Source organism: Nesoenas mayeri (assembly GCF_963082525.1).
Source record: "Nesoenas mayeri genome assembly, chromosome: 3".
Lineage (NCBI taxonomy): Eukaryota > Metazoa > Chordata > Aves > Columbiformes > Columbidae > Nesoenas > Nesoenas mayeri.
In genome coordinates, this window is record NC_137544.1 from 87,688,587 (window position 1) to 87,976,944 (window position 288,358).

At 47.1% G+C, this 288,358-nt stretch overlaps 1 protein-coding gene across 2 annotated transcripts; it reads right to left on the reverse strand.

The window, feature by feature from the left end:
* Positions 1-93,752: 93,752 nt before the first annotated feature.
* On the reverse strand, positions 93,753-237,163 carry MDGA1 (MAM domain containing glycosylphosphatidylinositol anchor 1; the record flags this gene model as incomplete). Of its 2 annotated transcripts, XM_080341626.1 has the most annotated exons (17): positions 236,020-237,163; positions 188,684-188,823; positions 185,699-185,873; positions 181,020-181,216; positions 178,047-178,179; positions 172,262-172,531; positions 171,532-171,861; positions 168,033-168,326; positions 143,294-143,563; positions 139,524-139,675; positions 122,142-122,319; positions 121,071-121,094; positions 113,857-114,009; positions 112,513-112,647; positions 95,452-95,582; positions 94,361-94,469; positions 93,753-93,844 (listed from the first exon to the last, which is right to left on the reverse strand). In XM_080341626.1, the coding sequence occupies exons 1-17, from the start codon at positions 236,144-236,146 to the stop codon at positions 93,753-93,755; spliced, it is 2,910 nt and encodes a 969-aa protein (XP_080197752.1). In that variant the 5' UTR covers positions 236,147-237,163. The 2 variants fall into 2 exon arrangements, with proteins under 2 accessions (XP_080197752.1, XP_080197751.1); XM_080341625.1 differs by lacking the exon at positions 121,071-121,094 and having other exon boundaries at positions 113,857-114,039.
* Between the last annotated feature and the right edge of the window lie 51,195 nt (positions 237,164-288,358).

Consider the following 288,358-nt stretch of genomic DNA (forward strand, 5'->3'; position numbering starts at 1 on the left):
TTTGTGGGGCACAAGAGGAGGCAAGTACATTGCCTTTTCCTTCACCTCCTCCCATGCTGAACTGTTCTTTTCAACTACGATTGATTTATCTACATAAGAATGACATTTAAGGGCAATCTGTTCACATTTGGTGTGCAGCAATTTATAATCCATATCTGCACCTTGTTTAATCCTGCTGCTCTAAAGCAAGTCTCTTTATCATCAGCTGGAAGGCTCAGTAAGTGAAATGATACATCTTCGCTCATTAAAAACACAACTCCCCTTCTCTATGATGAGTATGTAGCATAAAACATTTTAGCATCCCATTTGCTTTTCATTTTCTCATGCTCGCTATCTGTCAAATGAGTCTTTTGCCTCTTAATATACTGATTTTGTATGTGTATGCATCTGCCTTTCAACAGCCTTTTCTGTTCCTGTAGGCTGCTGTATCAGAAATCCAATGGTGATTTCTAAACAGCAACTCAGATGACCCCCAGCTGAATTTTCCCCTAACTTTTCCTGTTAATTTCACACCTGGGGACTTTAATATATGTGTCTGAAACCTCTTAGCATTACATAGAATCATAGAATTATAGAACCATATAATGGTTTGGGTTGGAGGGCACCTTAAAGATCACCTAGTTCCAATACTCCTGCCATGGGCAGGGACACCTTCCACTAGACCAGGTTGCTCAAAGCCCCGTCCAATCTGGCCTTGAACACTTCCAGGGATGGGGCATTCACAGCTTCTCTGAGCAGCCTGTTCCAGTGCCTCCCCGCCCTCATGGTGAAGAAGATCTTCCTTATATCTAATCTAAATCTACCCTCTTTCAGTTTAAAGCCATTACTTCTTGTCTTATCTCTACGTGCCCTTGTAAAAAGTCCCTCTCCAGCTTTCTTGTAGGTCCATTTGGTTACTGGCAGGCTGCTATAAGGTCTCCCCAGAGCTTTCTCTTCTTTAGGCTGAACAACCCCAACTCTCTCAGCCTGTTTTCACAGGAGAGGTGCTCCAACCCTTTGAACATCTTTGTGGCATCCTCTGGACTTGCTTGGCCTCATCTGCTCAGTCTCTCGGTCTTCCTGGTTAGGTGGTCTGCAGCAGCCCCCTCTATAATGTCATCTGTCACATACACTCTGTCTGTCCTTCCTGCACAAGATAAGCTGTGGTGGCTGATCACACATCTAAAGGACACCATGATCATCAGCAGTGTCACAGCTGCCTACTTCTGTGCCCAAACCTATCTGGAGATGGGGAAAACATAGTTTAATACTATCATCTGCGGTGCTCCATAGGAGACAAACAGCTCATCCAGCTTGGACTGCCTAATGGTTAGGGGTGGAACGGAGAAGGCACTGAATGTTTGGTGCCAAACAAGGGCTCAGTGCTCCCACTTCATCCAGTAGAGATGGGGTCAAGGCAGCCAGCACAGTCTGGAGGGCAATGCAGCTCCCCAGAGGGACATACCACAGAGTGAGCCATGCAGCTCTGCAGGCTGCATTGCCAAAGGTGGGATTTAGTTGCTGAAATACACGTCTCATGTTGTTTGAGACACCTTGGGGCATCCAGGAGGTTCTCACTGTACCCACAGCCCCCAAGGAGCAGTCCAGGGAGGCTGGGAGTCCACAGAGCCTTCATATTAGAGTGGTGAATGGCTTATCTATGTGGGAAACAGGTTACCTTGAACTCTTCTGCTGGGTTCAGTCTGATTTTGAGATGGGAAAATGATTATTAACATCAAGTATTAAGTAAGTGTTAAGTGATCATAGTCATTGATATAATGACAGAAAACATTGATATAATCTCAGGCTTTGAACTCAGACAACAGTATCTGAGCATCTTTACCCTGCTGCATGATGTTAAATTGGTTTGGATGTGGAGGGGAAAAGATTCAAAAGAATTGTAGAGAGATGTCGAACTCAAAAATGAGAATCCTTATGAATGGCATTAGAAATGCCCATTTTTGTAGGCATGGAACAAGCATTAGAATCTGTTTCTTTGCTCAACAGGATTTCTAGTACAGAGCAAAGAAAAAGGCATAAAATAAAGGCATGTTCTGATGATATCCCTAACAGAGTGCCAGATACCTCTTTTATACCCATCCACCTAGTGCCTGCACACAGTGTCCTGAGGAAATATGCTGATGGCACAGCTTCTGGAGAGCTGCATTATTGCAGATACTTTCTGGACTCTCTGTGTGGCATAGAAAATAACCTGGCAGCAACATGTAAGAAACCTGCCTGGATGGCTAAGGGACAAATGAGAATAGTGTGTTTAATTTTAACTGTCAGTGCTACATGCTGTCCTCATTTGTTCCATAGCCAAGCTACTAGCACGTTTTTCTCTTAATTTGATCTGCTTCTCCTAACCTACTTTATTTCTAGCACAACCTTTCACCACAACAGTTACCCATCTGCCAGCTGAACAACCTTTCTTAATGCAAGGAATAAAATAAAACATATCTTTCTGTGCTTGAGTTCCTGAAAGCCCTAGACCAAAGCAGTGGGTGATGCCTGTAGGAAAAGCAGTCCTGGTGCCACCTGGGAATGTCCCTGAGCATCCCTCACCCACCAGACATGAGCCACTGACGGCTGCTGCCTTCTCATTCCCACCCTGGCCCTTCTTAGTTTGCTTTCCGACCAGAGGCAGCTGTATCAAACTGTCAGCACATTCTCTGTCTTTTGATAGCTAGCTGACAGCACCAGAACCAGACAGCTGAGCAATCACATCAGAATGGAAGCTGACTTCAAATGCTGGATGTGGTCAGTTTGGGAAGCATGGGTGATTTGCATTTCCAAATTCTGAAAGACTTGCATGCAAATGACAAGCAGCTGGCATGGAGCTTTGATACATCCTTCAAACTGTGAATAACACCTGATTAGAGATTAACAAAGGTAGTATCTCTAGTTAATAAGGGCAATAAATGTGCTCTGGGCATGTACATGGCCATGTCTAAACTCAGCAATATTTAAAGCTTTTGAGCAACTTGTGAAGGATGGACAAATTAGCAGAGGTAAATGGAAAAGGTCATACAATGAAACATGAGTTTTGCCCTGGGCAGATCATGGCAGAGCAATTTGATATCTTTCTTTGAGAAGGCAGCAGATTGTCTAGACAAAAGAGATGTGGGAGATCTATTTGTGCTTCAAATACATTTTTGATAGGGGTGCCACTGAGAAACCAGTGGAGGTCAAGTATTGGGGGATCAGTGGAGCTGACAATTAGGGTGAAAAACTGGCTCAGGAGGAGATGACAACAGTGTGTTTCACAAGAGTGTACATATCAGGCTTAAGGGCCTAGCAGTACTTAGGAATGAATCTTAGGACTGATCTAATGTTTTCGTTAATGGAAACATAGGTGTCCTTTGGTAGAATTTTATATTCCCACAAAGACAGAAGACATCAGCAGGACAAAAGAGGATCAGAATATCATGTAGCAGAAATTGAGTCACTCTGATGACTGGACTGAAACACAGGAGGTTCTTGAACATCAGGGAACACTTTTTCCCTGTGAGGGTGACCAAGCCGTGGCACAGGTTGCCCAAACAGGTGGTCGTCTCCATCCTTGGAGATATTCAGAAGCCATCTGGACACAGTCCAGGGCCACTGGCTCTGGATGGGCCTGCTTGAGTAAGGGGGTTGGACAAGATGACCTCCAGAGGTCCCTTCCAACCTCAGTCTTTCTGTGATTGTGTGAATGATACAGCCAGGAAAAAGGCAAATGCTAGCGCTCTCAAATGAGGTATTTCTGGCAAAGACTGGGAATGACTACTGCCGTAAGAAGGGCTGCTTACAAATGAAAGTAGGCTGGAAAAAGGCTTTGTAAGCATTAGAAAGCAGCAAGGTTCTGCAATAGTTTCTCAGCAGATGTAATGGGGAGAAAGAGCTCCACTGGGATTTAAGAAGGAGCTTGTCAACATATAAGAGGAATACGGTCATTTGGTTGCCAGAGGGAGCAGGGGATTGGGCTCAGGTATTTCAATTGTAAGCCTGTATTTCTAAACTGCCAAGAACGACAAATCAACCTTTTAGGGTATTTCTCCAGACTTGAAGCTTCAGAGAGGGTTCCTTGGCATCAGCAGGTCAGTGTTATATTTTATATTCTTTCCTTTTCTAGATAATCATTTTTAAGCCCTTGCTGAAAGTTCACATCTTCCTGATTGCTTCCTAAATTGGGAAAAATTACAGACATAGCAGACTTATAATGTGATCTCCTGTGCTTTTCTAGGTTGTTTTAAGTCTAGGTTTCAGAAAATCAAAGCTGTCAAGATAATTGGCCAGGGCTGCCTCCCTGATACTCCCTGCCAGAGATTTGTGCAGTATTTCCTGTTACTGGAGGGTTATCTTTTCCCATAATATACCAAAGATCTTTAAGGGTCATCTCTGGAAAAATGTCTCCATTCAGCAGTTTCATGCCTCTGGGCAACCTACCTGCTACAATGAAATGTAGCACTCTGATGTCATGAGCAGCGAGCTAAAGCCCCCCGTTCTGCACATCATGGCAGAAAATGTTTGTATTCCCACTTTGAATTTTCCTGCTCATGAACAGTGGCTCACACCCTTTGTGGGTCGCTCTGCTTCGACCTTTGTTCTCCTAGAGCTGTCACTAGCCTGCATGTGTGCGTGGGGGCGTGCTGACAGGGAGAGAGGAAGAGGTGTGCAGGACCTGTGTCACTTGGAAGTGACAGGAGCTGGGGGAGAGGAGGGTCAGGGACATCTCTCCTGACTCCCAGGTGTGGGCTCTGTTGTCCCTCCCTCTGCTTGCTGCGCCTCTGTGTACACCTGGCACGGACCTTGGCGTGTGCCTTGCAGTGCAAAGCTGCCTGAGCACCAGCCCGCTCGCTGCAGGACCCAAAGCATTACGGAGCGAGGTTTCCAAGAGAGAAGCTGATTCCAGGCAGGTCTGGACATACCCACCTCAGCCTCTGCCATGAGCCCTAAGTCAGCCACTGCAGCCGAGCTCTTGTTGCTGGAAGCTCATAAACACAGGAGGGAGAGAGGGGAAATTCAGGTACCTTCACCCAGGCAAGGATGTGATCAGTGTGTCCTAGTGCCCAGACCTGCACTCCGGTGCTGGTCGGTGTTACATCTTATTTTGGGCTAATGGAGGAGGTGTGGTGTAAAATTAACTGCAAGCCAGAGGGAACAAAACAGTGATGTATCTGCCAGATGAGAAGGGTAATTTTTTTTTTTTTTTTTTTCCGGAACAGAGGTGTGTATTTTACTGACAGCTGAAGCTGTACAAGAACAGCAAAAAGATGTTTGTACTGTGAGACAATAATCCGTGACACGTTGGGGACCTGTGCTACTCTGCTCTCTGCGTCATAGTTAATGACAGTATCACAGTGCATCTCCCCATTCAAACAAAAAAAACACCACAGCAGCAACCCAAATGCTGCAGCTCAGAGTGATGATGTCACTGAATGCACAGCTACTACTAAGAGATATTGTCCTTTCTGTGAATATGCTGCATGCATTCAGCTTTCCCAGCTGTGGTACATGGTCTGGTCAGCTGGTGAGGCAGGCTTGGAGAGGCTGAGGTGTCAGCTTTTTGTTCAGTTTTCTGGTGCTGCTGGGAACACTCAGAATCTGAAAAACCAGAAAGGATCCTGTTCACACCCCTGCTGCCACTAATGGCATTTTGTGGCTATGGCCAGAGTTCCATCTGGCCAGGCTCACACGAGCTGGGGAGCACCCCTTGTAGCCAGTGCTCAGAGCCTTCTCCAGCCTCGCCTTTCCTGGGATCCCAATCGAAACTGGGGGAGGAGGCAGAGGGGGTCTCAGAGCTGCCAGCTCTTCTTGTGCACCACACTAGTGAAGAGGGAGCAATCCATGAGCCTGGCAGTGTCTGCTGTCTGGAAAAGGCTGGAGGAACTTCTGACGTCTTGTGTTCCTGGGCTAACTTCTCTTCCTTGACCAAGGACTGACAGCCACACTTGTGCCAGTCCTCCAGTCACTAAAAAGGGGAAAATGAGTCCACTAGCAAATATTTTATTCACCTCCTGTTTCCCCCCGCTGTTTGCAATTTGTGGAGCTCACTCCTGGCTGTGTTGCTGGCTGACTTGTTCAAAGCACTACCCTATGACAGTGACGCGTAAAGGGTCAGCCAGCAGATCCATCCAGTAATCTGCAGAATTCTCAATGGGCTGTAACTTGAACACCCCTGGCTGGATTTCATCCACCCAAGAAGGCTATGAAGGCAGCATGGCATCCAGCTTGGAAGTGACGAGGGTATTACTCTGGTGGAGTGCTCCTGATGCCTCCTCAGAAGACAGGTGCTCAGCAGGGTCCTGGCCACGAACTCAGCACTTCTCTGCAAGCTGACTGAATGCTTGGTTGCCTAGGAGTGCACAAACACTTTCTAGGTGAGGAGGACTGTGAGATCAGCCTGGGATGCTGCTGCATCTTCTACCTTAGCCCAAAAGGGACTTAACTGGAGAACAAAGGTTTACCCATGTGCCCTGAGGCTCAATGGTGTCTGCTGGAGCAACACCAACGGCAGTGCCTGAGCTTCTCATGTGCAAGTAAATAATGTTTAAATGGACCAAGTCTGGTGCTTGTCTCTGCCCTCACTTAGATGTAGCTCAAAGGCTGACTGAAGTGGGAGAAACATCCTCAGGAATAGGTTATACCTTCAGGTTTGTATCTGTTGCCCTTGGAAGAGTCCAGCACTGACAAATGCCAAAGACTGGTGACATTAAGCCCATTGGTTTCTCTTTTCTCTTGTAAGCAGGCTAAGCTGCTGCTTCTTAAGACTCATGAGATTATAGAGAATATTTCTATACTCATTGCACCAAAGCCTCCCTCGCTTCAGAGCTCTGATATGCAAAATATGGAAACAAATCCGAGTTTCGTCTTTTCTAATTACTGCTCAGTGCTTGAGATGTGTCTCTCACATTTCTGGCTGTCATGGGAAGGTGATGATGTGGAAAGCTGATGTATATTAGAAGAGCGTGGATTTGGCTCCCTGTTGCTGCTGGCTCTGGTTTTCTCTGTAGAGCCTGCAGTACACCCTGAGTTTCTGTAGATGTTGCTGCATGCCTGCAGTCTCCTAGCAAGGCTTTTCACAGAGGGGAAGCCCACAAGGCCCGACCATCTGGAGGAGTTTGCACTCTCAGAGGGACTTTTCTTTCCTGCTAGAGCACCACAAAGCAAAGATACAGGCACGGAGGCTGACTGCTGCTGTTTGGCAGCGAGTCTTGAGGAACCAGCTATCTAAGATGGATTAGGATGGGTGCTGAAAGGTCACTGTGACTAAACCTGGTGGAGTTAAGAGTTTGTTGAAAATCATCGCTGACCTTGCAGGCCAGCAGTGTGTCCATGTTGCACTGCCTGTGCCACTGTGTTCCTCAGCACTGGCCCCGCGTTGTTGGGTGGTGCCTGGTCTGAAAACATGACCATTCCTAAAGTCACCCTTTCGTCTTGGAGAATCAAAGGGTTTGCAGGTATTGCAGTCCCCAGTGTGTCACAGAGCATCACCCAAGTCTGTGTGCCCTCCCTCCGCATTGCATATACACACCCTCTTGGGTCCCAGGAGCCCACTAGCTCTGAAGCACAAGGTCTGGGGGCAGAGGGGACACCTTTCATGACCTTAGACTACTGTGGCCTCTGCAAAATAATCTGCAGAGTTACCAGCTGAAACCCCTGGTGTGCAAGCCCACGTGCTCCCTGTGACAGGTCCTGCCCTGGGGATGTAAGTTGAAGCCAGGTCGGAGATTGATGTGACTGCTCTTGATTGAGGGAGGGCAGACAGGAATCAGCTGGGTCCTGGAAACCTGGTGTAAATCCCAGCAGATGGAAAATACTCCTTGTGACAGATGCAAGACCTTAGAAGCAAGGAACCTTCAGAGACGATTACCCTGAGATGTGCTCTGTGCCAGGCACACACAGAGTGACTGGAAAGACTCTTGCATCAGTGCTCTCAGTGCCGTGTATCATTGGGCTTCTCAGCCCCATGGGAGGGACAGAGTCGGAGATGGGGAGAGGGTAGAGAGTGGGGCAGCCGGCTGCAGCCAGGGAGGGAGTTTGGCTGCTGCACAGCTGTTCTCCCCCAATACCACCTGCAGCAAGCAAATTACAGGGTAATGGTGATGGCAGGGCTCTTTCCTTCTCCGTGCCCCTCCCAAGTAAGTCCACCTTGTTTAATTAATACAAGTCTCTGATGTGCAAACACACAAGAAATTTTTCATTGGAGAAATTACTTACTCTGGCTTAAGAAACCAGACAAAGAAAGAAGGTGATGGCTTTAAAGAAACATCCCTGACTGAAAAGCACACAGCAAGAGCTGGAACAGAGGACTAATGTTCTCACATCAGACCTGACCAGGATCTTCTGGGGCTGGTCAACACTGTATGGTAGGCTCAGCAAGAGTGTTTGGCCTGTTTGTTTAGAGGTATTTTTTCTTTTCAATGCTTATGTCCTGAAATGAAGGGTACAGTGTTTTGGAGAAGCTGCAAGTCATGGATTGTCACTGTCCTGGGGCAGAGACAGAGCTGTGAGCCCTGAACTGAGGCTGATAGTGCAAGAGCAATGATGATGCTGTTATAAAACTATGGCCCTGTCCTAAAATGATGGTACCCAAAGGTCTTAGCACTAAATGAAGTATCTGACAAAGGTCAGGACGGAGGGGTTATGACTCCTCACCCTTACCTCTATGTGTCAAAGCAGCTGAGCCTGACTGCAGGGCGGAGAATATCAATATGCTGAAGGGAGTGCAAATAGTTACAAAGCCAGAAGAGCTGACGGTGCCACCCGCAGCAAGCAGGGTACAGAAGTGCACTCTTCTGCCTGCCTCCGTGCAGCTGTCTCAGCTCTCTGCTCCCTGCTCATGGTGTAAGTCATGGATGTCCTGAAGAGTACAGTGGGGACCACAGGGCTGTCAGACCAGGCTGCCCAACAAAACCTGTCTGGTTTGATAAACTTGCCTATTCTTCCTCAACTCAAATCCTGGAGCCAAGGGATCTTTTTTCATCCTGCCCACCCCAGGCTTGCGAGGATGTATGGCTCCCATGGAGACTGAAGTGCAGGAGCAACCAGCAGAGCAGACCTGATGGTGTGCACTCAACCAGCAGCTGCTGTGGAGGAGGCAAAACAGGGTGTTCAGGCCCTGCAAGTTTATCAGTTCACATCCCTTGCAGGGGTATGGGATCCAGCCAAATGCCTGTCAGGCTCAGCATCCCAGTAGCTCGTAGTGTGGGGATGAGCATGGGAAGAGCATGAGAAGAGGCTGAAGTGCAGCCTCTCCAAAGGACTCTCCCAGCAATCTGCAGCTCAGGGGCTCCTTGACCAGAGCTGCTTGGTTAAACCATCAATGCATTTGTCTTCCTTGAGTTTGGTCCACCATCTTCTGAACCCATGTTAATGTTGAGCATGCCCAACACACTGTGGCCAGGAGTCCTACAGCTTAACAAAGCATTGCATGAAGAATGACCATTTCTTGTTTGGTTTGGACCAGTCACTTCCTACGTTCATTTCATGCTCCTACACCTAGTTCTGATATCAGAAGAGGCAGCAAATATCTCTGGCTTTGGCAAACACACTGGAACCTGCCCAGTCCAATCTAGAGCCTGGCAAATCTAAGGGCAGGCTTAGGCTACATTCAGCTCACTGGCTGTGGATTGCCTTTTACTTTTAGGATTTGCAGTGAGCTGAGACCTCACCAGATATATCTCATCTCCTGAAATGCCAGGCCAGTGTCAAGTCACAAGCTGCTCAGGAGGTCCTTGCTCTGCAGGCAGAGCTTGAAGTGGGGCTGGGCGAGACCCTGGTTGTGCTGAGTTCCTGGGATCACAGCCCTCCACGTCACCATGGGCTCCCTCTCCAGCTAGCACCTGGAGACCAGATAGGATCCCTGTCTGGCTGTGCCACTCATGGGGCTTCAATACCTTGTCCCAGACTGGGTTTGAGGCAGAAATAAGCCTGTTCTTCCTTGGATGTGCATCAGGGGAGAGATAAGTTGGTCAGCCAACAGGACTGATCCACTTTCTGAAGGGCTGCAGTGGGTGGAAAGCATGGTCACCCTGTTCACCAAGCAGCAGTGGCAGAAGCTCATCTCCCCCAGGGTCTCCTGTCCTTTCAGGGTTAGCCCTGAGCACAAAGGGAGGCAGCTTTGCATGCCAGCAGGAGCTAGCCTGGCCTTCAAGAAGCACAATCACCCCTTTCACACCTTTCAGCTGCCTTGTTCCCCTCTGCATCCCCACTAGGGGCTGGAGGCAGAGCCTGGGGTGCCAAAAGCCCAGGGATGGGGATCCTTTGGCCAGGACATCTACTGCCTTGGTTATTTGAAGTGGCTGCTTGGCTCCTTTTGCATCAGCACTTCTCCTTCCCACCAAGAGCTGCAGCACTGAAATGGTGACACAGCTACCATAGCAGCTGGGGGATAAACCTTGGCCCCATGCAAGGGTGTGTTTTCAGGTGGCTCATCACATGTCCTTGCCAGCACCTCCCTGTGGCGGGACCCAGAAGGTACTCAGCAGGAGGTGCTTGGAGGCCCTGCCAAGCCGGGTACTTGGACCTGGCTACCCCTGTGTCAGTTTGGGCACCCAGGTCTTGCACCCCTCTTTGGGACTGGTGCTCTGGTGTGCCCATTCACCCCTCAGGGACAGGGAAAGGTGACCCAGGCCCTCTCCCTGCCCGGTCTGTGAGGTGGCAGCTCCTCTCAGGGACCACTGCTGCTCAGGACACTTGGTCATTCACCTCCTTCTTTCCTCTTCCCTGTCTCATATTTTGAGGCCTCCATTCACTCCCTATGGTCATTCATCACCCTGCCCTGACATGTTGTTTTAGAAGTTGCCCCTTATTTTGGATAGTCCTCTGAATCACTTCTGCTTCAGAGGGGTGCACCAAGGAGTAAAAGCAGTGGGGGAGCAGCTGTGGAAGGCAGGGATATCAGCATCAGTCAGGCTGCAGGGTAAGCAGGTCTTGGAAAGAAAAGTGTTGGAATTTGACTTCTTTTTTTTTTTTTTTTCCTTTTTTAAAGAATACCTTAGGACCTCTAAATCCTGCTCAGAAATCTGCTTTTTCAAAGGCCAGCCCTGCCTCCCAGAGACTGCTCCCTTTTATTTTTCTTGTGCTTCTGAGCAATCTGCTCCTACACATGTTAAGAAGCACTTAGTGAGTGACTAAAACAAAGCCTCGGAAAAGGAATAACCTAAGGATTTAATAAACTGCAAACAAAATTATAAAAAAAAAAATTCCCAGGCAGTTGAGTTTTCAGTGATTAAGAAAATACAATTTCCTGTAATTAAATCTTAACAAGAAATGTTATTAAAAACACTCTGTCCCAGCTTTTGTAATAATTGCCCGTTCCCCCAGAACAGTAAACAGAATTAGAGTCTGCAACACATACTGTAATCCATGTGTCATTTTGATCAAATTTGCCTTAATAACTTTATCCGGAGAGAAAAGTTGAATCACAGTGTCTGAAATGGAAACCTCCCCATGGCAAATGTGACACGTGGCTGCTGCTGGGGCAGGGGACAGTCAGGGTGGAGGGGGTGCTGGCACCGGCTGGAGGTGGGTGACCCTGACAGGGCTGCCCTGTCCTTGCATGGGCTCCCTCCACAGCTGCTGCTGCACTCTTGGCACTGGAGGTTAACACACTTGGTGCTCATCTCCATGTCGTGGGGCATGTACCCCACCTGTGGCTCTACTGCTCAGTATCTCCATCCCAAACTCCTCCGACACCCCAGCTTCCCCTGTGGTGCCATAATCCTCCCTCCTGGGAAGTCCTGCTTCACAAGGGTCATTTGCTCACATCTGTGGTTTCAATCCCTTCCCATACGCTTATTTGTGCCAGGTGAAGCCCTCCTGGTGCTCCTTTCCACATGGTGTTTGACGGCACCAGGGCTGGTGCTGGGCTTTGTGCCCACAAGTCTCTGTTGCCTGCTCCCGAGGTGTGGCTGCTGGGGGGGCTCTGGCTGTGCGGGTGCTGCAGCCTTGCCTGTGCTGCTCTGCCCTCCTTCCATCTGCCTGCCTGTGCCTGCAGCCCGCTGTGCCATTTCTGCCATGCCCCCTTCCAGCAGCAGCTCTCTTTTGCTGGCCCTTGCCTCCTCTCCCCCTTCCAGACTCTACATCACTCGCCCAGCACCGGCTGGCCCTGGCTGCATGCAGAAGGGAGGTTTTTCTCCCTGCCCAGTTGCTCTCTCTGGTGTGGTGCAGGCTCCCCACCTCTCCCCAGTGTGGCTTGAAAGGCATTGTGTATTTTTCCTCCAATCCCCCCCAAAAACCTCCTCCTGAACACCAGAGCTGGGAATAAAAGTTGAGCAGAGCACAGCGTGGGGAGCACTGGCACATCCTTCCCAGGGCAGCAGAGACTAACCAGGGACTCTGTCAACCGGTTGACAATTTCCAGCTTAACCTGAAATCAGTATGACAGCAGCTGGGCAGCCCACTCCCCTGGGGGATAATTTTTAAAGATGGTAATCGGCTGCCATTGCTATTGTGTCAAGCTACGCCACTTGCCCTCTTGGCAAAGCCTGGGAAACGGATGGGGAGCCTGCTTGTACAGAGGATGAAGGTTTCTCATGTGTGCCAGAATGGCACACACTGGGCAGGGCTGTCTTGGATGCTCCTGCTCTTCATCTTGCAGCACTGGGGAAAAATAAAGCCCCTGCTATGAACAGAAGCTGTTTGCAGCCAATGTGAAAGAGGAAGGGATCTTGTGAACAGCTTTGCAGCAGAGAGCTGATGGCAGATGTTTCTAGGAAAGGCAGAGATACTTGGAAAGCAATGGTCTGGTACCAAAAGGAGGGGTGTGGGCTTGGAATCAGGATGGTCTTGCTTCAGATGCTGTTCCCACCCACAGGAAGGGGCTGGTTTCTCTTGGAAATGTCCATATGTGCTACAAGGCTGCAGAGTCTCTGCCAGCAGTGGCAGAGTGGCACTGAGGAAAACCTGCATCTACTATCTGCAGGTTGAAATTGTGACATTTCAGTGGTTGCTTTCATCCCCAGGTGGAGGTAACTGGGAAGATTTGAGGGGAGCAGAGAAGAAGCTTTTGAACTAGTATGCCATTTTTCATCAAAGGGCAGATACCTGGACATGCTGTACAATTCTGTTCAGCGTGACATTGCATCTTCCCACCCAGCTTTGTTGCCCTTTTGAGCTGTCATTTAAGAATCTCCTGTTCTTGTTCTCCTCTAGCGATCCAGCTGCCCAGCTAGATGTACTCCAACTCTTGTGCCTCCCATGAGACCCTATAACCCATGGAGGCTGCCTTCATTGTGTCACAGGAGATAAAGGTGATGTAGGTAGAGGGGACTCAGCTTCTCAAGGAGAATCTGAAGCCTGATCTATGAACCCCACAAAGCTCTGTACTTACAAGGAAGCACGAGTTCACGACAGAAAGCCCTAATGAACAAGTTGCACTCCATCTCCTGGCCCTGTTGGTAGGTATCTGGCTATGAGAAGACAGATGCTGTCAAGATGATGCTGGCCAGCCAGCATGGCAAATAGGAGAAAGATAGAAGGGGGAACACCTCTGTCTCTCTGTCTCTTTGTCTCTCTGTCCTCTCATTCCAAGCTTCCTTTTTCTACTGTTACACCAACCCACCCATTTCTCTCTAGCAGAGGAATGCCCCATTACACTGTTTGATGGTAGCACCTCCCTCTGTGAGTAGCGTTTCTATAGGGCCAATTGTCACAGTATCAAGGCATCACCTGCCTACACAAGAAAAGGCTCAGAAAGTGCTATCTACCTGTGAAAAACGGTGATGAACAGTTTTCTAGCTCTGAAAATCCCCAGACAAACATGCAGCAGATGCTGTCTCTCTAAACAATGGCTTCTTGCAGAAACTCAGTTATTTGCTGTACAGGATCCAGCGATCCTGCCACCCTGCAAAAACTGCACACTCCCTCTGGACTCAGTCCTGCATTATTTCAGGGAGGTGGCAGGGCAGACTCCGCAGCCCACATACTCCATCAATGCGTTTTGCTGGCCAATTTCTTATCTGTCGGAGTCTAAAATGCCTGCTGCTGTCAGAGTGTTTGAACAAACTGCCAAATCCTCGCTCCATGTCACACTGCTGGCATCTGTTGCTTGTTCTGGCAATAAACCAGTTTATACTGTCACGATCCAACCCAACGGTTCTCCTGAGCCTGTGCGGGATGGCTGGTGAAGGCAGTTTCCTTTTTTGTAAAGTTTTTATTAAAAACAACATTGGAGAGAGGAATTTCTGTGCTGAGATGATGGAAGCAGTCGGGGGATTGTTTTTTTATAGCACATCATGCAGCCAGTATTTTATGTGCGTTCTTCCTGCAGGGGATGGCCTTGATTCTTCTCTTCCTTCCGCAGGTGTAAATTAGGAGTCTTTTTAGCGGAGTTACCCTGCTGTGAAGCAGGTGTAAGCGAGAGGAAAATCAAGCCCCATCTAAAAAGAATTGGCAAAGATAAGGTCTTGGGAGCATGTCGGAGATTGGTGCTTCAGTGGATACTTGAGGAATATTCTCTGTCAAATCAGACAGCGGGGCCATTGGCAATAGAACCCAAGTTTAAATAAAAACTTCCTCAGCTATTCAGTGGAAAGCAAAGTTATGGCAAGGCTGGGCTTCAAATACCAAGGCAGCCTCCATGGGAATCTGCTTACCTCTCAGGGGAGGGCTTGGTGTGACCAAGCAACTCTGATGAGAAACCAGGGGATCCCGAGTCTGGTTTGAGTACCAAATGGCATTTGAAAACAGGCAGCTCCAGCAAAGGGGAAATTATGTTGAAAGAAATAGTGTCATGAGTGAATCAGACATGCTGCTTTGAAACTGAGCTCTGAAAGAAATAGTGTCATGAGTGGATCAGACATGCTGCTTTGAAACTGAGCTTCTTGTGACATCTCAGCAGCTGAAATCTGCTGGGGGTTGAGTTGTTTTGTGCTTGTTGTGTCCACAGCAGCGCTTTCAGCTGTAAACCCTCAAGTGTATGGAGGGGTGTTGCAGACCCTTGTCTGGAATTTGGGGCCCGGGGGTCTGGGAAAAGCTTGTTAGGGTCAAAGTCAGTGTGGGGTCCTCCCAACTGTTGCCTGCTGCAAGTCCAGCTCAGGGGGACGAGGTGCTCCTGGTATTTCATGTTGTGCTTCTGTCTTTTGGAAGTCTGGCCTTATTGCCCACTGGGAAGAGAAATGATTGGAAGCCCATCTAGCTCCAGCCACTGGAGTAGAGGGGTTTATCTGAGCAAAGGGAGGAGAAGGCATACAGCTGGGCCACAGGCAGTGCTCCAGGAAAACCCTGGATGGATTATGAAAGCTTGAAGGGTAACACTGAGACAGGAAGGCAGCTACTACACCTTGTGCACCCTCTACCTTTGCTGGAGAACCCTAACGCTCATCTGAGCCCTGGGCTACCAACCGCAGCACCCCTGCCGTTATTAAATAGGACAGTGACCAACTAGAGACTGATGCTGAAATCTTGCTCATCTAGTGAACCTACTCTTGGGGACACACCACTAGGAGACCAGAGCTATGCTGATACCAAGCTGTAGCATCAGAGGTGTTTATTCACCGGGAGCCTGTCATGCTGATTTCTGCGCTCAGGGTGTTTAACAGCACTGCTGTGGTCCTGCCCAGCAGTGTGCAGGCTTCCCACCTCACCACTTCCCCTAGTCCCCCAAACAACCAGTGCCTCAGCGAACTTGGCTTCTGCCTCACCTCCAAACTTTAGCATCCTTGGCTTCTCCTTCTTCTAAGGGGCACAATCCCCCCTCTCTTCCACCTCCTCTAGGGAGGCAGTAGGATGACCTGATTAAAAGTAGAAGTCTGGAAGGAAAGGTAGCTTTTCTGTAGCAGTGGATACAAACAAGAAAACCTAAAGAGATCGTGTGCCTGGCTCAGTTTCATTAAAGTTTTTAGCTTTCAGCTGATGACAGGTGGTGAGTTAAATCACTCAGATCATTTTTCATAGTAATAAAAAAAAAAAAGGAAAAGTGAGGAATCATAAGCCTCTTTCAGGAATTCCCCTCCCTTTGTGTTACTGCAAAATTTTAATTATCTCACTCTGCACTTTGCACTGATCTCTGGACATTAAATCTGAGACCTTAAGCTAAGGATCATGCTCTAATTTGGCATCACTGTTGCATAGTATTACAGCTCCCTTGGCACTTTTGCAATCCTTGAATTCTCCTTCTAATCCTGCACTGGCTCTAGGGGCAGCAGAGCTCTTTGCTTTGGATGTGGCTCTTTTGAACACCATCCACTGGATCCTTCCCTGTCCTAGGAGGCTGTGCAATCAAAGTGACACTCTTCAAAGTCAGCATACCCTGCGTATGTATGCATGCAATTAGTAACCTTCCTACCCTCCTGAATTTTTGGTATAAACCTTTCCTTCTCTTTGAAAATGACTCAAGAATGATCCCCCTGTGGCCTTTATCATCCATCAGAGGCATGGAGATCCTATAGAATCAGAAAGAATGTGAAAATATCTGTTTTCTGTTTTTCTCTAAGTGGACCCAAATCAGTGAAGATCTGTGGGACTTTGAAGGTGAGGAACTCCTCGCTGGAGGATTTTAAGCCGATGAAGTTTATATGGATCCTAAAAGAGACAGAGGCAGCTCTCAGCACATATCTGTGCTTGTCCTTGTCACTGACACCCCTTATTTCTGGGTGAGCTGGGCTGATGTGCAGGCCTGCAAACACACAAAGTCCTTCTGTGCTCCCGTGTCCTGCTTCTTTACCCAGCTGGGTGGCAGGTACGTTCCTGCAGAGGAATGGGGAGAACAGGCAGTCACACAAATATATAACGTTGCTGCAGGTCAATGTTGCAGCACACATTTTCTGGAAGCCACAGACAGCCTTTAAAGCACAAATGTGCCTGTCTGTTTCTGTTCATTTGGATTTTGCCAGGCTGTTTTTTGAAGGCTTTGAAAGGGCTCTAAGTTTGTACTGCGTTATGCATGTTCAATAATGCATTTCCTGCTCACAATGTTTAAATTGTTATCTTCATTGTTATTTATTAAAACATCTCTGAGAATGTCTGGACATTCATGGTTCTGCATCTCAAGTGATTCATTAAAACACCCACTTTCCCTGCCAGAAACTCCAGTTTTGCATTATGTTCCGATCTCCATCACTGAGTGGGTGAGAGGCCCCATGTAAGGTGGGATAAAATCTTTATCCCACTGCACATCCACAGGACAGAGGTGTCTGCACAGTCTCTTGCGGAAGGGTGTGAGCATTTACTTTCAGTTCTCCCCTCTTGGTGACCCATGAGTGAGCCCTCCCCTGGCATTAATTCCTGCTAGCAGGATGCTGAGCTTCAACTCTCCTGACCCTGTACCCTCAGTGTGTCTTAGGAATTCTTCAGATATCAAAATTGCAAATAGGATGGAGCCAAGTTATTCTCAGAGATGCACAGGTTGAGGGACACAAATTGCTCTAAGGGAAATTCTGATCAGGCATAAAGGAAAAAATAGTCCCCATGGGAGTGGTCAAGCATTGGAACAGGTTCCTGAAGAGTGTAGGGCAGTCTCCATTCTGGGGATGTCCACAGGAGTCTGGACTGGGTGACTTCCAGAGGTCTCCATCCTGAATGCTTACCTGGTTGTAGCTGTCTTGAGATTGCTGCTTATTGGAGGTAACATTTCATAACCAGCCTTTCAGCCCCAACAGTCCCCCTCTCGATCTTCAGACAGAGCTTGCTCCTCAAGCTCTACCTTTTGCCTCCTGCTGTCCTTACACAAAACACGAATGGTCATGGGAGACATTTCTTCCTTCCTAGTGTCCAGCCTTGCTGGCAGGCTTGCCTGCCTAAATTTCGGTCTCCTGAATGCACAGTCCACCTTGCTCTGTTGCAGGTAAGACCTCCCTCACCCCAGACAGGTGTCCCAGAAGGAGCTTTGAAGGTCTGGGAATCGAGTCGCAGAGTTCCCCCCAAATCCCTGAAGGAATGGCAGCACTACTAGATTTTGGCTTGTTCCCTCTGTCCTCCAATTAGAGAGTGAGGAGCATCAAATAAAACCAGTGGGAGCTGCGCTTGAAAGAAGCAGAAAGAGGCATCTCTTCCCTCTTCCCAAAAGAGGTAATTACTCTGCCTCACTCTTAGCTGCAGGATGTTATGCTAAAGTTTCCATTAAGTCCAAAAGAAGAAAACCCATGGGTAGTTACTATGCACAAGGAAACTGCCTCTGTTTCAGAAAGTCCCTGTATTGAAAATGAGTGGAGAGAAAAGGGATATTGAGAGCAAGTTTTGTATATGCCTGCTCCATTCTGCCATGGCCACTGTCAGGGGCAGAACCCTGGGATCCTGTACAGACATTCTTACAGAGGGACTGGCGTCTTCCTCACCACAAAACTCACCTCATTGCAAAACTGCTGACAAAAAGCCAACTGACGATCCTCTGTCAGGCAATTAGCTAAAACAACGAGCAGCCTGGGTTTCTGTGGTTCTTGGGAGAGCTTGAAACTGAGGCTGTGCAGCCTCTTGCTCTTAGCTGGTCAATAGAGATTTTTGAGGAAAGTGAGGTTTGACGATAGCCGTGCAAATAAGCACTGCTTTGGTTTGCTACAGGAAGGGAAGCATTAAAAAAAAAAAACAACCCACAAGCGGAGGTCATTGTGAAATTCATTATTTTTCAGCGTCCTGCTGTAATGAAAAGCAGAAAAATCGTATTGTGTTGAGTAAATGACTCAGTTTGAAAGCAAATGTTCTGCTTAGAGATCCAAAAAAAAAAGGTCTAATGGGCTATTAGAAATCTGTAAAAATAAATGGTTATTTCAACAAAAAAACCTGATACAGCTAATTCAGAAAATATTGAAACGGACTCCTTGAACTTCTCAGTTTTCTTACTTTTGGTTGAAAAAATTCACTGATTTTTGCAGTGATCCATGACTTCTCTTGATCAACCCAACAACGTATCTTGGTGAGAAACAGTGACCCTGAGAACTGATTCCTTCTCCTTCTCAGGACCACTCTTAAAATGCACCCCTGCTCCTGCCACACTCATTTTCAATTGCTGCAGCTGCACTGCTGTCTTTGCCACTAATCAGCTCTCCGGCTCATCCCTGAGACACTGCTTCCCTGGTGAAGGTCTTCTAAAAAAAGCTCATGCAGGGTTGTTTGCCTCATTTCAGCCTTCTCTTCCTCAAGGGTCTCTCTCACTTTGCTTCTGAATCTGACTGGGTGGCTCTCGATATGCTCTCAGCTGTCTGGCACACGGCGCTCAACACAGTCCCTGCCTTGCTGCCTGGCGTGTAAAGTGGCACTGCAAAAAAACAAGAGCAGCAAGGATTGGAAAACCCTTGTGGAGGCCTGTGTTGCTTAGAAGGGATTTTGGCACATGCCTCGCCTGGCAGGTGGTCCTTGGACCCCATGGTGCTCACACAGACCACCAGAACAGCTTCACATAGGTGGTATCAGCTGCTTTAAGAGAGGACAGGGTGGATGCTGAGCATTTGTTTTTAGTCTTGCACTGCAGGATGGCTACTAAGTTGGGACCAGCGGGGTGCTGCGGATTTGCAGGTTGTGGCAGTTGCATACCCCCCATGAGATCTGGAGCTATCAATGGGGCAGGCTGATGGCTCTGTAGCACCTTTTGTGCCCCACTGTGCCTGTCCCCAGGTATGGTGCCAAGGTGCAGACAGTCACATCCCCCTGCCCCAGGGCATGGTGGCTCTTCACGTTCACCTGCCCGCTGCTGGGGGAGCAGGAGGCACGGGACCCTCTGTCAACAGCCAGGTTCCTCAGCTAAGGAGGTGCCCAGGCCCAGAGAAGCATCTGGACCATGCTCATAATGACCATAGGCAGATCTGCCCAGGCTATAAAACAAGGCCCTGCTGAATACCACCTGGGAGTGGTTTTCTGAGAGCAGTGGATCTGTGATTGGAGCCCTCCCATTAGATCAGGGGCACCATCTAGGAGACTTCCTAAACACAGTGCCCACATCTTCTCCTTGGTGAGTGATTTTCTTCTGGATATATCCTTGAGTGAGCCCTTGCCCACCTCAGGCAAGCGATTATTTCTTCTGTATACCCTTGAGTGAAAGAGGCTTCTTGTTTTTGTAAGTGCCTGCACACTGTGGATCCTTATTATTCTTATGTGGTCACACAGTAATAACATTCTCAACTGGTATCCGAACTTGTGTATTATAACGTTGTCGGAGTGCTGAATAATTTTGGATAAACCCCATTTCTTGCCGGTTTTCTAGCTAGAATAAAGTCTGTTTGGAGCTTCTTGCTGGCCTAAATTGACTTTTGGGGTGCCTCGGTGACAGAGGGTCACTCAACAGCGGCACATTTCAAGCACAGGCAAGTATGCTGAGTATGTCCATCCTGTCCTGGTAGCTTAGGGCTTAACTCCACACGCCAACTCAAACTCCCTTGTACATGCACTGTGTGTTCTGCACCTTTCAGCTTGGACCCTGCCTGTGGGCAGCATGGGCACAGCCAGCTCAAGCCTGTGACAAGGTGAAGGTGAGTCCCACTTGGTGGGCATGGGGAGATGAGCCAGGGCAGAGCAAGATTCCGTGTGCCCTGCTGTGCATGGATAGCATATCCTTGGGAGAATAATTTCCTCCATCTGTGTCTTGGCTCCATCTCCTGCGAAGAGGGCCTGGGGAGGAAATCCCACTTCCCTGGGGGCTGCAAGGCTGGATTAATTAGTGTCTGTTGGTGTCTGCAGGGAAGGCTCTGGGGAGGGCACGGTGGTGATTAGTCACTTGTAAACACTTCCCCCATGCTCACAGGGATCCAGGCACTCACTAAACCAGGTTCCAGGCAAACAAAAAGAGTCGCTTCTCTCAGCTGCACTTCCTCTCAGCCCCCTCTCGCCTCTCAGAGCTGAATACAAAATTAACACATTTATCACACGCTGTCTGAAAAAAAAAGGAGAGAGATCAATTTAGAACAGGCTGTATTTGCAAACATCTGAGCTCAAAATAATGCAAACAAACAGTTGCATGATATCGCCATTGCTTTTCATCTGCAGCCCTTCGCTTGGATGGAGCATGCTGCCCCACTGCCTTGCTTTTCACTGTGCTTTGGCAGGTGATGCAAAACACTTTCACACTGGAGTCTCCAGTTTTTCCAGCAAAAGCTTTTTAAGGGGCACCAAATAGGATGTCAGCCAATGACCCATAGACATCACCAACTGCCCCAATGCCCTTGCCTGCTGCATGGTGCTTCCTATGATGGGTTTCTCTGCATAGCATGGCTGGAGTGTCTTTGGTGCTCTGGTCCTCAGGAGAAGACAATATCTTCCACAGCAGACTCCCAGTTCCAAACAGCTGGAAGAAGATGTGAGTGGCTGCATTGCCAGTCTGGGAGAAACACTTTCTCTCCTGTAGGAAAAAGCAGCACCTAATTTGACCCATATTTCCTAATAACAGTCAGAAAAATCGGTGGCTCTGGAGATGGATGCCCCACCTCTGTGAAGCACATACAGTGCAACAGGAACAAGCTCCTCTTCTCAAGTGGCACTGCCAGTGCATCTAGCTGTACCCTCTGGAGGTCCTGGGCGGGATGAGGAGCAACCTGAGCTGCCATGGCCCTCAGAGCTCCCAGCTGATGTGATCAAGAGGCTTTGCTTCTCAGGGCATGTTGTGGCAGGGTTTGTTTTGCTGTGGTGTGGGTCTGCCCCACAGGACTGAGTGCTGGTGTGGAGATCTCAGGGGATCTGAGCCTGTGTGAGGGAAAGCGATACCTTAGGATGGGAGAAGACCCGTGAGGTGACTCGGTGGACGGTCAGTTAGACCCATTCCCCTGCTGTAACTCACCCACACAGAGACATGACACTGGAAGGGTCACTCTCAGCCAGGTTATTTGTACAGCCAGGAGTGGATGTTAATGTTCAGAGGCAAGCGGGGAGAGCTGTTTATTTTTAATCTATGCCAAGCCTTCAGAGCCAACTCCCTTCACCATGCTTCTTTCTCAGTTCTCTCTCCGTGCCACCCTCCCTCTTGTTGTCACTGTCACAGGCTCACAAGGATGATGGATGAAAGGCCTTAAAAGCAACTGGTTTCACATTTCATCACTGTCACATAACTCGCTTTCCTCTTTGCCTGAAACTGCTCCTGCTGCCAGAAATGCCCTTGCCATCCCAAGGTGTGCTCTTCCCTCGCCGTCACCCAGCCAGGGACAGCCCATTGGAGTCAGGTGCCTCTGTAGTTTTGCAGAGGCCCCAGACACCTTGAGAGGAGGGATCCATCACAGCCCTGTGCTTCTGACAGCTGGAGATGACAGTATGGACTTTCATCATGGGACAAAGGGGTGATCTGAATGTGGCGGGGACATCTGTGTGGAGGTGACTGAACAGCTCTGGTGTGAGAGGGAAGAGAGCCAGGCTGGGAGACCTTGGTGGCCCAAGGGACATGTGGGAATGCCTTTCAGAGCTCTGTGTGCTTGTGCAGCTCAGCCTCCTGCTAGCTGGGTGGCTCGGCTCTGCTCTGCTCATGGGGAGGGGTGGCAGCTCTGCTGCTGATGCAGCAGGCAGGAAGGTGACTCCTCTGGGGGTTGAAAATGGGTGTCTTGGGTCCCCTGTGGTACCAGGGAATGTTCCTGTCATGGGCAGTGGCTCCCTTGATGTGAGGGGCAGAGGAAAGCACATCCCAGAGGGACTGCAGCACTGGCAGCCCTAATGACCATGGATAACCGCACCTCACCTCTTTGTCACCTCTGTGTGCCCAGGCATGGTCAGATCTCGTCCTGTGTCCCCCTGTGCTGGCAGGCTCAGGTCCAAACCATGCCTCCGAGACAAGTCCTGATCCTCAGGAGTGATCTGGGCAGGGACTATCTAGAAAATATTTCTGCTGTTGCTTCTCAGGTTTCCTCCGCTTGCAGTGCAAGCAGGTGAAGAGCTGGGTTGCAACCCCCCTTGCAGACAGCTGTGATTGAGTGCCTAACGAGGGGAAGGGGGAGAAAGGAGGAGAAGAAAAGAAATGATTGAATAAAAAAAAAGCCTAAAGTAAAATAAGAATCAGTGTGAAGCAAGAGAAGACATTGTAAATCAAATCCTGCAAAAGGAGGCAGAGACTGAACACTTCAGCCAGGTCTGAGCCACCATCAGTTATTTATTCAGATAACGTATTATTAGTGAGGAGAGACACTCACATCTGATATATATCTCCCAGTCCCAGAGAGATATGAAAAGGCAGCTGGCTCTGCTCCTATCAGAACCATTCCAGATGTTTTCATCTGGTGTCAGACGTGCTGCTTGGCATGACAAAGCAAAGGAAAAAAAAAAAGAGAGAATGAAGGGAAGAGAAACGTCATCATCTTATTTTTAAAACACAAAAGGAAAAAAAATCACGGCTTCCTATATTAAATGTTTCCCCTGGCAGCCCATGGTGTAGCTGTCATTAATAGCTGAAACAGCAAGAGAGATAGCAGAACACAAGGCTCCTATTTACCATTGTTAATCAAGCACTAATTGGTAGTTTAGACATTCTTAAATTATTGTGGGGAACATTTCAAAAGTGTCAAGAGCCCAAGATCCATTCTCAGAAGTGCCTCCCAAATCCGATTTCAACGTCTGAGTCATTTAGATGCTTTTGAAAATTTTTACCTGAATGGTCACAGCTGAGATTGGAGCATAAATTTTGGTGCCAGGCACTGCAACGTGGAGCAGTCATGCCCCAAAGGTTTGATGAATGTGATGGAAGGTGCAGGAGGAAGCTGTTCTACAGCTGGGGGATGAAATTATGCAGAGATTAAGGGTGGCGCCTATATTGCTCTATTAGATAATTCTGGGAACAGCCTAGGCTGGTGTGTGTCCAGACACTAGCTGCCAGTGTGCCACCCCACCATCTCTTGCAGCGTGCCTCTCCACTGGTGCTTCCTGATGCCCCCTGGCTCCAGCCGGGCCACAGCTGCTCATTTTGTGCTTTGGAGAGCCCCATGGGGGCTCTCAGGTGACAGGTGATGAGAGGTGAGCATGGCCGGTGTTTAGACAGGCAGTGCCTTACCAGCGGAGATCAGCTAGGCTGTGATTAACTCTGTCTGCAGGGAGGGGAGGCTGGAAGTTGTTGCAAGACTGCACTTTCTGCCTTTCATTGGGAGAAAGAAGGAGTAAGCTGCAAAAGGCGCATCGAAGCACAAGCAGTATTGAGGAGAGGCAAACATGGAGCTGGGATGGAGTCGGAGACAGTTACCATAGTTACTCCCCATCCCTGCAAGGAGGGAAGCTCAGGCAGCTGCCCACTGCTTTGGCAGAGCAGAGGTGTCTCCTAGAGCCTGGGGGTGCTGCTGACAGTGGGAGACAACTGGGCTTAACTCCTTAGCTGTGTTGGCCCAGCCAAGGAAATGTCCCTGCCACCCTAAAGCTAGCAGCCTTGAGTGTAATGGGATGCAGTCAGGCATACTGGACCAAGGGGTTTTGCTAAGGGATAGGCAAAGCTGCAGGAGTACAAAGAGCATCCAGAGGCTGGTTGCAGATGTAATTGGGCTGCTTGTGGTGTGGATGTGGGTCTGGGAAGCTCAGAGGAAGAGAAAACTTCCCTCAAGGTTCCTGGTTTGGCATCAGGTCAAGATTTTAAGGATACCTGGAATTCCTAGTCGAGGATTTGAGTTCAGATCTCTTTGGGGCCTCTGAAGGAGGTGCATGGAGGATCACATAAACAGTTCACTCATCTTGATTAGGAAGATTTTTCTCTCTGCTTTTGGGGTCCCTTGTCCTAAAGAAAACAGCCAAATTCAGGCTATGCTTTGAGCGCAGAGCTAAGCCATCACTGGGATGACACAGAGCGCACCTTACCTGCACTCAGTATGAGCCTGAGCCCCTAAAAAGCCAGCTGGATACTTGAGCCATGCTATGAGATGACTATGGAGGAAAGGCAGTAACTTTTCCTGGCAAGTAAAGGCTTTCAGTTCATGTTCGGCCACTGAATGGCTTTTCCTCTCAGGATTAAGAAGGAGAGAGACATTTACATGCCAGCAAGAGATAAGCAGGTCACAAAATGAGCCACAAGGCCCTGGAAGTTGCCTGTTGAGCTTCAGCCCACCAAGGGCCACCCGCAGCACGCCAGCTTGGGGCTTGTCTCCTGATGGGCAACTCCAGCATCAACCAGACCCACTGATGCTGGCTGCCCACAGTGCCACTGCTGCTTCCCTTGGGTGCCTCAGCGCAACAGGGCTGTGTTGAGCTCAAAGCCAGAAAGTTTGCAGATACAGAGATCCAACACAGGGGTGGCCAAAGAAGCTGTGGCTGGGGACAGTGCCATGCAGCCCTGTCCCCCAGGAAGGGGTCAGCATGGCACACAGGCTCCCAGGACTCAGTGCCTTCCACAGGCTGTAGCTGAGAGCCGGATATCGGCTGGCTGGGATCGTAACCATGGCAGCAACAGCTTCTGCGTCGCAACATGGCTTGGGGACACACACACACACACACACACGCAAAAGACCAAAAAAAAAAAAAGACAAAAAAAAATTAGAAATTCTAATGATTATATACGCTTGCTAGAAGATTGGGTTTGCTGAATGCCTTTCACCTAGGTAGGGCCCACCCCTAGGCACCAGCTGAAGATGTGATTTCTAGAGGAAGCCAAGCGTGTGCTCTGGGAAATCAGGTCGTGAGCGTTCAGCTGGATCCGTGGAAGGGGCTCCGCCGGCTCCTGCGCTCCTGCACTCCTGTAAGCTCTCATTACACTAATAGGGAGCATGGGGCAGAGACATGGGTGCCAGCACCCTTGCTGTGTACTTAATAAAGTGCCTGAAGCTCCTCTACGTATTTTTATTAAAAAAGTGTCAGTGCCTCAGTGAAAGGCAGGGGGGGATGACTAAATTGCTGTTAAGCAACGTGTTAAGACATGAAATCAAGCAGAGCGCTACATTTTTAAATTAGTTTTTGACAGTCCTTTCCCCAGCGTCTCACCAGGCTGCAGCTCCTGGGAGGACGCATACCCTCCCTCGCCTGTCCCCACCGCAGCCTCTGCAGCTGGGATCTGCTGTGCCAGTGTCTCCTGCTGTGGAGGTGGGATGTCCATGCTGCCTGATGGGCCCTGTGGTTCTGGAAGATTTGGTAGCTGGTGAGACTTGGGAAAAGCATGGCAAGTGCACAAATGCACATGGAGGCTTCTCTCATCCTTGCAAGCTCACATGGGTACAGAAGCTGCTGTGTGAGTGACCCATGCCTCTGCACCCTGGGCAATGGGCTCTCTCTGGAACTGCCTCCTAGGGGCTGGGTGTGATGATGATGCCAGTCTCCTGCTTGACCTGAGTAAATGGCTTGATGACAATCCCAAGTTTCACGGCTCTCCAGGATGCAGTGGTCCCTTTGCCAAAATCAACTCTCAGACCACAGTTACAGACCAGACCTGCTCCCAGATGACCATCCCTTGCCCCATCCACACTTTGGCATGCCCCTGCTCGCCCTCAGCAGAGGCTGGGGCAAGGGATGGGGTGTAGCTGGTGGGGTTGTGTAGGTGTGTGGGACTCTTTCAGTAGAGCTGTAAGCAGAGTGAAGCTTTATGTCTGGAGAGGTGAACTTGTTCTTCTTGCCTAGTACTTGCTGGAGGACACCCCCTTACCACTCACTCCCTGGCAGAGATGAAGAGAGGAGTGAGGGATTCAGCTCAGAATCCCAGAACTTGATTTGCTTCAGCTTGTCTGGGATTTTCAAGTAGGGGGTTTATTGTGGAAAAAGTGGCTTCACAGGTTGAGTCAGGGCTAGGGGCCTCATTAGCTATTGGGGGAAGAGAGCAACAATGGAGTGGGGAAGAGTAGAGGAACAATGAGAAGTTCAGAGAGAAGCTGGGAACCTGCGCAAAACACTGGACATCTTCAGGGTCACTCTGTCCCTCCTTCTCCAGCTTGGCACACTGCAAGTGGCTCTGGCGATGTCTCTGTAGGGCTTGCATGTGCGGGGTACAGGTTGTCAGCACAGGGCTGTGCTGCTCTAACGCTATAAATGCTTGCAGGGTGATGTGCTGGTGCTCAGGGTGCAGGATGATGTGCTGGTGCTCAGGGTGCAGGACAATGTCTGCCAGCAGAGCTGCTAGCTCATGGAGGGGCAGAAGGGGGCAAGGCCAGCAAAAGGAGGGAGCCATTTGCAGAGAGGTCTCAGGAGTGCGCAAAGGCTCTGGGACAGAGCGGGAAGCCTGCATGGCTGTCCCTGGCTGCCGTATAACCCTGATGGCAGCGAGCTGTATGTGCACAGGTGTGCTTGGGGGATGAGGTGGGCAGCGGCTCCCCAAGGGGCAGGTGTGCAGCAAAGGTGGTTGTCACTGCAGCAGCACCCTGGGCTCTTGCTAATCCGTCCAAGTGATGTTAACAAGTCCTGCCCTGCTTGCACTGTCAGGGCTGATGTCTGCTGGTGTTTCCACTAGCTGCAAACACAGGCAAGACCGTTTCCATCACAGAGTGACCGCACATCTCTTTCCCCATCCGTTTGGCCTTGATGCCCTATTTGCCCTCCTTCATCCTGTGTTTCTGTATTGGCAAGACAGTATTCTTGATTTTCACATGGTCACAGAGGGCAGGGGGAGGAAAGACTGGAGGCTACCTCAAAATATCTGGTGTGAACTAAGGGATATGCACCTCCACGACCAGCTAGGAGACAGGGTGCACACTGCTGGCTTTGTTACCTCAGCACAGACATGACTATGGTACTTTTCCTGCAGGGAGGCTTGGGCAAGGGGCCCAAGCAAGCTCCATGGCATGCACACCTTCATCCCTGGCCAAACAGCAATGTCTTTGAGCTTAAACTTGCTGAAAGCATGATGAGCTGAGATCCTCCTGCTCTCTGCCAGACTTTCTTAGGGCTCTTGTGCTGCACTTCTGGGTGCAGGGAGCTCATACATGGAACTTAAAACCCCATCTGCATTGCATCCCTTGGAAGCTTCTTGAGTCAGAGACAGTCTTCGGTGGGAAGGGAGGGGGCAGGCTGTCATCTCCTATGAGGAGGGTGCCGCAAAGAAAGGGTGTCCTGCCTGACACCCGCTTGCTTCTCCCATCCATCGCTTCTGTTATGGACTATTAAAAATTAACCAAACCATGTTCGTCATTAACACACATTGCCTTTGTTCTTCAGGCTCCCAGTACCCATTTGCAGGGCTTTTGCTATGTATTTTTTAGCACTTTGTCTGTTTAATTGCTCACTTGTCTCTGATGTGCGGGGCTGTGGTTTGCAAGTCAGCTGCAGGGAACAGAGGAGAATTTTTGTTGCTCCAGACTGGAAGTCAGTGAAAGAAAAGGCTCTGCAAGTCCCAGCTACTGCAGCCGAGCACACCCTGCAGTCTCCGGTGCCTGTGATCGATGCTCCTTTCCCACTGTCAGGCAGACAGCTCTGGAGTCTTTAATCCATTGGGCAGGGGAGGGAAGGTGTCTTTCCTGAAATTCTGGCTGCCTTTGCTTCTTTTTACCCCTTCCCTCCCACACACGATCCTGCTGCTTTTCTCACTCTTGAGCAATGTAGCTGTTTTTGGCACCCTGATGTGCAGCGTGGGGCTTGGCTGTAGGTGCTGCTGTGCGGGGGGCCCTAGGCTCAGCTGCTGGCTTCGCTGCTGGTGTTGCATGGGAAAAAGCAGCAGGAACCGTCTGGAGGTGTCCCCACAGTCCCTTCCTGGTATTAGTCCCTTCCTTGAAACCTAAGTGCTGCCTTTGCTGGAGTTTAGCTGGATCAGGCAGGCCTCCTAAACAGCTTGTGAGGTCTGGTTCCCCATAAAAAATGGATGCAGCATGGTAGTGCCAGCAGGTGGGCTGGGACTGAGCAAATGCCAACAGCTGTGAGCAGCTGCCCCACATTTGAGGTTGTGATGTAGGTGTTGCTGTTGCTAAATGGAGGTGGGCATGCAGGACTGTGGTGGTTGTAGGCCCTGAGATGCTTCCTCCTGCTGAGTGCTCCAGGGGGACAAGGTGAAACTGGAGAGGAGGCTTAGCAGGAGACACATAGGATGCTCCTGTGGCCAGGAAATATTTTTCTCTCGCTGACTCTGAAGGATGCCAGGAAAAGAGATTGTAGGATGGGGTACCATTGCTGAGTCTCCTGGGGCAGCCTGTCACTTGAAGGTACCAGTCACTCTGGCAGTCAGCTGGCGAGCGTGCAGAGGTGGGTCAGCTGTTCTGGTGCTGATGCATAGTGACTCAGGCCTCTGCCCACAGCTCCCCAGCACGATGTTGAGCAGAGGTGACAGGCAAAAGCAAAACATCTGCTTCAAATCCTCGTTCTTTGCAAGCTCAGCAAGTCACCAGCCAAGAGCTCACTTCTTGGAAAAGAGGTACCCAAGGGAGGGGTACCAGGAGCTGGGGTGTCTGGTTTGGGACTGAATCCTTCCCTTTGGCAGCTCCAGCAAAGAATATTTCCCTTTGGGTATGGACAATTAGTAGAACTAAGCTTGGGACTCGGCTCCTCAATCAATAAAGAAAGCCTAGACATCAGTTTCTGGGCTTAATTCAAGAGTTGCTGACTGCAGTTCAACAAGCTGGGACATTAGGAAGGGCAAAGATCAACAGGTGTTTCTTCTGCACTGAACCTCTGTGAACCAGTCTGGTGGAGGAGGATCTTTGGTCTCAACTACTCTGGTTAGTCTCCTAGTATTTCTTATCAGAAAGGTGGTAGCTTCCCAATCATCCATGTCTTAACAGCACATCAGTCTTTGGGAAAAACTCAAGTCCCTCTGAAGATGGTGTAAATATTCTCCCTGACTTCAGCTGGCTTTGGATCAGGGCTAGATTCATCACGGTCTCCTCGTGTCAAGGTGTGGTGTCACCATGAGTAAAACAGCCAGGCAGGGACCCAGCAGTGATGGTGATGGGAGGAAGTTTTAGGAGGGGAAAAGCTGGTGTCAGCATTCCCTCTAAGAGCTTTAATGCCCAACATGTTGAAATTTAATAATTAAGGAGGTGCTTTCACATGTTTGTGTGTGTGTGGTTTTTTTTTTTTAATAGTCTAACAGCGTGAAATAAGCCATTCAATAATTAATTGACAAAGTCAAACCACACATGCTAGCACCCGAGCTGAGGGTGTGGGCTCAGCCTTTGCAGACAAATGAAGTGAAAAGTAATTGCTTGATGAAGAGAAGGAAGATATTAACATAAGATTTGTCAGGTCCCTCATAGGAATTCATCGCAGTGGGTCTGGGGCTTCATATGGGATTTGTGCTGCTAATTCATCACTAATTAACACTCTAAACTGGCCCAGGCATGAGGGGAGGGAGGGAGCTGGGGCAATTCTAGACTTCAATGAGAGCAAGAGGACTGTGAGAGAGAAAAATGTTTGTAGGGTATGATTCAGAGGGAGTGAGGAAGAGACAGAAATGGACTGCTCATGCTGGACAGCATCTACACATGCCTGTGTGTCACTGGGGAAGCCTCTAGCAACATTGGCACCCATAGAGATCATCCCAGTGATTCTGGATGGGGACTTGGTTCCACTGAAAGGAGTCCCAGCTCTGCTCACGGCTGTCTCCAGTCCCCTTCCTTCTCATCGTTCTCAGGATGTCTCTGCTGCTGTAGATGTTATGACTGCTCTGGCTGTGTGAGATTAGCAATTCAGCTAATTCACTCTGGTCCTCTGCTGCCTGAGCTGCCCTTCACATACAGTCTGTAGAAAGGAATATATGCCATGGCGAGGGTGGGTGCCTCTCATACACAGGCTGGATATGGCTCTGAAGTGCTGCTGTAATAAGTTAAATAACAAATCCTCCCAGCTGCCACCTAGAAATGGTAGCTCTGTGTACAATAAGAGGAGGGACCTTGAAGTTGCCCCAATAATTAAAGTCTATCTCGCCAGGTTATTTGTTTTTCTGTCTCTATATGTGTGTTACGTGACTTAAATCTCTCTCAATTACTTGTTACCATGTGGGACATCTCCATCGGGACAGCTAGTGAGGGCTAAGTCAGTGTGCCCTAGCCTGGCAGTTAGAGTGCTAACTAAACTTGGAGTGTGCTGTTCCCCTCCACAGACTCTGATTTCCTGGGTATTAGAGGAGTGTCACCTTTTCTGCAATATTTTTCTTTTTTTTTTTTTTTAAATTATTTTATGAGAAAGCTCAGAAGCCTATTTCAGTGTGATAAAAACACTAAAACCTTGAAAAATGTTCCTGAGAGGGCAACTTATTCCTTCCCAGCTCCAACTTTATTCCCAGGGCAACAGATTAGTAGTGTTTAGAGCTGGAAAGGATCACTAGTTTAATCAATAGATTAAAAAAGATCACAGCCATTAGTGCCAGACTTTGATTTTTACACTGCCACTACATTTTATGTGGCTGCCTCCCCATCTGTGGCATTTTATAGCACTCAGGTTACATCTGTGTTTATGCTTTAATCTTATACTATTCACCTACCTCTTTGCTATCCCTTATCTCCTCGAATGTTCCTGGATCTGTGTCCTGCCATGTTTCCATAATTTGCAGGATGTACCGGATAGAAAGTAGTCCCATGGGAGGCTGGCGGTGTTTGTGTGACACCTCCAAGGCAATGTAAGGGCAGCCTGTGTGCTGTGTGCTCTTTACTTCAGGACCAGCTACTCCTAATTTTGGCTGGAGGTTGATCAGGAAGGGATGATTTGTCTCCCTAGACACTACAGTAGGATTCAGCGTGGAATCCTGAGCTAAGCCTCCCCACCTTGAACATGTGGACAGAGCATGGGCCAGGCTCAAAGCACCTGAGCCAGCTGCCAGAGTCTTTCTGAACGGGACTGCTGGGAACGGGGTCATTGCTGGTGAAGAAAAGGTGTTTCTCTGCTTTCTCCCTTTCCCTGTCTTAGAGCAGCTGAGCTGCTTGTCTCTCCCCACCCAACCTATTTTTGATCTTTGGCTTGCCCAATGGTGACACCTCTGAAGCACTCAGATGAAGGACAAAGTCACCGACTTTCAGGTGAAGCGTGCTGCTGTCAGCTGCTGCTCGGAGGAAGGGAGCCCTGCAGAAAGGGTGGTGGCAAGAAGGATCTCTGTGTCTCTTGTTTGCAAAGAAAAATAAATGGGTGTAAAGAACAAAGTCATTTTCTCAGAAAGTCAGCTCCAAAGGTCCACTGGATTTGTGTAATCTTTTTGCTGCCTCGATGTGACTAGATATCTGGGTGGATGGATTGGGATGCTGCAGCAGGACTGGCTACAGACACAAACGAAGGCACTGATGAATTACAGTGTTTCTTTGATGGAGTTTGTTCCAGAGACCTTGCTGCAGCTTCTGGGAAAGGTGTTGCCCTTAAGGGAATGGAGCGAGTTTTTAAAGCCTCAGGAGGCAAAACCTTCCATAAAAATGCAATTGGCTTCAAGCCAGGACTCCTTTAAAGAGCATCTCGGTATGCTCTGGGCTTTGGGTTATCTGTGGATTGTATGCACAAACATACTCCTTCCTCATGTCTCATGCACTGAAAAGGAAAATGTAGGTGGCAGCTGTTTTTGCGACTTATGTATTGTTTGAGAGATAGCAAGTACAGGCAAACTTCACTTGAGAGAGCTACAAGTCTGTTCTCTGTCTTGCTGGTACAAGACTCTGGGTGACTTTTCTCTAGTTGTGCTACAGATGGCTGGCAATTTCTGTCCCAGCTTCAAATTAATTGGCATTGAGGACCTCTAATATTTTGTTGTGTTTCCAGATGGGAAAGTGAAAAATCCCCAAATGAGGTCTCCAGCTCCATATTTTTGTCTCTGGAGAATCAGTCTTCATGAGGTTCCCTCGGGCACTGCTGATCTAGCAGGAAGCCTTCACAAGACTTTGTTTTCTGCTGATCAACAAAGCTTCTTCCAGTTAGTTTTTCTCTTTGGGTGTCACGGTGAGTTGGGAGTCTTAATAGGCTTTGGGCACCATCTGTAAGCCCAGAGCCATTGTGCCATCTGATAGGTAACTTCCTGTAAATCTTCTGCCTTAGCTACAGTGTGATTTCTGTGTCGGCTTGCGTTTGCTCTTGTAGTGATATAATTGATACCCCATTTCCCACGAATGAATAATCATACACTGATTTGAGGGAGGATCCCAGAAAACACTGCACCATGAGGTCAACACCCCACATGCAGCTTGATGAGAGCACTGAAGCTCTTCTTTCAGAAAGCGCCAGGACATCCTGGATGGTTATTGATGATCAGTGCTATAACTTCACAATAGTGCAAAAGATGGCTCTCTCTAAAGCTGATGTGTGTTGCACAAATCAGTGCTGATCCAGAGAGGAGCCTCACAGCATGCTAGAAATACCTGCTACTGAATCCTGAAGGCTACGTCTTGCTGATCCTGGGTTCTCCTAGCAGGTTTCCTGTTCCAGAGCCAACTGAGAACCCAGCCAAGGATGTGGGCACAGATAACCCAGAGGATAGTGCAAGCTTCCTTCTTCAGTGGGAACAATAGGTAGATGCAGCCTGGAGAAAAAAAACAACAAAACAACAAAACAAACAAAAACATCTCCAGCTACTCTGCAGTGGGATTTTTAAGACAGCAGAGCCAGAGAACAGGCTCTGCTCTGTGAAACATCTTGGGAGCTGCACCTTGCCAAAGTAATGAAGGTGGTTGCAATCTGGGAAGAAATAACTGAATAAAATGTCTATGCTTTTGGTGTGTGCTGGGTACATGGCAACTGGTGGAGAAGAGAGTGTCATGACTGCAGATATTCCTGTCTGTCTGGGATTTCTGCTGTTTGTGACGTGCTGTGTCCTGCAGCGTTTGGGTAAGATGTATGAAGGTGAAGGTCCCTGGAAGGCAGAAGATGTCCAGTGAATACCCAGATCAAACTAGACTGGGACCCATTGCACTAGAGGAGACTCCAGATTAGGAGGTGGGACTCTGCTGGCTGACAGGGATGTTACCATGTCTGTCATGCCCCACAAATGCTTCCCTGGTCTCACAGACAAGAGCCCCAAGATATATCTCAGAGTGCTAGAAGTTCTGAATCTCACCCATTTTAAATGAAATAAATCAGATTCCCACTTTCCTAGCAACATGGAGGCTGGAAAGTCTTGGTTTTATTATTGCTTTACTGCGCCAACAACTCTGCATCAAGTCTGTTTCATTTACATTCCCAGTTTCTGAACAAGGGAAGCGAGAAACAGTACAGTGTACCTGGAAAAATGCATTTGCAACATTAGTTTAGGCTTGTGGCTCCCTGGAAAGACCTAGTGAACTGCAAGCAAAAGCAATATATTGGAGTATTGCAAGAAAAAGCAATACATTAGCTTAGTACAAGCGATAATGTTTCCCTGCAATAGCCAGCTCAAACAGCTCTAACAGCTTTCTACTGACTTTCTGCTGAAAGAATGACTTGTAGCTTGAAAAACAGATGTATTTTTGGGTAGCAGAGGTTCTCTCCTACCAGAGGCTGCTGTGAGCTCCATCAGGGACACTCCAACACTTCCAAACTGGAAAATCTGCAATCAAAGTGGTCTTGAAGTATCCACTTTGGTGACGTTGAAAGGAAACCTTACACTTTGATTAATACATTGAACTGTGGTGAGGAAAGGAAGTGGAGGTTGCGAAGCCTGAAACTGGAGGGTTTATCCAATGGAAGGAGCACCTTGGGCCATAATGCTCGGAGTCAGCTTCATCAGACTTTTAGGAGTAAGCGATTGCGTCCTCACTGTGTCTGATAGTAAAAGGATGGATGGTCTAGTGAAATCCGGGACAGGTAGATCTACAGCTGAGCAAATATGACTGAACGTGTAATACATATCAGGCAATTCAGCCTCTTTTTCTCCTTGGAGGGAATGCCAACCATCTGCCGTTTCGCTGAATCCAGTTAGCTTTCAAAATAATGGGAGTGACTTGCAGACCAGGGAGATAAATGTATTTTTTATAATTGACAGCAAAAGGATCAACTGCAAAGATCTGATCTACCGTGGCTTGTGGCAAGGCTCTGGCATTACCCACCAAATTTCTCATGCCGTGCCCAGGATGTGGCATTGAAGGGAGCCCTCCCTTAGACACATATGGTACCAGCTTTGCTTCTGTCAGCTGATTAGAAAACTGCCTGTCATGAATAACCTGTCCAGGAGCGCTCCCAATCTATGTCCCTGAAGGACTAGTGCCTTCTCCTTCCTCCTAGTGATGGGGATGGGGCAGGGACGCTGCTGGTACCTCACAGAGAGAAATGGCAGGAAGGGGTGGAGGAACATCCCATGGGTGGCACCACAGAGCTGACACCGATGGGCAGAGTCAACGGAGCAAGACCAGCGGGGAGAGCAGAAAGGTGTCACCCATGCTCAGGTTGAAAGCTGTTGTGCACCCCGGTCCCTTCTGCAGCCTCTTCTGGGCCACAGCTCGGGAGGACCATGGAGTGTGGTAAGACACAAAGGGCAGGAGCCACCTGAATCTCTTTGGTCCCATCCCCTTGTCTCCATCAACAAACCATGCCCTGGCCAAGGTGTAGTGGGATGGAGGTGTGGGCTGAGGAAGGGGTGACCCCACACTCAGACGTCAGTGAAGTTTGCTGGCTGTGGCAGCAGGGCTGTAACTCTCCCCCTTGTAAACACTTTGTGGTTCCTTCATTCAGGCATATTTTAAAGGAAATCCAATGCACGTTTACAAGCTCCCAGCCCATTAACGAATGGATTCATAAAGCAGCGAACAAAGGCTGATCAATATGCTGAGTGCAGGGGAGAGGGAGCCTGAAAGCATTCGCTAATCAGGGGGATGCTGCTGGCCTTATAAATAAGAAGGGTCTCTCTCTGATGGGGAGTGGGCCCAGGGAGCAATTCAGCACCTTTCATCTCCAGTCGCCCCTAAAAGCCTCTCTCCAGTAATGAGCCCTCGGCTCCCCATCCTCCCCAGCACAGAGCAGAGCGAGGAGGAGGTGGAGGCAGGCGGAGCTGCCGCTAATGGTGACTTGCCACAGGGATCAATAGACGGGAAGCAAATTAACTGGGCTCCCATGGGAATGGATTTGTTGATATGCAGGGTGGTGGGGAGTGACACCGGATCGGATGGCTGTGCCGCTTTGCAAATACCAGCCTGTAATGAACCCCCGAGGGAGTGGGAGGAAGGGGACCCTCCTGCCTGCCTGGGATGCTGCCTTCCTTCACCTCCTCCTCCTCCCATTAGCATACACACCACTTTGATTTTTCCCCCTAACAAGTTCTCTCACTGCCTCTCTTGCTCTGTGAGGTGCTACTCCCTCCCTCCAACAAAACCTCTTCTGTAGATGCCCCTGGGAAGAGGAGATTGATCCCAGCCGACTGCTCCACAGAGCAACCTCACAGACACGGGGCTGCCACGAGGCTGGGTTTACAGAGCAAGGATCTTCAGCAGAAACTGATGCAGGAGTCTGGACTGTTGCTTGATCCCAAGCTGCTCCAGGTACAAAATTAGGGGAACTACCTTAGTATTAGGGGGACTCTCCTGCCTTCACTCCTCATCTGCACATGGACAGCCCATCACTGCAAGTGTTAGTCCTGGGGTTCTGCACCTTAACTGGAGCCAGCAGAGCAGGCAGGAGAGAGGTAAGGACCCTGCTGGACCAAGCCTGTCTGGGAAAGGGCAGGAGCTGCAAGTTGCGGTACCCGCTGGAGGTCTTTCAAACAGCAAATTTGTGCGCAAGCAGTATTTTTAACAACTGGAACAGGCTTCATTATCTTCATGGTCATTTTAAGCAGCCCTGGCAGGAGGGTGGGTGGATAGGAAAGACAGCAGCAGGGGAAACCTGTGGGCTAAGAAAAACAAGTCCTAAGCACATACAGAGAGCAGGATGACCCTACCGGATTGTGAGTCATGTCTGCAGAGCAGATCCATATTTAGCACCTCTCCTTCGCTGCAGACTTCAGGGTGCAGTGTAGCAAGGCACCAGTCAGCTACTGAGACAGCCAGGGACTGAATTTCCCATGGCAGTCGGCCAAGAGGAGGGAGTCTGGGACTCCTGGAAGCCACCACCAGCCTCTTTGCAAAGCGAATCTTGTGTTTGGACAAACCCGAGAATTTCTCCTGGATCTGAGCGAGGAGTCCCTCATGGTCCTGAAGCTAGCCCAAAGCAGGAGACATGAGAGAGTCCTGAGTCCAACAAGTTTCATGGGGGATGCCTCCCTTGGGAGGCTGGGCAGCGGGTGGGCACGCGTGTGCTGGAGGTGCATCCCTGAGCACGCAGAGGTGAGCATCCTGCGGTGGAAGAGGAACCGGGACGGAGGCCACCAGCCTTTTCTGTGGCAGGCAGCCCAGGCAGCCTTCTGACAGCAAGCAACCTGAAGAAGCAGGGGTGATCTCCCAGCTGCGCTGCCTGTGCTGCTCCATTGGGGAAAGTTCTCACTGTGCTGGGGAGGGCTGCACCTCCTTGACTGCCTGACAGCTCATGCCCTGGGGGACTCATTTGGTGCAGATCGAGCTGCGAGTTCAAATCACACTTAATTTTGCCCACATGCACAAAGGAGAAAATCCCATTGTTCCTGCTGTTAGCTGCTTGACTGGCTGCCCAAACAAACAGGCAAGATAAAGTGACCCTGGGCATCTCTGCTGAGCCGTGGCCAAGGCTTTATTGAGCAAATGAACCTGCAGACAGAGAACAGAAAAGACCAGAGATTTGCACTGCTATGGGCATCCCCCCCGCAAATGCTGCTGGCACCCGAAGGAGCAGGGTCTCCTAGACACCGTTATTGCCAGAGGATGGAGGGGCAGTAACAGGACAAGCTTTATGATGTGGGGAGAAGGGAAGGAAGTCCTGATTTCACAGAATCACAGAATCTGGGAGACCAAAGCACCAAGTGATCAGCATCTTGCTTGCAGGAATGAGAACAGCATTTCTTTGGGAGGCACCCTTTGTCCAGCTGCAGGGACTACAGGTTTTCAGTCTGCCTCCCTTCTCTGCTTCCCCTTCTGCTCATGGTCAAAGATCATGGCGTCTGTGGGCATGCTTAGGAAGGTATGCTCAGGACCATGCTGTTAACATCTGGAAAATGATCCTTCCTGCCCTCCTCCTGTCTGTCCCTCACTGCTTTCTGCTGCACTCTGCCTTCTCATCCCTCCATATCTCCTTCCCATCTCATTGCTGATCCTTGCCTGCTTTCCTCATCCTCCCTTCTGTCTCTCCCTCCCATTTAATCTCATCCTACCCCTGCCGTGGAGCTGTGCCTTTCAAGCAGCCTATTGAAGGGACTTGCCAAAGGAGCCATTAGTTGGAAGCAAAGTGGAGGCCTGTGATGCTGAAAACAAAAGGTGCGGTGGTGGAGAGCAGTCAGGGAAGAGCCGGTCTGTATTATGCAGCTCTTCTCTGCTGCCAGGTTCAGAGTGACCCCCTCGCTATGCATCCATCAGCCACACTGTGACAGCCATTTGTGAAATGAGTTCAAGCAGTCACATTTGCATTCCCTAATGAAGACAGTGACTCACAGAGCCCTAGCTGAGTTTCTCCACCCCCTTCAGCCCCAGCAGCAGAAGCAGGAGCATCTGCTGAGGTTTCTGCTCCTTTAGAGGAAAGCAGCTCTCACTGGGAGCGAGGAGAGAGAGAGGAAGGTGTGTGAACATGAGAAGGGACCCAAGAGAAATGTAAAGGTGACATCAGAGGCTAGCAAGCTCCTGACTCTTTGAGGCTGTTAGGAAAGAGATGAGAATGTGCATATTGTCCCAGCAAAAAACACATACATTGTTGCCATAGCAGAAACTGAGTGTGAGGCCATCTCAACTCCTGGTCACTGTTAGGAGTGAGGAAAAAGGTCTGTGTACAAGAACGGAAAATAAGATTAGATTGGACTCCCTGCCTCTCTGTGCCAAAGCACTTTGAGGTTAAAATTATGTCAGGATTTTGAGACAAATTCTACTGGGACAGTTTGGCAGGATCATCAGGACATTATTGCTTTTGGTCTGGTAGCAGTGGAGCCTGGCTCCTTCCTCAGCACCACCAGAGCAGTTTCCCTGCACAAAACTCTGCCTAGCAAAGAGCCAGCGTGTGCCCTCAGGTCTGCTTGCTCTTTCTGTGGCATTTGTGGTCATGATGTGCCTTTGCTTGTGTAGAAGGAGGGTGCCTGCTGGATAGCTGGAGCTCTGCATTCAGGGCCTATCTACTGCAGCTAGTAAAATACTGTCACGCTATAGGTATAAGACCATATAAGCAAGTGCTCAAGATTTAAAAAGGGCAGCATTGTATCACTCTTCACCTGTTAAGTGCTTTGAGATCCTTGAATATAACATTTGATATAAATGCAAAATAATAATTATTTTGCAAAAAATTATTAATTTTCTTCCTGCACTCACATGCACCAAGGAGTACATTCCCATTACCAAGCATTTGTGCATAATCTCCAGAGAGGGGCTTGTCTGATGTGTTTATTCAGTGTAAATAAGTTAAATGCTGGGGAAAGAATGGTTCTACTAATTGAATTTATTCTTGTAAATTTAATGCCATTCTAGCCAAATGTGCCATCAAAAATGTGCATTATTTTGTTCATCTGCGTGGTTACCATTGAAATTCAGAGAACACATCTGAAATCCTAGTGCATGGTTAGAGGAAATGGTCTTTCCAGCAATCCAGGGAAATACTGTGTGGAATTTCAATATTTGTATATCCAGAATGACTATTTGTATTCTTATAGCAGAAGGATCAGTGATTGCAGTTGTAATGCTGAAATGTGCCCACTGTGAGACAAAGTACAGTTTCTTAGTTTTTCTTACTTCTTGCATATGGATTCCTTTGAGGCTTAGAGTCCCCATGCTTCTTCTCTGCCCAGAGAGGATTTTAAAGTGAAGAGGAAAGGCCCAAGCAAAATCTATAGTTTTTTCTATAACTCTGCTTTATGTACATTGTAAGAATTATATCCGGGCATAACTCACCACCAGTCAGGCTTATTTCGCTCTAATTCAAGCTGTTTTATAGCTCTTACAGAGAACTGACAGCAATGACTGAACTGTTTGTGAGGACACTATTAATTGATTTGAAAACCTTCAGAGCAGGAGTTTCTTTTTATATCTGAGCGCTGGGAGGGTCTGTTATGTTTCTTGAAGCTCTTCCTCCACATCTCACACCACGGTGGGTCATATATCTGCTGCAAACCCAGTGTGATCCTTCTGAGCCTGTTGCGTGGCAGTTCAATGAGATGGTTCGGGGGTGGAGGAAGCTCCTGCTGGCCTTGCCATAGGAGGGAAAATAAAAGAAAGCAGAGAGCAGCATCGTGCCATTGCCCACATGTTTGGTAGGGTATACAGCTCTGGCTTCTCCAGCTCAAATGTGTTTTATGTAGTAGAGCTAAAAAAGGCTCAGAGAACGGCAGCGGCAAGGATGACCAAAGGTAGGGAATGTGAAAAATAATTAACTGGGCTAGGACTCTCCTGCCTGCAAGAGACAGGTGAGGAGCTAATGTTTATGAAATCATGAGTACCATGGAGAAGGAGAACTAGGGACAGTTGTGTCAAGACTTGGGGGGTCAGAGGGACCTGGCAGGTGTCAGTTTTGGAAGAAGCTGGAAAAGGTGGCTTTGTGGCAGGGGCATTGCTGAGCTGTGAAGCATCTGGAGCATCCTGAGAGGGACTGGACAGCTTTGTGGAGGAAAAATCCTTCGTGAAGTATTAAACACAGGAATGCTACCTGTGACCCAGGACATCCCTAAGGCAGAGGTGGCTGAGAGAGTAATCTGGGGAGATCCTGAAGTGTTGTTTGCCCTGTTATCATCTGCTACAGGTTGGAGACAGGCTGTTGAGTGAGATGGGTCTCTGGTCTCACGTGATATGACCATTATTGCTCTTTCATGTCCATTGCTCAAAAAATACCCCATGGCCATCAGCTGAGCTTTAAGAACACTAAACATTACAGAGGTATGTAACTATTAACCAGTTTATCTTCATGCCCTTAAGTATCATTAGGTCCCTACTACAGGTTTAGCAAAACCTCGATGAGCCAGGAGGGAGAAATAATTGCAGCCCGTATGCCTGAAATCATCCATCCCACTAAGGGCTGCAATTCAGCTCATGAGCCATAATCACATCAATTAACCTTTGTTCCATTTAGCATTAGGAGTGCCATAGAATTCCAGTTTTCATAATTAAACTCCTAAATAGGGATGCATCCAAAACAAAGAGAGATCCTTCTGTCTCCCAGGCCCATGCAAAGTCAGGGAGAGAGAGAGGTGTGGGTTATTAAACAAAAGGAAAGAGGGATGAATGTCCACAGAGCTCAGTTGTTGCTTTGCAAGGGGATGGGTTCGTCTGAGCCTCCTGGTCTCAGGAGCCTCTAGCATGGGCAGCAGTGCTGCACTGAGGGTGTTGAGTCCAATGCCAGGGTAAGGAGGGACCCGGGATTGGGAATGGGGAAAAGGGGGAGCTCCCAGGGCCTAAGTAAGGGTGAATAAAGGCAGCTCCCTCCCCAGAAAGGTGGTCTGTGTGTTACCCCAGCTCCTCCTGGAGTAAGTGCCTAGCTGAAGACCCCATGGACTGCTTAGGACCTGGTGTCTGCTGCCCTGTCAGAGGGTCACACCACAGAGCTGGCCTTGGGGAGGAAAACATGGAGCAGCTGTTTAAAGGGAAAAAATAAAGAAGATTCACTGAGCAGCAATGGGGAAGTAATTGAGCTAAACTGAAATGTAATTGGAAAATAATCATGGTGAGCAGCAGTTTAACACATTTTATTGTAATTTGAACAGAAGTTGCTGTATGAGTTTGTGTTCAGCACCATCTCGGGGGTTGTGGTGTGCTGTCTATAGTGTAGACAAAAGGCTTTTTCTGTGGCTTGGGATTGAAGCCAGAAAAAGACTCTGCTCTCTCATCCTCACTGCCACCTCTGTATTCATGTGCAGTGCCAGGGCAGAGCGGGAAGAGGAACCTGGTGTCTCCAGCAGTGTGGGAGGAGGATGGTCGTACCACCCACAGCAGGAGGTGGTGGCTTCTGGCTAGGAAGATGATGCCAGGAGACCCCATTTGCTTGCTCTGGGGTTAGTCAAGAGCATTTTCTGTCCATGCTTTCTGTGTGCTGTTCTGCTCCAGAGCTGCTTATGCAAAGCGTTCAATAAATACCCCCTGAAACGTGGAGGAGATGAACAAGGTAATAGAAGAATAATGAAATGTCCCTCAGCCTCCGGGGAAGCAGTATTGACCAGCCATGGAGAGAGCTTGTAATGAGGCCTACTTTACCCAGAGAGAACAGTAATAGCCTTCCCTTCCGCAGCCCCCCCTCACCATCCCCGTAAATTGTGTTTGCTCAAGAAAATGATTTGTGCAGGAAAGGAGCCAGGCAGCAAGTGCGGACTGGAGGAGCTGGTGTGGGGGGCAGGAGAAAGGTTGGAGGGAGAGTCATGGGCCAGATGCAGCTCCCCAAGGTCAGTCACTGTTGCAGACAATGTCTGCTGTGTAAAATGCCCCTCTGGACCCTGCCAGCCCAGGATCCCAGGGACAGGAAACTTTGGGAGTGTGTCAGCCAGAGCTGGAAGTAGGGGCTGGATCCTGTGTTCAGGGAGCACAACCCTTGTCCAAATAGTGTTTTCCCCTTTTCTCTCTGTTTCTCTGTTCTCTGCGCAGGTGCCATGATCTCTGCAGCAGTCCCGCTCTGACCCAACGACTACCCCAGCTCCTGTGCGATGCCCCTGCCCCAGCCCCTGCTCTGCTGCAGGAGGCTCGCAGGGTGCCGCCGGCTTCAGCCCACTTGCGCTTGGTGGCTTCACTGGCCACTCTCTGCTGGCCCACTGGCCCACCACTGCTGTGGAGGTCCCCTGAGCTGTTGCAGAGCATCCAGCAGAGACTGCGCTCCTGAGCAAATGATCAGCCGCAGTCGGAGTGTAACCCAGATAAACTGCGTGCTCAGTGACGGAGCTGCAGTTTCCCACCTGCAGAGGCCCTTCTTTCCCAGCCCATGACCCAGGGGTCCCAATAGCTTCTCCTGCATCACAGTGTCTCTCATTTCAGCAGTCGTAGAGATTTCTAGAGTGCACCAGATGCTTGCCTGGTTTTAACTGTGCTATCTGTTCAGGGCAGCATCCTGTCTACACCAGCCTTTATTGGATTATCTCTGTGCCTTCTACTCCTCATTTCCATTCCTTGCTCCCTTGTTATCTGGGAAGGCAACAGGTGTCTGTCACTTTGCCTTGCTGTTCTCCCTATTCATTTCTCGGCCTCCTACTGTCAGAGCTTCCTTTGTCTGCTCCCTCTTTCAGCAGCATCCCAGTTGGGACCGGCATCTCATTAGACTGCAATTCCCTTTGCCTTGGTCCAGCGTACAAAATGCCAAAACATTTCAAATCAAGCTGGGACTCTTGTCTCACAGGCATCAAGGTCCCTGCAATCCAAGGAGCTCCTAAGCCTTTGTATATATGATGTGGCCCACATTCACACAGTGCAAAAGTTAGCTCTACAAATTTTAGAGCTACCTCATTCCTTAAGTTGGTGCACGTGAGCACCCACACATTTGTTTGGCAGATGGAGGGGCTATAAGGGTTAATTTTTGTTGTAATTATTATTACATCATTTATTTCCTCAGTGATGTCTAGAGGAGAGAACACTTAATTCCTGCTTCCACAGCAGGTGAGAAAAGTGTGCAGAGGAAAGCACCAAAGAGAGAGCTGACATAAGGCAGGAACCTGTCAAGTGTGCTTGGGAGATGTGTGACTTGAGTAGGTGGTGGAGCACAGACACGTGGTGGTGTAGCCTTTCCCAGGTGAGTTTCTTCCTCCCTGTTACACCCTGATGTGCTCCAGTATATGGTCAATCCAGACTGGGGTTTTCAAAACTTCGTGTTGTCCTCCATGGTCTCATCCTGACCCTTGGGATGAGGTGATTCTTTCCCTGAGCTTCAAACAGCCCCATGCTGGCACACTCAGGGGATGTCCATCCCCATCCTCCAAGCAGGGAAGGTTTCACCATGCCCTGGAATCTGTCAGTCTAAAGCAAATTGGAAGAGCCCCCCTGCTGTGTTCATCTATTGATTAAAGCAGCAGCTGATCTTATTGTCATTCCTAACAGACCAGTGAGGAGTTTTCCAAGGCTGCTGCTGAGTCCATTGTTGGCTGGTTGCAAAGATCGGAATTTAACTTAAGGGTTTTGGTTGCTTGGTTGTTGGGGCTTGTTTGTTTGTTTTATTTGGGTGTTTTGTTTTGTTTGTTTGTTTGGGTTTTTTGGGGGGTTAAGGTTTTGAGCCTGCTCAAATAAAGTCTTTCTCATTTTGTGTTCATTGGGGTTTCATGTGGAGGAACCAGCCAACCTGGCAAAAAACCTTTGATTGTTTGTTTGGTCATACTGAAGAAAATCAAACTAAACCAAATTCCATGAAATCAGAAAATGCTAAGCCAGGGCCAAACCAAGCCAGATTCAAACAGACCCCATCAGACCAGCCTCAGCCAGACCAGACCAGAGACCCACCTTGACTTGAGCAGACCAGACCAGACATATTTGGGTTAATATTTGAGTTGAGGGGAATAGAAAGGCTTTTGGGTAGGGGAATAGAGAGGCATTTTATCTCCCGCTTCCACTGACTCCATGGGGAGCCCTGGTCTGCTTTCCCTGGGAAGGGGCCATTCTGCTCAGGTGCAGAGCTCCCTAAGGTGAGATAGCTGCTTGGAGAGCTTGCCACAATGCCACAGCTTTTCAACTTTTCTTTTGGTAGGTAGGAAAAAAAGCCCTGTAGTAAAAGCCAAATGAAAGCAGAGACTCATCCTTACTCATTGACTGCCTTAGGAATCTCTGAAAACAACATGGGAAATGGTATCTATCAGTATCAGAGCACTGGCTGTGGCTTTTCTGCTGTGGTTGATGCCAGATGCTAACCTTGATTTCATCCTACCTGGAGATGACACTCAGGAGTTAGGAAGGAGTTAACAAAGGAGTTAGAAAGCTCTGTGTCTATGCTGTAGGATCACAGTCAGTAGCAGCGATTTGTGCGAGGTATCCAACAGCATTCCCAAACAGTAACAGTGAGTGTTAAACTCAGCTCTTTGGAGACCAGGTATTTACCAGACTGCCATTATCCATTTAAGTCCCCTATGTTTGTTTGTTTGTTTTCCAGCAAAAAAAACAAGGAAACAAACAAACAACCCATCAGAAGTAATTTTCTGCAGTCTAAACAGTTAGGATAAAATCTTTGGTTTTAAACCTCCTCTTCTTCCCCATGCTTCAAATTGAACTTGTTACTTTCCCCAGCTAATTAGCATGCAGCCTGCAGGTTCCACAGCATCAGCTAAATATAAACCATCCTTTTATTTTTGCCTTTTGTTTGAGGGCTGTTGACAGAGCTTTTTGTTCACTTGAAAGGTAGAGGATTAGTCATGTGAGGTTCATTCCTCATGCCTGTCTCCTGTCATCAGAGGACAGTGGGCCCCATCCATTATCCAGGCACACATTCAAGGCAATGTGTTGGGCAAGGCTTCAGAGAGGACAATGTCACAGCCAAGCTCAAAGGAGTGAGATCCTGGGCTCTGATTTGGCCACAGTCTAGTGCTGAGGACAGGAGCTCAGGTCTTGTCAGTCCTGGCTATTCTTCCTTGCCTCTTCACTCTACAGAGAAGTTACCTCCCTTCAATGTGCTCTGTGCTCTCCACGGGGTGTTTTGGGAATAATCCTGCGTGGGAAGAAGAGTGGCTGAGGTCTATGAATAGGACAGTTGCAGGAGAGTTGATCCCCGTCATCAACTGTTATGTTTAACCAGCTGGTACCTGTAAAATGTTATGAGATTTCCTGAGAAATGAGCTTCTAGCAGACATGGGGCAATGATACGTGTCCTCTCCATGTGTTTTGCAGGCTTCTACTAACAGAGTTGGCCCCTGTATCTAGCTTGTCTGCCAGTTTGTAATGCTTTAGGAGCAATGACATTCCAGACCGAGGAAAGATGAACACAGCCTCTGATGTTAATTTCTCATCATTTGGTGCCTCCTGTGTCCTTTTTATACCCATTAGGAGGACAGGGTGACATTAAGGAAGCCACAGACTGCATTTCAAAGCCTAAGGGATCCCATCTTGGCTGAACTGTAACTGACATTTCACCCACCCTGGGCTTTAATGTGCAGCAAAGACCCTCTGGGCATGATACACAACTGTTTTATAGAGCAGTGAAACAGAGCATTCTCCAGCTGGGATAATAAAGGAGTTGTTTTTTTTTAATGGCTCCTGTTGGAACATGTTATGAAACCCTTTGTGGGAACCTTTAAAGAGTGCCTTTAAAATTAATTCAGATGGGGTGAGACTTGGCAGAGATTGACGTGGAAGAAGAAGGTGGGGAATGGAGAACCTCCAAACCAAGGGAAATAATTTGTGGAACATGAAGAAAGCTGTCTGCAGCTTTAGACCTCTTTCCTCCTCCCAACCCACAAAGCAGGCAGCGAGACTCAAATTTCTCTCCCTGAAGTTGGCACGCAGTTGGCCAGTTTAGCACTGAATCATTGGCCTGGCTCGGTCAGGTTGTGGTCAGCACACACTCACTGCTCTCCAGCCACAAACAGCTTGGTGTGGACCCTCAGGGTGACCAGGTGATTTGTCTCTAATGCAATCCCAAATGGATGTCTCCCTTTGGGCTTATACTGTCTCTGCAGCCAAAGGGTTCTCACTCAGAGACATCCCACTCTAATGACGAAGCTCCTACTTATTTCTTTGCTTCCTCTGGGAGGTAGAAGCAAACACTGCTCCCCCTTATAACATCTGTCCTCCTCCTTCTCCCTAGGGTTGTCTTTGTGACATCTCTCCTTTTCTACCCAGTTCCACTTATCTTTTGTCTGTGTCCAGCATCATCAGTGATTTCAGTATGGAGAAGGAAGTTAAAAAATGGAAAAGACCCCCCTTCCCAGCGCATACTCTTTTGTAGGAATTTATAAAACCAGGATTTCTGAATCTGTTGATTCAAGAGGAAAGACCTTTACCCTGTTGAGCCTACCTCACCTTGCCTGCTTGCTGGTGCTTCATCCCGGCAAGGCCAGAAAGCTGGTCGTTCCACTTTGCATGCCAGTCCCTGCTGCTGACCCAGGGCTGTGCTGCTCTCTCGTGAGGACAGCAAGGAATGACGGACAAGACATCTGCTGAGGGGACAGCATCAACAGCAAACTCAAGACAGGGACTTCTGTCCCAGATGTTCATCTGACTAGCAACCAGGGCTGTCCAGAAATCGGTAGGTCATTCCTCAAATTGTTAAGACTGGGAGAGCCAGGGCTGATGTGTTAGAGGGTTTCTGGTGCCTTGTGGTTCTGCTGGGGAGCCTGGTGAGAGAAAGCAGGTGATTTCTGACAAAGGCTTGTTTTCTGAGTCAGATTAAAGGGTTAGTATAAGGAGTGAGGTGATGAAATTTGGAGATAGGGATGAGCATGGGAGTCTGGTAAAGTCTCTCCTACATGTTGAAATCTTCTCCAGAGGGACGAAATGAAAATTAGTCTAGAACTGAAGCTCAGGAGAGCTGGAGCCTGCTTGGGAGAGAGGAGGAGCAAGGGAATAGTGTTTGAGGATCTCCATGCTCTGCTAACGAAGTCTTCTGATGCTCTTGTGTCATCTCTGGACTTTCCAATAGCAGCACAATGGCACATCCATAGCACTCAAAACAAAAAGAGAAGCTAGGAATTCTATAGCTTGATTGCTTGCCTGGCTGCCACAGTTTCCTTAAATCCAACCTCATTGCTACACTGGAGCCACTATTTTCAAAACCTCAGTTCCTCTGTGCCTGCTCCAAAGTTGATCCATATGTTAACTGTGCAAGATAGGGTTTTCAAAGCTGGAAATATGCCTTAGGCTGTTTTAATGTTTCATCTAAAGTGGGTCATTCATTTCTGAGGAGAAGATTAGGAGAAAAACAAACACTGCTGCTTTGACCACATTGAACAAAATTCTGACAGATGGGTGGCTGGAAAGTGCAAGCTTATATGTTGGGGAAGGGAATCAATGTTTGTAAAATACCACTCAGCCTAACTAGAGCTGCCCCAGTGAAAAGCCATGTATCTTTGAAAACTCCCCGGCCCATTATTTTCTGTAGAGACTGGTTGCAGCTAGACCACTCTGTCCTGTGAAGCAGCTCTGTATGCTGAGCTTGCTCTGCCTTCCCATGGCTCCTGCAGTCCTGTTTGACAGCACTTACAACACCTACCAGCTGATTTTTTTTTGCTTGGTGCAGCTGTTACTCTGTTGTATTGTGGTGAATTTTTCAGTCCCCAAAGCATCCTATAGCACCATTGCTAAAAGATGCCTCCCCACCTCCTGGTGCTCAGGAGGAGTCTCCCTTGGGAGCGTGGGTGGGTGAGGAAAAGCAGGAGGCAGCTCCCTCCCTGAGAGGGGAATGTGGGGAAGGAGTAAATCAGAGGAATGCAAAATGCAGAAGAATGATCTCACACTGCCCAGCCCAAGGGACCGGCTTTCTTTCTTCCTCTGTCAATGAGTTCCTTGCTGCCAGGGGAGAGGTTGCATAAGGTGAGATGTTCATTAGGAGCAACTTGGTCCTTTTCTGAGTAATGAGCCCGATTTGTGCTGTTCATTACAACCAGATGGACTCATGCTTCGGACACATAAAATCCCATGTAAACCCTGAAAAATCAGACTATAAGATCTTTGCAAATCTAGCATCCCAAATTAATGATAATTTTGAATGAGTTTGGCTTTGTTTCTGTCCCTCAGTTCATCAAGTATGAAGATAATAGAACCACTTGATGCAACAGGGAAACTGCTGTTGCATGCAAGCACTACAATGAGTAGAGATTAGAAAAGGCTTTGAGGAAGGGCTTTGTCCACAACGAAGGCTGTGAATGAGCCAGAGCTACAGAGGCTGAGGCAAAACTGGGGGGATTGGAGCCAATGTGAGCAGAGGGAAAAGACTACCTGCCATTGTGGTCCCTCAGTCTGGAAACCTTCTCCCTGCACCCTCTGAGGAGAGAAGACATGGGGGTACTCATCTTGGGGTGCTTGGTGATAGGACTGGGAGGAGTCTGAGGAACAACCATGCCCTGGTACCCAGGAGTAGACCAGACAAGGCTAAACAATTCATCTCCATCACCCCCTGAGCAGAAAGGAGGAGAGGGAGAGGGAGAGGGAGAGGGAGAGGGAGAGGGAGAGGGAGAGGGAGAGGGAGAGGGAGAGGGAGAGGGAGAGGGAGAGGAGAGGAATCCTGGGAGGGAATGTGATGTTAAAAAAAGAACTCCACCGAGCCCTGACTCTGCTCTGTGTGCTGAGGTGCAAGGCAGCACAGGGTCAGGTAAGTCACCCATTGCCATGCTGCTGCCCTCCCTCCCTCCATCACTCCTGCTCCCTGCCCATCCCACCCCTAAGCGTTAGACTGCGAGCAGTCTATTCGTACTGACAGCCCAAAGGCAACTAGCCTGTGAGGGAAATAAGAGCATGTGGTAAGTATTAAGTAGTGTATAGCCATTAAGCACTTTTGAGAAATTTCAGCTTGGGTGTGAAAACTTAGTGAACTGCTAATCAGTGGATTATCTGACAAATGGTAGTTTACATCAACAGAGTGGATTATACGCTTGTGTGCACAGTGTGAGGCAAAATCATCCTCAGAGCTCTGTTCCTCAGATAAGCTCCCTTCCTCTGTTTCTGATCCCCCCATTGACAGTTTTTTCAACTCCCAACACTCTCTGTTTATTCCTTTGGTGCCTTGAGATGGTAAGTTATTAAAGGCTTTAATTTCAAATATTGACACTGCAAAAGGGTGGGAATTTTCTGAGAGGTGGCTCACGTACAGAAAAAAAGAAGTTGGTGGTGGTTTGGTTATAATGGGGACAGAAGCCCATTACTTATCAAAGACATTGAAGTGATAAAAATGATTGGAATAACCCATCTGGAGTGTTAGATGGAAGTAACACACATCCTCAGGTGATCCAAATGTCTGAACCCAGGTGATTCTGACTGCTTCCGTGATATATCACCAGAAAAATCAGGATGTGGATCTGCAAGTGTGTCTTGACTGTGTCAGCTCTTGGTGGGCAGCCTTGATCAGGTCAGGCTGTGACCTAATTCTTTGCAGCAGGTCAGAACGTACCTGCTTGGGAGAGAAATGTGCTTGGCAATAACCTGAGCAGTTTGAGCTAAAATTTCATCAAGCAAGTGCCACAGTGATGGGGTTTTCCACCAGAAAGCTCCAATTTATTGAAACTCAGAGTGCGTAGCAATAAGAGCTGACTTCAGTGAATGGGAAAAAATATATATGTGCAAGAGTATACATTTATAGGGAAAGAAAAGTTCCCAGAATGTCAAAAACACCATGAAATATACGGGGCTTTCGGTTTACCACAGCTTTCCCTTCTTGAAATGTTAGTTAATTCATACATAGAAGAAGAAAAAAAAATGCCATGAAAGCTCTAGAGGTTGAAGAGGCTGTATGAATAAAGGTCTGCAGCCTCAGAGCTGTTGGAGAGGCACGCTTGCTGCACAAGAGCCAGGCTGTCTGGTGTCTCCCATCTCCTCGGGGGAACACCAGAGTGGGCTCTCAGCCCTGGAACAGCAGCCAGCTGCTGGCCGAGGGCTTCTCCTGGACCCCTCCTTCCAAAGGGCCATTTGGCAGGGAAAGGACGTGTTACCCTTGGACAAAGAGTAAGATGCTGCAGCTTCTGTCCCTGCTGCTTCCCCTCCTGAGTCACAGCTGGATCCGTCCCTCTCAGGCTGAGGAGAGAGGGGCAGACGTGTGAGCGGGGAGTGCCGGGCGACAGCAGTCTGTTTGTAACCCTCGATAAATGCCATGGTGCAGCCAGCGTGAAATGAAGAAATATTGCTTCTGGTAAATATTTATTTTATATCAGAAATTAGCATACCAAATGTAATTAAAAACAGCTTTATGTTCACATCTCCCCCCCTCCACCACCATGTCTGTCAAATGACATCTTAGAATAACTAGTCATAAAGAATGTGGCCTAATTAGCAAGCATCCCAGCCTACTGCTGCTGTTTGATAATTACCCTACAATGAGTTTCTGAAATGAGGATTTCGTTCCCCCTCCCTGCCCTTTTCCAGCCGAAGCCAGTGCCGGCTGATTTTCCTCCTCTCCACTTTTATTCTACCTTTCTTCTGGTGAATACCTGAGTGCTTACGTGGCAGAGCCAGCCTCAGTATTCCTTGCTTTGCTGAGCTGGGGATCTGTGAGTGACATCTGTCAGCAGAGGCACCCCCGGTGCATGGGGTGGTTTTTGGAAGGAGAGTGCTGGGGTTTCACCTGTACTCCTGATCCAGGTGCCCAGAAGCTTGGCTGAGGCAAGAAGAGTAAGGAGATGGGGGAGAGGCAGGAGGGAGGCTCAGGGAGGAGCAATTAGAAAGGTTTTAAGACGAACAGGAGATTGGTTAATCCTGATCTGGTATGCAGCTGCTTAATTGCTCATCCTGGGGCTGCTCAGGGAGCGCTGGCATGCAGTGAGCCTGCTGCCTCTGTACACCAGAGCGTGTGTGAGATAAAAACTGGTTTTAAAGAGGGCTTACAAGTCTTAAATCCATCAGGAATGACCCATCAGTGGCAGGAAAAAAAAAAAAGAAAAGGAACCAGATGGTGTCTTGTGAAAACCTTTCTCCTTTTGTTGCTAGAACAATACCAAGGCTGCTTTCCACAGGCTGCACAGGCTCTCACTGAGCCCAGGCAGAGGGACTGCTGGCTGTCAGGAGCCTGCGATTCAGGGCGTGAGTGACTTATTTTCTCTTCCTAATATTGTGAACTGTTCCCTTGTGATCCCTGCTGCTCGTGCTCACGTGCAGCCATGTCTCACCTTGGCCCTTTCCTTGCAGATCCATCTTCTCCCCAGGAAGCATCCATGGGCTCACAGGGGCAGGGTGGGTGGAGGACAGTCCCTTGGGCAGGTCCTCAGAAGACATAGTGGGGACCCACTGCCTGCCTCAGACATCTCCAGTCTGCCTGTCTCTGCCCAAATGAGCCCCTTGCCCCCCTTCTCCCTAGGGGAGAGGACAAGGTGCTTTTAGGACCTGATTCATATGACTTACTTTAGACATTGACTTTAGCATGAGGCAAATTACGTCATGGAAGAGTCTATTTTCTTCACTGACTAAGCAGAGACCTCAGGGTGACTTGCTCAGATTAAAAAAAAAAAAAGTGAAATGAATCCTGTTCTGAGATCTTGTTTTCCCACAAATAGAGGCTAACTAAGACAAAGCAGAGGACAGGGGCAGCCAGTATTAAAGAACAACAGAATTAACTATAATGGGAAGCATTTCACAAGAGGCTTTTCAAAAGAGCCTTTTCATCAGCACACGAGAGAGGCATTTGCTTTGTCTGGCTTTGTCTGGGATGCTTTAGCAAGAGGAATGAGGGCACAAAGAGACAAGATTTTGGAGAAAGAAGCAGCTGAAAGGGGCATGCTGGAGCTGAGTTCCCTGGAAATTCAGAAATGATGCTGAGGCACCCTCAGCTCCATTGTCACAGTAGTTGTTTTGATAGCACTTGGTTAGGAGGGAGAGGTGTAAGAGAACCAGGGATTTTGGGGAGTAACCTTCACCGAATCACAGAATGTTAGGGATTGGAAGGGACCTCAAAAGATCATCTAGTCCAATCCCCCTGACGGAGCAGGAACACCCAGATGAGGTTACATAGGAATGTGTTCAGGTGGGTTTGAATGTCTCCAGAGAAGGAGACTCCACAACCCCCATGGGCAGCCTGTCCCAGTATCTGTCACCCTCACTGAGAAGACGTTTCTTCTCAAATTTAAGTGGAACCTTTTGTGTTCCAGTTTGTACCCATTACCCCTTGTCCTCTCATTGGTTGTCACCGAGAAGAGCCTGGCTCCATCCTTCTGACACTCACCCTTTAGATATCTGTAAACATTACTGAGGTCACCCCTCAGTCTCCTCCAAGCTAAAGACCCCCAGTTCCCTCAGCCTTTCCTCATATGGGAGATGCTCCACTCCCTTAGTAATTTTTATTGCCCTGCGCTGGACTCTCTCCAGCAGTTCCCCGTCTTTCCTGAGCTGAGAGGCCCAGAACTGGACACAATATTCCAGATGCGGTCTCACCAGGGCAGAGTAGAGGGGAAGGAGAACCTCTCTTGACCTACTAACCACCTCGCTTCTAATACACCCCAGGATGCCATTGGCCTTCCTGGCCACAAGGGCACAGTGCTGGCTCATGGTCATCCTGCTGTCCACCAGGACCCCCAGGTCCCTTTCCCCTACACTGCTCTCTAATAGGTCGTTCCCCAACTTATACTGGAACCTGGGGTTGTTCATGTGTGTGTTTGTGTGTGTCTGAGCCAGGTCTACCCAAGCCATCCTGCTGTCTCTAAGGGCAGAAGAAAAGCTTTGTCCTACCCACGCTTTCCACCTCACGTGGAACCAGAAACCTCAAATCCTAGCACTGGTCACTTGCCAGTGGTGAGCCTTGGGCACTGTGATTGGCACACTGGGAGGGCAGCCCTGTGAGAGCTGACATGAGGGACGCTGTGACGAGTTTGCTGACTCTGCAGCTGAGGAGGGGCTTTGTGCCGATACGCTGCAGCAGGGGCTGTGACCCTCCTCATCGCCTGCCAGTGCTGAGTCTCATTTTGTATGAAGTTTGAAACCAGGTTGGGTGTGCACAGAGATGGTTCCCCAGCCAGACTTTGCCCTGCCTGGGGCATGCTGAGGCTGTTGTATATTTCTAGCCCTGGGGCTGGCTCTGAGACTGGGCTCTGGTGGGCTGTGGGTGCCATGAAGAACATGTAAAGCATCATGCTGCTGGGGAGCTGGGATGTGCTGGCAGCCAGAAAGAGGGTGGAGAGCAGGAAGAGAGGGGAAGGGACCTGGTTGGCTTAGAAAAGCCTTCCTGAGACTCTGCAGTAACCTCTGACCCCGTGTTGGCGGTGCTCGTAACTTTATGGAGACCTCCTCCTCTTTTGGAGAGGGCAGAGAAAATCTCCATGCTGACATTGCAAATGCAGCAGCCCCAGGCACTGGTTTCCTAATTGCTGTGTGTGGCTGGGTCCTCTTGGGGACCCAGCAAGGAGGGCTACTGACGATAAAGAAGGCTGGTGTTTCATTTAAATCAGTAGAGAGCTCCTCAGGGAGTTGGGAGACAAAGTGAGAGGGATGGAGGTGGAGAGGGAGGAAGAGGCAGCAGGAGAGGAGGGGATCCAGGAGAAAAGGAGGGAGTGAAGGAAGGTGTGGGTGAAACAGGATGGAAATATGGTGAAAGTATCTGGAAGAAAAAGGAAAATGGAGAGGAGAGAGAAAGGGAGGTGGTAGGGGGTGATGAAGGAGGGATGTCCCCATGTCAGAGAATGAGAAGAAAAGACCTAGTGCTTGCCAAAAGCAAGTAGCAGGAGCACTGCAAGCCCCTTTCCTGGGGTGTGCTGTGCTGGGGCTCTGCAGCCTCCTGCTTCTTCTACTCCCTTTCCCCCCTTTCACCCTGCTCTTGGTGCCACCTCCCCAGTTGTTCTCCTCCCCACACTTCTTCCCTCTGCAGCCATCTGCCTCCTCTGGCTTGGGCAACATCAGGTAGATTTTTAATCTGGGAGATTCTTATTTCAATTTCTTACAGCAGTGAGAGCAGCACTTATTCTCCTTCACTCACTCTTTATTTTAATTTTTTCCTTTTTTTTCTAATTTTAAAAATTTTCCTTTGTTTTTCTTTCTTTCTTTCTCTTCCTTCCTGCTTTCTTTCCTTCTCTCTCTGTGTCTGTCCCTGCCTTTGGACTACTAAGCCCCTCTCCATCACCTGCCTCTCCCTCCCTGATGGAGAGAAGCAGGCAGCTGCTTGCTGACCAGCAGTGGGGTGAGCTCAGCAATGCAGGCTTTACTCTCAGGAACTTCTAATTGGAAATGGTTGGCTTGTTTTCTTTGGAAATATTTTCTGGCTTAAAAAAATGACCCTTTTCTATAAACGTGGGGTTTTTTTTTCTTTTTTTTTTTCGGGTAGCAGATTGTTGTTTCTGTCAAACATTATGTTTTGTAGATGGAAAAAAAATAACAAATATGTATAACAAATATGTACTCGCTGTTCTTCCCCTTTTGCCACGTGGGGAAAAAGAGAGAAAGCTCAACAAAATGACACATCTGAAAAAGTGAAATATTTTCATGGATTATTTTGAAGAAAGCGATTTTTTTGTGGTGGTTGCAGAGCAAAATCATAATAAAACTACAGTTTTGATTAATTCTGCTGGCATTCAGAGTAGACAAAGAAAAATATCTTTGCTATAGCTATTTCACTGCTGTCTTGCAGCAGGGGAAACTGAGGCATGGATGGCTTCATGGGTTGGCACAAAGGCAAGCCGAGTCTGTAGGAGAGCGAGGCATTGATCCTGGCTGCAGGTGGTGCTGTACCTGAACGTGCTTCCCTGCTGGCCACGAATCCCACCTCAGCAGCCCACCAGCTCTGCAAGGGCTGGCCCAGCGGGCAGAGGGGAACATGGTTCTTGCTTCCCCTAAGGAAGGGGAACAGGAGAGGGGCTGGATTAACCCTGGCAGCTGTGGCCACTTGCCTTACAGACAACTATCTCCTTCCAGTATAAATTGCACTGTGCTTTTTCCCTGCTACGCACAGTGTATTTGCACATCGCCACTCTGGCTGTGTTCCACCCTGGTGCAGGCTGCACCCTTGTGCCCAGGGCAGAGAGCACACTGAGTAAGAGCTGTGCACCAAGGACATTTTCAAATGAAGAGGCTGGGGAAGAATGAGAAGATTTAATTGCTGGTGCTCAGGATGTTTTCCAGAACCTGTGACACAGACTTTCTCAAACACGGATGCATCAAACCTAATTGCTCTCCAGGCTGGCCAGCTCCTTAATTAGAAAGTGCTTTAAAGCACCGTGTCAACTCCCTGCTGATAAAACTGCCTGGCGTTATGAAACGAGACCCAGCTGCCCCAGCACCTTGCAGCACTGCCCGGACTGAGGCAGCACTGCGAGATGCTTTGTCTTCTGCCTGCAGAGAAACCTCACAGGGCTGTAGCATTGTGGGGTTCAAAGGTGTCCTCTGCTTCTGGCCACCCCACCTTCCCTCAGCCTGTTTCTAAACAGTACTGTCCCTCGGGATGTGTTTGCTTCCTCAGGAACAAAGCCTCCTGAATAGAGATCCTAGTTCAGTGAGGACATAAGGGGTTATCGTGGTTTCAGTCCTGAGGTGGGACAAAATGAGAGCAGCAAGGGGCAAGCAGGGGAGATGCTCCCTGGCAGGGAGATGCTGCTACATCAGTCCTCCTGTCTAAGCTGCTCCATCCGTGGGAGCGAGACGAAGCAAATAGTCCCCAGCACAGCCTCCTGGTTTTGAATGTGTCCCCCTGCCCTGCCTTTCCCAGCTCTCCTGTTGTCATTTCCCACTTGGCCGGCTCCACAAGCATCTTAATTTCATGCCTGCTTGTCAGTGTTGCTTTGTGAAACATCTGAATGACATTAGCACAGTTTAAGAGTGTGACAGACTGAGGAGCAGCAGCCTCCTGTGATAGTCTATTCCAGATGGTTAAGTGACAAATTTCACTCCTGACATCTTAACTAGAGAGGTGCGGGAGGAAAACGTCCCCAGGGAATGCTGAGCCAACCTCCACCCTTCTGCCACTCTGGGACCAGGCAGTGGTTAATCCAGACGGAGGGAGAGAAGCAGCAGATGCCATGTTCCTCAGGGACCCTGGGAAGATCTTCCCATCCCTCTGACTTGTTGTCTTCTCATCTCAATTATGTGCACAGCCATAAACAGCTCAGGCAGACCCAGTGCCTTGTTCCTGCAAGCATCTTTTGCCCAGCAACTCTTCTCATTAGGGTGACACTTGGTCACATTACCTTCAAATGGTATTTGCAGGTATCTTGCAGGCATGCTTCAAGCCCCAAACCATCGCAGGACCTCTTGGGGAACAAACTCTGCATTGATACCAATGGTGAGAGACAAGCATTGCTGGGGGAAAGTTTAAAGCCAAAATTTGATGTGTGTGTATGTTTATGGATTGCTATTCTACCTCTTGAAATGCAGCTGACCCCAGTTTGGAGCACAGCAGCTGGTTGGAAGATCAGGAGAGGAGGTGGTAGGGCTGGAAATGAAGTGAAATACTGTAAACCTGGGGAGGGTTATTTAATGATCCCTTACCACTGGAGTTTTGTGCTTCCTCTGCAGTATAGCAGGGTTACAAGTATTTGGTATAAACTGCTATGCAAAATGCTTGCTTTTGTCCATGCAATTTTATGTGAGTTTCCCATCCTGGCTTGGGATCTGGATCCTGAGATGATGGTGTCCTTCCTTGTGCTGTGGTGGCAAATGTGTTCTGTGTATGAGGACCACAGAAAATACATTGTGGAAGGTAATTATCAACAGGCTATGTCCTTCTATGCTCCCAGTGCTGTTCCCATTGTTATAGCTACAGCCGTGTGGGTGTTTGGTAAAAGCCCTCTCCTCCCCTAACCCTCCCCTACCTAGCATTTGTTCTCAAGCTCAGACACCCCAGGGGCAGAGGTTCACAGAGCCTTTGCTGCCTGCTCGCCTGGCTTGCTTGTGCCTGTGACCCAGACAGGGAGTAGAGCAGCTTTACTAGTGCTCAAACGGGGACAATTGTTCATCCTTCCTGACACACCCTCACAACCCTGAAGCAAGGGCTCCTTGCCTCCCAGAGCAAGAAGCTGAAGGCACTGGCAATAGCTCTGGGAGGTTGGAATGAAAGACAACAGAAGATCAAAAAGGGAAACCAGAAAGTCTGGGAAGAGAAAGTAAATCCAGCTTTTGCTGATCGTACACAAAATAGGAGCAGCGTGGTAGTTAGATAATTGTTTTTGTGAAATGCTTGGATTTCGGTGTAATGGTTGGAGGTTTCCTGGTGATGCAACATGAATAAATTTGGAGTCTGTGCAGATACTGCTTTCCTCTCAGTGAGACATCTGCTTTTGGTGGCAGGTGACTCACAGTTGCAACCAATGCTCTGGTCTACACTTGTACTCAGCTACTGCAGTCTGGAGTTAAGTCTGACTTGCTGACTCCTGAGAAATGCTCACAGGAGGCATCCATCAGCATCTTGGTCCCTACCTGCCTTCCCCCTGTTGTGTTGGAATGCATCTGTTACTTCAGAAATATTCCTTGAGCCTCCTTGAAATAGAAATATATGGGAATTAGTGCATGCTATTGAAATCCTATCTTCTGCCCTCTACAAATGGGAGGCAGAAATGGGGTTGGATCCAGCTAGGATTGCTCTGGATGGCTGAACTGATTTCCAGGTGGTCCCAGAAGAATGATAGGCAGAACGATTGCAGGGGGAATAGACCTCTAAAACCAACCTTGCCAGTGGAGAAATGTTTAAAGTTACAGCCTTCAAAGAAGAAATGAGATGTTCAAGGGCCCAAGGAAGGTGACCTGTCCTGGTCTAGTTCCTCTGAGAGGCTCTGTGTATGAGGAATCACCTGCCCCAGCCTCTTCTGGGCACAGTGCTGCCCATCACCTCCTCCTACTGCCTCCCTTGCCAGGGATCCTGGAGTAAAGTGCCAGGCAGAGCAAAGTGGAACCAGCAGGACTCGGGAAGACAGCATCAAAGTCCCCAGCCATGAGTAAACTGTGCATTTCTCAGCGCTTTTAATCTCCTTATTATGGTAATGGGCTGATAACTGATTGTGTAGTTAAAATGGAATTTGACACCAGGGCTGCAGTTTCTCTGACTTCAGAGAGATGCTGCAGTAAACAACCTGGTAAAGAGCTATAAGAGCTGATGTTCTGCTTCAAACCTTGGCTAATGGGAATCTGGAGAAGTGCAGGAGAATAAAGGGGAGCTGAATTTATGTGGATAGATGCGCCAAAAGGCTCTGAATAAATAAAGCATTTTTGGCCTAGAAAGGGGGTGGTAAGAGAGGTCACCCTGTATGTGGAGAAGAGGAGGCACAGAAGGTACAGGTGCAATGTGAATAGAAGACTCTGGGGCCATTGTCTGCAATGTACAGCATCTGCACAGTCCTGCTGCAGTGGCTGCACATGGAGCCTGGACAGGCGGCCCCCCTGGCTGGCACTGGTGGTCCCATCGTCGGCTCACCCCTACAACAGCACGTCACCTTCTCCTGGCATGGTTCCTCTCTGCTGGGCCCAGCCCATCAGCCAGTGTTTTAGCTGCACTTCAGCCTTTTCCTTCTGCTGCTTTGTTAATTCCTGGCTGCCGGTTTTGTTTTGTCTGCTGTATTGCCTGCTATGGAGCCCAGAGTGGCCTAGCTTGTTGGCTGAGCATTTGCCCTTCGTGGATTTCCTTTGAATTTTCCAAACGTTTAGGAACTTGGCTCTATTGCTTCACCTGATCTGACAACCCCTCTCCTTGCTCCTCTTGCATCCCATTGCAGATGCCTCTGTTTAGTGTGAGGCTTTTTGGCAAAGCACAGTGTAACAAGTAATGGCCTGTGATTCATTCTTATATCTTCACCCTTGTCAGTGGTTTGGCATCAAGGAGAAAAGGGATCCCTATCAGGTTGCTAGCAATTAAGTTGCAGAGGTTAAGAAACATGAAGGTGACAGGGCTGTGAATCTATCTTCTCCCTCCCTGTAAGCACATTTCTCCCATGCTATAGAAAAAGAAGGGGAAGAACCTCTCTCCTTCACCCTTCTGAGACAAGTAACAACAAATGAGGCAACTTACAAACCCTTCCAAACTTCTGAGTTCCCAGTATTTTTCCAGGTCCTGAAATCTGAGAGATTGAAGGTTGGTTGCCTGAGGGACTCAGGGAAAATCCTTGTGTGGTCTTGCTGGATTTGCCCCGATGAAGATCCCTATTCATGCTCTACCAGCCACTTAGATCACTCCGTTCTGCATTTGGAAAACAAAAAGAAAAAGATAGTCATTGTGAGGCACCTTTTTTTTTTTTTTTTTTTAGTTCACGGTCAAGTACATTTGCACAGGGGGGAAAAAGACCCATTGAATTTCAAGGTCTTGTGCAGCAGATATTTCCTCCATTAAGCAGATGGACACGAGGAAATGATTTTACCAAGGTCCATTAAAAGTCGCATGGATATTGAAATATGAATCTGGCTTTGACATTAGGTGGAGAGGAAGCTGGACTCCGGAGAGGGTGCTATAATGAAAAGGCACAGGCTCGGTTTGTTGGTGGGCTCAGCAAGGCGGGGATGAGCAGCATCCTCAGGTGGTGCCACATTTGAAGGGACATTCAGATGCTGCAGACAGTCCCTGAGTTGCTCATGATCAGCCTCTTGGCCCATCCTTCTCCTTCTGAGGACTACGGGCTCCGATGTGGTGCAGGTATCTGTGAAGCCTTGGACCCCATGGTGAGCAGCTACAGATGGGGTTGCTTTCACTCCCCAGGGACCTTCCACCCATGTGCAGCACTGGGAATGATGCTAATACAGCCCCTTTGCAGGACAAGATCGGACACTGTGCTCAGCCTGTCCCTAAGTACTGGATGGCTCAGGTGCTTGATGAAAAAGCAGTATTTATAGAGGAATCTGCTGGAATATAAAGCTTGAATGGTGCTTTTTAGGGGAAATACTGGCTGTCTGGTGTGATTAGTCAAGAATATTATATTTAATGTGGAGGCTTTAATCTATCTGCACGTAGCACCCTCAGGTAACGAGAGATGAATCTGCAGGCCTGCAGAAACCCCTTGCTGGTTGTTCTCCGCAAGAGCTGGGAAGCAAGCAGCTCCAAGGGGATTAAACTATAATGCCCAACAAGGTTTGTGGGCTAATGGATGTCTCACACCCACCTTTATTCTCAGCATGTTGAGAGCAAGGAGAATTCACCGTGCAAATAGGAGCAAGTTCAACTCCGTTAGGCAAAGTCAAACTGCAAATCAAGCTGTGCTGATGCACACAGCATGTGCTAAGCTGTGGAACTCCTTGCCACCAGAAATTGTCCTGATAATGGTTAGAATAACTTAACAAAGCTTGATGACACACGTAACTAGGCACGCCAACATGTCTAGTAATGCAATCTTGTGATCAATAGCACAAAAAGGAGTTTCTTTTCTAGCTGTTACGTCTGGGGGGCTTTCCCAGCTTTTTTCTTCAGCCTGCTGAACAAATACATCTTTGCTGTAGGCATATTTGTGTTTGCACCCTTTTCTTTTAGAAGGGGATTAGAGAGAGGTGACAAGTGTTTTTCGTCTGTGAGATGCTGGTTAACTGATGTACCTTGAGTGAGAGACGTGGCTTTATGTAAATGTAGCTAACAGGAGTCTATGCACTTCTCTGCCCTCCCCAGAGGTATCAGTAAATCCAACAACACCATCTTACAGTTCAAGCCCCTTAACTAGCCTGGCTGTTGTTTGGGAGAACTTGTGACTTTCTTCAGTCCTGACCGTCAAGAGCCTGTCCTTTTCTGTCTACATCCCAGCTCCCTCATCCCAAACTTTGCACTTGTCAGACACTGCCCATCAACTCTGAACAAACGGACGCTGTTTGCTGCCCGCTCGGCTGCTTCCTTCATATCCCTGTCACTGTGGTTGCACACCAGATTCAAGGCAGTGTTCCCTGCTGTGAGCTGGGCTCTTTTCCTCCCCCTCCAATGCACATCATTTGTGTCCTTGTCACCTCTCTGGTGCCACGGTGCCTTTTCTCCTTGCCTTCTCCCTGGTCTCTCCTTATTAGATGCCACTTCCAGAGGTTGCATTGGTCCCTCTCCCTTTACACAGTCCCAGGAGCACCCATTAGCATTAGACTTCCCCTCCTTGCAAGTCACCGCCAGCCCTATTCCTTTTGGACTTAGCCTCTAATTTTAGCATCATTTTTTCCTATAGCTACTCTTCCTATAAGGTCAGAAGAGTCCTTGCCCTGTCAGAGGCGTATTTTCTTGGCAGCAAGCAGATATTTTGCAGTCATGCAAGCCAGCCTTCTCAGAACAAAACAATCTTTGTTGGGCAATGGGGATGTAGTGATTCAGGCAAGGCTGGCATGGAAAATCTCACATGCGCCTCTGTGTCACCAGCACAGGTGACAGCTACACCAGGGGGTGTAGCTCCAGCCCTGCACTGGGCAGCAGAAGGGTGTCCTGTCCCTGGCTGGCACTGCTCTATGGCCGTGCTGCCAGAGTAACTCCCTGCGTGCACAGACCTGCATCATGTCTCTGGGGAGCAAACCCCTTTTTCTCCTCCCAGTTCCCACAGTGTATGGAATCCTTGCAGACCCTGCAAGGGTCTGTGCCTGGGGATGGCCCTAATCTTGGTCTTTACCCAAAGGTTATTGCTCTGGTGTTGCATTTCAGAAAGCTACTGGATTGCTTGGGAGAACAGAGGTACAGCAGAGCCCTCCTCCAGTTCTTCTGGCACAAAGATGTGCTTCCCTAAGCAGGAATTCCTTGTGTCGCTCCACACCTCCTTGTGTATGGCTTTTCATAGAAATGGTCTCTGTCGTCTGGGAGTTGACTGACACCCGCTCTGAAGTGAACTGCCTTTCAGTAGCACAGCACTGGTGGTATGACAGGGCTGTGTATTCGGGTTCTTTGGGAAGAAAGACAGCCTATGAATTATTTAAGCACCTCTGTTTCTGATTAGCTTATGACTAACGTTCATTGCACTCATCCCTGAGAGGCTGAATGATAAAACTACTGGAGAAAGTCTAATGGGTTGAATTGCTTTCTAGGTAGCAAGGCACACACAGAGCTTTTGTAAACTTTTGTGTGTTTGTTTTGCTTTTAGTTTTAAATAGCCACACTGAAAGAGAACTCAGAAAGTCTGCTCAGGGACAGGGAGTCCACAATGGGCCTGAATCATTTTTCAAGGGCAACAGGGAACAGTGGGGAGTGAATACCACAGAAGACAAGGGAATTAAAAAGAAATCTTCTTTCTGATGTTGCATTAAGGTTTAAAAACCTTAAGACTGGGAGATTAAGCAGGGAGTAGAGATTGCCTTGAGATAGCTTGTGGGATGAAAGGTCCATAAGCAACACCAGCAAATTTAACATCATGTTGAAAAGAACTACAAAAAGTAGTGTTGGTGGATCAGAGAAGCCAGAGGCCAATGTTAAAGTGAGTTAATGAATGTCTGGTGTATACTGACCTCTTTGTGGTCTATGGCTGCAGTTGGAAACCCTTTCTTGCTGGAGTAGATCTCTGACAATCCCAACCACCTGTCTCTTAACAGGGAATGCATCTTATGTAGGAGTTCAGCTACTAAACTGCTTTTATATTGAAGAGATCAGCCCAGAATCTGACAATGCAGTGATCTAATTAGTAGTTTTATGTAGGATTTGGATACTCAACATTACAGTTTCCCAAATGATTTCTGTACTTATTAGCAGCTCCCCTCGCCAGGTGGCGGGTCATTCTTTGGGTCATTGGGGACTACAGATATCTTCTTGTCTTCTTTCCTTCTTGCTGTGGGTCAAATGAGTTGGAAACTCTCAGCTTGTGCCTCTTTATTCACATGCACTATTAGCTACATGACCCTCCGGATATCTGTGTTCTGGCTTATTAATCACCTGAGTTATATTTGCTAAATAAGAATGTGGTTCTTGATCACAAAACCCAAGCAGTGACAAAAGAGGAAACTTCATTACTCGTTGCATTATTCCACAATATCAGAGCCAGCTGCACACTGTTCCCAACAGTGCGAGTTTCCTGCAGACTTTTTCATCAGCTGAGCTCCTTTCGTGTAAGACTGCTAGAACAAAAGCCACTTAGAACAAAAGTTGGAGGTCCAGAAGGAACACAAGGATATTCCCTCCTTAGGATCCCATACCAACTCCTGCAGCCTCCTTCAAAACTTGCATCCGGTTCCCAGACTTCTTTTTCTCTGCACGTATGTCTTTGTATAGATTCCTTCCCTCTGAAGGAACAGAATGTCTTGGTCCTGTCAGGATTGTCTGAGATTCCACTAAGCATCAGGAAAAAAATTAAGAAGAAAAGAAATGTATAACAACAAAGCCAAGGGTTAAGGTCTCAGTAACAGACTGTGCAATTCATTGCACTGATAAGCATTCTAAGAGGGTACTTCATCTGCTCTGTTCATCTGGAATAGATGAGATTTCTTTTGTCCTTAAAATGGTTATTCTGCTGTAAGAGGAGTCTGGGTGATTATTTCACATGGAGGCATTTGCACAGCAGACATCTAAAGGATGGGCAGGAGGGGGCAGGCTTTGCCCCTGGTTACAGAAGCAAATCATAAAGATGAGAGCTCTCATCCAACACTTCTCCTTGCTCCCTTGTAAACTTTTAAGGAGGAATATTTTTGCTGTGGGAACCAAAATGCTGTTTTCTAGAATAGACCCAAACAGGGAGTTTCTGATTCCCATTTAGACTTGGGAGCTTTCAGCTTCTACTGGAAGCAAAGAGAGCTTTAAGGCATCTCCCAAGAGTTCCTCAATGGCCTTACTCATTTGAGGGATCCTACTGCACAGTAGCTGTGCCTGTCTGTTTGGTGGGGATGAGGAAGCCAAGGGAACATCTGGTGCACAGCTGGTTTTCCTATCATGGGCACAGAGGGCGCTGGAGCACAGGCTCTCCCCTCCTGCTTCACTCGCCTCTGAGGAAGCCAGCTGAATCACACCTCTGGATTTACGTGGATGTCTGTTGCCAATCCCAGCTCATCAAGGCATCTCCTCACCCTGCGGTGAGCCCCGGGATTCCCAGCAGTTTACAGAGACTACATGTCTCAGATTAATGCAATAGGTGTGGAATCCACTTCTGCCTGCTCCCTTCATTAGGTTTGAGGGGCTAACTAGGTCTTTTAAAACATTTGAAGTCTCCAGATGGTCTCCCCATAGAAATTATTGTACCCAGTCTCCTAAAATATGAGAAATGCTAAAGCAAACAGCAGTGGCTTTCTGTATCACTGGCATGGTCTGATACAAAGAGAATCTTTGCCATGGGACTAGCAATCTTGTAGTTAAATCCTGAAACACAGACTTCAGTGATGCCTTGACAATTTTTAGCCCTGCTTTTGTGACAATACCACAAAGCCTGTCACCCTGCTTTGTGTGCCAGGTTTCCGTTTGGGGCTGATATTCTCCATTCCCTGCCCAATTTCTGCAAATGCTACAAATGCTGCAAGTCAGCTGCCTTGGCTCACCCCAGGGGCAGCTGCACGGAGGGACTCCATGCATTACCTGTGGGAATCGCTTGTGGGGAAGGTGCCATAGAAGTGCCTCGATGGAGGCCCTTGCTGGGGACCAGCTGCTCTCCCTCCCTGCCATACGTCTGTTTCTGTATGCAGCCTGAGTGCAAATGCATTTTATTAAATAAAAACATATTTAATTGAATGAAACTCACAAAGCTGGTTGGACTCCAAAAGCAACGTCAGCTCCAGGCACTGCTTTCCTTCTCTCTTTCTACTTCTGGCTTCGATAACCCAAACATCCCTCAGATATTATCTCTTCTGCATTTTTAATTGGAACAGCATGGCCTCAGGACTGTTGCCAGCAGGATGTACGGGTGAGGCCATCCTGCTTCAGGAGGAGAGTTTAGCTGCCTGGATGTCAGCACCACACCATGCTGCTTACTTTGCTCACCAGAGAACAGCCCCTGGCCTCTGAGACCAGGAGAAAGGGTGTCTTGCCCTAGTCCAGCACTTCTGCACTCCGAATGCTCCCTGTCACTGCTCCAGAGTGTTGAGGCCAGGCTGGCTGTGGAGAAAGATCCTTCATTTCCACAGCTGCCCCAGGAAAATCATGGACAGAGCAATTTTTCTGTAGTCCTGGAGCTTTTCTACTTGCACACATCCCTCCCCAGCCACCATACCTAGGCTTGACTTGAGGAAGGTAAATGTGCTGGACTGGTACAGCACCTTCTTGCTCTTGGTTTTCTCTGTAAGAACTTTTTTTCTCAGGCCAGCCAGCATTTTTCATCCTGCCTCACGTCAGACAGCCCTTCCTCGGAGCTGGGCTAGCCCTGGGGGTTGTAAAATGGAGCACCCCAAGGGAGAGACCAGTTCTGCCCTGGGCAGTCAGGTGCTTTTCTGTGATAATAACATTGCCTCACGTGTCTGTCACTCTCTGGGGCAAACCACCAGCTATGCTAAGTAATGTCTGATGCAACCACAGCCCCATAGCTCCTCGTCTAGCAGGGATGATCATCGCCCACCCTGTGAGCAGCCTGCATTGTGCTTGCAGCCCCTCTGTCCTCACAAGGTGCTGAGGGCAGGGGGTGGTAGCACAGAGAAAGGGCTGTGAGCTGATGAAAGTGTGCAGCAAGCTAAAGCACCCTGCACGACATCTTGAGGCATGGCATCAGAGTGTGAAAGAAAGTCTCCTTCTTCCAGTATAGCTACAGGCGCTGTTTTCTGCTCTATTTTGTTATGGTAACTTGTAGCAAGGTCTTTCTTAAGTCTTTGTGTTGCTGTGAGGTTCTTTTCCATAGTGAACCTGCTATAAAACATCCTACTGAACTTGTCCTCTTCTTGATACTGTCAGTGTCACCTGCAAAGAGAGGGGACCTGTCTCTTTGTCACTTACAGCCTACTAAGAAATCTCTCTCCCTGGAGATCCTTGTCCCCACACTGCCCATTCTCTGCTGAACTAGCTGAAGCATGGTGAGCTGCCTACTGCCCCAGCAGCTGCAAGGGACACCAGGAGGGCTGGTACAGACCTGAGCCATGCACAGGGTGCAGTGCAGAGCAGCCTGTGTGCAGTCTTTAGCGGTAACCAGCCTCTGAAAGGACATTTTCTCCATTCATGTGTCAGTCTAAGGCCACCATACAAAACTCCTGGCACTTCCCACAGACATGCAGGGTTGGAGGGCTACAGAGCGATATGCTCTGGCACTGTGCATTAGGCATCCTTGATGTACAATTAACTGTGGTTTTTTAAACAAAGAAAGACAAAGGCAGTCATTAGTGCACAGACATTATCTCATCCGTCCTAGCAGTATCCACTCCAGCATCCTCAGCATTTCTGGTGGCTCCCCCTCAGCAGTGCACAAGAGGATGGCTTGACTGCCTGATTCCTCTTCATTGCACTTAACTGCTGCTGCCTGCAGTCAGCACCAGAAGCAACCTGTTTTCTCCCAACAGCACTTTCAGGCTTGGGATTAAAGCAGCGAGAAGCCAGAAATAGTTCCCTTGTCTGCAGTCAGGCTGTTGCTGTTGTGAGCCTTCATTTGCCTGGGTTGAAACTTGAAAGCGGAGCGCAGGGATCTGCAATCAGAACCAATTGCTTCTATCACTTGATGCTTTCAGCATTCACCTGGACGCAGTTCCCAGACATTCCTGCTAGAACTGGCAACACTTTCATAGTGGCATCCTTTCTTGCAGTGAGAGCACTTTACTTTTGACAGTTGTCCACACGATGCTCTTTTGCAAGTCTCTTGGTTAACGTGTTGCACAGATCATATGATGCTGGCACCTCTAGGAGTTCTTTCTGGTGATACGCCAATTTTTTCAGCAGGTTTGGGGTCAAATCAGCCACACTATAATCATTGGGTTGGGCTTGTTTTATTTCCCTGAGCACAGAGTACCCAGTTCTTTCATGCATCATTTATATTCCCTGCACCCTGGCAAAGCTCTGGCCATTTCTCTATTCCAGCCACGTTTTCAGAAATGTTCATTTTCTTTCAGATTCTGTTTATAAAAACAGAAATGATCTATCATCTCCAGTGACTCTGGGAATAGGTGATTTTGTAGATTTTCCACAATTTCACCAAATGCTTTATCTGCAGATTTAATAGACACTGTTAGGCTATGCAGCAGATTATAAATGTTAGCCCCTATTATGATCAGTAAACTGCCAGGCTTTTTTTTAGATGTTATACATTGTTCACGCTCGTGACATAGGGGGAGCAGTTTTCTCCCAAGAGAGTGGAAAAGCCCATTTTCCCCAGACAGCCAGACATGTTCAATCCTTTTCTCTTTCCCACTGCATGAGTAGATTACTCACGGCCCCACACCTGCACCGCACAGCTCCCCATGCCATGCGAGCAGGTCTCATGTCTCTCCTCATTCACCAGCAGCCCAGGAACAGAGCAGAGCTGAACCACATAAACTGGTGGGGAAGAAGTGGCTGCTGAGTCCTTGGGGCTGATCTGTGCTGACAGCTTTGGAAAGGGATGTTTTTGTGCACCTTTACTGGTGGAAGAGCTGTACTGTCACCTCGTGTGATGCTACCTAGGCCTCCCCCCACCTTTTCTGTCTTGTAAGGTCATAGCAGGAGCTCCGCTCTTTCCTGCTGCTGGTTTGCATGGCATGGACCAACACCCTCATCTTGGCTGGGACCCCAGTTACTGCCATGCCTAAAACACCATTAAGCTGCTTGCAGGTTGCTAGGAAGCTGCTGCCACTTCCATGATGGAAAAATGACAGCCATGTGGGCTCTGTGCAGGTTTTTGCTGTAGCTGGAGCATCTTCAAAGAGGAGGGTGGCTGCAAACTGAGCAGGTAGGGCACTACATGTATTTTCTTACTCCTTCCCCATGCCTAGGTTTCTTGCTGATGGCTGGGTGCTGCCCAGCTGTTCTGTGTGCCCAGACATCTCTAGCCAGGAGGAAGCTTCCCACCTCTTTACACCGTGCAGGCTGACTGCTGAGGACCTGCAAATACTCAGCCAAGTAGCACAACTCCAGGAAAGCCATTAAGTCCTCTCACCACCTCTCCACCTCAAACCTTCTGGCCCTATTGTGTTCACCTTACATTTCCTCTGACATCTGGATTTCACTCCTGGTCAGCTCTCCTCCTCCTTCTGCCTTCCACAGCTTGCAGTCATTTCACTGGATGGAAACATGGGGGGATGAGCAGGAGTTGGATGGACAAAGCAGGCTGTGGATGTGAGATGCATAGCCCTCAACATCTTGCTTTTGCAGATTGTGAGACCTATGTGTTACGGCATTGCTTGGTATCAAGAAGCTTGGCAGAAAATGCCTTCATTCCTGTGTTGTAAGATGGAGGCACTGAGCTGGCCAAGTGATCTCCAAGGCAGAAGCAACTGAAGCAGGAGGAGGGACTTTTCCGAGGTCCTTCAGACCCTGGTCTTTGAGTGGAGGAGACAAGGGAGGTCACACTGCACATCCCAGGCCAGTGTCCCTCTGGAGAGCTCTCTGCTCTGGGTTGATGTGCTCTCTGCTGAGCCATCCTGACCTTCAGAGACCTGGAAGAGATCAGTTAAGGCAGAGCCTGCCTGAGCTGCGGGAGGCCCTGAGGCTGGGATGCAGCTGAGCAGAAAAGCAGCTATTGAGTCTGCTGAATGTTTTATAGTGCATTCAAGTACTGAGCCCACTATCAAAGCTGGGCATTATCCATTTAGAGCCTTGTCTTTAAAATAAATGATGACTCTTCGATGATGAGTTGCTGCCAGGTGAAGGAGAGGGGTTGTGTGTTTGATACGGGAAGAGAAACTGTACCAAGAAGGCTGAATACTTTCACCTGAAGGGCAACAGATATAGGAAATCAGCTCACAGAGCCTAGGTATCTCTCCTGATCATGGCATCATCCAAAGCAAACTTCTCAACCAATGATACTTTTGCATTAAATTGGAGGCTTTTGAAGCCAACACTCTCCCCAGAAGAGAGGGTTTGCTCATTTTTTTTTAAAACTGCAGAGGCACGTGAAGCCTGAGTAAGTACAAATGGCTGGAGGAGGAAAGGGGAAATAAAAGGACTGTACTGGGTGGGGAATGAGGTGCCACAGGTGCTGGCATGTAAGGGGAGGGAGCATGGGTCTGGGGAGGGAGCTGTGTTGTCAGGGAATTAACTCTGAGATTAAGATGTTGTGGGTAAAAAGGAGCTGTAGGTATTTACAGATGTGAGGGACAGGTGAGCAGTAGAGATATAGGAAGGTTTGCACAGATGTGCAGGGAGCTGTGGGGATTGTGAGCCTCAGGGTGGGCAAAGGTGGGTGGGAGTTGTGTTTCTTCCGAAAGAGGTGCACAGAGCAGGTGACCGGCATTTATATGACAATAATACCCACTGTGTGCCCAGCTTTGAACAGATATACAAAAAGAGACAACTGCTGCCTGGAAAAACATGACACGTGGTAAGCCAAGTGGTAAACAAAAGGCGTGAGGGAAGGGAGAAAAGGCGGCCACTGTGAACACGGGAGATGCCACACCAAACAAGACAAATGTCCCTTCAGGCCCTTATCTCAACCCTGACAGTGGCTGATATCAGATGCTCTAGAGAAAACTGCAAAACTAATCTTCACAATGCATCTGGGCATCAGTGTGATAGCATCCCCACGAGGCCTCTTCCTGCCAGACCTTATCATCCTACACATGCAAATCAGGAGGCTGAGAGCTCTTGTCAGCTTTGCTCTGCCTGATCTTGCAGCCAGAAGGACTTTCACTCATGTAACCTGCTAGCCCAGCTGGTTTCCCTTCCCAGTTGCTCTATTCTGGGTGTGCTATGGGCTCCTCAACCTTTCTGGCAAGTGTAGACCCGTGAGCTAAGTCCCTACCCCTGTGCTCCTGCAGTCAAGCACAGCCCAAGATGGGGCTGAACTATACCCTTTCTAGCTACATCTAATTGCCAGGAATTCAGGGCTCATCCATTCTTTATCCCACAGTTTTGAGCACTTACTTTCAAGTGTGGGTAGACAGTTGGAGCGATGTGTCACAACTCTTTTCCTCTGTGAGGGACCATTCCCAGAAGGTGGGCTAGTGGGAATGTGAAGAACAAACCAGGCAATCCAGATACCACTGCCATGAATAGTCATGGAAGGTCCAACAATCCTACGTGGCCCAGCTGGAGGGTCTACACCAGCATTTGCAGGTGCTCTAGACATTTGAACGCACTGTCTTCATTCTGTGAGCAGTAGGATTAACGAACTGGGGAAATAAATCTGAGGAAGGATCCCAGGAGTAGATGACAAGCATCTGGGATTGACTGACAATGGCTGAGAAAGTTGCAGTGTTATCCCGAAGAGACCTTTGATAGTCCCTAAGATGACAGTCTGTAAGATACTAGAGTATAATGTACAGAGCTATTGTGCATAGAACTCTTCATGGAAAACCCACACTATCTGTTCATACTCAAAGCACAAGAAAACCAAACAAGAGAAAAATGAAAAGGAATAAAAGAACTTTCAAGGTTTTATTTGGCTGTAAATGAGAGTTGCTCTGGACACTCTGCATGGAATGCTCTTCAGGAAGATTTCTCAGCAGTTTACGTGGCCACCTACAAAAAAAGAGGTGGTGAAATTCTGATCTGATAGGTTTTCTGGGCAAAGTCCCCGTGGGTCTAATTAGATGTGAGTTTGGGACTGCCCTGAGAAAGACCTTCCGTCTCCTCAGCGCTGCATGGGAAGTGGCAGCATAAACCACGGGGGACCTCCTGGCTCATGGCTAGTTCAGCTCCTCTCATAGACACTGCTGAACACACTGAGGAGTGTGGGGCTTTGTTTTGGGACCTCCTGTCCCCTTGCATGCACACATGCACTTTCATGTGCACAAGAACCAGTGGTTTCCAAGTGTCGCTTCTGTGATTTCCCCAGCTGCAGGATTACACATCCAACAAGCAGGAGTGCTTTTGTTCTGTCCCTCTGCGGAGTCCCTCAAAGAAATTATTTTGGTGAACACACCACGCCAGTTCATTGCTATTCTTTTATGTCCCTACTGTAAAAGCACTGACTGTGGATCACAGCTCCACTGGCCTGTTTAACGTGCTGGGTTTGCAGCACTACCATCCCCAGGCAGCGGCTAGAGCCTGCCCACCTCATTGTCCCCTCGATGGAGGTGCCCCAGGGAGGTGAGCACTTGGTTGCTCAGCTACTGTCAGCCTTCCGGATGCCTGCTTATGTCTTCCTGCTGCTAGTGCTGGGGCTGTACCCCACTTGGCACATCATGAGGGGCAGAGGGCTGTGGGGCTAGGTTGGGACACATGTGAGGTCTGTTCCAATCTGTCTACCCTCTGTGCCCTGCTGTAGTCCCCAGAGGAGGTGACTTTCACTCCTTGACCGCCTGCATCATGGGGTCAGTGCCACATTGGCTTTGGATTGTCCCCACGTGGCGTGTGAGCTCTGTGGAGGAGAGCAGGTCATTCATAGGACTCTTAATCCATGAGACTTGGCTGGGTACTCCTTGGGAAGATAAATCACTGGCTCTCCAGGGATGAATTCTCCTTGCACCAGCCCTTTCCCTCTTCTTTCTTCTGGCCTTTGGTGTGAACCTTCTGGCTCTCAGGGACGTAAGCAGGGACACTTGAAAGCTATAATTCACAGGTTTAAGCTTATGCCTGATTTTTCAGGGCTCAGAATTATTTGTTGCTGGAACACCACACTCATGCTCCAGCAGCCGCTTCAGTTCCATTATGTGCAACAGTGCTCATGCAAGAGACAGTGCCCAAAGCAATGCCTCAGCAAGAGCCCAGCTCTCTGTGGGTTATCACTGCCCTTCCCTGGGAAAATGGGGCAGTGGCAGGTTGGCACACTGCTGTTGTACGTGCAAAGTGAGGGCAACGGGTTGTATTCCTCCTTGGCTGCTAGTGCCTTCTGGCTTGGTTTCTGTGAGCTTTGTGGTTTCTGGTACTTGGTTTGGAGTGACTGGCTCAGAATGCCTAATACAGAGCAGTGAGCAAAGCCTTTTCACAGACCACATGAATGCTTGCACTGTCTTTCCCTTTAAATTAACAGTTTCAGGTTGTCAGCGTGGAGATTAGCAGCCTGCAGACATTTTTTTTTTTTCCTTTTTTATCCCCAATTTAGTGTAATTGTTCTTCAATAAACATTGCTTGTTGGTTGTGGTTTTGTTTGTTTGTTTGTTTTTTACCAGGCTGGGAAAACCTACAAATGGTGCAAAGGCAGCTATGTCCAGACCCAGGTCATTGAAGAATGCTATACTTCACTGCCCCCACTTGCAAGAGCAAAGCCTGTAGTTAATCACAGAATCACAGAATGTCAGGGATTGGAAGTGACCTCAAAAGATCATCTAGTCCAATCCCCCTGCCGGAGCAGGAACACCCAGATGAGGTTACACAGGAATGTGTCCAGGTGGGTTTTGAATGTCTCCAGAGAAGGAGACTCCACAACCCCCCTGGGCAGCCTGTTCCAGTGTCTGTCACCCTCACTGAGAATTTTCTTCTCAAATTTAAGTGGAACCTCTTGTGTTCCAGTTTGATCCCATTACCCCTTGTCCTACCATTGGTTGTCACCAAGAAGAGCCTGGCTACATGCTCGTGACACTCACCCTTTATATACTTATAAACATTAATAAGGTCACCCCTCAGTCTCCTCTTCTCCAAGCTAAAGAGACCCAGCTCCCTCAGCCTTTCCTCATATGGGAGATGCTCCACTCCCTTAATAATTTTTGTTGCCCTGCACTGGACTCTCTCCAGCAGTTCCATGTCCTTCTTGAACCTACAAAACCAGCAGCTTGGGGCTAGGGCAGTTCCACTATCAATGGAGTATGGATACACAGTGCAAGGACTACACAAGCCACCTCTACATCGCTGCTCTCCCAGGCTTGCCATGGGGCAGGGGTGCCAGAGGAGTGAAGGTTGTTTCTGTGCAAAGAGATTGAAACAAAGCTCAGGTCTCATGAAGCTGAGATTAAGTGTTCTATTAGCTTTGTGAGGCCATCTGAGGATTTTGAGCTCAGTTGCTCTGCAAGTCAGAAAAGGCATTTGGGAGGGATGGGAGAAAGGTAGGATCATGCCTCTGGCAATAAAACAGTGTAGAAATGTGTTTAACTGGATAAATTGAATAAGATCATCTCAGTCTCACAGAACAAGTGTCCATGTTGTAAAAACTTGCCTTCGCTGTTGGTGACACACATGCCGAGACGGAGGACTGAGTGGTGGATTTGTAGCTCCTCAATTGCTCCTAACAAAGATCCCAGTACTGACCCATGCAGCGCCTGTTATCTGTTCTGTGCATAAACAAGGGAATTCATCCTCCAGGGACTCTCAGTCTAGTTTCTTTCATTAAGAATAAATTAAACATGAAAAAAAAAATGTAGGAGGAAATTAAAAAAAAGTGGTTTCTTTGATTGGAACACATTTCTATAAAGCTCTGACTGGAATAAGCAACATGTAGTGCAACATATTTCAAATAGATAGAAATAATGCCCTAAATATACCAGGCTAATTAGATGTACTTTCTCTACAAAACCACAATTCTAATGTTCCTGTCTCACAGTAATTGAAGAACCATTTACCATGCATTGGAACTTTTAATTAGGTCTAACATCTAATAAGCTTGGAGTAAACTAGTAAATATTTTCTCTGTCAATGGGTAGTTTTTAATCAGTGTTTAGAGGTTTAAAATTTCAGATAGTAGACATCAGGCAGTGCCTAAAGAGCTTGAAGAGACATCTGAGCATAACCTGGCAATTGTCATGCTTACCTTCATAATGATGTGTTGAGGAAACCAATTCCCAGCCTTTCCTCTTTGGTATTTTAATTCTTCTGGAGGGAAATTACTTTGCAGGCTGTATTTGCACAAGGTTTGCTGGGCTATGGAGTGAGCTGTGGCCCTTGATGGGTGCTGAGGGTGAGCTGCACCCCCTTTGTCCTCCAGAAGCCAGACTGGCTCCTTGCACTTCTGCTGTAGTCAGTGAAGGAAAAGGGAGTTAATTCCCCCTCCAATAGGTGCTTACAAGAGGTGAGGCCAACCCCTTGCCCAAGATTCTGCTCTATCTCTGTCAAGACAGCACCTTGGTGGTCATCCTAGATTAAATATCTAAATTATAGACAGCCAAAAAGAGGTGAGATTACTCTCCCCAGCCTGTATCCTAAGAAAGCTCCGTTAGTAAGACATGGAGATCTGTGTGAGTTTGCTGATGTGTCCCTCAGTCCTTTTGGGACTGTGCTGCTCTTCTGAAGACAGAGATCTGGCCACTTTTCTAAGGAGAAGTCCCACAACATTGCTATTCCATGATAGGGTAACCTGGTGCATCCATCCACTTTCCCACGGTGGCTCTTTCAGTGGGATCAGACTAGCAAGGACCCTTCAGGACTTGCCCTCACAGTAAGTTTGCTGTGTGACAGGACAGCCCTTCTGAATCATATCCTCCTTTCTCTGTTCATCTGGAGGGCAAGGGCATGATGCCAGAGTGGCAAAGTGTAATCAGCATACTGTGTATCTGCTTACAGCACTTTCCCCGAGAGTCCTAGATGGCCTCCAGGCACCAGTCATGCTATCTCTCCATGTCCTGCATCTTCCACCTCTTTCTGGAAGTTATTTGAAGTTCATGGTCCAGATGATGGTCTTCTATTACAGCTCTAAGTTAACTTTATTCCTGAGAGATATTCTAACTACTCATTGTTTTGGGAAAGAAATCTGTCCTCATCATGTCCACAAGGGTGGTGGGACACAGAGGGTGGAGAAACTGAGTAATGAAATAACTCAGAGATTTCCACTTTCTCCACAGAAAAAGAAGGGGTGGGGGCATAGGGTATATGAATATATGTTAAAGGAGCTATTGAGGAAGCAGAGAAGGTGGAAGACACATGCACAGGGCAAAGGCTGATGGAACACTGGCTGGAGAAAGAGGCTGTAACGCAGGACTGGATGCAGTGGAGAAATCTCGGAGGATGGGGAAGGGGTAAAGGCTTTCAGATTTGGTCATGGAAATGGGGTTAGGACCCTTCTGAGTGGCAGCATAAAACCAAGGTGCTGCTGAAAAATGGGGACACAGGACAGTGCCTGTGAAGGAGTCTGGAGAAAGGAAGACAGTAGTATTTGCTTTGGTACAACTGGCAGGTGCCTGTGTTTTTGGAACAGAAGGTCATATATTTTGTGTGAAGTCTCCTGCATCTAGGGAATGACTTTAATGTAGCTTGAAGTGCCAGTAAGTGGAATAAGTATGTGCCATTACCAATAACAAGAACAGCCCTGGAATACTTCCTACCCAAGGATCTCAAAGCACTCCTTTTTATGACTTATTCATTGACTCTTTATGTCCCCAGTGAAGTTGGGGATTATAATGACCACCCACTTTACACGTGGTGAAAGGGAGGGTAAGTGGCTGAGCTGTGAACAGAGATGTGACTGTTCTCTTCTCACAGCATCAGTTTGCCAAGTAATCGGTTGGGATGGAAAAAGCTGCAGCAGCTGCCAGGAGAAGCCTCTGGCATCACAAGGAGTGCTGAAGGGGTATTCGTGACGCGTTCCTGATGTGACTGTGGGGAAGACAGACATTCGGGTACCTTGAGGGCAGACCCAGCAGGCTCAGCCTTGTGCCAGGCAACATGGTCCCAGGTCCTCTGGGTCCTATGGTGTGGATCCCAGCACCATTTGGAGGTGCCCTGGCTGCAGACTTGCTTTGAGAAACAGATTTATATGGATGGATTGCAGCTCTCTACTCTCACTCTTGGGGGCGCACAGGCTGTTTTTTTGCCTACTCGGAGTGGGCAATCCATGAGCCAGACAAGGGTCATTGGTCTGACCTGAGCGTGAAGCATATATGGGGTGTGCTGCCTCCATCTGGCTATAACTGATGTCCATGTTGGCTCTCATGCTACCAAACAAAAGATTAAATGGTTATGGCACAGGTCCACATGGTTATGGGTTACAATGCAAACTATATACTACAGTGTGCGCAAAACACACAAAATATACAGCTTTAAAGGGAAATTGATAGGGAAACCTATGTCTAATTACATCTTTAAGAAGCCTATTGTGAACTTACCTGGGGACTACAATGCAGAAGGCAACTTCCTAAAAGGCAGCTATCCACATTGTGGAGGTGGTTGTTTCCAGATGGAAAGCAAAAGCTTGAAATATTTGTGTTGCACTGGGAAAGGGTTCAGGCCCTAGTTGGACAGGATCCAGTTAAGTAGCTTGGCCAAAGCCATTGAGGAAAACTTTGGCAGTGACAACGAAGCCTCTCTCTCATCTCTGTACCTTTTCAACCATCATTACTCCCTCTTACCCCACTTGCTGCCCTTACTGCGCCTGACTGACAACACCAAGAGAAATGTGGTCAGTCAGAGCCAAGCTCCTGGAGATGTTTGTCCAGTGCCAACCAGATGTCTCAGGCCCACCCTGGGGGCATAAGATGGCCTCATCCATGCCTACACTCCATCTCTCAAATGTGTACAGGCTAAAGGAAAAAGCCTGAACTTGCTTTCTGCAGCTGAGGAGGGGCCGTAGGAGCTGCATGGCAGTGCTGAGAATTATTGCTATGGCATTCATGGACCATGTTGCTATGAATCAATATCTCACCATAATTACCTCATTTGCCCATTTTTCAAATTAGATAACAAGGTTGAATGCTTGACCAGACCATCCCTCATCCATTTACATTTTCTCCTCTCCTTGGCAGGGGAGGGGAGCCCCTCTCCTATTAATTAGCAGGCCTTGGGGTAACTGGGGTTACAGCCTGAAAACTCACAGCTCCTTTTGTTTCTCATGCCTGGACATCATCATCAAAAGGTGGGAGGCCAGGCCAGACTGCCAACTCAGTGAGGACGGGGCTGTTTGTCCCGGCTGGCTGTGTGCTGAGATCAGAAGCGAAGGGGAATGAGCTCACGCTCTGCTCAGACAGTGACATTTCCATGGGGCAGAGCTCATCCATCATCATGCGGTGGCTGAGGAGACCTGTTAACTGTTTCGAGCTGGCTGGCTGCCTCCTGTGCTGCAGCCAGAGCTCGGTCCCTGGGCATCCAGGACTTGCAGTGTCCCTGGGGACCCGAGGACTTGCAGCATCCCTGGGGGAGTGGTTTGTGGGGCAGTACTGGGGAGAGCCCAGACTCCCAAGCAGGGGATGGTAGGGAGGACAGGAGACCCCCACTACAACTCAGCATTTGGGAAACACAGCATCCATTTGAAGAGGCAGTGCTCCTGTTTTAACCCCATGGCCAGCACTGGGGAGAGGTTTTTTCCCCTTTGTACCTGCTATTTTCTTCACAGAGGACAAGCTGACTCCCCGCGATGTGTTCCCTGACGGCTTGTGGGTGCTCATGGTCTGCACCACAGACTGCCATGCATCCACCTCTTGCCACAGGGGTCAGTTCCTGACTGGACCCCTCACCCACCCATCCATGCTGTGGCTGGGGCTTTTTTGTTTCTGTTGCTCAGCAAAGCACTCATGGTCATCTGCATGGCCAAATGGCTTTTGTGAAAATGATACTTGCTCAAAATCAGAAGCTCTTTTAGCTCCTGATTGTATCCTCACCCCTCTCTCTGCCCTGTCCTCCTGAGCCAGCCTCCAGGGCAATACCTATTACCAGGTATTACAAACAAAGTGAATGCTTGTAAGTCAGATGGCTCATTAGTTCCTGCTTCTCTGGGGATGCCCCTGTGCCTTTCCTCTGCTCCATGTCCCCTGTGACGAGCAAAGGACCCCACCTTTGTCAGTGCTAGATAAAGAGCAATTAGAGACTCATTAATCCACAGAAGGGAGGGCAGGAGGGGCACCAGCTGCTGAGCTGCTGTTGTAAGGCAGAAATGTGATGTTTCAGGGCAAATGGGAGCGCAGCTTGGATCAGAGATGAGGGAACAGTCTTGTGCCTGTCCCTTGCTGTCAATTAGTCTAAGAGGTCAGCCTTACCTCCAAGGAGCCAGAAGACCTTGGAGCAGCTCTCAAAACTGCAGGCAGGCTCTTTGGAGAATAACTGGGATCTTTCACCTTCTTTTAGCTGCTTCTGAGTGACCGAGTCCCAGCAGGAGAGGAGGTGCTCAGTTTGCCAGACACTGGGAGTCAGCAGGGCTTTGCCAGTGCCCTGGAGCCCAAGGGGTAATAGAAAAAGAGACCTGGGAGACATGGCCCTGAGGTCACCAAGCCACTTTCAATCATTTATCAGCAGTCCTGGCTAACTAAGGAGGGTGTTGGTCTCTTTGCCCAAGTAACAAGTAACAGGACAAGAGGAAATGGCCTCAAGTTGCACCAGAAGAAGTTTAGATTGGATATTAGTATTTTTTTTTTTTTCACTGACAGGGTTATTAAGCATTGGAACAGGCCAGGGAAGTGGCTGAGTCACCATCCCTGGAGATATTTAAAAGATGTGTGGTTGTGGTGCTTGGGGCCATGGTTTAGCAGTGGACTTGGCAGTGTTAGTTTAATGGTCAGACTCAATGATCTTACAGGTCTTTTCTAACCTAAATGATTCTATGATTCTATGAGGTGCTCTGCAGCTGGGAAGAGACCCTCACGTGGCAGGGTGGTGCCTGTAAAGTCATTCAGCATGGGGGGGTCCTCACCCCCAGCTTTCAGACCCTGCATGGTCACCTCCAGAGCCTCCCTGCTCTTGTGTCCTTGTCTGTGCCCAGGTCCTTCAGTTGCCACTTGTTCAACAACAGCCTGTAAGGGACCACCTGACATCCTCTGTATCTTCTCCTCTGGTGGGAACATGCATGGTGAGGCATTTACGCACGTAGGGTGAGCTGGTGTTTTGCCAATGTATTGCAAAGAAGGAACACGTACATCCATGTGGAGAAGCAATCTTTGTCCCTGCTGCTGCAGGAGGCTGATGATGACTGCCATCAAAAGGTAATGAGAGGTGTTCTATGAAAAAGGGAAGAGAAGGCCTGTTCACACGTCTCCTCCAGGAAAGGCATCTCTTCCCAAGCAGAGGAGCAAGGGATGGGATTTTTCTGAAGAGGCACTGTGGATTGCACCACAATACACCACATGGTGAGTTTGAATGGTGGCTGGTTATGAGCCCCAGGGGTGGGCAGCAGGATTCAGGCTCAGTTATTAAGACCATAAATCATGGAGACAGTCATGGGGAAGGCTGATGAGGTGGGTGCACACAGCCACGAATGCCGGGAGGGAGAGGCGGTGGGCAGCTGAGCCACATAGTTTCTCCTCATTGCATGTTATTTTAAGAATTTTTCATTTTTATGGTGGTGCTGTCAGTTTTCTCAGAAGAAGGGACCAAATGATTTCAGGCTCCCTCATTTCCTGATGAACCAGGCATGCATCTCAAGTTGCTCTTGATCAAGAATGAGGAATGGTGAGTGGGGGTGAAACGGCATTGCAAGGGTTGCAGGGTAAGAGCTGGGGGCAGGGACAGGGGTGAGTTGAGGCACTGAAATACCAGGGCAGAGCCCATGTTTGAGGCAGAGAATGGCCAGAATGGGGGATGGCAATGTTTTCACTGCCTAAAACAGGAGGCATTTTTTGGTGAGGGGCAACATCAATCCGTAACACTGCGGGCAGTTGAAGATTGAGCTGTTGGAGGTGGCTGGGAGTGAGGCTGTGCAAAGCTAGGTGAGATGCAGCCCTTCGCCTTGGACAGAACACATGGTGCTGTTGGCTCCTCTGCTAAGTCTGCTCCAGTGCCCAAGCCCTGCAGTTTGTGGTCATCTTTGGTATCCATGTAGATGAAATGCCTGAATATCTGGAGAGAATGACAGGCACGTCCCTGCCCACTTGCAGCTGTCCAAGCCTCCTTGGACCTCATAAGGTCCAAGCCTTATGAGCCTTCAGCTCTTTCTGGTTAGATGCTGGGGTCTCACTGAACTATCTAGGGTATGGAGAGGTGACCAGTCTCTCAGAGCTGTGCAGCCAGAGTGCCTGGCTACTGCCCTTTGCTCAGGTAGAGCCACTGTCAGGCTCAAGACAACAGCCTGACTCTGGCTTGGCTCTGGCTTTGGTTTTGGCTCTGTCTTGGAGCATCAGGCACTGCTGGAGCTACATGGGCACAGCTGGGCTGCGTAGGAGACATGCAGTGACCTTGAGACACAGCTCAGGTGCTAGCAGCAGGATGCAGGGCTCAGGTTTTCTGCAAAGCCTGTTCAGGACACAAGATCAGCAGAGGCTGAGTCTTGTGAGTATAAACATATTGGAAAAAAAACACCCCAGTAATTTCCCTCCACAGTCCAGCTCTTTTCAGAGGCAGACAAAGATGAGTGCAGCTGGGCCAGCCCACGAGAACATAAAAACTCCCTGGCATTTTGGGACAGTGAGCTAACACCCAGCTTACCTTCACAGCAGTGAGAAGCATTTTCTGATGCTCATGCAGGCAGGAGGTGATACCTTGATCCATTTTATGGTCTTCTGCCAAACTTGACTTACAGCCCTGCACCCCGCAGGGTTATGGGTGGAAGGGGTTGTCACTGAGGAAGGAAAAGAGACGCTCTGGGAAGCTGCAGGCTGCCCTTCCATCAGAGGTGCTGGCAGCTCTGTGATTTGCTGCAGAAAAACCTAGGACAACAGAAAGATTGTGTGGTTTCCTCCAGGCCAGAACCAGTACCATCTGCAGGATGGTGGGACAGTGCTGGTGGCAGGCCACTGAGGGAGAAGGGTTTCCCAGAGATCAAAGTTCCAATGGGAGCAAAAAGCCAGGAGTGGATCTATATCTGGCATCAGCACAGGGCTATCACTGATAGAAAAGGGCAGGGGAGGAGACTCAGGGACAGCCAGAGCCCTCATGGGGATGGACATGTGGTGGGTGTAAGGGATCACACAATAGAAGAGCATGACAGTGTGTGTGGAGAAAAGCAACTGGAGGGAGGTGCCCCCTCCATCACCAAATGCCCAAGCAATAACCTAATATGTCTTCCCCTTCCCCTGCACACCGAGCTGATGAACAAGGCCTTCCAGTCAGACTCATGACCCTGCTCTGCTCTGGGGCTCACACAGGCTGGTGGGATGCTGCTGTGGGGTGCTGTAGATACCGCCTGTATCTCTGAATCTTCTCTGCTTTTTAGGTCATTTTGTTCTGCTTATAAATCCTGGCCTTGTCGTACAAGCCATAAATCTTCCTCTCCAGTCAGCACCATTTATTTTTTTCTCTGGTCTTGTTAAAATAACAGGGTCAGAATTTTTAAAATCCAGATTGTTGCATTTTCTGCAGTTTTGTCTCACAATAAGTATTCTCTTCCTCTCTCAGAAATGGCCACAGACTCATGGCCAGACAGAACTACCTGAGAATTTGAGGGGAGAGAGGAAGGGGGAAAAAGGGATTCAAGGGATGTGCTGAAATGATCTGTCACTCACACAGCCCTCACATGTACACACAATCCCATGCACATGTGTAGCACACCCAGCGCACCCAGGTGCGTGCAGCCTTGCCTTCCCTGCTTTCACATACCAACCGCCTTGTTGATATCCTGCACCTGCCTTTGCTGAGGCACAGCATTGCACAGATCAGAGCTGCATCTCCTCCTTCCATCCCTGACCTCCATATCCACCCCCAGATACCTGGCAGGGAACCACACAGGTGGTTCCTATCTTCCTTGCCAAGCAGGGCTGTTCGCACAAGCTTGGTACCTGTCATCCTGGCTCAGTGCTCTATGGATTTCCACCCTCCCCAGTGCCAGAAGCACCTTTTCAGCTACATCTTTACCCAGCTGTGCTCCTCATCCCTTCCTGTGAGATGCCACTGTGTCCCCATCCGGGAGGTGAATGGCCTCTGCTAAGCACCAGGTACCAGGGTAGCCCTGCATGGGGTTGTGAGGCTGCCAACAAGTTGTGTGAGATGGTGCAAAGCCAACGCTTCTATGCTCAGCCAGCCTGGAGCCCACTGAAGTGCAGTGAAGCATCCCTGTGTATCTGCGTTACAGTCCTTGTCTTAATGACCAAACAACTAGTGTTTCTGCAGGTTTCCTGTGAAGGGCTGTACTCACTTGAGCACACAGTCAATACTCCTTTCGATCTTCATCACTCACTGTCTGGCTCCAGGCTTTATTTATTGCACAGCATCAAGTCAGTGAGCCAAAGACAAAAACAGCTCACTCCCTTGTGGCCTCTCTGGTGGGCATTCCCAGCGATCAAGCTTTAACAAAATTAGCATTGCTTCTGCCATTGGATGTGATCTTGCTGTCTGCAGTGCATGCAGGAGGGGCTGAGCCATAGCAGTTGTACAATCAATGGTACAGAGCACCTTGCAGGAACAGCCTGTACCTCTATCTAGTTTCTAATCTGCCAGCACATCCTCTTCTCCTTCAGGGAAGAATCACAACATGAAGTCCAGGAATATATTAGTGTGTCAGCTGTGAGAATGACTACGGATGGGGTTTAAGGCATGGGCACAAACTAAAGAGTAAAATCTGAGTTATCAGAAGTCATTCTCAATGGTGGTGCCCTGTTTGAGAGAGCCAGAGCCCATGCTTTTATAGTATGTATCATTTTATAGCCAACAACACATTGAAAGATGTGAATGATTCTGCAAAGCAGACGCTAGTGTTGGGACATCTAGAACAGGTGGAATTAACAATTAATGACAAAAATACAAAGTGAGAGGACAAAAGATCAGTGGCTGGAGCAGACTCCAGCTCTCTGGGTGATATTTAACAACCTTACCTGTTCCTTCTCTGGATGATCCCCTCCCACATTTCCCTCCCAGCCTGTGCAAGAAATGAAGCCAGATTCCTGCAAACCACAGCCTGCTGTCCTGCCCAGCCCTGCCCACTCCCAGAGCTGTTCTGCTTGGGGTGCTAAAGGAGGGGACCCTGAGGAGAAGTCATGGCAGGGTTAGACCCTGCATCTCAACATGTGCGTGACAAGGGTGAGCTGAGCTTGTACAGTGGTGACAGAGATGAACTCTTCATGCATGCCTATATATGCATATATATATATGTATGTTGTATACATACATATATCCATTTAATAGTGCTTTCCATCTTTGAGACCTGAAGCTCCACAGTAATTCCAGTATCCAGCTCCCTCCAGACTCCCATCTGGAGCAGTTATTTTTCATTATGAGAGAGGAAAAAAATAAGCATTTACAGGCATGCTTACTTTCCCCTGAAGGAACAAGCCATCCAGTTTGCCAGTGGGTTTCACGGCTGCTTGCTGTGAGGAAAGCGTAGGAGGCAGAAATGCTGGGCTGGCTTGGAGGATCCTTTCGCTTTGAGCCCTGTCCCAAACTTTCTCCAGGCAGCCTGAGGTGCCACTGTCTCAGCACTGTTATCACCAGTAGAAGCAGAGGGTATGCCTGTAGCTTATGTGATCCACCGGCCACAGTCAGGGCAGGTCCTGGGTGCTGTTCTAATGTTTTAACATCTGTGGAGCTTCAGCCAACAGTTGCAGCTTGTGACATGTAAAGGAGAAGGATGTTTGGCTCTCACATTCAGTTCTCTTAAATGTCGCTCTAACCATGGTGCTGGGATGAGGCAAGTTTTACTTAGGCTCTAGCTGAGTAGCCCTGCAGATCTCACGGCACAGAGAAGACACGATAACCTAAGAACATTTTAGCCATCACATGGGTCACGGCTGGCAGCAACCACTCCCTGATGGGTCTGTGGAGTAGCTGGGCCCATGGTAGGGACCACGGGGTGGAGGGACGCATTGGGACAAGGGGACCTGGTGCCACACTGACATCCTATGGTTGACGGCTTGTTTCACATCTACTAGTTTTGGAGTTGCTGCTGGTTAAGAGCAAAGGACAGCAGACGACCAGCTTTGCTTAGTGGCAGCAGGAGCCAGCAGCCTCAACAGCAGGGCACATCAGGGGCCGGCTCTGTGCCGCCAATCCCATGCTCTTTTCACAAGGCTCCCCCAGCACTAAGTGCCCCAAACCTGCCCATGCCATGTCCTGTGCCAAACCTTCCCCACGGACCTAAACAGATGTTTTGGAAAGATCAAAGCTTCAAGGACTGTCATGAACCTCAGTGTTAGGCAGCAACACCATCTCCTCCTTGCTCCGGGCACTGTGAGCACACATTGCAGGCTGCACCTCGCCATCCCAACCCGGCACAGAGGGACACGCAGGCTCACCCACTCGAGTACTGCAGCTTTATTTGAATTAAGCAATCCACGTTGAGAGTCTATAGGTTACACGGCGGGGCATCAGGGTTGGGAGGGGATGGATGAGGCGATGCTTATAAAACATCTCACCCTGTTTAAAAGGTTTTCAGTTCCTTTGTGTTTTGTGCTTTTAACATTGTGGACAGCTTGGTATGATGGCGGCGAGAGGGTCCCAGCTCCGCTTGATGACAGTGATGGCACCCTACGAGAGGTGCAGTGGGGACAGGACAGGACGCAGTGGCAATGAAGGAGGCCAGCGGAGAATGGGGCTCAGTTCCAGAGTCCCCACACAGGATTCTGATAGGAAAAGAAATAAGAGACACCAGAGGACCTCCATCATCCTCCATGGTATCCCCAAATACACAGAGTCGATGTGTAGCTCCTTTTGGGAGGGTTTTTCTAAACACTTCCGTCAGGTCAACATGTATTTTCTACAGGCCTTGGTGACCTGGAAGCATGAGGGTGGCGTGGTCCCACTGGCACTGGATCCCATTGAAGTGGCTCACCGTTGGGCCTGAGCTGGTTCTCCCTGCCCTTTGCAAGCTGAGGACGGGGTTTTGGTGTGATCCCCTTCTGTGGGATCCAGGGATGAAGTCTGCTGCTGATCTCTCCAGGCTGAAAATGAAACACTTGAAGATAAGGATGGAGCTGGGGGATGGAGTGAGGAAGAGTGTGGGAAACACTGTCTGACACTTCTGGTCAAAGGCAGGAGGTGCCACAATTGCTTCCCCATGAGACAGTCATATATTGGGTGACAGCCGCTTTCCTCCACTATGTGCATTGTCATACAGGCAGGATGGTTCTGGCTGGGAAAAAAGACCCAAGCAAAACCATGGTGGCACCAAATTTTCCATCCCATCTAGAGATTAGAGATTGTCTCTGTGCTGTCAGACAAGGGCTGTGACCAAAACCACAAAGTAGAGCCACATATCTGTAGCATCCACAGCTTTTGGGGAATGTCCTGAGAGATGAATGCATGCTGTGGAGTCCTCTGGGGTGGAACAGTATATCTAGAAGGTCCCAAGAACTGGGAAAACAAGCCAAACTCATCTATTTGAAAGCACTGACACTAAGCCACTTTACCTGGCGCTGATGCCACCAGTTACATCAATGCACTAAGAAGCTGTGGAAAGGCAGTAGAGACAGATAAATATCAAGGTTTGGTGAGAGGAAAAGGTCATCTTCAGCAACTTCTGAGAGAGTCTTCTTGTCCCAGGATGCTACATACCAGGGCCTCTGGGAAAAAAAATGCACAGGAAAGCTCTTTTCTCCCAGTCTGTAAATACTTTCCCCTGTTGGCATCTGAATTTTCCCAGGGAAACCTCCAGTGCTCACAAGTCCCTTGCCGCTCAGCTTCTGTGCAGTACGTGCTGCCACCTATACAAAAAACCTAAATACTGCCCCCAGGCAATGCTTGTGGCATTTCAAAGAACAAAATCGATTTTCTCCTCTCACCACAATTTAGGTGCTGTTTGAGCTGACCATGCTGCTGTGGCCTCTCCTGGGTGCTGCTCTGCTTATTAATACTGATAGCTGGTTCTTGAGAACAAGGCACAGTGAGACGAGATACACCAAATGCCCCCACCTGGGAGGGTGGTCAGGGTTGGAATGTGGAAAGTGGGAGAAGGGAAAGGAGGGGACTGGATGGAGATGCTGCTGCCTCCAAAAGAGGCCTTCCCGTCCTGTCTCCTCCCTGCTGCTTTCCTGGCAGCTGCAGCATACCCGCACCTCATTTTTTCAGCCCTGATCCCTTTACATGCTGCTAAGATAAACACCTCACCAGCGCTGGACCTACACAGTGCAAGCAACGCCTGGTGACAGCTTCATCTGAGCGCTGCATTATGTACCACAGTCACAAGAAGAAAACCAGTTGGTGCCTGCCCACAGGGGCTGCAATGCAGCCAGGGAAGTGGGGCTGCACTCGCACTTAGCTGGTTTGGGCTCAGCCTGGGCCCTGAGCAGCTGTAATGCTGAGGGCAAAGGAGTCACAGTGGCTGAGCAGGACTGCTAATGTCTGGCATGTTCCAGCTCCTACCCAGGGCCTGCCTTTGCTGATGATTTGAGGTACACCATAGTTACACAAGTTTTGAACAACTAGGAGTAACTCTTCATTATAACAGCTGGGTTTTAAGCAACAGAAAGCCACTTTGCTGCCTGAATAGACAGACCAGAGCACAGCTCCCCCAGTAGACCTCCACTGGCCAGCAGCAGCAGCAGCAGCGGGTTTTTCATCTTCCTACAGACCTGGCTGGTAGACAGGATGTATGGATGTGCAGCCAGGTACTCATCACTTGGCTCACACTCCAGGCAAGGACCTGGCAGTCATATCATAAAGCACAGCCAGTGCTGTGAGCTTTGCGCACCAGCACTGCATGAGGGCTGTCCAGCTGTCCCTGTATGGTGCTGGGTTGAGGCTACCCTGGAGGTGAAAAATCCCACTGTAAGCCAAGCATTCATAGCCAAACCTCCTTTAGGACAACAGTTAATGGATGCACAAAATTTTGCCTCCTTCCACTGGAGCAAATGGTTTATAGGCCGTGTCAAATCCATGCAACACCTGAATTTATCACAGACCTTCACAGCTTTCCACAAAAACCTCTGTTAACTCAGCTCTCTCTTTGCAACAGCTGCCAGCAAAGACAGCATCTCTCCCTCTCCCCTTCCCTCATTTTCTGCCCCGTGCTGGAAAACCCTCACCATGACAGGTAGCAGAAGGAAAGGCAGTGCTCGTGTGCTGGGATCCAAGTGCTACCTCTCTGCATATTCCTCGAGGCACGACCCATGGGGGCAGAGCAGATTGCTTGGCTTCTTCACACACAGATGCGCTGAGGATCTGGAGCTGGCACGGGTCTAGATAGGAAATCTGGTCTAAGGGCTTTTCTTTAGTGTTCATCGCCTGGCATGTGAGTAGCTGCAGGCCAGAACCCTTTGTTTGCCACCAGTGAAATGAAGGGCCATGCAGTGTGGAGCTTGGCTTTCCTGTCTCCTTTTCAAGAACAACATGAATATGCCCTGCCCCATCCCCTCAGCCACCCACGGGGCTGTTGTGAGACCTCTTTTGCCTCTGAGGAAGCCAGGATGTGACCCACACTAGGTCCCTGATGGAGCCAGCATATGCCCTGAAGTGCTCCTGTCTTCCTGCTCCACCACCACCAGCATCTCAGGCTGTTCCAGGGCTGCAGAGAGCAGGATGGAGGAGGTGCCAGACCACATCTATGTGGTGCAGAGGCTTACAGGTGCCAGAGGCAGCTATCAGTGGGACTGAAGCCCCCATCCCCTGCAGCCCCACAGCACAGGGACACAGTGAGCCCTGCAAACCTGACGTCAGTCCCTGGAGCTCTCCTTTTGAGGAAGGATGCTTGGTGGCAAAGCAACCGAGTATGTACCTTATACCCAACCCAGGTTCTAGATGTCAGGCACATACTTCACTCAGCTAAAACAGAGCAGGGTGACACTGTTCTTCTGTGGGCAAGAGGTGTGCAGGTGCCCACAGCTTCCTGCAAGCTGCATTCTCACCTTCTCTGGAAAAGTGAGTGGAGTGAAGGTGGCCCTGGGCTGTCTTTCAGTACCCCTTGGGATGCTTCCAGTGCACAAGTCGCTGTCTCTGGTTTGATGTGACTGTACCAGGCTGTAAGTAGCCATCAGAAGACCCCTGAGTACCTCTAGGTGGTGGCAGATGGTGAGCCAAACTAGCATGTGTTTTACTCCCAAAGGAAGTACTGAAAAACACATCACAGTATCACAGTATCACAGTATGTTTGGAATTGGAAGGGACCTCAAAAGATCATGTAGTCCAATCCCCCTGCTGGAGCAGGAACGCCTAGGTGAGGTCGCACAGGAACATGTCCAGGCGGGTTTTGAATGTCTCCAGAGAAGGAGACTCCACAACCTCCCTGGGCAGCCTGTTCCAGTGCTCTGGCACCCTTACTGAGAAGAAGTTTTTTCACATATTTACCACAACTACCGTTTGGGATGCTGAGTACACCTGGGTTATTCAGCTACCTGCTGGAAACCCCCAGCCTCCAGTTATTCCCATGGAGTGCAAATTGAGTCCTGTTAAAATGCACTTTGCAGAGCTTTCCAGCACTTTTTCTCTGCAAATGCCTTTTGTCTGCATTAAACACCTTACACAGGCTGAGCGGGATGAGCAGTTAACAGTAGGGCCAAAGTGAATACAAATGGCAGCAACAACACCTGGCTTCCCCTGCAGCCTGCACAGGGTCCTGCTGCTGTATGCTTGGTGTCCCTGCAAATAGGGGTGCACCTGCTTTGAGGGCAGCCTGGAAAAGTCAAGACACCCGGGGTAGTTCAGTGGAGAAAGGGCAAGGGTGCAAAACTGGTCTCTGCCAAAGCCAGGAGTGTGAGAGGACCTTCGTTTTGCACAGGAGACACTCATAATGCAACTTTTTGTCCCCATCAAAAAAAGCAGGGTCCCAATGCACCCAACTTAAAGCTCAGAGCCAGCAGCGATGTGTCCCTTCATGCTGTTGCTGGGCCATCCAAAGGCACCCAGGAGACAAAGGGATGCTGCAGAACTTCCAGGGAAAGATGGATATCTGCATGGCTGTGACAGACTAAGGGGACTGAAACAGCAACACCCTGAAGGAACAACTCCCTGAGCTCTCTGCTTGAAAGCAAAAGTTTGTCTCTTTGAATGGGGTGAGATGACACCATTGACCACATCTAGGAAGGAAAATGCCTTAGTTCCATTATCTGTCACTGCCTGAGGCAGCTGGGGTCCCTCAGGGCAGCATGAAGGACCCTCTGGCTATTCCCACAGGTAAAACTCCCAGCCTCAGCCTCGCTGAGAGCTGGGGGGAGCAGGGGTTGCTCCCACCAGCCTCTCACACAGGGACCACTTTATGCTGGAGACAGAGCTGAGGGCAGTGATGGTGGGATGGAGGATGGATGCTTCTGCCACCAGCGCCGCTGGCTGCTCCTGGTGACTGTCCGTCTCAGGCTGAGAAGTGCAGGACACCAACCCAAAAGCAGGGTGCTTTTCCTGGTTACAGAGTGACCGGGATGGGCTGAGGAGGAAGAATCCAGACTCGCTCTCCCTTTGGTACTGCAGCATTTCCGTGTCGTTCTGGAGTAGTGCACCCACAGGATTTCATATAGAAAGAAATTAAATTTCCTTACTTTGAGTGGCATTAGGGAATAGAATACAATTTGTAACACATTTACTACACTCATTCACACATTCATAAATTATTCTTGCAAGAAATTTACCAGCCTAAACATCTGAACCCCCTCCCTACTTTTTCCCTGTTTGCCGCCCTATTTCCTTCCATAATAAAACTACTTCCCAGAAGGAGGGCTCCACATGGCTGTTGCTAGAGCTGCTCTTCAGGCAGCACGCTGCCCAGCTCTGCTGGGGCAGCTCTGCATGCGTGCCAGTCACAACACTTCACGAGTTTCCAAACTGTTTGTGCACTACGCAAAGTTTTTCATATAGATGAAGCATTTTTTTCACTCCCATACGGCTGAGAAGAGTTGCGCTCAGGCATTCCAAATTACTTAACTCCACGTCAAATAAAACATATTAGCTCCATTGTTTTCCAGTGGCTGATCTACGTGGAAGAAAAATAGTCTATTCCTATTACCAGCCAGGAGTTGCTTTTCAGAGCAAGTGGTAGGAACTGATGTTCATATTGTTAAAAGCCATGGATTAAAGTCCTGTTGATGACCGGTTATTGGGACTTGCACAGAACTGTGGAAAATTATAATAAAAAAGTATATTTTTCAGAATACAATGAACTACAAAAAGAGGTTTCAAATGGAAGTTTCTTTGTAAGCCTCACTTGTAAGTACACAGTAGCATTCACTACTTCTAATATCTACAACTTATACCCAGGAGCCTGCACATTCACATATTCTCTGTTTTATATCCTGAAAAAAAAGAAATTGAGTATATATTGGCTAACACCCACACAGCATTCTTCATAATGTATTTCTACAACTACCAAGCAGAGGTCTCCTTGTAAATAAAAGCAGTCTCTTAAATTTATATTGCACTTTTCTTCTGCAAGGACTTTCATACTATGTACAGGAATAATCTCCACCATCGCTGAAATGCAGCCACTTCTGGAGTGGAATAAAGCAGCTACTTGATAGGCATAGAGCAAAATAAAACATCGGGAAGAGAAACATAACGTACCCAGTTGGGACTGGAACAGATATTTAAGAAGACAGTCTGTAATTAAGTTTAAGGACTGTAATTTAGCGAGAACACTGTGAAAAGAGTGAGGCGATGTTTAATTGCAAGGGGTAAGGAGCATGGCTTTATATCTCACCTGGGATGCATTACCACTGCAAGGAGAATTGCCCCCTCAAGCATGGGGCTGGGGTAGTAAAACACAAATACCATTGCTCTCAGAGAGGAGGGGGACGGCCTTCCCCCCGCCCCTCCACCGTTGCACAGCTTCTCATTGTTGCTGCTGAAGTGCCTCTTTCCTCTGCTACACCCTCTCAGCGCATCTGCCAGGGAAATGAGGTCCTTCCTTCCATCCATGGTACTTCTGACAAGCTGAGGCACTTGGGTTAATGACTTTCCCCCAAACTCACCACCAGCTGCTTTCTAGCTGGAGGTAAAGGAGCAGAGGTCTAAGTGGAAAGGGGCTCCCTGAGACTTTTACTGAAGCTGATGGGCCCATGCCTGAGATCAAGAGAAGGCTTCACCTCTGGCTGGGGCAATCCATTTGCTCTGCCCTGGTCTCACTGTCACCAACAGGCTTCTTGTCCCCTGTGCCATAGGTTGTCTTGGTGAGGCACTGACATCCTCCCTCGCAGGAGCTGGCAGCAGGACACAGACTCTCCCCCTGAAGGTGTCCCTTTCTAAAAACGTGGTGCTCCTTCACTGGCACTTGCCTCCTAGTAAAGGCTTTGTCTGTGCTTCTGATCCTTTAGGCTGCACTTCTCCAACCCCATGGCACCCCTACTGGCCACCAAGCATCAGCAAAACACATTTGTGCAACCCTTGGCTAAGTAACCCGTGGAAGCAAGGCCACAACTCTCTCTGGCTCAGAGCCTAGGAGGTGAGATAGTTGCCCTGGGCTATCTCTTACTGAAGTGGAAACGCTCCTGTCTTCAACTTCTGCCCAGGAGAAGCCATATGGAACCAGCAGTGTAACACAGATGTTTTGCTGCTGAGATCAGGAGCCATCATCATGCATTCAAGGGCCCCTGGAAAATATTGTCTCTCTCCTAGGAATGAAAGCGGGCTCTTATCAGGAGTGGGGTGAGAACTTCTGGCCTCCAACAAGCATGGAGGAAATGAAAAGCATCAGAGTGAAAGAGCTTAGCTAAAAGATGATGGTGGCATTGGATGCCCAGGAAAATGGCAACGGACAGCGAGAAGCAGAATTGCTGTCAGCATTCACAGCATCCCACAATACTGCCTGGCCCTGAGAGACAGCCACAGGTCTCCTGGTCAAATATGTGGTGTGGTCAAGGCTTGGGCTCTGGAGGGAGGAGTGGAGACAGAAAAGACAGAGTCCCCATTTTTAGAAGTGGAGAAAAGCAACAGGAACGAGGGAGACCCATACCATCCCCTCTCACATTCTGATGAGGTCCCCTGGTCCCTCAGAGCTGATGTCCTCTCCAGTAATGACCAGCATTAGTGCAGATGAATGGCCTTGCAGGAGCTAGAGAGAGTTGGGTTTCAAGACTTCAAACTGGATCTCTTGGGAGTTAAATAAAAGCATTCTCCATCAGTGGAGGAAAAGAGGTACCAGCTGTTGCTGGAAGCTGAGCAATGCAGGAGACAACTAATACATTCAGGTGATTGTAGACAAACAAAATTGTCTTAGAGAAGCTCATATATAGATCAGAAATGGGGAAGGAGCTGTGGGTACTGTGGAGTCTGGTGAGAGAGCTCATCATACATCTGTGGTGCCCTAGATACGGAGTTCAGATGGGGTGTCCCTTAGGGGGAAGAATCCCGCTTAACTGAGCTGCCAGAATGTGGGCTAGTAAACCCCACTCCACAGTCCTGTGGGGCTAACTCTGTCCTGTGCAGGAAGGTAAGTCATGCCCAGAGCTGCTGCCAGTTGTAATAAGGCAATCACAGCTCTCACTTGGCCGGCACAGGGCAGACCCATCTTCTGGGGGCTCACCTGGATCAGCATGTGTCTCCACACTGAGGAGGTCAGGCCAGACCTGCTGCAGGAAATTCATCATGCCAGCAGGAAAAAGGTGAATTTCCCCCATACCTGTTCATTCCCCTGTTCTTCAGTGGCAAACAGGGCCATAGTTCAGCACCAGTCCCTCTTTTGGGTCAAGCTTTGTGCCTCCATCCTTCTTGAAGCACTTTCTTGCCTGTTCCACCTTTCAGCTCCCCTGCCCACTGCTTTGGCAATGGAAGCCGAGTGCCTGCGAGGCTGCCAAAGTTCAGCCACCTCTCCCCTGAGCAGTGATGCTGTTGCTGCACTTCACCCACTCTGCTGCTAATGCACTTCACATGCTGAAAGGCCTCAGAAGGTGAGAGTACAACATTGGAGCTGCCTGAAGTGCTGGCCTGGGGCTGGTCATGAGCATGGGACCTACTGCTTGGCTGAAGAAGGGTGAAATTCCTGACTCTTCCATAATCGAAAAAGCTTGAATTAGGGGAAGTTAAGCAATGGAATAAAAGAGTAAAATAAATAGGTAACAGAAGAGAGGCAGAGAAGCAATCCTGGGCTTAGGATTGAGGTGACTGTCATCCCAGCATTCACAGGGGGAAGCCAATGTGCAAGTGCTCCCCCCTTCCCATCCCATCCGACCCTGCCCCATCCCTCAGCACCACAGAGACACTTTTCTGTCTGCAGCTCAGACCTGCTCTCATAGTTTCTCCACCCAGCAAGAGTGCTGAGAGAGAGAAAGAGGCGCTCAGAGGCCAACGCTGCAAATGGATCCAGCCGGGACTTCTCCACCACTCAGCGTGGTCCAGGTGATGGGTCCATTCCTGCTCCATCTTCTTCAGGCTGGCGTGTGAGAAGCACAGAGCGGCGGGGAAAGGCCAAAGCAAAACACACAGCGGGCAATTAAATACATGAGAACCTGGAAGGTGCGGATGGATGGAGACACTGAAGCACATGCGGCGCGAGGCATGGTGCTCCGGCCACTGGCGCATGGAGTGGCTGCTGCCCCACGGTCGAGGCCGGTGTTACTGCGGGGAGCTGCAGCCAGAGCGGAGCAGCCCCAGCCAGCGGGAAAGCATGGGGAGACAGGGGAGTACTGCGGTAAATCATCCACTAAGCTGTGGGCTCTGCAGTAAAGAAGGTAACTGTTCTGGTAGAAATTTGTGCTTTAATATATTTTTGTTTCTTTGTTTAAAACAAGTTCCCACTTCCCTGAGGAAGCCCTGTCCGACATTCCCAAGGAAACATGGGGGTGGTTTTCTCCTCTTTCACTTGCTCTTCACATTTCTTCATTCCTATTTTTTGTCTTGCATTCCTTTTTTGTGTGTTTCTGTTTCCTTCCTTCCTTCCTTCCTTCCTTCCTCCCTCACTCTCTCGTGCACGTGCTTTTAAAAAAATTTTGTCTTTATTTTTAATTTATGTTCTAGACATTATGACTTTCTCAAGGAGTGCTCCAGTTCTGAACCAGATCCCTTTGCGTGGTCATGCCTGTCAGTCTTTGGTAACATATGGACACTTTGGTGTGCCAGTGAGGAGGGGAGGAAGAGGAGCAGAGGTGGCTGAGTAAGAAGGAGCAGGAATGTCTCGGTCTGAAGACAGGAGTGCTCGTTTGCCATCATCTGAGCAGCACGTAAAGGAAGAAAGTCAATGGGCCACAGAGACGAGGGCTGTGCAGGGCCGGGACACCGCTTCCTGGAAGAGCAACCGCTGCCAGCCAAGAAGAGAGAAAAATAATTAGTGATGGGATGGATCCAGACCTCATCAAACAAGCCAGTGCACATCAGTGTCTCAGCCTCTCCTCCCACCTCGAACCATGAAGCACCTCCCAGATCTATTGGAAGAACTTTCTAGCCTTCTCTGGACATTCTCAAGGCTTCCCAAAATTAATTTTCCAACTCAAGAGAAAAGGTTGAATCTTAGTTACTTTTGCAATCCAACCCTCCTTTCTTCCGCAGAAGATTCAACTTGAGTCAAACAAAAGGTTCTACTTGTGTTCTGATTATAGCTGGGCCATCATAGGCTGAAATGGACCTTTAACTGCACCTGAAATTTTGAAAGTTTTAGGGTGTTCTGACTATTTTGAGGTTTTGTTTCCCTCTTCACCTTTGGAGTTAAACAAATTGCTGAAAGAGACTCTTCCTCAACAAGTGCATCCCTATAGCATGTGCATTTGTGTATGCACTCCCACTGACTCGTTTTCCTCTGAGGCACACACACTCTCACCCTTATTTGGTCCCAGTGGCTTCCTCGGACAATCCCCCTTTTTCAGAGTGACGTCATCGATGGCAATGTCCCCTTCATAGCTCGTGCCCCGGACACCTTCGAAGATGATCTGCAAACAGAGAACAGGATGGAGCCCAGCATGAGGCTGCAGCTGCGGAGGACGCGCTCCCTTCCTGCGCCGTGGGGCTTTGAAGAGGTGAGCAGGGCACCGACCAGATCTGAGCAGGTCCCCAGTGAAGGATTCCTCCATTTCTCCAGTACTCATTGGATCTGGAGAACCAGAACCCACCACTTAGCAGACCAACCCCTGTGTGCTCAGCATCTGTAGAGCAATAAATGAGCACGTAGAGCTCTGCTTTATTAAGTGTGCTACACTAACAAACAAACTGATACTGAACAGTGCTTGCAAGAGTAATTAAAGTCTTATTTATTATTTTAAAGTACCCAAAATCATGCTGGGCATTTTGTCACAGTGCCACAACTTACCAGCCTGCACAGACCCAGCTCTCACAAACCCTACAACAGTAAGGCAGCATATTGGGCAAAAGCATCAGTAGTAAAACATCCAGTAATGAAGCATCCTACTTCCCAGATACACATAAAATTCTAGATGAGCAGATACAGAGTACCCACTTCATACTCACAGGATGTCCTACGCTCCTAAACCAGACCCCAGTGGGGGTGAGCTCTTACAGCACATGCTGGAAGAAACCTCCAGCCCTCAAAGTCAGTTTACACCAACACAGCAACATCCCCCAGCTGCTCAGCACCAAGAGACCTGTCACATAGCTCTGGTACCAGAAGGGGCTCTTTGACAAGCAGTTTCCACATCAGCATTAATCAGAAAATTTATAGTGCCACGCTGATGCTTGCACATACCAATGTTGGATGGCTTCAGAGTGAAGTGGAATTTATTTCTGTGCATCCACCAAGCTCTCGCTTTGCCCCAGTGACCCTGGGTGTGGAGAGTTCCCCGTGCCTGACCAGCCCCTGTGCCACGGAGGCAGATGTCTGCTGAGATGTCTCCTACAGCCCAAGGCACACGGACAGGACAGGCAGCAGGCAGCTCCTTGGCTGTAGACTTGACTTACCTGGAAGGGTCCGGGGGGGTTGATGGGCACGTGTGCTTGCTGCCACATGTTTCCCCGGTTCCCACTGAGCGACCACACCTGCGTGTCAATGGCTCGCTTGTTCCGCACACGAACCAGCAGGTTCAAGGAGCCTGTAAGAGAGAAAGCAGGCGCTGGCGTGCTGGGGCAGACAGCCAGCCCTGCCTGCTGGGTTGGCCTCTGGTGCAGCTCTGGGGCTCAGCTGTATGTCCCAGCCAGCCCAGGGACAGCCTGCAGAGCCCCAGTGGTCAGCTCTGGAGGGAATCAGCTTTCTCCTGGGTTGACGGGCAAGTGGTGCTGACAATGTTTTATCCATCTGGGCTATCCATGGTTGGACACAGACTCAGATGAAGACAGAGAGGATAGAAGCAGTCTGTGACATGGCTGGGGTGGCACAAGAAGGGGGTGGCAGAAATGCTAGCTGCAAGGGACCTTCAGAGGCATCCTACCCAACCTCCTGCTTGAAGCTGTCTCAAGCTCTACATGAGGTGGCTTCACCACATCTTGAAATCCTCTGAGGAAATAAACTTTTTGTAATGTCCAATATGAACCTCCAGCACTACCAGTTGTGGCTGTTGTTCCCTATTATATTGTCTAATAAGATTATGGCTCTGTTATCTTTGAAAGTGCCCTTCAAACAGCTGGGGGGCATGAACTGATAGCAGCCTCCTCTTTGCCAGACTGAGCAAGTCCATCTAGCTCCCTCAGCCTCTCTTCCCCAGGACTTCTGCTCCAGGCTCTTGACCATCTTGGTGCCCCTCTGTTGGACCCTGACCAGATTCTTTACATCCTGCTTGAACTGGGGAGCCCAGGACAAGTTTGCCCATTCACCCTGAACACCTGACATTTGCTATGCAGCTTCCAGCCCTCTCCTTGCCATAGTCCTGGCCATCAGCTGCAGAAATATGACCTGTGTCCTCAGTTGCCGCTTGCCCTGGAAGCACCCTTGGAGCGAGCAGCTGTTCTCTGCCAGTGCTGGGTGGCAACGCCTGTACCACACTGCCTGTATTGTCCCAGCCCCACGTTTTCAGAGGGGCACAAAGACCCTGTGAATCAACACTGACTTCAGGTTCTTTCAAACAAAGCCATTCCCAAAAGGTTTTCTCTGTCATTAAACCACAACCAAAGCCAAAAAATCTCAAAGCATTTCCTGTTCTCACTTTGAAAACAGTGTCACAGCCCCCTACTCTCCACTCACAAATGAAACCATCTCTGTTACAAATGAAACCATTTCTGTTGGTCTTCCTGCAGCATCTTTTTAGTAACCCCCTCAGCTGACATTTTTCCTTTTTGTTTGTGTTTGTGAAAAAATATTTTTTAAACATTCACTCAGGGCTGACCTGATTCACATTCTCTCTCCTTTTTTTTTTTTTAATTCAGCTGATGAACCAAAAAAACAATCACAACTCTAGTCACGCTGCTGCTCATCAGTGTTTCTGGTCTCCATACACAGACATATTACACCTGAGAGTAGAGACTCAACAACAACTCTCACTTACACATCCATAGTGTGTCTGTGCTTGGCATGCTGCATTCCCGCCTGGGTACACCCTTCTGAGAAGTAGCAGTGAGAGGTCACGGGAAGAGACAGGGAAAGAGACTTTCCTATATAACCTCCCTCCTACATAATCCCCTGAAATTCTTCATTCTTGGCACATCAGCCTTGGGAGCACTGTATAAAGGACAGGGACCTGGAAGTACCCCCATGAAGCGACTGTCTGGCAGAAAGCAAGAGATACTTCACAGGGAGTTCAGAGATGCATAATAAAGATGATAAAATGTTTAGATTCTGAGCGGCTGACTTACAAGAAAAGGTTAAAAGAATGAAATATGTGCATAATTTAGTGAACTGAGAAAAGAGGGGCATGTTATTGCCTGGAAATACTCAGAAGCACTAGCACTAAGGCTGGCTGAGAAAACTAGATGAAGGCCAGACTGGACAGGGAGAGCATATCCAATTCCCTTCCTCAATGATACCCAGTTTGGGATGCACACCACGACCCAGGAAGAGGAGTGGAACAACTTGTTTCTCTCTCTCTCTTGAGACCAGCTGGCACTGCATGACCCTGGGGCCATGAGGGTAAGCAAATGGGATCTCCCTCCTGGAAACATGATGCCAAGGAGAAGGCACTATAGTAGTCTATGGCAAAACCAGCATTGAGCCGCTGGTTTCTGGGTGTCCTCCCCACCCTCAGGAGCTTCCTAGGAGGGGAAGTCTCTCTAAGAAGGATACCTAGTCCTCATGGAGGCCCTTGGCCAAACTGATGGCCCATGCAGGACCTACAAAACCCCACAGATCAATGTCAACAGGAGCATGTTCAGAGCAGCTAATTACAGACACCAGAGCTGGTGAGGTAAGGGCTTGAGAGTGTCTGAAGAATTAACAGGAAACTGCTAGCAAGCAAAGATTAAAAACAACCGTTTTCTATTCCACCCTCATCTGGGGACTTGTAGCTAGGATCTGCCATGCAAGAGCCTGGCTGAGTAGCCAGTACTGGGACAAATTAGGCAGCAAATGAACTTTGATGCCCTAGGAAAAAGTGAAGGCGAGATAGAAGAAGATCCAGGGAAGCATCTGGAATGCAAATTAGTGCCCCCAAAGCACTGGCTGTGAATGCCTGGCCTACACCCAAAGCAAACCTGAGCACATCCTGGCTGGCAGCTCCATGTCCTTGCAGCATCAGGAAAAGAGTTTTAACCTTTTGGCTCCCAAATTCCCTAACAGAACAATACTGAATATGAGCAGGCATTCTTCAAATGGTTTGCAATTGGAAAGGATGCTCCCTTATCTGCCCACAACATGCAGTGTTTCACCACCCCTCTGTACACATGGAACACTGAAGGTCAAAACAAATTAACAGCATGCCCATGACTGTCTAAAAAATCAGTCAGAGGTGTGAAGAGGGTCAGATCTTACAGACCTACCTGCAATCCTGGCTAAGTTACAGAGCCTCCCTGAGGCTGAGAAAGAACCACAACACCTCCCTCTCCCAGTAATGCTGTCATTGGGAATGGGCTTCTGGGAAGCATGGCAGAGACACCGGGACTTCAAACTGAACATGGATGAAGCCGCCACCCCAGCTGAACTGGGTCTATAGTGTTGCAGATGTTCATGATTTTGCAAGTCTTCTCCTTTATTCCATTCTACCACGTGTCAGTCTGCCACAGGCTGACAGTCATGTTTAAGGGCATTGTAGCCTGTGATGGAGGGTACTTGGAAATGAACCTTCAGATCTGAGCTCCAGGCAGAGCCATGAAACTTTGTCATCCTGGACTGCTCAGAGCTGTTTTATCTCCATTTTTCAGTCTGGCCCCAAAAGCCAACTGTGCAATGGAACAAGCGCTGCAGGACTTTGTGTTTTCCAAGGGTTCAGCCCACTGCCGTAAAACCAAATGTTGTTGCAAGATCCCATTCATAGTCATGAAAATCCATAGCTTAAGTCTCAGGCTAAAAAGGGAGGTGAAGCCTATGTTGACATTGACATCTGTAGCTCCTGACCTCTGGTAAATTCACATCTGCATATATCCACCTCCACACACTGTAGCAATACCCATCTCATGCCTGATATCTCATCCCTGTATAGCTTTCAGTGTGTCACATGAGCTCAGACCAAATGAGCCACGTGATGCTTGTAAGGTGCTCTCCTAAAGCATAGACTATTTATTCAAATCCCATTTTGCAGGAGGTGGCCAATGCAAGATACACATATGTGTGGGGTGTGAGAAGCCGATTCACAGCTGTGAACTGACTTCCCACATGCTCCTTAGCAAACTGCTTTTACCTGCTGACATGATATGATGATGATACTCAAGGAGGATAATATTCATTTAGAGGGGGTCCAGATACATAACAAACGTTTTACAAGACCTGAGCAAAAAAACACTAGGGAACAGAAAAGCCTGAGCTCTTCTGCCTTTCCAGCGGCCACAAACTGAAGAAGAACCAAAGTGGAACTTGCTCTCCAACCCCCATGCCTCCATTGGTGGAGATGTGAAGGCCCATCTGGGATGTCCTCCAGTCCCAGCTGTTGCAGAAACCCTTTTTGCTTGGTTTTATACTACAATATGCCTAGTTTTGTGTATCAGAGTCCAAATACAGCTGTCTACTTTTGTTACTTATTTCTGTCATTGTTACCCCTTCCCCATATACCCCATCAGATGTGTCTGGCATTTCCCAAGGTCACCTGCTGGTGAGGCACACACAAAGACAGGCCATCTATCTGCTGCTAAATCTCTCCAGCTGACCAGAGACGGACAAACACAAGGGAAGTCCCAGGACACCAGCAATCCCATTGTTACTTCTCCCCATACAAGGCAATCTTCACATTTGTCTTGTAATCTCTATTGTTCCTTCTTCCCAATCAAAGGGGAAGATAAAGGCCAGTGACGAGTGATGAGGAATCAATTACAGGGAGAGTGAGCCGTACCTTCTGCTGGCTGCTTTTAAGACTAGAGCTGGCATTTCAAAAGAGTGGCACTCACACAAAAGAGCACCAGCTGGGCTGACAGATAGAGTAGCCCAAGGGATGCCTTTAAATGTTACCTTCTCACAACAAGAAAAGGTCTCCTCTCAGTTTCCATGGGATGGTGACTTCACTGTCGCATTGAACAGCAGTGTAGATCCAGAAGAGCCAGAGCAGACTGCACTGGGAGGGAGGAAGGGTCTGTAAGGGCAAGGCCACAGGCACAGTCCATGGGGGATGGCAGGGAAGGTAGAGGTTTCCTCAAGAGCTCTCTGGGGCAGCTGGGGGGGGGTTAATGTGGGGTGATGGGGAAGGGCTGAGCCGCAGCTCATTTTACATGGCTTGGATGGAAGGCAGGCAGCCAGAGGGCTAGGAAGTGAATGGAGAGTAATGCTGCATAATAATCCATAAGATACCCTGGCTGTAGCCCTGTTTTAGTTTTGGCACCCCACTGGGAATCCAGGGCTGAAAGCCTCTGTGGAAATCCCCATGGCATTGCAACTGCAGCCAAGACAGATTGAAATAATAAGAAACTGATTCATGGCAAGAGATGACCAGTGAATGAAAAGAGATACACAGTGCTGATAGGACTCAGATCTTGTATAGCCTGGCAGAGTCACTTGCAGACACAACATGAGGGCTAAAACCAAGCCAGGGAGAAAAGAGCTCTCAACCCTCCAAAAGGGGCTCCGAGTGCTTCCTTAAGTGTGGTTTAATGTTAATACCACTGACCACAAACTAAAAGCCCAAAGCTTAGTGCAAGCAAATCCCAGGAGTGAAATGACAGTCCTCAGAAAGAACCTATTACTGTTCATAATCCCTGCAACAAACACAGGTTTCTCTCCCTTTCTCTTTTAAATGTATGTTAATGAACAGCAGCCAGTGTCAGGCTGCTGTTCTCAGTTACAGTGCTGTGGGGACAAGCTGCTGCTCTGAGAGAAGAGGGTGGAAAATAATTGTAGCACAGATAGAGAAATAATGTCAGCTTGTACTGACTCATTATTTCTAGGAATGTAAGTTGTTTTCATGCCATGATAGGATGTATTTACTCTTTCACAGCCTCTTATGATGCCTCCTACATTAACATAAACAGAGTAAGACAATTAAAGCCTCTCGGCTGCTTTCCACTCCTGTTTACATAGAACTTTGTCTCTACATGTCTTTAAGTCATCTCAGCTTGGTGTTCAGGGTGTCCTGTGTCCAGTCACAGGGTCACTTCACAGACCCCTTCCTGCAGCCACCACTTCGGTGACTTCAAAGTGGGAAAGTTCAGAGAGTTCATCAATAGTGAAAAAACGGAATCTTGGTTAGAGTTTGGAAAGCACTGTTATCCCACCTCTGCTAACGAGGCATCCCCATCTGCTTTAGAGAGGCACTGAGCATGTTGAGTGCTGCACCACGGGCCAGCTAATTGCTATGGGACACTCGTTAGGACGGGGAGCCTATACTGAAAGTGATCAGGGGAATCAAAGCTTCCAGTTCCCTGCTGTGGCTGGGACCTTCTAGAAATACAAACAGCAAAATGGTAAATTTTGATTGGCAACGTTTCCCCTACAGCAAACCTGTGAAAATTACTTATATCTGGCTATAGAGAATTTTCTTTGGATTTTACTGTGGATTTAAAAAATCAAAGAAACAAACACATTTCCACCCCTGAACTCTTAAACCATCGTCAAATGCGGATGGGCTTGAAGCAATATCCCCTGACAAGGCAAAGCCAGTTGCACAGATTGATCTATGATCCATCACTATCTGATCTATCTGTCATGCACATGAATTTTGGGGATGGAGGGAACGGATCATCAGAGAAGCAACAACACTGCGCTGTAAAGGGCCAAAGTGGACACGTGGCTGCACCCCTGGTGGGGACATGCTGGGCAGGGGGACCTGGGGCATGCGGGCAGAGGGGTAAATGCAACACTATGGTCATGTCTGCCTTGCGATGAGGAATGTGAGTGCTAATGGGAGGAAGGCAGGCAAACTACAGCTACAACTCGTTCTCTCCAGCATATTCCCACCTGTCTGTGTACATAGAGAGCAGATGGTGATGTGGTGGGAGCAGACTTGCAATGGAGCTATGCTTGAGATCCTTTGCTCATTTCATCCACAGCCTAATTAGAGAAAGTGTTGGCACAGAAAGATGAATGATACAAGACTTCCATCTTTGATGCTGTGTGTATGGAACAAAATCCTGTCACCCCTTTCATGGAAAATTCCCTCAGAGGTTGTTTGTGACCAGTAACAGGCTTTCTATGCATGGACAACAGGATGTGGTTTAAGGAATTCAAAACAGGGAGAAACAAATCTCCATGCTCCATAACATCAAATTTATGCTATCTCAGAAGAACAAAGGCCCACCCCATATGCAGCCAGAACAGAGTAGAGGGAGGGTACAGAGTCTGGCATTTAAAAGACAAGACTAAGGAGTCCTCAGGCTTTTCTCTAATTTCACATCCAATTCATTATACCATCTTGCTTAATCAAATCCCTTTCCCGTACTTAAACACTTTGCAGGGAATGATGTGGACAGACTATGTCCTTCCTCCCAGGACAGACAGGGTGTGTGACTCTCAGCCCACAGCCCAGCTGTGTTTTGTCAGCCCCTGAATGCCACTGTGGGCAGCAGCTCTGCTCCCGTCTGCCAGCTCACCCACTACTGTGCTGCTCAGCACCTGCCCGTGGCCAGTGCAGGAGGTGTCATGGCATCTCACAGCAGGTCCAGCCATGGGATCAGGCTTCCCTCTGCCCGTCACCTGCCAAGCCATGGTCCTGCTTGTCTTCATCCTAGACACTCAGCCTAATAGTGTCCTCAGTTTCCCCACACCTCCTGGAGACCTCCTGCCCTCTGAAGGCAGAGGGAGGCAAGCAGGCAGGATGGTGCCTAATGCTCTCCCAGCTGGATGTGTGCTTGTTTACAGCCCAGCAAAGCAGAAGACAAACAGCATCAAGAGCTGAGCGAGTCTCCAAACACCTGCGTTCCAGCACATGTCCCCCTCCCTTGCCAGGCCCAGTGGGTGGAGCATGCATTCGGTCCATGGGGACCAGACAGCCTCTCCAGAGCTTGCTCTTCACAGACTCAGCTCAGGGACACAAACACTTTCCCAGAGAGGTGGTCACTGACTCACACCAACAGCACTGGGAAGCACCCAGTAATCTCAGGATCAATGATGGGAAGGACCTTGCTGTGTGTTTCCCGCTTGCTTACTGAGCAGGATGGTGCTTGAGCTGCCTTGCTGGTCTCTTTGCCCTCCAGCAGTCCCTAATGTGCTGTCAAGCCCCATTCCTGCATGGTGATGCTCTGTCATGAGATGGGGATCCCTCCTGGGGTTCATCCGGCTTTGCTGCACCCGCTTTCTGTGCTGGCACATGCAGCACACTGTCAGGAAGCATTGTCTGGATGCAGAGAAGCTCCCATTTGCTTTGTGTTCTCTGTGTCACGATAATTCATGCTAATGCTCCAGGGTCCTTGTGTGACTCCCTCCACAACCAGTATATGTGATAATTTACAACATCTGTCTGTCCATACACCTCTTTACACCGAGATTCTTTCTCATGGGTTTTCTCAGTCTTCAGGAAATACCACCACTCCCAAAAGGGAGGAATCTGCATTACAAGAAAAAAACATAAATTTGTTGGAAATATCTCCTGTTGTTTTATACTCCAGACCTGCCTCAACAGCTTGTTTTTATTCAGAGATCCTTGTAAAGGCTAAGATTGTGCACCCTTAGAGACGTTCCCACATAAGGAGAGGATGTAGATGTGGAAAGCGTTCTCCTGGATATTTTGAGCAGAATTCCATCTCTAGAGATTGAGAATAATCTGTACCACCCCTTATCTAGGACTTGGCCTTTCGCTCCTAGCAAGGAATCCCCCCAAAAACACACAAGATGTAGCCTGCCTGAAGTCACAGAGCAGGATGAGATATATCCTGGTCTAAATGCAGTTGTGCAGCTCCTTTCTTACCCACTCAGCCCTAAGAAAGGAGTTACTACCTTTCCAAAGCCATTGCCTCTACCTCTGTAGCCAGAGAGTTTGTCCTTGCCTTTTGGGAGCTCCCCAAGCAAGCCTGCAACAATATGATCTCCCTAAATGAAGAGCAGGCAGAAACAGACCCTTCCCAGACAGCAGTGTTGCATTCCTTGCTGAGCTTGAATAGATAAGCTAAAAAGTCAGATCCTTGTTTTCATCTGTTTAACAGAAAAACAAAAACAAAACCCAAACAACTCTTTAGTGAAATTCTGTTGGGGGAGAAGATGTACTAAAGGTACAAAGTACCTTGTCAGGGAAAGCTGTCTGTAGTAGCACAAGGAACCATGATTTCAGCAGAGCAAGGGGAAAGGGTGATTCAGGGGTAAGTTCTGAGCTGATCACTCATCAAGGCCACGGCTGTATAGGATCCCAGTGCAGCCTCTGCCTCAGCCGCAGGCAGCGCAGGGGGAGCCTCAGGTGCTCAGCACTGGAATGGACACCACTGCCTTCATTTCTCTGTGCAACTTCTGGAGAGCAGGATGGGACATGCCAGCGGAGCTGCACCTGCAAAGCCCTCACTCCCCCAGTGCAACGCAGGCAGCTTCTGTGGGCAGCAAAACAGCCCAGCCCTGCTGCCTTTATTGTGACCCTGATCCTCCCAAACAAGGCATCATCTTGCCCATAATTTAATGAGCAACTGTGGGATTATTTCTGCACCAGTTTTGGTGGGCATGTGGGGCATGTGCATTAGCCTTTATGGGGCATGTGATGGGGAAGCTTCAGCTGCCAGCAACACCAGCTGCACAGGGGCTTGGTATGTCCAGACAGGGCTCCAAACGAGGCCCAGAGGGTGATCTGGTGGGGTCAGACTCCTGTTTGTCCTCAGTAGGAAGACAGCCAGTGCTGGTCTTTGTCAGACACGCCAACCTCTCCTCATCTAGCAGCTTGTATCACTCACCACTCTCCTCGAGGTGAGTGCAGTAGATTAGAGCATCTAAATTAATCCTAAACCCCAGAATGGACGGTCTGGATTATAGTCCTAAGGCTCTACAGAACATAGATGCCAGACTATGATTTCCCATTACAAGGCTTGAGACCTACCCTAGTGAAGCAGCTGTGTAGAAGAGCCTCCATAGGCAGTGCTGACCAGCCCAGGGAAAAGATCCTTACACTTGCTCTGTGCCTCAGCTGAGGGAGCTGCAGCAGCCCATCTTTCTTCCCCACTGATGTTTTCTGGGACCAAGCTGTCTGAAAGCAGCCAAAGAGCTCCTTCCCCCTTACTGTTGCTGTACCTGGTGGTCCGCAGAAGTGCTGGGTATTACCTTAGGGAAGAAAGGTCAGCCTGGGGGAAAATGCGAGTACAAGGAACACAGCAAGAAGACCATGTGTAGGCAGCTTTTCCCAACAATTTTGCAGACTCAAGATGTGGAGTGAACCACAGTTGCTGTAAGGCCTGCTTGCTCCTTGTTCACCCTCTGTTTCGTGACATGCCCAGATGCCTTCAGGCGAATGCTCCCTCTACTCCCAGCTTTGATAACGGACCCTTTCATCTTTTCCACCAGAGACAGCTGGGTCCTTTGCGCGATTCATTTGCTCAGCTCTCAGTCTGAGAGCACGCACTGTGCTCAGCTCTCTTGGATGAGCTGAAACAGAAGTCTGCTTCATAGACACTGCCAGGTTTAAAAGAGCACAACAGCCAGACAGAGGGACCCTGCCTGCCTCCATTCTGTGGGCAGGCTTTGCAGAAACCTCAGCCAGAGAGGAGGGAGCCTCACAGAGCCCCCAAAATATAAGTGGTGTGTGTGGGAGGGTTCCTGACAAAAACCCTACAGAAACAGATGTACTTATGCTGAGGAAGACTTTGCCTGTCTCTTCTCTATCCCTATTAACAACCTGTTTCCACATAATCACCCAGTCTGTGGTCTCAGTCCTGGAAGCCAAGCACAGGGCAGCTGCATGGCTGCGGGGCTTGGAGCAGATGGGCTGTTTCAGCACGATGCTGAAGCCAGCAAGACAGCAGGAATGAGCAGCTGAGATCCCATGTCTTTCCTGTTGAACTGAAGACACCACTCAAAACTTATTTTCTGGCCTCCTCCTCTGCCTGACCCAAGGAGACATGAGAGGTGAAAGTTTCAGGCTTTGGAAGTGGTCTGCTGCAGGAAGACTCTTAGAATGGGCTGTGTTCCCAGCTTTGAGGCAGGATGCCTCAAAGAGTCAGAGACTCCTTTCCCATTTCATGCCTGGCTGTACTCTCACCAAGAAAACTTCCAGGAGACTGTCTGAGACAGTGAGACTCCCAATCTGGATCTGCAAACTCCTTCTGTTCAAGTGCTGGGATGCCTGTCACCCCTGCAGAGCTCTCTTCGGGAGAGGCAGTCACTCCTGGAAGTAATGGTGATGACTTTTACACTTGTTGAGCATTTTTTTATTTTCTGGGAAGCATTTCAATGCACTTTACAAATCACATCTTGTTGAATTTCAAGAGCAGACTGGGATGGTTGCACAAGATAGTTGTGCACTCTGGCCCCCAGCTCCTGTCAGAGCACCCAGGGCACTCTCCAGATGTGCACTCAGGATGACCAACTTCATTCTCCACTCGTACAATTATGGCACTCTTCAAATAGTTACTGGTCCATGGAGAGAACAGAAGAGTGACCTGGGAGTGCTTAAAGAAGTAGCTGGATATGCACTGAGAGATCCCGTTTCCTCTTAAGTGTCTGTTAAGTTTTGTATCTAGCTATTTCAGAGTCTGAATTATTGATGTAACACCTGATGTCTTGGGAGACGATCAGGTTGCAGTATATCTGTACAGCTACTCAACTTTGTGCAAGGCTGCTGCTGTAAGCCCAGTCTGAATGGAAAGATGCTTTACTGAGAGCCTGGAGGAAGGGAGGGGGGATCACAGCAGTTCCCCATCAGACAAGTAACAGTGACTTAAATCAGGTGAGCAGGAGAAAAGATGATCTGTGGGGATTCAGGGCATCTGCAGATTAAATGGTGACAGCAATCTGTGCCCCTGACGACTTTCCCAACAGATTCTGCAGCAGGAATATGGTCAGGTCACGACTGGTAAGACAGAAAGAGAGGACTTTTGAAGGTGACTTTTCAGTAGCTACCTCTCCCGAGAATTTGATTCAGTGATGCACTTTTAGTGAGGGGCAAGGAAAGGCGGGGATCAGTGCACCCAGATTCAAGGTACTAAGCAGAACACCTGCATCAACCTGAGGACATGTTATTAGTGAAATAAAATGACATCTAGCCAATCCACATGGGAATGTCTTTCCCTCCTCTCCATGTCTTCTTCAGCTTTACGTGCCAAGCTCTTTGGCTTAGGGATGATTCAGTCCTGCATCTACAAACTGTGTCAAGAATGCTGTTGGTATTCTTTGTAAATAAACATCCAGTGAAGGCATAGACACCCAGTATTTACTGGGCTCCAGAAAGAAGAACTGAAGGGAGTTCTCTACCCTTTGTTATGCAGAAGTTTGATTAGATGATATATTGGTCCCATCTGGTCTTAATAATCTTTAAATCTATGGCTCTAATCCAAAATCCACTGAAGTCTTTAGAAAAGCAACAACTTCAACAGTCTTTGGTTCAGAGCCACTTTATTGAACCTACAGAGCTTGAATGACACTTTACAAATATGTGGTTACATTGTCAGGTATTTATAAACCTTGGTCATGATCACTGTATTTGACTAACTCCCCCCAAAAAACAAGCAGATACTACCAGAAGAGACCACAGTCTATCCAAAGGGTCCATACATAGCCCTCTGGAAAGCTGCTGGATGTTTGCACAAAACATTAGTCGAATACAAATCTATTGATGGAGGAATGAATAAAGCCAAGAACCCAGCTGAGTAAGTGGGAAGAGAATAAGTATTAAAAAAATTGAATACCTTTTTTCACTACTAACTGTTCACTTAACTCTAACTGCAACTTGTTTTCAAGAGCCTAGAGGGAAGTGAATCAGACTCATTAGGAAAATCAGTCTCCCCTCAATCAATCCAGTGATGTAATCTCTACTGTGTACAGAGTTATTGCACTGGAGATAATGGCACGGATTTCATAAATGATGCATTTGTATGTAAGGCAAACTTTATATATCCAATAGAATGCAGCTACCCGCAGGCTGCCACCTGTGTAACTGTGTGCAGTAGCAGGGTGCTGTGTTCATAAACAAGGTTTGGGTAAGAACGAGGGAGCCACAATGTTAAATCTTACAAAAAGGAAATCTTCATGGTTCAAATTGCTTTTACATTGACATAGCTAGTACCTATCAATCTGCGTGACCTGGGAGCTCTGACTACTGTCACTTGTCAGAAACAAGATGCAGCCAGATGGCATCTGTGCTGACACTGGCTTCTATGTGTGATCATCCACCATGACCGCTCAGACACACCTTTGCACTGGCTGCATTATCTGAACTGAAGAAGTAAAGAAGCAATTCAGTTTGGCAGGCCTTGCAGATCTCTGTTTCCTACTCAGCAGGAGGCCGTCAGGGGCATCCTTCCTCCTGACCATGAAGGCATCTCTTGCTGCAGGGTCTGTGAGAGTATCCAGCAGCATGCAGGAGGCCATGCAGATCATAACGTGTCTACCAGTGAGCTACGAGACGTGAGAGAGAGGTGGCAGGGGACACTGGTGGGAGCAGTCCGCTGGGGACACTGTGCCCTCAAACATCACCCTCCCAGGCAGCCACTGGGAAGAGAGGAAGAGGAGTCTGATGGCTGAAGCAAGGACCTGAGGATCTGCTCCCAAGTGCAATGCTGACTCAACAAGACAACTCGACAAAGAGGCTTTTTGAACTTGGTGACTGGTCACTTGCCTGCCATGGCCAGCTTCCTCTCCTGGAGAAAGCAAGCAATTCCATGTTTGATGTATCGGTGCCTGCCACAAGCAAGACACCCTCATTCTTGAATGCCTGGTGGAAACGGGATTTCTTTCCTTCCCTTCCCCTCCCCCTGATTTTTGTGTTTGGGCTGGCAGGATCACAGGGCAATGTGAATGCGTGCTCTGGAGGGGGGCAGAGGAAGGAAAACCGATGACCAAATAACTCCAGAAGAACGGGGATTGCCTCCAGGGAGCTCCCCTTCACCCTCCTCTCTCATCAGCTGAGAGATATTCAACATCACCCTGCTCTGCTAGTCACTGAATATTTTATGCCATGGCTACGAACGCTCCATTTGTATTCTGTTTCTCTCTTTCGTCATATCTATTATAAACGATAAGTGTCTGGGAACTCTCCCAGGGAAGATTTGCCTGGATGGCTATGGATATTTTATAGTCAAATTGTGAGAGTAAACCAGCTTTCAAGTTCTGTAGAGGGTGGGAAAAAGGTAATAAAAGGGTTATTAAAAAAATAAATAAATGTCAGGATTTTATACGGCTTCTTCTCATGGTGACAGAGCTTTGGTTTTCTCCACGATGGAGCTGGAGCTGCTAGAAGAGGCTTGGGCTAGGAGATGTCCTCTTGCTGGCACCATCTGCCAACAGGAGCAATCTGATATGCCCTTGCTAAGCGCTATGGCTGGCTCAGCAGGGCTGGCGTCTGGCGTAGCAGGACTGGGCTGGCACTAGGTGAGCCAGGGGTTGGAACTGTGTCTGCAGGCATCAGGGAGAGACGGCTACAGGGGAAGCAAGATATAGCCCACGGTTGTAGCCACCCCATCTTTACCTTTGTATCATTGCATATGTGGTAGAGGTAAGAGGCCAGGGTCTGTCTCTCACCTGACAGAAGTCCTAGCGAGAAGCCCTGTACCTGACAGGGGGCACCCTCCTCCAATCCAGGGCTAAAGAAGGAGAGCTGAAGAAACTTGTTTTGCCAGCAGGCAGGCTGCTGCTTCCCCAGGCGACTCCGAGAGGCTTCCAGCACACCAAGGGCATCGAGCCTGGCACCATCTGAACAAGCTAAAGCTTTCTGGCACAGTTTCACAGACTCTGTGCAAGCCAAACCAGCCAAGGAGTAACCAACGCACATTAGAAATGCAGATGGAGCCACAAGAGCTGGTGGTGAAACAGAGCATGTCCCAAAGGTGGGCTCGTTCGTGCATGTGCAGGGATGAGGTCAGTGATGCCAGAGTGCTGCCAGGGCGGCAGTCAAGAAAAAGACCAAGTAGTGTATCAGTTAGTAAGCAGCATAGCAGGAATTATGAAAACCAGACAATTTTACGATTACTAGGCATTCTTATTTTTCCTGGAGAGGTCTCAGTTTCACCCTAGTGCCCTGATAGGTAGAAGAGCAGCCAAAATGATTACAGAACATCATGACAGGCCCTGAAAGAAACTCCAGAGTAGAGAGCAGATACAAGGTACGGAATTTCAATTTGCAGACAGATATACTGTGGGTTTGCTAGACCAAGCCACATATTCCACATGCCAAGAGAAAAAGAACAATTTTTCATTTCTTTCTCTTTCATTCTCTGAGTCTATCTAGTCAGTGTAATTTTAAAATAATTTATTCGCTCTCAGCTCAGCAGCACCCACCCTGGAAATCACCATATGGCATTAAAGAGTCTATCCACCTCGCACAAATTTATCAGCCCCTTTGTGCAACAAGGGGATAATGGGGAGCAGGCAGGGGCAGCAACATTGATTATGATGGGAAAAATCAGCAGATATAAGGCATCTGAAGTCAAGGAATAAAAAATGGCACTCTGCGGCTTTCTTAGGTCTTGGGAGTCACTGTATCTTTTGCTCTGGGCAATTTGTAAGTAGAACAAATGAATAAAGAGTTAAAATGGTAAAAGCCAAAAATCTATAATGAATTGATTCCCTGGCATGTCCAGGCCACCCCATCTTCAGACAAACTACCACATGAGAGCTGTAAAACAGAGCTCTATTCCCACAGCAAGCAAAAACTGACAGGCTTTTATTTTCCCCATGAAAATAAGTTGGAAATATGACACATAGCTGTATTCCTAAAAGAAACAAAGCAAGAGAGGCCTCCTCCCTCCACATCTTCTTCCCTTGCTAGTCTCCCACTGGTTTGGGCCACCCCTCATTGCAATCACAAAGAACAAGATCCCTTTCGAAGCCTCCAGGAGAAGACATGCAGGAATTAGGGAGCAAGGGGCTGACTGACCACAATGGACAACTGCAGGGAACAAGCCCACATTAACAGCTGGGCTCTGTCAGCTGAGCAAGACCAGCAGGTCCAGGAGAACCTGGTGTGAACCAACAGTGACAGTGTTGCTGGAGCAACCTTTCAATGCCGGTGTGAAGACAGCATGGAGCAGCCTGTCTGCGGGGGGAATACAGGTGCGTGCAAATACCTCCGACCTAGCTTGACTCTGAGCACAGACAGCAAATATGAGCCCTCAGAGCAAAGACAGAGACGGAGACCTGCTCAGTGAAACCACAGACCAGCCCTCACCCGCCGGCACCCATGGGTTCAGGGTTTCAGCCTCTTCCCCACTGAGAGAAGGAGATCCCAGATTTTGCAGCTTAACCTCTCTGCTGTGCCACATGCTCAAGGAGACATAGTGGCTGGACTCGGGAGCATGCTCCCTCCCAATGACATCAATGGTGCCAAGGCAGAGAGCTGTTAATTAACCCCGTTTATTGAAGGGCGGACACATTCCTGTCTGGGCCCTGATTTTTCAGTCAGGCTCCAGTCCAGCAGGTGATTAATAACCCAGCGTGCTGTGGGAAGAGTGCATCTATTATTCAAATTAATGAAATTATAATCAAGAGGTGACGAATTAGCAATTGCTCCTTGACTGGATATGGAAACTCATTAGTGTGGCAGGCGCTTCTGGGGTGCTGCTGCACTCGTAGGCTTGTGGTTAGAGAGGAGGGAGTTGGGCAGAGCAGACAGCCCCTCGGCACAGCTGAGGGAACATGCATCCTGCCCACCCCAAAATAGCTGCGGCCACTAAAGAGCTCTTTGGTCCCACAAAGCCCCTCCACCTTCATCTCCTCCCGACAGACAGACTGTTCACCTGTTGTCCTGCTGTCTGGAGCAAGGTCGTTGTGGCTGTGAGCAGGGGAAATGAGTGCACATGGGTACAATCCTCTTTTTTGTGGAGGGCAGGCAGCCTTATGCTAGAGGAGGAGCAAGCCAAAGGGGAAGGGGTGATGGCTGACTAGAAGATGCTGCCCCGAGGATGGGCTGCAACAGCCTCACAACCCTGACACTGCTGAGGTGTGGGTAAGGGGCAAATATCTGAAAGCAACAGCTCACCCTAGTGCTTTGAGCACTGGAGTAGGACTCATGATTCATTTACTCAAAGGAATGGCAGGAAGATGTGCCAGGGGAGGTTGAGGTTGGATATTAGGAAAAGGTTCTTCCCCCAGAGGGCGGTGGAGCACTGGAACAGGCTCCCCAGGGAGGTGTCACAGCCCCAAGCCTGGCAGTGTTCAAGAAAAGACTGGACAACACCCTCAGACACATGGTGTGAATGCTGGTGTTGTCCTGTGCAGGGCCAGGAGTTGGACTCGATGATCCCTGGTGGGTCCCTTGGTGGGTCCCTTCCAGCTCAGGACATTCTATGATTCTACATTTCTACGAATCGCTGGCTGCAGACTTGGGGGGTGGAGCAGAGGCCAGAGGTCATCCCTGACAGCCTGTACTGGGCTGGGATTAGCCTTCCCTGGAGGGTACTCACCGATGTGCTTCCCATACATGTGGTAGTAGAAGGAGACACAGTAATACTTGGCAGTGATGTTGTAGAGGGGGCTGATGAGCCGGGCTTTGTCTCCCGTCACCCGGGGCCGGGATGCCTCGATGAACATGTAATAACCTACAGAATGAGAGGGAAAGGTGGGGAAAGGCAGCGTGCACTGGGTCTCCTTTCCTGCAAGCTATGGGATGCCAGAGGCTAGGAGACCACTCCTCCTCCGAGAGACACAGCCTTGCTCTTCTCCTGTGGTCTGCACCCACTGTGACCCTGACTAGAGACACTTGCAGGGTATCTGCAGTGCCTTCCACCTCTGCAGTATTTAGGGGACAACAGGAGGGGCAGGCATCAGCAGATATGCTGCGAGTGCAGACAGCAGATGAGTCCCTGAACATGCACAAACACATCTGTCTGGGTGCAAAATGAGCCTTTCTTCTGCAGCATGAAGAGCACCAGAACTGGCTGCACTGTGCAAAGAGAAAACCAGAAAGAGGAGGGAGAAACCATTCCAGACTAATTTCACTGCCTCAAGCAGAGGGAGAGAGGATTCAGTATTTCTGGCCTAAACAATATTGTTATCTAAAGAGAACAATACCAAAGTAGTTGTTAACAACCCGGGGAGGAACAGATTAGCTATTTAATTTGTTGGCATCATTTTCAATGCTCAATCAGGCTGGTGTACTGAACACTAATGTGAAAAGCCATTTCCTTAGCTGGCCATTGGATGTTTCCCCTTTTTCCTGAGTTCAAAGATTTGTGCTTGCATACAAATTTACTTTCCTCATTAGAGAAACGGGAAAGTAATATCCAGCTAAAATGGGAGCATGTACTCCATGCACGGCTAGCGTGAGCAATACATAACACCAATCTCCTAAAGCCAGAGGTGAGGCACTTGCTTCCACCCTGCAGGCAGCTCCTGCCTGGTCTCTCATGCTTCTGCTTCATACTAAAGAGATCTATTTGCCTCCCTGAGACCTTCTTTGAGCAAACAGCTGGCTAAAACCAGCAGGGCTCTTTCTAGGTGTTAGAGATGTTCTCCTACTTGTTTATCCTTTTTTGACTTCAAAACAAGCATCAAATGCGACAAGGGCATTAGGCAGCGGGCAATTAGCTGGTAACAAGAACTAATGCTCACACTATTCCCTTAAACAAAGCCGTGGGCGTTTTAATTGTGTGTTTAATGCCAATCAGTAACATGCAAATTAACTGCCTGCTCCCTGCACCCTGTGCAGAGAAGTGTATTGTGTGGAAAGCAGATCAGCAGACTCCTCCAGCTCCCAGAGCCGTGGTGGGACTCCTGACAAGCCAAAAGAAACCCAGAAATATGCCTACCCTCTGGAGTACCGCTGATGTCCGTGGGTGGCCCCGTGTTGACGGTGCGCTTTGGGTTCTGGGTCAGGGCATTCTGCCGGGTCCAGTCGAAGTTGTCCATCTTATCTTGCACGAAGCCGCAGATCTTCTCGTCCTCAAAGCGACAGGTGTTATCTATGGGGAAGGGAAGAGGCTGCTGAGCTGCTGCTTTTTCAAATCTCCTCCCCAAGGCTGCCTGGGTGCTTGTAGCAAGTTGCACAGCATTGCTGTGCCACCACTGTGGGGCAGCCCCTGACGCCAGGAGGAGGCCAAAAAGGAATATATTCGTGATTAGTATGATTATGGAAGGGTTAATCCAGGTTGATGTATGTGATGGTCTGATGAAATGGAAGAAGGCTATGAGGGCTAAAGAGAAACACAGATTCTGCTGGGAGGTCTGAGGGGGCAAATGAAGAGGAGGGTAAAAAGAGCACTGAAGGCAAACAGGCCACAAGGGCTCTTAAACCAGAACAACTTGATGGTAGAATAATTTCCCCAGGAGAGAGGAAAAAGCACTAGCAGATGACCCCCCTTTGGGCTATATATTAAACTAAACTATGGCACACATGAAAAAAAATCAGCTGTGGAGAAGAGGTCAGCTCAGTGCTGCAAATGTGTCATTTAGCTAGAGTACATCCAATTTATACCAGCTAAAAGGCACATTTGATATTGCAGCTTATGCTGGTTCCCCTAACAAAATAAGTCACGTAGGTAAAAGATTTTTATGTAGGATCAACCACATGTGCAATAGGGCTTGGTTTTATTGCTATCACAAGACAGTCACACCCTACAGCAATATTGTAAGACAGGTGAAAAATCTTTTGCATAGACATAACCCAGTATGGACTTGCAGAGACTGGAAGGAATTGGACTTGACAATGCTGAAGACAGGAACCTTTGTGGTAAAAAGGTAGTTCGTGAGCCACAAAAACAAGGGCAAGAACCAGCTTTGCACTGCTGACACAGCAGAAGTGGGATTGAGGCAACAGGCAAAAGAGAAAGAGAAAACAGGTCCAAGACCCTATATGAAAGTTGCTCTGTGTTCTGAAAGGTCCCTGGGCAGAAAGCAGATCTGGAGAATGGGCTGAGTGTGGGATCTCAGACCTTGTGAGTGGTGCAGATGCAGAAAGCACAGGTCACTTTATCTTCTGTCTTTATGTAAGAGCAAGGAGGTGTGCTATGCAATTGAAAGATAAAGGTCTTAAAAGTCATGAAAGAACATATACAGAAGGGAAAATAAAGCTCTTGCTAAGGGCTTGGGATGTACTACAAAGCTCATCCATGATATGCTGGCGCAAGACTCAACTTTTGGGGGTTTATGCCCCACACTATTCCTGTTATCATGCCCAGATGAAGAGAAGTGCAAATGCCTACTTCGGCTCTTGCATTGCTGTATCTTCAGTGGTGGTTTGCTCCTCTTCCTGGCCAGGAGGCTCTCTGTAGCATGGGTGGCTCTGGCAGGACATGTAGGCCACAGCAGTGTCAGCAAGCTATGGGCTGAGTGGCAAAGATGGGATGGGAAGGGAAGCTTTCTGCCATGCCAAGTCCAAAAGTTCCAGACATGGTACATTGTGACAGTAGGAGCTTCACACGCCTACCATGCACACCAAAATCTGCCATCTTGCACCAGAGGAGACTACCCACGAAATTAACAGCATCTTGACTCTGAGATGCTGAACCACCTAGTTCCTATCCTGCAGCTAAGGCCCTCCTCATTCTCTCCCATTTGGAAAGGAAAACAACCATCATCCAAACAGATATCAAAAGCCTGCAGACTCCTGTGGTAGGGGAATAGGGTCTCCACACTGTTGTTCCCCTTCTTGTCTCTCTCTAGCATCCCACCAAAGCAGTGAGAAAAGAGGAGGCAGCCTCCTGCTGTGGCCCACAAAAGGGTCTTGGTCCCCACAGGTTGAGCACTGTGCTGCAAACCATGGGCTTGGTTCATGGACCAGGGCAGCTGGGTTTTCTGTAACCTCAGCAGAAAACTGAGAGGTTATACTCCTGTGAGCTGAACACAACCATCGGGAGCTCGGCTGGGCTGGCCACTTAACTGCTGATTAACCCTGGCTAAGTGCTTTGCATTCAATCTGCTCATTTCTAATTAGCAGCCTAATCCAAATTAGCCACTGCTCCAAAGTGCAGAGCAGAGAGGGCCACAAGGCAGCTGGAGCTGAAAGAGGAGGAGGAGCGGGCAGCAAACAACCAACAATAGGGCAAATGCCTGTAGGGTGTCAGGCAGGGCAATTGTGTGGGCTGGGGTTCCATCTCATCTCCAGCAAAACGATATGGAGGGAGAAAAGAGTGAGAAAGCAGCTCTGAATAGTCCTTCCCCAGCCCTCATGGCTGAGAGGACCAAGTTCATGTCTGCACCAGACATTCACTGATCCTCAGAGCTGGAGCCCACAAGGTTTCTGATATCGCTGGCTTGGTCTAACACTGCAGATTCTCTCCATCTGACTGAAGACAAACATTTGCATGGCTCCAGCTCACAGGTTGCCAGCTACAGTTAGAAGATGCAAGTTTTCTCTTACAACGGCATTACGCTACATGACTGGATCCACCGTGATTGCCCTTTTGCAATCAAAGGAAGTGGGATGGTTTGCACCTCTGACCCTGTTGTGCACACGGACCTTCAGGGAGAAAGGTGACATCTTTCTCCAGCACAAAATTCCCTTAACAGACGGTATCAGGAAGAAATCAGAGCTGAAAGCCATAACACAGAGGACTTTCAGGCAACTGAGAGGGAGCAAACCCACAAAGGACGAGACACAGAAACCAAAGGAGAGGCAGATTAAGGAGAAAACCCAAGCTCAGGTGGAGATCAGAGAGAGCTGTGCAAGACAAGAGGACTGAGGACAGTATTCTCAGCTTAGTGCTAAGGTCTCGTTGTGCCAGCGGATGGACTACTGTGCCTCATCTGTAAGAAGCCCCCCACACCTGTGGGATGAGACTGCTCAGAGAAGACAACTCGAAAGCTTGAAGAAAGCTCTTTTAATGTGAAAACAGGGACCTGATGCCATCCTCTCCTCTCACTCAGGTGCAGCTATTTCCAGAAGGCAATGCTTCTAGCAGGGAGCATAAAATAAGACAGGGCCCTATGCACCACATACACCATAACATGACCAGGCTTATGCGCAACACCATTTGCTGTGCAGGAGTTTGTAACCACAGAGTGGTGCCTCTGTGTAGCTTGGGATATAAAGGCACTTCACGACAACTGATGAACAAGGCTTTTTAACATCTCTACGAGATAGCAATGCTTGTTTCTATATATCTCCTGAATTACACGTGGGGAAGCAGATGCACAAAAGTACAGAGAGACACGTTTAAGATCACACCAAAAGAGAAAGAGAATCCAAGTACTCTGACTCCTAGTTCTTTGGTTTAAAATAAACCACAGGAAGGTAAAGCTCTGGCATTTCTTGGATCTAGAAGTGGAGGTGCCCAGAATAATTACATGTCCAGTGTGGTTTGGGACACTGCCAGCTTGTCACTTCTGGATGGTTTATCAGCAAGGTTTATCAGGAGATCCAGCCGTAAAGAAACCTTTAAATGACCTGCCGTGTCTCAGAGGCCACAGCAGTGATCTAACTGTTGACCTCGGCTGTGTGAAACAACTCTTCTTGCAGACCCACACCATCTGCCAGGGATCCTGGCTCAGCACTGCGGTGCAAAGGAAGCTTCCTGTTTAAAAATTAAACAGTGGATTTAAATATTGAACACAGAAGTTGTTCTCTGGATTGTTAGAGGCGAGGTGGAGGTGGCAGGGGAGCTGGTTCCTCAAAGGCTGGAGTCAGTGCTGTCTTCACCAAGCAGATTTCCTTGGCAGGCTTTGCAGTGGCAGCAGCTCAAAGTGCAGAGATGTTTGCTCCTGGTTACAGACACTTCCCTGCATTCCCAGGGGAGAGACCCTCTGCCGTGGCTATTAGCATTCCTTGTTGCTTTGCCTTCTTGAGAAACATAATAGAGGTTTTCATTTCAAGTCCTTAGGGGGAAGCCATCCCTGGTCCTGAACTTCTGTCTGCCAGAGGAATGCAAAAAATAAGAATCCTATTCTAGCTGCAGACTGTGGATGAATAGCAGATGGAGCGCCTTTGAATAAAACTGCCTTTGTCATTTAGCTGTGGTCTGATGAATGAAACTGGCTTGGAGCATAAGGGACCATGCTCCAAGCCTCAGCTCTGCTGCAGACCTGTTGCGTGACCCACAGGTTCTCACCTTCTCTCTGGAGATAAACTTCCCCATCCAGAAGACGAAGACAATAAAAACTGTACTGCCACCTCAAAGTATGCTGGGATCTAAGAAGCAGCAATTAACTGCCTTTTCCAAGGTAAGTTTCTAAAGCATTTATAACCAGCAATGGAAGAAAGCTTCATAATACCGTAACTGGTTGGGTCATACTGGATTGCCATTTGCTTTAGTATCTCCATCTGCGACAAGGGGATAATATGGCCCAGAAAATCCTATTTGCCATCACGATACAAGGGATTGGTGGCAGTCACCTTTTTTAACCTTTGCATTACACACATTTCTGAGGAATGGGTATAGATTTGAGGAATCCAGCTCTAAGCACTGGGCTCACATCTCATTCTCACATGTTCATATCAGGGCAACAAACTCAGATTCCTCTGGATTAGGAGGTGTTACCAGGGATAGGACACACAGGCACTAGACAGTAAGCAATGAGCCAAGCTAATCTGTAACAACCAGCATCTGGTACTGATCACCGCCCAGCGTATTTCTCCACAATCCCACAACATTTTAGCACCACACACAGCTGGACTGCAGGTATATAAGAAACAGCGTTGCTTCTCTAGAAGAACATGACACTCTGGCCAAGAGAAAGTGAAGGCTATACCCAAATGAAATTGCAGGGGAGAGGTAAGAAGGACAGGGCAAATTCCCCAACACTGGAATTTAGTCATGACATTAAAACGATCACTTATTCTAAGAAACCTTGAAGGTAATACCTTATAATTGATATAATTCTAAAACAGTCTTTTAAAGATAAGTGCTGTTTTTTAGAACCAGATCAACTGATTTTTAAAAGTTACAGTCACTCTTACTGCTAACCTCTAAATATTTGAAATCCCCAATGTCTTCTGTTCAGCTCCTCTGCTTTTACTTTGCTTTTGCTTTATAACCCCAGTACCTGGCTCTGTAACCACGCCACACGCATGCCTGCCCCAATGTCGTTAACATCTTATTAGGCTGGGAAAAAAATGCATGAAGAAATAATTGTATTAAGTGACTCTCAGAGTTTGTAAATTAATCACCATTGTGCATGCCCTTGGATCAGGCTGCCAGAAGCATTAATCATCTAATCTTTGCCTTTCACTGGAGAGCTCTCAATGTTTGCTCCCAGAATTTGGCTGGGCAGCCTAGCGTGAGGATACTTTTACAATCCTGTCCCAGCCCTTTTCCCTGGGGGTGGCGGTAGCAGCGGAAGTTGAAAAATAAGAGGTAGTAGCAAGGATTTCCATGCTACTGAGATGAGAGTTTGTGAACTGAGCTGTGGCCCAGAGACAGATCTAAGAACCTTTGGATTCCTATTTCAACTGGCAGCAGGTCTGAAAGGAAAGGGCATCTCCAAAAGTAAGTGTGGTGGGTGGAGCTTTAGGCAGTCAGTCTCAAGGTGTGAACTCACAGCCAAGACCCTGATGACTGGCCCAGAGGTCCCAATATCCAGCACAGGCTGGGTAGTTTTTATCAAGGAGAAACCCAAAGCACTGGGTTTACTGCATGAAAATACAAGCGTGGTTGAGTTATCCTCCACCACAGGCAAATTTCATGCAGTCATTCTGGACTCAACCAAGATGGCAAAGCAACCCCAGGCGAGCAGTTTGAAGGCTCAGTTTACAAAGACTCCAAGAGATCGACACAATTAGGGCCAAAGTTGCTCTTGCTTTACTAGTGAGGCATGTAGTATAAAAGCAATTGGCAAAAGGCCAGCTCTTGTAACTTCCTCCTGTGGGCTGGGATACTTGTCTCCTCCAGCAAGTACCGAGGTACACATTCTGGAGAGGTCTCTGGCAATATGCTCAATGTTTCCCAGTAAGTCTTCTATGGAGAATGTTTAAAGACTATCAGAAAGTGGAAAAAGTAAAGCAAAGGCAATCAGGAATTAGAGCCACAAAATCCCTCTGACTCCATAAGGAGCTCCTGCTCTCAGGCAGAGTATGGTTCATTAAACCATCCTCAAAGCCTGAACTTGCAAGACTGAATGCCTCATGGTTGACTTAACAAGATAACCCTATAATGACCTGACTCCTGGCTGCCCATTGCCTAACCCTGGCTTTTCCTTCCCACTCCTACCCTGCAGCACAGCAGCAGCACTTATCTACACATATAGAGAGTAAGAGATAAAAAGATTAAACACTGACTCAGCAGCTGGAAACAGAGAAAGAAACAGCTACATGGAACCACCTGCTCCCCATGGACCACCAGCAAGTAGTCTGCCCACAAGCTTTGCCTGAGCTCATATGCAACGATCAAAGCAAAGGGACTTTCTTTCATCCCCTGAAGATAATTTCACTACTACTTACAGCATGCTATAAATCCTCTTTAATGTTTGATGGGCACCATCATGTTCTTGGCCAACATTCTTAGATGTGTTGTATTCTGCTCTCAAAATCAATGGGAACACTGGGTGCTCAATAAAGATGGACCTGCATCTTGGCAGGAATGACCAGAAGGTAAATAAACAAGTAAACAGTGACGACACTGGAGGGGGAGAAGAAAGGAACTGTGCTTAAGGAGTCTGCAAGAAGAGCCAGGTCTGAGCTGGAAATTGCTCCATACCAGCCTGCAGAGATGTCAAGCAGTATCCTTCCAGGTCTGAGGATGATGGGGGATATGCATTACTTAAACACAGTTATTTTGGGGGACATTTAATAACCTGCTTGCTGGATGCAGATAGCTAATGTTAAGGGGAGGGTGGGTTCAAGATCACAGCCTATCCAGTCAGGGATATCAGGGAGGGATATCTCTGGTGTATATCTCCTGTCAATAACTCAAGGCAGAACAAATGGCATTACTTACTGGAAGCATTAGTGTATGCAATCTCATCCTCTTTTTGGGAAAAAGATTTGGCAAAGTCAACTGTGTATTCCAGCTGTTTGGCTTTTCTGATCTGCTGGAGACTTGACTAACATGCATTACATTCAAAACATAAAGACAAAGGTCTTGTTGCTTACCTGTTGGGTTGGGATTGTTGATTGCTGGAAGAGGAAACAGAAAAACAAGTCAGAACAGCTAGTACTCCCTCAAATCGCAAATCACAATCAAAGTCTGAAAATAAAACAAACACATCAAGAAAGGTCATAGATACATCAATCTTCTAGCAGCATCCCTGTGAAAGAGCAGCACTCTGTGTTTGCCTTGGTGATGGAACAAGATGCTGACTCTCTGATCCAATCAGCAACTAGTCTTAAGAAAACCCCACCTAAAGGGTGATCTCAGAACTGCACAAAGGGAACCCTTCCAGCAATTCAAGAAGTTTCTTTCTGGAGCACCCACTGGAAGCTAAAGCTTGGGTATCTGAGAGGGACATCAAAACGAGACACTGGAGATCTGAGACAACAGGTATTCTAGGGTATATACTGGTGACACTTGCCACTCCATGGGACATGAGGGTTGCATGAAATCATACAAACATAAGATGAGGGAGATCTGTACTTTCTGCTGAAATACAGGATCCAGACTCCTGAGGAGAGTAAATAAATCAGAGGGTTGTGGGAATGGGGAGAGTTATGGGTGGCTGAGATGCTGGAGAGAGAAGCATGGTCAATGGATATCAATGGGGTCATCTGGGATTCAGTGTATTAGACACAGCTACAGGTTTACTAGTGACTAGTTAAGAAAGGAACTGAGCATTCTCTGGAAAGAATGGAAGCCCCTTGAAATCCTCTTACTTCTATGCACATGTGGCTAACGCACCGTGTCCAGTGGTTGTCCTCTAAAATAAGCCACTGTGCCTCGTGAGGCTGCAGCATGGCCTGACCAGGCACTGGGGCTTTGGTTCTCTCCGGCTCATAGAGTGTGAGTCAGAGCTGCTGTGTGAAGGATGAGTGGAGACTGGCTCTCAGAGGTCTCTATCTAGTGCTCTGTGTTGATGGCAACAGCCAAATAGTACCATGCCACCAAAACTCCATAGAGCAGAGAGATCCACCCAACGGTCACAGAAGAGAATGCCTACACATGCCCATGTCCCTAGGCCTGAGGCTCAGACCTGCTCTTGTAGCCAGGACCGAGGAGGAGACACCTACGTTCCATATACCGGATGATGCGAGCAGCCATATCCCCAGCCCCAAAGCTGGTGATGGGTGTCAGGCGAACTTCATAGCTCTGAGGCACTTTCAGGTTGGGCAAGATGTGCTCCAGCAACAGGCCTTTCTCCATTTTCTGCACAGGAATGAAGGTTTGGATGGTGTTTCTCTGAGACAGCTGCATAGGAAAAGAACCCACAGTGTTACAAAAATCTTGAAACTTGAGGGATCCTATTCACCATCTAACGCCCTATTCCTCCTCTTCCTATACAGACAAGTACACCTGGTTTATGAATAAGATCTTATGCAGAACTGGTTTGAAAATTCCCAGCTATGATACAGAACAGTGATCAAGAGCCTGAGCTGTCCCTGAAGAAAAGCCTTCAGGTCCTCCTGATCCAGGGGAGAACCAATGCCTCCAAGAGGGGAGGAATGAACCCAACTCACCTCCACGAGTGCACCAAGGCCCTGTGCACACACTGCATGGCATTTTGCCAGATACGCTTCAGGTCATAATTGCTGCTGCAGAATTCATTCATTTGCTGCCTGAGTTCTGTGGCATATCCTTGGGACCTGCCTACTGCCATGCTTCCTCAGCACCCTTCCATAGGATTCACCCTTGAGCCCTAGCCCATGCTGCCTCTGCAGACCAGAGCAAGGGGGCTAGTTCAAGTCAGTGGTCCTCTGGAGTCACCCACAGGCTCCCTCTTCCTCTGGTGCCCACTGAGGAAGGAGCTGAACAATGCTAGCTGAACCATACCAGCTGAACATTGTTCAGTCTGCTAAGGCAGCAGGGAAGTTTCAAGAAAGCAGTGCGAAAAATATCATCCTCAAAATCACCACCACTAAAAATGATGAATTACGTGTCAGTGAAACTTCCCTGCCACAGTCATGCTCACTTGCCAGAGGAAGGACAAGAGCAAAGATTGCATTGTAAAGATGATACAATTTCCTGTCTGTTGCTGTGCAGTGCCTGGATCCCTGTGGCAAGATATGTTATTGGGGATGCTGGTCCTGGTAAAAAGACCTTTGGCAGGGCTTTCCATGCCCCAGTGTCCACTGTCCCAGACACTAAGCTTCCCCCTGCCTTTAATATATCTTCTAGGTTGACAGGTGTCATTGCAAAGGCAATCCTCCTGACAGGCAGGCTCCGTGTTCATCATTAACTCTGAAGTTACAGAATGCCTGGAAGAGGGATGGAGGTTTACAGCAAATCTGTCAGCATGGAGAGTGTGGGGCAAGCAGATGGAGCGAGGTCACCGCAGGAGCGAAGACCATCAGCAAGGCATGGCAGGGGAGTAATGCAAATGTGGTGCTTCTTAAGGACAAGCACAAGCAACCCCTCCTTTGCCTGCCTCCAGCCCTAAGGTGTAAGTTCTAACTCAGAAGCAAGGGCTAACACTGGAGAGTTTCCTGTGTCAGAGCCGTGTTCATTTCTAAGATGGCCAGGACTCACCTCTTTACATGAGTTGATCTGCCCACAGTTTAGATGGAAAGGGGCAGGGCTGGACCAGATCCTGCCATGGTACCATGTCAGGGCAGGGACTGGCCCCTGGGTATCCACGGCTGCACGTGGTTCTCACAGTGAACAACAAATTTGTATCTGCCCTAAACAGATCAAGGTGCAAATTGCTTGAGGAATTGCTTCCTGCACCCTTCTCCTCTTCCAGGCAAGATGGGTCAGAGGGATGGGAACTGCTCCTGTGCCTTCCCCCCAGCTCGATGCCGTCCTGTGAGGCACCTGAGAGCAGTCCCAGTGGGCAGGACCAGGGCAGTGACTCTGAGAACCAAGCACAAACTTGGCACTGGGATGCTGCCAGGATCCATTCGTATCAACAATGTTCTGCACGCACGCAAGCAAGCTGGGTGCTGATCCAGCTGGACTGCTCAGCCCTCCCATCTGCCAGACCTCCGCACCACCACGCTGCCAAGCAAACGGGAGCTTGCTCCCAGCGGCATCCACCTCACCTGGGATCATTAGCACCAGACTCCCAGTTCTCTGGGAGGAGAGGAGGGGTCACAAGCCAGAAGCAGGAGGCTGTGGAGCAGAACAGCTCCTGTCATGGGGCTTTTTGGGGAGTGGAGCCTGACTGCAGAGGGATGGCCACAGCTCCTCCCTGCAGGCTGCTATGAGCCCAGGCGATGGGAAGGCAGCCAGCAAACATGAGGAGGTCAGGAGCCATTTCCCTCATCTAGACATAACCTTTAGAAGAGAAACAAAATGGAGAGTGGGAGAGAAGCCTGAGGGTGAGATTCAGACACTGCAAATTCCACCTCAGCTGGGAGTTAGGTGGAATTTGGGTATCTAAAGCCTCTGAGAGCAATGTCAAATCACTTACTCTCTCACATCACCTAATCCAGGACAAACTGAGAAATCAGCCTCCAGTCTGGACTGCAAAGCTGTAGATCCTTCAGTTGAGTATACCATCAAGGGCATGTGGGTTTAACCAAATAAACACCTAGCTGCCACTCAGGTTTTGCTGTGAAACAGGAATCGGTAAAAGGACATATGCGCCCCATGGGTTGCAAATCCCCTGCTTCCTAGGAGAATCCTGGATCACTAAGTAAAGGGAAAGGCACAGTTGGGGCCCGGCATGTACCTTCTCTTGGAGCATAAGGGAAACGTTTTGCAAGGGTCTTTTCCCTCCACCAAATAATTTGGACCCAGCTCTTCTCTCAGTCTGTGTCCTGTTCCTATGAAACCAGCAGCTTGGACAGACACAACAACTGTCTGCCAGTGAGGCTGCACTCCACGCATCCTTACTATAATCCCTACAGCCCTGGCATCCCGACAGAACTGGCCCGGGATGTCTTCAGAAAGACTGGCTCTTCTGGGCAAAAAGCTGCATGGGCCAAATGTCTCCCCTGGACTAGCTGCAGCCGTCAGGAGAAAGGGCCAGGTGCACTGCCAGCACAGTTTAAAGGGCATGAAATTAGTGCAAAGGAGAAAAAGGGGACAGGTCCAACCAGCTGCTTGCTCTTTGCACATAAAGCAGGTGCTGGCTCGCAGTCACTAGCACAGATCCAGCAGATAGACATTAAGGCCAAGGTCTGGCTCTGCCTCTCCCTCCCTAAACATCCTTTGCCTCCCTGATTACCAGCAGTGGGTCTGTACAAAGCTGCATGCATCAGTCTAGCAGGAACTTATTTTTTAATCCTCTGCTTCACTCACCCACTGCTGCTCTCATTCTCCTGCTCCGTGCGTGCTCTTCTCCCATGCTACCCTGATATCTTCTTCCCTCCACCCCCTCCTCAGCCTCTTTCCTCCAGATCATGCTGGCCCAGTGCTCCAGCTTAATATTGCTGCGGTGCAGTTAATAAAGCAGAGGCAGGCACAGGGGACAGTGAAACACTGGCCACCTTAATAGAAATACCGAAGCCTCAGTGGAGGATCTCATGCAACAAGCTCATTCATCACCAGGCTCGGGATGCTGCCAGTGGGGCCAGAACAAGAGCACAGCGCAATGCACAGCCTCATATCTGCCTTCACCTCCTTTCATTTCCAGTAATGACAGAAAGGGTATGGGAAGGGAAAAAAAATAAACAAACCCACAATTTCTACCAGCTGGCTGTGGATATCACGCAGGCTGCAGAGCAGAGAACGTTCTTGCAGAATGGGCTCACTAAAAACACCTTACAAAGGCGAAAACCATTCTTGCGTGGGACTTACGTATTCACATGCCCAGTGTGCAACCTGCCCCTCTCCCCTGTCACTTATAAGAAGTATTAGCAACCAAGGGAGAGCACACTCACATGTCCATATCTACTTAGCCATCAAGCCTCCGGGACCTGCAAACTAGGTCTGCCCTTTCTTGCTCCTCACCATCACATCCTGTTGGTAGGTAGTGAGCTGGCTCGTGATGCTTAGAGATGCTTGTCCCATTGTGACCAGCCAAGTCAGCCTGTGATCCAGCAACACATACCAAGAGCCTCAGAGAGTAAAGCAGGAGGCCACACAATCCCTGCCCCTTGCTTCCATCCCAGCTGGAATGCTGTCACAGCAAAGGGATCCAAAGTATGACACTGCCACATCTACGTTTTCTGTTTATGTAGGCTATTAAAGGAAAAAAGGATGTTGTTTTCAGACCGAAAGATGTTTAAGCCAGGTATGTATCTGCTAACAGGCATAATAAAGTCAAAGGATGTTAATAAACACATCTGTCAATAGTTAATGTTGCAGTCCTGCTCAACAAACCATATCATGGATTCACAGGACCACAATAACCTACCTGTGCTGGGACTTGGTGTGACCTGCATAACCATGCACGTGGTCTCACAACCAGCTGCACATTAAGCAACTGCATGCTTGTTTGAGGGAGAAATGAGAAAGAAAATCTGTATGTTTCATCAGCAAAACCCAGGGAATTGTTTCAAATACAAACTAAAAGAATGACTAGATGACCTTTGAGGTCCCTTCCAATCCCAAACATACTGTGATATGGTGATACTGTGAACATTAAAATAATGTGGATTACCCAACAGGCTGATCGGAGCAAAGGAACTGCTCTCTGAGCATCCAGCTTCCCAGCATTGCTATTCACTCCTGCCACTCACTCCTTACTCGTACCACTTCTTCAGCAACTTCTCAGCTCAGGGCAGGAGCCCTGGCTCTGCTTTCCAGTATCTCCCCTCCAAATCCTTTCCACATACGCTCTCTCTCTCTCCCTTTTTCCTCAGCCTCATTCAGATTCCCCTGGCTGCTCCTGCAGCACAAATGAGATGGGGCTGGCTGCCCTGGCTCCCACTCCATCCTCATTAGCTAACGGCAGCTAACTGCAGATGTGGGGCACTGGGAAAGCTCCCAGCTTCCATCCCCAGCCAGGCTGGCCACTCCGAAGGGGGAGGAGATGGTGGATGAAGTCAGGCTGGGGTGGTACAGGAGCCTTGCTCCCTCTGACAGTCTCCTCCCTTTACAGATCCTCAGAGGAGCACAACAGAAAAATGTCGCCTCAGGCACACACACAGATGGTGCGTTAGGGTGAGTTCACCCACTCCAGCCCTCCTCTCACATCTGTGAGTGTCAGGACATTCTGGAGAGCAGCCATGCACAGGACCAGGAGCCATGGGGAGCCTGGTAGCACAGAAAGCACAGCTATCTCAAACAGGTTTGAAAAAAGCATGGGGCAATAATAAGGATAAAATAATCTCCACCCACCTGTGCGGCTGGTGGGCTGCACTCTTCAAGCAACCAGCAATTAAGACAGTTTTCAAAGCTCAGCACCCTGGCAGCAGCAGGTGCAAGGGCATCCACGTCTCTTGTGCCCAGGAGAACGGACAGCCTCAGCCAAGCTGCCCAGTTTCTCATCAAGCACAGCCATCCCAGTTCAGCATGGTCCAGGGGCATGAAGAAGGTGACAGCATCAGAAATGCACTTTTCCTCTGACAGGCAATACCACTTAGGATGTGAAAGAGCCTCACATTTTTACCAGTTCAGCCTGTTTGCCAACAGTATTGGACACATTATAGAGCTCTGTCCTAGGGGGCTGCAGCCACCATCTCACATCAGATTTCCCCTGTGGCTGCGACTGCCATGAACTCATCCCAACAAAATCCAGCTAAGACACAGCCGCTCTCTTCCAAAGTGAGTGTTGTTCACAAAGACCAGAAACAACCACACCATCACCCTCAACATGACTAGCAGTGCCGTCTGTGGCCATAAACTGGTGACAGCCAGGAAAGATACTCCCAAGCACCTCATCCTAGGGACTGAAAGGGGCTGAGCTTTGTTATGGTGCCACTGACAACTCCTGGGATGAACAGCGGGCTCTGGAATGCAAAATGCCATGCTACCTCAGCAGACACGTCTTGCCCTCAATTTCTGCCCCAACTGCATCTCCAAAGCTACAGGATACCTTGCAGAGAGGTAACTTCAAAGAGTTTAGATGACATGGACTTCTTAAAAAAAAATATAAAAAAAGAAGGAAAATATGATGACAAGGTTTATATGTGTCAGAGTTTACAGTGTCAAAGACTGAGAGCAAATTATCCAAGGGCCAGACCCATTCTCCATTGCTGGAAAATGAGAGCCCAGAAGATGAGTTCCACAGGTAGAAACAAGATCCTTGCAAATTCCTTGAGAAAAGAGGAATGAAAAATGCTCAGAAACAGGGGCAGCTGTGACATGGAAACAGGGAATTTTAGCAACCTCTCCTGAATATGAGGCTCCAATATTTCCCACAATGATTGTGGGAACATGCCATAAATCTGACCCTTCTCTCCCACTTCTTCTCATGGACTTTCTGATGTGCAATAATGGACTGAGATTCTGGTCCTTGATGTCTCCTTGGCACCACAGGACAGAGCAGAGGAAGATGGTTTGTCTTTGACACTGCAGTTGAACACCACAGATTTGATTCTTGCCCCATGTATTTTGGCAGAGGGACACAACCTCTCTGTACTGGCAGCTCCCTCTTACTCTCCTTATGTTCAGAGAAGGGAAAAGCATGGCAACATTCAGGGACACAGCAGGAAAAGTCCACTCCTGGCTGACAGAGGCCAGTCCCCTGTGACCACAGGGTTTACCACTGCTTATTCATTTTATGAATATACCACATCCCATCTTAAAAGCCGTTCCTGTTTGGCTTGCTCCTCTCACTGGGTGGATGTTCTGGAGCCTGACCGCCCTAATGTTCTCATTTCCAGCCTGAATTTATTCACAGTCAGCTTTTATCCACTTGATCTTGTGCCAATATCGTCCTTTAGCTTAAACAGCTCTGTTCCCTTCCTGATGCTTGACCCCCTGATGTTTTTACAGACAGCAATCACACCCCCTCTCAGCACCTCTTTGCTTTGCTAGGCTGAACAAGCTGAGCACTCTGTGCCTCCTCTTGTAACACAGACTCTCAGTTTCCCTGATCTACTCTATAATCCTTTTCTGCATCATTCCACTTGCTGCAGGTGGGTATCCCAGCCTTGTGTATAGGATGCAGTAGCACTTCTCCACCTTGTCTGGAAGCACCTCAGGCTTCAACTAGAAGTATACTTGCCCTTTCTCACACCTCCATCTTACCAGCAGCTCCCTGATGTAAACTCACATGGTTCCTCCACTTCAGTCATTTCCCACTGATGCATCACAGCAGATTTCTCTGATAGCAATCTCCACATGCATGACCTTGCATTTGTACTGCTGCACTTCATCCCACCTGAACCACTCAAGTAGTTCTCCGTCTTTCAGATCTTCCGTATGATCTTTCACTGAGGTGTCATTGTCTGCCAACCTGGTGTCAGCTGCACAAAATTTAAGCAGCACAATCTTAAACGGAGTTGCTGATCTGACTGGCTGATATCAGCCATGGGGAAGATGCTTGCCCCCTCAGCTGGGTAGCTGCCACCTGGAAAAGCCATACGGGTAAGTTTTGGGTAGTGGAGAAATGTGGATATGAAAACAGTCACTGTGATATTTCTCTATAATCTCTCATCAAACTTCCTGTGCCTGTCAGATTGGATTAAAACATTTTCCTGGGTCAGCACTTCATCATCACCTTGAATGGAAATGATGTCAAGCATTAACAGCATCAATTAAAGGGCTAGGATAAATTTAAACTTGGATTTATTTCATTTTCCTTGCTTGATGACCATTACTCATTAGGGCTTTCCAGAGCAAGTAATCACATCACAAATATAAAGCTGGCATTTGCCAGACAAGCATATCAGTGAACTGAAATTCATTTCTGTGTTGTTCATCAGTCAAGCACAGGGGTTCAGATCTGTGGGGTTAAGCAAGCATGGATGGCCAAAGCAAATCCATTATTCAGTCTAAATGAGGAGTCCTGGTAGCTTTTTCTCCTAAATCATCTTTAACAGAAGGCTTCCTTTGTGGCCTGAAACATTCCCAGCTCCAAAGAGAGAAGTGACTGCGACCTTCGGTAGCTACCGAGGACAGCTGGAGCCACCTAAGCCAGGAGACAGCCTCTCTCTCTTCCTCTCACACACACAATCAGCTGCCCATCCTCATTATGTGCCGAGAGCAGCAGTTTACAGCTTTCCAGAGAAACCAAATTGGTCCTGTCATGAATTACTGTAAGTGCTTGTTCCACACTCTTCAATAATGTCTTTCATTAGGGGTTGATATGCAATATGTATTTTATTAGCATATGTTCCCCAGTCTAAAAAGAACAGACCTAATCTTCAGTCTGTCAGGGAAACAGTCAAGTAAAAGCCTTAACTGAGGCACAGCATGACTGGCAACCTCATGGGCCCTGGGCCTATTGGGGCATTGCAGGGCTGCATGTCCTGAGGAGCAGGAGCCCAGGAGCTGGAGAGGAAAAGGGCAAACTAGCACCTGTATTTGGTGATGGGTGGGAAGGGATGGAGAGCCATGCATTCCCCAGTCTGTGCAAGGAGCCTGTGTTGGAGTCACTGTGGTTAGTACTGACCTACACAGGTTACGTGTACGCCCAGCTATGCTTGTTATCTCCCTCCTACTGTCTCACAGACATATCTTTGATCCTGAAGGCACACCTGGTCCTTCTGTTCAGGCTGGAAGCTCTATACCTCTGATGCAAGATCCCACCTGTTCTTCACTATGCACTGCAGAGCCTGAAATCACCTGTCTGTCTACAGCATGGGTACAGGCTAAATAAAGGACAATATTCCTCATGTTGCTTCACAGCCCCCTCCTGCCCAGAGCAATGGTTCCCATCTCTTTTGAGGTTCACATCTGAAAATCAGCACTGTTCGGTGCCTTACGGGATCCAACTTTATACCCATTCCTAATCTCAGTGAGTACAGTATCCTCTTCCACACATTTACTTGCACTGGACATGACTGCCTGCAGCCAGACCCACATACGTGTTTATGTATCATGCTATCAGCACTTCTGGCTCCAAGAAAAATCACGCAGGCTCTGCGTAGTCCAGGTTTGCTCAGCTGCAGCTACGTTAAGTTCTGAGATATTTTGTCTGTAATATGGTTGTGACTTACCAGGAGAGACAAACTCCATCAACAGGAGCTGTCATCTCCCAGGCCTCTTTTTTTGGGTTCTCTACAGACACTGGCAGAGCGCACTGTCAGGGTACCTTTATCCTTAAAAACAACAATTAATAAAGGATGAGGCTATTGTATACCAAAGCAGAAACAGCCTTTTTAGTGGGACTCTGGGCTTCCCAGCCTCGTGCACGTAATGAAGGCATATGTCATTCTGGAGCCTATGTCTACCTTTAACTCCACTGCATTTGCAGTCCTGTCTCTAGGAAAGATGAGGCAAGCAGCACGGTATATGCAGGGAGAGCCATAAAGCCCTTCACATTATTCCATGCTGCCTGCACTGGTAGCATGGCTGCATAAGTTTCATTTATTTACGAAACACAGTCAAAACCTCTATCTAGTGCCTACTCCTGCCTGTTTGTCACTAGCTACGGGAGAGACTACATCGCCCTTCCAAAACCTCACCCGTCACACACTCTCTCCTCTTACCTCCAACATGTTACAGGAAGCAAGAGCCAGGAAAAAAGAACCCAAAACAATAACAAAACCAAAAAAAAAACACCCCCAAAACCCCAACATAAATAAAAGAGAGAAGAAGTGGAAAATAGGAGGGGGAACAGGGTAGGGGAAGAATGTGCACAAAGAAAAGACTGAAGCAGTACGAGGAACATGGGCTCACTACTGAAAACAAGAGATGAGCAGAGTAAGCTGGAGGAAGCTGCAATACAGCTTATCGATAGGGACTCTCGGAAAGACTCAATAACTAGCATGTACCCCTTGAAGCCACTGAAGGAGTGTGGATAAGAGATGCACACAAATGACTCACTTTTATCTTTGATATCTGGCAAGCATTTTTCATCCTGTGTTCAGCTTTGTAAAAGACAAGCCAACAGCCTGCTGGATAGGAACAAGCACAATGGTGTGAAAACAACATCTCAAGCCTGCAAGGCTGATATGAGGGGTATATTGGCTGGGGGAATGTGATTATCTCTTCTCTCACATTCTTACCCTGAGTGAGCACTGAACAGTAGCATTAGGAGCTGGAGATAGATGAGATTTTGCTACTAGATGTGTTTTAAGATCATATGAGCCTTTTCAGCAAGATTATTTGTACTGTTCTTTTCAGACACTGTTACTATTCCAAACAAAGCTAAGAATGAGAAAACTGTTTGTAATTATTCTCTTGTACTAGGCAAGCTGAACAATATCCTGCTTTCACTCTTGCACAGTCAAGTACTTGAGTTGTATTAGGAGCAGTACTTATGAAAAATTGAAGTTAAGACAAAATGTCTTTTGCAAGGCACCTTACAAGTAGCAAGCCACCTTGTAAAACTTTCAGCTACCTTGTCTTGGGCAGGTTACCTTACTCAGTTTGGATAATCAGAGAAGAGAATTGGTACCATGAGACTGAGGCATAACTAACCTGCCACCACTCATACTACCAATTTTCCCAACTAACTGATTATAAATGATCTATGAACTAGGGATAACCAGCTCAGGAAAACCATGAATCATACTGAAGAACAATTTATGAATGCAAAAAAACCAGAATTAGTCAGACTAATTCATTAGTCAGGCATCGTTTGCTAAGCTCTGGTGGGCAAAGGAAAGTCTCAAGAGTGGCACTGGAAGATGTCAGGCAGATCTAAAGGGAAAACCTCATCCCACAGCTCCCAGACATTTCCACTGAACCCACCTGACCTCTCAGTGCTGGTCTGGCCCATGTCCAGCTTTCCCTGGCCAGCCTAATAGAAATCACTCCTGTCCTCTGGATGACAGGGCTCACAACAACTGTGGCCAGGCAGACGCCTCTGCCTGCAGTGAGCAATGGCCAGGAGGCCTTCCTTTGTTCTGCTGTTGCCAACTTAGTCAGTAAAGCACACATACATGAAATGTGAAAAAAGCTCCTTGTTTCCCACCCCCATCAAACATCCAGCTGTCCTGGAGTCTTCCCTGACAGCACAGGTAGAGAGAACCTTGTTCTAACAGCTGGTCTCATTGACACATCATCCCCCGTGACAGATTGCTAGGGACAAAAAGAAAGATGGCTCAACGTGCTGTCAGCTGCAGTGATTGACATTGTGTCCCATTTTCAGGCAGCAGAGAGCACAGCTGAGGCAGGATCCTGCCCTCTCTGCTCCCAAATGCCTGTGGCAAAGTTGCTGCTTTACCCCCAGGTTCCACACAGCAACCTCATTAAGCTTCAAGCACAGCCTGTCCATCAAATGCTATTGATCAGCCAGCTCTCCTTCTACCCGTGCATGGCTGCCACTCAATCCCACTGCACGTCCCAAACTTCTCCTCCTCTTGCAGCCTAAAAAGGCAGTGTCACCTCTCCCTTCTCTTGCTTTCCCTGGCTTTGTATCATGATGGCTGTTCAAACCATCCACCAAGCACACCTCCTCTTGACACACTGGCTTCTTTCTGCATCCTTTCTCCCTCCCTCAGGGTTGCGTTCTGCACAGCATCACGTATGCCACTAGCACAACTGAAGGCAATTGACTTGAGAGCACAAATATAATCTGCCTATTCTCACTGCATGAACAGAAGTTGAAATAAAAAAATTAAAAAAAAAAATCAGTGGGAGAGATGGGAGATTTAAAGCTGAAAAAACACCTTTTCCTGCTACAGGGGACAACTCAGCAGGTAGGCAGAATTGTGTTGATTTGACATTGTCCCATACGACAGCAGCCTGTGATCAGACATCAAACTGGCAGGCAAAAAGGAAGACAGGACTACAGCAGCTTCCTGGCAGGCGTGACTTATAAGCCATTCTACAACAGAACGTCTGCTCTGAGATTCAGTCCTGGGCAAACATGGAGAGGCGAAGTCCCTGCAGTCACCAGTCCTAATGCCAGCAAGACAGGACAAGCACAACCTGTACCAACTGAAATGATGAACAGTAAAGGGATGTGCCATTTGTCACACACTCCACAAGTGTTTTGATCCATTCAGCATCTTGCATGCAGCCATGACCACCATCTGCTGCTTCATGGGAAGTCACACTGCCTTCCTCACTGGCTGGGACTGCGATGCTCTAGCAGGGAGGAAGAAAGGAAAAGTCCCTTTGCCATGATGCCTCACACTGGGACATCAAACTGGGATGTCTAATTAAGTATTCTCAGCAAGAGGATTTCTCAGTGGACGCGGCAGCACAAGCCTCTTCCCTTTTTTCTTTTTCACCTCCTCAGCTCCTGCAGTGTCCCCCAGCTGAAAACCCCACTGCAGCACTAGTGGGGGATGCACAGGATGGGGCCACTGGGGACAGTGTGCCCCAGTGAACCTCGGGATGAGGGCTATGGAGCCTGGCCTGTCGGCAGCCCCATGTCAGGCTGTTACCTTGGTAATGACAGCATTGCCCAGACAGCATGTAATCCCCCAGAGCAGCAAAATGTTAGACCCTTGGTTTGTGAAGCGAGTTTGGTCACCCCAGACTGCCCTGAACAGAGCTGCTTCTTTGCTAGGCCTTCATGTCCCCCTGGCCCCAAGGTGCAGCCCTCAGGCCTCCCCCAAGGCACCGGCTGCTCAGTTTCTCAAGAAGCTTCACCTGAAGACATCATTGTGTCTGCAGAAGAAAAAGGATTTAATTCACCTCCAAGAGCACAGAGCTGGGCTGCTGCAAGGGTCACCACACACTGAAGTACACCACTACCCCCTTCAGTACACTACCTTTCTGTGTTCATCGCCTTTCCTAACCTGGGGCCCAATAAACATGTGGATTTATAATATCTAGAAGCAGAGAAAGCAATACTGCATGTGTCTGCTTTGGGTTTATGCTCTTTTTCAGACACTGGTTACTGTTGAAGATGGAGGAGACAAATTTTTGGTGTGGATGTTCTTGCTCCTGATTAATACAGGACTGGGGAGATTAGTTTGCTCTGGAAGTTTGTTCTAGCCTGGTTGCACAAACTAGCTGTTTATTTTACAGGGTTGCTTACAAACACTGAAACATACATCCAGCTTCACTAGGCTGGTTACTCATGTGTCAAGGGCCACGCAAGTGGGTTCATCAAACCATGGTGCTGCATGAATGGGGAAAGCACAGTGGTACGAGTTAACTGTGCTCTCAAACATATATGTAAAAGACTATGGGCTGGTGAACTGCGTGCTCATCCTCCCTTTCGAGAAATACCACCCCAGCTTGGCACATGAAGAGAATGAGAGATGTCCCTGCCCTGATCTGTGTGCCCTTGGATAGGTGTCCGGCTCCACGTGCTAATGGAGCTAAAGACAGATAGCAGCTGACAGCCACTGCTGAAGTGGGCTCAGAGGAGGGTAAAAGAATAACTAAGAGGCAGAAATGAAGCTATACAGATCCGCAGCCCATGGGCCTTGGCGTAAAACCTCTCCCACTGTGTTGTGATGGCTATCAGTGGAGTTAACCTTCCGCTCTAATCACAGTCATTAAATTCCTGCTAACGCCCCTGTCCTATGTCTGTCCAAACAGCTCTGTTATCTGTCACCTCCCCACACGGTGAGCCCGGCTCCCCACTGCCGCAGCTCTCATTAACACTGCTCTGGCTGGCTGATGAGGCAAGTGGCAGCCAGTGCCAGAGCCCAGATGAGTTTTGTAGACAGCAGGGGATGTTTATCCAACATGGAGGGGATGAAAGTACAAACAAAGACAGACCATACAATTATTCAGCCATCGCACAGGGCCAGTCTCATTAAAGACAGTCTCCCTGACAGGAATTAATCTGAAGTGACAACCCACTGAGCTAATTTAGCAAATGGGGCCGGGGCTTGGCCTGGTGCAAATTACAGGGGTCTATCTGGCCGGTAGAGCTGAGCCTGCTCTGAGGAGGGGAAAGGCAGGAATGTGTTAAGCTGGCTCGAGCCTGCATATCAGAAGGTCTGGAGGAGACAGCAGCCTCAGGTCTCCTTGAGGGGCACAATGAAGATTAAACTACCCTACTGCACCAATACCTTCTCCTTCCTCTTTCTCCTGCAGCCTCAGGTCACAGATGGGTTCCAGCTCATTAAGTGCACAGTAATTCTGCCACTATCCCCTGTAACCGTAACCACCAGCCCAGCTCAGATCTTTCCTCCAGGATGCAACCTGCTTGCAATATTAGATGGCTTTTCATTTCTCTTTAATGTTAGAGCAGAGCTCTGGGAGGGGATAAAATACACAGAGAGAAACAAGCAACTTAAAAGGCTTTTTATTTTTTAAGCAAAGATCTGGTTTGGGGAGGTTGCTTTGAATCCCCAAGCAATGAAAAACATTTTCAGTTAGAGTGCAATGCCTCAGTGCCTTTCTATGCTACAAGAATAAACAGAATTTAAAAAAAAGCTGACCAAACAAATACCCCAAGAACCTCACGGCATCTGCCCACAACCAAACCACCCAAGGCTGCAAGCTTATAAAGTTCATTGGCTAAGGTGAAGGTGGTTGGCATTTGGATCAGTTGCCTTAGATCAAGAAAGGAAAAATCTCCCAAATCACAAGACAGAGGTCTGTGAGGCCCCTGCAGTTCCTCGGTGGGGATGTTTTCCCCTCTGAATCACTACTCAACACACAAAGCTACTGCCTAGCCCACCTGACAGATGCACTCCAGGAAATAACAACCTATTTGCCAAGACATACAACACAAGCTTTACAAGAATCTTGCTTCACGTTGCTATTGTATGTGCTTTGCGCCTGGGTCAGCAGCTCCAAGCTGTCAAGGTTGTTTATTTGGTTTTAATCAAAGGTTAATTTTTATTCTACTGGAACAGGTACGTCCGCTGTGCTGCTCAGCTTGCTTCGCAGCGCCGGGAACAATCAGCTCCTGTAGAAATGCACCTGCCCGTCTTGCTGGGAGACCCCATGCATCACTTAGGAAACCAAATTCCTCCAGACTGTTCGCAATCCCCCCAGGAATGCCCAACCAGCCCTCGGAAGCTGTTGAACTGGAAGAGCTGGAGGAGCCAGAGCACCAGCCAATTAATAAGCAGCACTTGGAGGCTCACCCAGGCCCATTTTCAGCAGCTGCAGCAAGAAAATTTAATTCAAGGGTTCCCAGGTGCCTTGCAAAGCATCCTGCTACTTAGGGATCTTCATATTACATATGCCAAGAGCTCTTCAAGCAAACTGGGGAGAACAAAATGAAAACCAGTAAAGCATTTTGCAACCAGTGCACATCCCAGCTGGCTGCCCTTTGGATTTCAGCTCAGCAAGAGTTAGTATCTCCCAGAAAGCACCTCTACCACCCTGAGACTGCATGCTGCTGCTGTTCCATTCATCCTTAAGATGCTGAAGAGCACCAGCCACTGACCACTGAGGTGGGGGATGTCGCAGAGCTGGAGGAAAACATGAGCTGGTTGCCTCGGTAAATTTTCATCAGCTTGATCCTGGCAATAAATCAGTCATGACTGGTTACATGTAAGGCTCATTTTATCTGAGGAGGGTATTCAACTTCAATCCTAGCTCTCTAGGAGAATTTCTGTGCCACCACAGCTAGTGCCTGGAAGCCAGTGTATCCACTGAGGAGGGTGCACAGGCAAACAGTGGCCTTTCATTCAGGCACACACAAATCCCCTTCCCTAAGAGCTCTCCAGTCAGCAATGCTTTTAAGCTTTTCACAGTTATATTCAGCAATGTCACCATGTTCCGCAGTCCAGCAACGGAACAGCAGGACAAAAAGCTCAGCCCAGGTGCCCCAGCATGGAGAGGAAGGTGCAATGAAGCAGCAAAGCCTGCAAGATGTGGAAGAGGGCAATGGTGCAAAGGAAAGCGTGAAAGGTCAGGAGATGTCACGAGGCTGCTTGGAGCCCAAGTGAGACGTTGTGAGGAAAACACCAGGAAGGCAGAACAGGAGCACAGAGGAAGTGGCAGGTTGGAGACGAGAGGGAATGTGATCCCTCGGGACAAGGAAATGAAAAGGGCTCAGCGAGATCTCACCATGAAATGCAAGTGTGTTCATTGGAGAAGGGCCAGGAGGAGGCAATACCATGAAAGCCTTTTACAGAGTGTTTCCTGCTTGCACTTGATAAAAGTGGGAATAAAAGTCCTCTGCTTCATCCTCTCTCTGACCTCCTTTATTCAGACCCAGATCAGCACAATGGCACCTGTAGCCTTTTCTAAGACATTTGCCATACATGAGACTGGGCTACAGCCGGTACAACACTCCTCTAGAACACACCACTAAATCGTCACAACTATGTAGTGATGCTGCAAAAGAAATATTAACAGCAGTAACTGATGGGGTATGAACAAAACGAGGCAGGGTGTAAATTTGCACAGGCACTCAGCTTCCTTTGTGTCATAATTTAAAGCAGAAATGCGATTTCCCCTTCTCTTGATCCCTTTCAGTAGGAGCTTAATGAGGAACAGATCCAAGATTACTTTTAGGTACTATGTAAAAGAAAAAGAATCTCAACATCACTGGAGAAGAATAAAAGTCACAAATTACCTCACAGAATTGCAGTGCTGATAATAGCAAAACTCAGCTAAGAGGGAAAGGGTACTATGACAAACTGCCTTCATTATTAGAGGCTCCCCTGTGTCCTATATTATTATTAAGCACTGACAATGTGCTCGGCATGGTTTGAGTAACAAACAAAGGCTGTCCCACTCCAGAGAGCTCACAATCAAAAGGAGATATAAAACTGGAGCCTACTGTGCAGAACTAGAGGAAAGACACACTTGGATCTTTTTAATTATTTTGTTTTCTATCTACAGTAAACAAACTTTTCTTGCGAAATGCATCTGCTTCCAAGCTACCCCTGAACGGAAAGAATCACCAATTTTTAAATGTCCCTGTTTTTAAAAAATGTTTAAGGCAGGCACTTTGCTGCTTGTGAATGAAAGTACCTGGCAATCCTGCTAGGTTGATGTGCTCTTTGAAAAACATCAGGCTCTTTTCCCTATCCTTCTCCAACCCATGATCTCTTCAGATTTCTCTCAGTTCTTCCCTCGCCACCTCTGGTATGATTTCCCTTCAGACTCAGAAACCTTGAAACCCACTTCTCTTCCCCTGCAGAGTTTATATAGTCCAAATAGCTTCATTACTGTGACAGTATGAAAGTCCTTCTGCAACACAAACAAGCAATGACTTTTTCCTGCAGTTTCTACCTGGAAAGCTCTTCAACTTATTCCCTTTATTTCATAGGAGTGTGGAGGACGGAATCCCACTTGCTTGAGTCTTTGGCCTATAAAATCTACAACACCTACTAATGACTCTGGGGTTTTGTTCGCATTAAAAGCCCCTTCAAAACACTGAGCACAAACAGTTCGATGGGAAGTAGCAAGACTCTGAAAGTCCTCGATTGTACCCAACACCGGACGTGAAAATGAACACCAAGCTGTGCACTTGGTCTATCTCTTCCATTTGGTGGGGAAGCTGTAAGACCATCGGGGTCTGGCAGTTCCACCACCTTCAGCTCTCAATCAGCAAGGAGACACTGATGTAACTGCCTCCTGAGAGGTTCTCTTCCCAAGGCCATGTGCCGAGGCTCCAGAAGAGCAGACCTTACCTGCCGGACTTCCAAACGGTACTTGAGGATGGGATCCACAGCATTGGGTTCCTTCTGTGTCCACTGCAAGATGTAAGAGTAATTCTTGGATTGCTTCTGGCTCAAGGTGGGGTTCGGAGTGTCATAGTAAAACTCTGGACTATAAGCTTTTGCTGGAGAGAGTTAAAAAAAAGAAGAGGGAGGAAAATAAAACAGCAGGATGAAGGTAAACATAAATTACAAAGTGATGTGGTCAGAGTGGAACAGCTCCCCTCACCCAGCTCATCCACTTGCCTTTGACATGACGGAAACCTTTACTGTTGTAGCTGGTGTTGCACTGATGTGCCATAAGTTTCTGTGAATCTCTACTGCTTTCACAGCCTAAACTACTGGGAAGGTTATCAGCCCTGCAACACCAGTGGGGCATGACCGACACTAGAGAAGGTGGGAACAGCTTCAGTTCTCCAGCTGCAACCAGCTCTAATCTTTTCTCTCTTGCTTTGTAGTTAAGATTGAGGTAACAGCTTTAAACTGGCACTTCTGTTTCATCTGCTGCTTTACAGAGTCTCCTGCTAACAAACCCCAAGGAAAGATCATTTGGCTGGTAGGTCGTAGGAAAAGAGTTATTCATCACACAGGGACCATGGCATTAAAAAGGAGACCTTGCTCCTTCTGTATCTCCCCTGCCTTGGCAACAGAGTGCTCCAGCCTCTTTGTAACATGACAGTCAACTCAGCAGCAAAGGGGATGCTGACCTCAGCCTGGGTACAAACAGCAGGAGCTTTTGCAGGGGTGGAGATGTCTTTTCTAAACCCACGTCTCCCCTTAAAAACAGAGGGCAGCAGGAGAATGGCAAACAGAAGAGAAACAAGGTACCAGAAACTGGATGGTTCAGAGAAGGGATTTCCCAACCTTTTCCCAGCCGCTGCTGTCCTGAACCACTAACAAACAGGATTTGAAGGCTATTATCTGGAGCCCAGTAGCTGGTGGACTAATGCACAGGGCCCAGAAGCAACTCAAGGTCTTACTCACAAACTGGTTTTGCCCTATTTGAAATTACCTTTGTTTCACCCTGGGCAATTCAATTTTTGGTTCAGGTCCTGCTTTGGGCCAGGCAGGAACTGGACCTGAACCAAACCTCTCCTTTCGAGTTCAAGTCCAATCTGGACCTGCACAGACCAGAAAGATGCCTGGGCTGATGTTGGAGAGCAGAATAGCATGAACAGCATCTCCCCAGGCGGTCTGCTGCACCTTTCACTTGAATCACAGGTCCTGCCACTCTGTGGGGTTATAATTAGGCTCAAAAGGATTCAAAGTTTATTTTTTATGAACTCAGATGGATAATATTGATGTTTATTTCCAAGTTATTTTTTTCTTATTATTTTTATTGACTTGAATTTTTGCACAAGCAAGAAGTTCAGAACCACCTCAGAGACTAATTGCTGCTTATTTGACTTGTATTGACTGTGGAAGTCAAGCTTCATAATGGATTCAGAAATAAAATCAGAACTGATGATAATCATCATCTTGCACGATATTAGTTCCTTATTAATTGACTCCAAGATGGAAACAGAGGCTAAAAAAAAAAAAAGTTTTCTAATAAAAATGCAGCACATCAAGATACTTTTAGAACTCCCTTCTGGAAACTTTTACTATTGCTAGAAAGTTTTGTCTTTTGCTTACAGATGATTGGAAGAGCTAAAGGTTATTCACTCCATCTTTCAGGACTTTTTGGTGCTTGTGGCTAGTGGGAGTGCAGGCAGTGTCCAGTATGGGCTGTCCTGATAAATTACTCAAGGGGAGTGGGTTGGATGTCTCACTATCCTTCCAAAACATCTCAGAAAGCTAATCTCCTATCCACAGAAGAAACCAATTCCATCCTGGGCAGGTTTATACACTCTGTTTCCAGTGCACTGAACACCTCAGAGTCAGAAATGAGTCACTGCCTCCCTGTCAGATAGGAAGGTTTATGGTAAAGCCATAAATCCAGAACCTTCTTTAGCAGGGGACTGGACTAGATCAGAAGTATCAAACTCATTTTCAATGGGGGCCACACCAGCCTCGTGGTTGCCTTCAAAAGGCCAAATGTAGGAATAGTTACATTTATACAGTCCTAAAATTACATTTGGCTATTTGAAGGCAACTGTGAGGCTGATGTGGCTCCCGGTGAAAACGAGTCTGACAACCCTGGACTAGATGATCTCCAGAGGTCCCTTCCAACCCTAACCATTCTGTGATTCTGTGACGTTCCTTCTTTCAAAGAAAAGAAACAAAAAGAGACCATGCCATTCCCCATGCTCACACAGGGAGGCTGTGACTGATGGGAATTAACACTCCAGCAGCCCTGAGCCCAAGCAGAGCAGTCTACCCACTAGGTTAATTTTCAGGTTGGTGTATAGGCTCAGAAAGTCTGTCCAGGACACAGGTGGAGATGTCTGGAGCTGAAAAGCCACCACCAGATATCAATGCCTTGGAAACGGAGAAGGGATGTAGGAAAATAAATGCATGCTTCTTTCCTGATGAGTGCTCTCTAGGGATGCACGCTGCTTTCTACTGAGGGGATCTTATCTTGTGGGGTACAGCATGCCACACTAGGTGGCAATATGTATTTTTTTCCTACTTCCAGCAACACACCCAGATCATGGGAGCACTCTCAAGCTCGCTAGGGACAGAGTTTGCTGTGGTGGCTCATAGCAGGATATGGCTTGCCATCACTTAGTGACATGAGAGTTGCAAGCATATGAAGAAAGAGTAGAGAGGACCAAAGCTCTCATGCAAAATCCACTGCCAGACAGATTCCATGAAATCTCAGGGGATGAGAACAAGGTCATGAAAAGGGGTCCAAACAGTAGAAGCAGTTTGCGCTTCCCCATTTCTGAGAGCATCTCAGAGTTATAGTATACCTGAGCTTTTCCAAAACCTGGGAAAGATCTGCCTCAAAATCAGGCCTCTCTGGATGTTATTTATTCTCATTTGTTCAGCCCTGACTTGAAAAGTATTATAAATTGGCTCTGGGCTGAAAACCTGGTATTTTGGCTGAATATACTGCTTATTAAGGCAACTTCATCAGAGAGCTTGTCTAGAAACTGGTGACCAAGTCAATTCAGGGGTCATGGGAAAAGCAGATTTAATGATCAGCTGGAGAGGCTAGGTCAGATGTGTGGTTTCACATGCTATAACTCTTCCATCCCTCTTTGCAGTTGCAGGTGCTGGAGAGGAGTCCTGTCACGGTGCCTGCCGGATTCACAGAAAACCATGAGCAGCAAATCTGCTGGGTATTGGTACCTACTCCCAGCTCATGCTTGTCCTAGCAGGCATTGTGAGACATGGACAGACAGGAGACATAGGGAAAGTACACAAATAAATAATGCAGTGTTTGTTTGATTGTTTCTAAAGGGAAAACTAGATGGTTTGAAGCCTACTGGGGGGATGTAGAGAGCCTTTCACTCCCCTTGGTCAGTACTTGTCTATGATACAGGTTGTCCAAGCTTGAAAGCTAATGGCAGCCTTGAGTTTAAGCCCTGTATCTTTCAGGCAAATGGTCAAACACTGCTAAAATGTACCAGTGGCTGCCACTAACTGCCCTAGGTCCATGTCAGACTTGAAGGACTTCCTGAAGGATGGAAGCAGATCTCCCTGTTGGCTTCCTGAAAGTCAACCCTTCTAAACACAGCACCATGCATGGAGGAGGCAGTAGAGGTTGCTTGTACTGGCATCAGTTTATTAGGAGCAAGCTTCCCATGTTCATGACTTCATCCAACATCTCACTCTCGCATGCACCTCCAACTTACCAGACACTTGGAAGAGGCAGGTGGAGACCCCCACATCGTTGGAAATGCTGCACTCGTAGCTACCGCTGGTCTCCCGGCTGACGGTGTCCACCTTCAGCTCCGAGTAGTCCTGCTGCTCTGCCAGGGGCTGTGCCAGGAGCGTTCCATTGAGGCGCCAGACCGAGGTGGCCACCTTCATGGGGCTGCCCTTCAGCATGGTGCAGCGCAGGGTGACGCTGCGCCCCATGCCCTGGCGCACGTCCAGGAAGGCTGGCTCCACCACAGGGGGGACTAGGGACCAAACAGAGCAACAGATGTGGATGCTGTCAGGGAACAGCCATCTAGCTCAGCATGTCACCCCAGTGGTGCCTCTGAGGAGACAGGCATCTATGATTTCCAAGAGTATATTTATTTTTCTAGTGGAAACCAGGCTTCATCAAAACAAAAGCATCAACAGTCGTCTGACGTCCCCTTCTGACTGAGCTGGAACCACCTCCCACCTTCCTCCCATTTATTAGGTAGTGGTGGCCTTTAGCTAGTACTCATCCCACAGTGAGACACTGCTTGGACGAGCTGCCAAGCCCTGCTCTTTCATGTGAGAAGTGCAACTCAAGCAGCTGAGCATCCTAACTTGGATTCAGTCCTCAGATCCTAACCCAAATAACCATAGTCCTCACACCCACCATAAACTGCAGTCCCTGAGCAGGCAGGTGTGTTCCCAAGCAGTTACATTAATGTTCTTATGGTCAACATCCAACAGGGTTATCAGGGACAAATGGGGGTCCCCACAGAGCACAGACCAAATCTTAGAGGGTCTCTCCCAAATACATCAATACAACACATCAAGGACTGGCTGCAGGGACTCTGGGTCCTATTTTTATCTCTGGAAACAATTCCCCAACATTGGGAGTCGTGACATCTTTCCATATCAGCTTCTCTGCCAGCAGTATGAGAATGGTGATGTGTGGCCACCTCTATAGCAAAGGGAGGAGTCATCTTGTTCTTAAGCCTTATAATAATTTACATGAACCTCACGATTTGGACATGGTCAAGGCAGAGCAAGGAGAAAGTCTGGATTAGTATTGCCTGGGTTACTCCTTATTTAATGCAATGGCAGAGTACTTCAATCTCTACAGGCATCTGATGGACACGTTTCACTTGCAATAAACTGTTAATTAAAACACTACAGCATGGGGAAAAAACAGTAGCTCTCCCTCTAGAAAGACTTCCTGAACACAAACCAGCTGTTAGCCCAAATGTGACAGAGGGAGAACAGATTTGTAGCAGCTCCAGCACAATAACAGCTCACCTTGTCCAGGTTCAAAGCACCTGCTCTTCCACAGACAACTTCTATACACCACAGATCTACAAAGCACCTGCCTCCTCTAAAGGTCCAGAGAGCTGCCAAGCGTAGCCAGGTCCAAAACCAGCAACACACAGCATCTGCAGAGCCACAGACACAGCTCCACTGGGAACCATGGGTCACACAGCATCCCTGAACACAGCCATGCCCAGAGGGCTCCAGCGCACCAGCCTCTCTTCTCCCACAGCCTGACTCCAGCAAGACCCACCTACAGCCCTGTAACACTAGTGACATCTCCATCTTCACCACAGGTGAAGGTGGTACGTGTACCACCCCACAGGTCTGCATGCACAGTGTCCCCTCTCCCAGGGACACAGAAGCATCTGTGGGTATGCAGCATTACAAGCATCCCCTCCAGCGCGCAGCCCTTGTTGGGCAGTGGCTGATTGTTTTCCAGGTATCCATTCTCAACTCTCAGCCTCTGGACCCTTTGCTGCACTTAAATGGATTAAAAGCAGCCCTTGACTGAGCTCACATCGCCGTGCTGAGTGGCATGGTCAGCTCATTACAGCTGGCTTTGCTAGCAATGTGTCTCTGCGGGTGCTCCAAGCGCTGGCTTGCCTTCGGCTCACACGTCTCCCACCTCACGGTGAGAATAATGTGAGAAGTTGTTTGATTAGACCTAGTGCCACAAATGTGTCGTCTCCATCCCTCGCTGCTATCCCATTTCTTGGGTCACATCTGCTCCTTAATTGAAGCCGGTGGGGTCTCACATTATAATCAAGGCCAGCTGGTGATGTAGAGGAGGAAAAAAAAAAAAAGGTAGAAAAAGGAAGGAAGATTTAAAAAACTGGCACAAAAGCTCCAGATGTACTCAAAGCAATCTAGCTCATGAGGAGGAGAGAGAGGGGTGGGAGAGCAGCTTCCCCCACTGCACCAGGTGGTGCCAGTGTATGGAGCTGGGGCAGAGGAAAAGGTCTGAAATCAGACAAAGAACACGTCAAACTCCCGACAAGAACACGTGTTACAAGGAAAGTGCCCCCCTGGACCTCCCTGAGGGAGCGTCTGAGGCTGGTAAAGGGCCACAGAGGAGCAGGGCTGGGACAATTCAGATGCTTCCTTAGGTCACAGGAACAGCAGGACAACCAAGGATGCAGAAGATATTTAATCTTCTTCAGCTGGGAAATGGGATTTACTTGATTTGCACTGGGACAGGCTCTGGGTCTATTGTGAAGGGAATGTCTGAAAATGCCTATATAGTAAAAACTGATTACATTTTCTCCTCCTGTCTCTGGCACTAGGAAACACCCAGCAAGCATTAACTCTGTAGGTAGTCCTGGAGCCCCTGGGTTTTCTGGAGAGAGCACTGAGGCAGGTCATCTCATCACTGCAAAGGATGCACACAGTCCTACAGCAAGGGGTAGCTGCTGCTGAAAGCTGCCAGTGGATATGAAAGCAAAGAAAGGTCAACAGCAATTACAGAGCCAGACATCAGCTCCGGCCTCCAACGCCTACTGGGGAGCCCACACTTGTTCATGTAGGTTATACACAAAAGGGAGAACTAGAATCAAGGCAGGGATTCAGACTGCAAATCCTAGAAGATAACAATATAGCCTTTTCTCTTCTTTGGCTTAAATGCAAAATAAAGCTTCTTTACATGAGCTGGTGCTCATGCTCCCCAGAATTGTGAACTGAACAGCTCTGTTACACCTGAGATGGTGACTGTCTCAGAGCAGGGTCCCCCAACATGACCCCTGCACAGGCACCTTAAGGGAGCTGCAGGAAATGATAGAGATTTTCCAGGTGCCTCTCACACCCCCAGGGAAGCAGCATCCCCACTCGCTGTAAGGGAGCTGTTCTGCTCAGTACAGCAGTATCGGGCTGTTCTGCCTCGCTAAGCTGCCACGATGCTTTTTGAGGAGCTTGGGTATCAGTTCCAGTTTTTAACCCAGTTCCAAAGGAGGGTCCTTGTCCAGAATCTCTTCAAACACCTTTTCCTGTCTCCCCTGAACTCCAGTGAACACAGCTGAAGTGCTCTGTTAAGCAGCAGACACGTTGCAAGCAGGAGGCTGCTATGCTTCAAGAGGGAGGTAAGAAACCTTTCTGCATATAAAACGCTTTGGGATCTCCCGGTAAGAAACACAGCAAACAAATATAGAAAATTACCATTTTCTTTTGGCACACAGCTTAGCTCTAGAAGAGCTAGCTGGCAGGAGAAGCAACGAAAGGGGTGAATAGGGCAGTGCATTACCGTTCAAGGCAATGTTGAAGGAGCAAGGCTCCTCCAGAAACCTTGTTAAGATGTGCCTCCTGTGAAACACAAGGCAGGGCAGTCTGCCTTCACAGCAGAATTATTGTGCAACAAGAGAAAACATAATTGCTCACCTGCTCGTTAGGAGCAAATCAAATCAGAGGAACACAGGCAACCTATGCTAGTTTGCCAGGCACCCTAAAGCAAAGATGAGCTGTCGGCAGCTCCCTTGCTGTGAAGCAGAGCAGATGCTCAGCACTGGAGGGTTCTAAGCTAGCACAGTGTTCATGATGATGAAGGGCAAGAGCGAGGGAAGAACAACAGAGAAATGTGAAATGTCAAAGGGTGTTGCTTTGTGTCCCCAAATCCTCTTATTTTCTTGGTCTTACTGGAAATAACCAGGACTGAAATGTTCATTGTGCTAGATAAGCCAAAAGTGCACTGGCTGTTGAGCTGTGGTCTGCAAGTATTTGTTTTAAGTCTATTATTATTTTAGCCTTGAGGAAGGGAAGAGTGTTCTTCCTTACGAGAGCCAAAGTGCTTGCAGGAGAGACCACAGTCTCCTTGCACTGTTATTGTGCTGTCCAGCTTGGGCACAGTTTGTGATTCCTGCAATGCAAGGATCCAAGTCAAGAATCCAAGTCTGATCACTGCAGGTTCCCATCAAACTGAGATGCCTCCAGAAGGCAGAGATGCTTCTTTCACCAACAATGAAGTCAGAGCATCCCAGGATGGCAATGATGCACTACAGTAAAAAAAAAAAAAAAAAAAAAAAAAAAAAAAAGTGAAAATTGTCTTTTCCACTTAAAAATATGGGGATGTTTTCATGAGGCTGCTCAGTCTGATATGGATGAAAGGTAAAGAAAGGCTCATATTCGAGTAGACTGATGCACAGAAATCAGTGACAAACTTAAACAAACCAGCATCTGCAGAACAGTGGAACACTGAGTGAACAGACCTCAGATTGAGAGCTCAGGCAAGAACTGAGGTCAAAAATCCTAGACACCACAGTACAACACTACTATGCAAGACACATGCAAACTCTACTTCTCCCATTGTAGTGTGAGGACTGTGAATAGCATATCCTGCTCAATCCCCAAATGCTGACTTGTTTTGAAAGGGCTGTCAGAGCTGAGGAGCTCACTCATAACCTGTTTTCTGACTCACAGGCAGCACTTTCCCCCCTGTAGCCACCCTGACCAGCAGCTGATCTCTACAGATGGGCAGCTGCCTGCATTGTACCTCTGCTCCATCCAGCTGCCACAGGCTGTTGTGCTCTCACTTTTCTACAGGGATTTACTTTCCAGAGCGTTTCCTCTGCTGCGAAGAGCACCACAGCACAGCAATGTCCAGGCAGAAGAGAGGCATAAGCAGAAAGATGGCCTGCCTGATGTCACGCAAATGAGTCCTGTATCCTAAGCCATGCTTCAGCCCTTAGCCCAGGCTTCCTCCTTTCTGAAACACACCCTCTACCTTCCAGAATCGGTCATAATTTACATTTTTATTTAAATCTAGAAAGTGAAACACATAACACAAGTGATGAAAACAGCAAGCCTTGCTAGGTTAGCAGCTTTATTTTCAGCAGTTCTCAACCCACTCTGCTGAGTGACTCCCTCCAAGCTTAGCCATGCAATCACAGTGCTGGTGGGATGCCTGCTTGCAGTCTTCACCTTATCCCATGTGTGAGAGATAACTGACCACTCGCTTGCAGGATTAACATTGCAAGGGACACACAGGTAACATGGTATGAAAGACTGCACTTTGTGGTATGTTACAGTTATTAGCTGTGTTTTGTTACCCGAAGTGGCTACTGACACCAGGCAGTAATTTTTCTCTCTGGAAAGGAAATCATCACAGGCTGCCTCATCACAGGGCCTCATGAGAGCTACATGACTCCATCCAGCATCCATTTAGATTCCAATAGATACCCTTCTGCAGCCACACTGGAGGCAGTCTTCCCTAATCTTCTCTAGACAACCAAAGTGATCCCAGCAAAAGGTGTCTTCCTCATCCAGCCCCCGGTCCCATAATCCAGGGTAATAAAGATATCACAAGCACACCCCATGAACGCACATTAGGCACCAGCAGTTTTCCATGCAAAGACAAATATCCAACTAATATTTACAAGCCCAGCCTCATCTGCTTGTTTCTGAGAGAGAATATAATTGAGTAGTTAGAAGAAGATGGAGGAAGGCTTGTTCAACCTATTTCAGCTAAAAGCCAGAATCTCTTTCATCTTCTATGCCTTTTGCCTTTGCACTTCAATCTCCCCATGTATAAAGAGATAAAACGTGTATTTTCTGCAAAGTGCTTGAAAGCCGAGTTGCAAGTATTGTTATTTCAAACAAAACAAATTTGTTTGAGTAAATTTTCTGCTAGACAAGTGGGTGGAGGGACCGGAGAAGCAGGGCTCAGAGCAGAGAAAGGTTAGTTCTGAGCTAGTTGACTGCTTTTAAAAGAAGAGCAAATGAAACGTACTCACTACCAGCTTTTCTGCTTTCCTCTTCTCTGAACGTTCCAACCCAATTAGCTCAACTAGTCTTTACCTTGTTATAATAAAGAAGGGTTTACTAAAGGATTTCCTCTTCTGCATGATGAGTTGTGCTGATTAATACACGAGACCCCTAGCTCACTTTGCAGAGTGCTTTGAAGAAAGTCCATCCTAGGTGCAAATTTCTAGACCTTCTGCCTCACAGAAATGCCTCCTCAAAAAAGATCTGTCCCAGATATACCAGAACTCCACTCAGACTCCCTGCCCAATTAATTCATGCTAACAAGACACTACAAAGACAAGTATTCTTCTGCAGTGTAAAGCCACCTTGTTCCCATGCCTCACTTACCTTCAAGTGCCTGGTTTCAAAACAGTACACTCCCCTAATTGAAAAGGTAAGTGGGAAAAGATGGTGTATCTACAGAAGACACATACAAATTTGTATGTGAAATGCATGCTGATGATACTCTCCCCACCCACATACAATCCAATTAGCAAAGTTATGCTCAAGAGAAATAAATAGGGTGAGATACCGGGCATTTCAGAACTAACACCTTCAATTGCTGCCAGACCAATGCCATAACCTAAACCTAGATATCTTTTTTTCCCCACAAACTACATGAAAATACTGTCTCTAACTCACAGCCAATTTTGCTAGTTACAGCATCATGAAGCAAGATGACAACTACGGTGGATCTGCGATTCTCCTGCCCGCCCACATACCCACTGTCCATGTGTAGCAGTGCCAGATCACCAACTTAATGCTCAGGTTCTGCCTCTGTCTTCTAGAAGATAACGAGATGTCAGCACATACCCATGCATCCATTATTACATGCTTCTGTTTAACAAATCGGGCTGGCAGTGACATGCAGCTCCCAATAGCATATGAATAGTTTAGATCCAAACATTCGCTAACAGTCAGCCAATGATACTCTTTCCCCAAAAGCACCTTATATGCATTAACTTTTGGCAGAGAACCAGTTATCTTACTACTCAATAATTCATAGGTGAGCTACTCAGCTGGGTAGTTCTGGGAATAAAGCAACTCAGTGCCAGTGCAAACTAAGGAAACCTTAAAAAAAAATAATCAGCCCGCAAAAAAGAACCAGATTCTTCTTCCAAAACAGAAAATCCACACCTTTCCTCTTACTTCAGAGTTTATCACTGGTTTTTCTTTCCATCTAACCCAATTCCCTTGCTCCCCATAGGCGTTTTATGTCCTCGTAATAAACTGTCCTATCACCAGTAGCCCACAATCTCAACAAACACTGGAAGGAGAGAATTCTTAGTGCTCTTCTCCTCTCCCAAAGTCCTTGACAAGATGATGCTGACATTTTATATGTGTGTATGTATATATATTGTATATATATCTTTACAATTCCGCTTTATCTCTTTCCTCTGCTCTTCAAGTGGCAGAAGCACAGCTTTAGTTCCTATTTAGATTTTGTTTTCTCTGAGCAGAAACACCGTCCTAGAGCTTTAAATGCCAGAGTAATCACATGTAAAAAGTTTGGGAAAGGAGAAAATAAAAGAAAAACCTGAACCTACAGCTCTCTCCTCATGTGCCTAGCAGAGCAGGTCTCTGCCTATAACGGAGAAGAGATCAACAGGTATCATTTGCAACCTTGCGAGCAGAAACAGATCTGCTTGGCCCATCACAGCAGAATGCATTCCCTATACTTACATATACAGTGTGAAGAAGGAAAAATAAGAGGGGAAACATCCAATCTGTGATGTTCATCCTCCTAGGACAGGCCGTCCACCTCCCTAAGAAGGATTTTAAACAACTGAGAAAGGACTGATCATGTCCCCAGGATTGACAGCGAACCTGGAAGCTACTTGGAACAGGACTTTAAAGCCCAAATTTAACCCATTTAACTTCAGGCTTTTCATTAAGGCCTAAGATTAGGAATGCCATCTCCCTCCAAAGCCATCAAGTGAGAGGGACATTTCCAGAGGACGATTCAGATGGTACGAATCCCTGGATGGCATTACCTTCCTCCGTCCTGTGCCTGAACAAAGAGCCTAAGGTGATCCCAGACATCATGTCTCTGCTAGGTGGGATGAATGCAGACCAAAGTAAACACTCGTGCGACACCTCCACAGAAGTGGCCAGTGCCATGCCTCTGAGCCTCTATACGAACTCTCAGTGCCTTGTTTAATGGCTTCATCAGTAAGCCAGGTCATGACACACATCTGAAACTTGGGCAGCATGTCCGGCTCTTGGACAGGAGACACCTCCTGCATTCGAGCTGCTGTGTGCCACAACAGAGCTACCCCGGGAAGGAAAACAGACACCAGCCTGTGCATTCTCCATAGCAAATATATATAGTGATAAATCTTTGGATTCCAGACAGCATCCATTTAGTGCCACTGCTATGGCTCATGTCCAGTGTATGAAGCTGCCACCTACAAGGAATCAACTTTTAGTTTCCCATGGAGGATCTCACTAGGTAGAGGTGGCTGCTGAGTCCAAGTAGCAGTTCAATAGCAACAGGGTACTATTCCATCAGTAGCTGCCTGACCAATTCAATCATCTCCATATGTTTAGACCCTTTTAATGAAAGAACTGTAAGTTAAGAGCAGGGAGACTGCAGGAGAAAGTGCCTCTGACAACTGCAATCCTGTCAAAATGGAGAAGAGTCCCTGCTTTAGAAACACAATGATTGTCATGGCCACAGGTAGGCAGAGCCTTCTGCTCACAGCTGGGCTGCAGCATTACCTCACCTTCTGTTTTCTAGTTTGAAAGCTAAATTGGGAGCACTAAATGATCCATCCACAGCTGCTTTCCAAACAGGCAAGCAAAGCAAGAGGCAGCACAGCCAAAAGCACAAATGTTGATTAAAAAAATCAGACCTGCTTTAATGATGGGTTGGCGGGGTCAGAGCTGGAAAGGGGAGAGATCCAAGCCAGAAAGAGACTGGTAGGGAAAAGAGGGCCATCCAAGAAAATTAAGATAATCAAATATTAACCAGTACTCCTTCATGTGTTTACTTTGAATTTCTGTCCGTACTATTTAGCAAAAGGGACACATGGGGCAAAGCTAGATCATGAAGAACTAATGCAGTGGGTCTCTACTTACCTGCAGAGTGGAAAGAGGACAAGCTTCCCCATACAAACCAGACTCTTCCTCAGCCTCTCCTTCAGGCCTAGTAGGGAATTTGGAGTAAGGAGGAAGAACTCAGCATAGAGGAACACCACTCCATCACTTCTTTATCTGCTGCCTTGGAGTTCTGCTGCCAACCATTTAATATCCTGCTCTGCTAACTGTCATCATTACCCCATTTTTCCATCCTTCACCCTTGATTGATCTTGATTCATCTGAGGAAGATGATAACAATGAAAACGTAACTGTTCAGAAAGAGGCTGAAAGGATGCTCCAACTAAAAGATTTATGGCAGATGTTCAGTCTCATAGATGAAGCAGCTGACGTCAACAGATATCGAAGCAATTTTTCCCAAATGAATTAATGTAACAAGGGAGGTGGTATATACAGGAACTTAAGAAATGCATGCAATTTAAAAACACAGGATCAGTTGATGTAGCACAGAGAAAGCAGAGATAATAACATTTTTTACTGTAAGCATTTTTGCTGTCACTCTGGATGGTTACCTCTTCATCATTGTCATCATCATCTTCAGATGAATCAAGATAGATTAAATCACTCAAGAGTGAAGGATGGAAAAATGAGGATAGGTTGAGGTGGTCCAACAGATGAAATAGCTGAGGTCTTTCAGAATAGTGACCAGCTCCAAAAAGCCAGCTGCCAAGTAGCCACCATCTCTTGTCTTCCCTCTCCATCCTTCACACTATCACTTGCATTTAAAATGTGTGAATTTTGTAAGTGTCTGTGTCCAACTACCCCCCTAATTAATTAAAAAAAAAAAAAAAAAAGCTTTATCTGTCATATCAGTAACTGTCATAGCTTTTCATGAATGATGAATGTATCTTCAGTGGTTTGCGGGTTAGAGAGATTCATCTCCCTGCATCTTATTCCCAAAACTGGTAACCACCTATGGAGAGAGCAGAGCATATGGAAGCCCCATTTCTTCAGGGCTGGATGATACCACTTGTCTCGGAGAAGTGCATGGAGTCAAGCTATGGAGAGCCTGCTCCCCCACTGGGTTCCTCATGTCTTCTCTCTGCATTGCCACCGTGTTTCCAGAGAAGCAGCACACCAGCCCCGCTGCTGAAGCAGAGGCCACCCCACAGCTCACGTCTTTCCCTGTGTTAGGAAGAGCACTGTCACTTCTGACAGCCACAGGTGTTGTGGGCTTCCAGAAATCACGGTCTGGGGCTGGGGGTCTGCTTTGCAGCAGAGGGCATGGGAAGGAGGCCAATGACCGAACTGGCAACCAGTCAAGGACAGCAGCCTGCTCCCTCAACCTCCCCATCTGGCTATGAGCTCTGTCCCATCTCCTCTGGACTTGGACCAGGAGAGGGAAATTTATTAACAGTCCCGCTCACTGGATAAATCTGCTCTGACATCCTATTTTCCAGGCTGCTTCTGCGGGTGACCTCAGACTGGGCCAGCACTACAGGAACCATTTGGAGGAGCAGCATCCTCATAACACGGGCACATGCCTATCTCATACGGCTACTTTTTCATGTTGACTGAGGAATGCTTAGGTTGCAGGAAAAGCCAAATGCAGGACAAGTGAGAAGTACATACTCCATTTCTTCTCCTGATGCCTAGATTTCAGGCAAATGCCTGAAGCTGTTTCCATAAAATTTTTGTTGTTCATGTGCATTCCTGACTCTTGTGGGACACAGGAAATAAGGCCACTACCTTTCTCATTCTCACTCCTTGCATCAAGATCTGAAAGTGGATCCTGGCCTGAGTCAGTCCATCAGCAATTATCAGCCCGAGGGGTTGCAGCAGCACACACTGTAATGTGGCATCCTGCTCCTTTTGGCCTCTCCAAGATAGATAATAACACCTGCCAGAATAAGATACTCCAGGTGAAAAGGACATTTTAAACAAGTTTCAGCAATGTTTGCTGAGCCATGCCACTGTGATGGGCAGAGAGAATTATAATTCTGTGTACTACTCTGGAAAGAACCTATGTGGACCTAAATCTGGGAATATCTGTGATATCCGTGGCTAAACCTGTGATAAAAATCAGCGACAACGGAAGGACAGGCTTCTCTATGTCCTGTTTGTGAGACTCTAGCTGGATTTGTGTACCTTAAGCTGAATTAATCAGTGCAAAAATGGTAGAATAAGAGACTAAAAACAGATCATAAAAACCTTAAAAATGCCATAGAAAGTAAGAGGAGATGGGGGAAAATTTCATCTAGCCAGGTTTTTGAGGGGAAGTTTATTATAGCATCCTGCAAACACCAGAGAAGATAAAATTATTCTGTACCCTCCATGCATGTATTGCCTATGGGAGTACAAACATGAACCAGTTTGGTCAATGTAAGCAGAGGAGACCTCAGAACAGATGGCAATAAACCTTTTTATTCCTTACTGTTTCCATAGGGAAAAAAAAAAAACAAAAACCAAAAAAAACCCAACCTCATGGAAGATGAATGTGGGATGCAACTTTACAAGTTAAAAAATGAATGATGATTAATATAGTTTTATGGGTCCTTGGCAGACAAACTGGGTAGTGTTTGAGAAAGCAACAAGAAAAGTAACTATCTTGTCATAACATCCTCAGGCATTGGCTTGCTTCCACATGACAGACTAATTGAAGATGTAATGCTATTCAAATGTAGCCCACATTAAACAGATTAAAAACACATTAACTAAAAGAGTTCAAAAAGAAATTTTAAATGGGTGCACGCACCATCAAGATCTCTCTAGTGAGAGGGAAGACTTTTTCTAGGAAGACTTCTCTAGTGAGTTCCCATACAAACCTCTTAAATTGATGCTATTTCACATCTTCTTCAAGGTCAAAGACCCAGCCGGCAGGCTGGCACAGCTAAAGCGTATAAATTATAAAGTCCACGGTTCAGGCTGTGTAGCCAACATCACAAAGAACCACCTTCGGTTCCTGAATGACCCTGCATCCTTTTGCAGCTGGGGATGGGGTTTGTGCTTTGCTTCCTCCCCTCCCACACAAAGGGAGAGCACTTTAATGTGCAGTAACTGACAGTCACCATCCTTAAGTGCCTCTGTCAGGATAAGATACTAACATCTGCAGAGGACACAAAATAGGCAGCAGTAAATAACATACTAGAGAGATACCTCAAACAGGAGAACTTGTTCTGCATAATGGAATGGGCTTATGGTAACAGCATTCAATTTACCTCAGATAATGTAAAGAACTGGAAAAAAAAAATGTCAAGGAAATAATGAGTCACTCTTGTTAGGAAAGAGACCATGACTCCAAGAGGACCCCGAGCTGATGTAACACAGTGAACATCAGCTTTCAGCTTAATTCTGTGGTCCAAAGATGTCCAAATCCTTGAATGATTAAGCCAAAGCTTACTACGTGTAGAGTGAGATGGACATCACCTCTGCATCTGCATTGGTGAGATAATTTTTGAAACTTTTTTAATACAGGTGATCACACTGCCAGAACGATGTAAAAAAAAACAAAAACAAAAAACATCCAACCAACCACAACAAAAAACCCAGCCAAACAACAAAAAGAAAAACAAAAAACCAAACAAAACCAGAATAAACAAAAAAAAATACACAAACCTGAGAAAAGGACTATAAAAATGAATCAAGGGCTGGAAAACATGCCTTGCAGTGAAAGGCTAAAGAGACTCTTTCTGGATTGCATACTGAAAAAAAACCTAAGAGATTACTTGTTCCAGTGTCTGATACTACACAAGGAAGAGACTGCTGATAACAAATAGCTCTTTATGTGAGAAGACAAAAGCATAAACAGTGCTTGTATTTGGAAACTGAAATGAGACAGGCTTAGATTAAGTCATGACAACTGAACCACAAGAGAAAAAAAAAATGCTGGTACAGCTTACTGATGCGCACACTGAATTCTCTGTCACTTTGGTCTGTGGCTAGATGCTGCACTGAGGATGTACAAATAATCCAAGTTTATACACACAAAGGTAAACTCACCTTGTTCCTCAGCTCCACTGGTAAGAGAGACTATGCTTGGTATACAACTAACTCTCCGATCTAGACACACAGCACAAAATGGCTAGAAAGAGATTCAAAGAGCTTTTGCTTTCTCACAATGATGAGGAAGCTGAAGTCCCAGCATTTTGGGTGGGTGGACTAAAGCACATAAGCGTTTCCAAATGGTTAAAAATAAAAGCCAAACACCACCACAAAACCCAACCATCTTTCGTCCTCTCTTTAAAACTTTTAGGTGGTTTCATTTGCATCTTTTCATTTATACATGTGAGTTGGTTCCTAGAAAGCTAATCAGAATGAAAACTCACTCATTTCCATGCATAAACTTGGACTTTCACAAGTCATCATTACAAGCAGCCCAAGGGGAAGAGAAAAATCTCCAAACCACACAAACCCATTTTGAGTGTTGCTCTGTTTTCCTCCAACCAAGCCATCTGCCATCATCTTCTCATTCCTTTAGACCCATTATGCTCTTTCCAGCAAACCACCTTAGATGGAGGGCTGTTGCTTCTCCCTCAAGCCCCAGATCCCCATTTTACAGCATAGCAAGATGTCAGCTAAAGGGCCTGTATCATGCATAAGCTATGAAATTCTCAGAAATGCTAAGAAAACCCCAGCAGGCCTAGCACTATTAAGCCCATCTATATTGCATTAAGTTGTTATTAGCTACTGCATTCTAGCTTATGATTAGGACAGTAAAATATCTCTTTGCAATCAGCACTTGATAAGGAAAATCCCTGTTCCATGCAAATGCTACTACTGTTTATTGTTCTGTTGACCTCAATCACAGCCACTGTCGGGAACTCCTGTTAACTTTGGCACTCAGCTGATTCCTTCCATCAAAGGCTTGGCTGAGTTGGGCTCAGAGCTGTTGCATATTTGCAACAGAGATTTACAGCATTCAGTTCTTCAGACATGAGAGCAGGTCACAACAGATCAAGAGCCTACAAAGGCTCAGCTGGAATGGCCTTCAGTTACCATCCTTTCTTTAGCCAGCAGGGATTTATCCCAGACGCTTCTTACCCACAGAAATTGAGTCATTTTCAGTCTGCTACATCCCATTCATCCCCTTGCAGCTTGGCAAACAAGCAAACAGTCTCAGAAGTCAGCTTCCTCCCAGTCAACAGTAATGAAAAATTTCCATGGTTGCCTGTGATCACAAACGACCCTAGAAACAAGGACTCCAAAATCATACAAAATGCAACAGGTCTGCATGCAACTAGGAAATTTAAGCACGTCTGTCAATTCCTGGGACCAATGAGAGTTTTGCAAGTTCATCACTGGGTTCATAAAAGAAAATCGACTGTTTTATCTGAAGTCCTGGAGGCCAATTAAATTTGAATCAGAAGGAAAAGCTGAGATAAGGTAGGAGTGTGTGCACACACATGCTTATTTTTGTTTGCAATAGAGAGGCAAAGAGAAATGGAAATCAGGAACTATATGAAGCAGAACAGGGTGAGAGGTGTGCATGTTGGAAATGTGATCTCTGCTCATTGAGAAAACACTGTTTCCTGGCTTCAAAGAAAAAATAGTTTCTTTCTCAGAGACTGTCCCAAATATAAAAGCACAAACTAGTAACTGAACAGTTGTTTTCCCACAGAAAGCTCCAAAAGGCCCATATGCCCTTCCTGAAAACTAAATGCTCAGCCTCCCAGTACAGTCTCCCAGAATGGAAATGGCAGCAGGAAGACCTGCTGGGATGTAGAGAAGCTTGAGCACCTCTGAAATTTAATTCCCTTTCAAACAGTTTCCCTGTACAAGTGAACATAATCGATGGTATTTCAGAGCTTAGGGTCAGGATGATCACATCTAATTAAAATTCAGAAGCCTCCCCAGATGCTCAGTTTCCTACTAGGGCTTTGTCCTGGTTTTGTTAAAAAACAAGTTTCTCTTTTAGTGAATTTGCCTGTCAGCTAAAGCCTTCATATTAGCTGCATTTTCCTGGAGAACCAGATACATGTTTTGGTAAACATAGCAATGGAATGCGAAGTTATTGATACGCATGGATGGACATCTCGAGAGAGGGGCAACGAGAAACTGGTGACCAGGAAACTGACCAACTGTGTATAACATTCCATTCACTTGAATACTTCATATAAAAGTGGGAGATCACGAGGATCCCATCCCTTTTCCCTTTCCTCTTCCTTTTTGCTTATGGCCGACATTAGGAGAGGATCTTGCTAGTCGTCCCTGCGATCTGAGGCCTAGTGACAGACTGAATCCAGCTCCGGTTGGCTGCAGAGTCCATTCCAGGACTTTGGGTGCCGGCTCTGCAGTTGCTGAGACTTTCAAGATTGGGTTTGTGTATTTTGTATTATTTTCTCTATTCTTATTAGTAGCACTAGTAAAACATTTTTAATTTTTCCAACTCTCTTCTCTCTGTCCTTCTTTCCCTCCCGATCGCCTGTCCTTAGTGGGAAGGGGGGAGAGGCAGGGGCAAAAGTGGGGAAGCGGGGGGAGAGGGGGTTAATAATACACTCCGCAATCAAAACCCTCGACAGGCTTCTGTTCATATCAGGAGTGACTCAGGGTCTTCCCTGCATGAGCCCCCTCCTCAAAAGCAGGATCGCTATTCTGTGAGTTGCCTCCACGTGCCTGCCACAGTCCTCCAGTGGGGCAGGAGAAAATAGCCCTGCTCCAGTCCCAAGGCACAGGGAGTAGGTGCGGGATAGCAGAGGACCCTGCTCCCGCACCTTCATAGGTGCTGCTTGACATGGTTTATGGCCCAGAAATCATGAGAGAAAAGCAAAGGCACAGGCACAATGCCATGGCACCACGGAGCCCTCTCTCGGAAAGAGGCTAGGGGAAAAGAGCCTCTGCTTCCCTGGCACAGGTCCTGTGTCAGGTCTGATGTCTGATGCCCCCCCTGCAGGTATGGGCAGATGTTCGCATCTCTCTGTGCCTCAGGCTATTGTGCAGAGTATGAGAGTAAATAATGAGAAAAGGGACTGGATTTTTTTTTTGCCAGCTTGGTGTCCTCCCCATTCCTACAGTGAGTCCTGGTTCACGGCATCTCTCTCCCCACAGCTGGGCACTAGCATGCCCATTTCCTGGTCACTAAGAGGCAAAATTTTATAGGGACAGGGCATTTCCTCTTTTCCTGTCTTGAGACCCCAGCCTTAAAACATGAGAACTGACAGCAGTTTTCTAATTCCCTCCATCTACCACCTCCCTTGCCTCATGTTTCCCGATGCCAGTGTTACCGCATATAGCACAATCCTTCCCAAATCTACTCTGCTCACGTGTCAGCGGCAGACTTTTGCTAGAACACATATACAAACCTTCCCCTTCTCTTAGCTCTCTTCTGTCTTCTCCAGTCTAGAGGCCCAAAATCAAGACTTTTCTTTTTCAAATATGACCACTGCATTGAACTCATACAAGCAGGTACCATCCCCTCCTCTCCCTCCTGCATTCCCTATAAACTCACATTCTCGTGCTGTCCCTCACCTCTGGCAGGGAATATCCCACCCCCTCACACTCCAGGATCTGTAGCAATTTCTCTGCCTTGGCCCAGTTGCCACGTCCTCTGGACATGTACCAGTGCTGCACAGAACAAGAGAGAAAGCTTGGAGACAGCTGCTGTGCCAAGCTCACCATCTCTGACCTGCTGACTGGAGGTAAGTACATGGCAGAAGTACTCACAGTGTATGCTAGATGGAAACCTGTGCTGCATCCCTATGCAAACAGAAGCAGAGCCAGGACAACCTTTCCCTCCAGCCAAGCTGCCTCGATGGAGTCTGGGTACGACCAGCTGTACCACAGTTCAGAGATTTTTGATACAGGTGATTTACCTCTGGCCTTAAACTCAGACAACAACAACAGGGCTCAAAAACAAAGCAGTTTCTTCAGAATGGCAAGATGGGAAGCACCAGGAAAGTGTCTGACAGTACTTCAGCAGCAGTGTGCCCCTGCGGCTTAAAGACAAGGGCATGCTTGGGCGAGACCCAAACATGCACAGCCTTGTGGGATGCCCAGCACAAAGCATTTGAGAGGATTCTGGAGTTGTTTTTTATCCCAACGAGTTGATATATAGCTAGGTCCTACAGGGAAAATAGCTGCCATGGCAGGAAAACCTTAAAAGGAATGTCTGAATTAGAACAGTGCACGATGTGGTGTTCAGCCGTGAAAGGGGTCACGGTAGGTGAGCAGCTGTCCACAGCGAGATGACTAAGACTGTCTGCTATCCACTGGGTGTATACAGCTCCTGTCCCTCCTGACAAAACTGGATAGCTTTGATCTCTCTCTCTCCTGATAAAATTAGGAGTCTGAAGAGTCTGGCCAAAAACCAGGATAATGGCAGCTTATGCAAAGTGTATTTGTTTCTTTATCTGAATATCTGAAAATATCTGAAAAATGGATTAGCTGATTTAAACCAGTTCTCTTCTGAACAAACAAACAAATTCATCTCTCTAGGTGAGGAGCTCTCACAGAAGCTTTTACTCAGCCTATCGTTACAACCACAGAGGTTTAGAGATGAGTAAGGAGCTGCACAAAGGCTGAACAGTAGCACAGGCAGGCTGCCGCCTCATGTAGCAGACCCGGGTCCCCTCTTTAAGGCGGGCTCCCATCTTTCTGATGCACATATCTGGGTATCATCCTCTTTCGTGGTCATTTACCCAGGGCACAGCGAGGAGGCCTCCTGGTACTTTGCACCTGACGTGTGGTGCACAAACATGCCAGCTTTGCAAAATCTGCTCCCAGCCTCCACTGCTCCGGTGAATTCTCCCTGCCATCTGGACCTTTTGCTTTATGTCTCAAGTCTCCTATGTCTCCTGGCCACCACAGCGTGCAGACATGCTCTGTCAGACCAATTTCAATCAAAGAGGTAAATCGGAAAAGCGGGCAGGATGCAAGAGAGACTTCCCAAGAAAATCTCAGTGAGTGGCAGTATGTGGGAACCTTTCATACAACACAGCAAACAGAGAAGAGACCAGGGTCCTGCAGAGCAAGTCTTAACTGCTACACACTGAGGAGAAAAATTAAGGGCAGCCCAAACTGATACAATTACTTTACCCCATGAAAGACATTTTTGTTCAAATCTGCATATGCCAAATGCTACAAAAAAGGCAGCACAGGGAGTCCTTGGGCTTTGCTCCGCAAACAAGAAGTTCGTTACAAAGAACGTGGTTTTAACTAAGCATCCTTAGCATTTCAGATTACCTGCCTCTCAATGCCATGAGATTGGCAGGAGGCTATGGCCAACAAGTCCTAGACAAACAGGAGGCATCCTCTTTTTCAGCTACATTTGGTGCAACCTCATCTTAAGACCACATCCAAAACCGATGTTAAGTGCTGTCACAGCCTCCATCTGCCAGGACCAAGTTATGTTAATTGTTAAAACAAATCTGAGGCCAGCTAAGCCTCCGTGGTTGTTACTGTGCTCAGAACTGTGGCCATTTGGGTTTACAGCCATGACGGAGTAAAACTGATTCCTCCTTCAGCTTGTCCTTAGACTGACAACTCTAATTAGCTGTTAGCAGCCCAGGCACTGGGAAATGGAGTGAGCAATCCTAACGCTGTATCGCTGAGGACATGGCTACGTGCACAAATACAAGCTCTAAGCAACTTAATCCCAGCCACAATACTGCTAGCGGAAAGTATGTTGACAATCAGAAACAAAACGCTCTGCTCTTTTCGGGGGGGGCGAGGGGGTTATGTGTATTGATAAAAACACAAATAACCTGTATACTTTCAGCTTAGTCACACAAACCTCCATATAACAAATTAGGGGATAAACAGGGAGGATTTCCGTCAAAGTGAGATTGGGTCAGCCTTTGTTCACACAGGTTGTTCGAGGTCATGACCACGACTACAAATGGTTTTCTTCTTTTTGCTAATGAAAGTCTCCAGGTTTGCAAACACTGAACTTGCAGAAGGCACAGTTTTCCCATGGCTTTGAATACTGACACACCTTCCCCAGAATATCTGCTCATTCTTAAGCCTCTGATGGTTTAAAATGAACCAGAGCATCCCAGAGCTCTGGTTGGTATGAGAACCTGAGGTTTCACTCTCTTGGGAATAAGACCTGTACCATGTAGAACTGGTCACGTTCTGCCCCCAAGTTAGCTCCTGAACTGCACTATCCAGCTTGAAGGGGGTGTCAGGGTGGACTACGCTGATGAAAATTAAAAAAAACCCCAATAAATAAAACAGTCACTATTAATAAATACTCTCAGAAATGAAATCAGCCAAGTCTAAAATTCTTAGCAGATGGCTCCATACTCCCACTCACATGGCCAAGCAGCAAGACAGATAAGCCAGCTCAGTCACAGACATAGGTCAGCTCTGGCCACAGTCTCATTTCTCTTAGGCTCCCTGCACATAGGCAAGGAGAGCCACAGGGAGCTCTCAGGAGCCAAAACCCAGTCCTAGCCACTCTGAAGAACCATCTCCATGCCAGGAGCATGTCTCAAGAATGCTTTTAATGGAGTAGTTAATATCCAAGCTTATGTTTCAGAGGTGACACAGAACCAAAAAAGAGCACCGACACTGAGCGATGGCTTCAACAGTTGATTGAAACAGTTTAATGCATTTCCATTTCCAGTTGTGCGGATCCAGCAATGCTTCTTACTTATTTACAGGATCACCCCCTTCCCCTCCTCCCTGCTCTTCTGTTTGCGACATACCCTGTTTCATTGAAAATAAGTCCTACCCTGAAAATAAGCCCTAGCATGATTTTTCAGGGTTTTTGAGGATGCTCGAAATATAAGCCCTACTCCAAAAATAAGCCCTAGTTACAGTCCATAAAAAAAGGCAATTTAAATAGTGTCCAGGCAGCTATCCATGTAAAAAAGTAATAAGTTTTGGAGCAAAAACTGATATAAGACCCTGTCTTATTTTTGGGAAAACAGGGTAGATAATGGGAGAAATTGATGCTGACTGTTGCTTACCTGATGTACAGCACTGCCAATGGGTTCAGCAGGATTTTAAGGAGGAATGAGTCAATAGTGTGTGACCAGCAATAACATTTGCCAGCATGTGAGCTTGAATTGGAAAACATAACTGTGCCCACTTGAACATTAGTTTAAATGACAAGGGCAACAGATGCCCCAGCAGGACATACTCTGGTTGCCTTCCAGGTCTGGGCAGAGCCAGACCTGCTGGTCACTGGCCCTAGAGCAATACCTATGTCTAAGAATCTGCAATGTCTCCTGAAGTCTTGTTCACCACAGTAACTACCCCTCCAAAGTGACTGTCAGTCTGCTTTCCTGATTACACCTCATATTCACTATACTTAGAAGATAAAAAAACCACAATAATCCACCTGCTGCTTAATGTGGCAAAATGCTACCTAAGGGCAATAAGCCTAATCCTTTGGAGGCAAGTCCCAGACAATTGTGGACTACTATTTTGGATCCAGAAGGGGACAAATTTGCAGGCTATGTTATTCCAGAGAAGGAGACATTAAGGCTAATTCCTTTTCTAGTCTTTCCTCTTGCCAAGATCTCACTAGCTTTGTGACCCAAAGATAAGAAACGGGATCATCTTTCAGAACTGACTCTCCAAAACAAGGCCAACTCTACATAAATACCCCCTCTTCTTTCTTCATTCCTTTCTTTGGGCACTTAGAGATGTCACGACTTCTGCCAAAGACAAAAATGGCACCAGCAAAAGCCTGCTTATCCAATCATCAGAATTTGGTGAAGTAATGAACAACTCTCAATAGAGGAGACAGGGATGCTCTGCTACCAGGCTTTGGTGGTTATCCAGAGAGGGAGAACCCATTCAGATGATCGAGCAAGGGCCAGAGACAGTAAGTAGTGAGTGCTGTGAGTGAGGATAAACCTGTCTGTGGAAAAATACTGGAGTAGATGTAGCAAGGATTAGGTGGGATGTGGAGGGCAGGGTTGAGCTGGACTTTGAGTTGTCCAGTAGTTTTGGACATCCTGTTCAGGATTGACAAGGCATCAGAGCTGACACCATATCATTCAAACAGGATAATGTACCAGGATTGCAATTTACACCACACTGTTATACAGGGCTCTAACAGAGTAAATGTAATATTAACCATGATAAGACAGTTATCTCAAAGTTCAGTTACAGCAACAGCTATAGCTTAGAGTCACTACTAATCTTTGTAATTCACAGAAATCCTATTCCGTCCAGGCTTTTAGGACACACAGCTAATACATTTTTGCAATGAGTTATGTACTTGCTAAATTTGTATCTGGGTAGCATCCCGCTCACTGATCCACACACACATACTTTCTTTCCTCCTTTCACACATTTTGACTCAAAGGACAATTTGTATTCCAAAATCCAGAGTGCTGCATATTTTCAAGCCCAGTGTGTGTTCTACAGCCTTATGCTATTTCACCTACACAGTGTGACCCAGCCTTGATTTTTAAACCCACCTCTGCAGAGGATTCATTTTTCTGCTGGGATTTTTCTTGAGCAAATACCTGGTTCTGAAAAACCCCTTGACAACAGCATTAGCAATAACACTGATATCATTAACAACAGCACTCTGACCTTCCACTACTATTTTTATTTCGAGATTTCAAAGTGCTATGTTCATTATACCTCACAAATCCTTAAAGAGATGGGTCAGTTTTACTCCTATTTTGAAGTTACAAGAAAAGACAACAAGAAACTGTCACTCTAAGTGGGACCCAGATTCCCAGCAGTTCTGACAAGCCCAGTTTTTCACTCTAACCAGTATATAACCAATATATCCTAACCACAGAGCTATAAGGCTGCAAGGACTTTCATGAACTTATTCATCTTCCAGAGTTCTACAGTTCAGACCAAGAAGTCCAGGGAACAGACCATCCGGCCTGTCACAGAGCTGACGATAGGCAATTACAGCTCAGAAGATAAAAGAAGAGCAATTTTTTCTGCTTGCAAAACACACACAAAAAAATGCCCAAACACATTTTTTTTCCTTTTTTTTTTTTTTTTTTTTTTGACAGCAGACTTGTTCTTTTTTTCCTTCTCATTCTCTTTCCACAACCGCAGTCCAGTTGGCAAAGCCTATTTCTGTGTTAGTTTGTCACAATACAGCACTATATGCATAAGGGTGAGGGGAGAAAAAGAAAAGAGAAACACAGAAACAGCTTCTGACATCCAATCAGATCTGCTGTATTGATTTTGCAACTTTAGCTTTGGAGCAAACCAGAGAAACAACCACATTATCACCCAGAATTCGCTCTTCCCTCCAGTGAGCTGGTTCAAAAGGAGCTCACACCGACACATGACCAGGCACGCCTGCCCGCACACACACCCCTGCACGCACACCAGTGCAGACACACACCCCCACCTAAAAATGGGGTGTCCTCTGGGAAGCAGGGGCAGGGGGATGCGGGGAAGCATTCATCACAGAGGCTGCAGAAGCCACACGATCCCCATTTCTGACAAGATGAGAATTCCAGAGCATGCCACCAGACTAATGAGCTAGCCATGCGGAAGAGCAACGTTCAATTAACCACAGCGGCCCTCGCTGTGGCACCCACCTCCTTCCAGATGTGCAGACAAGGAGAGAGACAAACAGAGACTGTGGTGTTTGCTGGGTTTTCGTGTATGTGTGTGAGGGGAAAGCAGGGAGTCTATAAAGGGAACAAGGGCAATTCTTGCCCTACTTTCTTGGTTTGCAGCTTGTTTTTCATGCTGATGGAAGGAGCAAATTGACAGCCCCAAACCCAAAGCTGTCTGCTCAGGCACAGAACAGGCAGTAAGCTCCTTCCACAGTGTCCGGGGAGGAGGCAGCAGCGCAGGTGCACAAACATTCAGTATGCTCCCAGCTCCAACTAAGGGTGCACAGGACTGATGGAAAACAGAAGAGCGCCATTTGGGTGGGTTGCTGCATGGACCATGCCAATGTCACTTGGGCAAGATCACAATAAAGTATTGCTTGGCCTTGGGAAGAGCTGTAGGAAGAGTATCTTTACACAAGATCTCACCACATCCTTGCCTTCTTGCAGGTCATGTCAAAGGCTCTGTCCCAGAACAGATTCTGCTCATACCTACCATCTTTCTTGTGTGGGGAATCATGTCCTGCCCACGATTCAGTGCTGCAATCAACCTCCAGACCACCTAGTAAACCTGAATTCATCAGGTTTGGCACTGCTGCTCCCTCTGCAGGGGTAAAGAGGGTCAGTGAGGACCACACAGCTTTCAAACACCAACAACAAACGGGACGCCAGCAGGTCTGATGGTTCTTTGCTCCAGAGTGACATACTGCTGCATCTCACATCAGTTCCTGGGGTAACCAGGAGTCACCCCTCCTGCCATGTCCTGCCATATCCCATACGCCTTCCAAAGCAGCTTAAACTAAGATGCACATTTCTACCCTCCTTAAGGGAAGCTTCTCCACATACTTACCTGCATGGAAATCTGCACACATTTCTCTGTCCCTGTATTGTAATTTAATTCCTGCCATGCTCCTGAATGGATAGACATAATTTTAGAAGAGGATCTTTGAATACTCAAAGTGCCTGCAAGATTTTGCACGCCTTCATTACCGCTGCATTCACAGCAGCTCACATCTGTGAGCATAGTGTCTGGTCAGCTTCAACCAGGTTGTCCGCTCCCATCCCACTCCTCTTCTTCCCAGGGAGTCATCCCGGGAAGCGCATTGCAACATGTCTAACGAGCACTGCTGTTCTGTGCTTGGAGGCTCATCAGTCACAGCCCAGAGGCAGTGTGCCAAGGTGAATATTAACCTGCTCCATACCTATCCCATGCCTGCCAGATCCACGCTGCTCAGAAGACTCTGCAGGAGTTCAGCCAATGTACTGCCCCAATGGGACGATGTCTGCAGGAAGGGCTATTTCTACAGCCACAGCTCCTTCCAGACCATGGCATTTAACTCAGCTGTCTTCTCCGTGTCTGAGTCAAAGTCTTGAAGGAGAGAGCACAGACCCCCATGCATCAAAACACACCTCAACAGCATGGGAGCTGAGCAGGCACTCACTCCTCTGGAGGGAGAAACCACTAAAGGGAAAGGATGGAGACAGTCACCCAATGCAGACGCCAGCAGTATCTCTCCCTCTATATTCACCTATATGAAGAGATATCACGTCAAGCGGGGCTGGGAGCATCACCCATCGCTGAAATCATTCGATACACCACATGCTAAGAATCAGTTTTCCATTACTCACAGCTGTACTGCATGGAAACCATTTGGGATTACGCAGTCCATATTAGGGTCTGCATAATGCTGCTTTTCAGGAAAAATGGTTCAGGCATGTTGAGAAATAATAGCTAGGGTAACTAAGTTGAAGAAAAGGTTGTGGGGTGGAAACGATCTAATTAACATTCACTCACTACCTTTTGAGCTTACAATCCTACTAACATACCCTGAAGGTATTTTACACATATGTAATGCACACAAACACACACCTGTAAAACTGTTGTTCTGCACTCATCCACTGGTAGGGGAAAGGAAAGCATTATGTACAAACACACACAACACCTTTCCTTTCCACTTGCAACATGCTGGCCATACGGTATATCCTGCCCTCAGCCTTGTGTAGCCAAGGCAATTAAACACAAGCTGTTCAAAGGTCTCCAGACAAAAGAGATGTGTCTGTTCAGCCCAGTAAGAAAGGTCAGCTCTGCGTGAAAGCAGTACTAAGCGTGTCAACCCCGCTCAGCCCACAGGCTTTTGTGCACACAGGCACTTAGACAGGTGCTCCAGTACTGTATGGTTGTACTCACACTGCACGTTGAGCTGCACCAAGGCTTCTCGGGGTCTGATGTTAAAGCCATTGTATCTGGCTGTCTGACACTTATAGGTCCCGCTCATTTCTCGGCTCACACTCTCCAGGCGCAGCTTCCCATCATATGTCTCCATTGTCATCATTCCTGAAGGCATGGGGGTTTCCTTATCTACCCGGGACCAGATGATGGGTGGCTTGGGCTTCCCTCGAACCTCACACTGCAGCTCAGCCCTGGAGCCCTCCCGGACGGTGATGGTGGACTGACCCTTAGGGACACTGATGGTTGGTGGCACTAAAAGGGAGACAAGAAAGGAATATTTTTACACTTAGTATCCAGCAAGCAAGGAACATTCTCAAGATACTTATGTTCAGGTCACACCAGACATAAAGCCCAAAGGTTTCCATTTGACACAGTGCAACTCCTGTGGGAACATACTGCTCATGTAAGTCATCCTACATGATGTCTGGAGCTGTGGGGTACCAAGGAAGATTTCGCAATGTTATCTCAATGCCAACAGCAAGTACCAGCTGTACTGAGACATTCTCTCAGCTCCTACCCCTCTGTTTGCAAAATGCTTTCCAGTAGCAGAGCTAGCACAGATGAACCCACAGGTAAAAGCTTATTTGATCCATTTCTCCACTTCTGGTCAGCAAATTTCAAAATGGCACTGCAGTCTTTTCACCAAGAAATAGAAATTGTATCTGCCAAGGTATCTAGCTCCCTTACACAGGTCAGACTGAAACCAAGATATATAGGATTAGTGCTTGTAGATCACATCTCCAGCCTTATCAGACATTCAGGATCTCTGTTCACTCCTAACCCACAGTAAGGAGCCAGCTCTGTTAAGTGTGTTTGCTTACTTTACACTGAGATTTACAGTGCTCTGGTTATGTCTGGCCTCCTTTCCAGGCCAGGCTGGGAACAGCTCACTCAGTAGAACTGCTGGTGAACCAGGGCTAGAGCAGGAGGCACAGTAACACTCAAAAAATAGCCACCTATACACTGACAAAGCTTTGCTGATTAACAAAGCTCACAAGAAACGCAATGGCTGCAGCTAAAGGGAGTAGAGGTTTCAGTGGGGAGAGGTTTGTTTTTCACAACCCCAACTCCACCAAGAAGCCAGGAAGGGGATGTTTGTGCTAAAACCTGTGTAATATTGGCATTTGTATTAGGCTTCAGAGTTAACAGTTCTATGGAGGTAAATACGGCCACAATCATTTTCTGAAAGCTCCTTTTTCAGCCCTTACTGATGACAGTGGTGACACTTGGATTGACACTTCCATAACTGCAAGGGCCATGTACTTCGTTTCCATTTAAATCAAAGTTTAGAACTACGGAGGCTATAACAAGCTGGTCTGACCAATGTTAGCTCAATTCAGCTCCAGCAAAGGAGAGTGTGCTGCAGTAACTGCACACTTTACAACCCACAGCTGCTTTAAGAGTGAATTTAGGATGCCTCCAGCACAGTCTGCCTCTGCAGTAACCTCCCTGTGACAGAGGGAGGCCACATTTTCAATTTACAGGTCTCCTGTGGGCTGGGGAATCTCATTGCACCCTGTCCCGCACTGTGTAAAGGGATGACAGCACTCTTGGCACCCAGCACTGCTGGCAGCTTCTCACCTGGTGAGAGGCAATCTTCTCCATGGGGAAAAGCTCTAAATTGCATCTGAAGATTTTTCTTCTAATTAAAGGTATCTCCTCAGAGCCTCTCATTGGAGGCAGACACTTCGGTGAGCTCAGGCTTTGCGCAGTGGGGAAACATGGACCCACTGCTGCTGCCCTCCTGCTCTGACCCTGTGCTCTGGGGAAGCCCACTGAGTTTTCACGTTGGAACCACCCGTTGGAGGTGGCTCATGTCTGTTTATGGGGATGCTGCATGTTAGATGGTCTCAGCTGCCGTATGGAGAGCAGCCCCATTGGAGACGCCTGGTTTCACTCCCTGGGTCACAAAGCAGCTCTGCTGGCCCAGGTTGCCAAAGAGAGGCATCAAAACACGCCGGGTGCCCTCCTGCCCTTCCAAAGCATCCACATAGGCATGTGGGGCTCATGCTCCACCAACTGGGCCAGAATACAGAGCAACCTGCCACCACAGAAGTATCCTTTGAAGCAGTGGCCAGCTGGCTCTTGGACCAACACCTCCGCCAACAGATGCTGCCCAGTCTTTTGATGGCGTCTCCCAGCCCTTGGCCACCTCCTATCCTTGCAGTCTTAAACACAACTGCACTCTGCCATCTAGTGATCTTGGGCAAAAAGGATTGCTCCTGGAGGCAGCAGCCACACAGGGCCAGGAGAGCTGGCTTTGCACCAGGATTAAGGGGTTCCCCAGGTTTTGTTCCCTGTTGTACCAACAGGGTGCATCTCTCTGATGCCTGCTGGCACAGAGAGAGCGCTACTTGCAGGGCTGCCAGCAGAAGGGATGCATCATCCTTTGGTGTTTTGTGGGTCCACGGCACAGTCCAGGTTCAGTCTCCAGGCTGCTAATGAGCACTGGGCATGGTCCCATTGGGAGCAGGCTGGCCCCAGTGTTTCTGTTGGGAGACAAGGGCTTCCCAAAGCATCAAAAGCAGCCACAGCACCTTCTGCTTTGGGGGCGGGGGTGGTGGGGTGTGTGTGAAGTGAGCAATGTCCAGAGTCAAGACTGGGACTAGCCTGATCAATGGATCCAACACAACCAGGGACTAAGAAAAAATGTTCGGTGAAGGTTCAGGACAAAAGCTGTGACCAGCTGGCCCCCTCAGGAATCCTCACCAGATTACTGGCCCAAAGCTGCTTTGTGCTGAACTGTCAAGGTCCTGGAAAGGCAGGAAGACGACATGATGTAATGGAGAGCAGAGCTGGACCCCCCACTTCCCCAGAAGCAAAAAGACAGCTCTGGAGACCCTGCATTTCAGTCCCCAAGGTGACTGACAAACACATGTACAAATTAGTCCTCTCTTCAGCAAGCCATGGGGTGAAGCCTTGACTCTGATTTTAAAGGGGGGGCATTTATAATACCTGGACTCCTACAGAGAGTGCCTAAGACAGATTGCAATTGCAATCCAGTAAACATTGAAGCTCTTCACACAATTTGCTGTGACAAATGATACCAATCTCCAAGTAGTTTTCTTTCTCTTTTTTTCCCTTCTGAGCAAAAGGACATTTGAAATTTGTTGAAATACCAGACCCTCTTACTTCCTTCTCAATTTGGAGCCTTCTTTGAGCCATCACACTCTAGACTTGCCTCTGTAGCTTTGACTGGACTGCACTTGAGACTTTTCATAGAGAGAAAACATAAAAGAAGATGTGCTTGCTGCACAACACATCTGGCAGAGGATCTGTAACTACTACTTATCTCCAGTCTCAGCCCAATGCTTGTCTGAGGATGTGATACTTTTTCCCACTGGGATTCAAGACACTCATGTGAGGCCCTTCAAAAAAGCCAGAGGGATGGTGGTGAGGGGCAGCTAGTGATGTCAACCACTCCCCTGAGGTCCCGAACTGCCACAGAGAGGCTCACCTGTCTCTGAGGAGATGTTCACCTCCACACTGAGGTCAGGAATGGGTGCTCCCTGGAAGGTAGCCACGCACAGGTAGGTGCCATAGTCACTGAATCTCAGGTCAATAATCTCCAAGCTGCAGGTCACAGGTGGAAGCTCGGGGTCATTCCGGGTGATGAGCAACCGGTCTGAGAACCTGGCTGGTTTCCCATTCTTGTACCAGGAATAGACAACCTTCTCCTGGGGGACAGCATCTACATGGCATGAGAGCTTCAAGTCCTGCCCTAACTGGATGGTCTCACTCTCTTTGATCACATCAGGGGTGATTTGAAACGTGGCATTCTTCATGGCTGGGATGAACACAAGTGCAAAACCAGTTAGGGACAGCCAAGTGTCTTGCATGGGACAGGACAACAGCTCTTTGCTCCTCAGGAAGGCAATATGTCCATGCAAAATCTGTCCGAAGACCTCCCACAGTTAGGTTCCCACAAAATATTCCCAGGGGTTCACATCTAGCAGTCTGGGACCATTCTCCAGCCCAGGACAGTGCTACAGCCCAGGACAAGGGTGCAAGCAGTGCTAGCACAGCTGTTAGTCTGGGAGCACAGAAGCTTGCAGTGCCACTTCTGCAGAATAGTAATTGTTGCTAAGTATCACATTCACCCTCTGCTGTGCAAGAGAAGCCAGGAGAAATACAAATCTACCCCCTCCACTCTGAAAACCCATGCTCTGAGAAAAAGAGCAACTTACACCGCACCAGCAGGTTCACTGTCTTCTTTGCTGGGTTCCCCACGTTGTTGATGGCTGTGCAGTTGTAGTAGCCTGAGTCCTCCACGCGGATCCTCCAGATGGTGAGGTTGCCTCCTTGCACAAGGCTATTGGGAGGCATTGGGCCAGGAGAGTGAGACCAAACCACCTCTGGCTGTGGATCACCACCCGTCAGAGAGCACTGCATAGTGATGTTGTCACCAGGGTTGACCACCAGTGTCTCATTGACAGACAGCTTCAGAGCAGGTGGGGCTGGAAGGGGACAAAGAGGGTCACTTCTGAGCTTGAAAATTACCCATCCACTTGCCTGTACACAGCTTCATACTTGCTAGGTTTTGTTCTTGGAGATGGCTGGTTTGAGTAGGGACAGCTGGAACAATCCATGAATTCATTACAAATACAAGGTGTTTGTGAACCTAAAGCGTGATCATTACCATTTCTTTGAGTTAGAGCATTCTGCTCTGTTATGGTTCAGAAACACTGCAGGCAGGACCTCACACCATCCCAGAATGGAGGTCATACCTAAACCACTCCATTACTAATGCTTAGGATTGGGGCACAAGCTAGGTATGATATTTTAGCAGTGTTCAGTGCAGGTTCTCAAGGGCTTAGGACTCAGGTCAGAAGAAAAACCTGAACAGCCCCCTTTGCAATGGAAGAAGGGGTAATCAGAGAAAATCTGGCAACAGAAAACCCAAGGCTAGAGGCTTCTTGACTCCTGATGCAAGCAACTGCATCATGGCAGAAGTGCAATGGAAAGCCGCTCTAGTCGTGCCCTGCTTACCTGCGCTGCATCCAGCCCACTCCTCTGCAGACACCTCAGTGCCTCCTGCTCTCCCTGTGTGTAACTCCCCTGACTCTAGGCAGGCCCTGCAGAAGCAGCCCCGCAGAGAAGGCTTGACTGGTACCTCCTGCTACAGCACCTGTTTTCCCCTTGCTGCAACACTATTGTATGAGTCCCAGTTAGTCTGCTTATGCCTTGGACAGAAATAGCAGAATGGACTGAGCCCTGAGAAAGAAAAGGAAAAAAAAAAGCAGGAGAACAGAAGATTCAGTGTCACAAGGCACAGGAAGCTGCAGCCACGGATTGAATTTAGCATCTCAGGACCTGAAACAAAGCAGGTTGGGAAGCTCCCTGGGATGTCTGTGTTTGCTGGACGGTTCTCACAGTCCCAAGGGAAGGTCAGGCAGAGCACCAGATCCATCCCCAGACACAGCCTGCTCCTTCTGCCTGACCGCCAGCGCTCCACCCTGATGGAGAGGTGAAGGAGAAAGGACAGGCTCTAAGAAGCCTGCTTGAACCCAACAGCTGTTTGTGTTCAAGGACAGCTGGGATTAAACCACTCCTCCCACAGAGTTGTCACTTCAAGAAGGAGTTTTGGGGAAGGTCTACCATTAAAAAAAGGACCTCACCTATCATACAATATGCCTCTCCATTTCTCACACCCAACCAGACATCTTTGAGAGGCAAAGCCTTTGCCATGCAGCTGGCCCTTGCAGCTCAGAGCCTGACACAGAGGACCAGGACCTGTCTGCACCACAACAGATCATGACAAGCAGCTCTGCACCTGCTCCTAACCTACTTCACCTTCTTCGCCTCCAGAGGTGTCAAATAGACTTTTCTATAGACCAAGTAACAGGGATTGTCTCTCATGTACATCTGAACAACTAGGACTGATTCAAAATGTCTAAACAACATCTCCTTTGAACACCCTAGTACCTGTTTTTTTGTTTATTTTACTTCTGTGCCCTTCTCACTACATGCCACACCAGCAACTGATCCAAAAACCCTCCCTTTGTATTCTCTATTTCATCCCATGAAAAGCCTTTTAAAGCCCTTGTCAGCATCATCACTGGTTCCATCCAGATGGAGCTGAGAAAGTAGCAATCCCCAGCACAAAGGCAGGGAGTATGTTTTAAGTAACAGCCATAATAATGCAAAATAAGACATTGTTCCATATTCATGAAGCCTGATTTAACAGCATCATTATTTCTGCCTCTTCTCTCCCTGGACCTCGCGTTAACGAGCTGTGCTGGATTTGTGTTGGATCTCTGAATTACAGCCCATACAAACAAGGCGAGGAGGACTACTCGCTCCTCAGAACCAGCACCATAATTTAACAGCGCAACTACTGCTATGCTGGGATATTGCTTTGATGCACTGAGTCAAATGTCCTCTCCCTGGCCACAGTGCATGCTATTTGTTGATCTCTTCTCCCAAGTAGCAAGTAATAGGACAAGAGAAAATGGCCTCAAGTTGTGCTGGGGAGGTTTAGATTGGATATTAGGAAAAAATTCTTCATGGAAAGGGTTATTAGGCACTGGAACAGGCTGCCCAGGGAAGTGGTGGAGTCACCATCCCTGGAGGTGTTTAAAAGGTGTTTAGACGAGGTTCTTAGGGACATGGTTTAGTGACAGTGTTAGGTTATGTTTGGACTCGATGATCCTGAGAGTCTCTTCCAATTGAAATGATTCTATGATTCTATTTGTGCCAGAGGTGGCCAGCTGTGTCTAAGGAAGAAAGTGAGTGCTCTGCCACCTGCACTGGCCATTTTGAGGACAGTGGCTGAAGTTCTTGAATTTCAGGAGGTCACAGCTCACACTCAGAGCTTTTGACAGGTCTCTTTGCTGGAGTCTTACAAACAGTGTCCAAGCGTTAATGCACACTAATCAGTGAACGAAGGATTTGCACATCCTCTCCAAGCTCCAGGTGATTTCAGGAGATGCCGTGAAGCCCAGGAATGCAATAACCCAACTCACCATGGTCAGGCAGGACACATTTCTGTCACTAACAGTCTGTCAGCTGAGTGTAGCTGACATCAAACAGCTGTTCCTGCCCTCTGACACTGAGCTGGTCTCAGGTTCACAGGGCACAGGCAAACTGACAGATGCAACATGTTGCTTGGGAGTCTCCATACATCCCTGTCAGAGCCACAGAAAGGCTGAGACCAGCGTATGTCCAGAAAGTAGATGTCAGAGTTGGGGAGCACAAACTAGAGGTCCTGCAAGCTCTGGTTAAGATTCGGGGCTGTGGCAGCATTTGATGTGCATATGGCTGATCAACGCTCACCTTGCCCAGTTCTGGGCAAGGCAACATGGAAGAAAAGTGACATGCTGGTGCAAGCAGTGCCTCCAAGCAGGCTGTATGTGCATAGAAGAGGGAGGCAGGGAAATGGCAAAGCTGTCACCCACACAGCTCCAGGCAGCAAACTCCCATGATGTGCCCCAAAATGGAGCCCTGGCTGTGGCAGCCTTCGTGGGCTCCCATTCCCACTCCTGTCAGCAGACAGAGGTTAACAGTCTGCAGACATTGTTATGCAGGAGATGAATCTCATTTATTTGTAACCTGTGGCAATTCCTTTTGTTCTTGGCTCAGAAAACCTGCTGGCGGAGTCTGCCGAGCAGCACGGGGACCATTAAAAACAAAGAGTCGCTTTCAATTCCCTTTGAAGTCCAATTTGCTGCAGTAAAACTGCAGGAGAATTAACCAGCTGGGCTGCTTAATTTCACAGAAATCGAGAAAAGAGGAAAGCGTCAGCCTGACTCTGCCGGAGCAGGTGATGATAACCCGGCGCTGAGCTGGTCCTGTGGCTCTGCGGACCAAAGCTGCTGCTCTAGAGCCACACAAAAGCAGCAGGACAGAGGAGGAGCAGGGGAAACCTCCTTCTCATTACGGCTGAAGACCAAGAACGCGTCCCATCCTTCAAGGGCCAAGCTGCTGACACACAGCTCGGGAGAAGCGCAGCTCCTTGCTCGAGGCTACAATTTGCCCAAAGGCAAATCCTGCCAGAGAAGCCGAAGTGAGCCAGATGAGGAACAGCACACAAACTGGGAAGAGAAGATTCCCCTGGCCCGACGTGACCTTACCCACCAGTTCCCCTCTAGATCTGTAGTTCTTTGGTCTATAAATATTTAAGGGACTGATTTCCATGCACCTCAGCACCCTTTGGGCGAAGCTGCTCAGGATTCTGAGGACAGCCAAGGCTACAGAGGCTGCTAAAGCACGAGCACAAAAGAGAAAGAAAAGACCTCTCCAAAAAAGAAGAGAATTAAAGATTTTTCTTTAAATGTTTTCACTTCTATGCACAATACTACCTATAGGGCAAGTAAGCCAGATAATATTTCATGTTAAATACACTTGTGCTATTCAACACAAACACTGCTCACACCGCAATGCCAGCTTCACTTTCACTGCCAGTTTCTAATGTAATTTGCCCAGGACACATTTTGCATGACCCCTTTGAGCTTTCAGTGTCAGGGTCCACTGTTAACTATGTATAAATAGGCATCTATAACTAAAAAACAGGAAAACTCCCCTAGATATATGTGTTATGTGGTTCAGGTTCAGAGCTTAGGTAAGTATCTAAGAAATTGGTGTAAATTCACCCATATGACTGTTTTCTGTTCTGGCTAAAACCTGAAAATATGTCTTTCACACTCAAGTAATGGGGCTGGACTGAAAAGAAGAATAGTTTCCCTGTGCTTGGGCTGGCAGGGGGGAGTGGACATGAAGAGAAATTCGGTTTTCTAACTCTTCAAAGGTAAAGACACAACAGGGAGGAAGAGCTGTATGAGATCACTTTCTTCATCATGAGCACAAGATAAGTTTTTAAAGGGAATATTCCAGCATTCGCTACAGTCTCATCCTGAGAGAAATTCAGGCAGCAGTGTGAGATGCTCAAGACATGTTCAGAGTTCTTACTACGTAGAGAATATTTTTTTTCTGACATTAGCTATAGTTCACTTTCTTAAGCTCATTATTTTTCTTCTTGCTATATAAAATGAAGTAACTACTGTTCGGCACCTTGGGCTCACGTCAGATCAATAAACATAATTTATACGGTATCAACAATAGCCCATCAACAGTTGGCAACATCAAAAGAGTTCTGTTTCCATTACGCAAAGATGACACAAGGGATGCAGACTGCTTTGTGTTACATTAGAGAGGTGAATAATTCAAACAACTACAATGCCTTTCTTTCTGATCATGGAATACCCCAGGGGTGGAAGCGATTTCTTGACATTTACTTATTGTTTGAAACTATTCAATACATGTAGGGGCTTTGTGGGTGGGTTTGTTTTTGTGGGTGTGGTTTTGGGATTGTTTGTTTGTCTGGTTTTTCCCATGGACAGGTTGAAATCAGGTCCTTATAAGTATTTGGTACATGATAGTTACCAGTCAGTTAGTGCAGGTCAAAGCAAGAGGCACCAAACTGATTCTGTTCACAACTGGAGGCACACTCAAGTGCTGCCAGTATAAACAGCAGTGTAAAATTTATTTATTGGGAAGGCACTGGAGATATTTGCTTTCCATAAACGTCGGCACCAGCGGAGCCCATTAGCGGGGAGGTGCTGAGAGTGCATCCTGACAAATCAGGCCAGAGTCACACAGGAATGAATTATTTGTAAGAACTCTCGCAGCAACTGCCCCACTCTGGACTGTATCGAATCTATTTTTAAAGTCACTTAGAATGATAAATAAATAAAACAGTGTCTGGATTAAAAACTACATAGTGCCTCAACACCTACACGTAGTTTGTTTTAATGATCTCATGGCAAGGCTGGCCAAGGCACCGGCTCTATGCAGAGCTACAAGAAACTAGAGCATCCCCGGCCACGAAGTATTTGTAATCCCAGCAGCCATGTACATGAATGTGAGGTGCTCCAGGCCCTGGGCAGGGTGCTGTGTTCCCCTCTTGCAGGGGTAATAGCTGTTGAGCAGACAAGGGGGCGGAGGGCTGTGGGGACCCTCTGTGTCCCCTCTTACCTGTGGTGTTTGTGAGCTGGAAGGTGATGGATTTGTCAGGGATGCTGCAGACATTGCGGACGGACACCTGGCACGTGTAGCTGGCGTAATCCTGGGGCCGCAGGTTCTTCAGCTTCAGGACTTTGGTTTCACCCTGGGAGTTGTGGGAAAAAAGGAAGGAAAAAAAAGACACAGGTGTACAAAAGCACATCTCATCACTGCCCCAAAGTTTACAGATTGCCAGCAGCTCCCATCAAAACCTCAAGGAACTGTGCAGACTCTAAGCCCCCCTAGCTATATATAAAGGTGACATAAAATGTTTGCAATGGTAACTCTACCTCCAGGATTTCTCAAAACACCCAGCAACTGACTGACATTTAACCTGAAAGCACTGCCAAACAGGTCTAGGCATAATTTTTCATCAACTGTCATCAGAGTCATCTTGCTGAACTTGAAAAATCTTAAATGTCCCAGAATAGACCCTGAGATCTCACACTGAGAGGTTGGAAGGAATCCAAGGGATGTCACTGAGGTCTCAACATTGCAAAACCAACGTAAATCAGAGCAGATTAATATGGTGTAAATATGCCAAGTTCAACAGTTACGCTGTAAAAATTTGCAGTACAAGGGGAAAAAAGATAATTCAGATAACTACTCAAAGAACTCCCCAAAACTTCCTGATCTCTGTTCTCCAAATTTTAATCTCATTTATGCTGGTGTAAATCCAGAGTGACTGCACACACTTTGATAGCCTTTTCTCATACTATGGTAATAAACAAAGGACAAAATCACTCCATGGCACTCCATTAGTTACTGGCTTGTTATAGAAACAGAATCAAGTTGCTAAATTAGCAATAGATGCGTTCTGTAGATTTTTATTTATGGAATGCGGAAAGCTCTGAGATGCATCCTGTGGTCTGCACACCCTGCAACTCATATGTCTTTCACGACAGCTTATTGCTGTTGTTCTCCTTGTGTTTCCCTAAATCTCTTTTGGAGAAACTATTCCATAATTGCCTGCAAATGTGAGAAGGTGTCAGCACAACAAATCCTCTTGAGGACATCCTCAAGGGACTGGACGATAAGCTCAGGCATGCTAATATACAGAGAACAAGGATCTGAACTGAGTAAATGAGAAATATAAATACCTAGGAGACCAATAACCTTATGAAAATCCTGTCCCCTGAGATTTGTTGCTATGCCACACAAATGATGGCATTTACAATGTGCACGTCAACTACTTACAGAGTCATATGTATCCTGTTTATTGATTAGTAAATGTTGGGTAAATGTGTATAAATCTTCAGTGTAAATAAGTTTTAGAAAGGTTAAACAGTAAAGTCTTAACCTCCTTTTTAATGTAAAAGCCTACCCAAACCTGACACTGATACCAGTTCATCTCTAAAACAATATTATGAACCTCTGCAAAGGGTGCTTTGTTAAATGTAGTGCACTCGAGCTCCAGCAAGTTTTTCCCCTCTCAATAGTGTTGAAGAGGTGTGTTTTTGTTAACTTCAGTTCTTACCAACCCAAATGCACAGGTTTATGCTGGTGTGCAGAAGAGGACCATAAGGGCATACCTGTGTGAGCACAGCAGTCCTAACACCCTCTCTCAGAGCTGGGAATGACCCATCATGTTGGGAACATTGCCTGACGGGAGCTGCAGGATGCTGGATCATTCACACGTTACTGCTGCAACACGGTGACTTTTTGCCAGATGCTGAAGAAAATATCTCAAGTCTTAAGACATCCTCTCATTAAGCAATGTCTCCTCTTAATTACACTGAGCTTAGTGAAAGCTGGAAGAGCCCATGGTGGCTTCCTCTAAGGCCAGGAATGTTCTAGTTGGATGCCACATAGCACGGGACTAGACAAAGCTCTCTTCAGGGCCAAACAGCAGCACTGACTGACAGTATTTCGTCAAATCTGCTGCTAACCTGCAGCTCTCGTCTCTCTCCTCATCCCCCTGAACGTTTCCATTTGGCTGCCCATTTCCACGACCTACAGAGATGGCGTTTTTCAATAAAATATGAACACGACTACATTAACTGAAAGGTTGCCTGGGGCATAGCTCAGAAATCAAACTCGGCCAGCGTGTGCTCAGGGCCCAGCTTTGGGAGTGTGGGAAGGCGCGTGGGATGAAACGGGTGCCCTCGGGAGCTGCCATTTCAGCCCCCCCCTTCCCACCCATCGCTGCCTCCTGCTGCCTGATGGCCTTGCTGGGAGTGCTGGGGCTGCTTAGTGTCTGAAGGACGTTCAGAGCCAGAGCTCAGCTTAGGATAACATGCCCAAGAGTGCATTGGAAAAAGAAAGATTCTCTTCAGTCTCTCACTGCATTGGCAGGCTAATTACTGTGAAGAAAGTGGTGTTCAGAAGGGTAACGTGGTTGTGCAGGGGCAGGTCCAACGTAGGCAAGCAGGACAAGCAGAAAGGATGTGGACACCTTGTCACAGGACAACAGTTAGAAAGTGCCCAGCCAGCTGGGGATCTCTCTGTTGCTTGTGGCCATTAGGAAAGGCTCTTCATCATTTGCCTCATGGATCCCACAGCAATGCCTGCCATTCACTCGCACTGCTAAACAGCAAGCACTTCCCCTGATATATGGAGCTTAGGCACTCAACTGAAGAAATAAATAGTAATGGGAGATAGGGACTAAATCTTGGGATTGTTTGCCTGGGTTTTAGTCTAAGCCATCCAACACCCCATGTAACATCACTAGGGAAGCTGTGATCTGCTCTCAGGGACAGTGCCAAAAATGGGAAGGTACTTCCAGGGTGTCACACTCCCTCCTGCTGCTCTGCTTCTCTTGTACCCTGGGAACCCCCGTAAAGAAGTAGGCTCTACCAGCACTTTTGGAGATGGTGCTCCTTGCAGTGCCCCCCACACTCTCCCCAGCATTGTAATCCATGCAGAGAAGGAAACACCATCTACTACAGAGTGCCCTGCATCAGCAAGAGACTCAGCACAAGCTGGTGGAGGTTTGCTTTTTTTCACCTGTGTGTAGAGGGGTTCATAGATGTCCACACCATTGTCCTGACTGTGGGAAAGTGTCTCAGCTCCCCGTTTCCAGATGAAGCGAGCTGGTGGGTTGGAGTTGACGGTGCAGCGGAGGAAGACAGTCTTCTCCTGGTAAAAGCTGCCACGTACATCGCTGATGGTCTGGTGAACGGTGAGAATAGGTTCATCTAGATCTGGAAGGAAGGTAAGGAGGGCCGCAGCAGTTGTTAGTGAAGCTTGATCTACACACACAGCCTGCAGAGCAGATATGATGCTCCAGGTGCCATAGGGAAGAGGGGAAGTTCCCACACGTTTAGCTGATGATGACTGCTGAATTAAGAGCTTATCTGAGGGCAGGTAACACAAGCAATAGCTAAAGGGAACAGAGAGAAGAAGCCAAAACTCTCCCGCTAACCACACAGCCTTCAGAGAATAGAAACCACACGCTGGTTTACAGTTCCCCATGTAGTCCTCAAGCATATCGCCTGCCTGCCACATGCCTCTCAGACCAGTGGGATGCCTCACCTTCCCTAGTGGCACCCCAGACCCCAAATCACTGCTCCCTACTTCAGCGAGAGGTCAGAAGAACCCTAGGAAACTCTGCTCCATCATAATCTCTTCTGCTCCCATTTTCCACTTCCCAAACCCCTCCTGAAATCACAGGGCTAAGCCCATGGCTGTGAGATGCTCACACAAAGGACATGACAAACCTTCAAGTCAAGAGGTGAGAAGAGAAATCAGGACAAGATCAAGGAGCTGAGACGGAGAGTCATCTCCTAGAAAGGAACAAATCTTGTGGGGTGCCATGGGAACACAAGATGCAAAACACTATGAAAGGTACGTACACTTTCTCTTCCTTTTAAAATATCCTCTATTTTTTTCCAATATTTTCTTCAAGGTCTGTACTGACTTTGCCAGCAAATTCTACTCACTACATCCCTATCACCCACCTCTAAACTGATCAGATTCTTCTCTGTTTTCTCCCCTTGCAGAAAATGCTCCTTTCAATTCCTTCACAACACCTGCACCAGACAAGCAGCTGTCACAATTGGATCAATCACTATCACTCACTTCTCTTGCAAGGACACAAGCAATAGCCCTGCAGAGATCATACATTCTTCATCCACCCAGGGTACATTGCTCCCCAAGGGCTGGCCTCCTGCTAAAAAGGGATCATATTCTTGGACTCTTGCACCAGACATCTATGTTTGGACATCAAGGAAGTATAAGGAAAGCCTCAGAGGGGGTGGATCTTTCTCCTCCCAGAAACACTTTGAGGCTGATTTGGGTTAAGGATCCCATTTGACAAGATGGGACCAATTGGCCCCCTAAAACTGAAATCTGTCCCTGTGCCCTTAGGCATGTCTTATAAGACATCTGTTGAGCTCAGCTGAAGAAATTCTCCATTATCAGGAGATTTATGACCCCACACTCAACTGTGGAAACTGATGCACACACAGCCAGTATCTCCTTGTGCTTCCAGCACTGTCTTCTGCACATGTTAGCAGAGAGCAAGAGGACACATGCTCATCACCTCCTGCTCTCCTATGCTACTGAATTTTCATGATATTTTATTTGAGAGATCTGTAAGTTTGGAAAACTGACTCCCAGAATTGAAGGGAGAAGCAGGGCTGAGTTTCTGCTAAAGTGTCATCCAAATAACATATGTTCTCTGCTGAATCACAAGTGTCAAGTTGTGGATTTGCATATTTTAATGAGCTGTAGACAGGAATTGTAATGGGACCTGAGATTTGTCAGCTTGACCAGACCACAGCTCAGAGATATAAGTAGAGCCATTAGCAGAACACTGGCATGGAAAAAAAACCAAAACCAACCAAACAAACAAAAAACCACCCCAGCACACACAGAAAAAAAAAACAACAAACAACCACCAAGCAAAAAAAATCTAAACACACACAAAAAACCCCAAAACAACCCCAAACAAACAAAAATGGAAAAACAAACAATCCCCCCCCAAAAGAAAAAACAACACAAAACAAACAAATGAAACCAACAACAACAACAACAAGGAAACAAAACAAGGTGAGGCTGTAGACAAACAGACATAGGTAGAGAAGAAAAGGTTCCCCTCCATACAGTGCTCTCTTCACGTGATTGGAAGGTGACTTAATTTTACACCAAATTCTCTCAGATCAGGACCTTGGGCACAGCCTCTCCTCTTCCCTCCTTCTTTGTCCTTAACCCTCCTTTAATTTTTTTATATTTTACACGAGTAACTCTGTGGCTACCATCCTTTGGAGGCTCCATTTCTCATCAGGATGCATGGCAAAACACTTCCCTTGATGATCAAAGAAGATACTTCATTCAGGTCTCCTGGCTCCCAGGTACTCCCCACTCACAAAATACCTTTCTTTTGGTTGCTGAATCTTTCCTTCCTTGAATCTTTCAGCCTTCTTTTGTAGCAGTCAGCTCTAAGTCTAGCCCTGCTAAGAAAAGCTAAAATAAGACCTACGATGATATGTACGTCCTTGATGTACGAGTAACACCACTGATGTCAGTGAGCTGCACAAATGACAAATTTGGCCCAAGGCTGCTCAAGGAGATGATCACAGGGGATGTTTCATCCACAATATAAGCTTACAAACATCCATTCTTTCTTTTTCTTTACTTTCCCCCTCTCACACATGGAAATACTCAAAACAGCAGCTGCCTCTCTGCCAGTATCTAACCAATACTTTAAAGCCTCACTTGATGTCTACTTGGGGCAAAGGAATAACTCGTTACACAGGTTTAATATCCTCTTGGCACCAATGGTGCTCTCCGCACAATCTTTCTGTCTAATACTGAAAGTATGAGTGAGGACTAGCACTAGTTGTCAAGGACACCAAGGTTCACAGGAGGGTGATTACTTACCTCTAACTACAAATTGGGATTTGGGGAAACAAGGGGTTTTTGTTTTCAAAACCTGGTTCATTCAGCTGAAGGTTGCCTGGGTGAGCGTTCAGCAAAACACACGGCTTCTCCTATGTGTTCCCTTGTACCAACTGCAAATACTAGCAGAAAATAGTCCCTCCTCCCCAAAAAACAAGCGAGCAGATCAGAGGTGCAATACCAAGTCCATCTGCAGAGTAGATGTTAGTATGAGAAAGCCCTTGGCCACCCCATTAGCCCCATAGTTCTACAGGTCACAGCTGCATGAGGGACCCTGGGACACTACATCACTCTAGCTCCAGCCTGCACCCGAGAAGTAAAGGGAGTGCCCTTCGGGCATAACGAGATTCATGCCACAATCTTCTTCCTAGAGACACAGGCCCTGGCAAGGTGTCATATAAAGGCTTGGAAAAGCAAATCCCCTTTGCAATGGAAAGTTTTCATATGTACCCACCAGATGTAGGAGAAGACATGGGCAGAGAAGACAAGCAGATCTACATGGTTGCCAGAACTCCAAACAAAGCTATGAAATGCCCATGAAGAAATGCTCATACTATCCAAAGTGGCTGCTGATGAAGCAATCTAGCATGGATGTCAAGGAAGGAACAGAGATGGGAGATGTTCCAACCCAATAGTACAACTGCGGATTATGAACCTGCCAAAGCCTAAGGATGTTCAAGTCTACAGCATACTTTCTGAGGGTCACGTAATTGCAGGGCTGGACAGTAGGACTAAGAGGAAGCAGTCAGGAAGGAGTTGCTGGCAGCAAAGTTCTGCTCAGACGCCAGGCAGGTACTTGGATTTCGAAGCCTGGAAGTTGCTCCACTGACAAATATCCACAGTGCACCTCAAAAGACCGTCTTGCTAGAAGGAGTGTGGGAACAGGTGATGACAGGCTTGGGAATAGTTCCAGCTGCTTCATCACACTTTACATCTTTTTAGCATCAACCTCTTTCTGGCTAGGCCTTCTCAGAAGATATGAGTGAGGAGAGGAATTTGGTGTTGCTCAGGCTGGAGAAAACTGGAATAGTGAATAGCCAAGGACAATGAGCAGAATTGTAATCCTTCCAAAGAGAGCAAATTTCTTCCAATGTTGCCTAGACCTTAAATCTTGGATTCCTTCCATATGGGGGCTGTGAGATAAATTTAACTTCCCTGCCTTTTGGCTACAGCAGCCCAAGAATAAACAACATTAACCAGCATAAGAAACTTTCAAAACTTGGGGCCCAAGGTGGAGAACTGCTAACAGCATCTCCAGGACACTAGAAGGATGGGCACGGTAACCAGCCAGAGAAATCTTGAGTCACCGAAACCACAGAGTCCTCCAGATTTCTTTACATTTACCCCTTAACAGTTGAGCCTCCTCAGGTGCATCCCAGGCTCTTTTGCTCTCTTTTCACCATGCTACAGAGGTAGCAATGCTGGGAGCAGGGCACTGGTTTCAGGAATTTCCCAAGCATCTGAGACACTACTAATTTCAAGAAGCACTGATCTGCTTCAAGCATTGTCAGCTTCAAAATGAAGATAAAGGAAGCTGAAGCCATCTACAGTTCTACATCCCAGACAAGTGCTAGGGACCCCTGGCAGTGATAGATATCATGGCACATAGATAAGAAGATCTAACCTCCTAGGGGAAATGGACACACGGCCACCACACCAGTCCCTTTGCTCCAGAATCAGGTGCGTGTGGTCCTAGGGCAATGCAGCTCCCCGCCGGCCTCGCAGCAAGGCAGAGACATGCAGTAGAACTGTGGGAAGGTCTGGGCTGCCGCTAAACGACTTACACTGCACATCTACTCGAATGGACTTGATGGCAGGGACCCCAACCCCATTTTCTGCTTTACAGTAATAGCGGCCCCCCTGCAGCCTTTGGATCTTCTCAATCCGAAGGGTCTCATTAAGCACTGACGTCTCTTGGAATTTGTCCGACGCGCTGCCAGCAGTTTTGGTCCATCTCACCTGCATGAGAAAAAAAACAAGAGAAATGCAATGAATGACACAAATTAGAGATCCCAAGTGACAGCAGTGCTTCCTTTGCTCCTCTTCCCGCTCCTCACTAGTCACTCTCAAAAATGGGCCCTACAGCACCAGCAGACCTTACCAAAGTTCAACAATTGATCTCAGTATGTGTCAGTAGACCAGCTGCTAATTCTCATCCATCCCCAGTCCCCACACTCAAGTGTCCAGGATAACCCCCTTGGTTCACCCAGACACACATTGCATGTTTACTGCTCCTGCTCTGGTCCTGTAAACCCAGCAGCCTGGTTAGTTTTATACCACTATCCGCACAGCACAGGAATTTCACTATTAAGCCTCAGGACCCCATGTGGCTGATATGCCACAAAACTACAGCAGACATCAGCTCACAGCTACAGAGCTTTTATTGCAGTCAACACACTTTCATCTTTCTCTGGACAGCAAAGCTGTTTCTGTTGTTTGCTTTTCCAAGTAAGAGTGAGAAAATGCAATTGCTATCTGTCTCTTGCCCCTTTCCCACAGGGAACCTCTGTGTATGTTATTTTTATAAGTTATCCTTTTGCAGCACACAAGCTTTTGCTTTGATTTTAAAGACAGAGAAAAAGAAAAGAAAAAAATCCCTTCAGATTTCAAGCTATCTTGCATTTTTTGCCCTTATGCTACATGTCTTAAAATCCTGGCTTATGGAGACAAGAGAGCTGCATGATATTTCATGGTGAATGGTGGCAAGACGACAGTAGTCCCAAAGATTGAATGGTTATTCTTATGTCTGGAATGAGGTGCAGTCCTAGCAGTGGCAGTACAAGCTTCCCCCTTGTTTTCTACAGTCCAAATGATGAAGTAGAGAGATGGCGTTTTTGAGCCCACTGCTTTCCTATATCTGCCACTTCCCTTCTAAAGGTTGGTGACTGGTGGTCTCCCACACTAGCACCCATTTAGAGACTGGGACTGAGGTCCAGTAAGATCAGCCAACAGAAAGAAGATCAACTTTCATTCAACATTGGCCACAGACAAGATGGACCAGAGACCTTAACCACTCTACCAGACTTTGCCTAAAGCTCACTGCCATGACTTGATTGATGTTGATGCTCTAGAAAGAGCAGAGGTATCTACATCTCAGAGCGCTAAGCTGAACAGATTGTCAGAGCTAATGACCATGGATTTATTTAGCCTTTGTAGGCTTATGTGGAATTGTCCGAGGGCCCCAAGACTCTCAGGGTCTCCTGTTTGCAAGGGCACTTCAGCCAGCTCTTTAATCTTTTCAGTTTCAATCTCCTTTAATAATTTGGCCACATCTTCATGCTTTAATGACTGACTGATAGAAGGGAAAAGAGAAGATTAAACAAAGGTTAGGGTAAGAGCTTAGCTGGGAAAGAAATCCATCCGTGTGGAGGGAGGGCAGAGATAGGATGCATGCCACATTTTATGTGCGGGGGTTCCAGCCTTCCCGGTTTCGCCTGGTTCCACACTCTGGTGTCCCCTGTGCATGTCTGGGCAACGATAAGCCACAGTGTTTTGCACCAGCATGCTGTCTGCATCAGACTCTGCTCCAGCAATCTCTCTGGCTACCCAGGCTCAAATCCCTGCAACCTGCCAGCCCTTTCCCACACATTCAACATCCTTAGGCAGGGCCAGCCCTACCATCTTCCCAATTTCTGACATACACAGCTATTATCTGCCCATATCTGTCACAAGCCTAGGCTGGTCATTTTTGCTGGCTTGGCTCAGATAATTTCATTTCTATTGCTCCCAGGATATGCTGTGATGGATAAACCACTTCAAATAGTGCTGGCTGAATCTCTCTCCCTTCTCCTTTGTCATCATCTCATAGCCAAGCAGCTCCTCACAAAGCAGTCCACAGAAGTGTCGATTGGTGAGTGTAGATGCATGGTTTCTCAACACAAATTTCTCTGGCAGGATTGCAGAAGGGGGCTAAGAAGGCACATGCAGCATACTTGGCTCCCTTGAGTGTATTCTGGCACATCCAGTTCATAGTGTGCACCAGCTTTCACCCCAGAAGACTCTGTCCCAGAGCAGGCAGATCCACACTGTGGTCCAGCACCTCTGTAGACACATCCACACTAACATCAAACCAGTCTGTTTATGTATCTGAAGGGTGAGGAGGTGGCTGCATGGGGTTTGAGGCGATGCAGTCCTCTAGAGACCCTGGGGCAGGACAACAGCAATTAGCCAAACTCAGCTCTGTACCTCTCCACTGAACTGTGACTTTGACCGTAGTGTGGATATAACCAGCACTGCAAGTCTGAATCTGCCTCTGGTTGAGGGCCATAAAGCAATAACCAGCAGGTTTTGCATGGGGCTCAGTGCAGTGCACCACAAGTAACTTCCCAAATTCCTCCAAGCAGGGTCCCCTTGGCTGTACATTCAGAAAAGCTGAGACTGAGGGACCATGAAGGACCAACTCCTATGGCCAGCACAGCCTTTTCAGGCTGTTCCTGCTTTGTGGCAAGAGGGTTAAAGACATGAGGGTAGTTTGTGCAAAGGATTCAGTTTAGGCTTTCAGTTTTGGGGGGGATTTCACACACTGAAGACCACTAGAAAGTCTGTGTAGGCTCCTGCAAAGCTTTTTGGCTTTTTGGACTGTTTTCCATGAAAGCAAGGCTAGATGATTCATAGCTTAACAAGCTAGTGCTTGGACTATGGGGCATCCCTCCCTGACTTCAACATGTAGGAGAAAGCTGGGCACCCCACTGCCCACAATTCTCTTCTACATGGACACTACAAAGAAATGCCATGGAGAACACAGGTGAGAGGCAAAACCAAAAGCTTACCTGTGGCCGGGGGTGTCCTGTGACCAGACACTGCAGGACCAGCGTGTCCCCCTCCCGAATTGTGTAAACGCGTTCACTGATGTTGTCTTCCTTCACCACGCACGCCTGCCCGGCATGGATGATTTGGGCCTGAGCAGGAGCTGTGGAGAGGAGAGAAAAGGAAAGGTAAAGAGGGAAATGAGCAGCATCCCAGCCCCTGACGCCCACTGCCCAGGGTGGTGGCTGCTCCCACAGCAAGGTGACAGAGCCATCTCTTAAGCCACAGAGGGGAAGAGCCGGATAGTGCTGGGTGTGAGAAACAAAAGTCTCAGGAGATACAAAATAGAGCGATTTTGCCCATCTCCTGGGCAGCTGGTATCAGCTGCTTTTCAACACCTTTGGTCCTATTGGGATAAGCAGGTCTAGGCACTGAAAAGCAGAATATGGAGCTTTTGGGGGGGACCCTCCTGCAGAAGCTGAGGACTAAGAATTCCCTGCTCTCATCTTTCCCAGAGAGGAGTATGTGCAAGTGGTTAAAAACAGAGACCTGGTCAAATCACAACTGCTCTACGCCTGTCTGAAACAGGCCTGATTATTATGATTTACCTTGTAGGAGGCTAGGATAACTACCGAGCAGAGTCAGAAAGGGCCTTGAAGCTCTGCAGCTTTTAGCACACATCCCTAGAACAGGCATACCACATGCTGTGGGAAAAACAAGTCTTTCCCAAATTATACAGCAACCTATCTCAGCCCTGAACCAGAGGGAACAGCCTCTGTGGGATCAGGGTACTCTTAATCCCCAGGGATTTCTCCAGCCAGGGCTCCAAGCAGAGACCAGTTACTGCCAGTCCAGGCAGGAAAATGAGTGAAGATCAGTGCAGTGGAAAAATACGCGGGAAAAAAAGCTCCCAGACCAAAATTTAAAAACTTTATGACCCCAAACAGCAACTATGTCCCACTGTATCCCTGACAAGCTCCAGGAGAACAGGATTTTATAACAAAAAACAGCCTCAGCTCCAGAGTCCTGTGCAAATAGCCCTTGGCTCCCTACTCCAAAAAGCATTTGTGTGATCACCAAAGCAGCTGAGATGTATTGAAGGTGACTGTGCAGCCCAACAGGACACCTGTGATTGTTCGAGGGGAAAACTCCAGGAACAGAGAAACCCACAAACGTGTTTATGAATCAGTGCCTCAGTGAGAGCCTCCCTGTGATACCTCCCCATCTCACTACAACGCTTCCAGGTGACCATGGAGCCTCAGCTCAAGCTCCCATTAGTGACATACAATGCAAACGAACAAATCACTGAGATGATCAAAGGCTTTAAAGCAACGAGCCTTAGTAAGACTTCTGAAACAAGCACAGATTTTGCACAACCTGTTAAAACTGAACTGGGCACCCACTTTTCCATCAAGGTTAGTTGAGCTTCAAGAGACTACCTTTTTTCTTTTTTTTTTCCTTCTCTTTCATTCTTTTGGCATGACTAAAACACTCTAAAAACCAATGACCTGGGCAAGGGAAATGCTCAGCTGGTTTAAACTGCCAGCAGCACAGACATAGGGCAGGCTGGGCTCAGGCAGTGGAGAGGATCTGCCTTTGAGGCCAGGCTTTATACACTGGTCACCGGTCATTGTCACCACAATACACTGATCAAGCAGCAGTGACATGAGAGTGGTTACAGTGCTAGTGGGCATCAAGCTACTCTTGCTGCTGGGGCTTCACAGGCTGCCACGGCCACCCAGCACCCAGGCAGCAGCACTGCACATGCAGCAAGCTACTCCCTCCTTTTGCACCTCTTCTGCCCTTACAGTGGGGTGGCACTTTGTTAAAATTATTACTGTCCAAACTGATGACTCACAGAAGCAACATGTGTATTGGAATAATATGATAGCACAAACACAGACACATCGCTCAGCTTCTCCTGCCTTCCCCTTCTGCAGAGCTTCCAGGAACACGCCTGCCGTCGCTCAAGCATCGCGGAATGCTGAAACCGGCTGTCAAAGCTTCACTGATACAACTGAGCAGATGAGTGACCATCCCCTGCCCCAGGGTCTTGTTGAACCCAGGAGAAAGCAGTAACCTATATATGTGCTCACATACATCTGTGGATATACATACCGGCATGTAAATACATCAAGTAAAATAGTGACTTGTAAGGAAAAAGACATCATGAATGGTTGTCAAGCCAACAGTGGCAGAGGAGTAATACAGAAGCCTATATAACCTTTGCAATACACCTTAATCCAAATGAGAGCCTCTTATGCTGTTTCAGCCCTCACACCAATCCTCTGCAAACCTGCCATCACATCTTTAGCCTCATGTGGACTGCAGAGCATCACTCACAGTGCCCAGACGCGGGCTGTGATGCTGAAGAATCCATGCTCTATGATTAGAAGAGACATGCTGCCCCATTCCATCCTGTACCATATTCCACCCTCCCCATCCCCAACTTCTGTTGTCTGCATTTCAGTGGGGTCCTGGCACCCTGCAGCAGCAAAGCTCTCATAAACTCTCTGGGCTGCATTTGCCGGCTGGTGGCTCTATTCTCCTTTTGCAAACATGATGTTGCTGCAAAAACTAATTTTCAGCCACCCCATGGAGAATCAGAATATTTACCTGCAGCTCTAGCTCCCAGTTAAGTGTTTCCTTAAGTTGCTCTGCTGTACTCCACATGGTATAGATTACAAGTCTTTCAACTTATGCTCTTTTTTCCTTTGCCCATCCCACTTTCATAATTTCACCTGTCTTGTGTAACCCTTTCCTGACACCTGCCTAAAGGCAATCCTACATGGGGAATTTCCACAGCAAAATCATTAGGCACAGTGGCACAGGATCAGCAAAACAACAACCCTAGAGATAAGCCCTGTGTCACAGTTTTGTCGTTTTCTCCCAAAATCTCCCTGGATCCACTGAGCTGTAATGAAGCTCAGAAGCAAGGGTGTGCACATCCCGCTTTCTTCATAGGTGTCTTAATTTGCTTGTGTTACCATCACTAATACTTTTCAGTTTCATTCACTGCAAAGGGACATAATTTTAAGTGAATCCCCACTGCTTAAGCTGTAACATCTCTCTTGCAATCACAGCACCACATCCTTAGCAGAACAACCACCATTTTTCCATATCTTAAACCCCATATGAACCCAGATCTTTCAAAAATTAGCTCAGAAAGCCTCGGCTTGTCTTGGAAAGAAAAGCACTCAGGTAGATGGCATAGAAGTCTGAGAAACTCTGCCTTTGGTTACAACTTGACTTTACTGAAGTGGTGCAGGCTGAGCAATGAACCAACCCAGCTCTTAATGGGATTGGATTAAATCACAATATGAGACTCAAGAAGGTCTCTATTGCAAGCTCAGCCTGCCACAGCACACAAAGGCTGGGGAAAATCACCTCATCCCATGTTACAGATGAGCAGAGAGATTTTGAGGATTAATTGCGCTTTTAATGTGCTTGAACAGAAAGAACACATTATTGTTTGTCATCATCCCAGGTCTCCTAGAGGATTTCAGCACGTGGACAGTTTGCGCATTGCCACAGCACGACAGGAGGGCAGGACCATGCCTGTCAGAGTAAACACTTCCACAGAACACCCTCAGGAGAGTAAAGAAAGGCAGGAGCATGAGGCCAAGTGCTGGAGATGAAGAAGCCATCTCACACACTCTCCACGAAGAACAAGGCTTGCTGTTTTGCCAGATCCTGCTGGTGCAGAAACCCTCTCCTCAGGCTGGCAAACCCCAAAGCAGAGGTCCAAAGAAAACCTCTGAGGACCTCTATGGAGGAAGAGAGGACAGGTTGTTCCCCAACCTTTTTTCCCCCAACATTTTGAAGGACAGATGCATCATCACTTCCAAGCAAGAGATCAGCTTAGGGAAAGGTCCCAATACAAAGTCCTCCAGAGAAACTAGGCCAGCCAAGTACTGAGTGCCAGATGCTTTACAAAGGAAAAAATTCAAGCTCTGAACCTGCGGCATTAGTCCCTTCCTCGGGAAAGGGCTGGCTTGCAGTGCATTTGGCCTTTGCACTGAGATTTCCTACTGTGCTTTCACTTGATATATTTATACATTAAAACAAAAGGAAATTGGAGTGGATAAAATAACTTTATTCCCAGTGCAGTATACTGTACAATGTTATTATTACCACAATCTGGAAAGTTTATGAGACTGTTGGTGCTCAGAGGTTGCCAATATCATTAAAATGCAGAAAAGCAGAGAGAAATGGTCTTTTGGAGAGGACCGAATAATCTGTATTTGGTTCACTGGCCAGCAGCCACAAGGGCAGGCTGCTCACCCCTATTGCAGCACAGCACTTCTCAGCAGGCTAACACTAGCCATTGCTGTGAGGCTCTGCCCCACCATCACCTCTGCCACCTGCACATGTGCTGCAAACAGCCTCAGGGATGAGTAACATTCACCTCCAAAGAAGGTGGCCCAGCGCTTGCAGCTACACACTGAGTGACACTAAAAGCACTCAGCCCCACTACCAGCCTCCTGCAGGCTGGGGAGGGAGAGAAGCCGCACCTGGAGCTTTCCCTCTTCCTCAGGCTTAATCAACCACCCCTCTTTACAAGGCAAGTGGTGCCCTTCCATACACCTGATGTAATTATAATTCAGCCTCTTCTGCACAGAAGCTAAGCAAAGAAGCCAGGATCCTTCCCCATCCCTGTTCACAGGCTCCTTGGACTCACACTACTTGGTCACATCGGAGCGGGGCACTGGCTGCTGATCTGCTGCTTAAACCCCTTAAGAACCTGCCTTTCTCCTTCCCTCACCTCTCTCATCCTGAGCAAACAGCATGTAAGGGATGCACATTGAAGGGGGCTCACAGAAAGAAAAAAAATGAACAGTGTTTATGGAGCATGTGGGGTTGAATAAGCATTTCATTAAGGAAATACAAATGTGGCATTTCTTGCTGAACAGCCACTCTCAGTAACTATCTTTCCATGGGTGGAGTTGCCCTGCAGCACCACTAGCTAGAGATCCTGCCACAGCAGAGCACCCAGGTGGCATCTCTGGCCTTGAAGTCACTGCTTTAGTTAGCATTTTATCCTGTCTGTTCATGCAATGCACAACTCTGCTTGAAGAGCAGGGGCATATAAACATGGAGACCTTTGAGGAAGGGGTCATGTCCCCTTAGCAGAGCACAGAGAGAAGCCAGCACACAAGTAAAGGGAAGAGATGTGCTAGCAACACTGAGCAGGAGCAAGGAAGGTCTAGTAGGGTGGGAAAGGTCTGAAGGGGCAGCGTCCTGACTGTCAAACAAAACACTCTGCTCATGCCTGCTCTGGGAGGGGATGGCAGCCGCCTTGTTGTGTGCTCCATCACTATTCAGCTGGTCTCATCGACTGCTCCACTGTGGATGAAGATCACTGGCTTTGCTGAAACTTTCAACAAAACAAATTAACCAGGCCAGCTCCAGCCCACAATGCAGGGGACGATATCGATGGGCTATTTGAAAAGGAAAATTCACTCCAGCTTGAGGACAATTATGGAAATAATAATACACAATCAGTGTCCATTAACACTGTCAGCAGGGCTGTGGATCAATAGCATATTAATGGCTGAAGAAAGACCGCCTGTACCTACCAGCAATTAAGACCAGCACAATAGCAGCGGGAAAAGAGATGGCAGTGGGTGGGTGTAATCAAGCCCAGGCACTGGATACCTCTACCCAGCCTGCCCAGGGGAACCTCTGTCACCGCCGCTTTGTGAACATGCTCCTGGCTGCTTGCTTGGGGGGGTTCTCCTCCACATCTCAGCCCCCCCAGCATCTTTGCCCAGCACAATGGCCAAGAGTGCACAGCCCATGCAGGGAACTTCCGCAGCTGAAGCTGCCCGGTACATCTCAGCCTGGTTAGGCTCCAGCTTTATTTAACACAAGGCCAGGCTAGTCCCATAGCAGAGGGAGAGGCAATGTAGAAGCCCCCAGTGACAGCTGAGGAGCAAAAGGCATCCACAGTCCCAAGTCTCTTCTTACTCCTTGGACTTCTCTCTTGTCCAGGCTCCTCCTGTTAACCCTTCCAACACAGTGTGCTGCCTGGGCAGCTCTGTATTACCACAAGGCTGTCCTGGAGTAAAAGCCATGAAGAAGCCCATCCTACATGCTGATGCTAAGGGTTACAAGCCAAAGCAAGACAGATCTGCATCGAGGCTGTTTGGCTCCCATGCATCAGTATTCTCACTGCAGCCCAAACCATGTACACACATACAAATACCTGCTTACTGTACTCCTGGCCTAAATTTGCAGCAGGGAACATGTCATATTTCAGCAGCGAAATTTCTCTGACTCCTTTGCTTTGTGTACACTGATCATGATTGAAACATAAACATCAATCCACCCACAAAAGAAACACTGCCACTTCAGAGATATGCAAAGCAAGCATGTCTAACCCCACACAACACTCTGTAGCACTCTTGAGCAAGAAAAGAAGAATATAATTTTCAATGAGAAGTGCACAGAGAAATGACAGAGTTGTGGAAAGTAATCACAGAGCATGAAACTTGGCTACTTAAAATAGCACAGGATTTTTTTTTTTTTAACTTGGACGAGACCAAGACTATGTCTTTACATGTCTGGCTGATTGCATCTCCAGAAACAGAGTTTCCTTTTTCAAAGCTCAGCCAGTTGATTTGCACAGTCTTAAAATAACTTTTTGCTTAATCAATGTCACTTACTTGAAGCATCTCTATAATTTTATTTCTTTTAGAAAAATGCCAGCAACAAAATCATGTGAGATGTCATGAACTGCAGGTACATCCCCCAGTGACTGCAACACCTGCTCCTGAGACCTTCATTCAATTTAAAACTAAAGAGGTATTGTGTGTTTTACTCAAGTAACAGTCACCAGATCATCACTGACCCCCCCCTCAATCCCACTGTCTGCAGCAGCTCACTGGTTTTCCCAGGTGTTCCCCAAATTTTCTTACATAGGTCCACCTCACTGCAGAGTATCAAGCAGCAAAGCAAAATCAATTGGCAAGCTTTGTTTGACAGGAATCAAGTGACAGATGTTACATACACAACACTACGGTGGCAGAAACTCTGCATCACTGCCTAACTCATATGGCTGTGTGGAATTTGTACAGATGACTCAATGCCAGCAAATATGAAGTAGGTTGTCTTCAAATCTGTAGGGGCTCCAGATATGGTGGCAGTCGGAGCCTGCACCTCAGTGGTACTGTCCTGGAAGCCTCCAGCTTTCAGTCAGAAATTAAAAAAGCATATCCATCTCATCATGGCCATAAAAGAGATTTTACCATCTTGCCCACCTCACTGCCCACTGTGCCAGTTTCGGTGCCTGAGCTGTTATCTCTAAACCTTGTTGCAAAACACAATGAGCCACAGAGCCACATATAGGCAAGGTGATCCTGCCAAGCTGAGTGCTCGCTCAAAGCATTACACTTAAAACCCCATTTCTTGTCTGGGGGCTACTTAAAGCTCCTACGCACTTTACGGGAAATCATGAATGAGGCAAGCAGCTTGCGGGAGAAATACGATGTCCTCTATTCTAGAGACCACTGACAGACTGACTTGTTTGTCAGCTGGTAAAACACCTGAAAATGAAACAGTCAAGTCAGAGAAAAGAGGGCTACAAAGAGAAGAACTCAACTGGGCATGGGACACTCACTCATCCTGCCCACGTGATGCAGAAACAGTACTCAGTGAACAGGTCAGCACCAGGCTCTTCGTCAGGTTTGATCCCTTGTCTTCTTATGGAAAGGCTCACCAGGTCTCCAGTCCCCTGGGTCAATCTCCAGCTGCTCCAGGCACCCGCCACCCTCTGAAGGGGAATGAACGGTTACAGGCACCCAGAAAGCCATCTGACCCTCTGGCCTTTGTCAGCCCTGTGCTCTCGGCTTCCAGTGTGCCCATCACCAGCAGCTTCTGAGCAGCCAGTCTGCAGGAGAGCCAAGGCTGGCTCAGGTGGAGATGCAAATCAACTGCTCTTCATGCATCTCCCACATCTACTCTCCCTTTTCGCTCCTCCATCATGACACAGGGAAGCCACTGAAGCCGCACATCCCCACTCAGCCAGGAAATCTGCCTTTCACAGATGTGCTGCAGCTTGTCAGCACAGGTAGCGAAGCCCAACAGACAGCATTCCCAGGATCTGCTGATTTTAATAACTTTTGCAGACAAATGGGCTGTGTACAAGCAATCCCAATAGTTTTACGTCTCTCTTTCCCCTGAATTCAAGATCAGCTCATTCCCAAAGTCACTGTTGGTGCTGCTTGTTCCACTTCTTTTCACTTTTTACACTTGAAGCCACTTTAGTACAACAGCATCTCTTCAACAAAGAGGTCCATGCGCACAGATCTATAAACCAGCGTACTTTGAAACTCAGCTGCTGTTTCATTGCTGGACCATTTAACACAGGAGATGAAAGGAGAGCACAACACAGACACATCATCCCTTCAAAAGGGAGAAAAAAATGTCAATTTGCTAATCATCTGTCGACTAGATTAGCAACAAAGGTGCACAAACTCTAATCAATGAATAAACGCAGGCTCCTTTTCATATCAAAAGGAAAAAAAAAAAATATCAGGCAACAGCTGTGGTTCCTGAATCATGAAAAACCAAGGAAAAGCAGAGGTAGTGGTTTCAAACTGGGTTCCCCAGCTAGCAGGACACACAGGGAATGCTCCAGGACTTTGCTGGTGAAGACTCCACCAAAGTCACACACACATGCCAAAGCCCATCCTGGAAATACAGCAAGAGAGACAGATGCAAGCTCAAAGTATACTAAAAACAATCAATAAGAACAAAAATCAAGCCAGCTTGTAATCAGAGTACACTAACACGAACTGGGTAAGAACAGAAGTATTTCCACGAAGTCCAGATGTTGGTGTTCAAAACGCTAAACCCCGAGGCTCAAATTCTTCAATGCCAAGGTGAAAACTGGGGGCTGGTGAGCAGGACAAAGATAGGTAGAGAGGAGCCGTCGTATGAGAGGAATTCTCTCTACATGGAGACCCAAAGGGCAGGTGCACGGCCATGGGGTTAGCAAAGCATGGCACTTGGGGCTTTGGCTGGCTGGTGCCCCAGGTCTCCTGCAGACCTCCCTGCCCACACGACCGAAGCGGCTCCACCATTGTCAGAAGAGCTTCTGCAGAGGCACAGAGCTCACTGCAGACCACGAAGCCCATCTGAGAAGCTGAGTAAATACTCGGGCACTAAATCTATGCTAAATTCTAACCTGTCACAGCTCCACTGCTTCTAGGGCCCCAGCCAGCCAGCTTGGAGGAAGCTGGCGATGCAAGGGCAATCATGCCGTGATGACAGTGCAAATATTCCCTCTATGCAGGAGAGGAAAGATTCAACAAATGGCCATGTTTACCTGCTGCTATACCCAGCGTCCACAGAAAGCAAAAGGCTATTTCAATTGGGAAAGGGAGTGGGGGGGGCAAGGGGGAAATCACTGCGGGAGAGGGTGATAAGAGCCACAAGAAAGAGACCGAAATAAAATTTCACTGAAAGCCTGTTTTGTTCTCACCATGGTTAGAAAGAGCTGGAAGTACAAATGCTGCCCTTAATTCAAGTATCTAAAACGCAATTTTGCTACTGAAAAGTGGCAGGCAGCAGGGACTTGCCTCTGTCCAAAGCTCTGTGCACAGTGGTACCCATCCCACAGGCACCTTTGGTCCCCTGCAGCAAAGTCACGTTCCAGGGGATGGAAGCATGGTGGCTGCACTGGTGGGAACCCTGGCAGAGAAGCCAAGGACTCAGAGGACAGCAGAGAATGGGCACTCCTCTGCTGGGTGCGCACCTGCTCCCGGCATGAGCAGGATAGAGACAGGGATGCTGCTGGTGATACAGCCCCTCAGTGGAAAGAAGCCTTTGGGCGCAAATGGGTTCCCATACACGCCCTCACAAAACACTAATGCTTTTATCCCCCAACCAGTGTTGTTAGGTGGGGAAATGCTGCTATTGCATGCTGCCAGCTGGGGAAGATAAAAGAAATTAAATGGCTTGTCCATAGTCAGGAGCCTGAAGCACGGCCAGGAATCAATCTGTACCTAATTCCAGTCTAGTGCCTTATAAAGCAAAGGCCAAACTTTAGCGTCCGATGCTGCCTAACAGAGCACTAAAAATTCACCATAAGCAGGGGAAGAAAACTTCTTGTGCAACACAGAAGGCTTTACTCAAGAAAAACTGTTTTCCTCTGGCTTTTCTCCCATATTTCTTTTCGCCAGCACAAGGAAATCGAGCCTGAAAACTACTGCCAGCAAGCAAAATGACCTAAAGAGGGAAAAGCAAATATGACAGCTCAACTCCACTCCAAAGGAAGAGAGAGAGCACCGAAAGGAAACACCAGCAAATTGTCAGCAAAACTGAGGCCACAGGGGCTGGATGACACCCCTGGAAATCAAGCCAAGTAATGTTTTATCTTGACAGCATCCTTTACATCCCTGCAGTGCCTTTGGTGTGCAAAGTCCTAGAAAGTCCCCAGTTCTTTCTCTCTTGAGGACCAATAATTAATAATCACAATCTGGCAGACAAGCGAGCAATTCCCTCTGGTTCCGATAAGAGGAGCTGACATCTCTCTAACCCCAGCCACCTCCATTGTTTTATTCTCTTTGTTTATTGATCCTTTTATGCACATAATGCAAATTGACATTTAATAATTCAGTCAAGTTAATGGTGCTTAAATATTAAAAGGCTTTTCTCTTTTAATTAGCTGTAGCAAAACAGACAACAAAGGAGTGCCAGATAGATGCCATTTTAAATGCTCTTGTCCAAGTTCTCTGGCATTTTTCTACGGACAGGAAAGAACAGTTCATGGGAAATTTTGTACAAGTCTCCGACTCTCACTAGGAAGGTAACTAACCCATAGAAGCATTTCCAGAGGCTTTGATTCATAGAGCATATTCATCTCTGTCAGTTATTTGTTTTCTCTCCCTTCTGCTTTTCTCCTAATAAAGACAGAGGGGAGGGGAAGGAGAGGCAGAGGGTAGAAGAAAAATTCGTCTCCATAAGAATTGCAGCCACTGGTGGCCGGTACCCGCGTAACACAATGCAGATGTGGATGCAGAAGCCTTCTGATATGTCATTGCAAGACCTGCCACCAGGTGAAAACAGAGCTAAAAGGAAAACGTACATGTAGCTAATTGGAGAGTTACAAACAGCACGGAAATCTTGCAATTGCTCCCTGGAGCGAGAATAACTAATCCAGGAAATTAATTTAAAGATTATACTGGGAAAAAAATATTCCAGATGTAGCAGGGTAAGGGAACACACCTTTATTTCTTTCCTGTCCATTACACCAAGAGTTGAGACTAAGACAGAAAATACACATTATTTTTAAATCCCAGTCTCATCTCAGCTGGAGCCAAATGCAGTAATACATCTTGGTCATAATGTCGCTAGTGTATGGCATCACAAGGGCAAAGAGTTGGTACTATTTGGGCTGTTTTAACTGTGCATACCTCCTCTTTTAATTAGCTCTCATTTTAAGTCCTGGATTCGTCTGAGTTTGGGATAATGATCTCCCACCTGACCCAGAGCAGAACCATGTAGTCGCAATAATTAGGTATAGTAACTGTTAATTACTTAGTTTAATTACAACCTATTTTCTGCAAATTTAGCCCAGACATAAGATTTCAATGAATTTTAATTACATGCCACATTTGAAGAGCCTGTGCTACTGCATTATTAAGTTAATTCCAGGCAAAAGAAAGAGACTGTCAAACACTAAATTCCTTACTGAGGACACTTAAAAAAATTAATCTTAATTCAAGCCAATTAATAGATTGACTTGCAAATTCCCTGCAAATTCATTCTTCCAGTGAGGGCTAAGTACTGTAAATCTATAGAGGGTAAGCTGCATTTTTCACACATAACAAAGAGATCAAATTCCCAGTTTATACGCAAAGTTGAGCTCCTCCTTAACAGCAGAGCTGCTGGTTGCATTTCCAGAGAACACTGAAGTCACCCCTCCGAACCTGCCAGGCAGGACATCATGGAAATGAGTGTCCCCATGTGCAATGGCACCCGAGGACTTCAGGATCATGGGAGAGGTAGAGCATTGGTCCTTCTGCCCAGAAGTGACAGGGGTGTGCAACACAGCCTTGCTCACAACCAGCATCCCCCCATGCACACAGGAGAGGGCAGTGGTGCACACACCAGAGCCAACCCATTATACTTTTATGACTAATTTTAAGGTGGGAAAATTGGGATGCAGGAACGGCTACTTAATCTCCCCTTGCATGCAAATGCTAGAGGAAGGGCTTTCACAACCCTCTCAGACTCGGGGTAGCCCTGCCTGTTGCTTTGGCTGAACATGGACAACCCCTCCTTGTCTCTGTAAGGCTCTGCACACAGGGAACTTTTTCTGTCACTCCACATCTGCCACATGCTGCTCATGCAGTGAAATATTCTTGACACCGTAACAGTTTGCATTGTTTCCCTTTAATAGATTATCTATCTACTCCTCTCCAGCTGTGCTGCACATCTGGCCACATTGCCTCTCCTAAGCAGGCACTCCTCAGCCCAATATTCTGCTTATGGCTGCTCAGGAGACTTAGGAGGTGATGGGGGAGTAAATGCCAAGTGGACAAGTTGCATCTCCAGGAGCTTCCAAAAGCGATAAAACACAAGCCTGTTTCAAGCCTCTTCAGCACCGAGTCACCAGCTTTGGCCTTCTGTAGTGTCCCTTCCACCTGCAGCTGTTCTCAGTAAGACAGGGTCACTCTCGGGGTGTACGTGTGATTAACTAACACAGTACTGCAAGCCTGTTCCCGTAAATGAGATGGGCTTTGGGCCACTACTACAAAGAGGCCTTCTCAACCATGAGAGCCAGGTGTTGGGCTCAGGAGTATCCTCCAACCCCTGCAAAACCAGAGTAGCCACAACCTGGCTACGTTGATGGAGTCCCTTCTGACAAACAACTGGAGCAGCTCAAGCAATTAATCTGTTTGGGGAAATAAAGGAAAAAAAATAATAGTGAAAAAGGAAAACGAACTAGTAAAGAATCTTGCAAACAAAACTGATTACAAGTGAAAGACAGGCAAGAAGAAGCAAGGCAAGCTGATGCTGGCTTGGCCGTTCCCTGGTGAGAGACTGACAGCAATGAACTAGGGAGCAAAAGTTCCACAAAGCAAGGTTATGAATTTATTACTCTGCATCTGTGCAGAGTCAAAAGATCGTCTGAAACACCAGAGACCTGCAGAGGAAATTGGGGAAGTGCTAATGCACATGGGATGGTGTTTAAAATAATAATTTCTCAGCTGGCTGACTGCACAGGAGGTAGGGACAGAGATTAATTCTCTACCCGAGATCATGCATTTGTGCAAACACTGTTGAGCAGCTTGTTCAACAAGGGATTCAGGGACTAACGCAGCCCCATCAAAGCAGCCAGGGTCTAACTGACAGCCTTGCAAAGGAAGCAAGATGATCTTTGACACTGAGGAAATAAAGCTCTGAGAGACTGAAATGCAGACAGGCACCAACTTCAAAGCCAAACGATGTCTGAAGAGGAAAGCTCTTTAAAGACTTTTGTTCTCAAACTCTCTTTTGCAAGAGAAAAGGCTTTGGCCTACTTAGGCAAGGTCAAGGGCAGGCTAAGACCTCAGCATATCCTCAACCCCATTTGATTTTCTCTTGGTACTGGTAAGAAATTTCATTTTATTTAAAACATTCTTGGGTCTTTGGCTGTTTGTAGAATGACACAGAGCAGTCCATCCCATGGAGAACAAAACAGTCCCTTAGTTTCTGAAGGGGATGGGAGGAAAGCATACTCCCAAGGAGAGCAAAGTCTCAAGCCAGCCTCCTTTCTTAAAGACCTCTACCAGCCTGGCCTGCTGCAGGACACCCTTGGATGAATTAACACAAAACTTGACAGCAGGCTTCTCATTTAAAAAAAAAAAAAAAATTGTTTGAAGAAGGAAGAGGTACAGGTTTCAAAACCACACGCTTACTTGAACCTCCATAGTGTGCAAACTTGAACTGCCATCCCCTAGATGAGCAAGTCTCTTGTGCTGCCCATCGGGCAAGGAACTGGTTTACCTTCTGAAAGCTAGTTTTGCCCTCATTTTCAGCCTGCTCCAGTTTTGCACAAAGGGTAAAGACTCCAGACCTGGTTATGCCTCAGAGGAGTGTAGCTTTCCAGTAGCCCACCAGACTGATGGCTGACAGGGACCATGGAAATATTTCTCTGTGTCTGTCCCACAAGACACATCATCAGTTACCAAGGCACCACCAGTTTGTTTCACTGAGATGGGCGGCACATATATCTTGAAGCGTTTTACAGCCCAATGTGACAAAATATTGCTTCTGTTATAAAATAAATTGGGAAAACAATTAAGAACCATTTGAGACTTGCAAATCGCTTCCGTGAATCCTCATCTGGAGGGACACAAGTTGGCTTGTACAAGCTTGTAAAATTAGCTGGGGAAAAAAGAAGTCATGACTTGCTCCAGCAATGAGTGCAACCAGGGCTGCTCCTCCTTCCACAGGCCAACAAACACGTGTACTGCTGAACACCCAAAAATGAGCCTCTCTGTCATGTATTACAGTCATGACACCTTCAAACTTCTCCGTTTGATCATGTCCTAGAACAGGCAGGGAACAACAAGTTCATTTATCAGCCATGTGCTTTCCCTGTTGCTATCTGCCAAGGAATGGAGCAGGGAGCCAACTGAAGTAGCTGGGGAGCTACTCATTAAACACCGAAGGATTTCACTTGCAGCAGCAGAAATGCTCCAAACCACCAGCCTGCACTGAGCACTGACAGCAAATAGCTCTCTGCGATCCTGTTAACCACAAAGGTTTTCAGTCAAACTACCCCAACACCACCCAGGAGACATGGCATCCTGTATTTTTGCTCAGTTACATGAACCTAATGGTCTTCAGTTCATGGCCATCACTCCCTAATGCTCCCATCTACCACTGCACAATTATGACACCATGGAAGACGGAGAGTGGGAGAGAAATCCAGAAACTGAGAATAATCTTCAATGAGCACTAGTCAGTAATTGACTTGATGTGTGACCTTGGACAAGCATATTCTTCTCTTGGTAAATCTTTGTCTCCCCATGTGTCATTTGAATAATTACACTACCATGTCACACAGGGTACTTTAAAGCTTATTGTTTAAACAACTTTTTGAAGATGCAAAACACCATGTAAGTGCTAAGTACTATTGTGGTTATTACTTTCCTCAGGGGGGGCTATGAAGCCTCCTAATTAATGTTTCTAAAACAAACCTCTGTCATTGGATGAAATGTGCTAGAGAAGTGAAAAGGATTAATATCCTTAGTAATCTGATGTGGGTTTTACTGTTCTGCACAACACTACTTAATAAAAAATAATTAAAAACAAACCTAAGCTGATACTGATAGGAAGGATGAGGAGGCAGGACCAGATGCATCTGGGGACAGACTGCTCTCCATTAATTAAGCCCAATACCATCAGTTTCCAAGACAGTGCCAAGTATTTTCTTGCTCCTGGTGATAATCACACATTACACTTAAAACTGATTTTGGGTAACCAGAACACTTGAACACCCCAGAAAGACTTGCACAGCAGTCAGGAATACAAACTGTGGCTGAAGCAGCCCAGCCCTGACCCCATAACCTTTACCCAGCAACTGCTGCCTGGGGAACTGGATGGACAGAGAGCAAAGAGGTGCAAGTATACTCAGGGACTCCACCAGCACAAGAAGGGAGCCAGAAAAGAGCTGGAAACCCCCCCACAGGGCCCCATTCTCATACATCCCAAGTCCTGGTCACTAGCTTGGAGGAATAGACAAATATAACTCCCTTGGCGGTGGAAGATTCAAGTCCCCTGAAGCATAGGCAGCTACCAGTCCTACACATTGAGAGCCACTAGTTCTGTGGCTCTGTAAAAATACAGCTTTATACTTCTTCAGTATAAGAAATGTAGTTGCTGAAGTAGTTTGCAGTGCAGCTACTTCCAAGCGCAACAAAGATGATGAAGCCTTTGGAGAGTTTCTTGGTGAACAATTACCACCAGAGAAGGAAAATTGCTCACAATTGCTTTAGCTGCTTGAGTGGCAGCTTTCTCCTCAGCACAGCAGGTGCAGAGTTCTCCCCTCCCAACAACCCCCCACGTGCACTGAACAAAACAGCCCTCCAGATGCTTCGTGTGACTGAGTTCTCACCATAGGTGCCCTTGTATTGGTAAGTCATGGTATGGGCCATCCTGCCTCTAGCCACACAGGTTGCACCAGTAGCTCCCTGGCAGACTCCAAAATCAACAGGAATGCCCAGCCCCTGCAGATTTTTTGTGCAACTGTTAATTAGGCTCCACTATTACTTACTGCATTTGCCCACATGGTCTCTTCTGGTGCCAGTTCTCTTCAGTTAACACTGAAGTAATATAAGTGATACTGTTTTTTCCCTGTATATGTGCATAGACATAGGCCAACACTTCCCATAGGCAAATAGACCAACAGCAAAACTCAGATATGCTACAGAAAGATCTCAAGGAACCACACATATTACAGACAGAAGAGTCCCATGGTACTTGCCAGGTCATCTGCAAGCCCTCCCTACAGCCTGCTCCACAGTGATGAGCTTGATCAAGCTTTAAAATGTCCCCAGAGAAGCATTCTACAGCTGCTTTCATGTTTGTGTCAGGCAACTTGTTCTGGCATTCAGCCCAAGTTGTCCCCACAGACAGTTTAAAACAGGGTGGAAAAACAGCACCCAAAGCACCTGTCTTGTAGCAGGCTTGTCATCTGTTTGTTCATCACTTGAAGGCACACAGCAAGGGGATCCAAGCTCACATCAGGCATTACAGCAACAGGTGTGATTATCAACAATCTTGTTTGGGCCTGATACACCACCTCAGTAAGGAACATACACATCCTCTCACTTTAGAAGGATTCAAATGATGATGGGAAGCAGGCTACGCCACCACAAGAAAGACAGCAGCCACTCAACGAGTCCACAGGATGGGGTGGGAGCACGAGAAGCTAAACAAAAACCCTTCTTCACATAAGAGGCTCCACTCAATATTCACTTTTAAATCTTGAGAAACCACTTCCCCTCTACAACCGAGACCCAAAAGGAATACGAAATATGGGTGGCACTACATAACAGTGTAACATTTCTTCTTTCTCTGCCTGGTGCAACAGATCAAGCCAAATGTCCCCTCACCATGTTCAGTTTTACAGCGGAGGAGTTGGAGGGGGAGTGCTTCATTGGAGGATGCTCTGCTAATCCTTGCTATACATGACCTATAAGGGTGAAGGATTACCATCACCAGCTGCTCTGCTAGGAAGTGCAACATGGAAAACTGGATGCATATATGCAGTGTGGAGCCATTAGGAATAACTGCCTCAAACACTTCCCCCTCCCCATATTGCAGTTCATAATTCCCCATGTCAAGCCCACTGTGCTCCCCTTCAACACAGCCTTCATCTCTTGTCTCTGCAGCCTGTTACTCCAAGTGCCATTTTCACCGCTGAAACACAAGTGACACCCCTTTCCCATCTGCACAGCTGTAGAGCATGTTACTCTCATTAAAACCACCCAGGGCAGCTTGCCCTTAGCAGAATAGAGATGCCAGACACCCAGGCTGTGAGAAGACACCTTACCTCAGATTTTGCTATTTTTGTCACATCAGAAAGACTTTATAAGTACACAGGTGGGGGGAAGGGGGCTCCTTCTATGAGCAATAAAACACAGCTTCCTCTGAGGTGGAACATAGCTGGTTAACAGGGCTCAGGGACATTATCTAATTGCTCAGGCTAGAAAGGGAAAAGCAATCTAAACTGATTTGAAGCTTCAGAGGGAATTAGGAAAGCAGAATATAATTACCTAAGTTGGAATTCAGCCAGAACTTGTGGAAAAAAAATAGCAGCTCTGGTATTTAATGACCACAAACAACCAGCAACTTGGTTTTTCATTCCTTCCCACAGTGGTACAGACATGCACTTGAACTCATTCACACTTACACTGCTCTTTAAGAAGCAGCTTTGAGGTAAAGAAAAATGCACCAGATTTACACTAGCATAGCTGTCAATTACATCACAGCACCATGCTAGAGACACCACTGTCTCACATCTCTCAGGTGACCTCACACTTGGGAATATGCAGGTTTTCAGTCCTTGAGCTTCACCATTTTAAAATTTTCCCAGCAAATATTTGATAAAGTAAATACAGACTAACAACTAACTGCAGCCAGCTCCTTCTCAGAATATTCCATATCTGTCACCTCAAGACTTTTCACAAGTACCCATGGAAGAACAGCAGGTTTTCAATGGCCAGTTGTTGGCTGTACAGCACCGTCGATGAAGCAGGACAGCAGAATTGTCCTGGGCTTCTGCCCCCGCAGAAGATCTTGATGGCAAAGGGCTTGATCAAACTCTACATCTCCAAAGCATGTGTTGGTACAGTGCTTATCAGACCTGGTGTCACAGTGAAAAGAGACCAGAAAAGCATGTATTATCAAGGCAGGAAAGCCCTCCATCTCATTAGCTCTGGCATGCTGTTACTTTGAAGCTTCCCTGGTATTTTGCAAGCTGTGAAAAGCAGCCAAGCTAAATCTGGTCTGGTTTAAAGGACAGCCAGACTGTCACTCGGGTCTGAAAGACTACACAGCTGCCTGCAGCTCACAGGAAGTCCATATGTGGGACAGGTCACGGGTATAATAATGCTCATAAAAAGCTGCCAGCAGTGCCAGACTGGCCCTTTCCCATCTCCAACATCACAAGCACCTGCAAACAAATAAAAACAAGGTGGGTGCCCTTCAGCTCCAGCCTACCCAGCAAGAGAAACAAAACTTGGCTCTGACATGGTCTGAGCCTTGACTATGTCTGTTGTAGGTGTGGCAGGAGCAGTCTGGAGTGCAGAGAAGATCCTGGACATCAAAGCCTGTTATCTGCTCTTCCCCTGGGAAGAGTGCTTGCCCCATGGCAGCCATCACTGGCCCAAACTTTCAGAGCTTCAACATGTAGTGTTCACAAAAAAGAAAAATGTCACAGACTTAAAAAATGTGTACAAAATAAAGGAAACCTTTGGCAGTAGGCTTTGCTTTCCACCCTCTGTCACACTTCAGCTCTTCATGGTAAAGCAGGGTGGTGGGAGGTACTGGTGTCTCCAGTCAACTGTAGACTGAATGAAGTGCTGGTCACAAACATTTGGACAGTGTCTTGCACTGACCTTGGGGAAAGGTGCAGAGGAAGCCAATGATGCATTTTCTGTCTCTAATATGTATGGATCCAATTCCACCTTCCGCTGCAAAATTGTAACTTTCACTGCAGTCGATGGGAATTACACCTATTTAATAGACGGCAGAATTGATTTTGTGATCTCAGGTGTCTGGGCCTGCAAGATTTCCAGCCCACATAACTTTAGATAAAAATCCAGCAAACCCCAAGATAATGAAGACTTGGAGATTCCACAAACACTGCCTCATTGAGCGAAGCTCAGAGATGGCTGGAGCTCAATCCAATCACAAGCTTCTGCTAAATTACCTCAGGCCGGAAACATCGCAGACCAGGACATTTCCAGCCAGGCTAGGGACTAAAGCCATAAGAACTGCTACCTAAGGGATATTTTTATTGCTACTCCATAGCTCCTGGGCAAAATGCAACGGGGATGACGTGTACACAGAACTACAATTCCCATCTAAGAGTTAAGCCTAAGCTTCACATCAAGCTGTTTGACTTTACTCTGCAAGCTTTGCTTGTCACACTGTAAATGTAACGATGTGCTTAAGGAGATCCTGTTACCAGACAGAAAGAGTGAGAAAGACAGCAGGAGCAGCTGTCACCTGCTGAGATGTGGCTTTACAACTTTGTCAGTGTCATGTTGAGGACTGTGAAGAGCCTGACAGTAGCAACGAAAGGTCACGGATATATATTTCTGTAGTGGGTCTTAGCACCTTGATCTAAGCACCCCTGGGAAATGGGAAGACTCCTCAGCTTTGCTCCCCTTTGTGCTCTCCTCACAGAGCTTCCGAGCACAAGTCGAGGGCAAGAGGCTGCTGCCAGAGCCAGCGAGTGCCTGGCACCTGGGAGATTCCGATGGAGAGGGCAGGACAAAGACCTGAGGACAAGTGTCTACACCTTTTCTCCCAAAATATTTAATTTTTTCTGCAGCACAGGAACCCTCACCACGCTGGAAAATGACAAGGCACCAGCCGACCCACAGCAGCAGTGGGGAGGAGAAACGGGACCCACGCTGAGCAACAGGCTGGGAGCTCAGCAGGGCTCACCTCGCAGTGCCAGCCCACAGCAATGCCTCCTCCAGACCTAAAGGCTGCCCCTGAGTCCTAAAGATGAATTAAGAGCTTTCAAACAAGATATTGGCAAACCCTGTTCCCCTCGCAGGACTCAGTCTCTGCTTTCCTCCTCTCTTGGGAGCACTCAGGGAATGTTACTGCATTAAACTCAATATCCCTTCTCCATAACTCAGTACCTGTGGACCCTGCGGACCTGGGTGATGCAGGGAGGTGACAGAAGAAGGAAACAGGTCATCTCTCCTCTGTGGAGGGCAAGTGGTTAGACTGAAGGGATCTGGTTCCTTGTTCTTCCTCTGAGCCTTACACAGGCCTCTCATTTGATCATGCCCTCCCGGCAGGCTGGTCAGCAGCTGCACAGATCACAGTATCACAGTATGTTTGGGATTGGAAGGGACCTCAAAAAATCATCCAGTCCAATCCCCCCGCTGGAGCAGGAACGTCTAGGTGAGGTCGCACAGGAACATGTCCAGGTGGGTTTTGAATGTCTCCAGAGAAGGAGACCCCACAACCTCCCTGGGCAGCCTGTTCCAGTGCTCTGTTACCCTTACTGAGAAGAAGTTTTTTCTCAAATTTAAGTGGAACCTCTTGTGTTCCAGCTTGATCCCATTACCCCTTGTCCTATCATTGTTTGCCACCGAGAAGAGCCTGGCTCCATCCTCGTGGCACTCACCCTTTATATATTTATAAACATTAATAAGGTCACCCCTCAGTTTCCTCTTCTCCAAACTAAAGAGACCCAGCTCTCTCAGCCTTTCCTCATAAGGGAGGTGCTCCACTCCCTTCATCATCTTCGTTGCCCTACGCTGGACTCTCTCCAGCAGTTCCCTGTCCTTCTTGAACTGAGGGGCCCAGAACTGGACACAACATTCCAGGTGTGTTCTCACCAGGGCAGAGTAGAGGGGAAGGATAACCTCTCTCGATCTACTAACCACCCCCCTTCTAATACACCCCAGGATGCCATTGGCCTTCCTGGCCACAAGGGCACAGTGCTGGCTCATGGTCATCCTGCTGTCCACCAGGACCCCCAGGTCCCTTTCCCCTACACTGCTCTCTAATATGTAATTTCCCAACCTATACTGGAACCTGGGGTTGTTCCTGCCCAGATGCAGGACTCTACACTTTCCCTTGTTAAATTTCATTAGGTTATTCCCCGCCCAACTCTCCAGTTTGTCCAGGTCTCGCTGGATGGGGAACGGGGCACAGAGAGATTAAGGACCTTGACCAGGATGCTCAGGGAGTCGGCAGTTCAGTCCAGGAGCTCATTGTACTCATTTTCTCCCACAGGTGTAGCAGTCTTCAGCAAGGTATTGCGAGCAACAGCCTCTTTGGTGCTCATCCTTGCAAGTTGCAGTCCAATGGCCCAGTCACAGGTCTACCAGCCTCCCACAAAGGGAATCACAGTACAAAAAACACCATGGCCCTCAGGGCCTGTTTTCTGTACTACACCCAGCACATGTTAGCATGGGTTGCCTGGTGCATCCCCACACTATGGTAACTGCTCACTACAACAGCTCATGACACACAAACCCCAAGACCCTAGAAAAAGAGGTGCTATGAGATGGAGGGTTTTCTTCCACTCACAAGCAACCTGATTTGTTGCTAGAGAAATACAGCCACTGAGCAATAACACAAGGGAGAGAAGTGATGAGCAGGCAGCCAGAGATGGAGACAGAAAACCTTCTTTATTAAAACAGTGTCCCCTAGTCACCTCCTCAGCAGTGGTGGCTTTCGTGTTGGAAAGCAGTGCCTTGAGGCACAAACCAACACTCCTGGCGTAACATCAGCACCCCTTTGAGATGCAGAGTGTGAATGCCTTCTCCCCACAGGAGAGAGCCAGCAAACTTTTGCCACTTGCCTCCTCAATCGCAGGTTTTTCACTTCCAAGCTGCCACAACACAATGATCCCCTCAGCCTCCTGGAGCCCCGTCTCGCCCCCACAGCTCTGCAGGCTGTGCTGCCTGCCAGGAGGGGCTGCAGGTTTGCACTGTCTGAAACACCCAGCTGCACCAAGGAAGGAAACAAGGGGAAGGGGCAGCTTGAGATGTAGGGTATGGCTGCTGGATATGTGGCCAGCACAGCTATGAAAACCAGCCCCACAGTGACTGCCAGCACTGCCCTCCCAGTATCCCAATAGTGCACATCCAGTAGGCTGGATCCTGCAGCGAGGAAGGCACAATGTCTCCCACATCACTTCAACAACAGGTTTCAGGCTCCTAAACACACAACAAGCAAGAGACTCCTGTGCATTGCTTGAACCAGATTCCTCAAAGTGGAGGTCGATACTTGCACGTCACCACTTACCGCTTCTCCCTTTGTGTGCTCCCTCCTTCCTCGTAAAACTAAACACATGTAGGCTGTTTCATGGTCTGTCTCACCCAAATCAGTCCACTCATCACAGAAATGCATCCATGTGGGGGCAGAGCCCAGCAGCAGTTTAATGGTGTGTTGCAGTACCAAACACCACTTGAGTAGGGCAAGAGAAGGAGGAACATTAAATATGATCTCACATCAGACATTAAAATCCTTCTGAAGTCATACAATTTTTTTTAAAGCCCAGAACATAAACCCACGGCGGTTTGTTTGGTTTTTGGGGCTGATTTTTTCTGCATTTTGTTTGTTTTCTTTTGTTGTTGTTGTTTTTTAAATCTCTAGGTAACCAGGCAAGCCAAAAAAATAGCAAATTTTGGATATTCACACCAGCACAGTGAGCAAGTCAGTATTTTGCCATTCACCTCCCACTGATGCTACCCAAGTACTGAGAGATGCTTCTGTTCCCAAACCAGGGATTTCCTGCTATATTCCATGCTCTTGCCCTGCAGCACTGCATAGGATGCTCACAGCTCTGCTTCATGAAGCTGAGGAAAGACAGGGTAAAAAATAAATAAATAATAATAAAAAAATACCAGCACCTAATGGCAAAGAGCTCAGACTGCCCTCGCATTTGCACTGATGACAATAGTGCTGCTGGGCAGACACTGTTACACCAGTTTCCAGATAAGAGGCATGAGTTAGAGATCCAGAAAAGGCAGCTTTCCAGTAGCTGTAAAGTACAACTGGTGTGTCAGGGGTTGAGAAGGGTGGGAAGCAGTGGGGACTTTCAGCCCAGATGCAGCCCTGTCCCTGAGCTGTTAGCACTCTCACGGGTGTGAGAGTGTTCTGGAGACCACCAGTTCCAGCCAAGTCTCTAAATGGGTTTTCCAGGGCACCATGACAAGAAGAAACTCAAGGTTTATCTGGCTGGAGAGATGCATGCTGCTTTCTTTGCTCCAACACCTTCCTGCCTAATGCTGCTGGCTGTCAAGCCCAAATGAGGCAGGAAAATTAGGGGGTTTATTCTGGTGAAGAGCTGGAAAAAAAAGAATAACCTGCTCAAATTGTTTGGAGAGAATTAAGGTTACTCTCAGAGAGGAAACATCAGGGAGTATCATCATACCTGCCTGGGGAAAAGCAAGTCTCTGCTCACTTGGGGGATGGTGTTTTGTTCAAAGACCAAAGAGCAGTTAAATACAGAGCACAGAACTGAGTTTTAAGACAGGAACAGATGTGGTATATGGAGCAAGTTTCATCCTGTAGTGTGAGAATTGTCTTTGTTTTCTCTGGATTGCATTTCTCAACCTTTTTCTTTTCTTCCCCGCATCGCCCCAGTCCCTTCCAGAATGGAATCATGCCTTTTCTGCAGATACAAGGCTAATAAAAAAGCAGAAAGCATCTGATCTGGGAGCCCCAAAACTTCAGTTCCTTGCAATACGCAGCAGCCAGAGAGACAGCACTGAATCCACTGCAGCTATGTAGGCTCGGGCACATCTGCCTTGCAAAGCTGGTCTCCTCAGCCCACTCCTCTTCTCCAACAAACTCACATTTAACTCACAGGGAGAGAATGAGTTCCCATCACCACCCTTCCCTGGCTTCCAGTTCAGCCACAGTCCACTACACAGATGACCCCAACAGTGACCATCCATCCTCACACTCACTCTGATTTAACACTACACTTGATGAGAAACTGTGGCCCAGGGCCCAAAATGTAAAGTGCTGCTCATGCCAAGGAGCTGCCAGGGCCAGCAACACGGGCCAGTGGTGGGAGCTGATCCCTGTGGTGTGGTGGCATCAGCCCCAAATGGGGAGGAGACAAAGCCCCTGGAGCCCACACGTGCAGAGAGGGTTGTACAGCATGAGATTCAGCGCTGGAAGAGAGTGAGCTGAGCAATGCTCTCCCTTCCTGAGTCACACCAAGCCCTCAGAAGCGTGGGCAGGCAAGCGTGTAAATAGGCAGATGTGAGTGAAGCCTGCAAGGAAGGCTTCCTCTAGCATTTCAGGGGAACTAACCCTGACAGTGGTGTTACCTCATAAAAAAATAAAATACATTGTACAAGACGTTAAAAGGAACATGAGAATACACATCCACAGAGATGGTGGAGGGAAGCAGGTGCTCTTTTCTATAGCCCTGAACCAGACAGAGCCTGATACACTTTCTAGGAGAAATATGATGAATCGGTCTTCCACCACAGTAGGGACACCAGGATGCTGTTATTTTGGGGACCTGTCACAAACTCTGCTGTGCACCCCAAGAACACACTAGGTTTCCATAGATATCTTGCATACTATCATAACAGACATTTCCAAGTCACAGTCCACAATATATGCTACAAAACTTCGAATGTCAACTGGAGGAAACAGCTTGCTTCAGTCCTTACGATAACTCATGATTACTATGTATTCCTCCCTAACCTCCCTTCTCTGAGCAGAGTGAGTCAGAGCATTTTCTCCCCACAACCAAGGCAAAGCAGCCCCAAGAACCTGCCCTGCATGGTCCTAATCTAGTAATGTGACATGTTGCTGCTGGGTGCTGTGCACAGGATCCCCCAGAGCAGCAAGCACACAACTTGATACCAGCTTAGCTCCATCTCCCCAGCACAGCAGCTTGCTTTATTTGCTGCAGGAACTAACACTGCAGAGGACACACACAAAATGTTAAAGACAACAGAAACAGTTCCGTTCCCTCCTATGGCCTGTGCCACAGCCCAGGAGGAGGGAGACAGTGGAATAAAAGGACAACACATCCAAAGCAATGCAACGGACCTGCAGCTTGTCAGCTCTGTTCCATGAGTCATTCTTGTTTCTGCTAAAGCCTTGGGAACTGGTCACACTTCGGGCAGGGGTTGGACAATTAGCTGGCCTGAGAAGCTTAAAATCCTGCACCTGATGGGAGCCAATCACCAGTGCATATCAAGCAAGTGGCACCTTGGATCTTAATTGTGCTCCCTCTAGCCCGCTTTGCTCAGAAAGCCTGCACAGCACTTGCTCTGCCTGTTTTCCAGAACCTGGAGTACATGGTACATGGAGCTCTCCTTCTCCTCCCACAGCAGCCAGCACACTTGCCAGCTGGGCAGAGGCACCTGCCCTCCCTCCAGCACTCAGACAACCCCTATACTGCCTATAAAAAGCAGCAACAGCCAACTCCACAGGCCTAGTACTGTTAAGTACTCTCCTAAATATTACAAAACACTGCTGTCGTCGTCCCCATACAGCCTCCCCTCATGCCATCGACTGCAGGGACCTCTGCTTGACTGCTTTAAAAATCCCATAAACTTTCCTACTGTTTCTCAAAGCTGGAGTTACTGCTCTCCCCAGGACCCGTACTGGTTCCCTAGAAGTTATGGCCAAGTCAGAAATAAACCCGTGGTTTAAAAATTGCACAGACTTGAGATTTAAGATGCTTATTTATTTCTGCCTTCCTACTGCTTTCCTCCTTGTAAGTGTTTCTGTGACCATCAATAAAATAAAGTAAGTATAACAAGGCTGAGGAGAATTCCAGACAATTTCAAAGGCTAAAAAACAGCATAGGAAGAATAAACCAGTTCTATTAGTCCCCCCTACTCATAGCCTTTGGCTTTATATAAAGGAAGGTTTTCCTCTCTTCTCCTCTTTACTAAAAGGTTTTGTTCACCTTAAACTCCCATATTTAGACAAGTAATGGAAAACAGACAGTGTGGTGTCACTGTTTAATATGGAAGTCCAATATGGCCAGCTGAAATTTAGAGTCTGCCTCCAGTTCTTACATTTTTCAAGGTGATGTTTTTCACAACACTGATTTTTCTAGCCTTCTCAGAGGCAGAGTGCACACTCCTATGCGTTAACAAGGGCTCTCCATATCACCTCCCCATCTCTCCAACCACAACTTGATAACTGCCTTGTTACCAAGGCAGATGTGCTAGATGCCAAACCTGGAGGTCTCAAGGATATCATGTGGACCAGCAGGAAGCAGCTGGCATCGGATCTGCTGGTGGCCCAATAGACACTGGAAACCACAAGCCTTGCTAACCTTGTCCAGTTTTTCACTATTAGTGAGACTTCTGTTGGTTCTTCATAGCTGCAGGAACTGGATTTAAGGGCTGCTGAGACTGTATCCTCACCTGGATTACTTCTGAAGCAATAACATAATAGGCAGCCAGCTGAGAGGAGTGAGAAGGGGAGCTCCATGTCCCTATGTCACCCTCAATGCAGCTTTGGGTGGAAGCTTCTTGTTATCAGCCAAGTTCTGGCAGACCCCAAGAAAGCATTGAGATCCAGCAACCCCTGTAGCAGGCTCTTAATGCAAGAAGCAGTACCCCCACTGGCCCTTTCCAGCAGGAACAAGCAGGGTCAAACCAGCTGTGAGCCCAGATGGACCAGACTGAAGCCCACCAGCGGACAGAGCCAGCAGCCATCCTCAAAAGGAAATCAGATAGTACTGGTAGCACATGGATGAATGTGTAGACAGGAGACAGAGACCACTTTTGCCCTCTCTCCCCAGCATTTACAACATTGCAGGGAGGGCAGCCTTCTCCTCACTTCGACAAATGTGCCAGGGGAGGTTAAGGTTGGATGTGAGGAAAAGGTTCTTCACCCAGAGGGTGCTGGAGCACTGGAACAGGCTCCCCAGGGAGGTGTCACAGCCCCAAGCCTGACAGTGTTCAAGAAGAGACTGGACAATGCCCTCAGACACATGGTGTGAACTGTGGGGTTGTCCTGTGCAGGGACAGAAGTTGGACTTGATGATCCTTGTGGGTCCTTTCAAACTCAAGACATTCTAGGATTCTATGGCGGGCTGCGCCTCCTCCCACCAAAGTGGTGCAAAGACTGTCATGCTCCCCCTGGCAAGCGGGTCTGCTGCAGTGCCCAGATAACCCAGAGACAGACAGAGGGTGCCCAGCTCAGACTTTGACCAGGCATTTTTTCAGCTAGCTACCTGATCCAAGCTTGATTCCTGCTTGAGAAGCACCACCCCACAAACCCGCACGACAGGGCCCCCCTCTGTATACTGTGCAAATTGGAATACAAATCAGAGGAAAAAGCTTTCCTCTGTTTGAACAAATTGCTATAGATTCACCCCCGTCTCAGGTCAGAGCCCCCGATGGGAAATATTTTCACTGGCTGACTACTAATAGACTCTGGAGCAGCCATTGGATCAATACCTGAATAAGAAAATTAGCCAAAGCACACAATCTGATTTTGCCTTGTTTTGAATTACAGCAGGTTTGTGTTTATTTCACTCCCTTTCCCTCCCTTACCTCTGTAGCACGCTTCTCCCGTCCTTGCTCCCTGGTTACCTATCTATCAAATCTAGTCAGATTTGTGGGAATATAATAAAGTACGTGCAGGAAGATGTAATGCCTGTTGAAAAATGTTTATATGCATTAATATTTTCTAGTGAAACTGCTGCACTGCCACTCCCTCAGAGGAGATGGTTCGGGAGCAACAGCAAGATTTTCACACACACACTCCTCAAAAAAGCCATATGCAAACAAATAAAAAAAAATCTGCAAAGCAGGAGTGGGGACTGGCTACACACTCCTTCTCAGAAAACCCAAGAGGTCAGCACCGAGGTTTCAAAATTAGGAATTAAATAATAATAAAAAAGCAGCTCAGTCCTTCTATTTGATATTAGTAGCAATGGAGATGTATAGCTTCACCTGGGCTAGATTTCAGATGCACAGAGGGTAAGACAGACACTAGAAGCCATCCCTGTTCTGTGATAGACTTTGCCAACAAGGGAACAAGCAAAGTTGATGCCTTTCACATCAATTCAGCACTGTGTTTCTGACAACTGAACACATGTACCTTCCCAGTTTCCCAATCCCTTCTTGCTAGTTTAGAGCCTATTCCATTTTAATTTGGAAATGGCCCTACAAAAGGGGGAGATAGAAAAAAAGAACACAGATACTAAGCACATTTAAAAAAAAACAAAAACAAAAAACAAAACAAAACAAAAAAAACCCCTACCAAACCAACTGTTTAGATAGGGCACATTGCCCAGATAAAATTCAGTGGGAGTAAAATAATTCCTTCTGCTTCCTACCACAGCATCCCACTCTCCATGCCACCTACAATTGTGTCAAATGAAGAGAGAAAGCAAGACTCAATCTTCAGCTTCCTGCTCCAGCACGTCACGCTGTGCAGCAAAGCCACCAACCGGGCACCTATGGAGAACTCAAAGTGGAAAGAAACCCCAGAGCATTCAACGTGAGACAAGGTCCCCCTGGCACATTAGCACACTGCAAGCAGCTTCGAGCTAAACAGGCTGAGCGGGACCTGACATCCCCTTTACCAAGCTTCCCTGAGAAACTGCACATCTTTCGTCCTACCCAGTCATTTACTGCTATGCACCAGGGACACGATCCTCTTGTTTTGCGGTGGTGCACAGCGCAGGGCATGTGCTGGGCACTCCCTGCTTCTGAATCAAGCACATTGACTGGGTATTGCAAACGAGACCCTGCAAAATGCATTTGCGTGTGTAATAAATATATATATTATATATGCACACATATACACGTGTGTGTACATATACATATATGCATATACACACAGATTTCATTCCCTGTGGTTTGTGGTAAATGGGTTTATTACCTTTTCCCACCATCTGTAACTCCGTGTTAGTTTAATCTTTATGTTACACTCACAGAAGAATACTAAGCATAACTATTAACAGAGATTATGCTGCACGTAATGGAAAACGTACAAATGTCTACCAGTGCATTTTCAGTTTCTCTGCTTGTCTGTGGCAGGCTATGCCAGGAGCGTGCTAATTACAGCAGTGTTAATTGGACAACTTTAAAGAGGAAGACAGACCATAAAGAAATTCTTTCAGTAAACATCATATAGCAAGGACCATCCCATTGCAAGAAACCAGGAAAGACATTTTCTTCAGAAAGCAGCACTTACATACCGGATCAAGTCCAGTGCGGCACCACCAAAATGGTCAGGCAGGTGGAGCATATGGTGTATTAAGAAAAGCTGAGAAAAGCTTGGGTGGGTTTCTTGGTTGGTTGGTTTTGTTTGTTTTTTCCCCAATCCTTAAAAAATAATATTTTTTTTTTTTTTTAAATATATCTAAAATCTTACTGCTATTACCTAACTAGGATTGGGTGAAGGAAGGACTGCATGGTGAAAGGAAGAAGGGCAAAAGCATACCAGATGCAACACAGGAAATCTATTTCACCATGAAGGTGGTCAAACAACAGTAGAGGGAGCCCAGAGAGCTGATGGATGCTCCATCCTTGGAGATGTCTAAACTTCAACTGGATGAGGTCCTTAACACCCTGCCCTAGCTTCAAAGTTAAGTTCTAATGTCAAACTACCCTTGGTTTGAGCACAGGGCTGTACCGGGTGACCTTCAGAGGTCCCTTTCAACTTCAGTTATTCCATGAAGCAACCAAGGCAAGGAACTGCTAGATTGGCACCACCTAGACAAGAGGGTTTGCTCTGTGCCCTTGCCCCCTCCAGTGGGGAACAGAGGCCATATCACCTTAGAAAATACACACACGCACCTGGACTTAACAAATTTCAACTGTGAGATAGAGAAACAAGGTAAAATAACAAAACCATCAAGAAGGACTGTCATGGACATTAGACTTATGAATAATGTATTTTTCTTTTGCTTATTTGTGGGGGTTTTTTGTTGTTTTAGTTTTGTTTGGTTTGGCTTTGTTTTGTTTTTTGTTGTTGTTTTTGTTTGTTTGTTTGTTTTAAGATTTGTTACATTGATGCAGATGTTGACAGAGATGGACAAGGGTTTCTATGGTTTAGGGCTTCTAAACCAGGCTGCAGTCCAGGCAGCAGGAACTTCTGTCAGTCCTTTCACTGAGATTCAGATTGAATCCTCAATTACAATTATTTTGGTGTAGGTTTAAATTTCTGGGCCTTGCAGTCTCCCAGAAGAAGGTAAGAGGAATGGAAAGATACCACAGATTAGATGCAAGCTCAGTCCCAAGGAAACAGAACTGTAGGGTTGTTTGGTTTTTTTTCCTTTAAAAACAAACATGGATTTCCCTCTCCCTTCCATATACAGTGTTGATTTTCACCATTATGAAGTTACTGTACTGTTTCCCCCCTTGAGGACCATAAAACACAGAAAGAATTTCTGGAAAGGTGGCCACAGAGCTCCCAAAACAATGCAATATGTCACAGCTTTCCCCAGGCAGGGGCTCCAGGGGAATCTAGCGGATGGATTATCAGAGAGACAAAAGCAGTCTTCCCCAAATGGATGAATGATGCCTTCACTGCAATGCCCACAACCATACTGCTCACCTAAGGCACCTCACTGCTGCTGTCTGTGAGCATGCACGCTCCTGGGAGAGAGACACCAAATAAACACCAGAGAGGATGAACAGACCAGCTATGAAATGGCAGGAGTTACTCTCCTGAGAGACTGGAAGAAAGGTCACTCTACAATGAAAGAAGAGGAGGGCTTCATGCAATTCTTTTCTTCAGTAAAAACGACTGCACTTATCTCTGTCCAACCTAACCATCCCCAGATGCTGCTGAAGTACTCCAGTTTTGCACTTATTACTCATGAGTTACTTGAGAAACAACAAAACAGTGACTTGGCAGCAATGAGCACTCAAGTATCATGAGGAAACAGCTTCCTCTCTCCACCCTGGGAGGTTTAGCATCCAGAGGTTTTTTTGTCCTGGAAGACAGAGAAGTTGAGTTTCGGCTTCATTTCAGTGTCAGCACTGAACTGACAGGTAGCCTGGCCCAACTGTCCTCTCCCCCAGGAAGAGACATGCTCCAGGAGAAACACCAACTCCAGAGGCACTCCAGCACTGATGCACCTACAGCCAGCGCTTCTTCCTGGAGGGTGATGAGAAGATGGACAAGTAATCCTGTGGTAGGAATAACACGGACTGAATTCATATGTGTAAATGTTAAATGTCAAGAGAGTAAGGTTGGCAAGATGTCTCTAAATAGAATCATAGAATAGTTTGGGTTGGAAGGGACCTTCAAAGATCACCTAGTCCAATCCCCCTGCAATGAGCAGGGACATCTTCAACTAGATCAGGTTGCTCAGAGCCCCATCCAGCCTGGCCTGGAATGTTTCCAGGGATGGGGCATCTACCACCTCTCTGGGCAACATGCTCCAGTGTTTTAGAAAGGAAGGCGGAGTAAGGGAGCACTGGGAATCTGAAAAGCTACTTGACAAGCGAAAAAACAAAACAAAACCACACCACACATACAACTGAAAGTAAGTTTGCTCTCTCACTCTTGCTCTAAAATGGAAGTGATGACAGTTCACACTGTTCACGCCAGCAGAGTAAATGCAAGAGCAGAGATTGTTAGCGTGGCTACAGAAGCAGCCCTGCCTCGGTTCACATCTGGTCTCATACATAGTCCCCAAGATACCCAGGAGCTGACCCTTGAGCCCAAACTCCCAGCTCCCTGATGAACCAGGCTAGGTTCTCATCCCAGTGAGATGACACATTTAAAGTGCATGAATAATTACAAAAATATTAACAGGAAGGGAAGGAAAGAGACTGACATAGCAGAAAAGTCCATCTGCTCTAAAGCAGCTAGCAGGGCAATCAAAACGCATTATGCCTAGGTCCTTCTCAGATATTTCTCCAAGAGTAACAAATATAATTTGGATACATTTGACAGAAGGAGCTGAGATTAATAGCAATTTTGGAGGCCTGTAGGCACCCATACAGCTTCCACAGCATATGAGGTATTTGGAAAATTAAGTCCAAAGCAGCAAAGGCAGGGTGAGGACCTGCAGCACTGCTCAGACCCTTACACCTCTCAGACAAAGAAAGCCACCACAAACCACCCATAAACCCAGGAGGTAGAGATGGACAGAAAATTGCCGTGTAAGGGAAGTTCCCCAGCCTCACCCAGCTGCCATGTGCCACCAAACTGTAACTCACTAGAAGTCAACCATTTGGGTTGAAATCAGGAGAGTCAAGTTGCAAGTATCAACTCTCCCAAATGGAGACCAGTTACAAGCACAGCTGGTCACGCCACACACATGAACACCACAAGGTGGACAGATGCCCCACTAAGGGAGGGGGACACAAGCAGAGTGTGCCGAGGTCCCTGCTCATAGTTCCTTCAGTGGGTGCTGAAGATACTTAGAACTTCTCCGGAAGTGTTCAAAAGCTTTGGGGAAGAGGGTCAGGAAAACACCCTTCACCAGCACCATGCCTGCTACTTAGTCTTACCCATACAAAAAGATCAAACCAAGCTTTTGGCTGCTGTTTGCCTTCAGTGCTATAATTCAATATATAGGTATTACCGGCAGCATTTCAATGCCATTTGGTTTTCCCTTGCTGCCATTGCATTTGGATATTTGCATGCAGGGAAGCAGGGGAAAAGGGCTTTCTTCAGTTGCAGACCTCTTGCAGGATTTTGTTTGCATACTCATTTTATGTGCAAAAGCACACAGACTTCCTTTGCAAAGCCCTGTCTTGCAGAGCCAATATGTACATTTAAACTAAGTGATAATGTATCCCTTTAATACAGCTTTTATCGTTCAAACAAATATTATTCTAAGCAAAGTGAATTCAGCAAGGATTCTAAAGGTGAAACAATAGGAACCAATGAAAGAGAAGGCAGAGGGAAGACAGTGGGGGAAATGGAATAAAGACTCCCCACTACCAGGCCCTTATCTCCAAAGCCGAGTGAGATCCTGAACACTAGCTTTATTTATGTCCCTTCCTTCTAGCTGTACTTTTTAAGGCATCAGAAAAGTTATGGGACAGATGTAGGTGACAAAGGCAAGGAGAAAATATTTCAACCAGTATAATGTAATTAAGCAACAGAAAGAAAAATTCCTCTTAACCCATCACAAGAATCCTGCAGGAAAGCAAAGGATGGGAAATGAACACATTAAACAACTCTTGCCAGCTATCTCAAATTCAATTTAAGACAGCAGGTCACGAGAGCAACAGGCCTGCTGTCACTAGGAAAGGGTACTCAACCACCATCACTTATCAGATAAAACAGCCAAAAACTTTTGAGGTAGGAAAATTTGTTTTTTGCATTATTCCAGACTGACCAATGAAAGCAGAGGCATGACTTGATGAGAGCTGAGCTATAGTTCAAGTATAATAAGAAATATCCCATTCTGAAATAATCACAAGCATAATCCAAGTACTCCAGAGTAGTGAGGTTTGAAACCAGAGCCCCTAGATGCTTTTCAAGCCTGGAGAAATTAGGTATGTCCCTACAGAAACCACCATCTCAGAGAATAGATCCAGAAAGTCCTGACCACAGAGCTTGGCCTCTCTGTAAGGACATAACATGCCAGCCTGAGCCCTAAGACACTGCACTCTGGTTGTAAAAAGCAAGCATCCCACTGCTTTATGAAACAGGTTCACACTCAATTTTCTGTGCTTTGATGACAGATTTGCTGTTGGCTTCTCCAAAGGCAGCTCAGGGGCTGCACAAGAGAGGGGCAGCAGCTCAGAGACCACCACAAGCAGCCCTCAATGAAGAGATGCTCATCAATGCATCGAAGTGAAAACTGCCACAAAACTGAAAATGTCTCAAGACAAGATTTAAAAACAAACAAAAAACAGATGTCAATAAAAACCTATAAACTACTAAGACGGACACCACACGAATAAAAAGTTTGCCTGTCTATGCTCTCCCTTCACATCCAGATGGAAACACCTCCCTGAAGTCACCAGCTGCTTCTTCAAAACATCTGTCCAAGGCAGACAAATGACACCACCTTCCATTCACACAAGCAGAAGACCAGAAGAAACTATCAGACCCAGCCGTTCTTGTGGTTTGTTTTAAGGCACTTTTTTTTTTTTTTAAAGAAACATACTTGGCTTACACCACAGTCCTAAAAAAAGAAGTCATAAAAGAAGACTGACAGCAACAGGATCCAAGCCATTACATGCAGCATTTCAGGCCAGCATTTTTATGAGAGCAACAGCTCATCTGGATTTAACTCCCTTGCCTTAGAATTAAAATGCTATCTACACAAGTAGCACAGCAGAGCCAAAAATTGTAGCGAGGGAAGCGAATCCTCTAAAATTTCCCCCCACCCTGCTTCTAACTTCTGTTTTCAGGGAGGATCTAAAGAAACACAAGCATTCCTCCCAGCCAGGCAGCAGCAAAGGCTGGAGTCAGAGTCTGGCCAGCAGCTTTTGCTGGCGGATTACAGGCGCAACGCTGCTGCTGCACCCCCGGAGCTGCATCGCTTCCTTCTGGGCTAATGAGGAAACAGTCATCTGTGTCAGCGAGGTGAGCAGGTGTGACAAAGCATATGCAAGGAATAAGACCTTATATCAACAAAAAAAAATCCCGATCAGCCAAACATGCCTGAAAAGCTAACTACAATGGCTTTAACGGGATGTGACAAAAAGGGAGAAATAAAATACAGGAGAACTCAGAAGAGTTAGTTCAGCAAATGCACCTCTTAATTACAAGCTATCATCCATTTTATACCACCCTGGGATTTGGGCTTCAGCTTTGGTATTACCTACAGCTGTTTCCCCACAGGCAACAGCAACGCTCACAGAGCATCCAGGGCCTTAAAAAAAAAAAAATGTGTGAGGGAATACATATGCAAAAGCTACATTAAGTCCTCCTGTTTCTTGCAAGGGGGGTGCTAAGACTAGCTCCCTTTTACGTGACCCTGGATGCAATCCTGTTCAGGCAAGAATTCCACCCGGCAGGGAGCGCGGTTCTCACTTGCTCTTCCAATCCCTCATTTTCAATAGCAACAATGTCACGGGTGTTACCCTGAGGCCAATGAAATACAGAAATATTCTCACTCCTAGAATTTACACATCGTCAACAGCATCCATTTCTTTTCTCTCTCTCTTTTTTTTTAAATCTAGCAATAGCTAGACACATTTCTTTCTCATTTCCCTGTCTACCTCACCAAGCATATCACAAATCCTAGTACTTTTTAGCACCTTCCCCTGCTTCCTCTTTCTGCAAAGCTTTTATTTAGGCCTAAGAAGCAAAGAGCTTTCCTTCCACCACCCTCCTCACTTACTACTTCCTCTAGACTTGCTTTGACACAACCAAAAGCAATTCTTAAATTAAAATCTGTTTATTAAGAATTAGCTCTGCTGGAGCTTTCCTGCATGCCACTCTATGCAAGGAAAGAAAGTTTGCGACGCCTTGATGCAGGCCTCACTCCTCATTTTTCTTTACTGCTCTTTTAAGTGTCTGTACCAAATGCCCTGCTGACCCATCTGAAGCTGAGTGATAAGCAGCTGATCTACTGTGTTTTACCAAATGTCTCTTATCTAAACCGATCTCCTCAAGCAAGCCATATGCTGCAAACATACTTGAAATGTCTCCATAATAATGCGAGAAGCAGAACTGTTTGTCAAATAGCACACACACTACTGCTGGCCACTTGGAATAACCATCAGCCACAAGTAGGTACATATGCTCATTGTGATCTGCAAAAATCAGCGTGGCATCTTTGCCAAGGCTTAGCAAATGCCAGAGTGGTTTCTAGTGTCGATAACTACCATTCACTTTTACATGGAGTTTCAAGCCTGATTACCAACCACGAATATGTAACAAACTGTTCCTTTCAATTTGTTGTAGTGATATTCATGCCTTTCACATAACATCCCAACATGAAAGATTTATGGTATTAATCACGCACATCATAGTAAACACTCATTCTCTACTGTCGATTGCATTTTTCTGCTGGAACAAGGATGAAAGTCTTGAGCTGCTTATCATTTGACCAGCCAGAAAACAAACTATTATTGTGCTATTTTAACCAAAACTGGAGCTCAGTTTCTATGGGTAACGTCTTCAGATGCAGCTACATGGTTCGGGAGCTTAACTATCCCATTTTGAAAAACAATTTAGAAACTTAATCACAGCTAAATGCAGGGCTTGTCTACACAAAGAGCTATTCTGGAATAGCTTTTCAAAATTAAAGATTAATGCTAGACCTGTTGTCTAGAGGCTCTCTTTCACAACAGCAAGCTGTGTTAAGCCAGCTTGCATTCCCATACTGCAAGCTATGCTTGTTTGAAAGATACCACAGAGCAAGATCAGCCCCAGCATTTGTCTTGGTAGAGGTAGGAACTGCTGTATTGCAGGAGCTAAGCCGCTACAACCCTTGAACTTCAAACTGCACCCCACAATAAACCAGCTAGTTAGGTTTATGGGATCACTACCTGGTTGCACAACCAGGAGTTGAGCGTATTCATTTGCGCTGCAGTCCAAAAGCAAACATGAACCTGGTGTAGGTGCCCCACAATTTATTTATCAAGGAGCCAAGTGCAGTATGTTGCTGCCAGGTGACCCCCGGTGCAGGGGGCTCAGCACACACTGCAAAGCCCACTCAGGACTCCGCGCTGTTACAACTGCACTGTGATCAGCAGCTGGAACAGCTCATTTAAAGCTATCTCAAGAGTGAAGCCACGAGTTACAGCCCTACTTTTGTGTAGGTGTAGAATCATAGAGTCAAAGCTCATCCAGTCCACCTGCCCTGCCATGAGCAGGGACATCTTCAACTACATCAGGTTGCTCAGGGCCCCGTCCAGCCTGCCCTTGAATGTCTCTAGGAATGGGCAACCTACCACCTCTCTGGGCAACTTGTGCCAGTGTTTTACCACCCTCAGTGTAAAAAAGTTCTCCCTCATATCTAGACTACATGCACTTTAAGTTGATTTGTTTGCAAAAACGTTTCCCTAATCCCACTGTCTCATAGCCTAGTAAAGCTCCTGTACTCTTACAGAGTTTCCAAGTATTTTTCATTTGTAGAGGTACACAGAACAGCAAAGCACCGTCTCTCACTACACCTTAAAATGGGGATCTTCACAACACACAGCTAACACCACTGCCCACTTCTGAGTCCCAGTTTCCAGAGGTAAGAGGGTCATTTTATTCAGCAATTATTTGATAACTGATAAAGATAATCCTCTTCTCAAACACATACTTGTGAATTTTAATTGCTCTAAAGATAAAAGACAGATTTATTAAAAAAAAAAAAAAATCACTGACATGAATTCCTTTCAGTCTTCCTTAGCATTTGAGAAACAAACACTAGAGACTTTTTCTTCCTATCTTCATACTTGTAAGAAAAATAGGAATACAGCTTAGCACATACTTAAAATAACAAAACGTGTTGGAATATTCAGACTTTCCTTTTGCTTCTTCAAAAGCTGTGCACTCCTCTGGCATCCACCCTCATTTTAGAGCCAGAGCTCCACCCTTATTATCTTAACTTCTCTGTCCCAGACACTGTCCCTCGTCATGCATCTACAATATAGCACTCTGCTTTTTTTTCACCTGTCCCAAATCTCTGCCTCTTCATGGCAAACGCAAACTTTTTATCCTTCCCTCAGGTACCAGCAATAGTAATTTAATCTCCGTTATTCATGACAACAGCTTTTCATGGTAATATTTCTTCTTTGATCAAGTGCAAAATAATTTAAATTGCTGCAGAATAAGTCAACGCATTACAGAATTAATCTGGTCCTGCACCTCCTTCAGACCAATTTTTCAAGCCACCTGCAGATTTACACGGAAAAATCATGTATGTACATACCCATGTTTGAAAGATTTCTCTTTCTCCCCCAGTGTCGTACAGATCTGGAAGATCGCCAAAAGGTGTTCTAAAATAAATCCTAACTTTTGAACAAAGATGAGCTAAATTGGTACTGAAAGACAAACATGTTTTTGTTCTTTTCTTAAAAAAAGCTTGATTCTGAGATAACTAGATCAGAGTCTTTTCTCAATGGCTTATTCCTCCTTATCGAGGATGTATTTACCTCGGATCTATCAGCCACAGGGATTGCACTTAATACCAGCTGCACTTTACCAGAGAGAAAAGGATGGTTAAAACTTTGCTGATGTTCGATTCTCAATTCTGCCACGGGCAAATCACTTAATCTCCATCTCATTTCCCCAAATGCACAGTGGAATAACTGTAGGCAAAGGGGCCTTGTAACGGTGGAAGTTCATAGATATTACAGTGATGGGAAACACATAAACGCACAACAAATCCCACTTGTGCACTCCGAGAGGGATTTTCAGGGTCTAACAACTGCAGTGGAATGCCCCAGACCAGTTAAGTTTTCTTAACACCTCATCTGGACTCACTTGCCTGGCAGGGAAGTTCAGTCTCCCATCCTCAGCTGGCTCATGCTGCTCAGGTTACTTTTACGAGCCTCAATTTCTCATATTTCCACTATTTCGAGGGATGTTCTGAGTCAGATTAATCCGTTTATTAAACTTAGAGGGAGACAGTCATTCTTCACTCTAATTCTACAAATGCCTTATTTCCACCATGCAAGGCACAGAATGAGCACCAGAAGGTGAAATGGCATTTGTAAGCAAAAGCCTTTTTGCTACATTTCTCAAGCATCTGTCTGAATCACATCTTTGTTTTTCCTTTTTATTTCATCACAACAGCACACAAGAGATTCCCATCCACATTTATCTTAAAACAGTTTATGCCAATTAGCGAAGGACCATTTCCTTCTGAAACAGGAGCAGCAATGGCAAGCAGCTACTCTTGTATTAAATGTCCACCTGCAGACATCCTAAAGCCTTTCTCACAGTTTGACTTCAGCTTTCAATGTTATGTCAGTTCTTCTTTAGGCGACACTTGCTAATTTTTCTTCAGAAACTGCCGTTCTTACTGCATCTTTGTCAATTGCTATCCTCACCCTGCCATCATTTCCATTTACACAAACCCAGCAAAAGTATCTGCACATCATTTGTCCTACACTGCAGCTCACAGCGGAGAGAAACCACAAGCCAGCATATCACAGCCAGACAGATTTTTAGTTACATCAGTGATTTCTCCCCTATGAAAGCTTAAAGCAAAGGGATAGCAGCCAACACCACCATCCATGGGCGATTCGCAGCACGAGTGAAAGGAGCAACAGGAAAGTGAGAGGCTGGCCAGGCTGGTCAAAGCTGCTCGAGATCCTTGCTCACCACTGTGCTGCACCCTCTCCCTGGAGGTCTGTAGCCCAGCACAGAGCCGTGACAGAGCAGCGCTGGTGACTCCGAATCACCGGGCCCCTCTGGCACCACAGCTGTCCCCAGCGGACTGTTCTGCCTTATTTGCAAGCCCTGAAATATATAACTGTGTCTATGCTGTTGTTCGTTACTAGCAGGATACTAGGAATGCAGAGTGCTTTACGGAATTGTACAAAGGGATCATCCTTCTCAGAGGAGTTTAGACATTACTAGACCATAAAGCTCTCTGTAGATTTTGGGAATACTGTCAGACAAGCATACACTGGGGTAGTCATATCACTGAGTCTAGAAAAACAAGTAGAAAACATAAAGAACTAATAATTTATATACTGCTGTCTCTCTCTAGTTCCCTAGTTAACTTCAGGCATCAGCCTTTGCCAGCCATGGACCAGAGTATTTCGGCATTAAAAATTAAGGTATCAGTAGTCAGAATCTGACCGGCCAATGTCCTGGTGCAGAGAGCTCGCTTTAGGCATCCAAGATGCTCCAAAGACAATGTTGCACTGAGCCAAATGTTTTCCAAGAGCTAAAGCAGGAGCATCAGTGAAATACTTCTGCTGTGGCACCCTCAGCTCTGCTGCCTCATGGGGCCAAGAAGATACATCACAGCAGAGCAAGGCCCTGCATGAGAATACCTCTTCCCTCCTCTCTGTTCAGATTCCTTCAGCCTATTTAATCTTTTCTTTTTGAGAACCAAAACAAACCAAATAAATCCCCAAAACACAACCACACAGAATGTGAAGAAAAAAAGCAATGGAGACTACAGTTGAAAAGCTAATTAAGGATCTCAGAGTCCTATACTCACTTGATTATATTATCTTTTATGGGAAATGGAGAATAAGATGCTGCTGGAAGGAAAGAATAGTACTCTCCCATTCCATGAGAGTATTACAAAGGAGAGAGAGGGAGGAAAAAAAAAAAAAATCATTAACTGCTTGGGTACAACGTGACAGAGCTTTGGAACCCCAAACAAACCAGAGAGCGATGCAAAGCCCCACGCACACAGTCAGCACCAAAAACCTGGAAGCAGCGGCTCCGTCTCGGCCGCTTCCTCTGCGAACTCTGGCCTCGGTCCCACCCTCGGGAAGACGCCGAGAAGACGGACAGGCGTGCTTTCCCCAGGCTCACCACGGTGGCAACAGAGAGGACGAGCTGCCTCCGGGCGCCGCTTGGCGCCCAGCCGAGGGCAGCCAGCCCAGCACCCCGGGGACACACGGTTTCCCCCGCCCCACGCGTGTCCGGCCGCGCCGCTTCTCTCTCCGCCGGGAGACGGGCGCTCTCAAATCGGCGTTCCCGTCTGCACGGGGTTTGCCCTGAGCAAGTCCCGGCAAGCCCCGGGCACACCTCCCGCCTCCCTTGGCCCGGCCGCGGCACAGCCACGCAGCCCAGATGTGCCCCCACCCGCCCAGATGTGATCCCCAGCCACAGCTGGAGAGGAGCCCGCAGGCAGGACGGAGAAGGAGGGGTGGCTTCCTTCTCCTGTCCCTTGGGCAGGAGGGAAAGCTGGAGTCGCCAGCAGCCGGCGCATTGCACCTGGGCAGCAGTCGGGAAAAGCAGCAGCCTTTTGTAACAGCCCTTCCCTGACTTAACTGTTGAGCCAAGATCAGCTGATGCCCGGGATCTCCCTTTCCTGGCTCCACTTGTCCAGTTCTTTCCTTGTGCTTTAATTCAGCGCTTTTGATCATCAACTCAATGGGTTATCACACATTTAATTTCTTCTTTTAAATGCTAAGCAAGTGCTTGGCTATAAGAAACAAACGTGTTGTTCCTTCAACCCCTTCCCCTAATAAAGAAGAGACGAAAGCTTTTTTCTTTCCAAAGCAAGTGCTTCGGATCCCAACAGAGATACCACAAGTTACACATAAGCACAGAGACATGAAACATGCACACTCTCCTCTCCCACTTCTTTGCAGCACGTCACTCTCCAATAGATACTGGAGGCCCTGCCAGATCGGCATTCTGCAGTCCTTGCCCCTTCTTCCACAAGCCTGGGAGACATTAACCTATTTTCTCATCCTGAATTTAAACCCATGCAACACCAGCAGCTGATAACTGGCAAAAGGTGGCTGGGACATGGGCACTTGATGCATTCATCTTGCTGCTTGAGAATAGAAATGGTCTCAAAGTCTTAATACTTTCATTCTACATAAGACCTGGGCTATCAAGTATAGCCTAAAGAAACCCACATTGTATTACCAGATGCAGGTACCCACAGCATCTCTGAGAACAAACCAACATTTTCCACTGCCTGTTGTCACCAGCTGAATGCTCATCTTTCCCCCCAGCGAAATGTCATCCACCCTGAGGACACAACGCAGGAATCTCTCTGCACAAAAATAATAACAACCTCTCACCTATCCTGATAAGAACTTCACCAGTAAACAGTCTCTCCAGAGCTACACAGGCAAACTAGTTGACTGCAGGCTTACCTTATGCTGACTAAAGATGCCTTTTGCAAGTAGGGTTCAGAGCATTTCCACATATGGAGTGAAAAAACACCCTCCACACCAGCCATCTTTCACTAATAGAAATGCATCTCTCTAGAGGTTGGGAAGACTGCGATTTTTCCCCACCTCTCAACTCTGCCCTCCTTATAACATGCCATAGCCACATGCTGGCAAGACTCTTATGCATAGACTGTGCTTAATGAACCAAGAGAGCATGGTACATGTGGAGAGAAAGATTAGAAGGCTGAAACCACGCTATTCAAGAAAGCAGAATAGCAGTGACTCTTGTCAAAACACAGGCAAAACAGTAGGGCTTCTGGTTGACGGGAAGTGTCACAAGATCTCTGAATTTCCAGTATGGAAGTCACTTAGTCTTCCTCTTTAAAAATAACAACATCAGTCCCAGCAGCACAGCATCCCTTATAGCCACTGCTGAATTGCTGTCCGATAACTGAACCTCCAAGGCCATCTTCTGCTGCATCTTCCACTTATCAGGAGCCACTTACTATATTTCCCTCTCCCCTCTCTTAAACTCATCTGAAATACACATATATATATAAAAAAAAAAAAAATCCAGTCAAGACCTGACACAGTGATAATTTTAAAAGCTATGCTGCTCATGTCAAATTATTCAACATCTGTCTTCATGTTCCCACAAAAATTAGCATAGGATGGTGGTTTCTGATGACACCTATAGTGAAATATTTTGACTTCTACCAGCAAGTTGCAAACAACCTGTCAAGAAGATAATGTCAGTTTTCTAGTAATGCATATTAAAGCCAATTGAGGGCTTATCTGGTGTGTGAAGCAAGTGACCTGACCTAAAAACAGAGGCACTGGTGTCACAGGAGGGTGAATCTGACACACTACAGCTGGAGAACAGCGAGGCACACTGAAGCACAGGGCTGGACAGATTTAATGCCTTGACCTTAAAGAGCTGCTAAAGAACTATGCAAATTTTGGACCAAGCCAGTCCTTATGTGAGACTATTTCTATAGCCCTCCAGTTATAAAAAATCATTCCTGTAACTAAGAGGCTACAGCCTAAGCCACCACAGATTTCAGGATCTGACAAAAAGAAGACATGATTGAGCACAAAGGATGGGTGTATATGTGCGTATATATATATATGTATATGTATAAATACACATATATAAACATCTATATCTATAGTTTGGAGCACCACTGTGCTTATACATTGCATTTTCCAAACAGAATCAGTCAAGAAGTGAAGCTCACAGGAGCCAGCTCCACTGCTACTTTAGCCAGCGATCTGCTCACCCATTTCTGAGGGCACAAGGTTTGGCACAGGGTGCACTGGGATAACAGCAAGACAGCTATAGGCAGGGGCAGGGGAGAGGGACTGATCCAGGTCACCAGGCTCCAGATTAGAGTGCATCTGTGCTGCCAGAAACTGGCAACAAAAGACAAGCACACACAGAGGTCACAAGAGGGTGTGAGGCATCCTGCATTGAAAACTCTAGGAAAAGAGGCTTTTACTTTACAGGTAAAAGGAGCAGGAAACAAATCATGTCATACATACATGAAATGAAAAAGTGTGGATGTTTATGGCCTAAAGCCAGCATATGTTTTACCATGACACTCCTCCACTCCAGACACAAGAAAACAGTCTTCCACTAGATTTTTTGGCTGCCCTTAGTGGCATCTCATGGGTGATTCAGTGTGATGGTGTCTCTTTTAAGAGGTTTACTAAGTAATTTATTCCCCATGTCAGAGGCCAGGCCAAGACTACTCCACACTGCAAGTGCTTCACCCCCGCCAGTTTGAAGTGCTGAAGTAATGCAGCCCATCCAGCCTCTCTGGTCATGGTGCCAGGCAGCTTTCCCTGCTGCCCAGCCAAAACCTTCCTTTTATTCCCTTTCCACCACCTTGCTGTAGCCTCTCATCACACGCCATGATGACCATTCCTGAAATGCCTTTTCTGCAGGAGAGTTATGAGAGGCAGAGGATAAAACATCCTACTCTCTTTTTCAGCCTGAAAGGCTGCTGCTGATCAGCTGGACTGTGTTAGTCGCAAGACAACTCGGAAATGTTAATTATATTCTGCACATAGAGTAAGCAGAGCAGCAGTGCTGTGCATGTTCTGAACCAGTGCTATTCAAGTCCCAAAGTCTGCCAGGCTGACTAGGAAGCAAGAGGTGTACTCCTCCTTTAGGAAACGCTCCCTATTCTCCCCTACCGATCTAGTTTATAGTCTTTTAGCATTCATAACTCCAAGTCTGGAAGGGCAAGTCCACTTTCTCCTTATCTCTGCCTCCCTCCCCCCAAATTCTGACATTTTGTAGAGATCTATTACAGCTTGCCCCTCATCTTGACCAGCAGCATTAATGCACCAGGATTGAAAGGCATGTGCAGTGTGGGAAATGGGGTGCTTACAAAAGGCTAATAAAAGTTGCCTCTTGGCAGTCTGCTGAACTGCCTTCCATACCAGGCCAGCCTTGTCTTATTGCAACAAACAAGGCTGAAAGGATGGGATCAGCTAAAAAGAGGAGCATTTCAGACACACTTCAGTCATTACAACAAATGCCAATTTATACAACAAGGCTCTTCAGGTAGAGGGCTAAAAGTACCTTGACTCCTAATTAAATTGCACTTCCATTGCAAATGCTCCTTTCCCAGAAACCCCTTTACACACATTTTATTTATACCATTCATCTCAATAAACCTCTCCAACAATTCCACTCTCCTAGACAGAGGTCTTTTGTGCACATCCATGTGGGTGTATTATTTAAAGGGTACATCACATGGATACTTTATCTCATTTAATCTGATTTAATCTCAGCAGATTTACTAAAGTAAAATATATTTATAGAGCCATATAGATGCCTCTCCCCATTTCCCTTGCCATAAATAAATATTTAAAAGCAGAAAAACAGATCTGAAACACGATACCTGAGTTCCCATAATTTCTACGTTAAGTGCCACATGAGACTGACATTCAAAACACAGAACACTCAAGTATAGATTAAAGCTTTGGTGAAAGACTAACATTTAGGACAAACTGAAGTGGAGACCTGCAGTAGGACTAGTTTCTAATCTTGCTTTATTTATCCTTGCAAATGTAACAGTATCAATCCAGCTCTGCTTGAGCCATCAATAACTGCAATCTCGCATCCAAACAAACAGTGCTGGCTGCACAAGGCATGAAATCAGTGCAGGGTAGTGAACTGAAGGCAGGATTGGGAAAGACAATATGAAAACTATTAGTCACTGTAGAAGTTTCCCGGGTGCTGATTCCACGAGACACCGCTCTGGGCGGCACTTAGAGACAGCTCCCTATTAAGGCTCCTGATGGTCTCCACAGATAGTTTGAGGAGCAAGGGGAGAGGAGAGGAGGTAAGAGACTGGATTTCTCCTTTTTGTAGTTAAGTAAGAAAATAGATAGAAGCAGTGTACCATTTTGGCTTACAAGGATGCCTTCATCTTAGTGCACGTCTATATCTGTGTTTTCTTTTGTACACAGCTTCTCCAATCTCTCTCTGAGAGAAAAAGACAAAAACATCAGTAAGTTATTCTGAACATCTAATTCAGCAGCAACGCTATCAAATACAAGTTCACTGAAGTGAACGAAAAAATACAACAGGCAACCTTTTAATGCACATTTAAAGTAAAACCAGTTTTAAGCGCTGTCCCTCTTGCTGTGATCCTGAGCAGAGGGGCCATTCTACAGCAAGTGACAGCTACTCAGCAGCCAGCACACTAAAACAAAAACATATTAAAAAAAAAAAAGTTCAGCTAGAAGCAGATAACTTGTTTGAAAGGATTAAATAACTTGCCCTGACTAGGTTTCTGTACTACCAACTCATTCTACTCCTCATCTTATAGCCTTTGGAGGGTCCTACGATTTTTCTCTGGACATGCAGACTGGGAGAAAACATAATACTGGCAGGAAGAAAGAAAAAATAAAGGACACTACACACCCTCTGTTTAAAATGGTTATTTTACAAAACAGACCCAAACTCAAATTAACATCTCAGCCCTCAAGGAGAAAGGAGGAATTGTTTTCATTAAAGAAATACATCATTAAAAAGTGACCTACAAAGACTCACCCATAGTCAGTGAGACTGAACTGATCTTTGCCAGAGCTCACACAAGAGACTGGCTGCATGCTGCTAAAAAGGGGGGGAAACGGGGGGGCTGGATTCTCTCACTGGGGTCTCTCTTCAGAGCTCAGAGAGCTTGGCTTGTTAGATGCAGAGGCATGCCTTCCAGAAGGACTTTACAGCAACGCACAACTGAGTTGTAAGCCAAGATAAAGCCGGCTTGTTATGAGAGGCAAGTCTTGTGGGTTGCTTTTATTTATTTTTTCCCAGTGTATTGGAAATGCAGATCTTGTAAAGCAAGAATTAAGAGACGTCTGGGAGAGGGAAAGGGGGGCTGCACGGCTGGCTAAAGCAAATCTCCGCTCTTCTCTCAACCCAGGACTTGTGCTCAGCGGGGACGTGGGGTGCCATCCCCAGCCTCTGCCACTTGCCCTCAGAAGCTGAGGGGCTGGGGGAGCCGGACCTCTCGAGGGGACACCCGAGCTTGCCATCTGCCACCAAACAAGGAGAGGAAGTAAGCATCATAACTGTAAAAAATAATAAAAATAATAGTAATATAATAATAAAGAGGGGAAAAAAATCAAGCAGCTCGACATCATCTTTGCCACAGACCTCCATCCACCTGCCCCCACGATCTTAAGAAGAAAATCGCCAGCAAAGTTCAATGGTGTGCAAAAGCAGCCTCACCCCACGCCCCTCAGGTAGGGGACGGAGCCCGGCGGGGGAAGCCGGCGCAGGGCGAGGAGCCGGCGCCGCCGGGCCGGGCAGATCCGCGGAGCACCGCCCCGCACGCCGGCGGCGGGGAGCGGGCTGCCCCCGGCAGCAAGGGGGAACCCCGACACGGAGCCCCGGCGAGGCAGCAGCGGCGGCCGCTCTCCTGTCGCCTCCCCGTGCAGGCGCTCCTGCAAGGCAACAAACCCGCAAGGGCAGCGCGGGGGGGAGATCCTCCGTCCTCCCCCTGCCCCAAAGAAACTGCAACTCGGAGGTGCTCCCAGAGCCGCGCCGCCGCCTTTCGCACGCCGGCACCAGCGTGGCGTCCCCACGCGAGGCGGGTGGGGGAGAGGGGAGGCAGGGCCGGGCCCGGGGTCGCTCCCCGCGGCAGCTGTCGCTCCTCCCGGCTCCAGGCGCAGCCAGCCCGGCGGCAGCCTCGCCAGCGCTCCCTGCGTACCATCTCGGAGGACTCGTAAATCGGAGGCGGCCAGGGGTTACGGCGAGGAATTACGAAGTAGCTACAGGCGCTGGAAGCCCGATTGCTGCATAAATCTCTCCCTTCAGGCTGCGACGAGCTTCGCCGGCATCATTTACTTCCTCCTGCAGGTGCTTTTTAACTTTGATCCCATCGCCGCCGTCCGCGCCCTCGCCTCCCCCCTCCCTCCCAAACAACGACCGCGACAGTGTCTCTTACCGTAAACCCCTTGTCCCCTGCTGTACACCGGCACCAGAGACAGGAATAAAAAACAGATCATCTCCATCTTCAAGGCAGAGCCTTCATCGCCGGCGAAGAAAAGCAGCCAAAACAGCCCAGGCAGCATCCGGCGGGGGAGCGAGGAGCAGGCGAAAGCCTCCCGAAACGCCGCCCCATACGCCCCGCTCCGCGCCGGGTACCAGCGCCCCTGGGGCGGAGGAAGGGACCCTCCACAGCGGGGCCGCCTGAGGACAAAATTTTAAAAGAAGAAAAAAATATATATAAAAAAAAAGGAGAGAGGGAGGAAGAGAGAGAGCGAGGGAAGGAGGCAGGGAGGGCAAGAAAGCGGAGCGCCGCTTCCCGCTTCCCCTCGCCAGGTTGCTCGAGTTTCTCCAGGCAAACAGGCAGCCGCGCCCGCACTCGGGGTACGGGGAAAGGCCAGCCCGGGGGCACTGTGCCGCCAAGGGGCAGGAGCAGGGCCTGGGCCAGTCCAGCCCTGCCCCCCGGCCCCTACGGGAATGGGGGTTTCTTTGTTCAACGGGAGTCGCCGAGCGCTGCCTGAAGTCCCCGCGCTGCGCGAAGTGCTGTCAACTGGGGCCAACTTGGGAGAGTCCTAGTCCTCCCTCCTCCCGATGAGTCTCTGGCCGCAGCCTCAGGAGCGAATGGGGGAAAGGAGAAGGAGGTGGAGAAAAAGGGGGGGAAAGCGAGGGTGGGGGATAGAAGCCAGCTGCTGAAAGGCGGAGGGAGGGATAGGTGATTCTCTCTCCTCTTTTCCAGATCTTCTGGGGAGGGGATTGTTGTAATTAATCAAATCCAGGAAGGATTTTTTTTATTATTTTTTTTTTTTAAAGCGGCTCCCGAGAGCTCCCCCAGCTGCACTGCATCGCCCCAGCCAGCCTGAAGGGAGAAGCAAACGAGGAGCAGAAGACCACGCACCCTCGTTCCACCCGCAGCTCAGTCCTGCTCTTTTCGCCTCCTCCCCGGCCTGCCAGGTCCTTCTCCCTTCAAAACTTTCCCTGATGTTGTATGCCGGGCGAGGGCGAGTGCTTCCTCTCTGCTTGCCTGCTCCGCCTGCTTGGCAGATGATTTACAGCTGTAGAGAGGTCTGTGTCGCTCTCCCTCGACGGCTGCGGGAGCTGACAGGGTCTGCGGCTGGAAGGGAGCCGACGAGGAGGGACAAGAAGCTGGAAGAAGTTAGGTTACTCCTGCCAGACGCCGGCTGGAAACCGCTTGGCAGGTCCCTGCCTCACTGCTTTTTCCTGAAGCGCCAAAATCTCCTGCAAAAGTTGCCGAGAGCGTCACCGCTCCCCAATCGGCCCCGGCACCGCACCGACCCCCGCTGGCCGGCTGGCCTGGGGCCGTCTCACCCCTCCCTGCCTGCCGGCTCTGCCGAGCGCGCCGTATTTTCTTTCCCTTTGGCTTTCTAGGTTTTTCCCCTCCCCTCTTCACCATTTCATTCCCCTTCTGTGTTTTTTTTTTTTTTAAAAAAAAAAAAAAAAGAGCCAATTAAAGCGGCCGTGCTCGGAAGAGCCCAGCCTCCTGCCCAATTCTGCGGGCCTCCCCTCGCCCCTGCCCCATTAAGTCAACACCGCAGGGCTGAGGAGAAAAAGGGACTTGCTTCGGGCAGAGAGATCAGCCCTCAGCCCGGGGTCCCTCCATCCTCAGGACACTCGCGGCAAGGTCGGCTTCTCCCGGGTGGGACTTGCAATGCGAAAAGCCCAGATGTGGGGGGGGGGCTGGGTGGGGTGGGACCCTCCTGGCTTTCATAGGCAGCCAGGCAGCGCAGGCTGCCCAGAGGGGGTCTCCTGTTCCGGCTCTAGCAGGTGCCAGCAAAGTTTTTTTTCCCCCTTCACGGTAGGTTGCTGGCTGGCGGGGCTGCCTTGTGCATGCTGCTCGGGAGCGGCGGGGCGGGGGGTGGGGTGCACCGGTGGGACGGGGGTACTGTGCTAGCCCCCAGCCCGGTGCGTGGTTGCGGGGGTCGGTCGTACCCGTGAGAGTGCTGTCCCCGAACTGTGTTGATGCGCATACACGAAAGGCGGAGCGGGGGAGCTGTGCGTTCCCCCCCCGCGCAGGGCCCGGGGCAAGATCTCCGGCCGGGAGGAGGAAGGAGGTGCTGCCCGGCCGCCCTAGGCATCACCACCGGCACCGGCGGGCTGCGCCAACGCCCCGGGAGCGCCGGTGCGGAGCCTTGCTTTGCCAACTCCAGCTGCTTTGCGAGGTGGACAAAACACTGCTTCGGGGGAGCCCAAACCCGCTCGCCCCGCGAGGCTCCGGAGCCGACGAGCCCACCCGTGGCTGGCCCGGGACTGTAGCAGTGAGCCCAGAGCGTAAAGCGGAGCCAGCACCGTGGAAGCCCCACTTAGCGGGACGCGCTGCTTCCCGGCGTTGGTCCCCCCGCCCCGATGCTCCCGGGGACGGGCTGATGCGACACCGGGTCCCCTGCGCGTCTTCCCCGAGGCTGGTCTCTGCGTGCCCTCCCGCTTCGGCCACGCGTGATCTCGGGGCCGCTCATGGTGCTTCTCTGCTGCCCTCGGGGGCTCCCGGACCTATCTCGCCGCTCTGCAGCGAGGTCCGCTGGTCACGGTCGCTGGCGAGAGATGCTGTACCCGAAAGGAAAGCGGATGGAAAGACGTACCCCAGCAGGCACCGAATCGCCGTGGGAACATTCGTGGATGAAAATGTAACTAAAAAAAAAAAAGAAACAAACCTGATATGGCCCAAAGAGCGGCAGGCTGCTCAACCATGCTCTAACAAACAAGTAATTAATAGATATAGCCGCTAATTAGTATACAGTTATTCCTATTGTTAGCGGTGCTCAGTGAGAGAAAAAAGCAACAGCGTGCACCAGGAGGAGAGCGGTGTTAAAGGCAGGGCACCTTCACCCCATGACCAGCATCCCTGCACGCAGGAGGCGAGGCAGGTGGATTTCCCTCTGGAGCCTATTCTCTCACTCTTCAGGATGGCCCCGGAATAAAACAGCCGGGTTTTTTTCTTTTTTTTCTTTCTCTCTCTTCTGTAACCAAGCAAAGGTAACGTTAGCTGAGAGACTGTGGGCTTTGCACTCTGGGGTGTCCTCTCCAAAGATAACGACATGGAGTGGGGCACTTATGAAAGCATTTGATGTAAGCAAGTTTATTTTTTAATGCAATAACCCCTTATCCGAGAAGGATTTAGTCCTTCCTGCGGTGTGTGGTGGCAACATTAATAAAGAGTGTATAGGTAGAAGGAGGCAGCCAGCACTAGGAGGACAGCTGGAGCTGCCCCCTTGCCAGGGCGGGGGGGGAAAGCAAGAGCTGCTGCTGATGAGACAAAAGAAAATTGTCTGTATCTGCATCAAACAGGCTGAAAGCAACACAAGGAAACGAGATGAAGAGATGTTTGCAGATTCAGGAAGCTTCATGGTGATAAAACCATGGAGACATGAGTATTGTTTTTTCTACTAATAATTTCAAAATAATGATATTTATGGGCCATTTTGTAGCCTTTCCTCTGTTTTTTTCCCAGGACTTCTCATTAGATGGTGGAATAGTGCCTTGGAGTTTTGGTTATGTATCTGGATAATGAGTCTAAAAAAGTAAATCCCCTTCGCACCCCTTTTTTGTGTTAACATTCAGTGTACATGCTCATGTTTCACTGACACAAATGCTTATGAAAAATGAATTTCAAAATAAACTGCCAAAGTATGTGAAACAACCCAGCTTTCTCTTAGCAAATAAAAGTATTTGTGCCAAAAGTACCTTTGAACTCATCCAATTAGGGAACAGTGAAAAAACATAAAGTGAGACTGTTTGTGAGAAGTCCATTGAATTAAAGGGAAAAATAATTGGATAATAAATAATTAGAAAGAGCTGTCATCTGTCCATTGATATTCTGAGTGGAAAAAAAAATACTGCCAAAACCTAAGTACATAACTGCATTTGCTAAATAAGATAATTAATAATTATTGGTTGAGGCCTAATAAATCACGGCATTCATAACTATGGTGTTTCCAATGGGTGACAGCAAGCCAGCACTCCTGTGCACACTTGCTAAGCAATCTGCTTGTCATAAGGAAACCACACTTTGTAGTGATTCTACTTGCCAAAAAGCTAAGATGAGGGATGTCCTTCCTCCCCCCAGGCTGTTTCTGCAGAACATATTTGTCCTGTCTTTCAGCTGGGAGTCAGTGTGTCCAGTCCCTTCTCAAGACCCCCGCTTGTCAAATGAGTCCTGTCTATTTGAAATATTTATGCATACTACATCACCTATATTTCACAGCTATGTTAAGAGGTAGACAGTCTCTGGGACAGATGTAGTGTTCAAAGAGAGCAAATCTTATATAGCACGATGTCACCAAGCAAGAGACAATTGAAGAACTGCATGAGGCCAAGGTCCAGTTGCAAGAACATTAATTCTCTTTGTGTCAATGTTTTCACGCTATTGTCTGGTGCAGTCTGTCATTTATTTATTTTCTGGGATGATGCAGCTATCTGTGGGGCCCAGTGATCTCTTGAGCTTGTTGCCTGACATTTCTGTCACCTCTTCCCTGTTCTATTTTCTTCTCAGCACTACATCCAAGAAGGTCTCCAGGATTCCTGAAGTATGATCTCTTCCTCCCCTCCCTCCCCACCACATATGGAAAAGAGTACAGCCCAGCTGGAAGCTTTGCTGCAGCATTTCCCTTCCTTTGTCTCACTAAAAGGGGATAGAAACAGAAAGTAAGGAAAAAGGAACACAACAGGGCACCGAAAGGCAATGGGCAACGCCAGGGTGACTCCAAATGCTGCAGGAGAGGTGAGAGTTGAGAAGGGGAAAGCCAGGGGACTCTCTAGCGCTGCAGCAGAGATGTTAGCAGGGAGATGGGAAAACAAGGGAATTCTAACTGCAGCACAGGTCTGCATCAAGGAGCTGAGCACACAGGGTTGCTCCGGCGGTGCTGCTATGCAGGGCTGAGCTGGGGCAGGCTCTGTAACAGCGCAGCGCATGGGCAAAGGTCTGACCCAAGGGAGCAAGATAGGGCAGCAAGAGACCCAGGCAAGGGGAACTAGAGAAGGCAGGGAAATCCAGTGTGTGTGGTAAGGGGCAGCCCTGTCAGACTGCTATAAACAAACCAGGGGCTTCAGCACCAAGTATTCTGCAAAGCACAAAAGCATTGGTGAAGCTGCAATTGACAGGGTGGAGTTAAACTGTTCACTGTCTGTTTTCTTTCTGTTTAATTGGTCTTCATAGGAAAACTTAAAAATGCAGTGCTTCCCACCATCCTTAACACTAGACTGGTGCTTTTACTGTCCCAGATCCTCCTAGGTATCTCGTGCTTCCAGTATGAAGCATGCCAAGATAGGACTATGAATCCCAAGGGTTTGGCTTTGCTGTCCTCAGTTTTCCTCATCTCCACTCCAAGGAATACACCTATGCTGTGCTCGCTTTTTTCCCAGATGCATATTACAACACTAATAGTACCTCTGAGCCTCTTGTGTATTCTGTTTTTTTGATTAGCTCTCCTCATCACAGAGACTGCAAGGAGTGATGAAGAGGGCTTCCATCTCTATTCCTCACCCAATATATTAATCCTGCCTGGGCTTTACCAACCTTTCTCCCTGAACTTCCCTGATGGAGCCAGTCCCAGGGCCGTGCTGGGACTTCTGCCAGCTGGTTACTATTGTATTGGATTTTGCTATTCCTGTCTTTACCCAATTATACTTTGACAAACTTCTGCTTCCTGGTTAAGGCTTTTGTGAAAGCCATTGCAATCCCTTGCCTGTGATCTCAATGTGTGGCTACTCTTCTTTACTCAGCTCAAGTGCTCACACACACACACACACACACACAGAGTCCATCCCACTTCTTGTGCACTCAACCCACAGGCTTTTAACTCAACATTTTCTACCAATCTCTATGCTTTTTAGCCTATATATGTAGTTTCCCAGAGAACCTGCTGGTTTTTTTGCTCTTGTGCTTTAGGGCAGATTGGGGCTGTTATAGGGGCACAGACAAGTGTCTCAGCATCACTGGGAGCATCTTTCCTGTTTCACCCTTTCTTTCATCTTTTTTGCTCTCTGCCTCCTTCTTCTCCTGAATTCATACTTTCTTCTCCTTTCCCACCCTCCCTTTCATGAGTAAAAAGTGAGCTGAAAAAATTTCAAGCTGGTGCTGGTCAAAGGAACTTGTTCTCTCTTTCTTCCAATTCCTTTCATTGCCTCAGCCCGCTCTCCTAGCACATGTCTCCCAGAGTGCAGTGAAGAGGGATGCTTTTTCACAGCAAGCAGATACAAAGAGTTTGGGCATGATTCTCCCCTGTTCATGCTTTTTGCCACTACCAGCAAAGAGTGCATCGATCACAGATTTTGTCAGTGCCAGGCAGATGATCTGAAATGTGTGATCTCTGCCCTGTGGTGGAGGTGGTGGTGGTGCTGGGGAGGCCAAAGGAGCTATTCCTGAAGCAGACGCCTTCAGCCAGAAGGTTGTGTTTGAGCAAGTTGTCAGCACTCTCAGGAGACTGTGCTACTTGAACTTTCCATTAGAGGTTTTAAACACAATTCACAGCATGGGGATGATTGATTGACATGAGTCAAAGTAAAATCTACATAGGACAACTATCAGATGGGACCTTGCTGTTTAGACCTTGGTGGAGACAGCCTTTGTCCACAGACAGCACATAGAAGCATAGAATCATAGAATGTCCTGAGTTGTAAGGGACTCATAAGGATCATTGAGTCCAACTCCCGTCCCTGCATATGACAACCCCAAAATTCACATCATGTGTCTGAGGGTGTTGTCCAGTTGCTTCTTCAATACTGTCAGGCTTGGGGCTGTGACACCTCCCTGGGGAGCCTGTTCCAGTGCTGCACCACCCTCTGGGGAAGAACCTTTTCCTAATGTCCAACCTAAACCTCCCCTGGCACATCTTCCTGCCATTCCCTTGGATTCTGTCATTGGTCGCTAAAGAGAAGAGTTCCCCTTGTGAGGAAGCTGTAGACTGTGATGAGGACATTATGTCTCCCATAGCCTGGCATGAGGAGGAAGCCATCCTGCAGAGTCACTTTTGTGGGAGTACTCAGGGAAGGCTGTGGGCTCACATGCCCTGAGGCCCCTTGTTGGCGAGAAAACACCCCAGCTGGTACCTCCTCACTTCAGTTGCCCAGTGGTCACACTTTTTTGTTGGGAAGCTGATCTATTATCAATACATTGACTTGAAATTGTACACAAGAAGTTCCTCAGTCCCTGTTGGTCCCCAGACAGTGCCACCCTCACTTCAGGAAGGTGAGCATCTGTGTTTTGGATGTAAAAAGGAAGTTGCAGAGAAAAACATTTTTTTTCTATGAGAATCTCCCCTTGCTACTGATCCAGGATCGCAAGAGCTGGGAGAGGTGGTTACAGAAAGATTCAATAGTGCCAAACAGGCTGCAAACAAGAGCATGCAATTCAATGCCTAAAACAGCCCCATTGTTTTCTGGGGAACCATACATCGTTCCTCAGTGGTGCAGCTCTCTACCAGCCTCTTACTGTAGCCTGACAACAACAAAAAAATTAAATCCAAAGCTGTCAGGAGCTTATGTGCACTGACACTGTCCAAACAGCTTGGGCAGTCAGACCTTCACAGGTATGGGCTTTGTTCTGTTCAGGAAAAGGGTCACACAGTCCCCAGCTCACCTGGGCATCGCCGGCTGCCTTGGCTGGAGATACCTGAGTCAGCCCAGGTCCCAGCGGAGGCTTCCTTCTGCTCTCTTCCTGGCAGCTCTCCAACTGTTTGCTATTTGCCTTCCTTACACTACCACAAATCCACTCTGTGAGCCTGACCCATCATCCCTCTGCCCAGACTTCTTCCAGAAGATTTATAAATTAGCACAGCTTCAACCTGAGTTTTGGAAAACCTGGGACCAGAGCTCTTGTTGGAAATGTAGTGGCCCCAGGGCACCTATCTCCTCCAGAGCTTCTCAAACCTGGATGTGGACACCTTGCTCTGCTCATACCTAGAGCCTAGAGTGGCAGGTGAATACATCAGAGGGTTTCCAGGCTTAAAGAGAGAATCAAGGAGCTGCCTCACTGGGCAATGCATGTCTTTGTGGCACTTAGCTTCCCACCTCTGGGTCTGTAAGCTCGTGAGTTCTGGAGGGATAGAGTGCTGCAAGTCTTACCCTCGTGACGTGGGGACTCTGTGAGCTCATCTGCTAGAAGTCTGGGTCTCTCAGAACTCATTTTCATTCCCCAGCAGTCTCTGCACAGATACCACTTGCATACAGACTATTTCATCGCAGTGTTTTGACCCTGTATGACTTTAAGGAAACCTGATGCCTGAAGTCCAAATGTCAGGAAAAATGTGGAATGCAAAAACCCAAGGGTAGTTGGCCCTTCTGCCTTAATCCAAAAGACGCTGTCTTCTAGTGCCCCAAATCTAGCCCATGGTGCACAATTAGTCCACAAGGCTCAGCTTCTCTAAGTGAGTTTGAGGCCTGTATCGCTAACTTGCACAGAAGTAGTTCCCTTGTTGGATGCTATATATAGTCTATGAGCTATCCTTACAACTTACTATTGCCTCTTCAGTTTCAGGTGTTGTTGACCACTGCCGGAGCACTCTTGACTCAAGAATCCAGTGATTTTTATCTTTGCATGAACCTGTATGTACACACACATACACATACCCATTCCTCTCCTGTCCAGTGACACACTACAGCTACATTTTTAACAAACCACCTCTTCAAGTAAAAATATCTTAAACAATTCTTTGCACAAATCCAGAAGTTACAAAAGAAATGTCCAAAGAAGAGAAATCCTTTGGAACTGTGCCTGCTGAAAAGATGATTGAAATCACAACATCCCCCCCAAGGGTTGCTGCTCCTTCCTTACCTTTGGGGTAGGTCCAAAACAAAATTCCATGTTGCCTCTACACTTAAATATCCTCACATTCTTAAGCCACAGTGGCATGCTTGTCTTTCCTCTGTAACTTGGCCGACTGTTCCATTTCAGGAAACCCATGGTGAAAGACACTGTTTCAACTTACCGTGACTATTTATAACACAATTCTCTGGCACACCAGAGTTAAAAGGGCCATTACTGTAAAACTAAGTAACATGAGATGGTGCATACAAGAAATTAACAGAAAAACCCTATTGGGAGGAAATTATAGAAACACCAGACGCATTTACCAACATGTTTTGTCACTTGAGCTGCTCTAAGCATTTTAGAAAAGCCAGGGCTGGGGCTACCTGGGGACACCTGCAGGTGTGTGGGTGCTGTGCGGCGCCGAAGTGCTGCGGGTGCAGAGACACGGTTTACCAGCAGAACTGTTCCTGCCAGGATCACCCATCTCCCCGCTGCTCCCAAGCAAAGCAACAAATGAATCTGCACTCACACAGATGGGTTTTTCTGGCATAGCGCTCTCAGTCATGAATTGCACCCCTGATCAAAAGTGAGTATTGGTGAGCACTCCCCTGGGTGAGATGGGGGGGATGAAACACAAAGTTGAGGTGTGACTCACCCAAATTCAGACAGCGAGGCAGAGACATGAGCAGAGCTGGAACAGAGCACTTTCTTCCTTCATTGCTTTGTGCGGCTGCAGACAGACAGCATTGCCACTGAACTGTGTATTCCGATGTATAATTACTTGCTTATTAGCCAGCTAGCTCATCATGCCAAGAAAGTTAACAGGAATGCGGAGCAAAGACATTTCTCCTCTCCCTGTCTTTCAGACCAGAGAAGAAACGACAGATCATATAACCTGCTGGGAACCTCCACCTCCTCCATCCTCTATAGGCTGGCAGAGGTTGAAGTTTGATTGACTTCTCAGTTACATCTACTCCTCAGAAGAAAGAGAAAAAGGGCTAATCATGCTAGCTGATACTAGAGCGAGGGACTCTGATGGCTGTGGCTATTACTGCTTCCAGAGTGACGTGCTGGGCACACATGCTTGACAGGTGACCTCGCACTGAGCCGTGGAGGTGTTGGGAGCAACCAGCTCTACCACACACCAGTGTTCAGCACCTCACGGATGGGTGAGACATGGCTAAAGCCCAATACAGAGCCACCAGAGTCTAGATAGGGCTTGGTTTAATTATTTCATAGGCAGTTCTTTTTTTAAAGCTTGAAAATGTAACCCCCTCTGTTGCAACTTCCCACGAGGGGCTCATCAGTATTTTCGTGCACGTCTCCTTGTGTCTCGAATGTGTCTCAGGTGTTGCACACTCACCCTGTGGGTTGCCACAGAAGTTTCTCCATGCAGCTCCCCAGGTCGCTGTGCTCTGGTGAAGGGTGAAGTGATTTTCCTTGCTAAACCAATCCCTGCATCCACACTTCCCTGGGAAAATGAGATTAGGGTTTTGAGCAACAGCAGCAGACTTCCTTATCAGAGAAGTCAAACAGGAAAAATTAGTGGAAAATAGCATAATTTTCATATGGATCGAATCATTCATAGATTGCAGAGACAGAAGGAAACACTGCTGGTCTGACCTCACATTCTAATCAGAGTGCATTGTGAGGAACAACCTCCAGCCCTGATTTCTGACAAGCCAATAACAAACCATTCATTTGTATTTCACACAGAGCAGTGCCATATTCCATCAGGATGCACAAACTGGTATTCTGAAGGAACAATACACATTTGGGATTGGATTTGCAGCTGTTCGTTAGCCCTCAGGTTTGCAGGTAAACCACAATATCTGACTTACTGGAACTTATCATGGTATGTGACACCAACACTGAGGAATAAATGCCGCTGATTTCCCCTCTCTGATTTTTCCTAGTCTCTGGCATCAGGCCTGTGGAACTCCTCTTGCAGGGAACTGGAAGGGTTGGAGGGGCTGATGGGAAGGTGAGGGAGGAAGAAGGTGAAATTTGCCTCCCTCTGCCTGAGGAGCTGGTCCAGATGCCCTGGACATTTGTGGTCTTGGGGATAACATGGAGTCTGAGCACCTCAGCTGACAACAGGTGAGCTCATCCCTGCTCCAAACATCCCGTGTGAGGTGTCTTGTGTTAAATTCTCTTCTTCTTTCACCATGTCTGGAGAAAAGTACCTCTGAGCCCCCTAAAACTGTGGACATTTTGATGGAAGGTGCCTGAGAAAGAATATTTCACAGGAACCAAGAAATGCCTGTTTCTCTGGACAATGAGCATTGGCCGATAAAGAAATTACCAATAGAAATTTTACATATTAGCACTTTTCTTTTCCATGTTTGTTTTGGTGGAGAATCGCATTTCATTTTCAAACCGCAGTCCTACATTTATCATCCCTGATTTAGTAAATTGCCTCTTGCAGAAGCAGTGTCTAACCTACCTTTATTTAAGAATTTGCAGGGAAAAGTGTTTATGTTAGACTCAGAGAGGGTCACAAAAAAAGTGGCAGATGCTGCAAACATATTGAAATGGAGGTAATGTAAATGATCATAGATTCAAACTATTCCTCCTCAAGTAACTTAACACTTCCAGAAAATATTGTGTTGTCAGTGAGACTTAAATCTAAAATCTTGAAGCAAGGGGAATTTTATTGTTTTTCTCCTTTATTTTTTCTTAACACAGATCAAAATCAACCTTTCAATAAGCCTCTCTTTATAGTCAAAATAGAAGGAGGTGAAGATACCTCTATAATCAGAGTTGTCTCAAGGCTTATCAGCAGGGTAGGCAAAATTTAATTTTGCAGCCCAAGGATTTTCTCTTCGTCCCGGGGCAGGCAAAATTCAGCTGTGTGGCAGCAGCAGACTGGGTCCCTCCTGGGATGTATTTCTCCTTTTCTACCCCCTAGATAGTGCACAGCTTGCAGGGAAAGGCTGGACGGTTGGCTTGTCCCTGCTGCAGCTACGGCCATCCCCATTTCTTCCAGCCCAAGCAAGCCAGGCTGCTGGTCGTCCCTGGCAGGCTCCCAACTTTGGCAACTGACAGCTATACCCACATCTGAAACCAGCCCTGCCTGTAATAAGGTAGAGAAACTTGCATCTGCAAAGCCGAGCCTGGAATCATTATCTTACAGCTGTAAATGTAGCCTCCCACTTAAATGAAAGGATGCAGATAATTGAGTTATCTTGCCTGAAACAAATTTTTCTGCCCTATAAACTCTAGACAGTACATGATACAAACTCACTGTGCCAGGCTGAAAAGGGGGGTGTTGGGAACGGGGGTGGCTTACTCACCCCGAGCAGGAAAGGACTTCTGTGCCCTTGCCACGTACAGCTAAACTTCAGGAGATTGTGACCTTCACACATCTGTCCCCTCCCCATTTGAGCTCCATGGGAGTACAATCAAGCTGATGATTTCCAGTGAAATCAACAAGAAAGGTAGAGGGCATCAAGAAAATCATTAATAATTCCTCTCAGTTATAATCTAGTTTCTTCAAATACAGCTGTTGCTGGAGCCTCCAGCCAGAATTAATGATACGGAAAATCTGGAGGACAATAAACAGTACATTTGCGAGCTAGAGGGATGTGAACAAACAGTAAACAAAAAGGAAAATGTCAAAGGGGTTAAATCTTTAATAAACTACTGTTCCAATGTAGTTTGATAAGCCCTCCTTCAGATGTTTCACAAACATTCTCCCCTGCTTTCGGAGTCAGCCTGGTCTTTTTCAAGACAAATGCATTTCACCAGACAAAATTGTAGAGGAATCAAAATAGGCCTTTAAAAGAGAAATAGATTGTAACCTTATTCTTGCATTTTAGTAGCAAAAACATGAATGCAAGATTACACATTCCTCATATCTGGGATTCCTCATTCCTGACAGGCACACAGCCTGTCCTGTGTTCAGCATGGAGCTCATCAGTGCTCAGTAATTTCTGCTGTTTATAAAGTGATTTAAGCAGGTACATTTTGCTACTGTTAATACTAAGGGTAATAATGAACACATCCACATGTATCCACCCACATAGGCACAGAGAGGTTAATACCGATCTAAAAATATTTTGTATGGCAGAAAGAACACAAAAACATTGCCAGCAGAGTTGTTGGAAGGTGGTAGCAGGTAATGGGAGGTTTGTAGTCTCGGGCACAAGTGCAGGATTTAATCTGTGTTCATCTGTCCAGCCTGGGCAAACACTGTGTTCACCTTTTTTAAAGTACTGCATCAAGTGCTTTGGGATGGAAAAGGTCACAATCCTTGTATGTCTTAAATAAAGTAGCCAGCAATGCAGATGAAGGCACATTTATGAAGCCGAGGAAGGAAAAGATAAATTTTCTTAGGCCTGATTTCATGTCACAGGTGCATTTCTGTTACTTTTGGACTTGCAGAGAGTGCCTCAAAATGCATAATTCTAATCCCCCCGAGACACAGAGAAAATCAATCACTGATGAAGTGGAAATGCTGAATTCCCAGTATCTAGCCTTCTCCAAGAAAGCCTGTTGGCTGTGTAATGCAAACTAATCTGTTCCAAGCATCAGCTTTTTTATTTCTTGCCCTGGTTCACATATATACACACATCCATTGTGAGAGAGAGACAGAGAAAAAGAGAGAGAGGGGGAGAGAGAGAGAGGTTACATCCACACATATCAATGGCTGTTGGAAGAAAACAGCTAATACATGGAGCTGGAGTTGGAGGAAGGTGGGACTACTTTGGAATTCTCTCAGTGAACAGCAGCCGAGATTGGTCCAGAACTGTCAGAAATAAAATATTACACAGAAGACAAAAATCAGGGCATGTTTTTAACCGTCTGGGGTGTGGAAAATAGCTATAGATTAAGGCTGGGGGAAGCAGATGGCAGTGAATTTTGAGAGCAGGACACTGCTGCTGTTGCAGCCGCTGCTGCAACTGCCAGAGTTCAGCTCTTTTCCATCTGACAGAAGGGCCTCTGGGCAGCCAGGGATGAGTCACACTCGTGTGTGTTGTACAGGCGTCTCTGGAGAACCCCAGTTTTTCCCTTTCATTTGTGTCACACTGCTTCAGGGTTTGAAATGAATCACGCAGCCTCTACATCCTACAAGCACCCTTTCCCCTCTCACTCTCTTCCCTGGTGTCTGAGCTGCAGCCAGCCCCAATGAGCACAGCATGGCTGGATCGCATCATGCAGGAGGGATCTCTACAGTTTTGAAGCAAGGGTGCCACTAGCATCCTCCAAGTGTTGTACCAAAAGTCCAGAGCTAATGCCAAGCTGAGGAGAAGCAACTAATGAGGAGATTCACATGGAAGCCACCTTCCTTGCACTCCTTAGGAAGACATGCAGGCTCCACCTGCAAACCCAAGAATGTGCAGCAGCCACATTGCAAAGCTTCAGGATTTGACAAACTCACCTAAACCTCTAGGTTACCCATTAGCACTGGTGAATAGTCCCCTTTGGCTCTGGGAGACATCTCAGCCCCTGACCAGCACTGTCTCCAACCCCAACAGACACTGGAAGAAGGACAGCATTGTGAACTGGAGACTTCCCAAAGCAAATATCGAGAGTGTCCCACCACACAAGAAACTGCTGGTTGCTTGCAAAAGAGAAACTATGCCAGCAATGGCACTCTGAGTTGCTCTTTCTACACAAGACATATCTGTTGATTTGAAGGTGGTGAGCAGTTTTCTGTCCTCTATTTTGAGCTCCACAGAGAGCAGTTGTTGAACGAGCTCTGTTAATACAGAAGAGCAGCAGCAAATCCATTTCACCGTCTTAGCTAATGGCTTCCTCTCCTGGAAAAGAGATTCTCGAGGAAAGAAACCAACAGTGTCATCTCTGTCACCAAGCCTGGCCTGATCCTCCTCTAAGCAGGCTTCTCTTCCTAGCATGTGAGAGGGGAAGGGGCACCTCTCTGGTGAACTGGTCTGCCCTCAAAATGCAGGGCTGCAGGCTGAGGGCTGTGCTAGAGGAGGGGAGATGAGCCAGGTGAGGAGCTCTCTGTGCTTTCATGCCTTCTGGGAAAAAATTAGGGATACTTAGCTGCTGTCATACAAATATTTTATGCAAATCTTACCTTTGTCTTCTACATACTGGTACATAATTTGCATCTGATTATCAACTTCGGGTCTATTGTTTTATTCTAAACAGAATTCCTACTGCTGGATGTTGGATTGTTCCTAGGTGTTGGATTGACAGTCCCGGTGAATAAAGTCATCACTCTAACAAAGGGGTAGGAGAAGAATGGCTCCTCACAGAAGTCTCTGCCATTATTCCCCAGCCAGGGCCAACAATGAGGATGCCAGCCCTTGGACTCTTCTGAGCCTGCCAGCTGATGCAGAGCAGGGCTGTAAATGTGGATCCCTGTGAACTTTCTACAAAGGCAACCCAAAATCCTTTAAAAAGGAGCAGCTAGTCTGTTGCATTGGATTCACATTTGTGTACACACACAAAGGGTCCCCATACCTAGCTGGCTCTGAAGTCACACCCAGGGATTGTGAGAAACTCTGCATGGTGGGATCTTCACACCCAAAACGAAAGTCTTTACCCTCTTGACCTAAAGGAGAGGAATCTTTTGCTGTTTCTGGCACATTCACAAATATTGCCAACTGGATATAGCCCTGTCTCCAGTAGCAGCAACATGCTGAGTCCTTTTCCTGACTGTAGTAGAGTGTCTTGCCTTGTGTCTCAAGGCAAAAATAGTTGCCTGGGGTTAAAGTGGTTCAAGTCCACTGGAGTCAATGTCTTGACTTCAGTTTACCCTGTCTGAGAATTTGGCTCAGTTACACCACATTAGCAGTAATTTTATGGGAAGCCTCATGTAGAAATCAGTGCTAACTGGAGATCATGGTCTTCTAGTTCTGCAAGACATGGATCTTATCAGTTACCTGCTCTGTATCTGGAAAGATACTGTTCTTTCATCCTGAGTGGGGGCACAGGGCACTCCCCATCGCTAGGGCAGCACAGGGAACTATTTGTGTTAGCTACAGGATGAGATGGAGACTGAAGTATCAACCTACCCTGCAATACAAGGCTGCTTCAGTGAAGCCAAAGGATGAGGACAAATGTATGTTAAACCTGATCCTTAGGCTTCAGCAGTCACAGCACTGAGCAATATGAGCCTGTCCACTTGACTTGTGGATGGATGGCTGTTCTAGCTGTGTTTGTCCTGTCGATAAAGTATTCAGCCCCAGTAACAGCTGCTTCTGTAAGAGTGCCAGATTAAGACAAATAATGCAGACTTAGTGCTCTTTACATGGATTGCATGGGCTGACCCTGCTGCAATATGCACGCCCACAAATCTTCTCAGCTCATTACCTCATTGAACACGACTGCTTATCTGTAAGGACAGGAGCTGGGTGATACCTCAACAGAATTTGAACATGACACGCTAAGTCAGAGCTGGAAATAGCAGACTGAGAGCTCTGGCCCTGGCCTGGCCAGGAAGGGGATCCCATTAGAAAACAGCAGCCTCAATAAGGACACGTGGCAGCCCTGCTGGACAGGACCCTAGGCTTTGCAGAGGAGGGGGCGTAGATTATCTATCATTAAGATTTCCCACATTATTTTTGCACTTGTTCTTTACTAACAGCCCCTTAATATTTCAGTTCTTTCCTTTTCTGCACTGCCAGTTCAGGGTTAAGAAGGCAGGAGCATGCATTGTGTAAATAAAGTTTGTTGTTTTCCCTTGAAGTATGTGAGAAGGCTTTAAAAACCCAAATGTAGCTGTTCCAAATAATCTCAACTTTCTGTTCTGTTTCTCTGGTTAACCTTGCTGACTCAAAACAACAGAAAACATAGCCTGAAGGAAATAATGCTCACTGCCTTCTTAACTTTCCAATGGCATTTTACCGGAAATATTTTCTTTTTGTTAAGATCTTTGAAGTCCGATCCTCTCTTTCTGTGTGGATTCCCATTGAGACCAAACATCTCTTACCAGCCTGCTTCTCAAGGCATGAGGTAGGAAGCCTGACTGCCTTCCCCAGGTCGTAACAAGAAGGAAGAGTCAGTGAGGGGGCTGCTAAGACACCAGCAGTAAACAAGTCAATACGGAGAAGTGTTTCATTTTCTTCCCAGAGGATGGTGGGAGTGAGATCTTCCCTCACACGTGTGTCCCAATTAGAGAGCCAAGATGTGATCTGTCAGGTCACCACTCTGCCTTCCCAGTAAGACTGAACAAGTCTCTCCCGTTGCTTTGCAGTCAGCTCAAGAGGTCACTCTTGACTCAAGCAAACTTTCTTCCCCCACCCACACTTGCTTCCCCCCACCTGTAGCTGTATTTACAAACCAATTGCCTGGAGAAGGAAGCAATGGGAACATCACATCAAGGCAGGCTCCTGCCAAGCTTTGCTAAGACACCTGCCTGGCTGAAGAGGGTGAAATCTGCCAAAAACATCACTTGAGGGAAAGTCCACACCCTGCCTTATTCCCCTCACGCTACAGTACTTCTGGGCAAGAGTCCATCTGCTCCCTTATCTGGGCCTAAAGGACTGTGCTTTGCTTGCCAGACTCAGAAACTTTTCTCAGGAGGGTTTTCCACATGCTGGTCAGTGGCTTGTGGGACAACCATCCCATGCCTGCAAGGCATAGATAGTGCTTCTGCTGAGGTGCAAATCCTTGAAGAGAAGAACGTGATGGAGAAGGCCATTTGTCACACTTTGAAATGTGTATCATACCATATAGCAGGCTGAAAATACAAAAGACCCAGAGCTGGGAGAAGTTGCTGCCAAGATTTTGTTGAAATCCTATCCCATGGATAGAGCAACAGGGTTCATCCTGACCAAGTGAGCAGAATTTAATATCACCACCCCCTGCCTCTGTCTCATCTTTAAAGAAATCTCTATCTCTTCATGGCAAGTTGAAGAAAAAAACATGTTCTGCCTTCATAGACCCCAGACCTTCCCTCAGAGACATGGCAAATAAAAGATGGGAGAAAGAACCGTAAAAGCAGGCCCCTTGAACATAATTGAAGAATCAGACTAATTTGGCTTGTCTTTATAACAGGCCAGAGCTGGGCACTAGACTTACCCACAACAGATAAAGATGACTAACTACATAATGAGGTTAAAATATTCATTAAGCTAATTGCATGTTAATTAAGTAAAGGATGCTATTAGGGATCCATTGAGCTCCATCTGTGTGTGCAGACAGGAGTGAGAATAATCACACTAGAAAGCAGGAGAAGAGATGGTGACAGCTCTGGGGCTCCTGGCACACAGGAATCGGGGCTAGAAGGGACGTCCAGTGGGGCAGCTCCAGGTCCTGAGGAACCTAGCAGCTGGGAAGAGGAGGCTGGTCTCATGAGAAGAGGGGGTCTGGTAATGAGGAACTCTGGGTGATGTTGCCAGCAGTCCTGTTGTGAATGGGCATGCCATTTCCCCACACTCTACCTCTATTTCCAGACAGGTAAAACAGGAACTATAGCTGTCTCCCAAGTTAGAAAATTAATGAGGAAACTCAGGAAAGGATCTAGCCAGCTCTACCTTCACTATTGTATTTGTTGATCTTATTAGAATTGCTTGCAGGGACAGAGATCGATCACCCCAGCAAGCCTGTAGGACTCAAGTGAGTAGGCGGTAAGGCACTGGAAAGGTCCATTTTTGAAAATGGCCTACAAGAAGGCTAAAAATAAGGAGTCAGAAGTTACTCTTGCATTTAAACTTCCTCTGTCAGGACCACAGAGGACAGTTTCTAATAAATACTTCTTAAAAAAAGGAGAAGAAATTCCATCTGACATAATTATGGCCAATGCTCCATAAGGCAGAATAGGGAAAATGCCTACATATTTCATGTTAAAATTCATTAATAATGGAAGGCAAGGATTAAATTATATAACTGCCACCTTTAAGTTAAATAATATTTTCAGCAGAAGGAAAGAGAGATGGGACAACTTCATAACCAACAGGTTTATTTCAGCACATGAATAATTTAGGCAAATAATACAACAGCTTTTTAGAGGGGAGAAGATTTGGTGAGAAGGTTGGGTTAGAAAGGACTTGCGCTACATTTGGAAATTTGAAGGACTGGAAGAATAATTCATATACAATCATTCATTTGATTGATTTATCCTTTCTTTCAGGCCATTAATGGGCAGATTGTTCTTTTTGCAAATGCACTTATAGTTTGAAGTAACTGGAATAAATCTGGTCCATGGTTACCCTTCAGTGGCCTGTTTCTTGCAAGTAACCATTGCATGAAACAGAAACAGATTTGGATGGGGAGGTCATCTCCAAAGGGTTTCTGATCTTGGACCAGCTCCTCAAGTTCCTTTTACTATGAATCTGAATTTAGGCTTTCCTCATTCTCCTGAAATAATTGCTTAAAATTTCTGCTTCCCCAGGTAGACCTATCAGCTCATCCTACTCATCATGTGTGTGTACAAAGCAGAGGGCAAAACTGGAGTAAACATGAATGAAGCAGATTCATTAAAAATTTCAGACCGTTATTCATGAAAAATTAGTTTATTGTGTTAGCTTGTCCCTGGTGAGGCTGGCATTGATCCAAACTACCCTTCTGATGAGTGGGAAGGAGAAGAAGTGCCTAAGTCATTCATATTTCTGTGGTGAAACCTGACAGATGATGTTCTATCCAGGGCCTGATTATTGTCATGGGTAAAACAAAAAAATCTCTGTAGATTCTACTAAGTGTCCAAACATATGTGCTCCATAGCCCCAGAGCCTCCCAGACACAGTCTGGCTCATGAAAGATGCCCAGGAGAACTGACACAGCCCTCAACAGGCTCCCAGGTAAAACCAGCTGCAGAAGTTAACCAGATTTCTCCGAGCGTCTGGAGCTGCTGGCGAGAGCTCTGCACGGGTCTTGGGATGCTGATCCCACTGGAACAGCAGGCTCTGGTGCCCAGAAACCATCCCTGTGACTGACTCAGCAGGAAGCCTTAATCCTGATGGTGTTACAGCTCTTAGAGGCCTGTGCCTAATGATCTTTGTCTGTGGTGCCTGCCCGTTTCCAGGTAGATAAACATCTGCATAGTGAAAACAGAAGCCCTGTTTGGCGCTAAGGTGCCTGCCACGCGAGGGATCTCAGCGGCAGCCACAGGGCTCAGTTCAGTCTCTGTTCCACATCTAGAGATGACTTTTGCAGCAAAATGAACAGACAGCAAAGGAAACACAAATGCACATTGCCTCTGCTCCGTCTGTAGTAAGAACAAGCAAACATCACCCCTCTCCAAGGACGCTAATTAATTCTGTGCTATATTAGAAAAATTAGAAATAATAAAAACTTCTGAAAATATTTGCTGTAGGTTTGAGATGCAAGTGAAATCCAGGGAGTTCATATGTGTGTGCAAAAGGGAGATGGAGCAAGAATGAATGAGAGTGGGGGTGTGAGTGAGCAGGAAAGATTGTTATTTTATCTGAACTGCTTTATGGACTAGATGACCTAATAAGTCTTTTCCATCTCTAATTTCTCTGCTTCACCTATCCCTAGTTTATCATTAAGGAATCACTTATGCAAATTCAATTAAGTATTTAACATTTTCCTTTCTGTAGCTCCCTGCTTCACTGACTCTTCATCCCATTTCAAATCTCAGCTGACAACATCTCTTACCTCTCTGGATCCCATTTCTGTGCTCTTAGACTATTAACTGAGTAACTACGTGATTTAATCCACTGAAATACTTGGGAGTTTTGCTTTCTTGCAAAGGAGAGACAAAATGAGGCTGTACTGTACTGAGTTAGCAAAGCCCAGCCCGCAGCTGCTGGGTGCACAATCGTACCCAGCACGATGGCCTGGCAGCTCTGGTGACCCCAATCCAACACTGCATTAAGTCAGGAATGAAAATGAGGTTTTCCTTTCCATTCTTTGTGTTCACTTACTAGGTAGGACATTTGGGGCTGAGTTTAGCAGAATGCATTTGTGAGCTTAGGATGGGAAGAAGCAGACCATGGTGTGGGCCAAAGGAGGGGAAGAGACATACATGAGGAGTTCAGGGCTCAAATAGCAAAAGGTGAAAGGGTTGTGTGATGTACAGCAGTGATGTGTAAGTGCTGCACAGTCTTGGCAAAGAGTTATGACTCTTGAGTTTTGAGAAGGAAATTTTAACTGTTTAGCACCTTGGGTTTTATCCTTCTGTCCTTTCTGCCATTAGTCTTCTGCATTTTTGCTCTCTCTCGCATATGCTACCCTCCCTTCCCACGTACACACTAATACAATTGTATGTAAACTTGCTCAAGTTGAAAAGCAATGTTCTAGAAAAGCTCAGGAGCAAGTCCCAGCTAAGTGCATAATTATATAGTACTTGGGGTAATTTTCCTTTTCCTCTGAAAATGCACGTTGGCTCTGATTTTCCTATCTGCAGATTGTAAGCTCGTAATTAGCAGTAAATTACTCACACAAGTGACAAATTTTGTACTTTCAAGTAAACAGACAAAATACCCACAGTTTACAAATTGCCTTTTGGTGCTGCAGACACCTGGCTTTTCCTGCTCTCATCTATCCCACTTGCAAGAGGGATAGATGGATCAGAAAAAGTCTCTTCAAGAATCTTGGATGATGACATCAATTACTGAGTTACCATAAAAAGCTATAAAAAGCAACTGCTGAGCTAATGCTGGCCAGTCCCTGAGGTCTGAGTGGCTTGGCTGGGTGTGAGCAGGAGAGCAAGTGGCAGAGGCACCTTGGGAGTAGAGGGTCTCCCTGCAGCCGTGCCCCCTGTCTGCTGACCCAGAGCATCTAAGGACATTAATAAACCCTTGATGCCAGAACTGGAGAGAATATACCCACCTTTCTCAAGCAAGGGGAAGCAGTAAGAAATAACACATGGTCTGGGAAACTGCTGCAAAGCACTAGAGGGATATGGAGTTGTTGAACTATTGTGGAGCAAGGGCTAGGGTAAGCACCTAGAGTGGAACAAGTTTCTTAAAATCCAGTCTGGTATTGGGCAATGCTGTATGATGAAGCAATTCCGATCCAGTTTGTTAATTCCAGTTAAACACATATTTAAATTGCACTGATAGCTGGATGTCTTGCTGAGGGTGATAGCCCAGACAGAGTAGGTGGACTTCAGGGCAGACGAGCCTATGATATTCCAGTTTTAAGAGCCATCAGCTGAGAAATGGCTCCTGGAAGAAGCCTCAGGGGTGGGTGTAGCTGGATGGAAAATCATCTCTCCTGACTGGGCATCTGTCTGAGGCTTATAGGATGGCAACAGGCCCATTCATCTGGCTAATGAGCAATATGTTTTCAGAGATCTGACGTGACTGTCATCAGTATCTCTGCCACATAGCAAGAATGTGCCTCAGAAAAAATTGCCACGGCAATTATCAGAGGGGTAGAGATGACAACAGAAAAGAAATGACTTCTGGGGTCAAAAGGTAGCTGTTTGGCAATGCATAAATACAAAAGAGGGATTATTGGAATATGCAGTTGGGAGCAGAGGAACAGAAGGAAAATGTGAGTAGAAGATGCTGGGTGAGGGAGGTTGTTTGGGTCTAGAGTAACTTCCAAGAACCAGTGTGTGCGGTAGGAGGGTAAGCCCTGTTCCCTGAGCTGGAACACTGTTATGGATGCTGCTGTGACAATGTAGCCATAAGCAAAGGCAAAAATCATATCCTAGTTTCAGCTTCATTAGAAATTTGGGAGGGAAATCACATAATCTACTCAGCAAGCAGAAAAGAACAAAAGAGGGAAGGAAAGGCACTAAAAATGGAATTGTTAAAAAAAAAGGGGGGGGGGCGGGAAATTACATTAAAAAAATTGAAACTAGAGGTTGCAGTTAGCCTGGGTATCATAATCCTTTCATTATTACATATTAATATGTAAGGGATGTTTGCAGGCAAAAGATAGGATAAAACAATTAATCTAGAGCATCCATCCAAATAGAGGCAATTCATTGCTATGTGTGGTATCATGTGAACACATTAGAAGCAGGGCTGATCACAGAAGTATTCAGTCACATTTTTAAAGGTGGACTGAAATTTTCTAATATATGTATTTAGGAACATTTCTTAAGTCCTTGAATAATAGTACTTTGTGCTTTTGTAGCAACTTCCTTCTGAAGGACTCAAAGGACTTTACAAAAATGAATGAATTAAGTTTCTCTAACCCACTGTGAGGGAGATAACTGCTTTTACCTTATTACACAAAGAGGAGGAGGGAAAACAGCAACACAGAACTGTTAAGCAATTTAACAGAAGTCGCACAGTACATCCGATGGTCTGAATGAATTTAAGAATAAAGTCGCTGAGTTGCTAGAGAAGGTGCACAGCCTGGCTGATATCAGCTCTAAGGAGAATCAGGGGTTGGCAGATGTTGCAGCACCCTCTGAAATAGGTGTTTGGGAAAGCAGAGCAGGGACCATTGGTTACCTGTGATGAAAACAAGACTGGAATGACAAAATATCTGAAAGCTGCCGATATAACAGGGACTCTGCAAGGGCATTTGCAAAACCACTTCAATCTATTAGCACTCTTTGAGCATGTCAGCAAACATGGGACAAATGAAAATTGTCTGCCTATTTTCACTTGGATTTTCAAAACATTCTAGACAGGACCCAAAGAAGAGAGTAGGCAATCAAGTACTCTATTAATGAGAACATCATGCCATGGCAAGCAGACAAGCTGGCTAAGCGTCTGAAAAAATAAATACATAATTTAGCATTAAGTTTGCCATTTCCAACATAGCAAAATATTAGTAGCAGCATGCATCTAGCTCCTAGAAAGATCTGTGCTAGCCTGTATATTAATGGACAATGTGGTAAAGGCAAATAGTCAGTAAGGTGGTGATATTAGCCATTGGTAAATACTCTTTGTCAAACCTAGAGAAAGATGTGATGAATCAACCATGTAATGCTGTAAAGTTTCTCCCTAAAAAATGCACTTTGGAAGGATGAAGTATCCATGTGTGTTGCCAGGTTCAAAATGAGAAAGATTTTATGTCCTCCTAGGCTGCAGTCTGCATCCTTGTAGCACCGTGCTCCTCTGAGGTAAAACAGTGTTCTTCATTAGTTGGGGCATACATAGAGAATAAGGTGAATTTTCTTACTAAAAATGGTGTGAGATCAGTAGGTAAGTGCATTATGTCTGGAGCGTTGTATTCAGTTCTGTATTGAAAGAAAATTATAGCAGAAATCAAAGGGGTCCAGAAATAGTCAACACAATTGTTTCAAGGCATAGCGTGGCTTCCATGTAGGAAGTGAGTTAAATGGCAGGTGTATTTATTTTAGAAATCATATGAATAAAATAGGCATTCAAAATAGTTAGAATAAATTATGTAGAAAACCCAATTCAATGTTCCTGTTTACCTTGACTTTCACACTCCAGTACCAAAGGCACATCTCATTAAACTGAGCGATAGGGAAAGTATTCCATCAAAGGGAATACTTTTCCTCAGGCAGCTTCATCCACCTGTGGAAAGATATCTCTGAGATGCAGGGTATGGAAGGATTCAAATAAGAAGGAGATGCTTGTGGATATTGAAATTTTCCAGATTTTCAATAGAAGAAGTTAAGATACAAATGATGAATATGAAAGCTTCACACTGTAGCATGTAAAACAATCACTAATGAGGGTGCTAGGGATGTTATTTCCCTAAGCAATGGTTATCCTTAACTCTCCAGGATGAGATCCTGTGAGCCTTCCTTTGTAGCTTCTGGTACCAGCCAGTATCAAAGGCAAAACACCAAACAAATGGATAATTGGCCAGATCAGACGTGGCATTTCCTGTGTTCTTGAACCTTCTTCTCCTCTGTTTCTTTCTGTCCTCCAGGCCACTCTTCCTGTCACTTAAAGTGCATGGAGGTACCACTGAATCGTTTAACATTTCTACCAATGTTTTTTTGGCTCTTTTAAGCAATTGAACTCATGATGCCTAGCATCAGGCTCACTGCCAATTTTAACTTGACCTGGTCACAATTTTGCAAACACTGTCAATGCCAGAGCGACAGCTGAAATGGAAATTTTAATGATGTTAATGAATAAAAGCTTAAGCTCTGCTTCCTGCACCTGGGCAGCAAAAGTGCATTTATAATTACTTGCCAAACAAGCCTCCTGGCTGCATCCTATCTGCCCCAGGCAAGCAGTTAACTGAGGTTTTCTCCTTTCACCAAGATTATTTCTGAGTGAATACTTCTGTCAGTGAAAGTTGTTGGATTGACAGCTCTGGAGACTGAAGTCCTCTATTATGTGACAGAAGTGAAAAAATCTGTAACAATAGTTTTTATTAGGTCATCCTAGTTCATCGTTCTGTCAACACAAAACTGTTCTCTATAATATATTCTTGAGTTATATTTTTTTTCCCCATTTCTACCACCACCACTCCCCAGACCCTGCTCTGCCCCCATCCCACTCTTAAAAACAAATCTCTGTGTCTCTTCCATTTTGCTGCACAGCTCTGATCCTTATAGACTCTTTCTTACTGACATTGTAGGAAAAAAAAATGCTGTGTGCGAAAATACGTATGTGCTCCAACAGTACATCAGAGAATGGGCAACGAGAGAGTTTGGAACCAGCAGGAAGATACTGAGAAAACGTCAGATGATAGCAATTTCTGTGGGCCAATGTTTTTCCTCATAGATGCCTCTTGAAAGTAGACTTAAAATCAATCAAAGTTACTTTCATTGCCATAATGCTCATATACTACTGGTATTTTTTGGATGACCACCAACTTTTTACCAGAGAAGCACCCTGAGAACACATCGTGACAATGTTGCCTTTGTTTAAAGAAAGAAAATGGAGGCACAGAGGGATTAAGTGATTTGTCCAAGGTCGCAGCAGGTGAAATGAGTCTGGATTCCTCCCTACCTTCTAGCCTAATCCCTCAAAGCCTCCTTGGGCGCTGGTTCAGTAAAACTCAACTTCCAGTGAATCTTTCTTTGCATAACAGTGTGGTGGTCCCGTATGAATGCAGTAAGACCAGAGGAGATCTAGACTCAAAGAGTTAATCCAAGGAACATAAAATCCTATTCAAATCCTGCACTGCATAGATTTCTAGGCATTCCGAAGTCCCCTTAGCCCCTTCTCCCCTTGTGTATTGCCAGAGTACTGGAATGTTTGCTCTAGTGTTGTAATATGATGGTATTTCTTCTAGGATAGGTCCTTCCCTTGTGTCAAAGTTAAATCAACAAGCAGATGAAAGCTGGAGCCTGCTTACCCTCATGAGAAGAGCTCTGACAGCTGTTGCTATTTAGTACATGAATGAGAATGGGAGCAGAAACTACACTGGGGATGACCAGTTTACAGAGATGCATTTTGTCTCCATTCTGAAATCTTGTATTTACAAATCATTCCAACAGCCAGAAGCAATTAACAGACACTCTTTCTTATCAGACTCCCTTCCTGCTACCAGTTCTCGTGCTAGAACAGACCTGGGCTAGACAGCTTCCTCCAGATAGGTACCCTGAAACATCTTAGCTTCAAAGAAGCATTATATTGGTATATAAAGTGGACAAGACTACTGTCCCAGGCATAATCCAGTTAGATTAGTACTTGGATTCCTGCCATTTAATTCTATACATTCAGTTTAGAAAAGAACCTTAGCTGGCCAGTGTCAAAGAGTAACCGGACGTACTCAGCAGAGGAATTACAAGTGACTTATTCATTGCTGTAATAGTGCATGTGGATGGATCCTGGATTCAAAAACACAGAGCATCTTCTGCTCTCACTTAGAGAGCACATGTCCACCATGCATCGCAGCTCATGCAGAAATTTCCAGGCTTGCACGTCATGACTTAGCTGTGGTTTTAACGCACAGCAGCTTCACTGTGTGGTGCTGGCTCCAGGGAACTGGTCCTTCTGGGAGCAGTCTGCTGGCATCGCTGTGCCACTTCCATGACCCAGCTAATGTTTCCATGCAACACCCTGCTGTTGGGCTCCCCCAGTGCTCCAGCACAGCAGTGCACTGTGCCGTGTGGATGTGTCCTCGGGTCACTTGCGAAAATCATTTTATTCCTCTCAGCTCACACCATGGCAACTGTGCAATATCCAGCTGTGGTTATTGAAAAAGAGGGCCATTACAAGAGGATGCAACTGACAGTCTTGAGGAGCCTATACAGGAGAAGGGCTGATTCATGCAAGTCAGAGCATGAACTGAGCTTAGAAAGGGGTCTGAGACTAGAGGCTGCCTCTATGGAGATTTCGCTGTGCATGGAAAAGGTAAGTGCATGGGCCAGATTCAACAAAGAAACAAAGGGTAGTGGAAATGCACCTATGCTTAAAAATAATCATCAGGGCACTTAAAAGAAGGTGAGAATTTGGGATGTAAGTACTGGTCGTGTCAGATGTCTGGACCAAGCCTGGCCACCTGGCCTCCTTCTGTCTGATATCATTACTTTGCACTCAGCAGAACAAGGGCTGGCTGGCTCTGCAAAGACACCTGGAGCCTGCCCATCCTGGAAGAAAGACACCTGGCTCCCAGCCACCCTCACGCACCACAGAGCAGCCAAGGACAGGAGCTGCGAGGACCACCCTGGGGTCTCGTCCACACCATACCCACGGCACTCATCCAGGATCACACAATCTTCTGCCCTGGCACAATTCATGCCCTCTTTAAGTGAACAATTTCCAACAGAGTAACACAAGTGATTCATTCTGTCTGACAGTCTTTCACATGTAAATATTTTATATTCCTATTGAATATTTTTGGATGATTATGAATTCTTGATGTGATGAGGACCTTGCTATGTATGAGATGCAGGCAGCAGCAAGGACTCGGCAAGGAGGAAAAGCATCTAAGAATAAAAAATAAGATATCTTTACAAACTACTAATTAGAAAGAGCTGGGATAAAAACACAGGCACATATCACTCTTCCTTCCTCATCTGTCTGGACACTTTCAGGAACTGTCTGGAGCTCACATAAGGAGCTTTGAACATGGACAGATGTGGAGCTGGCTGCCCCTCTTTCCCTTTCTTTCTCTCTCTTCTTCTGACTTAGTTTTAGTTTCTTCACTTCTGTTGAAAGATGCAACACCAACATCCCAAGGGGACCAAGACTGAAGTCACTCCAGAGTTTCTGCTCTGTCTTCAGTTTAACTCTTTCTGCAGTGCACCCAGAAAGCCAGACTGCGCCTCTGAAACCACACAGTGAGTCCAGACTGAAAGTAGAGAACTTCTACAAAATGTGAAAAGATCTGGACAGGACAATGATTACTTTTTTACCCCTGGTATTGATAGTGGCAGTATGAGCTTCATGTATGAGTATTGAAATGTCTGAGTTGACAGGAGGGACCTTTGCTAGGTTGCAATGACCTGTCTCTAGGTGTCAATGATCCAGTTAATCAGAAGGACTTGCAGACATGCAGAAGTGAAGGGACTGAAAATGTTAAGTCTTAGTCATGTTAGGACAGAGTCTGTCAGTAGAAGAATATCGTCTTGATTTGGACTGAAGTAGCTAAAGGTATGAAGTAGAATTAATGTTGTTTGTCTCTATGTATCCATACATAAGCTTGGCTTCTCTTCTAACAGTTATCTACATGAGCTAAGAAACTGCCAATTTTTTTCATAGTGTTCTGACTGGCAATGCAACATCGATGTCTGTGGGTCACCACAAGCCAGCTAATGCCTCACCTGCTGGGCCAGATATAAAAGTATGTAGGCCTAAGCCTATACAAAGGGCACACAGTTTATGTTGTTGGTATATCCATCAAGATTAAGAATAATACTCTTTCTAAGATTTCTCCAGGATCCTGGTTTTCCCTTGTCCCTGGTCTCAGCAATTGCATCTTCACAGAAATCCTGTGACAAAGAACCACACTGCTATCTGCAGAAGAACCACTTCTCAGAATCCTTTAGGGAATGGCAAAGATATCTTTGCCTTATTTACATGATGACAGAGAGAAGCTAGTATTGCCTTTGCAAAAGTAGAAGCTAATTTGGACAGGCCTAAACTAAGAGGTTGACACAGAAAATGCTTAGCTGTCCCATGACCCATCTTCCAGACCTGTCCACTTCTGCTTATGCATCCCTAAGTAGTTGTCTGCAAGAACACACCCCTATGACTGCTTAGCATGTTGGCTGCAAAGACAAATCATCCTGCAGTGCACCAGGGAAATATGACTGACCAGCACAGTGAGGGAAGCCCTCAGCTGAACAAGCCCAGATAAGGATTGCACAAAAGACCCTGGTTATCCAGTCCCTGTCCTGCTGGCATCAAAGTCAAGCATTAGGGCTTCCATGTGTCCCCAAGGTGCAGTACACTGACTTTGCTTGAAGTGTAATTTAAGATTGATGAATTCACAGGTTTTAAATCAACTGCAAGCATCAGGGCTGGCCCCTTGATGGAGGCTATTAACTTAATGAAACCGAAAAGCTGTGAAGTCAGATAACAGACATTAGAGTATTTATTTACCTAGAGATTTAAGGAGACCTTTCTGAGGTAGCACACGACTTATTTTTTGAGAAGTGTAAGCTACCATCTAACAGCACTTCCCAGGCACATGTAGACACACATTTGAGCTGCCAGGAAGGTGCTGCCCTGCTGACAAGTGCTCCTTCTCTCTCATGTTGGCTGACAAAGTGGTGCATTGTGGCACAAGGAGAAAGGCTTCTCTTAAAAGCTCAGGTTCTGCTTCAGAGGCTGCCCAGTACCAAAGGAAGGACACTCAGCAAGCATTGGGGTACCACATAGCTAGCCCCCCAAAAATGATTCAGCCAGATGATTAATGGATGCTCTTGACTGGGTATATACAAAGTCACTCAGCAAATCAGCAGCAGGGTGGAGGGCAGAGCCTGGCTCTCTTGACTGCTGTCTGGCTGGGCTGGGCTCCGGGCACCACAGCTTTCCATCACAGACTTCAAAAGGACGAGCCAGAACAGCTCTCCAGCTGAATGAGCTGAGATTTAGTAGCAACTGGGGTCCCCCTGCTCCCCAGCTCATGGTTAATGCATACAGTGTAGCACGTGCATGCTCATTCTGTGAACAAATGTTGCCCATTTCAACTGCAATCTGAAGGAGTCTCTCTGATAAGCTCAAACCCTATGTTTCCTGTCTTTCCCCTGCTTTCACACACAGCTACAGTGACAGAGTGCATGGTTCAAATGCTCTGGTGGCTGCGCACAAGGCGGGAGAGGCTCAGCCATCTGGCTCACCGCTTTCGGGAGGGAGCGGGGAGCAGCAGAGCAAGTGCCCAGAATGTACAGCAATCCCCAGGCCCCCACTCATGCAGAGGCAGTGCTGCAGCACACCCCGCACGGCAACCCAGCATCACTGCCAGCACCAGGGAAAGAGCAAGGATGACCGGAGCAGAGGATGGAGGGCAAACAGGTCTAGCGACCCCAACCCAGGCCCTCGCTTTCTCGGCAGTCAGCTCAAGGAGGAGAGAGGGTGTTTGGGGAAAAAAAAAAAAATAAAAATGCATCTCAAAGTCTCTAAACTCCCTTCATTTGGGATTCCACATGTCTTCATGGAAGACTTCACCACAGACAGCTTATTAAGGGCTGAAATCCCACCAGACCTCGTGAACCACACAGGTTTGTGATGAGAGCTGTTAGGGCTACGGAGTAGCCTCCTACAGGTCATAAGAGGTGTCCTGCTACTGAGATAATTTGGAAGACCATTCTTAAGTGACCCACTGGTGGTTGGATGCATTCATAGTCATGCCTCCTTTGTCCAAAAATACCCTCTTGCTCACTCACGGAGGTGCAACAAGGCAAATTCTTTATAGGTCACTCCTATCCTGGAAACGCCACTGCAGAGCCTGGCATATATTCCTCAAATGTACTTGGACTGCTCCCAGCACCAGACAGAAGGACTCTCAGAAGCATGTGATAGAGGATTTAAGTGTCAAAATAACTAAGGAGTATTAGGGAATTTATCTCAGCTAAATGACATATGTTTCAATTTGCATGTGGCTGAGGACTATTCCATTTAAGCTCTTATGCAGACGATTTTGCTCCTGTTCACCTAGATATCAGAGAAAGTACAGAAGTCACTTTCTGAAAGTCTTTCTATTCAGTCCTTGTGAGGGACAAAAAAAAAGCGCATCAGCTAAAGTTTACTTTTTAAATAATTTCCAGTTTCCTGTTTTCTTCTTTTAGTTCTAACACCTCTTTGGATATTCCCGTGGGCTGAACGCATTAGTTAGTCTGTAGCAAAAGGACTACTTTTAAATTCCGGAAAAATCTTCCATCTGCAGGAAGCTGAAATCAAATATTACATCCAAGTTCTTTTTTATGGGCACAGCGGAAACATGTACATATATATATATATAAAGCAAAGAATATGTTGTTAGTATAACTGAAATCTTAGAAGTACAATCAGGGAATAATACTCCAGATTTGACTATAACAGAAAAAGGAAGTGTACTTCTGTACAGAAGAAGAAGAAAAAAAGAAACCAAAACCAAACTCAATGAGAGTAATAACACATTTGAAACTTCTCAGTTTGCATCTCTTTTCCTGGTGTCATGCTCACCCTTCCACTGCTCTTTTGGGTCTTGATGGCTGTGTTTTCCCTCTGATGGGGGGGATGGGGGTTGTCAAGTTGTGTCATCAGCCTCTGGAGTCCTTCACCAGGAAGACTATGATGTTGATGGTTTCTTCTTCCTCACTCTAGGGTCCTTTTGGGGTATTTTTTATATGTCTGCTTTTACATCTTGCTCTTTCTTCATCAGTCTGCAACTCCACATTACATCCAAATTTATTGCATATGGTGCATTTTACATACAGTAGATCCTTGTTCCTTGTTCTCTTTGTTGACCAGAATAACTGGTTTTGTCCAGCTCCAGGACATTTGTTCAGCTGCACTTCTTTAACTGGCTGTTGTTGGATTGTTTGTAGACCTGTGGCTTCCAGTGACAGCCTGTGCCCCATCTCTTGCCATCTCATACCTGTGCTTTCCTGAACCGCACCCCGTGCCCTCACTTCCTAAGATCTGTTGCCACACCAGACTTACATTTCTCCGTGCTACATCATGACATTAAAGTCAGAAATACAGTTGTACCATGGAAAGATAAAAAGACGCAAAACAAAATTGCTGTAGCTTGCTGGTCAGTTAGCAAAGCTGTTGTTACAGCTAACTGAAGTAAAACAAATCTGCAGGCAGGTCAAGAAGCGCTCAGGCAGAGCAAGCCTGACAAACCTCAGCCCTGAGGTTGCACAGACTCAGTACAAAGCCTGTGACTTGTTACTAGTAATAGTAGCATCGCATTATAGGGCTATAGGTTTGCCCAAGATCTTTGTGGAACTGTTCATATAAAGTAACTGGATTTTTAACCAAAAGTGCGGACCGTCATGCCTGTGAAGGTGACAGAGATCCACCTGCTGCACAGCCGCACTGGTGCCATCCGGGCATTTTTGCCTTAGTATTGTTCTTTACTGTCACAGAAATATTGAAGACTGAACACGATAACAGGGAGCTTTTTCTTTTAAATCCCTTTGGCTTTCATTCCTCCTACCCACTGTCTGCCACCTCTAATTAAAGTGCAAGGATCACGTCATGAAGATAGCAAAGTTGTATCCGGACTGCAAAATTTGTTTCCAAGCCCTGTCACCAACTTACCGACTGACATCAGGCGAAAATACAGTCTGTGCCCTTTGTTTTTATCTTTGTAAGGAAAGGATGACATAGCTTATATATCTGTAGAATTTTTGGAGCAAGGACAGATAATGCATTCACCAAGATTTGCGGATGTGTTCAGACAACTCAGACAGTAAAGGAAGTGGCTAAAACAGAGTCATTCTCTGACGAGTTTTTTGCTGTTTGTGGTCCTGGTGTGGAGAAGAGAAATCCTGGGGATCACCACATGGCAAGCTTATGCAGTCCTTGAGGGATTATCCCCTTGCAGGGGGTGGTGAAAGCACAGTGATTCCCCACTTTTCCCATGTCCCTCACATGCACAGTGCCAGGGGTGGGCTGGGTGTGATGACCTAATCCACGAGACCTGTGACAATCAAATATGTGGAACTCCTCAGCAGTGAGATACCCATCCCCTCTGGCAGGGCACCGGGATGGAGAAGGTCTGATAACCTTTCAGAGAAGCAGCAATAACAGCAATAAGAGGAGCTGTCTGTCTTGCAGCCAGCCTCCCAGAGCAAGAATTTTTTGCTTAGGCTCTCATCCTAATTCACTGCTTCATGCCTCCTGGGCTGCAACTACGGAAGCACACCATTGTGCTCAGAAACATTTCTGTTGCACAGCTGCTGGCTCCATCATTAGAAAATGGTGCATTATCCACTGGTGAGTGACTTGAGTGTTAAAAGTTACCCACAGGGCTCTATCCCCTGTGAACAAAGGATGGTGCACCCTTTGGTTACTAAGATCCAGCACTTTACTTCAAGCCACTGCAGACCACATTTCCTCCCATCACTGTGTCACGCTGCTCACCACACTCCAGCTACAATGCCATGTACTGGAGGGCTACTTCTGCTCACACTTGTGCTTGTGCAAATGGAGAGTGATGGATATATTCTAGGGTGAGTGAAGGCAGAATTTGGCCTTCTCGTTCTCAGACACGTATCCTGCAGCAAACACAAAATATACCATAATACAAGTAATTATCTCTCATACATCTTACCTTTCAGCATTAGGCATAGTTAGGGACATGGATGTAGTCCATATCACAGTATCACAGTATATTTGGGATTGGAAGGGACCTCAAAAGATCATCTAGTCCAATCCCCCTGCTGGAGCAGGACCGCCTAGGTGAGGTTGCACAGGAACGTGTCCAGGTGGGTTTTGAATGTCTCCAGAGAAGATTGTAAATGTTACCTTTTCAGCACAGCTGATAACAGACACCAGAGAAAAAAACAACAAAAGCAGAACAAAATGGTGACCATTCCTGCCCCTATTGTCTGTTGGAGGCTTTCTGCCCTTTTTTTCTTGCAGAGTCACAGGAATAGCAGTTTCACTGACTGCCACATTTCTTCTTCGGCAACTGGCCCTCCAAAAGCAGCACCCTTTCCCTTTACCTTTCTGGCCTGGGAGATCACTCCTTCCCTTGCCCTCAGTGTGGGCAGAACATTTCACCCTGCGTGGCAGAAGCAGCCAATTCTCTGTGTGGCCCAGACTATCTGAAGTGGTATCACCACCGGGTGAGGGAATGGGACCCCCTTAGCTTGAAGGCACTCTGACGAATTGAAGGGGAACTCTGTAAAAGATAATTAGCAAACCAAGCTCGTTATTGTTCGTGAGAACAATAATTATGAAATCCACTGTCAAATACTCTAACCTACCCCTCCTTTCCCCAGCCTGCCTGGTTACATGTCCCTGGGCCACAAATGCAGCCTTAAAGGAGCAGCCACCCCAAACCAAGATCAGCTGGAGTTACCTGAGCACATGCCAGGTCTGTAGGAGCAGCTGGGGCACAGCCTAGCACATGGGCAGCCCTTTGGGGATTACCTCCAGCTACTGCAGAGACTCAACATCTCTGCCAGCTGCCCTACCCAGATACATTGGCCAAGTTCAGCATTTACTCCATAATACCCAAGGTGGATTTTATGAAGTGTTACTTCTGTTGTGCCCAAGAACAACCCCAGAAAGCTAGCTACAAGTGAGCCCCAGGAGGGCTGTCTTCTCCCAGCTGTGAAGGAAAGGTCTGCATTGCCTGCTGCTCAGGCAGGGAGGGCTATAAACACATAGGGACCGTTCAGCCATGTGTTCCTCAGAGAGCAGGGGAAGCCCCACAGCTCCTGGCTCTTTGAGCCATCCACAGCCCTGCCTCAGCCCTGCCTTCCCCACCGTCTTCACCCCCATGCGTTTAGTCTTTTCACTCTGTCATAGCTGGATTAACCCTGCTGCTCAGCTGGACAAGCTGATTAGTTAAAGAACTTGTTTCATCCTTCTCTAGGGCTTTATTTTTCATCTGTCATTTTCCTCTGTATTACCACGGAAAGCCTCTGCCACTTCAGCTCTTTCCATGCTCCCCACTCACTGCCCACTTCATTTCCTCTGTCACCAGCCCTTCCCAGCAGGGTTGAGGGAGCAGGGCCTCCTTCCCGGAGGCTCCAGGACCTTGCAGTCGATCAGAACAAGGGGGACTGACCCCAGCAGCCTTCCTCAGACTTTTGCAGGCCCAGAAACACCAACCCTTCAGCTTTCTTACTCATCTCAGCAGTTTGAACATAGCCTTGTTTCTCCTTCTTAGCTCTGTCTAGGCTGTTGGTTACCTGATCCTGACCATTGCTCCCTCCTCCTGCCATCTCTCTTTGCTATTGTCCCTCTGAGTGCTCCTGCATGTCTTTCTCCATATCTGAGCAATAAAAACAAACCCTCCAAATGGGCAAGTGAAATGTGTCTTTAGGGAAAGAAAGAAAAAAAAAAAAGCACCTATAATTATGCTGCCCCTGTGGCTGCCAGCAACAGCCCTGATCGCTTTGATTGTACATCGTGACCCCTTTTGCCATGCTCCATCTGTTTGTTTTTATAGTCTGTGAACTTGCAGCAGCAAAAGGACTGTGTCTTCTTATTTGTATCTACTAGGTCCCCTGTGCAATCTGCCCCAGCTCTGACCAAGGCCTTGCTCTACAGGAGAGATAACTAAGAATAACAATGAAGAGCAGGAGCCACAGCCAGCAGCACAGCCCTACTTTGGGAGCAGAACAAGACAATTAAGGAAAGGATTTTCAAATAATCCCAATGAAGAATACAAGGGAATAAATATTTAATACTCAGTCATGCAGCTTCATCCTCTCTAATAATCCCTGATGTTTCTACAGTGTCTTTCAGAAGGGAGTAGTGCATAAAGGGCAGATGCAAAACGTGGCTCCAACAAGCAAAGATCCCCCTTCTCTCCCAGTGGGAAAGCGAGTGTGCAGCTACACTTGAGACATGAAGGAGTCCTTTCTGTGGCAGCCATACCCGTAACCCCGTGGAGCCCTGTCAGAAGGATATATTCTGTTTAAGCAGTAGCTATGGCTATTGTTCCTATTCTTACTCCACATGACTCCACAGGCAGGATCATGCAGAGATTGTGGATATGTAATACAGTAATACTCTGTTTAAAATTAAATAAAGCCAATTCACACTTTTTGCAGCACAATCCATATTCCCCCATTCCTGAGGGCTCAGCAAGTATTGTGAGGGGCAGAAGAAAATATTCTGCACATGGAGACAGGATGCACTGACCACAGCTCTCCTGCAAAAACCCTCCATCCCCCAGACAATTTCTGCCCTCCTCTTTCCCAGGCCCTTTCAGCTGCCAGGCTCCACCTCGGAATTCCCAGCACAGACTGGTGACAGTATGATGAATAGTGGTGACCAGGCTGGCTCAAAGGGAACTGAGGACAGTGGGAAGGGACAGACAGATTGCCAGTGGGCTGGAATGGCCAGGGAGAGATGGACGGGCAAAGAGGCTGTGTGTGCACATTGGAGGTCTCGGGAGCCAGCACCTGGGATATGTGCAGGTGGGAGCATTTTGCCTGGGCATGTGGACAAAGGGGGGGATTTCAACAAGAGTTTTTAACTCTTTTTTCCCCTTATTATCAGTTGCAATTATAAATTAAAATTAACAAGCCATGCTCATGCTGGGTAGGTGATATCTGTGCACAAAAGGAGACATCTATACAGTAGGGAACTGGCAACCTGCAGGGTGTGCCCAGCTCTCTTCCCTCTCTAAGTCCAAGCTTGGTCTAGATTTTTCTTAGTAGTCTAGGGCTAACTTCAAGTGACTGGAGGGAGAGTGAGAACTTTACCAACAGGGTGCATCCTTGTATCTGATACTACATGAGTGTATTTGGGTGAAAAGTCCCCAAAACAAAGAATGGATGAAATCTCACTCTGGAACCTGAAAGGGTAATCATGGGATTGTTTTAGCTTCCTGAGGCTTGAACAAAGGTGCTGCTCTACCACAATCCCTTCACAAGCTCTCTGCATTCTATAACCCACTGCAATTTTCTGCAAAATCAAATGTGCCTATGGAGAAAGCACACAGTTTGCAAGGTGTTCTTAAGGTGTTTTTCCACAACTCAGTTTCAGGTACTGCATCTCAAGACACACTGGCAATTCAAAAAGGCATTTTCCCTCAGCAGTTTCTGTGTGCCCTTGAGTACAACACTATGTAGTAGCGGCCTTGGAAGGAGAAAGGAGCAAAATAAAGAATTGCTGAATAATCCAGGTTGGAAGTGACCTTCCACCTCCTCCTCATAGGATGGCTAACCTCAAAGCTGAGTTGGGTTACTCAAGGCCTTGGGCAGCTGAGGTTTGAATATCTTCAAGGAAGGACACCCCACAACCTCTCTGGGCACCTCTCTCATGACCACCCTCATGGTGAAAAACGTCTTCTTTATGTACAACTGGAATTTCCCATGCTGCAACTTGTCATGACTGCCTCATGCCTTTTCACATCTGTGAAGAGCATCTTCACTATCAGCTCTTTATGTAGTAGAAAATAGCAAAGAGATCTCCCCTTTGCCTTCCCTACTTGAGACTAAACAAGCCGAGTTCCCTCAGGCTTTCTGCACAGTGTGCTGCAGTTCCCAACCACCCTGGTGGTCCTGCACTGGACTCCCTCCGCTTTGCCAAGCTCTTTCTTTTACTGAGAAGTCCCACACTGGACCCTGGGCACCAGATATGGCTTTATTAGTGCCAAGTAGAGGGGAGTAGCCCCTTCCCTCAGTCTGATGGTCAGCTCAGCTTTCCAGATCTGCCCCTGATAAATCCACATCCTGGATGTGTCTTCTGCAGTTTTGTTCTATGCATTGTATATATGTCAGAAAAGGGAGAGTTTACTGATGTCAGGCAAAATTTCTTTTTATATTAAATAATGAAAACATTTGAAATAATTCATGTTTGAAAATTACCGAGAGGGAAGAGATTTAAAATGTTCAGTAACGTTTAAGGGCAAATTGTGTATGTGTGCGTACGTGGGATGTGAGTAGGTGGCTGAGTGTGTGTCAGTGGCACTAGAAAGGAATACTTCATGATTTTTAAAATAAAAAAAACATTAAGGACCTAACAGTATGAAATAGCAATTATTATGAGACGTGATCTCATTTCTGAATCTGGTATGAATTTCAGGCTCCGCAGTTATTCCATTTTGAATAAATAGCAATTAACATCTAAGACTTTTCTATTTATTTTTTCTTTTTCTTTTTTTTTTTTTTTTTTTTGAGACTCCTGGCTGCAGACACTTAAGCCATTCTAAAATTCAAATTCCTCCAAAGAGAATGTCAAGTCCCCTGCATCATCACTAATAGCAAAAAACAAAACAAAACCAAAACAAAGTATGTTGTGCAACTTCGAGATTTTTTTGCATGTTCCTGGACTGAGAGGCACTGACTACTCATGGGTTGTCATTTATTGCAGTGCAAAATGCCTGCAAATCTGTTAATAACTTTGCAGTTGGTTTGTACGTTTTCTCATTCCATTTTCTCATTGCCAAGTTTAGAGTTCTTTTCCCTCCCTTGTACAATAAGACCCATAACAAAGTTTTGCAGATCATGTTCTACTGTCAGTGGCATCTGAGCAACTCCATGTTCTGCAATTCACTGATAGTGATACAAATGCATATGCTAAGTCTCTAAAATGTGCCTGAAGCTGTGGGATGTCCCCAGCACCACTGGAACTCACAAAAAAGCAGTGTGGAGATGAAACATGGAGGAACTTCAGGTCACCCTCCCAGAGCTGTGTTGGTGCTGTGTGAGATGCAAAATTGAAAACCAATTAAAATGTGGTTACCAGAGAAAACAAACCTAATTCTCAGAGGCTAACAATTCCTTTAACTAGAAAACCCTTTCTGACCCACCTTCTTCCCCTAATGTCGCCAGTCAGGATGTCTGACATTTACAATTAGAAAAAAGCCTTGAAGACAAGACAAAATGTCCATACCAATAAATGATATCATTTTTTCCAGTTTATGAGCTCCTTGAAAAAATTCCAGTGTAAGTGTTTTTTATTTCCTGTAGAACAAATGCAAGACAACTGACCACACTCATGTTTCTTTGTTATCATCTGCAAGTCCTTTGGGAACAGACTGTGGATCCTCAGGAATCTGCAGAGCTCAGATGGAAAATCACTGCAAATATGTATACAGAACAGATACATTGGCTGCAGAGCAGCAGTTGGACTGGTACTCAGCTTCTAAACACACAAAATATTTCAGTATTAACCTCTGTTTAATAGAAAGTGCTGTTGCTGGAGGTCTCATATGAGTTTCACTTCTGAAGAAGCAGCACTACTACAGGCCACTCGATCCTGAAACATATTAACCTTACTAAGAGAGGTGTAAATAGACTGAGGCTGTATACTGCCTGTTTTAAAATAACCCCAAAGATCTTCCACCCCTTTCCTCAGGAGAGTGTTCCACAGCCAGATAGATACTCAGTCAAGATTTGCCTTTAGACTGAATGATGCAGTTTGCTGCCCCTGTCTCACAGATTGCCTTCATATATACTTCTGAAATCTCCTCTGAAACAAGCTGGGGTGCTTGCAATACCCTCAGAGTGGGACTCTAAGACTCCAGTTGTCTTTCTCTCTTTATTCCCTCTTGACTTCACATTACCCTCTGCTGGGCACAGTATGGGATCTGGATGGAGGAAGTTTCCTGGAGAGTTTCCTCTGTAAGTGCAGGATTTTCCTCCGCGACTGCAGGGATGCACCTTCTGCTGTGGTGGGAGCTGAGTGGCATTGCTGAATCTCTAATTCGCTGCCATTAGCAGGGGTCACTTTCAAACGCTTCTCCCTTAATGAAGCGCTGGCTGTTCCTGGCGTTGCATTAAATCGCAAGCTGGAGCAAGCAAAGATGCACTGGAGAGAAAACAGGGAGATAGGAGCCCCAGCTGGAGCCCTCTGCCCTCCCGCAGCCCCTTCGGCCTCCTGCAGCCCTCCCCCAGCTCATAAAGGATTAAAGCAACTATTTTTTGTTTGGAGGGTTTTTGTTGTTGTTGTTGTTGTCATCACTTTTTTTTTCTCAGTGCCGTGCCCATCGTTCCAAAGAGAGGAGTGAATATTTGATTGCAGTAATTAGTTAATCAGCAACTGGAATAATTTTTTTCCCTGATTAATGCTTTGAATAATCATTGCAGCCCTATCTGTAGGCAGTCCCGTTATCAGAGTCACTTTGCAAACAGCTTTGAAAAGATAGATCTGCATCCTTACAGATAAAATTAGACAGGTCAGATGCTCCACCCTCCGAAAACTGCTCCTTCATTGAAGTTGGTGAGGGAAAAAAGGAGATCAAAAATGTATTCTCTTCTCTCAGCTCATTTGTTTGTACTTCCCTGTAGGTACCACGCTGGAAGGACCTGGAGAATGAGTCCACATGGAAAATTTAAAGCTCACAGGGCAGATGGAGGCACAGGATGAGCCCTCCTGGAAACAAGGACCAGAAAAAACATTCATACAAAAACTAATCTGTCTCTGTCCCTAGAGCTTTTTTCGTTGCTTCAGGGGAATGCTGAAACAGAGAGACCACATACCAGTCCCAGGAAAGATTCAGCTCAGCGCAGACTTTGTGTGTTTATACATATATATGTATATAGTATGCCTATATATATGAAAATATTACTTCATAGAAAGAAAAGGATCTGATCCGCTCCTCCCTGCAGGAGTAAGATGGTGTTGAAGTTCAAAGTCAGCCTTGCTTTGGAGCTATGAATAGTACTCACTGGGGATCCCTATAACCAGGCCTAGGTCAGAATTTTTCAACTTAGAAAAATTGTTGTAACAAATTATTAATTCTGAAAAATTTAACCTCTCCAGAAGAACGTTCCAGCCTCAGGAATAATCTCTTTGGCTCCTGGGTGGGATTTCTAAGGGAAATGTGGGAGAGACAGTAAAAGCGAAAGTATGCAACGCTCAGAATGCTCAATACAAGGCAGTGTGCAAGGGGAAGGGACCAACTTTCAAAACCACGGCCTCTCCAATTGAGTCTGGAAACTCCAACCCCAGTTTTACTCATCCCTGGACAACGCCGTAATCTCCTGCACATGAGTCATTCTGAGTGTCCACTCCCAGACTGTCATCTCTCATCAAAAAACATGAAAGACTGACAGTTTTCCCCTCTTTTTCCCCACTATGAAGCAGGGATATTTCTGAAATCCTGAAGATGCTGGGAGGATGAAATACCATTTCCTGACAGCTCCACCTGGTTCACCTGATCCCAGAAACTGGAACATCTGCAATGGGCACATGGGTAGCTGTGTGATGCGCCCATCAGCAGCTGTGACTTGATCATCAAGTCACAAAATCCGGATCAAGAAGACAGAGGATATTTTTCCAAGGTACATTTCTGTTTATTTGACAAAATGGTATTGGTTTTATATCAGCCACTGTAAGCTACCAACAACAGTCATGGGAGACTAGTGATCCTTCCTGTGCTTGTTACCAGTGGCTGGGAAAACAGATCATGACCTGCTGCCTTTTTTGCAAGAGGAGTGAGAAGATACATATAGCAGGTGGAGAAAATGCCCCCTCTGTAACTGGGGATATCACTGCGAGGATGATCTGCGTAGGGTAAAATGGAGACATACCAAACCATCGTTTCCCAGACACAAGCTGAATCCCCTCTCCTTGAGCTAGTTCTCAGGAAACCACAACACTGATGTGTATCAGGTGGAAATCAAAGGGAATTTTAGATTAGAGAAGTGAGAAACAGCGGATTTGTGTGTGAGGACTGACACTACAACATTCAAAAGAGCTGGACCCAGCTACACTGTGTGGCCCTACAGACATTAGCAGAAAAGGGTTGAAGGAATGTCTTCTATGAGACTAGGATTTCCTGTAATATGTACAAAGAAATATATTTAGCAATCTTATAATGTGATACCACAAGTAAATCGGGAACAATGCAATACAGTTATGATCAGACCACCTTACCTTTATCTAAACTATCTCCTCAGTTATAACTTAAGTAAAAAATTATATCTATTGGCTTCTTGGCAATGAGGCTATTTCTTCTGACCTTTTGCCCGTGGAAAGCCCCAAGTCATTTGTCTCACACCTCCAATATTTCCTGGACATTTAACTTCCACTTAGCCTACCTAATGCTGAGCTGACAAAAGCTATCTCGGTAATGGGTACTCATATGTGCAAAACTACTACCTATACTCCTATCGTATTCTGCCTCTAATGATTATTGTATAATATTTCCTACTTTCTCTTATGCTTAATACTATACTTAGACCTACTAAAAGAGTCAGGATTAAATGACATGTGAACAGCTATCAAAATGGATAATACCACTCCCCTTGCGTCAGGAAGACTCTGGGAGTGATACGGTCTGGCTGGCCAGTGCATTTGTAGTCATGAGAAGCTGAGCAGGTAGATACCTCCTCATTTCTGTCTCCAGAGAAAAGAGAGTTGCTTAGAGCTGCTTTCTGGCTGCTTAGCATGCACTGGCCATTTATAATGGTGAAAAAAGTAGGACCCAGACACTGACTGGAGAGGACCCTTGGACAACTTTGTCTCACTCCTGGACTTGGAAGAGCCACATTGCTTACTAGTAAAGCCAGTAAAAGTGGTGAGATTCATCCTTGCTTATATGATTTCACAAATAAATCTCATCTTCAAAGACTGTTTCTGCCTTTATAATTGACCTGGTCCTGCCAATATAGAGATATCTGCAGACGGGAAAAGATGATAATTTACTGATGTTACTCACTCTCCTCCCAGTGGGGATGGACCAAAGACAGAGGGTCATGGACTCCCTTGTCCATTTATTTAACTAAGGGAATTTGTGCCTGGAGCTGCCCAGCAAACCCAGAGCTTTGAGACTGGGGAGAGCTTGAGCTGCTGTCCCATCCCTGCTGGTGGCAACTCCACAGCCCCTGGAGACCCAGACTTCACTGCAAATGCAGGGAGCAGAAGTGGTGTTAAATTTAGACCATGTTCATTTCTGCTGTCTGAGGGAAGAGGAAGCAGCTGCCTATGCCCTGGATCCCACATCTGAGCTGTCTCTCCCTCACGCTTGGATGCTTGGGCATGCACAAAGTCTGGGAAAGGACTAGTGCCAGGGGCAGAGGCAGGAAAACTAGAGGACCTCTACCCACTCTCATCCTCAGGGAGAATCTCTCCAGGCTTGGATGTATTTTTAATCTATTCCATCAGCAATAACAAACACAGGCAGAAGAAGTAATAATAGAGATTTTTCTGTGTATGAACTTGTTATCTTGAAATGTAATCTCTCCATCAAATTAGAGCTGCATTCAGATGTTCTCTTCACTGATCTCGGGCTCATCAAGAGAAAAATATTTCCTTCCAAAGGTGGCCGGTTCTTCACTCAGCCACCTAAACAGTTTCCCCTTGAGACTACCTCTTGAATCTGTCAATGCTTAACCACATCTAGCTAACTTTGGCTGAGTCAACAAGTAAGGTCAAAGGAGCCTGAGATGTTTCATAAAAACCACAGATGAGTCTGTTTAGTATCAGTGCTTTTGTTACCTATGTGCCTGGACCAAATTCCAAGCCAGAAGAGTTACAGTCCACCCTGGATTTATCCTATTGTCTCAGACGGTCAGGAGTACCTCTTCCCTTCATATTCTTAACTGATGTGTAGCTATGAACTGAAAAGCCACTGCTACAGTTCACAGCAGGGCTAATTGAATTTCAGTGCTGGGCAGAGTGCTGCCAACATGTATGAGATGTAGTAAGTTGGTGAAGTTTGTTAGATATCTTGAGTGGAAGACACACACTCATAATTTACCTGGGCGTAACAACTCAGGCAATCAGTTCAGGACATCAGACATTCTTCATCCCAGAGTGCCAGTGCTTAACAGCTCACAAGGAGATAACAGCTACTGCCCCTGCTTGCTTGGCCAGTGCTCCATGTGATGAATGTTTGGGAAGATTCCCTTCTGACCCCTAAGGCTGATCAGACACTTCCCTGATGCAAGCAGGCTGAGCCTTTGTTCAGTGCTCCAGCAGACTCATCCAAACTCACCCAGCAGAAGTTACAGGGCAGAGATACCAAATGACCCTGCGATGTCCTTAATGTGCTGGGGCAATTAATGCATCATCCTCAGATAACCTGCAGTCCTTCCATCCTTCTGGTGACTCTATCAGCATTTGCAATGCAGAGCACTCCTTTAATTTTATTTATTGAGGGACTGATTTGCACAGCAGGGCGTCACTTTGTTTATTCTCTACTATCATTGTTACCTTTAATGAAGACAATGAAGAATTTAAAATAATAATTTAAAAAATATATCCCCCTCAGTTACCATGGAAACAAGCTGGAGCTTTTTAACACTGCCACATATTCCATCTGTTTCTTTCTTTTAAATGACAAAACAGCTTCTTCCCATACCAGCATTGCATGGAGGACAGCAGGTTCTCAGGTGAAGGAAAACAGAAATTCCAGATAACAAACAACTCATGTTACTACTGTGAAGGAAATCCCCTTTCTAGTCAAGAGTGGTTTCCTCTCACCAATGCTGTCTAACAAGGGGTTTTTTTACACAAAAAAAGGGTACAGGTCTGTTAGCAGCCAAGCCTCCGGGACTTCTCTCACTCCTCCATTGCCAGGCAATAGGTACATAGTGAAGGTCTCCTGTCCTTATCTCCATCTCAAGCTAAATCAGACTCCATCAACCGAATGTTCTTCAGCTTGGTGCATGTCTAGACCTGGATATGACTCAGCCCAGCTTGGAAGGCAAAGAGCAAGAGCATTCCTGTGATACTGCAAAGAGATGTCACAACAAGGTGCTTTCCAATATATTTGTGGGAATGTGGACCATGGGTAAATAAAATATAATAAAATTATTATTTTCTAGCCTCAAAGTTTCCCTTACTACTGTCTCTCCCAGATTTCCTGGGTGGACCTTTTTATCTTCTTCCTCTTTCTCAGGCTCTGTTTTGCGCTTACTACAGCCCATCCCTGTTCCCAGAAATCTCTTAGCTCTCTAAAATGGACTTTGGTCTTCTTTCTTCCCTTGGACTCTTAGTTTTTTGGCAGATAAACCACTCTCCCTAAAGACTGGCTGTCTGCCACTGCTCAGATGTATGTCGCACCTGCCTTCTGTTTAGCATCTGACTCACAGTTTAATCTGGAACCATTTGCTATACAAAGTCTCTGTCTGCTCTTGTATAGATGTAAAATAAGAGCAATTCTCCTAGATTTGGTAGAGATACTGCACCTTTTATGCTTGCATTAACAATATCAGGACTATGCTCAAATGTTGTCCTTGATCTTGCAAGTCATGGTCCACAGAGGAACACCAATGGACAAAACTGGATGCTTAGAAAGAAAGCTGGGAAGTGACCTTACATGCACGGTAAGAGCAAGCCTTTTCTTCAGAAGTATCTTCAAAACCAAAGAGTTTGTGGTCTCTCTCCCTTTCTCTCCAGCTTTCAGAGTTGTTGTTGTTGGCTGGGTTTTTTCTGTTGTGTTTGGTTTGGGGTTTTTTTGTTTGTTGTTGTTGCTGGGTTTTTGTTGTTGTTTTGGTTTGGGTTGGGTTTTTTCCCCTGTTATCTAAATGTCTCCTGTACTCTTCCACCTTCTTTGGCAGCAGATTTTGCTTTTTCCATCTTGTGCCCCAGGGTTTCTCTCAGAGTCCAGTTAAACCACACAGAATTTTAATTTCAGGCAGGCTGTGTAACATTTGGGAGTTTTGCCTCTTCTCATACAGTCAGTATATTAGTTCCTTCTGTCCTTCCAAATAATCAGCAAATTGCAGCTGGAGGGCAGGGAGATGTTTTGCTCTGGAAAGCAATCTGAGAGTCCACCCAGTGATGGAGCAGCAACTCTAACCAAGACTGAAAGGAGAACCAGCACCTGGCTGGGACAGGTTAATTCCTTCACCTCTGCATTGTTGGATCCTGGCTGGAACCAGGTCTCATCTTGACCACTACTAACGGACACCAGAATCCCATCATGATGGCAGTCTTTGTTTTGGAAAGATTCAAGGCTGAACAGCGGGGAAATGGGGCAGTCAATAACAGGGATCTACCTGCAGGAAAGCCCAGAGGTCATAGACTAGAGTAGAAGGTACTGTACCATTGACTGAGGTTGCCCCAAGACATAAATAACAGGACAGGCACCCGGTGGAGTTGGAAGGACAGCTGCGGAGTGGTTGCAGGGTAGAGCACTGTAACAGAAGCAGCAAGACTACTGTGAGTGGAGGACAAATAGGAAGGTCTGGGTATGGACACAGATGAAAGAACAACAGAAGAACTATAACACATGAAAGAACAGCAGAAGAACTATAACAACAACAGATGTTGATGGCACCAAAACGAGGAGGATCCACCATGAGGATCATGGCATATTGAAAGGTGGTTTCTCAGGAAACCCAGAAAAAACACTGGAGAAATAAAGGACAAACTAAATACGGGGATGTGACTTTTTGTTTAGATTAGCTCTGGTGTTCTACCCCTGAAAGATGTCACTGCGGAGGCAGAAATACCACTAGCCTTTCTGTGTCACACAGAGGCTGAGATGCTCCTTCCGTCCTTCTTGTCTTCTCATCTTCCCCCACAAAAAGGAAGTTCCCAGGAATGCTCTTATTTTCCTGGAGAAAACACAGTTATGAGAGCAGCAGGGAGGTTTGCCTGTAACCTTGATGAGCCACGGGGCCACAGCTGGAGAGTGGTGAAGCTTGTCTACCGACCAGCCCAGTGTGGGAATAGTGGAAGAGAGCTCCTCAGTGAAGCAAGGATTGGACACTGCTGGAGAAAAAACATGAAGGGCTGAGTGGCCTTTTAACAAGTGGGATGGAAGAACCACTTGACGAGTAGTAGAAGACGGAAAAACTGTGCTGTTTTTTTGATACCTTGCCTTGGGATTTGGGATTTCTAAGGCAAATGTACAGCCACTGAAGGATAAACTACCAGCACCGTGGTTGATATCAACCTTCAGAGATGCTGTGATGAAATCTTAGAGGAGCAGAAGGGGAAAACAGATCTGTAACATCTTCTGTAACATCACATGTATGAGCCAGGGGTGCTTGGGGTGGAAATGCCACCACTCTGCCTTGGGCCTGTTGTTCCACAGTTGTCCATTACAGATTATTTTACTCTTCATGCTGAGGTGTCCGTTTGTGTCCACTGCAACAAACAGGGCCCTGGAGCCAGATGGTCTCATTAGCAGTTCTGATGCTGGCAGGACAAGAGCACAGCACTTGGTGCTTTATTACCTCCTCCTTTACATTGTGTATAACTGATGGTTGTGCTGCTAAAGAAGGACAAATATGATAAATAACCATGGAAAAGAAATCTATGGAGATGGATGTTCTACTGTAAACCATATGTCTCTGTCCAGGGCTACTGCACAGTCATTACTGAAAATGGCAGGGTAACAAAAAGCAAGATTTCCTATATTTTCAATAATATTTTTTGGCCACTTAAAATATCAAGTGTGGAGAGACTGACCAGAATTTCAGTGCTGGAGGCCAGACAAAACGGCCTCATGTCACACCTTCTGGGACCTTTTGCTAAGAGGAGGGAACCACTGCTTTCGGCCAGCGCTTGCCTGGCACCAGGCCCTCCTCCTCCTGTTGGTGGTGAAACTGTGCCCCCAAAAGAAGCCAGTTTTCCCTGCAGTCCTGGTGATCATAAAGCTAAATGTATTGGACCTTGGGACTAGCTGTGCAAGGACAGAAGACTTACTTGGAGGAAGAACACATGCACAATCTGAGGAAAATCTAAAATGCTTGTATGAGCAAAGAGTTCAATCCCCAATTTCCCAAGATCTCAGACAACAGAATCAACACATCGGATCCCTTTCTCACTCACTGATGAGGGTGTCCTACAGGGACTAGCTTCTGGACACCCATCTACCAGACTCTTCTCATGGCTATGCTTATCAGCTCAGGTACTCCTTTGCAGATCTTCCTCTAATCCCCACAGAATCACCTGACTCCACTTTCTTAATCCAGCTAATTATTCACCTCAATTAACAGCCATACAGAGAGGATTTACCAGAGATATTTCTGCTCTAATAATGCTCTGATCACTATCTTTTGCCACAAAGTCTTCTCTAACAGTTGTCATAGTCAAATTTTCAGTATATGTTGGCTCTCTGAATTCCTTGATTTATATCATCTGCAGCAAATATGTATAGGATGAAAGCTAGAAGTGTGTAGCAAAGCAAGAACTGAGATCAATGAAATAAAGTGTTTGGTACTCCCAGGTGAGCAGCAAGACATGAACAAACACAATATGCTCCAAGTTAGAAGCAGTTCTGTCCCTTTACCTGCATCCAGGGAAACATGGTGAGTGGGCAGTTCATTAACTGCTACCCCCAAACATGGACATTTTCTACAATCAAAAATAAATTATTTTGAATCTTACAAAGCTGAGATCCAAGGCTATAGTGTTTTATTGCCCTGTCAGACAGAGCACTATGGGTAGGGAATCAATACAAATGGAAATAGTCAGTCATTTCCTCCTCTACTTGAGTAGATGGAATAAAGAGTCCTTCGTCCCTCGGAACTCTGGCATTTGAGCATCGCCAAGATGGGAAGATTACCTTTTTACTAGCAACTATGGATGTAATAGGGATTTTTAGTTGAATTTCTGCCCCACTGGGTTCATACAAGCAAAGCATTACAGGAGAGAAGAGCATCTACAATCCATCCTTCCAAGCTTTGTCATCTCCTAGCTGCAAAGAGAAGCCAAAGGATTTGTTCTTCTATGTGTCTTCCCTGAGCTGTTTTTCATAGTGGACTGAGAAGGGCTTAAATGCTACAGATGGCTGAAAATCTTGTGGCATCAGCATGGAATGGCTGTTTCTGTTCACGTAATAGCCTGAAATGAACAGCAGCAGCAACATGTCATTGTAAACCTCGCTCCTGGCCTTTTAGTGTCAATCAACTGAAAAAAATGAAATAATATACCTGATGCCAAATACAGTCCAATGCTTTTTTGGCCCAAACTTCCCACTGTTACTAAGACTGCTTTTGGCTCCCTCAGTGGTAGCAATGGGAAGTGGGAAGGCTCATCCAGACAGTTGCCAGCATTGTTAATGCGTTTTTTAACAAAGCTGGACCTAAGTGGCTGTATAGGGTATTTGTGTGTTACAGGGAACTTTCAAAGCCTCTTGTTGTGTTTGAGACCATTTGGCTGCCAGGTCCCATTAACTCAGCTCTCTGTGATAGCTGGGAGTCCACAGATCAGTGTCACGTAGCCTTTTCTTCGCTGTATGGTTTTGGAGGAGCATTAAAGGTGACCAGCATCTGACTGTAACTGCTTTCTGTCTGTTAACCAAAGCAGTAGATGAATGTGCAGTATCCTACAAATGTGAGGTTTTGGTTGGAAGACCTCACAATCTGGGCCTGTACAAGTTCTTCTGCACACTTGGTCCCTTCATGACCTGCCTCCTTTTTCTTACTTCTTCCTTTTATTATAATGTAGCTGACGCTGGTAAGATGAGAAACCAGAACAGCAAACTGATCATTTTCGTTCTCACATCAAGTAATAGCAGTCAATGCAGATGCTTGGTGCAAGAGCACCTGTGACTGAAACTCATCACTGGAGCCCTGGAGCCTTCTGTTCCCCATCCTCCTCTGTGCAAGACAGGTATTTTCCAGCAGACATTTGCAGGCACACATGTGTCATCTCTACAGCCTTCTCCGTAACAAAGTATGTGAGAAGGTGCTGAGCCAGGACTGCATTTGAATTGTTCATCTAGCAAAAAAAAGAGTGATCCTTTTTAAAAAATTATGAGCCCATATATTAACACTCAAGAGGTGCATTTGTTCGAGACAGATTCCAGGGTGCTCCTGAAAAGTCAAACTTGGCCAGTGTTAACTGACAGGGCCTAAAACTCAGTTTCCTTGTTTTTCTGCAGATGTATTTTTAGCACCAACCATAATATGCCTTGGACTGGCAACCTAGGAAAGCAGATGGGTTTTCCTGGCATTGGGTTTCCTGGGCTTTTGGCTGTTGGAAGCTACTGCATCCTGTTTTGAAGGGAATATATTTTCCAGTGCCATAACGGGATTCTATCTATTTTCAAATATAATGGTTCCCTCCTAATTCTCAGGCATGAGGCACTGCCAGGCATGGCTCAACCTGACACCATTTTACTACAACGTGCATGTGAAAATAGCCTGATTTCTGCATTGAGTTTTCAAGCCAGGAATTACTTGAGTCAAGAACAAATAAATAATTATTTGTTTATTCCTCAGTTAAGTTTTGCTGCTGTTGTCAGGCCGTAACAGGTCAGGAAGGAGAATTACTCTCCGTATCTCAAAGAAAATATTACTCAATATTACAGAAAATTAATAAATGGCAGGACTCCAGAGTGGGAAAAGGACTTGTCCTCCTCTTTATAATTTATACTAGCGTTTAGTAATCCCTGCCTCTTAACCACAAGTGGTTGGACTGTGCCTACTACTTTTAAAAACAGTGGAAATCTTGAAGCCAGAAATCACAGAATCACAGAATGTTAGTGATTGGAAGGGACCTCAAAAGATCATCTAATCCAATCCACCTGCCGGAGCAGGAACACCCAGATGAGGTTACACAGCAATGTGTCCAGGCGGGTTCTGAATGTCTCCAGAGTAGGAGACTCCACAACCTCCCTGGGCAGCCTGTTCCAGTGTTCTGTTACCTTTACTGAGACGAAGTTTCTTCTCAAATTTAAGTGGAACCTCTTGTGTTCCAGTTTGAACCCATTACCTCTTGTCCTACCATTGGTTGTCACCGAGAAGAGCCTGGCTCCATCCTCCTGACACTCACCCTTTATATACTTGTAAACATTAATGAGGTCACCCCTCAGTCTCCTTTTCTCCAGGCTAAAGAGACGCAGCTCCCTCAGCCTTTCCTCATAAGGGAGATGCTCCACTCCCTTAATCGTCTTTGTTGCCCAGCACTGAACTCTCTCCAGCAGTTCCCTGTCCTTCTTGAACTGAGGGGCCCAGAACTGGACACACTATTCCAGATTCAGTCTCACCAAGGCAGAGTAGAGGGGAAGGAGAACCTCTCTCGACCTACTAACCACCCCTCTTCTAATAGACCCCAGGATGCCATTGGCCTTCCTGGCCACAAGGGCACAGTGCTGGCTCATGGTCATCCTGCTGTCCACCAGGACCCCCAGGTCCCTTTCCCCTACACTGCTCTCTAATAGGTCATTCCCCAACCTATACTGGAACCTGGTGTTGTTCCTACCCAGATGCAATACTCTACACTTTCCCTTGTTATACTCCATTAAATTTTTCCATGCCCAACTCTCCAGCCTGTCCAGGTCTCGCTGGATGGCAGCACAGCTTTCTGGTGTGTCAGCTACTCCTCCCAGGCACCCTTCACAGACAGGATAAGATGCAGAACTTCCCTGAAGCTTTCTCACACCTTGGACACCACAGTGGTTACCCCATGGGGAAGGTGTAGAGGTCACACTTGGCTTTAGGGGCAAATCCAAGGACAACATGTGTGAAAGAACTGAGCTTGCGAGATGAACCCATAAGTTTCTATGTGGAAGAACCAAGGAGTTAGTGTTCAACAGAACATTATTGCCTCACTAAAGCCATGGGATCCGAACCACAACCTCCTTCTGAAGCTTTCCTCCTGTACCACCCCAGTAGGAGGCCACAGCAGTTTTGCTGGTATCCACAGCCCAGTACCTACAAGGTACTTTTGAAAAGCTCTTTATCTTGTGATTCAGCTTCTGATCACCAGGAAGTTTACTTTGGCTTTACATCTTGGGTGAGAGCAGAGGCATTTCCTAGCAATGTGAGCTTCTACATAGTGAGCCCCAAAAGGAGAGGTTTCCTTGGGGCTCTGCCTTCCCTGTTGCAGGTTTGTTTCTTCTGCCAGCTGAGGAGACTCTGCATGGCCTCTGTACAGCAGGGCAGAAGTCGCGCAGCTTGGGATCTTGGCTTGTGTTCCACCAACCAAGACACACGCACTTCTAGCACTCACCCGTGGCTTGGCAGTAACCTGTGGCCATGTGCTTGAGCTCACTGCACTGCAGAGGCTCTGCAAAGGCACCTTCTTGGCCAGGATGGCCTTTAGGAACAGGCTGAGTTAGAGGGTCCCCGTGAGGACGCACCACAGTCCTGCTGCAGCAAGGGAGGTGTCCGGACCCTCTCTCCCTGCTCAAAGCTGCTTGGTTGAGACAAGGGGCTGCATCAGGATTCTGCTCCATGCCTCTGCCAGCCCTCCTTGCCCGTGGCACGTGGCTACTGTAACTGCAGTGCTTTAATCTTAATATTTTACATTTCTATTCTGCTTTTAGTTTTAACATTGTTTGATGAGGAATGGACCCCTTCCAGCGCAGCGGTAAGCACCACTGAAAAAATTCACAATTGGTAGAGCCCACCTGTCTTTATGTAACATGTAATTTTCCCTACCCGTGAGACAACTTGTGGAGAAGAACAAAGTAGCTGTTTAGTGCTGTCCACTAAAATTATGCAAGAGTATAGAGCAAAAAGCAAAATGAAAACCTGCCCTAATCCAAAGCATTAGGGGGATTTAGAAAGCGGGACTGTACTGAACCAGATAGGGTTGTGGCCAGGAAACCCTGTTTAGTGCCCCTCAAGAAAGGACCCGAATTTTGTGTGTGCAGCAAATAAGGGATTTACCAAAATATTAACAATATCCCCATCTCTGTATGACAACGCATCCTTGGTACAAATAGGAAGGTATTGCTTGCCATGCATGGTCTATTGCCCTTGCTACTTAAAGACCCCAAGCACTTTGCATTTTGCCAGCCACTTGGAATATATATACTGGCTATAAAACGATACTTAAAGAGTTCCTGCACTTTGTACAAATGGCTATTTATGACCTGCCATCAATGTTGTTTT